The 288,358-nt window shown below is 40.2% G+C and overlaps 1 protein-coding gene and 1 pseudogene across 1 annotated transcript; one reads left to right on the top strand and one right to left on the bottom strand.

Moving 5' to 3' along the window:
- Positions 1-9,248: 9,248 nt before the first annotated feature.
- LOC147435315 (uncharacterized) lies at positions 9,249-23,444 on the bottom strand (annotated as a pseudogene).
- Positions 23,445-58,048: 34,604 nt separating this feature from the next.
- On the top strand, positions 58,049-161,438 carry LOC147435314 (agamous-like MADS-box protein AGL11). Its single transcript, XM_086488394.1, has 8 exons — positions 58,049-58,221; positions 58,741-59,310; positions 90,554-90,632; positions 149,570-149,631; positions 150,347-150,446; positions 150,542-150,583; positions 150,740-150,781; positions 160,912-161,438. The coding sequence occupies exons 2-8, from the start codon at positions 58,751-58,753 to the stop codon at positions 161,104-161,106; spliced, it is 1,080 nt and encodes a 359-aa protein (XP_086344520.1). The 5' UTR covers positions 58,049-58,221; positions 58,741-58,750; the 3' UTR covers positions 161,107-161,438.
- The last annotated feature ends 126,920 nt before the right edge of the window (positions 161,439-288,358 follow it).

Genomic DNA, 288,358 nt, shown 5'->3' with positions numbered 1-288,358 from the left:
GCAGGAGTTTTCCTGTCCCTAGGGGACTTCCTTAATGGGGTTGGTGCTTTTGCAGGAGATTTTCTTTTTGAAGTGGGCTCTTTTGTCCTGGGAGATTTTCTTTTTGAAGTGGGCTTGACTTGAGGGCTTGAAGGCTGCTTCCTCTTTCTCTTATCATCCATCTCTTCACTTGCCTTTTCCTGCTCACCACTCTCTTCTTCATCTTCCATCTTTGCTTTCCCCTTCTCTTCAACATCATCATCTTCAAATACCTCTTGCAGTTCTCCATTTGCTTCAATCATATACTTGATAATCCTTGCTCTTGTCAACCATAGCACTCTCTGTTGATCTATACAAGGGAATAGAAAGCAAGTTTTAGGAACAATAAAATGAGAAAAAATACAGTTGGCAAATATGAAATATGCTATACTTCTATATCCTGATTGTCATTGCAGTATATGAAGTCCAAGAGGAGCTTTGCATTTGTCAATACCCTCCATCCACATGAATGGCTTTCAGGCTCGATTGGAACCTGCAATTCATTACATGTATTTTTGGGAAAAAATCTTTGAGGATAATCCATTGAAGTGAACAAAGCATAAAGAATTCCAACCTTCACCACTACAAAATGGATGTCATTCAGCATCTATAAATCTTATAGTAGCACTATCCAAAATTCTTTATAAATGAGGTTCTGCTTTACTAAAAGTATGTGCTTATGGTTTACAAAATGTGTCTGCTGCTATACTTACAATTTTGCTTGACCATGTACTCCAGCAAGAGAATTGACAAAGTAGCATTTTCTTTTCACAATATCAATTGCAATTAAACTCCAATGTGAGCTATAAAAACAAGCCTCAGTTAGCCTTCTAATGTGAATTAGCAAATTCTCTTCACAAGGTGTAGGTAGAAAACTTACCTCTCATGATAAGGAATCAAGAAAAATTCCCAGATTTCCAAGTCCACATGAGTCAACCACTTTGTGAGCTCTCTAATGTTTGTCTCTGTCCTGAGAAATTGGGAGATAGCAGGGTCTAAAATCTCCACCTTTTGTTGAAGGTCTGGCTCATATGAATGCATCATTAACCTGGTAAAGAGTTCTTGTTATATAAAGAGTTCTTGCTATAAACAAAAATACAAAGGAAAACAAAAACAACCTAAGGCATGTGATAAGGAGTGGAGAATTCATCTCCTTGGTCCAGTCCTTGAGAATTTCCAAGGTCTCAGAGTCAAGTGAATTGTAATCCTCCCTAGGATCCTCCCCACTGAATAGAGTGACAACAAAACCAGTAGGATTGACACTCCTCAAGAGGGGCACTGGCTGAGGTTCCAACAGGTCAAGCTCCTTTCTCTCTGCAATTTCCTTGTCTTACTTGGCTCTCTTTTTCCTTTCCTTTTCCTCTTCTTCAGTAATATCAAAAACTCCTACTTCAGGCTCCTTGGGCTTCCTCCATGGAGGAATGTTGAGAATATTGAATGCCTTTATATCATGCATAGGGACAGGCTCCAAAATTTTTGAAAACGTGTATGTCAGCCTCCTAAGAGTGATCATGTCTTTGTCCATCAGAGTAACCCTATGGGCATGAGCTGCACAAATATAGGCATCTTGGAAAATCTCAATCATAAAGTCCTCAGAAGCCTCCTGGATACATGCCAATGCAGTACTAGTCCACCTCATGGAAATTTTATACTCCTCTACAACTTGTCTGCACAGTCTCTAGAAGGGCAGTTTGGGAATTGCAAGATTGATGGCCTTTATGGCCTTCCTTATCTCTCTTAGACATTTGACCCCCTGCTTGAACTTTCTCTTTGTAAGGAGAGGCTTAAGCTGCACAGGCTTGGAAGCTTTCCTCTGATGTATATCTTTCCTTTTGCTTGTTTTAGGGTCAGGTAGAGAAGAATCCTTCCTCTGAGATTTGGTCTTCTTTGTGCCAGCAAAGGTTGGTTTGCCAGGATCTTTAGAAGTGGATGGTTGGTTTGGTAAAGTACTAGCTGAAGCTATGCTAGGCTTAGGAATCTCTTCTTCATCTTTGGATAGAGGCTCATCAACTTTCCTTGCAGTCTTCTTGGTCCTTGCCATCTTCAAAAGGAATAGGAATGATTGTTGCACAACAAACAACAAACATTAGTAACAAACAACAAACATTTTTTTCCTATTATGACACCCCGTGCGGGATAACCATAGCATTGGACGTTTCCACCTTCCAAGCGGCTCGCGACCGAGTGACACCCCGTAGGCGAAATAGCAAAGCAAGGAAAAAGTTCACACATACAAAGATTGCGCACGGGGTGACGGGGTGACGATTGTTCTTCTTGGTCCTTGCCATCTTCAAAAGGAATAGGAATGATTGCTGCACAACAAACAACAAACATTTTTTTCCTATTATGACACCCCGTGCGAGATAACCATAGCATTGGAAGTTTTCACCTTCCAAGCGGCTCGCGACCGAGTGACACCCCGTAGGCGAAATAGCAAAGCGAGGAAAAAGTTCACACATACAAAGATCGCGCACGGGGTGACGGGGTGACAATTGTTCCAAGTGCGGGTAAAATTGGGTTGTGAAAGCGCCGCAAGAATCGGATAATAGCGCAGCAAGAATCGGGAAAAATTGGGCAAGAATGTGCTCGATTTGAGTGCTTCTCGGGCTTGTATAGGGCGCTATGCGCAACTCCCTAGGTGCACAACTCCCTAGGCGCATACTAGCCATTGGGCACAAACTTAGAGACGGAAACCGCTTGGAACACCCCCCGAGGCAGCATTTTTGGCCATATAAACAACCTACCCAACCCACTTTTCCGCTCATTGTCCTTCACAAGGCTAGAAATAAAGCCTCCAAGCGACACCCTGCGACACCCCGTGCGCGAATTTTGAAGGTGTCGACCGCTTACCCAGTGACACGCCGTAAGCGAATTTATTGAGTGCCAACTCTCTCCTCACCCTCACAGCTCGCATAGCAAGTGACACAATTTGTTGTAATTCTTTCTTGCTTGCTTAGATTTACAACTTGCATACTTGTTTGTAAACCATTATTAGTTTTTTGCATTATTAAGGAAGGGTAGTGTATTGATATATTTTAGTCATAGAAGAAATATATTTCTTAATGTCTTGATGGACTTCTCTTTTCTCTTTCTCAGACATTTGTGGATTGTCCTAATGGATACAGAGGATGTGCAAGAGACCGCTGATGAGAGGCTGATGTCTTTTCTTTACAAAGTTAATGAACTTGCAAGATTTCAAAGTGTCAAAGAGATTTTTAATGATGCCTTTGAGCTTCAACTACTTGTGGATGGCTTCTCCACACAAATTAGTGAATTGATAGAGATATATACAGCATTGACCAAAGATCACAAGCTTGATAATCTTGTTCATTTTCTTGATATATGCAAAGCAGGTAGCTTGGCAAGGACAGGTATTGCAAAGAAGTGTTCAAGCCTTCATCCAGACTGGAAAAAGATCATAAAGCCTTGCAAATTTCATGGTAATATGCATTGCCAGTTGGTAGACTATGACCTTGGACTTATCATTTTCTTCAGTGTACTCCCAACACCAGAGGGCAAACAGATTCCAAAGCAGATTTCTCAGGCTGAGGAGGACCAGGAGGAAGAGGAGGAAGAGGAGAGGGAGATGGAGTTCCATGAAGAGGAAGAGAAACTACAAAGCATTGAGATGTTGGACATTGCAAAATTTAAAGCAGAAAACATCACTAAAGTGGAGAATGTTGACATTGAGGATGAAGATGTTGATCCTTTGCATTGCACAACAACATTTTCCACATACGAAGTTAACAAAAAGGAATATGTTTTGCTGAATGACATTCAGCATCTTTTTGATCTAAGGGAAGTTTTGGCTGAGTGGGGATGTAATGACATAGGATTCATTGATTACTCTTCTTGCCCCTTAGCAGTCTTGGACACAGAGGCAGAAAATTTTATTGACAGCTCAAGTGTTGGAAAGCTTGTGTAGGACATTGTTCTGAGATATGAGCAACAGGGTGTACGTTTTGAAGAGGAGTTCAATGAGATCCAAAAAAGGCTTAAAATAAATCATATGGGAGAGAAAAAGACCAGAGATTATGAAGTAAGGGCAACTAGATCCATTGATATATGGGAACCTGCCTTTTTTGAGGAGGATGAGTCTCCTAAGGTATGTTTATGACCATTTTGCTTTGTCTAATTAATGTGCCAAACAATTAACCAAGACATATTTTTGCAGATTGAAATACTGGACACAGACAAATTCCTTGGCAGGGGGAAGGGTTCCAGACCATTAAATTTAGGAAGGAACCAGAGCTTGGGACATTTTATTGGGAAGCTCAACAAAGAGACTGTCATTATATTCCATAACAAGTTTACAAGAGAACCATTGCTGCCAATGCTTGCAATTAAAGCACTTGCAAAGGTTGTTGGTTCATATCAGCTTCCTCCAGGGTTAGAGAAGTTAATATTGGTGGAAAAGGAGGAAGCCATCAGAATTTTTGGATTCTTCCCTGGACTTATTGGTTCTAGAGCTGGTTATTTTGCCACAATGGCATCCTATGTGCTTGCCCACATCCTATGGGACCTCATTTCTTGATGTACCTTCAAGACCATGATCTTTGATGGCATTGTGGAGAGCTTTCCACTGGTTATACTTCACATTGGATGAACCCTTCTTGGCATTTACCTTTTCTAGTTTTCCATGAAACCCTACGAAAGCTCTGGCCTTCACACCACCAACAAAGACCTTTCTAGGCACATTGTTTCCATTTGAAGATCTCTTCAGGTCTGTTTCAATCTTAACCTTATTGAGTTCACATTTCTAAACAGCTTGCTATAACCATCTCTGCTAATGCCTACCTTATCCATAGTATATTGCACATCCTCCTTGTCCAAGCAAGAGCTCTACAAAAATCCCTCAATGCACTGCTCCTTTGCCTTGTTAAACTTCTTCTCTGTGAAAATCTTTTTGGCAACCTTGGGAGGTAAAACATCACAATAATGTTTAGCTGCCATTTCCATGTTTGGTGCAGAGTTTGGTTGTAGCAAAGTCCTAAATCAAAAGGTACAAAATTAACTGATTATTGATCTTGTCCAAATGACACCAACAAAATAAACAAACAATGATCAACTAAATTAAATCATTTAATAAAGAAAAGCTGCAATAGGGTCTTAATAACAACCTAACAAAAAGATTAACAACCTAACAAAGAAAAGTAACCTACGCATATTAACAAAGAAAAGTAACCTAAGCATATTTAACAAAGAATAGTAGCAACTTAACAATATAAAATAAGCATATATACCTTGCTGCTTTGATTCTCCTGCTGCAACCTCCTCCACCACGTCTCAAGGCCTCAATGTTCTTTGACTTCTTTTCTCTTTGTCTGTTTCCTAACATTGTATTCTTTCTTCTAGCTTGTTTGAGCTGAGTTTGTAGCTTTTCGTTGCTCTCTTTACATTCCTCAAGCTGTTGTTTAAGAGTATTTATCATTTGTTTGGCCAAATGATCTTCTAACTTAAGAATATCTCTCTCTACCGCAAGACTCTGTGTATAACCCAGCAACCCTCTTTGACCATCACCCACAAATTTTATCAAAGATGAACAATTTGATAATGGGGGAGTGCTCTTTGTCATTGGGTCCACTGGATACAATCTTCCATCAGTCCAGAGATCAATGTGTTTTTTTTAATCTTGCCGCATTGCTTCAAATATGGACGAGGACACCTCTTCACATTTGTTTCTCTTGCGCACTGGACAATATTCTTCATTTAGCTCAATGCGTAGATGGTATAAGCTTCTCTTCTCCATGGAAGTCTATTAACAGTATTTGTTAGAGATAGTACTATAGAGAAAAGCTTTGCAGATACGAGGAAGAAGACGACACAGAAAAGGTTTGTTTCAGCAAGTGAAATTTTGAATTTTGGGCCAGAACTGACGTTTTCGTTAGTTTTGGAGGGAGTATTTTTTAGAATACTAAAGATCCTAGAAAGATTTGACAATGACATGTTTCCGCGGAGGTAAAAAGGACGCAAACTCACCTTTTTACAAACATTTCACTATTTTTTAAATAAAGTATATATTCTCTCTCTACATATTCTTACAGGGCACAAAAGTGACCTCAAAATTCCCTTAATGCGTGTCAATGCAAGGAACTTTCCGATACACTGTGTGCGATCCACAAATGGCTCCAAGCACACAACAAGCTTAAACTAGTAAGCTCAAAGATGGCGATGATGTGTCACTCACCGCTCTACGCTTGCTGTCGTGGAGGACTCCTCACCGTGAAGAAGAGGGAGATGCCACTATGCCGTGCTCAACCGCATCGCCGCCGCAATGCTCGATCGCACTCTCTATCTCTCTCTCTCTTTCTCTCTCTCTGACGCATACACACACACAAGGAGATGAAGAAGAAGAAGATGGAAATGGAGCAACAGCACTCTTCAATTGCACAAATGAGAGAATCAGTGAATTTTAGGCCTAGTTGACTTTCATATGAGCTCGCCCCATTCACACTTGGCCACCCATGCTTAGCCAACTAATCCCTTGAATGTTCCAGTTAGAGTGTGCCTCTCATCGGCGATCACTCTTACCCTTTTGCTATTGGACCGACAAGCCCGGTACCTGACTCTACCAAATAGATAATACAATGTCCGTCTTAGGTGATAGGAATGTGGATGAGGGTTAACATGCCCCCCTTCTTGATGTAGATTCCGTCCTCGGAAGCTATTGAGTTGAAGCTCGTTCATTGAGGTGGAAGAGCATTTGAGATGAATGTCCATAGCCGTTTTTAGTCACTGCAAAATCAAACAACATTGGCACAATAAATGCATTCTCATATATAATTAAAAATCATATGCAATTGTAGGCAGACAATTTGATTGGTAACAGAATTTTAAACCTTTTGTAAGCAATAAACATTAAATTGCAATATAATCAAATGCATAAACAGTTGTAAAGGTAAAAAATTAAACAAGTCTGGGGTCGCTAATTTAACGGTCGAAAGGCACTAAAGATCGACTATTAATACCATGGGTAAGCTTCTTACTTTTCTCTGGTCAATTAAGTTGTTTAGCCAAGTATTTCATGTTCAAGGGCTAACTAGAGACTATACCTAGAAGACCTTGTAGTTAAGCTAAGATAAAAGGAATTTCTTATGAAATTATTGCCTGACTGATTACCTTTTCTTTGACCCCCCAAAAGTCTTTTCATATTGTTTCAATTTTGATGTATGTGCTTATTTTGTATGCCTTGGGTTTTTGGTTTTTCAAGGAAAAGCGCCCACACTGGGAACCTCTAGGGCTCTAGTACCATAGGCGATACATGTGAGTGAAGTACCAAATCAAGCTAAGATTTCTCTTCCAGCTTAAGATTTTACATTGTGGCACTTTGATTTTATTTTTTTTGTTCGTTTTTAGCATTTTAATTTTGTAACTTTTGGGGGGTCATATAACGTTGTTACACCTCCCCAGGCTCATCACACTAGTAAACTCCATTTATAATACTTAAGCTAAAGGTCAATAGGGTCAAGCCCACTAGAAAGCCCTAGTACATTTCACACAATGCTGCCTAAATCGGATTAAGAACCTAAGTAACCATAGATTATTAGGAAGTTATTCCCCATGGTATTAAGAGAAGATCTCTAATGCTGGGATGGGGGAAATGGAACAACACATAGGACACAAACTCGATGCCTCTCTACAGCCCAACAGATATCCAGCACCCCAAACCACACAGAATCGCACACATACGCACACTATCTGTAACTTGCACCGAGCAGCCTCACTTACGAGCAACTTTGGCTACACATAATCACCTTTACCAACGCACACACCAATGCACCCATATCTGTAAACACACTCACACCGAGAGACCTCCCAAGCCTCGACCGCATACAAAACCACATTCAATCTGCAACCACAATCTCTCTCTCTCTCTCTCTCTCTCTCTCTCTCTCTCTCTCTCTCTCTCTCTCTCTCTCTCTCTCTCTCTCTCTGCACACACACAAAAGGCCCGGAGCCACCACTACCACGGGCATAAGGCAAAGGACGAGACACAGATGAGAAGAATGATGACAACTCCAGCACGAACACTAACCCAACCAGACCATAAAATCACTTATGCATAGCAAAAAGCAAGCATTCGGGTACAATGATGGCGTCGGTTGATATGGCGTCGGTTGATTCGATGCAATCCGGCACCCTTCCTCAGCTAGAGGTAGCCCTGCTTCACGGATCCTCGTCTTTTCAGTACTTGACGGTCTCCTTCTTTTGCTTATAGCACGGCAAGATCTCGGAGAATCCCCTCTTTGGCGTCTCTATTTTCTGTAGTCGAGTTTCTTCTCTCTCTCGCCGGTCTTGTCCGGTCTTCAATAGGCCCTGCTTGAGCCCACAACCCCGCCTCCTCACGGCTCTCACCACCCAGTAGATGGCGGCCTCCTCCTTGCACAGCTCTCCCACCTCCTGATCCGCCACGACCTCAGCTCCTTGATGGCCTCGACCTCCCTGGCTCTCTCCAAGCTCAGCTCTCCTCTTTGATGGCGCAACCCTGCAGCCTCTCGGATCCTTCTGTCCTGCAATCCAACCCTCTCCCTCTTGAGGCCACCTCTTGCCGTTCCCGGCCTCTTCTCTGCAATGGACCCCTTCTTGCTTCAATCTGGCGGCCCTTTGTGGCCCTCTTACCAACTGCAGCTGCTCAACCCTGGCTGCCTTCAACCAAGCTCCCTGCGCTCCAAGCGGCCTCCCTACACTAGCCAGCCCCCTCGGCTTCCTTTGATCAGGCCGGCCATCTCCTCTGCAACCATCTCAAGGCCCTGCAGCCCCTCGTCCTTGCAACAACCCCCCAATGGGCTGCCTCACAAGCCGACCCTCATGCACCTTATCCTCAGCCCCTGGCGGCCACTTCTTTCCTTCCCCTGCACTCGGCTCTTGGCCTCCAACTGCAGCCCGCCCATCTCTCTCTAGCAGCCCATGGCCGCCCCTCGCTTCTCCTTCCCTGCCACTTGAACCCCCTCTTTGATGCAACACGTGCCCTCCTTTGCAACTGATGGTGCCGTCCCTACATGCCAACTGCCGTCCTCTCTCAGCATGTGCCACCTTCTGCAGTGCTACAGATGGCGCCACCTTCCACGTTTTTTTTAAAGCATGGCAATTTTTTCTAAAAAAACCAAAATCACTTACGACTTGGGCCGCCTTCCCACAAGAGGCAACCCGAAGGCAATCGACCTGACCTTGCTTTGGAAGCTCGGGCCCCGAACTCTCTTCTACTTGGATCAAAACGATCCCTTGCGTTTTCAAGCTAGGCTCACCTTGACTCTCTTTTGAACCAAGCCAGTGGTCTTGCTTATAGTTGGCCGCCCACTTCGACTTCGCACACATGCCATAGCGCTATCAAAATAAAGCTCCAAGTCTTCATGGGCGTAAATAGACAAGGATCGCTCCACAAGAATGGTCCCCGGATGCTTTGATACTTGCCGGTAATGGCGACTACAACAAGCATTGGCCGCTCCGAATCCCAATGCAACCATGATAGATGGCCACATTCAAGCTATGCAAACATCTCGATCATTAGAGGCCCAAAATCATTGCGTGACCTGTAAAGTGCCACATCTAGCATACACATCCTCGCAGTAGAGTCTCCTGCTGACACCTTGATCCAGATCCCATATCATAAACCTGATAGTACCTGCATCCAGCACTCCTCGTCCCATTTTCAAGCTTGTGATATCTATACTTATTCCTATCACCTGTAATAGCAAAAAACCCTCGCAGCTCCTGCTAGCAAGTGCTCCATCCCGGTGTACCTGTCCCCTAGCACCATCAAATACTTGCCTAGTACTCCCGTCATCTGCCTGCGAACTGCCATGCCTAGACCTCTTTCACTTCCATAGGTCAACACAGTCGGGCTGCACCAACGCCTAGCATGGTCAAACTAGCGTAGTCGGACTGCTTGCTTTTTAAACCTAAACAAGTGATTATGACAAAAATTACACTGAATTTAATGTTTGATACTAAACAAAGGCACTGAATATTATGCTACCAATCACAATCAAAGCAGACAAACATGGATGCAAAAAAGATAAGGGGAAATGCTTATGGACAAGAAACACATGTTTGTGTTGATGGTCGTACTTGATTTGAAGTGTGAATGAGAGAAAGATTCCATGAAGGTCCAAATCCTAAAAACAGCAACACATTCTTGTACACACTAAGAAACACAAACAATACCTCTAGGAGGCACATCAATGGGAAAAAAGAACTTTGCTAATCACTAAACTCTAAAACAAAAACACTCCTATTATAGTAATCCTACCTACCCTCCATCACTCGAGTGATGAGGATCAAAGGTGTTTGATGACATAGGTTTTTGTTTCAGTGTACTGGATGCGAATGTGTAGGTTGACTAATTGTGCATACTCGTTTGGTAATTGCTCTTGCTCTTTATTATATATTTTTTTGTGAGTATAAGGCTCTATATATACATTCCCTAAGATTGGTGACTGGGAGGTCAGGGAGGAAGTTTGAGAGGGAAGCAAGTGAATGATGACTGTCAGCAAACACTCCCCCCTTCCTTGGGTAGATCATACCGTTTGAAATTAGCCTGTCACCCTTTGAAACCAATTGTTCCAGTTGGTAATAGGTGAGGATTTTTGCCATTAGTTTTCTATTACCTTAGGTGTCTCATCGAGTTGCAAGGGTGGTAAGGTACTCTCCCAGGATCGAACTTGAAGTGGTTCATTAGGTGATTCTTTAACACTTGGAGGTGTGGATTCCTTTGTAGCTTCATGGAGGTCCACTATTGTAGGTGGAGGCTGTGGAGAAGCTTTTATTTATGTATAGGGACTACATGAAGAGCAAGAAGCTTCATTTGACTTCCCTGTTCTTGAGCTAGGTGGAACAAATCGTTCTTTCTTTGGTACCCAAACTAGCTCTGGAGCGGGTGTGTAGCATTCTATGGTTTTTTTCTTTCCGCGATCGTTGATTCGTTTTGGAGCTACGGGATTGGGCTCACATGGGTCAGGTGACAAGAAAGAACACAATCTACGTTTTGGCACCCAGATTTGATCATTTCCTTGATACTAGCCGTGGGCTTCCAATAGTTGTTTAGGAATCTACCGCCACTTTTCCTTAAATTTTTTGGAGTGAGTGGGACGTTTCTTACAAGGCTTCTGTTTTTTAGCACTAGCTATGGTCGCTAAAGAAGATTTAGGGACCCACTTGCATGTTCTCTTTGTTATATGAGGATGAATCTTGTCATAAGCTATATGCATTGCTTGTAGCATATTTAAGGGTACGGGCATTTCATCCACCACAAGTGTTACCCAGGTCGTCCCCCTATTTCCCCAAGTGTCTATGGTTGCTGCTAGGTGGACCCAATCCACATTGTTCGACTCAGTCATCCCAAGTACTACATCCATATAAGGAGAATCTTCCCCAACATCAGTGTCCGCTTTACATGTGTAACAATACTGCAATGGGGTCGAATGAACTGTGGTGTCAGATCTATGATCAATTATAAACCTGTTTCCTAGAGGATGTGCTCGACCAGTCACAAGATCCACTCAAATGACAGAATCTTAGAACTGCAAGTAGACATGGTTTTTAGACCAGTCATGCACCATTTTTGCTTCCCTCATGAAAGGACGTCCTAAGATCATCTCCGATGCCATAGTGTGTTTGGAGAAATCCATAACAATGAAGGTAATCCTTATTTTATGTCCAAAGACCTTGATCTTGAGATCTTCTAGCATCCCAAAAGAATTAACAATAGACCCATTGGCCAATTTCACTAGTATGGTTGTGGTCGCAAGGTGATGTCTTCCCATAGTTTCCCATCCATTTTTAGTCACAATGCTAACCCCAGCGCCACCATCAAGGATTCCCTTCACAGTTAATCCCTTAGTACTGATTGATATGGTTGCATTGGATTCATCACCCTCAAAGTATTTTCCTAACTTGTTAACAGGTATTTCTATAACAAGGTTCTCATCTAGGTTGGTTTCTAGATCTAAGTGTTCCTCCTCTATTGGCATCTCCCCAGCTCCATCCATCTGTGAAAATTGTGGTAGCCCAAACTTCAGTTCTCCATTGAGGAAGGCTCGAAGAGCTGAGACTAGCTCAGGGTCTTTATATAGTTTGGACATGATGGTGGTTCTAACTTCTGAAGACATGAAATCCATCAATTTGGCAATGTTTAACGACACCTTTTGGACTTCAGTCCCTTGACGTGGGGAAGATGGGATCTCCATTTCTTTGATAGGATCAGGTAGTCCCTCTGTAAACATTCTTTACATCAAGAAGTGAGTACGCCCACTTTCCCATGACTTTAAGTCACTGTCTTCTTGGATGACACTAGGTATGGCTAAGGGTCTATGGACTTGGTGAGGTTTTTGTTGCGTAGGGAACACTGTGTCTGTAATCTGGATCTACCTAGGTGTTGGTTCTAGATCCCTTTGGGTATCTTCTACCAAAATCCTTGATTGCTTGACTCGCTCAATCTCCTCTGTAGGGTTTGGATAAGTTCCTATCTTCTTCTTGGATCCTGGCCATTGTGGCTCATGAAGATATTCCTTGTTGGTTTCTATCTTAGTGGTCGTTTTAGTCTCCATGGTTTCTCCTGAATCAGAATCCTCTTCAGCGTCGTTCATATATATGGGGTCGTCACCAGTCCCAATGTTGGTCTTTGAACTGGGGTCTCACTTTGCTGCTTTTTGCAATCTCTTCCTTCGTGTTTTCTTCTTTTTCTGAGATTGGGCAATTGATGCCGTGTCTCTTTCCTCAAGAATATAATTTTGTTTTTGGAGCATCGATCGTGTGAGTATGTTTACTGGTACCACAGGTGTACTTTGTGATGGCTCCTCGGTAACTTCAATCAAATTTAATGGCCTGATCTTTGGTGCATTTGGATGATTTGGACATTGGGCAATCAAATGATATATGCCACATCGATTACACATGAGTATTGGCATTGTAGACGTGCTTGCTTGATTGGTTTACATTAGTGTGGCGTTCTTTTGTAGCCTAATAGGGCACTCGGCTACACGATGTGGACCTCCACACTCATAGCATTGAAGAGGTGGTCTCTTAGCAGTGTAATTGATATTTTGGCCTCTTGCCGCAAGAGCAACTACTTGATATACATGTTTGACTTGTCCCCAATAGTCCTCCATGTAGTATTGTGCACTTTCTTCAAGCACATCCAGCCCATAGGCAATATTAGGATCTATATCTTCCTCACAGCCTTCCAAACAAGCAATAGATGACTCACAACCCACTTGATTCACAAAAGTGATTCTCGGATGTGGTGGTTGCGGTCCTAGAACTGGAGGTGGTAAGGGTATTGTTTGAACAACATTTTGGGCCCTAGGGACCATGTGTTGTGTTGTTTGTTCAAGAGGGGGGGCCGGCATCAATGTAGGCACTCGAGGTGTGTCTGTCCATGCTAAGGTTGGTCTATTGGCCATCATGCGCTTAAATACTATGAAATCCTTAGCTTGATGACCATACCTTCCACAGGCATTGCAATTCCCATTGAATTTTACTCTAAAAGTAGGGCATTCACTGGTACTATGCGGTCCATAGCATATTGAGCACCATTGTTGCTCCCTTCTTGGATACATATGATTGTTTTGCGGAGCACGGTTGTCTCTAAGACTCTCTTGAATAGCCTTGGTGAGATCTGCTAAAGTCATCTCGGATATCTTTGGCTCCTTAGCAATAGACTTTAGGGTCATTGGCCGATGCCCTGATGCTTGCGAGCAAATAGATTTAGGCTCAACACACACTCTCTCTCCTTGAATCATTAAATTATCCTCCAATTGGATCGCATTGGTGGTGACTGCTTCCCAAGTGGTGATACCTCTAATGACTAGGCCATTGTAGATATCCTCATGTTGTAATCCCCTAATGAATCTATCAAGCAATTGATTATTATTGAAGCGCTTATTTGGATTACAACGAGGATTCAAATGTTTCAAGCGACTAATAAAGTCTCTCACCGACTCTCCTTCCTCTCTTGGGCTTTCTGGAGCTGAGAGGCTACTCCCCAAAGCACTCCCTCTTGTATGTATTCTTTCAAGAACAGTCTCCTAAGAGTAGGGTAAATCATTTTTTCTTCCATCCTTAGGGTTCTATACGAATCCCTGCCTTCTCACTTAAGGTTAGGCTTAAAGCATTACGCTTATGCAGGTCATTGTGTTCTCCTAGAGAATCGCATATTTGTTCAAACACTTCGATATGATTTCTCACATCCCCGTCTCCACTAAATTTTTGTGTGAGCTTGGCTATTTGTACTGCCTTACTTCTAGGCTCTCTATCAGGCGTGTTACGCATATTCTCAGCAATAGATCAACCAATATCTTGAGAAAATGTTGCCAAGTCACCTAAGTGAGCAGGCACCGTGGGTAAAGGCGCTCCAGAGACTACATGTGGAGTAGGTATTGGCATTTGGCTTGGCGCATAGGAAGCCCTTGGGTTCCATGTTGGGTACAATGTTGTGCCATGTCGTGGCCCAAAGTTCATATGTGTGGCCCTGGGCACAGCAGACGTCGGATGTGACATGCTAATGCTAGCCGGTATCATCCCATGGAAATAAGAACTTGGGTGTTGTGGTTGTGGAGCATAGGTAGTTGAAACAATGGGAGGAGTAGGGACTCCATGAGTACGAGGACCCATGGGTGTATATGATTGGTACACACTTGTAGGTATTGGTGCAGGCACTGAGCTACCATGTAGCGGTGCTTTACTAACAAATGAGGTCCATGGCGTGTTTCTCGGCATGCCCATCATTGGAGTAGGCATGGTAGCCGTGGTATCATCAAGGGAAAGATGAGCTAGACTTGGAAAGGTAAAGCTATCACTTGTGGGCTCAGATTGCAAGGATATTGACATAGGGGCTTTTGCTTTTAACTCTCTTCGTTGCTCCGCCTTGCGTAAGCTCTCAAATTCCTTTTCCCTAGCCGCAATGATATATCGCTCGACCTCTTGCACTTCGGCAAGGCTTCTACCATCGGATAATATGGCCTCGGAGGGGAATAGGTCTGAAGAGTCAGGAGGTGCAGTGAATGAAGTATTCACAGGCACATTCTCTAAGGGCATAGGGTCTACGTTGGTCATGAATGGAGAATTTACTTCCCCACCCCCCTCATTTACATCATTAACTCCATGTTCAGAGCGAGTGGCTCTACTAAAGGTTTCCTTCAAGCGGCTAAGCATGCTCGGCCCGGATTGTGGGCCCATGGCATGCATGTCTTGGCTTGAGCTATCGAGATTAGGCATTGGGAAACCCTCCATGATGTCGTAGTCAGAGGAAGAGTCACTAGCCGCTATGTTTGGGTCTTGGTTTGTACTACCTTGGGACTCCGCCGAGGGCCCGGAACCTAAGGTAGGTGGATATTGGAACTCACGTAAGTTGAAATTCTCTCTAGTTGCTCCATCTCTAGAACACGACCAGAGCGCAGATGCATGTGCCTTTCGCACCCTACAAGCGTCCGCGAATAACCTCGAAGGTTAACCGCTTACTTTTTTAGGCGTCCGTTTTCACTCGTTTTTTAATGTTTTTAATGTTTTTTAATGATCGGTATTTTTTATTAAAGTGTGTGATAGCTCAAAACGAGCGTATCACTCAGAGGGTCGCGGTGTGCTTTACAGCACAATGTTCGGTCACTTGAAGCTCCGTTGGTCCTCAGAAAAGTCGATTTTTAGCTATGTGTAAAGCTAAAATACGTAATTTTAAAGGGCGACTGAGCCCTGAGCCTAAGTGTGATCTTGGACTTGGATCTGAGCTTGGGTCTGGGAGATATTTCCGACCCCGGTCCTACCTTTTTAAAAAATTTTGATTTTTTTATTTTATTTTTATTTTTTTGGGATAAGGTCGCCACGGCCTGCACGCGGGCACGCACACACTCTACCTACCTACTAACAACCAATACACCTACTGTTACACACTAACACACTTCATTAGCTCTCACAGATCTACTTCCTACTTACTGTACTTTGCATTACACAAAACTAGCAACCTTAATACTAAGACCTTATCACAGAGAAAAACACAGTAACCTTTCAAAACTTCATTAACAAAGAAATACACAGTAGCAACACAAAATCCTTCTTCTCAACACACACACCTTCCTTCCCTACCCTTCCTACAATTGAAATTGCACCACAAAAGAAGCATAGAGTGCCATTCAAGCTTAGTGTATGGCATTCCCCGGCAACGGCGCCAAAAATGTGCGCGTATGTCGCACGTGTCAATGCAAGGAACTTGCCAATACACTGTGTGCGAGCCACAAATGGCTCCAAGCACACAACAAGCCTAAACTAGTAAGCTCAAAGATGGCGATGGTGTGTCACTCACCGCTTTACGCTTGCTATCGTGGAGGATTCCTCGCCGCGAAGAAGAGGGAGACGCCGCTACTCCGCGCTCAACCACCTCGCCGTCGTCGTGCCACCGCAATTCTCCCTCTCTCTCTCTCTCTCTCTCTCTCTCACACACACACACACACACACACACACACACACACACACACACACACACACACACACACACGCATACACACACACAAGGAGATGAAGAATAAGAAGATGGAGATGGAGCAAGAGCACTCTTAAATTGCACAAATGAGAGAATCGGTGAATTTTAGGTTTTGTTGACTTTTATATGAGCTCGCCCCATTCACACTTGGTCACCCATGCTTAGCCAACTAATCCCTTGAATGTTCCAGTTAGAGTGCGCCTCTCATTGGCGATCACTCTTACCCTTTTCCTATTGGACCGACAAGCCCGGTACCTGACTCTACCAAATAAAAAATATAGTGTCCGTCGTAGGTGATAGGAATGTGCGTGAGGGTTAACAATACCCAAGTAATGATGCAACATCCCCAAATCTTTTATCTTGAAAGTAGCATTCAAATCAGCCTTAAATTTAGCAATATGTCTCTCATTTGGTCCACGATCAGCAAATCATATACATAAAGAACCACAATGAGAATTATATCACCCTCATGCTTTACATACAATGTGCTTTCTGTTGGACTGTTACGAAAGCCTTGTATGACCAAATGAGTGTCAGCTTTCTCATACCAAGCACAAAGAGATTGCTTCAATCCATACAAAGCCTTCTTACCTCTTCACACTTTGTCCTCTTGTCCTTTCTTGACTAAACAGTGAGGTTGTGTTACATAAACTTCCTCAAGTATGTCACCATCTGAGAAAGCAGTAACAATGTCTAATTGATGTACATCCCAACCAAAATGAGCTGCCCATGCACATAGAAAACGCACAGTAGTCATACGACAAGTGGGAGCAAAAGTCTCTTCATAATCTATGCCTTTTTGTTGTGCATAACCCTTTGCAAAAAATCGAGCCCTATGGCGATCGATCTCATTATCCGGTTTTCGTTTCAACTTGTAAACCCACTTCGTACCAATGCCTTTTTGCTAGGGGGCAAATCACATAAAGTCCATGTGTCATTTTCTATAAGTGCATCATATTTTGATTGCATGGTAGCCATCCAATTTTTTCAATTATGTGCTTCATCAAAAGATAGAGGTTCCTCAACATCATGTAAGTTAGACACAGCCAAAGCATCACAATCTGATGCATAAGATGCATGGCTAGAGCCTGCACAAGTACGACTAGACAAAGGTGCATCCAATTTACTGTCACGCAATGTATGCACCAGCCATTTTGGCATACCTCTAGCCTGCTCATTTTCAACCCTTCCCTCATTAAGTACATCATGTACATCTGCATCGGTAATAGGCTGATCGATAACTTTTTTAGAAACACCCATAGGCTGTACGTTTGCCTCATTGGAATTTACATTTGAACTTCCACCACTTAAAAGAGGCAACAAAGTATCATAAATGTCCTATGAGCTTACATTACTATCTCTAGTACATGACAGCAAGGCTGAACAGAATCTTCCACACACACTACATCTTGTGAAACCAGAATACACTTTGTTTGCAGATGATACAACCTGTAACCTTTGCTTTCAACACTATAACCAACAAAAATGCATTTGACAGCCTTATCATCCAATTTTTTGTGTTGTGTTTGTGGCACCAAATCATATGCCAAACAACCAAAAACATGCATGTGCTCAATAGAAGGCTTTCTATGATGCCATGCTTCATATGGAGTAATAGACTGCAAAGCTTTTGTAGGACACCTGTTAAGTACATAAGTGGCACACATGATGGCCTCAAGCCAAAAAGAATGCAGCAAAGCTTGACTTTTGACCATACATCGTGCCATTTTCATAAGTGACCTATTTTTCCTCTCAGCAACACCATTTTGCTAAGGTGTATAAGGCACAGTACATTGGTGTTTTATCCCACGACTAGCCAGAAATGCATTAAATTCATGAGACATATACTCCCCCCCTCGATTGGAACAGCGGGTGCCCATAGTACATTTCGAGATATTTTCAGCCATAGCCAGAAATTGTTTGAAGCACATAAAAACTTTGGCCTTTGCTTTAAGCGGAAATACCCATGCATGCTTGGAGTAATCATCAATGAAAGTCATGAAGTAAAGGTAATCGCCCAAGAATGAATTTGCATCACTATGCACAAGCTGCAACCTACATGTTGCCTAACTAAACCATTCTATGGAAACTTAGGACACTGCATTTTACCCAAAATACTGCCTTCACAAACATGTTTGACAGGTGGTTCAAGAGGTGGCAAAGAGGCAACCATATCAAATTTTTGCAACTGCAGCAAACTGGAAAAATTGAGATGACCAAAACGTGCATGCCAAAGTTTTGCATATGAAATAGCCCTTGAATCTGCAACTGCATTTGCAAAATTGTGTCCACACTTGTCATACAAAATGAGCTTATATAACCCACGGCACAAAAGACCAGATGCAACAATTTCATCACCAAAACTCAGATAATGAACTGGACATTTGTCATCCACAAATTTGACTACAATTCCAAGTCTAGCAAGTGCATATACAGACAAAAGATTCTTCTTGATCCTAGGTGCCTAAAGTGCATCAACAAGTGTGAAAGAACTGCCATTTGCAGTAGTAAGCACAATCTTTCTAACTCCCTGAACCAAATAAGAGGCATTGGTGGCACAAGTGACTGAATTCCCACGAGGGACAGCCTCAAGAGAGGTGAACAATTCACGATGTGAGGTAATGTGCTTTGTAGCACCACTATCAAAATACCACACACGTGAATGTGCAGCAGCTGACATGCATGCATCATGGACAGCAGGATTGTAAGTTCACTCTACACTAAAAGCCCATTCTGCATCAACATTAGCATCACAGTCTCCTTTTACAAAAGACTCAACAATTGATGCATTTGTAGTGGAACCAGCATTTGCAGTGGAACCACCCAACCCTCTTTCTTCTTAGCCTCTTTGGCCTTCAACTTAGGACACTTCAAGTGATCATTAGCTGTACAATAATGGCAACGCATCTTCCTTTTGCTCTTATTACCAGAATTTCCAGATGAAGTGCTGCTAGCAGAAGCATTGGAAACAAAAGTTTTGCCACTCACAGCAAAACCATAAGAAGTGGTTGCATTGTTGTTACCACCCTTTCTTTGAGAAGCAATAAAAGCCTGTTCAACTGCACGTTGTTTAGTCCTTTTTTTTTTTTAAAAGTGACTCTAGCAAGAACAATATGCATAATGCATCAAACTTGACAACTTCATGATTTCCTTGGGTCATAACTGTCCAAGTACTAGCAAAAGTCTCGTAAGAATCTGGTAAAGCATCAAGTACAGTCTGCACAAGGGAACTGTCTGAAAGGACTTCACCTACAGAAATAATTTTCTCATTGATATCCTTGACACCAGGAAGGAAAGTGTTCATATCATCTTCCTCATGCATAATCTTCGATTCTAGCTCTTTACGTAGCAAAGCAATTTCAGCCTCATTGGGACTTGCATAAAGACCAACAAAAATATCCCAAGCCTGTTTGTAGATTTTGCTAAATGAATGTGAGAAAAAATGGTGTGCTTCACAGACAATGCAATCAATGCATGAGCCTGCACATCCTTTACATCCCAATGAGATTGTTTTGTCGTAGGCAAAACAACTCTAATAGCAGCAATCCTTACAGCAAGACCTGCCAGATCCTCAACATCACCGGCATCCTCAGAACCAAGACGTACATCAATGCCCTACACAATATTCTAGATGCCCTTTGACACAAGAACATGATGCATCATGTAAGTCCACGTAGGGTAATTGTCCCCATCCAATCTATCCTCAACAGCAAACATCTTGAACATATCTGTGTTGTTGTCAGCCATGGTAAGTGTTGCACCTGATGGAAAACTTCCCGGAAAGAGGAGAAATGAAGCGGGGACAACAGGTGCTATATAGCACAAACCGTATAAGACTGAAAGGCACCTGCTATGCAAAAAATGGCACTGACAAAAACTTTGCACAAAATGACAAAATAGCCTGTGCAGTAGCCTGTAGTGGAAACGGAGGCCGAAATGAGCACGAATCAAAAATCTGAGCAGACTGAGCTCTTCGAGCACTCCCCAAAAAAAATCGACCTACAAACGCTTGCCAAATCTCACTGAAATCAGTGAAAATGAGCAGGCGTATGTTGGAGCTGCTGGCGACTAAGCCCGAGAGGACGCAACCTGCTCTGATACCAATTGTTGGAATTAGGATTGCAGAGAAGTGCACACACCTTGAGAAGACAAAGAAAGCTCAAGGCACACCATAGAGAGTGTATTACTTATTGTGCAATGGAAAGATAGATAGCCCTACAGTGATGGGCGTATATACAATGCACGGGGGAAAAAACCTCCTAAAGAGGAAAAAAATGCCCCGGTAGTCCTAGTGTGTTCACACACATCACTACCACATGTATATCATAACATTTAGATCACAGCCAACTAATTTAATTGCAAGAGTCAAAGCTTTGTCAAAATAGGGGTCATATAATGACACATTATAATTCGAGCGAACTGACAGGTAAATTGGTCCATCTGCTAGGTTGCTTTTATTTCCGTCAAGAAATTGGTAGATTGTAAATAGGATGCCTGGTATCTAGAATCAATACTAAACAAGATATTGCTTAACTTGCTCTAAACAGAGGGTTTACTCCTATTTGTACACAACCAAGATGAACAAAGTGATAGCCCTTTTTAATGGCTTCAACTTTATCATGTTGTAGGATCTTAGTGAGCTTTATGAAATGCATTTAATTATCTGTAGGGATAGATGCAATTGATCTATTATCTAAGTAAATGGTTGAAGCTTTAAGTTTAAATAGGTTTCTATGTTTATATACATGATCAGCTTTCAAATCAGGTATTTTCCATTGGGCAGACAGTTTGGATTCTTCTACAGCTATGGAGAGGTGCACAAAACACTAGGTCACTTTAGACAATGATTTGTAAAAGAATTCCATTAAGATTTTACCTGATAGTGGGTTGAGAGATAGGAGTCTCTTCGGGAATTTATCAAGGATTTGTGCCTATGGATATATCCCAAATGCCGAAGGCAACCATTGAACCACGTGACCTTCCCTTTTGACACAATTCAAAAAAATGGAAGCTTTTGGAGCAGACAATGTTAAAGAGAGCAGTTTTTGCTAGTCACTCTATAGTAGAAGACCACAAGATTATAGATTTTGAGCATTAAGGTGAAACTCACAAGAGATAACTTTACAGGCGATACTTTCACAGGCTCTGATGCCATCAAATGCACACACAACTACTACCAACGGAAGGAGTATATTATAAAGTAAAAAGGAATACAAAGGAAATACACTAAGCGTGCAGGGGATTAATATGGAGTTCTATACAAGGCTAGGCTCCACTAAAGATGGTTTACAAAATGAAGGATTGCTCCCCTTATATAGAGAGGTGGGGTGCCTTTCAAGGACAAGTATCTTGTCGTTGCACACTAAGATACTAGTGGAGAGGGAATCCCTTAAATTAACTTTACTAGTAGAGAGGAACCCCTTTCCTAAAGTGGTTTTAGCTTTTGAGGTGGAGTATGTGCTGGCACATTCGTGGCATCTTTTATGAGCTAAGTGATGATGTCACTCTATGTGTTGGCACAGTCGTGGAATCTTTTATGATCTAAGTGATGATGTCACTCATTATCTAATTTGCCTTCTGCATGCCGTGGTGGACATGCCTTTTTTTTGCGCCGCCCGACCCCATCGTACACCATGGTGGTCCCGTTGCCTCCATGCATTCCCCCCTCGTCGCTTGATTTCATTAAAAAATCCCCAAGAGGTGCCACCAGCCAATGAGTGCTTGCATGGTTGAGGTTTTCTGCACGTGTTGCAAAAATGAAATTTATTGGACAATATGAATAAAAAATAAAACAAGTAGAGAATGTTGACAAAAATCGATAAAAAGACAATTATTATGTATTAAATTGGATATTACATCATGGGCAATTAATTTTTCTATGAATTACATCTGTGGGTATGGGGAAAATGGCTGACTTGACACCAAGGGACTTTAACATTTCCTATGGGTTAGTCACCCCGTGACTCGGCTTAAGGCACTGTGGGAGAGGACAAATCAAGGGTGCTTGCCTTTAAAGGCATACAATTCCGCTCTCGGTCCGCCAATATATATTTGTGAGCATTTAGGGTGAGGGAATCTTCAACGAGTATGGAACGTAATGCTTTGCACTTGAGCAGCTCCGCAGAACCATTCCTAGAGAACTTTGTGTGAGAAACTCAAAGAATCGATGGCCCCATGTGGCTCTAGTAGTGCCAAAGAGAGATATTCTAACCATGGGCACATTGCACGAACCTCCAGCACACATTGCAAACTTATCAACATGGTATGCCTGTTAGGGGCTCACAACCCTAGCAAGTATTCACTAGAAGAAACATGCGGTATAAAGGAAAATGACTACAGGAGACTGCTCATTGAATCACAAAACTACAAAGTATGTGAATAAGAAACACTATGGTTGAGACAAAGAAAGTACTGCTTCACTGTGTATTCATCATCACCATTAAACTACATGCCCAAAACAACAATACGACTATAAGAAAGCTGCAAACTGCTCGTTGGTTACATCTAAAAAATTGCCATACGCCATAAGACAATTCGAGTATTATAACTACCTAAGCATAAGACTTGTGTAAACATGCCCCTAAGTTTTTAAAGTTAATACCTTAGTTAAAGTCCAAAAAGATAAGTACCCTGACACATCAGGCCTTGACACTTGGCACACCTGGTGGGCAATGTTTATCAAACATTGTGAGAATCCATCTCTTGATCAGAAATCAACATGACCTTTAATTTTAGTTTGCTTTGAACTTTCCCCTTTAATTACAGCTGCCTTATCATCTTCACTAAGTCATGCATCCACTTCAGCTTCAGTTGTTTCCTTTGTAACCTCAATAGTCTCCTTACTGAGTATATCTTCAACAATAATCAGTACTGGATCTTTACATTTCTATTGTCCACCTGCACCACTTGCCTCTTCGCCTGCAACTTTAATTGTAACTGCATCTTCAGTTGACTGCATCTAAACTTTAGTTTCAGTTACCTTCAGCATTACAATATCACTCTAAGTATGCAATTTTTTAGGTTGATGATGTTTCTACTGCTCCTACTGCTTTTGCGACTCTTCATACTGCTGCTTCAGTTCCAACATTCTGCTTCTGCACAAACAAGTTCTCCTCCTCTACTTATTCTTCCACAAAGATCTGATATGATTTACTGACCACATTTTACATTTTGACTTTGATTTTCTCCCACACACCTTTCATATAGTCTCTCATTTTTGCCTTCATCTTTTGCACATCACATGAAGCAAGATACCATCCCTCTACATCTAGCTCCTCGTCTGACATTTCTCTAATCTTTTCTTCCACTTTTTTGCATGCTATAACCATGTTCAACAAAACCCTGTTGCTGCTCTCCAAAGTAGCATTTAAGGTACTCACTATAGTCAACTGACCCTCCAAGACACTAAACCACTCATCTCTCCATTCAGCAATTTTGATTGAACTCTTTTGTATGTATACTACCAACTGCTTATATGAGGATCATTCCTTCTGTATCAACTCTTGGCTTTCAATTAATTATTGAACTTTCCTCTGTAACATTGCTCCTTCATTTTGAACTTTCTTTTCCTTCAGTGCTTCCTCCTTGAACTACTCCAATTCAGTGCAGTCTCTTATTCTCCCTCTTCATCACTAAAGTAAAATCCATGTCTAGACTACAGGAGGCTGGTCATTAAATCACAAAACTGCAAAGCATACCAGTTATAAAAAAAAAATTATTATAGTTTGTACTTAGTCCCTTCATTTAGGTCCATGACTTCCTTCTTAAGTTTTGTTTTAAGAACGGTGGAAGGAAGTCATAGAGAACATCCAAAAGCCAAAGTGGCCGTAGTTTATGAAGGCACTTTTTTGGAAGGTGATGTGGGGTGCTCTACCAACAAGAATAAAGATCCAGGAAAGCGGCACTGGGTCCAATTGATGCTTGGGGGGCAGGATAGCTAGTGAAGATCTGGCCCACCTTTTCATGGAATGTCGGGAAATGAGAGGCTTGGTAGTGAAAATCTACAAGTGGGTCCAAAGAACATGGCATATCAAGTTCTTCAAGACTGATCTGTTCCTTGGTGTCAAGAAGATGGAAAGTCTTGCTATTCTTATTTGCACTCAAATTGTCAAGTACATCTTCTTTCACCATCTTCTTCTTGATGTTGCAATGTTCTCAAAGATTATACAAGAAAGAAGAGTGATGATCTATATGCTCAGAAGAAAGCAAGACTTGAGAGACTAGTCTAGGACTGCACATGCCGTGTTGTCAACTTATGAGTAAATGTTTAGATCTATAGTTCACCTACTTTGTGAGGCCAACTATGATAAGCCATGATCAAGAAGTTTATCAGTTACCCCCTCATCCCAGCACTTTTCAACTGCTAGACAGAGTCCCTAATTGGACACTGACAAAGATGATGATAAAGCTTTTAATCCATTTTTGCAAGGGAATTCAACAACTGATTTGAAACATTTGGGTCTTGAACTTGATCTCATATTAGGCAACCGGCCTACATACAAATGTATGAAAGAGATCACAACTCAGCTCAAACAACTTTAGATTCAAATGTAGAGTGCAAGGGGAATCTTAGACCAAAGAGTGAAAGATATGATTGAGGCAGGCTACCATTAGCCAAGGAGCCCACACTCAAATGCTGGTAGGAGCTCAGGCAATTGTTCTCAGAAATGTCTTCCAACTTGTAAGTATTACTAGGAAGAGGATGTAGCAAGAGAATTGGGTCATTCTCAGTTTCCTTGAGTTTGTAATTGACTCTCCATTCCTTTTATATACTTTACCTACTAAGAAATCAGGGTTGCCAAAACTTTTCCCAGCACTGTATCCTCAGTACCCAGTTCACATATCTCAGAATTATAGATCCGATATGTGACTGGTATGACAGAGCCATTGTTGAATGGAGAGCTTGGCAATCAGTAGTAGAGACGGCACTCAAAAAGACATTGTACTTGAATTACAAGCTGCCATCCATCCCTTCAAGCTTTGCATGGGTCAATGGTTGGTCTAGCTTTGAGGACTAACAAAGATCACCAATCAGCTCCTTCAGTTAACAAATGAATCTTCCAAAATTCCAAAAAAATACATCACTAGTAAGAAGCCTTAGGCCCACAGTATAAAGAGATGGCTGAAATTCTTTTTGAAGCCAGAGTTAAGACTAATTAGTTGCTCTCACAAGGATTGGTACACACTGCCTTGCCTTGTCACATAGGCTGGCCAGATCCCATTGTCATGCATTTTTCAAATGAGACTAAAGTCTTTAGATCATTCCATAAAGATTCCGCACTAGGCTCATGTATATATGTGTACATAGCCCTGCAATTTTTGGAAGTGACCATGTAAAAATTCATGTACAAAGGTGTGATTTTGTGAGGCTTGGGTGCTGATGTTTTGGGTTGTTTGAGTCCCCAAGGCATGGTTTTTAATAAATATTCTTAGTCGTGCTTTATACCTCATGCATCGGACTTGTATATCATGAGCTATGAGCATCCAAAGTGGGCAGTCTCAACTTAGAAAGTGATTGCATGTGCATACGATAAAGGAAAATGGGCCAACTTGATGATTGGAATTACAAATTCTGAGATTTAAGATTTCTAGAAGTAGTCGAGATTATGGGCTTTGAGCCATGTGTTAGGGTGTGTCATTCGGTGACCGGAGCAACAAGTTATTCTTTGGGGACGGTATACTTTTTGGTGCTGAGGTTGAAGTTTTAACAATCTTGGGCTATAAAGCTATAGAGGTTTCCCACATTTTCTTTTGTCCAACAACGTATAGTTGCAAACCTCAAAGAAATTTGCAATGCATACACTTAATTAAAAGAGAAACGGAAGAGGAATGCAATACAAGTTTTAGAATTGAAAAAGGATAACCCACTCACTAGGTATGTTGATCACAAATTGGAGCTGAGAAGCCGCTTGAGCATACGTACATGAGAGCTCTTTTCTCTTCAAAAGATAAGCCTTCTTCTTAAATTAAAGTTGTTGACTTTTATACCTAGGGATTTCTAAATGGCTAGTGACTAGCTCACATGGGCTTTTACACATATCATGGATAGAATTACATCTTAGGGAATCGACCTGCTACTGTTGGACTAGGATTTACACACAATGTAGCTACACTAGCTCAAAAAAAAAACATAGTCCAAATACGTTAAAAATGTGCTTTTCGGCTAGGTGGGTGCCCATATACTGAATCTGCCAATAGTGGAACATGATCATGGGTGCCGCAATGATTCACATGAATTGGTCTTGATGTGGACCCATCAACTATCGTGGGATGGCTCCCCTATCAGCCGATGTATCTACGATCATTTAAAACTGTCATGGCTCGTGACGATCATGGGAGGAATTTTTTTATTCTATGATGTTGCTAATATAATCCACTCACCATTGTGAGTTTTGGAAAAAAAACATTTATCTTACTTGTTGATAGTGTTCAAGTGGGACTACACTCTCCCTATGTTTTTTTTGGAGCATTGGAGGGAGCAAGCGTAGTAGAAAACATTTATATTCATGTGGGAAGAAATAATGCTTCCAAGGATAGTGTGTAATACTATTAAAGTCAAATAAAATGGGACAGACTCTGCATTCCTTTCAGATCAACTTCACGATATAAAGATTCTCTCATTTGTTTTTCTTCTTTTGACAAAGATTTAATCATGTGGAATACATATTTCTCTACCAAAGGATGCAATCATAATTTCTTTTTCCATACAAGAGTGCAAAATTTTCTTTACCCTTCAGGCAACAATGGAGATTCCTCACCTTATTTTGTCAAAAAATATCACAAGGGCCTGGGTTCATTATGTCATTATGTGTAGGCCAAACCTATGACATCTAGAGCTTGGACAATTTTAGAAGTTTGTTACTCTTGGACTAGAATACATTCCCCAATTTTGGCAAGATAAAGGAAGTACATCCCTTCAATTGGAAATGTTTTTGTTGTACCCATAATAGCTCTTTTTCTCATTACTTGGAAAGAAGTTGCAACCATGGTAGAAATCTATATATACAAGGCACGTGTTAACTTCAAAACCCTTTGTCCATCTTTGCAAAGAGTTTTCTTTTCAAACCTCTTGGCTATCAAAAGCAACATCGATTTCAAACCTTTTTAGTGGTTTCAAACGAGCTTCTCTATATTAGCTACACATTTGATAGTGCATTAAAATGAGTCTTTCTATACTTGGGCCACATTGCAATCCATGCACATGGAGAGTCATTTTTTAATGATATATTCCAAAATATACTTTTAATATTAGCTTGTCATTAATGCATAGTTCTTTTACAAAAAGGAAATTCTATATTGGTAGGTAGATTGGATTTCTTAGTAGCATTACTTACCAATATTTTATATTGGTAGGTAAATTGGATTTTTAAGTAGCAACATTACAAAATCTATATTCCACACACTTGAAGTGGAAGCTTTTAAGGTGAAATACTGGAAGAAAAATGGGCCAAGATTTTATTGGTTCAAGGGAGAAATTTACTTTATGGGTCTTTCCAAAGGGAGTGCCATAACTTACCAAAAGCATGTGGTTATTTTTTTGTTTCATTCAAAAATTATAAGAGAAAAATATCACCTCCTTATCTAAAATGCTAATCAAAATTATTCTAGGATTACCTCTTACCACGTATCCTCTTTGTGTTAACTTGCATGTGGGTTAACAACCGGTCACTTGGGGATTTGAATGCAAGATGCCTCCCCATTCTCACCATGAGAGAGAGAGAGAGAGAGAGAGAGAGAGAGAGAGAGAGAGGGAGGGGGGGGGGGGGCACCCCACCCATTAGTCTTTTCAATATGGAAGAGAGGGTTGCCTATCCATTGGATTCTTCTTCATGCAAGGGATTGTGAGCATACTATCCTCTTGGATTGGGCCTACCTTTGTGGCTCCTGCATAGTTTTTTTGTGATTTATTGTATAGGACCCATCTTTGTTTTTGTTAAAGTTGGCATCCATTTATTATAAATGGATAAAGGAAATTCCAAATTGGACAAAGCATGATATTTTAAGAATCTTCAGTTGGGCATCACTTCACATAATTTTGTTTCTCTTAAAATGGATAAATCTAGACACTTGAAACCCAATTTGGAACTTTAAGGGAACCTTAGAGTATGCATACACTAAGTTGCATTGTATGTTATACGATGTACATATCATACGCTTTAAACTAACGTATTATACAACACCTATCCTTATTTCGACGTATTATACGGTGCCACATCTATAAAACCACCGTATCGTATAATTTTTGATAATTTTGATCGAAATAATATTTCGATCAAAATAATAGTACAATCAGAATATAGCTCTTTATATCTTGTGAAAACAGACTGTTTTCCTCATTCTATTGTTCTCTCTTCCCTTATCTCATCTATAGGTGAGCTTTACAACATCAAGAAAAATATTAAAAAGGTTTAAATTTAGTCATATAAGTTTTTTAGTAAAAATTTAGAGATTTGGGTAAAAAGTTTTTTTTAGGCTTTGGAGTTTTGAGTCTTTATCTGCTCTGTGTAAAGTATATCTTACACTGGGAAGTAAATTAAGCAAAGTAGTTAATGATTACTTGCCTTGTGTAGAGGAAACTCACACTTGGAGGTGATTTAAGATAGTTAAAAGTTAGCAGTTATTTGCTTTGCGTTGAACTATGTTCACACTTAGAAGTAACTTTAGTTAGATAGTTAAAGTTAAGAGTTACTTGTTGTGTGTTGAACTATGTTCACACCTAGAAGTTACTTAGGTTAGATTTATCTAATGATTGTTTGTCATGTGTAGAGTAATACTCACACTATAGACAATTTAGGTAGATTAAATAACAATCTCTCTCTTTGTGTAGAGGTATTCTCGCACCTAGAATAGATTTAGAGAAGTAGTGAATTTTGATTGCTTGCCATGTGTAGAGTTACACTCACACTTGGAGGTAATTTAGATAGGTTTTTTAAAGATGTCTTTCTTTGTGTAGAGTTTACTCACACTTGAAATTTATTATGATAGATTAAGCAATTTATTTATCATGATTCAAGTGTAAAGTGAAAGCTCACACTTGAAAAAAAATTATTTTTGGTTTTCATGATTTAAAGAGGTTGAAAATGTTGACAAATAAAGTAATGTAAATGGTATTATAGTTTGATTTTAAATGTGTATTTAGTAACTAGTTTTATTTGAGTTTGCACATCTTAAGAAGATGGTGAAAGGATACAAGTGGAACTACGTAGATGAACTGGTCAGTGGAAAGACTACATCAAAGTTGAGGTGTAAGACCTGCGGCCATAATTTTAGCAAAAATGCTCACAGGATAAAAGAACATGTGTTTAAAATTCTTGGAAACGTTTTAGCTTGCAAATACCCCCCAAGAGGTATTGAAGAAAAATTTCTTGAGTGGGCGCTCAGGGAAAAAAGAGCACATCTTGAGGGCAAAAAAAAGGGACGTCCCAAAACGATGTCTCCATCTATGGCTAGGGACATCGAGATGACACTTGAGAATGATCAGAACCCTCCCTCAACCCCTACTTCAGATCAAGCAGGGTGTCATTCATCCTTTGCTGGGGATTGTAGCTCTAATCCTATCGGAAGCTATGCTAACATAAGCCGAAGTGAAGCATGGACTGGAGGAGAACCTGCACCAAGTGATCTTACTTTGCCTCAGGCATTTGGGAAACAGTGGCTGCTTGAACTCCCTCTTAAGTGGATGCAAGCATTTGCTACATGTGGAATTCCTTTTAATGTCATTCAAAATCCTATCTTTAAAGATGCTTTAATGAGCACAACGAAGAAGGGTTTTGTGGTGCCTGATTATAATAAGATGCATAGAAAATATTTAGATAAAGTGAGAACTACATCAGAGAATATTTTAAAGCGCACAACTCTTGATTATGTGACATAGCATGGATGCACAATTGCTCTAGATGGTTGAACAAATTGTCAAAAGAAACCATTGATTCATGTGATGTTGATTTGTCCAAGAGGTTCCATTTTTCTTGACGTGATCAATACATCCCTCAAAGAGAAAACTAGTGGATATGTTGCTGGTGTATATGAGCGTTCGATCAAAAGAGCAAGGGAACCTAAAAATGTGATAGCCATTGTCACAGATAATGCATCTAACAGCTAAAAAAGCAATTGAACCAAAGTATCCAGAGATTACATGGGTTCCATGTGCTGCTCACACTTTGACTTTGCTCTTAAAGGACTTTGGGGAAGTTCCTTCTATTAAGAAAACTCTTCTAAATGAAAACCACTTGGTGAAGTTTATAAGAGAGCATTCATTTTCTTACGCTTTGTTTAGAACAAAGTCCCCATCCAAAAATTGATAGATTTTTTGTGTGACGCATTTTACAATAGCATATTACATTCTCTCTACACTGGAGTAGGTTAAAGTAGCCATTGTTGAAACAGTGGCAGAGAGAAGATGGGACATTTGATTTGATAAATATCCCAAGTATGAGCCTACTGCTTCCAAATGCCATCAGCTTGTAAAATCTCTTGTTTTTTGGAGAAATGTAGACAAAATTGTTATTGTCACAGAACCCTTCACTCATTTGATACGATAAGTGGACAAAGAAGCCTCTATCTTTGGACGAGTTTACAAGTACATGCACGAATCCACTTGCAAGTTAAAATATTGAGTATCTTATGCAGGAAAAGAGAAAGCCATGATGATGTCATTTGTCAAAAGATGATGGAAGCAGCTGGATACACCTTTACATGGAGAAGGTTTTATCTTGGATCCCAAGTTCCAGATGCACAAGCAATCTTCAAACAATGAAGTGATCAATGATTTCAAGAAAGTGTGTGCTCAACTATTAGGCAATGTCGATGGACAGGTGGCATACACACAGAAGACAACATATACTATCAGAGAAAGGATGTTTGGGGATCCTTGGCATATAGATGCTATCAAGACGATGAGCACACCGGTTTGGTGGAAAGAGTACGGTGGAGAAAAAGTGGAACTTCAACATGTGGCTATGAGAGTATTGTCTATTGCCACCTCAAGTGGTAGCTGTGAAAGAAAGGTTAGTAAAGGTTTCAACTCTTTCTGTTTTTAAAGGTTTCAACTCTAATTTTATTTCTTATATAGGATTACACAAGCGTTCCTTGCTGATTTTTAGGGTTTCTAGTATTTCTTTGATGTTTTAGACTCTCTCTCTCTCTCTCTCTCTCTCTCTCTCTCTCTCTCTCTCTTGCTCATTGTCTCTCTTTCTCTCCATCTGTTGTCTATCATTGTCAAAAAGAGGGAGGAAGATAGAACATAACTTACACAATTGCAACAACATCCGTCATGTCCATTTGTTCCAACAAATAGAGATTTACATACCAAAAAGAGATTTTAGTTACAAATCTTGAGATTTAAGATACAAAAAGAGCTTAGTATTGTTTGGGAGATTTAATTTAAATCATGGGCTTGTTCTCCAAAAAGATCAGATACACTAAATTTTGAATTTCCAAATGAATCACTTGGACCCACATTGCCTATCTCTTCTTTGTTAACAAGCCCATACCTTGCCTCATACCATGCCAACTTTTTTCCTAGCTCTGCTACACAAGCATGCAGCATGGTTGGGGTCTCTCCTTGACTTGCCAAATCCACACCTTGGGTTGCAAGCTGTTCAATGACTACGGTTTCTTTGGGCAAATATGTGTAACCTCTCTTTCGAGGAGGATCTTCTTGATTGGCTTCTCGTACATGAATCTTCTTGGTTGGGCTTCCTTTGCCAACGCCTCTTGTAGTGGGACAATCGTTCCAATGTACTTTGAGCCGCAATACATAATAACAATAGCATTGTTGCAAAAAGTAAATTTTCACTTGATTATTATTTGGTGGTGATCTGTACACTTGGATAAATCTTGAAAGAATATTTCTTGCAAGGACAATCTGTTGCAAATCTGAAACCTTCAATGGAGTGGAAGCCTCAGCATTTCCACTGACTCAAAATAATATATTGCTCACAATGTGATTCGGGCATAGTTGTCTGCATTGCCTGTAATTCAATGGCTCCCCTTGAAGTTTTGATTCGTCTTCTTGGGACCCAGCCAAAGCGCTGAGATCTCCGTGAGCCACCCGAATCTCTTCCTCTTTGTAAATTTGTTGAGCCAATGCATGATTAAGCAAAGGATCATTAGGCTGCGGTGCATTCTGGTGGGGAGAAATATCTTCCATACCTGAAATGCAAAGTAATAAACTTTAATGAGACAGGTATTAGCACTTAGAAAAGAGAGATGGTTTAGAGGATTTCAGCGATCCAACTTGAAATACTTTAAAACCTTAACTTGAAGAGCTTTAAACACGTAACTAAAAATACAATTAGAGATGTAGTTTGAAATATCACCACACGTTGTACAATATTAATGACAAAAAAAAGTGTTATTGGTCTAATCATCAACATGCCTCAAGCCAGATTTGGTTACAACAAGATAGCCAACATTATGGGCTCCATTCAAACAAAGGCTTAAATCTCATATTTTAGGTCTATCTAAGGGTTTGGAGGCTTTTCCACTGGCACGATGTTTGTTTACATTTCACAAAAAATTGTGCTTGAGAACCTCGGAGGACTCTGGAATACATGCAACCAAGCATCTAAGAATATATGAGAGACTATATATATCAGATTCTTTTGTGAAAGGAGGAGGATTGGTGCTGATATTCTCAGGGTAGTCCATGGATAATCGCGCTCGAATTGAGCTCTAGTTTGAGGGGTGAGATTTGGCAGCTTGGGAAATGTTGCCAAAGTGTTTGATGGTGTCCTTTGTCCCCAACCCGCGCAATGCCAACATACACTCCTTGCTTGCCAAAATGTAGTAGAATATTTCTAGTGTGTAGATCATTGTGAATGAAGTCGTGACTATACACAAATTTCATCGTCTGTAGAAGAGCGTTGCAAATCGGCAAAATGTTGTCTGTGAACTGTTGTACAGTTCTAAATGTGTGTCCGAAACTCTTTGATTGCAGGCTTGCTTTCACCATGATAACATGCCTGAATCCACTGCTCAAGGTGATCTCCATTCCAAAGCTTGAAGATCAACATAGGCCTTTTGCTATAACAAACAAGAGCACCGGGAAATATCATGCCACAATGATAAACAGTTGTAGCAGTTGCATACTCTAGCACAATTTGTAATGTTGGCTTGCTTCCTACCTAGTCCTCATAGATCTTTGCTGCATAGACAAGGTTTTTGGAGAGAGGATGGGCCACTAAAACTTGTTTCACATTTGCAAAACGTCCCTCACCTAATTGGGCTTCTTGCAAGTGAAAGATAGAATGCTCCCCAAGTAAGTGTAGGACAGGAGGACATGTTGTTTCATCCAAGTGTAGAGCTAAGGGCTTAGCACTCGAACGAGGAGGTACATCCTCTTCTATCCTAGGACGTTTTGAAGAGCCTTCGATCCTATCCTTGCTCTTCGATTATGAATGTAGCTATGCCACAAGCTGTATTTACTCTTTGATTCCAAGTTTGGTTTTGATTTTTGGATGAGCTATACTCTCAAAGATTCTAGTGACCTGGCCTAATATTTTATTTACTGTGCTATGCATCACTCCATTAGTGCATAGAGCTGGGTCAAATGAAACAGGAATTTCACTACACAACTTCAGTCAGCAATGTTCCACAAGTTCAATCACAAAATCATCAAAATTTGCCTGCAGTGGATCAAATGCCGGTCGCAAATGGTCGGTTGAAGCTCCATAGAGAGACAAAACTAGAGCATCACAAATGATTTTGCGATGTTGACGCGTTAACTTTGTCTCTACCCTATGATTGAAGCCTGCAAATACATGAAGCAAATATAATTTAAAGTAAATCTAGAATAGATTTAAATTTGATATATATGATTGTAAATAGTTCTTAAAAAAAACATCTCGTGGACAACCAGCAGCAAAAGATCTAAACATTTCATGGACAATAATAAAAACCAATAAAAATGAACCTTAAAACATTTATAATTTCTCCCTGCAGTGCGACTTAGTTGTCAGCAACACCCAAAGACGAAAAATGTATGATAACAATCTCCTTGCAGTGCGACGTGGAAGTTAGTAGCTGTCAGAGACAAAGGATTAATACTACCTAACCTCTCTCTACAGTACAACACGGTGGTCAACAACAACTAGAGATGAGAAATTTATTGAATCCAATCAACCTGTAGTGCGACGCAATGGTCAAAGCATTCAGGATCGAAAGATGTAAAATATATATTCCTTCCCTGCAGTGCGACACGGTGGTCAACAACAACCAAAGATGGAGAATCCACTATATCCAATCTCCCTGCAGTGCGACGCAATGGTCAGCAAAAATCAGAGATGAGGAATCTATTAAATCCAACCTTCTTGCGGTGCGTCACGATGGTCAACAACAGTCAAGAACGAAGGATTTGACAACCCTAAACGCCTCCTTGCAGTGCGACATGGTGTTCAGCAACAAACAGAGATGAAGAATCTATTAAATCCAATCTTCTTTCGGTGCCTCTGATGGTCAACAATAGTCAAGAACAAAGGATTTGGCAACCCTAAACTCCTCTCTGCAATGCGACACGATGGTCAGCAACAGATAAAGACAAAGATTCTATTTTTTTAAATATGATCTTCCCAGCAATTCGATGCAATGGTCAGCAACAACTAGGAAGAAAAGATGTAAGATAGCTAACTCCTCCCCACAGTGTGACTCGTTGGTCAGCAACAGCTAGGGGCATAGAATCTAATTGTACAACCTAAGCTACTCCCTGCAGTGCAACATAGAGGTCAACAGCAATCAAGGACGTCTAAAGTCTAACCCCCCTTGCAATGTGTCACGAGGATCAGCACAGTCAAGGACGGGTGTCTAAACATGAAGACTAACGCTGAGATGTGAGCAAACCTCACAACAATAGTGTTAGCAAAAACAAGATGCAAACTAACACTCAGGTGTGAGCACAGCTCCACAATAATAGTGTTAGCAATTAAAATTCACAAAAAAAGCATAAAAAATTAGAAGAAAAATTACCTGCTTGGCTCGGCTCGGCTCGGCTCCTCTCTCTCTCTCTCTCTCTCTCTCTCTCTCTCTCTCTCTCTCTCTCTCTCTCTCTCTCTCTCTCTCTCTCTCTCTCTCTCTCTCTCTCTCTCTCTCTCTCTCTCTCTCTCTATAGCGATTCTCTCTAGCACGAGAGTTTGTTTGAACTGTCGTGGTGCCTTTTTTTATAAGGCAAACAGTATTTCGATCGAACTATATTTTGATTGAAATATAGTTAGATAAAAAATAGTTCGATCAAAATAAGGTTTATTTGGAAATACGGATATACAGCATATCTAATCAAAATATACGTACAATTTTTGACGTATAAATGCAACCTAATGCATACCTTTTGAAAATTGTAAGGGCAAAAGATATGTGAACCAATAGGCTAGAATGGATAAGAAATCACATGGGCTGCACACGGAGTCACATGGGGCAATGTGGCACTTAGGTCAAGCATGAAAGTAGCTATAAGGCCTGGAAGCCCTAGAACTTGATCAAATGGGCAGCATAGATAGCCTCTAGAATCTCTTCAAGCTTAAGTTAGCAAGCTAGGAAAGCTATAAAACTCTGGGCTTGCTTCGGCAATAGGCCATAGCTACCCTTTACTTAACAAAGGCTAAAAAGAAAATAAATAGAGAAAATTACCAAACATTATGAGGGTGTACCTAATAGCCTTAATGCATTATTGGCTAGCTTTACAAAATGAAGGAGACTAATAAAGTAATATAATCATAGTAGTTATGGAACTTTGCAAAAAGAGTTTGAGATCAAGCGATGAATTATCATGAAAAAATGACAGTGAATCTAATGTCAGCAACTTGGCGACATCAGTAGTGCATGAGGGGATGGTATAAAATATACATGCCACAAATGGTGTACATGTTAGCAATGTCATTCAAGCTATGTATGAATTGTATATATGCTATAAAAAATCAATAGGAGCCCCTCTCAAAAATTGACTAATCAAAATATAGGATTTATCCCTAAAAACACAGCAAATGGTTTTCAAGTAGAAAATAAATATTTGGGGGATAGATTCATTGACTAGGAAAGAATTTTTGACAAACCTTTTGGTATGGTCTTTTAGACTCTCTACTTACTAGCATTGATATAAGGTAGCAATTGCCATGACATGAGAAAGGCTATTCAAACAGCCATGTAGTATCAACTCTTATAGAACTTGAATGTTTTTCACAATGTGGTAGTAATTAGAAAAAATAAAAAATAAAAGTGGTGGGACTACAGTGTGGAAAGTGGGATAATAAAGCCGTGACAACACATTCTATGTATAGTAGACCCAATAAGTTGGGTAGCTTTACAAAAAAAATTAATTTCATTTTTGTTAACCTAGCCAAATTCATGCCTTAGGGAGGACAAGCAAAAATCAACGGATGTGCCTCTAAGAGCTATAGGGCAAGAAGCATCAAGGCTAGCTACCCTAGAGTATGCACTTTCAGGCTAGCTTTTGTTTATATATGTAGCACCATAGGCTATAATGAAGTTCATTAGTTAGCGACTCTTGCTTGAGGATTTGCAATGTTGAGATTCACACCCCCTATGGTGTCTATGTAGAATTTAGAAAGTGGAACGACTGGGTTGGTTTATGTTTTGTTTTTGCAATGTGAAATGAGACCAACCCTTCACTAGTGGTTCATGACTAAATCCACAATGATAGCAAGGGGCAATGTCCGCTGGTTATCTCTTAGTCTATGAAAATATGGTTGGAGATTTTTCAAAGATACTCGATATTTCATATTGATCAGGGGGACCTAAAACTAGTATTAGAGCACGATTTACTAATCCGAGGAGAATGAAATATTTTCTTGTAGTCGGAAACGAATATTTGATAGTTGGCTTAGGAATACTATTTTCCTGCGTTGTATATGTTTACAATCAAATTTTCCCAATGCAAGGAGATTCATATGGCACACCAAACGTTTACGGTATTCTTTGTCATCTATGAGGCTTTTTTTTTTGTTTTCTGAAGAGTGATGAAGATTCTTGATAAGTTTTTTGTACCGCCTCTCTCAAGGATCCAAAGAAGATGGATGATTCATTGGATACCATCTTGTGGTACCTATTGCATTCTCAACGGGTCACTATGATTTTAAAAATGCCTATCATGTGGGTTCAGTAGTACAAGCATCATTTAGTCCATCTATACATCTCTTCAAGAGAAGAAACTTTTTATTTAATAAATTCAACCACCCTCTTTTAAAGGGAAATGAACTCAAATTCAACGTGATGCCGAAATATGGCTTAAAGAATTGGTTACTTACTTTACTATTTCTAAAACTTCCATTGAAAATAAAGCTATTATGTTGTTTTGTCTTATCAGTGATGCTAAGCATTGGAAGCAGTATTGCAAAGATAGTGGTGTGGCAGAAGGCACCCAAACTTGGAAAACTTTAAGGGTGTTGTAAGAGAATAGTGTCTCCCACCTAGTCACGAGTTCCTTAAGATGAACAAGCTCTTTAATTTATGCCAATATCACCTTACTCTACAAGAGTACAACTCATAATATGTAACCCTTAAGTGCTATGCTCCTCAAACGTTTGTAGAGTAACAAGTAGCCCACTTTTGTCAAGGTGTAAATGCTCCTATGTACATTCACTTGAAGCACGATTCCAAAAAGCATGCAAGATCTATCAGAATGTTGCTCGAATCTTCTGATATGGTTTTTCTTAAACTCTTTAGCACTGTGATGGGAGAGCATCCAAGTCATCCCAATGGAATATTGCATACTCTTTGTTCTTTGTGGCATGAGACAACACCTAAGTTGCCACCATTGTTGCGGTGGAAGGAGTACACCTAGGTTGTCGAGTTACTTACGGAGCGGTATCGGATGCTCAAGCTGACAAGGGTTTACGGATAATTTACATACCAATATGTCGTGATTATGAAAGTAAAATTTCTTATAGGAACCTATTCCAAGAGTACCTTTGAGAAAATTGATCTCACTAATAGTGTTTGAGAGACTGTTGGAACAAACATGTAGTATAAACTAATAAAGAACTTCAATTTCTCTCAAAATATTGTAGTACTTGGAAAATAAAAGGAAAAGTGGTGTGAGTGCGGTGTGGAAGGCTAGAGAATGAAGCCAAAACAACAATATTCTATGGACCAATAAGTGGTGTAGCTTTTGATATTTTTCTTTTTACCAGTCTAGCCAATATTATGCATTAGGAAACAAACAAAATTTGATGGTTGTGTCTCTAAAAGCTATGGGGTAAAAAGAATCAAGGTTATGTACCTTGAAGTACACACTTTTCATTTTAACTTTTGTGTAGATGTGTAACTCCATAGGCTATGGTGAAGTTTAATAGTCATTGGATCTTGCTCGAGGATCTCAAATGTAGAGACTCATAACCCTATGGTGTCTGTGTAAACTCAAGAAAATGCAATGTCTCTATTAGATTATCGTCCTTAGATTTTGCAATGCGAGATGATTCTTGAAGTAGTGTTCATGAAGGATATAGACATATCTTTGGGGGGCATGCAAAAAAGTTGGATTATAATTTCCATAACCACTCTCAATGTTTAACATCATGACCTCCTTGTATCTAGCACAAAGGAATAATATGTGGAGTGAAAATCTATCTTTAGTGCTACTTAAATTTCAAAAGACTACTTGCTTGCATGGGCTTGACATAGATTAGATCTTCAAGAAAAACCAATTAGATACTACATAGTGGCCTTGTGTTGGTATGTTGGTAAAAACAACGGACCGATGTCAAATTTCAATCAAGAAATTCTCACATTCAAGTTTTTATTCACATGTAGTGTGAGACACTCAAATAAGATAGTTGTGGGACAAAACCCTTGATTCCAACCACCTTGATTAAATTAGGAGTTGCCACAACAAATGTTGTTTTGACACACTGGCCTTGATAGTTAAACACTATTTTTTAATGATACTTCCAAGTGGCAAAAGCTAGCCATGTTCTTATTCATCAAGAGATTGGCCAATAGGTGGGGAGATTTGTTATGTAAATCCCTTAGAAATTCTCAAAGGCTTCTCCTTAGGAGTTCATAAATACTTTCATGGCCATAAGAGACCAACGTTGATTAATGACTTTAGATGACCCAAGGCATGGGATTAGGTTTGAGTTTGCTTTAAGACTATGACCACAAGGAACTCATCAAGAGATGTATAGATAACTTATGGATTGAGGCTTTATTCTAGTGTGCTAGATGTGTTTAGGATTGTTCCAAACAAACATCATAAATCAAGAACAAGGGGAAAGTTGTGGTTTCATATATGGGTACAAAAGAAGCAATTACGATCATCGGACAAGTCTATTCGACATTGGACACTCAAATAGTGTTTATTATGGGCTTCCAACAAAAAGTCAAAACAAAAATTGAATTGGAATAGTGTTCATGTAAAGACTAATGCCTATACCCTTTTGTATCTAAATTTGACTCCCCAAGGCACAATTAGTGCTTCAAGACACAATTAGTGCTTGAGGCTTATTGAAGGTTCATTTATGAGATAATCTTGCTTCTCCACTCAAAAACTGAGTATGGAAAACGAAACAAACATTTCTCAAGAATTAAGGTAGTAAGGGGGGAAAATAAATAGTCAACACATGTAACCAAGCCATGAGAAAAACTAGCTAGTGTATTATGTTGTTTGGGGATGGGAACGAAGCGAGCTTTTTGAGTGAGCTATGGAGAGAGCTTTTTTTAAGTGTTCCTTCAAATGTTGTTTTTCTAAAAATGATTGCTTTTGAGACTACTAGGGAGAGCTTTTTTGTTGTTATTTTTTTTTTGAGAGAGCCACAAACAATGGAATAGCTGCTATAACTTGAAAAATTGCTCTCTCTCTCTCTCTCTCTCTCTCTCTCTCTCTCTCTCTCACACACACACACACACACACACACACACACGTGCTCGCTTTTCCCTATACCACAAGGTGATAGATCATCCCTCTCAAAACACATATTTCAACCTGATTATCATAGGGTGACATACCATCTCTCTCAAAACACAATATCAACCTGATTAATGCAACTCTATCTCTTTATATCATAAAGATGTTCATTCTCTCTACAAGATCTCTACATCATGCCCTCTATGGAAAGTAAAGTAAGACTTTCTTTAAGGGACACCATTCAATTGAAAAATATGCACATACAAGCAACCAACAACACAATCACACAAAAAATATGTTTGAATTTCTCAAAAAGAAAGTACAATGTAACAAAAGTTCAGAGAGCTAGGAGATTCTTGGGACACAATCAGTATAGTTCACTCTTTGATTAAGTGGTATGATGGCAATTAAAAACTCAAAGCATATCCTCATTTGTTAGCTTATTGTGATGGATAAACACATTATGGTTCACATCTAAGCCAAAGTAGCAAAGGAAGAGAAAGTAAATATGCTTGCAAGCCATGTATAGTTTGCTTTGTGCCACTAGATCCACAAACTCTCCCCATTTACACATCGGACTACTCCAAATGCTCCACTCACTTGAATGATTTGCATTAGTAAGAAGAATTTCAGTTTCTAGAAGCAATTGCTTGAGAAGAGAAGCACTAAATTCATAGACAAATCCAAATACTCCACTCACTTGAATGATGGGCTATCTATCTTTCCATTGCACATTAAGTAACACACTCTCTATTGTGTGCCTTGAGCTTCCTCCGTATTCTCCAAGCTGTGTGTGTTTCTCTGCAACCCTAATTCCAACAATTGGTATCAGAGCAGGTTGCATCCTCTCGGGCTTAGTCACCAGCTGCTCCAGCACACGCCTGCTCACTTTCTCCGATTACAATGAGACTTGGCGAGCGTTCGCAGGTCGACAAATATTTCGAGTAGGCTCGTAGAGCAGATCTGCTCAGATTTTTGATTCAAGCTCATTTCGGCCTCCGTTTCCACTACAGGCAGGTCTGCACAGGCAATTTCGTCATTTAGTGCAAAATTTTTGTCAGTGTCGTTTTCTACATAACAGGTGCCTTATAGTCTTCTACAGTTTGTGCCATATAGCATGTGTCGTTCCCGCTCCGTTTCTCCTATTTTTGGGCAGTTTTCACATCAGGTGCAGCATTTAACATGGCTGACAACAACAACACAGATGTGTTCAAGATGTTTGCTGCTAAGGATAGGTTGGATGGGGATAATTACCCTATGTGGGATTATATGATGCAACACGTTCTTGTGTCAAAGGGCATCTGGAATATTGTGCAGGGCATTGATGTACGTCCTGGTTCTGAGGATGTTGCAGGTCTTGCTGCAAGGATTGCTGCTATTAGAGTTGTTTTGCCTACGGCAGAACAAGCTCGTTGGGATGTAAAGGATGCGCAGGCTCATGCATTGATTGCGTTGTCTGTGAAGTGCACCATTGTTCCTCACATCCGTTCAGCAAAATTCCTAAAACAGGCTTGGGATATTTTGGCTGGTCTTTATGCAAGTCGCAATGAGGCTAAAATTGCTTTGCTGTGTAAAGAGCTGGAGTCAAAGATTATGCATGAGGAAGATGATATGGACACTTTCCTTGCTAGTGTCAAGGATATCAATGAGCATATTATTTCTACAGGTGAAGTCATTTCAGACAGTTCCCTTGTGCAGACTGTTCTTGATGCCTTACCAGATTCTTACCAGACTTTTGCTAGTACTTGGAGATCTATGACCCAAGGAAATCCAGAAGTTGTCAAGTTTGGTGCATTATGCACATTGCTGTTGCAAGAGTCACTTTCCAAAAAAAACAGGACTAGATAGCGTGCAGTTGAAAAGGCTTTTATTGCTTCTCAAAGAAAGGGTGGTAACAGCAATGCAGCCACATCTTATGGTTCTGCTGCGAGTGGCAAAACTTCTATTCCTAATGCTTCTGCTGGCAGCACTTCGTCTGGAAATTCTGGTGATAAGGGAAAAAAGAAGATGTGTTGCCATTATTGTAAAGCTAATGATCATTTGATCAAGTCGTGTCCTAAGTTAAAGGCAAAAGAGGCTAAGAAGAAAGAGAGTGGTTCCACTGCAAATGCTGGTTCCACTACAAATGCAGCTATTGTTGAGTCTTCTGTGAAAGGAGATTGTAATGTTGATGTTGATGCAGAATGGGCTTTTAGCGCAAATGCACTTACAATCCTGCTGTCCATGATGCATGCTTGTCAGTTGCTGCAAATTCACATGTGTGGTATTTCAACAGTGGTGCTACAAAGCACATTAGCTCACATCGTGAAATGTTCACCTCTCTCTAGTCTGTCCCTCATGGGAATTCTGTCACTTGTGCCAACAATGCCTCTTATCCAGTTCAAGGAGATGGAAAGATTGTGCTTACTGCTGCAAATGGCTGTTCTTTCACACTTGTTGATGCACTTTATGTACCTGGGATCAAGAAGAATCTCTTATCTATATTCGCACTTGCTAGACTTGGACTTGTAGTAAAATTTGTGGATGACAGATGTACAGTTCATGATCTCAGTTTTGGTGATGAAATTATTACATTTGGCCTTTTGTGTCGTGGGCTGTATAAGCTCGCTTTGTATGACAAGTGTGGACAAAATTTTGCAAATGCTGATGCAGATTCAAGGGCTATTTCAGATGCAAAACTTTGGCATGCACGTTTTGGTCATCTGAATTTTGCCAGTTTGCTGTGTTTGCAAAAATCTGATATGGTTGCTTCTTTGCCGCCTCTTGAAGCACCTGTCAAACATGTTTTTGAAGGCTGTATTTTGGGTAAGATGCAACGTTCTAAGTTTCCAAAGGATGGTTTAGTTCGGGCCACATGCAGGTTGCAGCTTGTGCATAGTGATGTTTGTGGGCCTATGCAAACTCCGTCCTTGGGCAATTACCTGTACTTCATGACTTTTATTGATGATTACTCCAGGCATGCATGGGTATTTCCGCTTAAAGCGAAGTCTGAAGTTTTTATGTGCTTCAAACAATGTCTAGCTATGGCTAAAAATGTCTCGAAATGTACTATGGGCACCCTCCATTCCGATCGAGGGGGGGAGTATATGTTTCATGAATTCAATGCATTTCTGGCTAGTCGTGAGATAAAACACCAATGTACAGTGCCTTATACACCTCAGCAAAATGGTGTTGCTGAGAGGAAAAACAGGTCACTGACGGAAATGGCATGATGTATGGTCAAAATTCAAGCTTTGCCGCATTCTTTTTGGCTTGAGGCCATCATGTGTGCCACTTATGTACTTAACAGGTGTCCTACAAAAGCTTTGCAGTATATTACTCCATATGAAGCATGGCATAATAGAAAGCCTTCTATTGAGCACATGCGTGTTTTTGGTTGTTTTGCATATGCTATGCCACAAACATAGCGCAGAAAATTGGATGATAAGGCTGTGAAATGTATTTTTGTTGGTTATAGTGCTGAAAGCAAAGGTTATAAGTTGTATCATCCGCAAACAAAACGTATTTTGGTTTCATGGGATGTAGTGTTTGGGGAAGATTCTGTTCAGCCCTTACTGTCATGTACTAGAGACAGTAATGTAAGCTCACAGGACATTTATGATACTTTGTTGCCTCTTTTCAGTGGTCGAAATACGAATGTAAGTTCCAATGAGGCAAATGTATAGCCTATGGGGGTTTTTGAAAATGTTACGGATCAGCCTATTACTGATGCAGATGTACATGATGTACTTGATGAGGAAAGGGTTGAAAATGAGCAGGCTAGAGGTATGCCAAAATGGATGGTGCACACTTTGCGTGACAGTAAATTGGATGCACCTTTGTCTAGTCGTACTCGTTCAGGCTCTCGCCATGCATCTTATGCATCAGATTGTTATGCTTTGGCTATGTCTAGCTTACATGATGTTGAGGAGCCTCTGTCTTTTGATGAAGCACAGAATTCAGAAAATTGGATGGCTGCCATGCAATCAGAATATGATGCACTTATAGAAAATGACACATGGACTTTATGTGATTTTCCTCCTAGCAAAAAGGCCATTGGTACGAAGTGGGTTTACAAGTTGAAATGCAAGCTGGATGGTGAGATCGATCGCCATAAGGCTCGACTTGTTGTAAAGGGTTATGCACAACAAAAAGGCATAGATTATGAAGAGACTTTTGCTCCCACTTGTCGTATGACTACTGTGTATTTTCTATGTGCATTGGCAGCTCATTTTGGTTGGGATGTACATCAATTAGATATTGTTACCGCTTTCTTGAATGGTGACATATTTGAGGAAGTTTATGTAATGCAGCCTCGTGGTTTTGTCATAAAAGGACAAGAGGACAAAGTGTGCAGATGTAAGAAGGCTTTGTATGGGTTGAAGCAATCTCCTCGTGCTTGGTATGAGAAGGCTGCCACTCATTTCGTTAAACGAGGCTTTCGTAACAGTCCAACAGAAAGCAAATTGTATGTAAAGCGTGAGGATGATGTACTTCTCATTGTGGTTCTTTATGTCGATGATTTGCGGATCACTGGACCAAATGAGAGACATATTGCTGAATTTATGGCTGATTTGAATGCTACTTTCAAGATGAAAGATTTCGGGCTGTTGCATCATTACTTGGGGATACAATTTAAGCAGTGTGATAGTGGTATTGCCTTGTGTCAGAAAAGTTACATAGAGACCTTGCTATGTAAGTTTGGACTTGAGTATTACAAACCTATTGCCACTCCCATGGAAACAGGTTTGAAGTTGAGTCTACATGATGCTGGCGATCCTGCTGATGTCACTCTTTACCAAACTGCTGTTGGCTACCTCATCTATGTATGCAACACGAGGCCGGATATTCAGTTTGCAGTCTCACAGGTCAGCAGATTTATGCATAGCCCAGGGTCTAAGCATTGGCAGGCTGTCAAGAGGATTTTTCACTACCTTAGTGGCACTTTACATCTTGGCTTGTTTTATCCCAAGGGGGGATCATTGCCACCAGACTTACATGCTTTTTCGGACTCAAATTGGGCTGGTTGTTTTGACACACGAGTGTCCACGAGTGGTTTTTGTTTCATGCTTGGCAGTTCATGTATATCATGGTTGAGCAAGAAGCAACCTAATGTGGCCACTTTGAGTTGTGAGGCTGAGTACAGGGTAGTCTTCACAGCTATGGTTGAGTGTGTATGGCTGAGACGCCTTATGGCTGATTTGGGTGTTGGAAAGGACACTGCCAACACTATCTACACTAACAGTCAGAGCGCATTGGCAGTTGCCAGGAACCCAGTTTTTCATGCTCACACAAAGCACATTGAGGTGCATTACCCCATGCATTGTATATACGCCCATCACTCTAGGGCTATCTATCTTTCCATTGCACATTAAGTAACACACTCTCTATTGTGTGCCTTGAGCTTCCTTCGTCTTCTCCAAGCTGTGTGTGTTTCTCTGCAACCCTAATTCCAACACTATGTAGGTTTACCAAGGAGATTTTCAAGGATAGGCCGTAGCAATGTGTGGGTCACATACTAGTATGTATTTGTAGTCCATATAAGAATAGTGGGGAATTAAGTAGAAGGTCACACACACTCTTTCTAATCCTCTTATGTAGGACATTGTAATTTTTCACCTTGTTTTCTTTAATGAACAACTCTAGGATCCACATTGACCACATCAGTAGCAATATAGTGAGTATTGTTCTCAAGTGCAAGATGCTAACATGATGAATTCGTTCCCTTTTTGAAGCTATTTCTTGGAGATCATTGCGCTTTTTGTGTGCATAAGTGCATAACATCCTACTCCCTCTTATGATTGAAGAATATTAACTGCATATTTTTTTGCTCCTTGAATGCATAACATTAGCTACATATGAATTAGACCAAGGTCCTAGATAGGGATTGAGTTCATGTCTAGGAATGCATAATGGAGCTAGAGGTTCACAAGATCCATGTATTTTGCCACATACATGAGTTCGCTCCTCTAAGGCCTATAGGAGGTAGAATTCTCTCAATAGAGGACCATGTTGTATATATTCCCTTGTGTCTAGCAGAGACCAAGGATGGATTGTCCCTTGTATGTGTAGGGAATGACTACCAAGAAGAACTCCTCCCCTACATTGGTCAATTATTTACATGGAGGTATCTTGCAAGGGCCATGTTTGCTTTAGCATATTTGTAGATATATCTATTATGTTCAATCACTTATGGTTACTGACTATGATCTCTATGCATGTGCAAGCTAAGACAATAGTTAGACTATCTTACTCAGATTTTCCTCCTATGTGGGTGGTATGTTAGAATGAGGGGCTTTGACATTTGGCATCATACTTTGGTTATGTATCACTCATAGTATGTGTTTATAGGGCTAATGAGCTCCTCATTTTGGGTTTAAAAAAAGTCACGTACCTATTTTCATGCTCTTACATTTGCATTGAGCTCTTTTTAGGTTTTTTCCATGGGTGTAATCCTCTTATCTATTTGCAAGTCAAATGGGTGTAATCCTCTTGTCTTCATAATGAATACTTTCCATCCTCCCTCTCCAATCATGGCTGCCAAGGATTTTAACCTTAGAATCAAAAGGTAGGTAAGTTGGTTGGCCTCATTAAGGAATTGTGTCTGAGATAGGTTGTGACAGTGCCTTGGGTACCGCCCCACTTCTTTGAGCATGTGCTAACTATATGTGGATATGGATAGTTATGGTATCATTCTAGTGTCATAGTTGTTACCTTTTCATGGTGTCTTCATAATACAAATAAGAGGAAATTGGATGAGGTGGCAAGATCACCATATGTTGATGGTGTTGATGATGACATATATACTTTGACAATGTTCTTGCTATTTGATTAGTGATCCTCATCCTTTGCCTTATCATACTTTTTGTGACTTCATAAATTATTGTTGTAATTCCTACCTTTTATTTTATCTATTTGTGATTTATTCATATGTGAATAAAATAATTTCTTCATTGACATTGGTCCATAAGTTTTTAGCAAATGTGAATGAAAAATTTCTTAGATGAGATTGGTACATAAGTTTTTAACCAACAAAAGTTTGACTATGAAATGCCTAAGTGATGCTTCTTGAAGCTTCAATCTATGTCAAGTCCATACTAAAGCAAGTCTATTCACAGCATTTCCAAAATTACTGGTTTTTCTTTATAACCTAAAGTTGGCATGGGGAATAAATCGAGGTCTATTTTTTTTACTATAGCTAATATCTATTAGATATATTTTACAGATATGAAAAATTATTTTTTAAAGTTAAGAAATTATAAGCAATCTATGCAATTTTTGACAAACCAGCTTCAACTTTTGACCAAATTTTTGGCTTAAAACGTGTCAACAATCTTTTAATACATTGTGTATAATGGAGAGAGTTTCCACTAAACAATAAACAAGACATGAAAAAATGTGTTTCTAGCTTTACAAAGTAAAATGCAACAATTTGGTAGGAAAATAGGACACTAAAGTGTCTCTAAACTTTTTCATGACAAAACTCGGAAATAGCCTTTCTTGTATGTACTTCAGCTTAAACTAGTCATTTCTAACACTTCCTCAGTTCCAATTTTTTCTTCAAATTTCAAAACCCAAGCAACAAGCAAAGATGGAAATTACCACATTATGGATTGTATATCGTGAAAAATTACCCTCCATGTGCATGAATTGCACTATAAAACGCATAAGAAAGAGACTCGTTTTAAAGCACTACCAAAAAGGTTTGAAAGGAATGTCTTGCTTTTGATTGTGGTTCATCTTGAACTCATCATAGCCAATGTATGAAGGACCAAGAGGGTCCAAAAGAACATTTCCAAGAGAGACAGTACAAAAGGGCTTTGAAGTTGAAAGGTGTTTTGTACATACATATTTCTACCCTTGCACAGCTTTTTGGAGAGCAATGAGGAAAAAAGCTACCATGGGTACAACATCAACATTTCCACCAATAGAGATAAAGACCACTTGTTGAAGGTGTGTACTTCATGTATATTACCAAAATTGGAGAAGGTAGTCTAGTCCAAGATTATGAGACTCCTAAACTTGTCCAAGCTTTAGATGTCCAAGATTCCCTTGTGGTACTTCTAGACAAAATAAGGTGAGCAACCTCAATAGCTTGCATCCAGGGGTGAAATACTATCGTGAAAGCTAAACAATTTTTGGTAGTCTTGGTAGAGAATTATTCCACATTATGCTTTTCCAAACAACATTTCTTCCCATAAATCTTTTCTATTCTTTTTGCTCTACTCTTGCCCTCAGATGGGCTCATATGGTGCAAAAAAGACCTAGGGAGAGTGTAGGCCCACTTGGACACTTTCAACAATTCCTGATAAAAGCCTGTGAGAGTGAGCAGTGAAGAATTTATTTTGTAAAACATTCAAAAATATACTCAAGTTTACTCTTGCATTTTTTACATCAAGTAAATTTTAAGTTTTTAGATTTTTTTGGGTGTTATTTTCCACCATCATTGTGGATCCCCCCCCCCCCCCCCCCCCCCCCCGGCCCTCCTGCTGGCATAGGGCTGCCCCTTCTCTCCTTTTGGTTGGAGTACCACGTGATAGTTCTTGTTCCTTATCCCTTCAATAAAGGCTGAAGGGGTGGTGTTGACAAAGGTTTTCCTACAATTTAAGATACCTATTCCTTATCTAAATATCAAACATATTTCACTAGGGAGACCTTGTGATCTGTTTCATTAATGGCAAGTGGTGGCTTAACTTCCTTGGATCAAAAGGTGTTGGGGACCTAAAAGGTACAAGACATTGTTAGTTATTGAATGAGAGCATGACATTAAAGAAAAAATGCTAGAAATTAAAAGTTTTTTCCTAAAGCTTAGAAATCTTACATATGGAAATCTATAGAGGTAGATTAACTTATATTTGAAGGTATTTACACCAAATTTCTCTAGATTTTGTAGATTTTCTCCTCGTCAAATTCAAAATTTTGATATAAATTTGAAAATTTGTAGATTGAATTGCACTAAAGCACTGACATACTAAAACCCTTTTCACCTACAACGATGAGCTAAACATTAGAGAATATTTCGGTAGTTGTTCAATCAACAATTATGAAAAATATCTTCACTACTAGCTTGTATTAGGGCAAAAAAAATGGTTTAGGCCACTAAAATAGCTCACATCATACCTTTTTTTATTTGCAATATTCACAAACATGGGTTGTAATATATTCGTACTTGGAAAAATTTGCATAGCAACCTTACTAAAACTAAGCCAGGGCATCGAAGTTTGAAAGATCATAGGGAATGGCTAACAAGGGACCCACCTTGACACAACTAGTATGGGAGCCACCTATCTGTAGGCAAATAACAAGACCACTTAATCTATCAGCAACAAGAACGGTGACGAGCAAGGACCTTCCACCATGTAGAGTGATCTGTCACCTCAATCCCACATGACTACCGAGCCATCAAAGTGGAAGTTGAAGCCTCCAAAGCTCGTGAAGGAGACCCTAATGCCCTCAAAGCAACTTTTACAAATGAAACAAAACTTCACAAAACATTTTGATGTAGGTTCAACATGCCAAAAAAATTGGAGTCACTTAGCCATTTCTTCTAAGATAATAGACATCTTGCTAAATTTTTGTTTATGTCTAAACGTAGCTAAGTACTAAGGAGAAGGGAGAAAGGCATACAAATTTATTTTGTACCTTTGTTTAGCTAGAGATGGGTCCTTCGTTAAAGGGCCACATATATGTGACGGTGTGAGGCTTCACCTTATTTTATATAGGGCTAAGAAAACTCGTAGCCCTACCTTTGACACAATAATATGGATTGAAGTTAGGTGATGGATATAAATGCACCCCTTTACATTGGCACTTACCTCTGTAAACACCCATAGAAAGGGTAAAGTAGTACAGCTTAGCACTCAACCTTTCTACAAAAGACAAAGAGAACTTTTATGAAAGACATGTACTTCATATATGTTGCCAATTTTGGGGAAGGTCTTCTAATTTACTTTAGTTTACTTGCTCCATACCACTTTCATTACCTTGAATCTTCTTAGATTCCTTGTATTCATCTTCAAGGTAGTGGATGTCTCCTCATAGGCGTGCACGCAAGAATCAAAATCCCCCCAAAAGCAAACACATGACCACTGGATTTAAACTGAAGGCCATGTTCCTAACCATCACACCTCCCTCATCTTGCTTTTTCTTGTGTCATGCCACACTTTAGCAAAAGAGAAAGTCACTCTCATCACCGTTCACCCACCATCCAACTAGCTATTATCCTTGCATACCCCTGGGCATCGCGGCGCCTAACCCTTGCCTTGGCTCCGTGCATTGCCACAAGGTCATCCCCTTCTGCCAGCTAACAAGGGACCCACCTTGACACAACTAGTAGGGGAGCCACCTATCTGTAGGCAAATGACAAGACCACTAAATCTGTGAACAACAAGAAACGTGACGAGCAAGGACGTTCCACCATGCAAAGTGATCTATCACCTCAATCCCACATGACCTCCAAGCCATCGAAGTTGAAGTCGAAGCCTCCAAAGCTAGTAAAGGAGACCATAATGCCCTTAAAGCAACTTTTACAAATGAAACAAAACTTCAATGAACATTTTGATGTATGTTCAACATGCCAAAAAAAGGTTTGGAGTCACTTCAATACTCCAAAACTAGAAAAGCCATTTCTTCTAAGATAATAGACATCTTGCTAAATTTTAGTTTATTGCTAAACTTAGCTTAGTACTAAGGAGAAGGGAGAAAGGCATACAAATTTATTTTGTACCTTTGTTTAGCTAGAGATGGGTCCTTCGTTAAATGGCCACATATATGTGACTGGGTGAGGCTCACCTTGTTTTATATAGGGCTAAGTAAACTCATAGCCCTAACTTTGACACATTTATATGGATTGAAGTTGGGTGATGGATATAAATGCACCCCTTCACATTGGCACAGGGTGAAGTAGTACAGCTTACCACTCAACCTTTCTACAAAAGACAAAGAGAACCTTTATGAATGACATGTACTTTATATATGTTGCCAATTTTGGGGAAGGTCTTCTAATTTACTATAGTTTACTTGCTCCATACTACTTTCATTGCCTTGAATCTTCTTAGATTCCTTGCATTCATCTTCAAGGTTGAGTGGATGTCTCCTCATAGGAGTGCACACAAGAAGCAAACACATGACCACTAGATTTAAACTGAAGGCCATGGTCCTAACCATCACACCTCCCTCATCTCGCTTTTTCTTTTGTCATGCCACACTTTAGTGAAAGAAAAAGTCACTCTCATCACCGTTCACCCACCACCCAACTACGCTCGCTATTATCCTTGCATATCCATGGGCGTCGTAGCGCCTAACCCTTGTCTTGGCTCCGTGCGTTGCCGCAAGGTCATCTCCTTGTGCCGACTGTCCTCCCCCCCCCCCCAAAAAAAAAAAAAAAAACCCCAAAACCCCCCATTTTGTTTCATTCATCAGCCATCCAAAAGCATCTTTGTGGGTTTTGTCTAAATAACCTTTCCAAAATCGTAGCTCCATACTACCTACTCTCTCAAACTGCCATGTTTGGGCAATGCATAATGGTCAAAAGGTGCCTTTGTGTCCCATAAGTTCCAAATGAAAATAACACTAATAATGCTTCTAGTCAAATTAATCATTTTATTATATATGTTTGAAGAATGGTTGTACGACAAACTTTAATCTACTTTAATTTTTTCCCTTTCTTATTTATTTATAATGCAACACATAGTTTTGCATCACCTTTTGCGTAGTTTTTGAATTACATGGCAATGAAGCAGATCAAATTATTCACATAGAGGCCATGATGCTTGCATGTTTAATGGGACTAAAATGGTGTGTAGCAGGGGAAAATCGCAAAGGTTTCAAGAGCCATTGGATGCGATCAATGAGAAAACAGTCTCATGTTTTATCTTGGAGTTTGAATCCACATTTTTCTTTTCTTATATATGGTTTAGGGTTCAAAGAATGTATATACAATGGGATGTGTGCAAAAAATCAGTAAGGGGGAGTGTCAGTCGGCGGAGTGTAGACCACATGTTAATGTCAAGAGGAGAGGGGAGGGCAAGTGGGCAACTCTTATGCAATCTCACAAATAGTGTGATCTAGATTAGTGTTTGCAAAAAATAGGTTAGTGTATTTTTGGTCGATTGAATATCAAAATTTGAGCTTTGGTTTTTGATGAATCTCGAGGGGTCCACTTTTTAAAAATACCTATAACAAGCGTGTTCAAGAGGTATTTATAAAACCCCTCTATGCACACAAACTTCACTATGATTAAAAGACCCCTCTTCTTTCATAACCTTTCAACTTTTTTTTTTGGGTAATACTCTATCAATAGAATGACTTACAATATATTAACAACCAACCAGACATACATAACGCCATGCTTAGGATAAGCCATGGTGTTTAGGACAAGCCATGGAGACCAAGAGTATAAAAAAAAGACCACACCACATATCGAGCAAAAGCCACCATATAGAGCTTCCACACACAAGCTATGTCCAAGTCGATAGCCCTGAGGAGTCCACTATACAAAAACCTCATATAGCATATGCGAACAAAAGATATTTAAATAATCCCTTACTCGTATATTTTCAAGTATTATATGTACTCCTTATGTATGTATTTTTGTTAAAAAAGAACTAACCCTTATGTATGAATTTTTTTGTTTTCTCAATTAAAAATGTAAGTACATTTTTTTGCAAATGTACCTATTTACAAATCCCTTATTTTGTTCGCATGTGCTATCTTACATATTTGCTGGTGGATGCCCGGAGAGCATAACCTTAGCAACATCAGATCCAAACCCCATCCACATCATAGCATCGTGTAGAACAACCAAGAAATAGTCACATGAGAGCATTCACATCCGCTGACATCAAAACCAACAAAGATTGGAGCCGAGCTATCTTCACCAAACCGCCATTGATCAAAGGAGAGAGGGAGACCCTTTTGTTGATTAGCTTTTTGAAGGAGAGCTCACATTTTCGCCCGATCAAAATGAGTAAAATACCCCAAAACGAATAGACTGCCCGTCAAAATGGCCCGCCGGGTTTTTATTTTCCAAATGCAGATAAGCACAATGTACCAACGTGACATGAGCTATGATGCTGGCAGCTGCGTCATTCCAGATTCCAAAGTATGCTTAATAGAGAAAGGCAAGGGCTTGATTGGGCGTTTCAAGAAATTTACCTCATAAAGCCAAAGGGTACTAGGCAGGTACGTGAGGCTTAAAGCAGAGCATGCAAGGACTTAGGAGGGTGAATGTGGCCCGTTAAGAGAGTGAGGTAACAGGGAGTCAGGGATCTCCTTTTCAAAATAAGTGAAAGTGCTAGGACCCCAGTTTCAAAGGGGCATGTCCTTCTAAGTTTGCCATTGCAAATCTAAATGCAACAGTGGGTTGTTTTCAGGACAGCCTTGGGTGACGGGACTTGTGTTGGCAACCTTCACGTGGCTTAGTCTCCCATTCCCCACTCCTAGAAGCTCCTGCGCGGCCTTCACTTTCCTTTTCCACACGCGCACTCCACCACATGACACTCTCTCTCTCTCTCTCTCTCTCTCTCTCTCTCTCACACACACACACACACACGCGACTACACCATTGCTCTCTTTCTATATTATTTATGGGGTTTGATCACGATTCACAACCCGAACATATCTTCAAACTAGTGTGTGCATGTGCAATTTGCATCGTTGATCATACTGACCCACATTTGACATTTCTTTTGCATTCCCTTCTGCCCCATCTAATGGGAGCTGACGTGTTGTCGCTTGATTTTTCAAAACGAGGGTTCAACCATGATGCATCTCCATCTTTGTTTCGAAATTGTTGCATCTCTAACCCTTAAGCGATCACATTTTACCTCGAAAATCGTGCTAATCCTTCGGACGAACTGTGTGCAGGTTCGCTTGAAGAGGTTTCTTTTCCCCAAAAAACCTATTCTCATCGTGCATCTTTTGTGCCTCTCAAAGTCCAAATCTGTGCATAAATGGATGTGCAATGGCCTCCTCCATTTCGTCGTCTCAATACCGGCTCCTCCGTCCTATTGACACTCCACCTCCAATGGGGTTAATGGCTCATGATGCTTGATGATCATGAGCCATCTGTCCCATTGGAAAGGAAAAATTTCCATTTGAGATGGGGATCGGCCGCACAATGCTTGCTTAACTAAACCATTGTCTTAATGTTAGGCCAACACTTGCGATTTGATGTTAAAAGGGAAACTATAGAATATGAAACAAACGTCGACTTGAGTGTTCCTTCAGTTCACACATGTTCACACGCCATGTGTAGCCAACGTCAAGACTACAATGTGATCGCAACAAGATCCTTATAGTGCACATGGTCATCACATTAGTGCAGAATCGTGATTCGATGGCGTGAATGAACACCACTCATGCCTTTTGACACGGACCATTCAAGTCCTTTTGGGAGGTTCATGTCAATTAGTCCTCTCTTAGAGGACGGACACCCATACCTATTCATGCATACTACACTTCCCTCGAAACTTCGCATCTTGGGAAGATTGATCATAGCTAAGTTGGTAAGGTGCTTAAATAGTTTCCTCCGTGTAATCAAGAGACTCTCTCTCTCTCTCTCTCTCTCTCTCTCTCTCTCTTTCTTTGAAAAGTTGATCATAGCTAAGTTGGTAAGGTGCTTAAATAGTTTCCTCCATGTAATCAAGAGACTCTCTCTCTCTCTCTCTCTCTCTCTCTCTCTCTCTCTCTCCATAGTGCTCACATATTCTCATCTTTGTCGTGAATTTCTTCATTACACAAAAAATCGTAATTAAAACTTCACTTTACCTTGACTTCAAGGTCAAAACTTGTATAAGTTCTTGGTTTTTAGCTCAATTTACCCTTAAAATTCACACAATTGGAAAATATCTTCTTGATTTTTAGTGCCTCTCAATAAGACTCACGTATCTCTGTTTATAGTGTAAATTTCTTGATTGAAAATGAGAGAGAGAGAACATCTAGGGGCACATTCCAATTTTGAGATGACTTTCAATTTGAGTTTTCACGTTTGACATAAACCATAAAAAACGACATCTCGTCCTTCTATTATTTGAATGCCCCCTTTTTTCATCGTCATTAGGATGCATATTAGATAGATAGACATAAAGAGAAGTGAAGGGGGTTCAATTGTGGAAGTGGTTAGGTTGCTGGAGTCACAACGTAGCTGATTCAAATGTGGAAGCCTAAATGGTTACGATGTTGGAGCTCTCACCTCGAGCTCTACGGTGACCAAAAGCGCCATTTATTGGGTTGCATATTATGGTACAACTTCTTTGATGTTTTCTTTTCTTTTTTGCAAGGAATGTGGGTATTCTCACTTAGAGAACACCATACTAGTGAATCTATGAATTTTTTAATTCCCACTTTCAAAATGATCTTAAGGTTTGACCACGTGGATAAATCTTAGCCAAAGTTTTGAGAGCATGGCTTGAATTTTTTCTTTTTTGCAAGGAATGTAGGTATTCTCACTTAGCGAACACCATATTAGTGAATTTGTGAATTTTTCAATTCCCACTTTCAAAGTGATCTTAAGGTTTGACCACATGGATAAATCTTAGCCAAAGTCTTGAGAGCATGGCTTGAAAGAACTTTTGAAGTACTACTACCTCGTGGAAGAATTTTTCCTTAAAAAATAGTTTGCGATTTGTTCATAAGACCAAACATTTAACACATTGGTGATTCCAAAATTGGCTCTAAAGTCTCAAACTCTCTAATAGGACTAAGGACTCTATGATGCATTCTTTCAACTTGGGTAGACGTACAAATTTGACTAGTGAAAGTAAATCCAGGGCAAGAGGTGGATTGGACCAAATCCAATCACCATTGTCTTTTGAATGAAGGAACTTGAGCACACTTGTACTAGTTATGCTTGCATGTGTTCCTTGATACATATAGCATGCAAGTTCATGGTTGATGTTTGATGATCATTTTACGAGTTTTTAGGTTCTTTGTTCATTTTTGACGTACCTATCCAAGGCCTATTGCAATGCATCTAATTGGAGGCAGTTCACTTGTCTCTCTAATATCTTTGCTTTCACTCTCAATGCAACTCTCTCTCTCTCTCTCTCTCTCTCTCTCTCTCTCTCTCTCTCACACACACACACACACACACACAAGTAAGGTTGATGGAGATACCCTTGTGAGTTTTTCACAAGTTCTTTACCTTCTTTTATGGGTAAAAATGTGAGTTGCGTTTGACAAAATATAAAAAATAATCACAAAGCATATATATACAATCTTTGAAAATCTACAAAAATTCAGTCGTACTTGAGATGGTATTATAGTGTAGAGACGCAACGATATTTTCACTCAAGGTGGAAGTCTGAAGATCTACTTATCGTCTCTACTTACATGCACATAGACTTTGCAAGGGAATGGGGGGGATTTTCCCTAAATGGCCAGGGCAATTAGGGGAGCAATGATCTAGCGAACATCGCATTAGTGAATTTGGGAATTTTTCAATTCCCACTTTCAAAATGATCTTAAGATATGACCACACAGCCAAATCTTAGCCAAAATTTTGAGAGCATGGCTTGAAAGAGCTTTTCAAGTACTGCCTTGTGGAAGAATTTGACTTAAGAAATAGTTTCACATTTGTTCCATTGGTGATTCCAAAAAACCTTTAAGACATTGGTGATTCCAAAAAATGGCTCTAAAGTTTCAAACTCTTTAATAGATTGTTTGATGCATTTTTTCAACTTCTGTATACATGCGAATTTGACAAGTGAAAGTAAATTGAGGGCAAGAGGTAGATTGGACCAAAGCCAATCACCATTGTCTTTTGAATGAAGGACTTGAGCACATTTGTGCTAGTTATGCTTGCATATGTTCCTTGAGACATACAACACCAAGTTCATGGTTGATGTTTGATGGTCATTTTATCAGTTTTTAGGTTCTTTGTCGTTTTTTACGTACCTACCCAAGGCCTATGCAATGCATCTCGAAGGCAGTTCACTTGTCTCTCTAATTCCTTTGCTTTCACTCTCAATGCAACTACTCTCTCTCTCTCTCTCTCTCTCTCTCTCTCACTCACACACACACACACACACACACACACACACACACACACACACACACACACACACACACCGTGACAAAGACACCCCTGTGGGTTTGTCACAAGTCCTAATTCGACTTCTTTAATTACGGGTAAAAACGTGAGTTGCTTTGAGAAAATACACTAAATAATCACAAAGCATATGCGATCTTTAAAAATTTACAAAAGTTCAGTCCTACTCAAGATGGTATTATAGTGTAGGGAAGCAAGGATATTTTAGCTCAAGGTGGAAGTTTGAAGATCTATAGCCACAATTCACCACTATAGGTTTGTCTCCAACTATTCTTCTCATCTCGTGATGCATGTGTGTCATTTAGGGCATTGGTCGAGAAATTAACCCATTTTAATTGGCTTTGATATTTTTAAAGGTAAAAAATAATGAAAAAGATCTAAGGTGATTCTACACAAAACTTGCTTCCATTGTAATTACAATCCGAATTTTTGTTTTCAACCAGACCTAAGGTAGTTAGTCATGATGTCTACAACAAAACTACGGCCCGATGTAATTACGATCTGAGGTAATTGTAACACAAAACTATTGCCCAATGTAGTTACTGTCGGGATTTTTGTTTTCAATTTACAGGCTACTATTGTGAGGACTCGCTCAGAGTTAGGAGGTGAAGGCGATAGATCGCTGGGGCGGGAAGGGGGCCTAATCAAAGGGCCCTCAGGGTTTCCCCTTTTGTTGGGAGATACTGTTTTTTAATCAAACGAGAACCGTCCACTCCCGTTTCCCACTGCACCCCTTCCCTCCTCCTCGCGTCCCTCGTTTATAACCCACCTGCTGCCGCTGCTGAGGCTGCTCGCAGGTATAAGCTGCTACAGCTCTACCGCCGCTCACTACCTGCTACGTCGGCTGCGCCAAAGGTCTCTCTCTCTCTCTCTCTCTCTCTCTCTCTCTCTCGGGGTGTGCGCGCTCGCGTACACAGACTCATGCACCGCTGATCACTGCTCACGCATGATGCGCCATTCCGCTGGCTCCCCTCAGGGACCTCTCCCTCTAGCGCCTCTTTGATCCTTGCTCATATAGATCCGTTTGCTCTCTCTCTCTCTCTCACACACACACACACACACACACACACAAACGCGCACGCGCGCACACACACACTCACGCACGCACGCACGCACACATACACAGTATGATTCAACTATCAAGGTTAATGGGAACAGTCTCTCTCTCTCTCTCTCTCTCTCTCTCTCTCTCTCTCTCTCTGAGTAGATGCCCGCCCCTCTCTTCTCCCCTCACACCACAATTCTGGCTAAAATGCTTGAGATCATATTACATCATCCACATGCACAATAATATTTGTCTCTTCAAACCTTGATTCGGTTAGAAATTCTGTCAGGGTGAGTGCATTTCCATCTGAAACGGAACCCTTTTTTCAGGTACTGCATCATGAGACTTCCACTTGACTGCCTCTCTGCACCCATGATTAACCTGATGCCAAGCACGAATGTGATTAATGTGGATGACGACGATGAAGAAGAAGAGCAAGCTCTGTGTTCTTCCCATACCATGCCTACTCCCCGGCAAGCATGCGACAGTGAATGTTATGAGGATGACAATGACGAAGAAGATGACTATGACGATGATAACCTTGATGATGAGCATCAGTCTCATGGGGATGTCACTCAAGCATGCCCTACGAGTAGCAATATACAAGCATCTCCTGGTAAGATTACTGCTAGCACCGCATCAAACACTAACATGAATGCAGCAGCAAATCAGGCTATGTTGACAGCATCAATAGCCCAAAACTACAAGAACAATGCCAATCAGCGGGGCAAAATTCAAATCCGCCGGATAGAAAACACAACAAGCCGGCAAGTCACCTTTTCAAAGCGCCGTTCTGGTCTCCTGAAGAAGGCATTTGAACTCTCGGTGCTCTGTGACGCTCAAATAGCCCTCATCATCTTCTCTTCCACAGGAAAACTCTTTCAGTTCTCCAACCCCAAGTATGTACTTCTTACATTTCTTTCTCCTTCAATTATGCAGTCAACAAAAGCTAGTTTGCAGTCTTTAATTTAGAGATCGTAAACAGAGGTTTGCCAGGAAGCGGGTTTAGCTGTTTTGGTATGGATATTGTGAATAAGGGTCTACTAGAAGTTTAGTTTCAACTTTTTTTATTTTTGCATTTATCAGCTAGACATTTTCTGCTAGGTCATCTGTTGGTTTCTTGGGATTAGAAAAGCATTAGCTTTTGCTATCACCTAGTAGCTACTAGCATTCACCCTAGGAAAATTCAACCTACACTTGAACAACCCTCAAAAATTTTCCACCAGAATTAACTACTTCAATAACATTCTAGAGAAGAACAGCATATCCATTTCCTTCTAATAAAAAAATTTGAAAATGTTTCATGTGCTAGTTTCAGCCAATCTTCATACTTATTGTCGGAGTTTTAGAAAGAATCAGTATATGACTTGTCACCTCCGATGACGAAATATGACGGGCACATACCCTTAACCTTATATGAAGTACTATCTTTGTGGCCCCCTTTCCAACATCACGACCTTTCTATTGCCGCTTCATTCTAGTAAGCTCAAGTATGAGTTTCTTCAATTCATGGCTCATATAGTAGAATATAACTTACTATTTGCAAGAGTCTACTTCTTGCATCAAAACGTCATCCATGACTTTTTTGGACTTGCAAGTGCAATGCATTGGGCATACATACCGACCAAATTAACAACCTAGAGCTTCTTTACCTTTTCCATGTTGGACACGCCGCAACCTAAGGCACAACCTTTTGGACCAAAACAACTTGTGCTGTGGCAAGTGCACCGCACTCGGCATGACCAAAACAATATAGAGCTTCTTTGCATTGTTTACGTAAGACATACCTTGCAATAGACATAGCCAAAGAGAACAATTACTAGCAATAGAAGCCATAAATTGTGCTTTGGCAACACTATAAAAGAATAAATCCACAACTGCGTGGATGGTTGCAGAATAACAAAGGGTATAAGAAAGCTGGAGAGAAACTCTAAGCATGGCCATTAATGCCCGTGCTATGATCATTCATCTTATGCACGGGTATAAATGTGGGTATATTACCATGCCTATTGTTGCTTCTATGCCCGCATATATACCCATGCATATAGTTGTTGAATTGCATTTTTTTGAAAGGAAGGATGTCCATTTGGATAGCCCACAAGGTTGACCACCCAAATGCACATCCTTATTTTTGAACCTTCATAACACTTGAAAGGAATTTAACACATTGACGTTAACACAAAGTAAAGTAAGATATTCATATCGTACATTACGATAAGATCAAATTTAGTACAGATACCATACACTTAAATTCAACTCAATCAAGTGACTATGGTGTAAAAGTGATCCCTGCACACTTGTCAACCATACACTTAAATTCAACTCAATCAAGTGACCATGGTGTAAAAGTGATCCCTGCACACTTGTCAATTCCTATATATATATATCTCTATTTATCTATGCTCATCCCTCTGTTTTTGTGTTTTGTAATCAACACTAGATTGGTAATAGGACATTTTTATGTCCTTGGACACTTTTGTGTCCTCTTAACGTAACTTCCTAGAATTATTGCTTGAGATGCCAAGGAGGTTATAAAGTGTTCTATATTTGCAGACCCAAACTTGAAAAATGTTTTGGGCTACTAATTCCACCTTCAAAGTTAGTTTTAAATCACATTTTAAAACCTAACTTAAGTAAAAAAAAACGCGTGCTTTTCTTGGCTAGTTTCCATAAAATTGGCATTAGGTGACCTTAACACGTAGCTTAGTGGTCTCTAAAGTACTACATAGCTAGCATAAGTAGCATCAAAGGTGTTTTCGTAATTCTTTTTTTTTTTTGAAAAACCTATGTATTGGAAGCTATGACCCAATTGTGGAAAATTTTCTGCGCTAATGTGCTAGTAAAATTACATATTGATGAATATTTTGGAAGTATCTTTGTAGTCAAAAGGCAATTTTGAGTGTGTTTATGCAATTTTCACCATGTAACTCTTGTTTCTTTAGTTTTCGGGCACCTAATATCGTACATAGAAAACAACATAAAGGTCAAAGCGATTTTCAGTTTTACCATAATCCATCTCATTTTGAGTTAGTACTATGGTCTTTAAATTGATACAATTCACTCACAAAACATGGTATATCTCAAGATTAAGTCCAAATATGAGCATACAATTACAATTTGGTGCCAACTTGATAGGATTGTATGCCATATGAAAGGCCACCTCGTGGAAGCCAATTTTTCATTCGTGCAGTTTTTGTACTTTATAGGTTTGTTCTAAATTGTCTTAGTGAGACATGTTTTGATGCTTTTTGTGCTTGAACATGAAGGCAAAGAATCAAAGTGTGTAAAAGCATTTACATAGGTAATGATTGGTCTATGCATAGAAACATTGATGATAGGTAAGCAGAATGCAAAAATGCACCTTTTTGTACTTATTATTATGTTTAAAAGAAATTTTTTGAGGCTATAACAACCATAGACTTTGGTGTACAAACTCATTTATATTCATGAAAAAATAGGCTTGTTGTTTGGAGATTTTTATACCTTATGTAAAATGGGTTTACCTAGCAAATATACTATTTTTGGTCAAATTGAGGAGTACTTTGGCTTTGAGAGCTCCTCATGACCATAGTCAAGAGTTGTGAGTGTTTCTTATTTTTCTCACATAAAATGTGGTGTTAACTTTGAGATAAGTAAGGACTTCTAGAAACATAAACATGTGATAGGAATAGTTGAATTTATTCCAAAACCTTAAAAGGACACTTTTGTGTCTTGTTAGGCTATCAAACTAGTGGTAACTTGAAATCTGTTGAGGTGATTGATGTGTTAGAAACAAATTTACATTACTATAAAGGTTCCAAAGAGGTTGAAATGGGGACAAGCAATTTCACAAGTTATCGTCTCTATTTATGTGCACTTAAATTGATCCCAGTTCTAGTAGTTTTCAAATTCCATATTGCTATTTTAAACCTGTGGAGGATGCCACTAGAAAAAGATGTTATAGATACTCTTTGAAGTTTCTCTTTGCATATTTCTTGTACCTCCATAGAATGGATATGCATGCCTACACGCGTTCTCCCTTGGGGATATAAATACTGGCATGTAATTGATCCTCATACCACAATGGTTGTTGCTTCATGCATGCGGAAGGGTGAATGATTTTACAAGGTTAGCGAGGATGTTTGTGAGCCACCTTATAGACCACAATGGTTGTTGCTTCATACATGCAGAAGGGTGAATGCTTTTAAAGGGTTAACGAGGATGTTTGTGAGCCACCTTGACAAAAGAAATGTATATTGTCCAAGGTTCATAAAGCCAAGTTTTTTGGTGAACGGAAGATGAAATCTATGGTTCCAACCCTTCCAGTGAAAACATTACTAAAAGGGATTTCATTACGTCAAAATGAACCATAGGTACTCTCTCACATGTTGTAGCCTTGGATTTTGCTAGTAATGACACTAGAGTTTGATGCTTAGAGGGATGACAAGCATATTGACATCCCTATATCACTCTCTCTATATTCACTGCAAGATAGAAATTTTCACGAAAACACGTAATTAAGCTAATATACAAGTATATGTAAAGGTATTTTTATATTAGCTTCTTCGTCGCTTTTTGATTTGTCTTATCTATACATAAATAGATACACACACACACATAAGTAATAAATAAATAAATATTTATAAATATATGAATAATATACATATAGGTAAATAAATAAACTAATATCTACGTGCACACACACACATATCCATCTATCCCTTTCCATTGAGCTTATCACGTGTTATTTACAAATGGCTATCTCTTACATCTCTATTCTTGTATAGTGTTGAGTGGCCACGATTATCCTTATTTAATTTGTTAGACTGTGGTAACTTTTTTAGGTGATAATTACAATCTTTTGAGGCATGTATGTCTTTCTCTACCTCTATCTCTCTATTTCCTAATATCCCTCTACCGCAATTATTTTTGCAAGCACTCCATATTGTGCTCTATGTAAGAAAGTGTTTTATATGTGAGAAAGTAATCTTCAAGGGCCGTCTCGAGAACTTTACATATATCCTTGAAGGTCTCTCGTGTGTATATTTCTTCTCCACAGAAGCTCTATGTCCACAAGTGTCTTTCCCAAGGGATACCGACAACAACCTCGATCATGCCCTCGCAATACAAAAGCTATGACTTCTTCACACATATAGGACGAATGCGACTAGGGGTAACTCAAAATGACCTTGACAAAAAGAAATGCATTCTTTTTTCAAATACCAAGAAGGGTAACAAGATATTGATAAGCCCATGTCTTGATCTAGGTCAAATGTGAGGCAAAAATCTTGAAAACAATAATGACTAGACAATTATGGATTCTTCTCTTCTTTTAAATTGGATATGGTATCCTTCTCACTTAATGATACTTTCTCGGTAGTTCATGAAGTGTCTCCTCCTTGCCTTCTCAACAAGAAAAGAATCTATAAACACACACAGACGCAGACACTCACATGCACGGGCTCACACATAGCCCCCTCCATTGATGTTAGCTAAACACATAGCTATCTTGTCTTTACTCTATGCAATGTTGAAGTGACTAATGATAATCTTTGTTTAATTTCCAAGGCCATAGTCATTCCCTTAGGCATATGGTTACTCTCCTTCGAAGAGTCTATACACTTATTCGATTTCCTTCTCTGTCTCTCTATTTCTGTACCATAGCGCGCCCTGCACACTTGTTTATTAGAGACTTTTGTGTACGCATTAGTATCTTTGTGAGAGTGCATGTGTGTTTGTCTCCATCCTTACTCATCTTTCTGACCTCTCCCTCTCCTTAAGTCAAGACCTCTCTCTCCTATATTCCGATCTTCTTATGTCGATCTCTCTCTCTCTCTCTCTCTCTCTCTCTCTCTCTCTCTCTCTCTCTCTCTCTCTCTCAACCAAGTATATCTCTCTCCCTCTTTCTGTCTATTTTCACTTCATGCTCTTCAACCTCCCATTCTATCTTAATTTCTCATCTCACATGATAGTTTGAATCTGTCTATTCCTAGCTCTACTTTTTTCTACGTTTGTTTCTATAGATATCTCAATGTCCATATCTTTGTTGTTCAATTTTCTTTGTGAAGAGCAACTCGCTTTGCCAAACAAATTGTCGTTGCATGTATTGGATCTGGCTAGCCTACCTTACTATCTCCCTACATTGTTGTTCTTTGCCCTCACAAGCCAGCTTCTTACATACTCAATATGGTCACTCATGCACACCATTCTAGAATTTCCGTACACACAAATTTTCTCTCTCTCTCTCTCTCTCTCTCTCTCTCTCTCTCTCTCTCTTTGTGTGTGCGCGCGCACGTGCGCTTATATATACAAACAATCATCGGCATGCCCATATTGCCACTAGTTCATATGAGGTTTTCTAGAAATAGAGGAGGATCCTGAGAGGTAAAGGTGTCTTCCAAATCATCAAACACCACCAACACTAGACTCAAGGAAACGTTGACTAGGATGATCAATAGCAATAGAAAACAATCGTAAGAAATTTTGATGCCATCAATCAAGATATTCTTGCTTGGCTTGCAAAGATGGACAAAGACATGGAAGAATGGTTAAAAGAGAAGAAGCATGGTATGAGAAAAGGAGTGGAATAAGGGAATGGTTGAAGGAAGGAGAAAGAACCAATAAGAACCAAAGAGTTGCACAATAAGGAAGAGGGGGAGATAATGGAGTTGGACAAGGAAGCTATCAAGAAGGACCTCATGAAGGCCATTAGTGAGAGTTGCAGAGGGAAAATGGAGGGCACAAGCCAGGGATGTATGGAGACAATGGGAAGGAATGTTGAAAAAGTAGTGACAGAGGAAGCATGAAGGAAGGAAATACAATTGGTGCACGTCCTCTTTGAAGTTCTCTATATAGAATAGCACATTTGGAGGTAGAGCTTTCTTGGATAGTATCTCTATGCTTGAAGGGGATAAAAGATACTATTCACGAGGCTAGCGATTGCACAAGGATATTTTGCCTTTACTTAAGCTTGCAGGGTGGAATTAGATGCCACAAAGAAAACAGTCCTCATATCACAATTTTGGGATAAGGAGGCACACATTAAAATCATGCAAAAGAGCCATATTATGTGAATTGGATGGTCCTCACATCTTCATTGATGAAGACCTCATTAGGATGTAGATAGAGCATTGTAGGCCATGTATTCTATGGATCTTTGAAGCAAGGAGTGAGGGAAAGATCTTTTACAAGAAGATTGAATTGTTATAGATGACCTCGTTGATTACTAATCGACAAACTAGTGGTCATGGGCCTATCATACACATGCTATTTATTTTGTGGATCTTATAGGCAAGGAGGGAGCGAAAGATTCGCTTTTACAAAGATGATTGAATCATTTTAGATATTTGACAAACAAATTAGGGGTCCACAACCTAGTAGGCACATGCTAGTCCACCCACAAAGATATGCATTGCAATTTGAAATGCAATGGACACTTATGAGCACACCATGGATTACTAAAGCATGCATTGGAGAGTAGTCTGCTTATAGAATGGGCTCTACAAGAGTGGCGACTAGGTAAGGATTATATGATGACTGGGAAAATCATAGATTGGCTAGCAAAGATATGGCAATATCAAGGGATGGCAAGGGTGAAGCGCCTCTATGGTTCTGAGGTGGGGTTGTGGAGCTGGTGGTGTCCTCTGCTGGATATTACTAACTTAGAGCATTCCAAGGATGTGCTTCGTGATGATGATGGCTTAAACTCTAGGTAGGCCCACTAGTCTAGGGAGAGAGCGTCAAACCAAGTATTAATTCTGGTCATGAAGTGGGTGTGTCCATGTGTATGTACATGTACAAACAAGAAATTACAAGAGAGTAGGTCCAAATATGCTTCTGTCTTATAAAGGTCCAATAGAATTGCAACTTGTATAAAAGCTAAACTAATTTTTTTTGTATACCCTAAATTATAAACAAACCTAAAGGTAATTCCAAATTTGATTGGACTACAAAAAATCTTAAATAAACTATATTTGCTACTATTGATCTCATGGAGACTAGGTTTTACTGTTTGGAATTAGGTTTTAGTGTATGGGATTAAGTTTTAGTGTTAAAGACTAGGTTTATTGTTTATGAATAGGTTTTAGTGTTTGGGATATAATTTCACTTCAAAATTCATTGTAAACTTTTATGTGTCACAAATTCTATAGTTTTAGATTCTACTTTCAAAAAGCTAGCCATTCATACCTAAGACTTTAGTTTATTTGACATGCAATGAGTGAAAATTGGGTTTGTAAAGTGCTATCAAAGGACTATAAAAAACACTATGTTTTGGTACCATCAATATATGTTTTTTCCAAAATGCTTAATGTTGAACTTAATGTACATCCTAAGCTAACTCTAAATTTAAGAACTCTAAAACTTTTGATCCTAAATCCTAAACCCAATGCTAATTTGACCCTATGCTTCAATACAAAGACTAATACATAAGGTGATACACATCAATGGGTGCAACGGTGACTTTGAGAATCAAAAGAACAAAAGAGAGAGACTGACTAGACTCAAGTTAACAGTATAAAAAAGAGACGGAGGACTAGAGGCATCATCATGGCATCATGCTACTATATTAGGGACTGATGGTGAAGCTATCATCATTGAAATATTTTAAAAGGTGGACTATCCCAGTCATCTATCTTTGATCCGCTAGCAAATTCAACCTCGCTAATGAGGTTGCCTTGACTATCATACTAGGGCTCCTTGAGATCCTTCTCCTTTAAAGAAGATTTTATACTATCATCCTCAAGCTCATAAGCTACCGATGAGCTTGAGGATTTGTGTCATCCTCTATCATGTCTGTAGCCTTTGCGTGAAGTGCTAGCTCTAGCTACCTTTCCTCTCCTAGGAGTTGTTGCATGAACATGATGAGTACGAAAGAATTGGCGGTCAACCTCCTCAGGACCTTGATAGAAAAGTGGACTATTGAGAAGTTGATTATCTGACTCATCTACCTTTGACCTGCTAGCAAACTCACCCTCGCTAATGAGATTGCCCTTAGTATCATACTTAGGATCCCTAAGATCCTCCTCCTTTGAAGAAGACTCTTCACCATCATCCTCAAGATCATAAGCTGCCAATGAGTTTGAGGACTTGCGTCATCCTCTGCCATGTCCGCAACCTCTGTGTGAAGTTCTAGCTCTAGCTCCTCTTCCTCTCTTGCGAGTTGCATGTCCACGATGGGGGAAAGAGAAGTGGTTTTCAATCTCCACATGCAAGCCCTTGATAGAGCTCTGCATAAATTGGCCCATCTTTGGCCATCGGGCTATTCACACTCTAAACTGTGGCATCGGGCAGTGAGCTTGAAATCGTCTACATTTACCTACCTACAATCACAATTCACACAAATCATAAATCATAAAGATTGGTGAGGATTCACCTTCAACCTTTATGTAATCATGTTGTATTTTACCTTGCGATGGCCATAGCCATATTAATCCCACCAAAGAGGGGCTTCACAAGGTACTTCTTCTTTCAAGTTGAAGGAGAAGCAAATGCTGATTTCCCATGCCCATCATTGTAAAAAATGAGCTCCTCAAGTAAATCTCCATGGTCCTCCTTCCACAATGCCTTTGGTAAGAAAAAATTCCTATTGATGAGCAACTTGGGGCCAGTGAAGAGATCGAAAGATTTGTATGCTGAATGAAGCGATACGGCAAGACCATAAATATTTCTTTGCATCCATGTCCATCTTTCATTTGCTTTGGCTGAGAGTTCTCTCTTCTCATGTGCTTTGTTCTGTGCACATGTCATGATAGGAGAGGATGGTTCACACTTCTTGATAGCCCATCTTGGTTGTGGCGACTATATTCTTCCATTGTTGGGTCTTGAGCACTCTAAAAGAAAGATTCAAACCAATGATTGTGTGGAAAGTCTCCTCTTCGGCCTCCTCTTGTAATTTTTTAAAGTTTGTTTTTCTTGTGATCTTGGCACCCATGGATTCCACAAGGGATGCTTGCTTCGTGTGAAGGATTCTGACGTGGAAGTGACGAGGGATGGGTTGCAGTGGAGGCCTGACAAGATCCCGTACTTGCAACTTCTTTTGGATCTTGCGAAACTTGCCATCTTGTATACTATTTTTGCTACACATTGATAAGGTGGATGACTTCATAGCACATAGAGAGGAAATGGGTTTAACCTATCTGGTATACTAGTTTTTATCATGTTATATGTTGGAGACTCTTCAATGGTATATGAATCACTGGGAGGATAGTAGTATCGCATCCATACACTCAATGATCTTTGTAAAAAGAGGGATGTTGAAGAAGACCTTGCAAAGACTAGGTCATCATCTTTTACACATCTGGTTGAAAATGACTAATCCATGCGATATCCCTGCTTATAGGAGAAGAGGTGTAGATTTCCACTTCTTATGTATGCATGAGGATCGCTTTCTTTGCAGATGCGGCTTACGCCACAATGGGGATAGCCCCAAAGCCAGGTCGACACGAGGGTATGCATCCTTAGCTATGCTAGAAATATTGTGTCACTAGGCCTTAAAAAAAGGCGTATATTTAATACCTTGGTCACGCTTATCATTGTTGTATGCAACATTAGTGTGGGCATGAGACATCCCATTAGTGGACTCCAACACAGCGACCCCAAGCCATTATGATGTCAATAATGGTAGGCAACAATTCTTTAATACATCAGGATATATATAAAGCAAAGCTTGTTGCATCACCTGTATTAGTGGAGGTACTATTTCAAACAATTATCATCATTGACATATGCAAAGACGTGAACTTGCCTTGCAAGCACACTTTTCATACATCCAAACAACTTGTGGAGATATAAGATACACGATCATGGTATGCAAAATTAGGATATTTAAAATTGTGCACTTGAGAACTATTAAGCTAGGAACTATAGGCCTACAAGAATTGATAAAAGCCATCAATAATGGACATCTTTGATATGTCATATGACTGGTGACATTAAGCATCACGAATGAGTTGTTCCATAAGTTTGGTGGGAGAGATCTGGTAAGGGCTATTCTTGATATGTCACATGATGCATGACATTAGCATCAGATAGGGAATACTCCGTTGGTTTGAGGAGAAAATCCAAACTAGGTGAGATTACACGTAAAGATGCAAGCATATGAATAAAGATGGGTTCTAAGAAGCTTTGAAATAAAAGCAAGATTATTTTGAGTGCTTTTTGGGAAAGCACATCCTTTCCCACGAGGAAGTCTGTGTCCATATTGCATTTGTGCATGAGGTTGCATCCAAAAGACATATGGGGGGTGTTGTGTAAGCATTGGTTTTTAGGTCATAAGTTTTAACTAAGTTGTGAGTACGTTCATGCTATTTTTTAATTTGTCGAGTTGCCCAAATATTAATTGGGAGACCCTTGGATAAAAAAAGCACCAAAAAGAAGGCACCTCTATATTTGGCTATTCTGACAGCAATCGATCTATCTTACCTTGATTGGCGTGTACCTCAAGACTCCTCTATTTTCAACATGTCTCTCCAGCGAAAGCAAGGCATCCTCTCCTCCTCCTATTTCTACCCCAGCTCCAGGCACTATAAAAGCAAACCTTCTAGGAGCTATAAAAGCAAACCTTTGCATCCACTTTTTGCAGTTGATTGCTAACGGTAAGAGAAGAGGAGACTTTGTCACGATCGATCAACAAGTGTTCACAAAACATTTCCATATGAAGGTTGCTTTCCATGCAGGGAGGTGATGAGTTGTAAATGAGATCTACGTGTGTTTGCTCCTATTTTTATGTTTGGCAAGTATTCTCAATTCGAGAAAGAAGCAACGAGCCTTCAACCTCTGCTTGAGGATTTCAAAAAGAGAATCCAAGATGGTTTGTAGAGTTTTTTTTCTTTGAGAACAAACTGGAAGTTATTTGAGTTGAGAGCTAGTCTTTCGGGTTCCAGAACAAAAAAGCAATGACCATTGCATTAGGAAATTTTGGAGGTCTTTTGGAAGGTCTTTTAAAAGAGAGGAAAAAGAGCTCCTCCAACGAGAAAGACCAACTCTACAAAAAACATAGGTTGATATTAACAAAAATATGAAAAAGGTACCACCACCTTATTTAATAATCTAATGATCTTTGAAAACGGTCACCTTTTTATTCAATGCAAGTGTCTTTGTCATAGGATAGGCGTCACTCATTCAATATGGCTTTCATCATCAATGAAATGAAAAAATAAATGAAATTGTTAAATAATTATGGTGGAGTTTGAAAAATTTGACATAGCCAATGCGTCCAAAACATCCAAAAATTAAAAAAACGAATGTCTACTTGCCTTGTTTTGACATCTAGAGAGGGAAAAAAATGGCAAAAAACTCTCAGAAAGGGGCTTTGATCAAACGACATGTGAGGACCATTCTAATTTCTTTAGAATGGCCCTTAGGTAGTGCTCAACCAAATCTCCTCTGTGTGAATTTTTTGGCATTTTCTCTCTCTTCGGGTGTCAAAATGAGGGAAGTAGATATCCAATTTTTAGGTTCTTGGGCAACATTGATGGTGCCAAAAGCTTCAAATTCTACGGTTACTTGATAATCTCATCAATTTTTAAAAAAATTAATGAGAGAATCTATATTGAATAAGAGACACCTACCTTATGAAAAAGACACTTGTATTGAATGAAAGGTGATCGTTATAAGAAGTACGAAAAGTTAAGTTCACTTTTTAGATTGTTTAGTTCTCTTTCTGAATGTACACAATAAGTGCGACTACATTTTACAAAAAATTTCTAGAGAAAGAACTAAATTTTTTGATAAGGTTCTCTTAATGACCTCTAAAAGTTTCTAATGAGCCTAAGATCTAGAAGGGGTTCACTTTGGTTCTCATGCTTGTGAAAAAGATTCTTTTCGTGATAAAGATTCTCTTTACGGGGGGAACCCATATTTTGGTTCCCAAACACTTTGCCAATCTTCTCCTTTCTATCTCTCTATCTAAGTTGTATTTATTTTTAGCTTATTGATTTGTTCGTGTCCGCTCTTGTTTGTGACAGAGGAATAGAATATTGAATAGGATTTGCTTTGCCTCATATATAAGAGAAGAAGTTATATTATCAAACCCACCTCATGAGCATCTTGGAGGATAGTTTCATACAGAGGCCCAAATAATACATGCAAGGATTTCTCTCACATGGTGCTAGCTAGAGTAGCCATCGATTAGCTCAAAGTATCCTCACACCACTTAGAGATAGAGATGACTATAGCAGTTCATACTCAAGATATGGAGGATGTATATTGTGTTGATAAGATGTGGAGTGCAAGGGACAATATTATGTTTATAAATGTAGAACATATATATTACACCACCAAAGAGAGAGATATCATTTACTACTTGTAGAGTAGCACTCCTTACACCAACTTCTTGAGAGTCATGAGACCAATACTTATTGTGACTGTTTATAATAAAGGTACAACAATAGAGGAAGGTTTCCTTGTAGGCTTATCCCAACGACACAAAGGTGAGGACACTAGAAACTGCAGATCACATTTTTCTCATTAGAGGATTCTAGTTGGGTGGTTAGACATTCCAACAAGTATAGAGTCTAAGAGCCTATAGATGATAGGGAGAACTAGGCTATCAAATACCTAGTCTCCACTAGAAAGAGATGATAAAGATTAGAGGACAACAACATTGGGACATGGTGGAGAGATTGATGGTTCTTCTCATACTTCCGTGCATAATTTTAGGACGCTCCTTTGTGATGTACACCACAATCTTACACCCCCACTAATGCACAACATAAAGCTAGATAGACTATGCAAACCATGCTTGTATATCCAATGCACATTATAAGAAAATAGATATAGCCTCCGTCCTTATCTACGTCACATCATCCAACACCATGCTCTTTCAATTGCTATTGTATACTCCATTCAGTCACTCTTTTCAGATTCAATTTTGGGTTTTATTCTAGATAGTCTTTGCATTCATTATTCTAGGCTTCTTTTGGAATATGAGAGAGGATCTTATAGTTGTATATTGATTGTCCTTTTATAAGAATCGGCGTTCAAAGCAACTTAGAATCATAGGCTATCAAAAGTTATCCCAAATGCAATTCATTCTCTCTGATGGCTATCACCCTTAATTTATGTACGCTATCACATGATTTAAGTAACGTGCAACATATTTTAAAATATATTGACCTACCTATATTTCCACAATAAGGGGACTTGGGAAAAAGAACTTTGTATAAATACAAAGGTTACATTTACAAAAAAACTATTTTGAAAGAATCTTTTTCCATGGATTATTTATTTTGTTCTTCATGTCGTTATGCTTCAAGGCAAAGACCAAGTTTGTTTACATCCATTGTGCAATATTAGACCCCATTTTGAGCCTAATCAGAGGACTTGCAAGTTTGGATAGACTTATTACATCAAATAGGACATTGACTTATTTTACTTACACATAGGTACTATCCATAAACATTGTGATCTTTCTTGCTAGATGGTGATTCATTTGTGTTAAAAAGTATACATAAAAATGACATCTATTTAAAGACAACTACAAAATAAACCATCAAAATAAAGATCATAAATTATATTAGAACATAGAACGCATGTGATATGGCTTGCCTCACACTTTCTTTGCCACTCACTCTTGTAATATTAAGCCTAGATCTGCATAGATATGTACACGTTACATCTTGACAATCAATGAGAGTTAGCTTCACCTCATTATCATTTGTATCACTTTATGAGTTGGTTTCTATTGCTTTTCCCTTGTGCTAACTCTGTCTTGTCTACCTATTTTTCAGCATATGATACCCAATGTATGGTATTTCCAAGTGTCTTGAATCATACCTTTTTTATACTTTTGTACTTGTAGACATATAAAATATGTTTGGCATATGAAAAAACTATGCTATATAATGCCACAACTAGCATGTAAAAAACGGAAGGATCGCTCTCCTGTGTTTATTTTTGTGCCATACCAAATGGATAGGTCAAACTTCAAAAATAAATCTTTCGTAAAGAGGTCAGGGCTACATTATACTTTTAACACTCAATGTTGTTACTAGAGCACTTGTTAATGGAATAGAAAATTGTCAATATAGTTCAAAACTTCTCGTATCCTCAAACATAACACTTGACATATGTTCACAAGAAGGGAGGATTTCTTCTTCTCTTTTTTTATTTGTGTCATATGAGATTGGTACCCAGCTTCAAAAATAAACTTTTTTATAGTGGTTTGAGCTACCATTATCTCTTACGCGATTGGTTTTCCTTCAAGTATGATTTTTTCTAGAACTCACTAAGCCAATACACAAAGAAAATTACTTTCGAGAGATCATTATAGTCAATTTAGATGATTGAAAATCACGCCATTCTAGAAATTAGATAACTCATCATCCATGCTATCATCACTATGTATCATGTCTACTAAACACAATAGTGTTGACTTCCATGATAACTATCTTACCAATGTTATCATCAGCATCATGTATATATGATTGGGCATTCTCTAAGAGTGATTTTTTTTTTGGACAAATCTAAGTCATTATAAACTAATATATCATAAGTTATAATTGATAAAACACATCATTTGGAATGTCCCTCATTAAAACTAGTGGAATTGATGATGAATTTGAAACAATATTAGCTAGTATTTTCATATTTAGTGCTAGTAAAGTACTAGTGGTGGTCTCCTCAGTATTCGAATTAATGATGTTCATAATATTTCAAAGTTGGAGATCTCCACGTTGATTTTCATAAGTTCTAGTATAAAACTCCAAAATAAGAAATTTGCATTATCCAATGTAATAACTAGAACTCCTCATCTTGACATGGCATTGGCTAGAAAAACACTTACATTATGCATGATCCATGATCAAGGCAAAAATTCAACCGATAGGAATATAAGTGTATAGTAATAGTCTAAACATTCTCTATAGTGAGCTGATGGATATTCTATACGTATTGTGGTAATGAATAGCTCGTAGATCTTTGAGCTATGATAAAAAAATCTTGTATTTCTCCAAATCATTTTTCAAAGCGTTATCTACTAGTTTAACATTGCTATATGTACTAAAATTCAACAATCTTTAAACATCTTTTAAAATACTTCTTTTATAGGCATATATTACAAGGTTCTTGCCTGACATATATATCTTGATCACATACTCTTTCTACCTGTATAATGGTATTTACTGGCACTCACATGGTACTCATGTCCTCTAGATTAGAGCATGTTCATTGTCCAAGATTTATAGGACATATAAGATATCCCTAAGGCCCTCCTCTTGTGCTTGGACTATGTTATGATGAAGAAGACACTCAAATATTTTACACATGGTACAACACCACAGGCCCTAGTGCCACACAAGCTACAAACCCGCACAGAGGAGAAAATCTCCCCTTAAACGAGACAATTATGGTAGGACCAAGTTTTCTAGGCAATCTAGAAATGATTGGATATGTCTAAGATCTCGTACAAAAATGCCCCAAAAATATTGAGAAAGATGTACTTAAGTGATAAAATATGTTTCATAGAAGTCCAGCCAATTATAGAATGCCTACACTACCGAACTACTAATTTGATGGCAACAAAAAAGTTACCATGCTTTTGTCTTTGAGATACAAGTGTTATAAAGTAGAGGGTAATGATTGGAATGCCACCTTTCATGGGCTGTTTGAAATAAAAGGAATTGCCAATAATGATGAACTTCCCTCAAATTGCAATAATTATGATTCTCTACAATTTTGACCAACAAGTGGGTGATATCACTCAACTGATTAATGGGAAACTCTAGTGCTAGTTATACAAAATCATAACAAATACACCCCATGAATTCATTGAAGTCAATGAAAAATTATCCTCAATCTTCCAAGTGAGTGTAGAATGCTAGCGGGATTTGATTAATGAACATGTATACAAACAATTTAATTCTCAGTGTTGAAATTTTAGGAAGAAGACCATGGGGTATGACTGTGGAGAGAGAGAGAGAGAGAGAGAGAGAGAGAGAGAGAGAGAGAGAGCGCAACACAGAGAGAGAAAGGAGACACGCAGAGACGGTTGCAGGCTTGTTTCAATTCATGTGAAGACATACATTTAAATAAGCCCCACAAGGGTCTAGATTGGAAAGGGTGCGTATGTAGAGTTGTAGAGATTCATTTCCCGTTGATTTGGAATTGACAAAGCAAGTGAATGACAAGGCAAATGGGTTAACAACACGTCCCTTCAAACATAGTTTCCAAGAGAGGAGCATGTGGGTTTTGTTGAATGAGTGTTTATGTGCGACTACGTTAACACGCAGGATCTTTTTTTTTAATGCCTTGCAACACGTGCGGTGCATAGGTAAATGATACAAGCAAATGGCAAGGTTATCTTGGATCAATCTTGAACTTTGACTTCTTCATCTTCATTGCGGCTCTTTGTTTAGCCCGCCTTTTCTTCATGTGCAGTTTCGACATCGGCATCATCACCGGCTTGACATCTTTCTTTGCACTTTTGTAATGCTTTCCACCTTTTCGCAAACTTTCATGCACGATCTCCGTGTTGTGATTTCCTTTGTCGAAGTACATAGAGCACATCTTCTTGTTTGAGTTGGAGCATGGGGATGGTGCGAGGAATGACGAGGGAGAGAGGCAACGGCTATTTACGAGCGTGGTGGCAGGGCCGTTCCAGCTTTGATACCATGTTGAAGTTTTAGGGAGAGGGCCATGGTGGCCACACACACCACGCACATAACTGTGTAGAGAGAGAACAACACTGAGAGAGAGAGAAAGGAGACGTGCAGAGACAACTGCAGACTTGTTTTAATTCATGTGAAGGCGCGTACATTTTAAATAAGCCCCAAAAGTGAATGAAGAGGCAAATGGGTTTGACTTACAACACTTAGATTGGAGCACTCCACACAAGCTCAAGCTCAAACCAAGCCTTTATTATCAATCTTCAAGAGTGTCATCAATGCACAAGAGTAAATCACGAGTAACTAAACCAGGCTTGAATCATGCATAATTGAGGTTGATTGAGACTTATCAATAAGTGCTTTCTCCACATACAGAAAGATGCAACAAAAAGGTAATAAAGGGTTGCATAGGGGAACTAGGCATACAAGTTGACCAAATCACAAGTATGTTTCCACAAGTAACTCACTATCTAAAATCTGATTATCAATAAACATGTATCATGTGATCTTAGTACAAATCCTTCAGTTTGTTACTACATCATGTCATAAAAAAATTCATTACAATTGCTTGCTATCCGCCAAACACGGAGTTTTCTTCAAGGCTCCTTATCTGACAATCTTATCATGAATTTGTTTGTCCACACCAGCTTGTTACAGAATGCCACTTGCTTGCAAGATGAGCACATAGTTGATTGCATTTGGAGAGAGACCCTCACTCGGCCATCGTTGGAAATAGCCCAACCCGTTTTGATGACCAGGCCTTGTTGGGCATGTCCTACAATAATTTGCTCCAAGAGACCGCATCACAGATAAGATGATGTTGACAAACGTGTCAAATGTACCCACACTTGCATACATGTGACCTTTTTACCGCATCACAGATAAGATGATGTTGACAAACGTGTCAAATGTACCCACACTTGCATACATGTGACCTTTTTTATTTTCAGCATGCTCTCACATCCACTGCTTATTGTCGCTGACCGGCATTGGCTGCACATGCACACATGTTTGTTTTGCATGCATACGCTGATGATTGTGGTTCAAACGATTGTGAAGCATTGGGAGAGGTGCAGGTCAATGGGTAGTTGTAAGATCTCATTGTCGTGTTCTTGCTTGCTGTCACTTTTTCCAAGATTGCTGAACCAACATGCATGGGGTGAGTAGCAACCAGTTTCTTTGATTTTCTTGTAGTAGCCCCCCAGGTAGAAAAAGGAGAGAAACAAAATGCTCTTTGCATGGCTACGTGAAAGATAAAGCTTTAACCATAACCATTATCCATCCTGCAGATGTACATCAATATTACTGGATACTTATGATACCAATGGCAACAGGAACATAGTGAAATTATATAGCTTAATGGACATTCTTCTCGTGGAGAGAGAGAGAGAGAGAGAGAGAGAGAGAGAGAGAGAGAGAGAGAGAATCCTCACATTGAACCTCTCTACGTATAGTCTGTGCCTATTTTGGGTGAATGGCCGCTCAGGTAGGTTATACGACGGCTTTATGAATGCCCAAAAAAAACTCTATTCCAAAAACTTGGACATATGAGAAATTTCAGAGGTAAATTTAAATCGACTAAATTTGGAGGTTTTTACATTGAAATTCTCTAATTTTCTAGATTATGTGACCAACTTTAAAATGTAGTTGAATCTCAAAATTTGTAGGTGGGATTACATCAAGCCTAGATTTTCTCGAGCATCCATATGTAAAGGTGCCAAAGCCAAAGCGGGGAGTCTATTGATTATGAGTGGAAGGGGGAGCTTTGATAACAGAGGAATATTGTTATCATAGCTAGCCAGAATGAATGCTTGAGATGTCATATGATGGGTCACCTTGAGATTCAAAAGGGACGGTCTCAAGGCGTAGTCACAAAGACAAAGACAATTTGGTCATAAGAGAGCTTAATCCTCACAGTCTCACTAGATCCAGTTTTGTCATAAGAAAGCTTAATCCTCACAGTCTCACTAGACTTGGCAGTAGTTGAGTCCATTAGTGACTAGCGAGAAAGACGAAAGCAACTATGGAGACATAGACAGATAGAGCTTCTGTTGATTTACGGAATGGCGGTGAGACATATTGTCAATTGTAGTGAGCAGCCATCCAACAAAACACTTAGTCTAGGTGGGAGTGAGCCTTGATGGGAAGACAAGGGCTTCAATGGGCCCGTAGCTTGATGATGGAGGATACAGACATAGGAGGCATCATTTCAGAATATAGTTTGAGTAGGATAATTTAAAATGTTATGCTAGCTTAAAGCTTTGCTTCTACTTTAGATGTCCCTTTATTCATGTGGCTACCAAGCCTTTTTATGTGATAGGTGCACAAAGTTCTGCAATGAGAGTTTGAGGGTCGTGCCCTTACAAAATGATGTTTTTTTCTGGTGTTTTGAGAGATGGCCCCCCCTATTTTCCCTTGCTCTAGAGGGGTCTTATAACATGCCTGAAAGATGTTAGATGTTACATGACCATCTTGGACATAGTTGTCTATCATAGATGCAATGATGGATAAAATCTTGATAGTAAAAATTTATTTAGTCAATTTGAGCTTTCTTTTGTATGATTGACTGGAATATTGATGATGGCATAGAGAGCTGTATATGGTCAAAGGTTGTTGCATATTGGTATCTTCTAGATGGATCGACATATGTCCACAATTTAAGCTACACTAGCTAGGAAAGAAGATTGCATAGTATTTAGGGATACATCGAAGAGACTTTTTACGATGGATATAGGACATGGTTCACATGTAGAGCGGAATACATTTAGCCCCGCCAAGTTTATAAGAGGCTACAAGATCATGCTTTGTGTGTGGTATGATACTTGACATCATTGCGATAGGGAAGGCTTAACTAAACAATTTTGCTATGTCATTGGGCGTGGAGTGAGCATTTCATAGATTCGTGCGGGTTACATGGAGTCAATGGACTTCATGTCATTTTTCATTGATTGTGTCATGGATTTTCTATTTTACGGTTGTATTTAGGCATTTTTTGCTCTTATATTATGATATATGTTGTAAGAGTTTTTCCTATATTTTTTTGTCATGACCTATGGTTGAATTTATACAATGAAAAAGGGTGCATGCCCTCTTTTCTCACAAGAGAAAGAAAGAAAGTTCTATTTACGGTTTCTTAAGGACAACATTAATCTATATATGAGATAGATGTCCATATTTAAGTCATCTAGGTATCTAGAATAAAGATCAAATGTGCTGAAAATAAACATGCCACAAGGTAAAATAGACTTAAAATAGAGAATAGGAATATGAAGTATTGTATTAACATTTGCAAAAGTCCATGCTGACAAATGAGACAAAATATAGTATTCAATGATATCCATGTCCATATAATATCATGCACATAAACTAAAAAAAAAAACTACTAGATGACAATACTGAGCTAACATTGGGTGATATGGAACATCCAACTCTTGTGTGATCAATCAACTACAATTGTGTATACAAGGGCTACCAGAATGCACCTTAACCCTAGTATGCCACATGCGTACAATATGATCTCTATGAGGGCACCTACTCTCATCTCGAGGATATGCTAGAGTTAAGAATAAAATAGATGGATGATTGTGAGATGAAAGCTCCAAGCAAGACTAAGAAAGCAGTCCGATGATGACACTCCTCTAGTTGTGTCATGTATTGGTATAAATATTTGCTTCCTATTGTTGAATCTAATGTCAATACCATGGGGCACTGTGCATGAAGCAAGGGTATCCTCCTCACTCCGGCCACATTGACATGCCTTTGTATATTAGCATGTGGTGATGTACCCCTAGGTCAAACAATCCTCTCCCATAGTGAGAGATCCCCTCATACTAAAACACTTTGTATGAAGTGGAGTCAACTATCAATGAGAATTTGAGGTTCTTCCTTCTCATATTTCTCACATTGCAAGCTTTGGATGTGCCCATTGAGATCACCAACTAAGATTACTCTCCTTGTCCTTTGATAGTGTAGGATCATTATTGGCAATGCCTCTTAGGGCTACCCATGCTCGCTTGAGCCAAGATACCCTCTTTTCCTCTCCCTGCTTTCCCATCAATGTCTGTGGATGGGGAGTATTGTGGAAACAAAGTAGCATATTTCTATGTAGAAATTCAATCTCCTTGTTAAAATTATGACCCCAAAAACATGACATCTTGTCCATAACCATCACTATGTTGTGTGGTTGTAGCTCGTGCCTCGATAATTAACATCAATCCTCCTGACCCTCTATTGTCTCAGACGTGTTGTGTACTCTCTTTTAATACAAACTTTGATTGATATCCCTTCGTCCAGGGAATCTCTTTCTCTCTTGGTTCGGACGTGACTCCTTGAGGAAGGCAATTTCTTCTCGTCCAATAATATCCTAAAAACGTAGTGTATCAGACCACATAACACCATTTTAATTCAGCACCACCATCCGTACTCGTGTCTCATAGGTTGCTTGCCCCTATGTAATCACTCGCGTTCCAATCCGCATTCAGTCTAAATCATTCCATAGACACAGAAATGATAATAGCTAGACCATTTTCTATTTGATCACTTAGACCTTGATTCCTAATTAAGGGCTACATTGATTTGAATCTTATTAAGAACATACAATTAATGAATAATGGATTCTTTTTGAAAAAAGATGGTCATTTTTAGATTTTCTCTACTTTTTATTTTTCTCCTCTAAGATTTAGTGTGCTCTAAATGGTAAATTGAAAGTATACAAAGGCAAATGGATGGATTAGTATACCTAATCACCAACATGCCAAAGTTATCCGTTTGAAAAGCATGCATGGTTGTTGTTATTAAACACAAAGCGTTTTGTAAAACCTTAAAAATGGCTTTAAAAATGTGCCTTTGTAACTCTACAAGAGATATTTAAAACTCACGATGCAAATGCCAACACTGAACGACACTTTGTTCACCGTGATGCCATTAAAATGTGAAATTGCCATAATGGTTAAACCATTGCAATCATAGCTGGTATATACCCCTCGATGGTGTTGTCAAATGTGATATGGACCATTGCAAACCATAAATATCAATTGCATTCCCTATTTGTCTTTCGTTTTGCCACCAGCTCAAAATGTGCTTGTAGGGGAGTTTCAAAAACTTTCCCCCAATGTAACATCATATTATTATCAGTATTGTAGTCAATATATGTTGACAATAATATCGACAACTATATTGATGATAATAACGATTGCAAAGCAAAATCTTAGAAAACGTTGAGCCTCAAGCATTGCACCTTTTCTAATGGCTAGTAGTGTTCTAAAACATTAGTTTACAATCTATAAGGTACTCAAGTAATAGGACACTCTTTGTGCAGGCGTGCACACACATGCGCGCGCCTGTGTGTGTATTTTTTCTTCTAAGTCCATTTGCATCATTTGTCGGGGACATCTACCTTAAAGTATATAACACATGAGTTGATTACATCTCATTCCAAATAATTATATGTTCTAATAGTGCTCTCTTTTATGAATTTTAGGACGGAGTTTGGGTGCAATATGGTCTTTGGACTTATTCAAAATTCTCATGACCTTCTGTATTTTGAACTTAGTACCTTGAGATATTCATTCTTTTAGTACTGGATATTGCATCGTTCATAACCTTACTTGGGTGTCTTTTAAAGGAGTGTTAAGTTCAAGTTATGGCTAGCGAATATGTTTACAATAGTTGGTTTTTGTTTTTCTCTTAATTATTATCGACTGCTGGGTCATTCGTCACGCCATTAATTAATTAATGGCGAAGATTCGATGCGCGTTGCTCTGGGAAAAGAAAAGTTTGGTCGCTCTGCTTGTGTAAGTTGTCGCGTGGCCGTAATATTTTAGTGGGCTTCACGCGACAAAGGCCAGACTGTGTGGACCCGACAACTCGCAAACATCGTTCCAAGACTCCTTGCATCACCTCTGCCGCGGTCACAGTTTTTTTTTGCTGATCTTCACAGGACAAAGATTGCGATGCGATGTTAGAGGTGTTAGAGCTGTTTGCGATGCACAGACACAGTGCGAGAAACATACTGTACTCAACACAAATTTTCATTGACAAAAAGGAGAAATAACAGCACAGATTTGATAGCTATTTATTGAAACGTTTAGTTCTACAAAACTGATGTATTGCTTGATTCTGTCAAGACAAAAGCATATCATTGGCACATGAGGACACAGATAATTGTACATCAGCAGGTGATCAACTTGAGGCACACAAAATGAGATTCTGTCAGGCATATTTCAAATACTGGTCCTCCCAAGAAGATTTGAAAACCTACATGCTATGGCTTTCAAATGGTTTAACTGTGTTTTTTCAACATTCTGTTTTCTCTTTGCAACAACAAAATTTGCTCTTTCAATTTTGTAACTTGCACATCAGCGACATAAACATCTTAATTGTCGACTGTGTTTTTGATGCTAGAAATTTCTTCAAGAAGTTATGAGTGTAGCGAGGGTTGAGTCCTCATCTAGTCACCAAGGAATTCCTTCAAATGATGACCAAGACATCCTCAATCCTCTCAATTCGTGCATCTTCTACCTCCGTAAATGAGACGTCTCCTTGTGTCTTCTCCTCCAAGCCCAGCAATTGATCCTCATTTTGGTCGTCCATTCCGTGGGACTAAAAGCATCAACATTATACTGTTAGTTCCATTCTGTCAATAAAAAATAAACAAATACAAGAATACAAACAACAAGAATCACTACACTAAGCAACCGTCGTTACGTCAATTCATTGACAAGCGGGATGTATTCGTCCCCTATTTGTGCATCTCTGACACAGACATCCATATCATCATTATCAGCATCTCTCACATACACGTCACCATTATCAGCAAGAGGAATAGTTGGGCTGCCTGACCATCAGAAAGAGTTTTGCTTGTTAACCATTATCTCAATGAAGCTGATGTTTTACCTTCCTATTTCTTGCCAGCGCGATAGAAACCAATCGTTGTTCACAAAGGTATTAGTGATATCTTGGTAAGAAGCAGTTGTTGGATGCACCATGCACCTCCAAAGGGCCTTTATTTTACCTAGTTTCATGCCATGCCCTTGGTGCGGAGTTATCCATGACGAAGACGGGTAATAATTGCCGCTCTTAACCATTCTATGTAAAGTTGACAAGAAATCGTTACCTACAGGGTGTCGCAACCTATACCTCCAAAACATCAATGCTCTCTCAAAAATATTCCCTGGTGTCAAACAAACCTTGTTTTTCACCTCATCCGCACCATATAAGCTATACAACTCTATGCCTCTATTCACATCATCAGCACTAATATTATGCCTAGTTTTCTGAAATATGGCTCACCACTCTCCTTCAAACAATACCCTATCATCCCTTTGAAAGTGTGCATTTTGCGTTGTTTGAGTCCCCGACACAATGCCATGCCACCCGCAGGCAATGCTTTGTCCCATCATAGAAATTATTTGACTTTCTTGTTCAGAGCAATAAGTGATGTCACCCACAGCCGCACCACCATTTGTAAATGCAGGTGAAAAATAACTCCTCCCCTCTCAACCGCACACATCCCAGCTACAGTTTCATTTTGAAGAAACCATTCCATCATTTTGAAGAAACCATTCCATCTGCTGGCAACAAGCCTATATCTACTTCCCCCCCCCCCCCCCCCCCCCCCCCCCCCCCCCCCCCGCCCCCTACGGAGATAGTCACACTAACCTCCATCATTTTACTGAATGTTCTTGATGGTCTACCATTCGCTGGCTGTGCATCAACACGTTTTTGTTTCTTTGAAACATTGACGGCTCTGCTTCTCCCCTAGCACGAGCTTGAGACTTTAGGCACACCATCACATACACACGCAGAGAACCCAACACACTCTCAACAGACTAGGAGCAGGAAGAGGTAACCCAGAACAAACCACAGTGTACACACACAATCAGACTTTATAGTAAGCACTGCTGCGGGTTGCTCGAGAGCATCGCACACAAAACATTGCCAACAGACATAGCATGAAATATAACGCACAAGCAGCTCCCAGCACAACACATGTCGACAGCCCCGACAAATCTCTGCCCGTTGCCCATGTTGTGCCACGTCGATAAATCTTTTTGTTTTTCTCAGCTTTTTTCCCAGCATCTCGACAGATTTGCGTTGTTTCGACCTGCCCCCAAAAGTAGAGGGACATACTCGACTGCTATTATCCCTTATTATTCTTGTAGGATGCATCACATGGCTTTTGCATGACGATGTTTAATGTAGGTGTTTCTTTTAGATTTGGAGTCAAAATTTAAAGTGTGCTCTTAGTGTTATGATAAATCTATAATAAAACTATGATACTATTCATTATCTTCTAGCTATTTCAAACATTTCTCTATGAATGCGGAATCATTTTCAATGTTTGTCTATTGTGAAGGTGAGATCATACAAGAGTGAAAACCAATAAATAGAATCTTGATTAACAAGGTTTTCACCACATTCAATTTTGTTATCACATGAAAATTTTTACACACCCAGATTCCATAAGTTATCCTGGTTACAACATCTCATTGCCATGATGTTTAGCGAATTTGCCAATCAAGAAAAGAACTCTTACAATCCCCGACTTAAATTCGTAATTGTGAGTAAGAATATCTGATAGACATGTTTCGGCCTAGGGGACTCACTATTAGTGACAGAGAGATGTTACCTACGTGCATCAAAATTGGAAGAATGGTAAAATCTATCATTTTTTCCTTTAAAAACTACCTTTTTTACACTCATGTTCCACCATACAGTAACCTTTAATAAATACTCAAGCTGTTATAGGTTTAATAGTAGTTTTTCTATCCTTGTAGAGAGATCCATGTGCTACAAAAACGTATGAAGATGTTTCTTTTACCATAACTACAATAAAACTCTAGGAATAAAATAGGTCTAGACCTTGTCTCCAACAAATATGAGTTATAATTCCTTTTAACAAGAGTTAACATCCTACTCAAAAATTAGACGTACCTCATGTAGGCCTACTTTGGATCCTTTTCCACTGAGAGCACGTTGATAGCTTCAACACCAACATTTGGGTTCACAATGATCCCCCCCCCCCCCCCCCCCCCCCCCCCCCCCCCCCCTTTTGTGAAGTGTTGCTCACTTTCTTCACTCCAAGAAATGATCAATGAATATGCTCGTTAACCTAGCTTTTTTTTAAAGGGAGTAAGATCTTTTATAGTTCTTGGTGATTTTGGACCAATAGATCTGAAACTTTCTCAAGACATGCTTTAATCAGGTTTTCTGAAACAACACAATTAAGAAGCACCACCCTACCCTCTCCAATGTTTCTTTTTTTTTTTGTTAATTGAATCCCCTTGAGGCGGTCACTCATCAAAAGCTCTCCATATCATCTCATGCATTCAAAAGATGATTAATATTGTCCCATTATATATGTTATATTTACATTGTGGAACTATATAACATATCCACATGCCCATTTAATGTATACATAAAAGAATAAATTTTGGACTATTAAGAATCCTCTGGATAATTCTAATAATATGAGCCTTGAGCATCATCAAAACATGTATCTTTCATGATTGACTGCCTCAATTAAAATGTTGTCTTGAATTGGAAGAGTAAAATGGTTCTTCTGCATAGACTCTCCACCTACCACTCTTTCAAGACTTACCATCATGGGTGATACTCACTTAGATTTAGTGACCCTCAAAATGTGGTGCTTCACGACAAAGCATTTTACTCTAGTGTTAGAGCGCACCAGACACATGGGATTAAAACGTGCATATATCATTTTTTTAAATGGTCCTAAAACCTAAAATAATGGTACCATATTATTTTTGGTGAAACATCATGGTGAAACAAATGTACTTCACTTGATCAATGAAATATTTGAGGATCAAGATACTCCACCTAACCAAACCGACCAAAACTCATTTTATGGTGACCATGATGGAGTTCTCCATATGGTAGATCAAGCCAGCTTTTGGCCATCTTTTCACAAATTTGAGTAGTGCTTCTTCCTACATAATGAAAAGTCAGTTGTTTCTAAAATAATCTCAAGTCCTACAAATAGGATTAGGTCTCTTTTTGAAGGTAAATCATTGGCCAAAATAAACTTTAAAACCTTTGTCTATTACCTTCCACGTGGGTTCAAGATGCGCCTCCATAGTTGACTCGTGCATCACTACTTTCATCACCTTTGGAGAGTTATTTTCTTCTTCAAATGTTTCCTCAATAGATGAGGGGTATCCATTTTCATTGCACTCATATCGATAGGTTTGCATTTCAAAACCTTGTTTGTCTTTATAACTTCATATCATAACCTATCCTCTATTTATGATAGGGGTATCCATTTCCACTCCACTCATATAAATTGGTTCACATTTCATAATTGTGTTAGTCTTTTTTCACTTTAAATTATGAACTATCCTTTATTTCCTTCCATGAACTTTGCTCCCATGCCGTGACTCTTGTGCCTCAATCTCCCCATCCCACTTGCTATCTCAAAGTTGATGCATACCACCGTATAGGTTCTGATATCAATTGTGAGTGTGTGAATGTGGTACATGTGTGTGTGAGAGAGAGAGAGAGAGAGAGAGAGAGAGAGAGAGAGAGAGAGAGAGAGAGAGATAATGAGAATGTTGATGGAGAAACTCACCACAATGTGTGAGAGAGAGTTTCTTATTCTTCTATCTAGGAAAGCATAAGGTGCGTACAAATGGTGGGTGATCCATGCCTCTAACGTGTGTAGGTGGGGTAAGAGGCACATTGCCTTTACGCCAACAAACAATCTACCTTTACCTTTAACCTTTACAACGTTGAAGCTTATGCCTGAAGATGCTCATTCCTCACCTCCCTCGATGTGTAGGAGGTATATCGTTTGGAGGATACAAAGGTGGGTTGTTGAAGGCCTTAAATTTTACACTGATGGGGCCAAGACTAGAGGGCCACCATCTAGTCAATCTTATGGTGATATGACTTTCTATCAAGATGGATATATTGGATGCACATCTCTAAAGTATGTTGTGGTGCAGATAAGGGTTAAAATACATGTTATGTTGTCACCACAATTGGATTAAGTGTATTCTCTTGGTTGTCTTCATTGCTGTCAATTGTTAGCCCTCGAGAGGCAAAAGGACCTTGCTTCCTTTCACTAGTTTGAGAAATATTTTGTAGCCAATGAGTAATTTGCTACAGTAGCTCTTTTCAAGACTCCTTTGGGGCTGATTGAGCTACTAAAATAGGCAAAATTATACAAGTGCCCAATTAGGAGGTTGTGAATTGATGTTTTGCTTGTGCCACCACACCAACCTTTGATACCTTCGCTTCTTGTCCTTCTCTATCCTTCTCCCTTCATATACACATTGCTTGCTTAGATGCTTTTGACAGCCTACTCTTTAGCTTCTTTACAACATTTGGAGAAGCCTCAAATGAAGCATTGAAATCTTGGGCTCTCCTTACTATTTAAAGACCAAGACACCTATAATTTGAAAAACTGATCTAAAAAATGCCATAGTTTTAAAGTCCTAGTTTCTTTCGGCCAAATAAGATTCTCCAAACCTTATCAAGATTCATATGTGTGAAACCTCTAATGGAATTTTTGTTTTGATGCCTCACAATATATTTTCTTTCTTCTCAATATCTAGTTGTTGAAACCATATTTTCACTTTGTCTCATATTGAGAAGGGGAAAGTGTGCATCTGAGTTTGTTCTCATCGTGTCAAGGTGCTATGAGAGATACCCCTGGGTTGTCATGCAAATTTTTGGAATCCTTATCCACTATCCCAATGAAATTTAGAAGAGCCACATAACAATATATTGTTCATTTAAGAATATAAAGACAAGTACATCCATTCTTCCTTCATGTCTAAGGAAGGGTATGATAAGAGGATTCACTAATGCATTTATGGTTGTCAAGAAACAAGGACTACGAGGTGTCTAATGAATCAGTGAAAGATGAAGTTAGTTTCAAAAATGGTGTGCACGATTTGTCTTAGAGGTGTAATGGGAAGAAAGGAGCCATGTACACATCAAGGATACTCTTGAAACATAATGGGTAGGATAAAAGACTATGTAAATCTAGTTATATAAGCTAACCATAGTTACAGGGAACATCCATTTTCAGGTCTCCGTTCCACGTTCCCATCCTAGTTTCCCGTTCCGGATCCTTGTTCCGTGTTTCAAACGTGAGTATCTGAAACAGGGGATGGCATTTCATGCATGTCGTTATTCCTCGTTCCCTGTTTCGATCTCCCGTTCTGGGTAACTATGAAGCTATGGTTTGTAAGATAGAATTGCATTACGAAGAGGATGGGCTCTAGGAGGGGCTCTTTATGTGATGGGTGTGTAAGAAAGGTGTAAAAGTGGCCAAAGGATGAACTTTTTACCCCAAAAGGAGGTGGACAACTTTGTGATTTTTGACCTTCCATAACTCCTACATATGATCTTTGATTGGAGTAAAGATTACAAATTTGCAATCTACACACCAAGCTCTTTCCATAGATATGATAGATGATATGGTTTTACCTGCTATATTTTAAATCTCACTTTGGAAAAATTTTGAAATTAAATAAACTAGCCATTTTTCTTGTTTGGATTGGAAGGCTATCTTCTGATTGCTTTCTTATTAATAAAGGTTTCACTCCCTCAAACCATCAAATAGAGAGGACCTCCTACAACTCAATCTCTTCCTGGTGGTCTTGATCTCAAATGGTGTTTAGTCTTTCTCATTATATTACTGGTACAAAGTTATCACATGGACCCTATCATTAGGAGCATTGTAGGCCTCCTCTAAATCCTCTTAGTCTCCTTCAAGTTTGGCAAACTGCTTTTAGGTTAGATCTCCATTTTATCACAACTCTGAACCTTCACCTTCACTCCTTACCCACCAGGCAAAGGAGTATTTTCATCTCTTTTGTTGTACTCAATGATTCCAATAAAAAAACTTGTTAACATTTGTAACTTGCTTGAACTCCTTTGGGTAATAACGTTTCATCTACCTTTTTTATACATTAGAGCCTTTGGGAAAAAACTTGATAGAACTTACAGTATATAATCATAGTAGTATTCATCACTAATACATGTGATTAGCAAAAGTAGTTAGAGGCTACCACTTAGTCAAGAGATAGAGAGTTCATGCAAAGTAGTTACGAATATGCATAAAATTTGTACATACCACAAGCTCTTTTTTAGAGTTTATTAGATATTTGACTTGTCAATTGTGCAAGCAATCTAGGTGGTTAATACGCATCATTAAATTTTCACATAGGTTTGCACATGGGCTTGATCACAAGTTTAGGCACACACTTGCAAGGGGGGTTTCACATAGATGTGAGATCTAACAATGTATGCATCCCAACAAACCTCCCCTTGTAGGTTTTTTGGACACATACAATCCCCCCAAAACACACTAGGGGTTTGCACACAATACACAAAGCTCCTTTTAAGCACAAGTTGGTGGTAGGTACACACAAACACACTACAACATCACAAGAAACACAAAGGAAAATGGTGTTGTAGAAAATTCCTAACCCATTTTTCAAGTTTGAAATCTTTGTGAGATGTTCAAAAACTTGGTTTCAAAATGGTAATCTTTTCTCTAGTGCGAGGGTCAATCACGTGTATGCCATGCCTACCACCAATGCGATAAAAGTACAACACCTATGCTTCACTACCATTACATGTGACTAGGAAGATCAAAGTACAATGACCATACATGCACAATAGATAGTGTCAAAACATAGCCACAATAACAACAACAACGACGACGACAAAATGACAAAATTAAAGATACGTGTAAAAGGATAATTCCTCGTATGTAAAGCACTCTTCTTTATCTTAAATCCTCGTTTACCCTTGTTTTCAAGAGACTTGTTGAAACTAGTTTTATATTATTCTACCCTTGTGTTTAAGAGACTTGTTGAAACTAGTTTTCTATTGTCGTGCTTTACATTATCATTCCAAAGATGGTTGTGATTTTTGCATAAAAGAATAATGATCTCCATACTCATACATGTATAGTAATAGTAGGATTTTTTATTTGTATTTGATTCATCTTGTCAAAATAAATGGCTATAGGATGAATTCTTGAACTTTTTTAAAACTTCAAGACTATAGATCATGAGAAACTTAAGCTAGTGTGAATTTATGATAGGCACAATAGCCAAGAATGAACTTAAAAAATACATGCATCATATGTCGAGGATCTTGAAATTAGTAGACTATTATTTTGCAAAGATGAAGGGTTGGTTCACTAACTTTGTAGATATGAAGAAACAAAACTTCAACTGAGATGATAAGGGATTTAGTATGTTTGAATATATTGAGTCATATGAGAACTTACAAGTTTTTATTATATGAAAAAATCATTGATACTTCTTTGAGCTTTCAAATCATATACATGCCATGTGTTTAAGAATACAACTTTTTAAGAGTTTGTGAGTTTGAGAGAGAGAGAGAGAGAGAGAGAGAGAGAGAGAGAGGAGTATTTATTAATTTTTAAGAGAGGAGGAATACAACTTTTTAAGAGTTTGTGAGTTTTTGAGAGAGAGAGAGAGAGAGAGAGAGAGAGAGAGAGAGAGAGAGGAGTATTTATTAATTTTTCTTAAATATTCACATTGCATGATTCAAGCATGGCAAAGGTCCTCGAGAAATATCAACGTACATCCACATCAATCCAAAACAACACAAACATAGCAAGAGACCTTGAGGTAGGTCTCGTTATTTTTGATCTACATACAACACATCTTGCTTTTTGGTACAATGGAGAAAAAAGCTAACACATTTAAAAATATTGTTATCATTATTTTCATTACCTTTTACGTTAAGTCATGTCAAATGTATTTTTATTTCTAGCTTATCAAATGTGAAATTTAATATGAAAAGTAACGACTTAACTTTTTCATGGTACACTGTTATCGAAATGTCATGTCGACGACTTTAAAATATAAGACTCATCCTCTAATATCTGTCCCAGTTCAAAATATTAGCAAATCTATATAATCTTAATGTTTCACCACTTGCCTTACATAAAATTTTTGTGTTGTGTACAATGTATGAAAAAATACTTTGTCCACTAATATCTTTACATAGAGATGTGTGAGTTTTAATAAATAAACATACATTAAAGTATAAAAATGAGCAAATTTTCTATTAGAATAAGGTGGCCTGTGCTAGAATATCAAAATCCACAGTAAACCATGCTAAGAAGTTCAAATGCTAAATGGTGCATGCTATCAAATTTAAATGCTTCTGAAAACAATCAAAAATTGATTGAAGAAACTCATGCTAAGCTAGTAGATCTCTTAACTTTGTTCATGTTTGTGGAGTCCTCGCTATCAAATTTGAATGCTTTTGATGGACAAAGCTCATGCTAAGCTAGATCTCTTAATTTTGTTCAAGTTTGTGGAGTGCTTAAAAGTTCTAAACTACTTTTAGTTTTCCATTTTTTTTGTGACTCCCAAAAAGTGAAAAAAATATCACGTAAAACTATATAAATTATATTTCTCAACATTGTGCTTTTTGGGGAAAGCATAAGATTTTTTCTTTTTCAATGCTAACTAGCTCTTCCATGTCATTTAAAGGTAATTGTAGTTTCAAGTTCAATCTTGAATATAATTCCTTATATAGACTATAGTGGCTAATCTAATGTTGTATCCACTACTACAGATGTGGTTAAAAATACTAATTAAATGCTACCAGTGACATGAGTGTGTGTGTGTGTGTGTGTGTGTGTGAGAGAGAGAGAGAGAGAGAGAGAGAGAGAGAGAGAGAGAGAGAGATTTTATTATCGTCCTCGGAGGTCAAATATGATCTATGGGACCAAAGAAAACATACATCGTGATGCCTCTTAATAAGAGGATACGTGTGAGACATATCTAAGTGTAGATTCAAAATTGTGATGGATGTCACTTAGGGAGTGGAGATAAGGGTAGGGAAGCACTGTTTGGGAGCTCTTGGAACTTGAAAGTCTTTGATGACGGCCTTAATACCGTGGTAGATAGTGCATTTACTTGTTGTCCATGCTTTTGGTACCTTTTCAAGTTCTTGCTTCCTGATTTTTAAGTTGAGCGAGAGTTAAAGCTTTGCTTATCTAGACTTTGATTACCTCGAGGAGTCGTGCGGCGTGTTGTAAAAGTGATATGTATGCCTTTTGGTTTTTGAAAACAAGGATGCCTTGGCTGGTACATCTATCATGGTGAACCTTTGTGATTGTGTTGGGGTAAAACTCAGTTTGATGAATGGCTTGGTTGGTTAATGTTTTGGTGTAGTCCTTGTCCTCCCCCCACCAAGTAGAGAACAATCACCAATGCGAACAAATAGTGCCAACCCTTCCCATCGGTGGCATTCTTGAACGCGTTCCTCTACCTTCAAGGAGACAACAACTTTTACTTTGTTGACTTGTGTGGTGAGTTTAGCCACACTTGTGTTGAGGATTTTCTCAATTTCCTTTGCTTTGGTAAGAGGTGGTTGTTGATGATGCTTTTGTGATTTGAAATAAGACTCATCTCAAAGGCGGCAAGATGCACTTGAGCTTTGTGTTTTGATCTTGCAACTCTTGGATTTGTGCTTGGAGATGGTCCATAGGGTCCACCCAGGGCCGTGGCACAAAAAAAATGTGTTTGTTAGGTTGGGGTGAAAGATCTTCCCCACTACATCTTGTAGGTGGATGAAGCCCTATCTTGCACTAGAAAAGACGCTTTTGTTTGATGTCAAGGCTTTTTTGAAATGAAAATCAAGCCTCTTGGGTAGAATCGGGTGAATTATCCTTAGAGAATGCAAAGAGTTGAGCAATTGAGTAGCCAAGTAGAAGCCGTTGGCGGGTAGTCGAGTAGAGGGTAGGTCGAGCAGCAAGGGATGTCCAACAATAGGGTCAAAATCCATCGAGAAGCAGAGGTAGAGCTGTCGATCCAAGTCGTAGGGAGATTTGGGTCGAGGAGGCTCTGAGAGCCCCTTGCAGGGATGCCCCTAATTGAGGGAAAGGCTGACAAGGAGGGAGGGAGGAGTACGTGTTGTTAGGATTTTTGACTATTGGAGAGAGAGAGAGAGAGAGAGTTGATGGAAAGAAAATACTAGATGATTAATTTACTGTTTGTACAAAGGTTTTCCTCTTGTAGAGTTAGCAAAAAACACAAAAGATGGCATACATCCACAACACAATATCATCCACGATGTGAGGCATGGGTGTGCTAACATGGCAAGACTCTGGTAGAGCCGCTTACAAGTACGCATGTAGAGGTAGAGTGCATGTGTGTAGCTTATAGCAAACAACTAACTCAGAAAAGGTGCTAGTTGCAAGTGGGGTTTGGATGATGACATGAGGCAAAGTGTAAGTGATGAAGCACAAGGTTTCATTGAGCTATAGAAAGGCCGGTTGCATGTTTGGTGAAATTTGCAAGAAGTTTTTTCTTATACTGCCCTGTTCACATGAGAAGTAACAGGCATGTGGGTGAGGCTTGTGTGAGGGTTGGTGGCACGTTGCACAAGTAGTTGGTACATGTAGCAACAATGGGTGTGCAAAATGAGGATTGGTCGGATCAGTATGTGTCTTTGCCCATCATGGGAGATTGATTTCAAGTGGTCAATAGGTGACATCATGCAAAGGTGGGAATGACTCCACTTGGTTGAGCAATAGCTTCTACAAACACTCGTTACTTTTGTTGGATTGTAAAGATATTGCTATTGCGTCTGCATTTCACTTGTCATCTCTAGGTCGATGGGCTCTTACCAAATAAAGGACACACACACACACACACACACACATACTCACTAATTAAGAAATTTAGTGTTGACACACAAAAACTCACTACTCTTTTTTTCTAATGTTAGGGAAAATGGGGCTCAGAATCCACGCTTATGAGCTTTTGAAAAGATCTTGCATTGCACAATGCATACACTAATACTATAGTTACTAGTGATCAAAAGTATTACAATAATAGGCAAAAATGAAACTCGGTGACATACCTAATGAGTGACACTGTTATTCCTTTGCAATTAACAATACCAAGAATAAGCAATGGACCAAGAATAATAAGACTGTTCTATAGCTACGAAATGTATAACCCTACATATGCACTATTTGGGGTTCGCAATTTCAATGACCTAGTAAGAAATTATTGATGCAAAAATTCAATCTATTTCATCAACTGTGAACTTATTATTGAGTACACACACAAACTAATGTGCTACCAAATCAAGTTTTAATTTGGAAAGTAGTGGCTCAGGAGAAAGCAATGAACATATCTCACACAAATTGATTGCCTTAAGCAAGCAATTAATATGTAGATTAGACCAAAGTAGCAAGAGGATTGATTAGGGTCTTGTGTAATCAGAAAATTCTAATCGATCTTTGGATATGTTTTCATTTGATGATATAGTCTATGGTGGATAATCTAATGTACCACTCACTACTAATGCATGTGATTTAACAAGCCTTAATTTGATGCTACCACTTGAGAGAGAGAGAGAGAGAGAGAGAGAGAGATGATGCAAAGTGGATACTGGATTATTGCATTATTGTAGAGCTAGAAGAAAACACAAAAGGTGGCATACATGCAGAACACAATAGGTGGCATAATATATATATAAGCCTTATACACCATTTGCTTCCCACATAGGATGGTTTACTAGGATTCCACATGATATTTACATGGATTTTCACACGCCTTAGACATAGGTATATATATACATGTGTAGGGGGTATCACATAGACGTGAGGTGCATCAAGACCCGTGTCCCAACAAAACCTATATTCTAAGTACAAAACTCTACTTTTGTATTTTTTACTTGCTTTGGTATTGAAGAGAGTGATTTTAAGTTCCTTTTCCACCTTGCCTTTTCAAATAATATTTCTCACATATGGTTTCCACCATAGTTTGCTCAAATTAGTGTTTGGTCAAAAAGTGAAAACCCACTCTTAACGACCACAAGCATTGTGGTGAGACCCTAGTTTTAGGCGGTGTACACCAAATCCTTAGTAGCCAAGCCTTGACGTTCCCTTTCTAGCACAAAATCAAGGTTTAGGACAAAACACCCCTCGGTTGCGTTTTTAGTTTGTTTTTTGGGAAAACTCTATCCAAACTTTCCCAAACTTCTAATTTGAGACTTTTTGTCTTGACTTAATGGATATTATGACCAATAACCAAGGTGGTGCTAGTAGAGGAAGAAAGTAGCTAAAACAAGAAGGTACTTGTGTGAATGAAACCAACACCACCCCAAATAGACCAAAACTTTGAACTTTATGAAGAGCAAGGACCTACTGCTTGTTACATAGACAAAGAGGAATTGAATAGGTGGAGTATAGTAGCATCTCATGGTTCTTCATGTAGAGGATCAAGAAATACTCATACATATCAATAATGCGATCATGGAAAGGACATTAATTAAACCCTCATTTTAGGTTAGAGCTTCCCCCATGGGAACCAAACCTAATAAGAGCACAAGTGTTTCTCCCCAACCCTCAAGAAAACTATACCACTAGAGAAAATTATTGCACTGTCCCCAAAAATGATATGAAGGCCCATACTAGACCCAAGGGACAAAATTATCAACAAAATATAGCATAGCTATAAAAAGATTAGTTGGACGTTTGGCAATTATGATCCACAAAGTAGGTTATTTGGATTGGTTGCACCATAAGAGGTTTAGGGTATCTCTACAACTTAATACTAGACATTTTAGGCTTTTAAGTCCCCATAAAAACTCAATTTCTAGAGAAAAGTATACCAATAAGTATACACTTTGACACATGGAAAGCTCAGGGATCACGTTTGTGCTTTCATCAACTAAAGAGAAAAATAGCTTAAAACAAACTTGCATGAGGTGAAATCTTAACTATGACAAATTTAATGCCATATTTAGGAGAATTCATATCCCTATCTAGACTAGGTAGGGCTAATAGGAAGTAAAAGCATAGCAACAAAGGGAACATGAGTAGCAAGGCCAAGGTGAAGATTAGTGAGATTCAATGACATCTAAGGAATAAACTCAACAAGAAAGAGATCCTAGCCAAAATTTTAGTGAGGCAGACATAAAGAGTTAAATTTGAAAGGATGAAGAATAGCGATTTTGACAAAATATTAATTAGAATAATTAAATCTCGTCATAAACTATGTTAGTAAATGCGAGACAATGAAGAGGCCTAGAGGCCATAAGGAGACCGATTGGAAATGGAAATGGAATCGCGTATAAAGAGAGAAAAACTAGGAACAAGCCAAAAAGCCAGAAGAAGAGAAAGGAGCATATGAAGAGGGAGAAGAAAGTTTTACCAAAGTTCATTGTCAAAAGACCAAGTTGATGAAGAAAGGAGATGAAACTAAGAAGCACCAAGAAATAAGTAGACAAGCAATAAAAGTAGCAAAACAAGTGAAAAGAAGCAAGAATAGAAAAAGGAGCATGAAGAAAATGGTCATGGAAGAAGTAGTGGATCCATTGGATATGATAATGAAAATATGTGTATCCTAGGAGTGCCCTTATGGGAGGATATGCTCAACAAGGTTTGCCGAGTAATCCAACAAACAGAGAACTTGCAAAGATAGTAAATCAAGTGAGTTAAGTGATGACAAAGAGTGTTCAAGTATATCCTAGGAAACAATATGGGCCATTGTGTGAAGCCGTTGTAGGTATATTCATAATTGAAGCTAATTGCCAACGAGTTTACTTAATTTCTTGGTCATAAATGAATGGAAAAGTTGAGATTTTTGTGGGATGTCCATGTTAAATATGGGGGAAATATAGTGAATTGCAAGTCAATAAGTGCATACGTTTACATTGCCTATCATGGAGGAGTGAGTGTGCATGGATAGAGAAGGCATTACTGGTACTTGGTGGAGACTTGGCCACATTGGTGGATGCTAATGGGATGTACCATTTTGCAACAAGATCATCTCATGATGCCACTATTTCCAAAAACTTTTAGGTAATGAATTCCTCTTAATGTATTGATTTTTTTTTTTAAAAGGTGACCCTCTTATATTGGAAGAGAAGCAAACATGACCCTTTAATATTGGAGGAGAAGCACATCATAACCCTTCAACTTCGAAGTAGGGAAACAAGTATACGGGGGAAGGGCATGCTCCATACAATTTATAATTATTGGGTGAGGACAATGCCACCTATCCTCCATATGCATGTATGGCTTTTTTCTTTTGTGAGCATGGCATGCAAGCACGTAGTGCATTGATCATGATCTTCTAATCCATGTCTATAACATATGTTGACTTATGGTTTTCATTCTTGCAAGGTTTGGAATCTAGATGATTGATACCTTGTACACACACAATTCGAGATCAGTTTTTGGCAAGTCCATTACTACCTTCAATTGGATCATATTCAATGGTGATATACTTCATGAATGTGACGAATTGAACTTTTTGTATGAAGTAATCATGGTACACTAGTTTTTTCTTAGTAAGAGAAGTAATTATAACCAATTTTTTGGAAGGTTGGATATGCCTTGCATAGAATTGTGGGAGAATTTATCACAAATTGCTTATTCTAGCAATATTAATAAACACTAAAAGGAAGAAAATTCTTTTTCCTTTACCGCAAGTAGCAACAAAGAAGGTGAAGCTAGCATAGAAAAGGCTATAGAACGCAAAGTGCAAGAGATTTAATGAATAAGGTAAAGAAAAATGCAAGAACTCTCTTGCAAGTGGTAACACTTGAGATTCTTGTGCTATATAGATAGCATCAACAATGTATCTTAAGTTTCTTGTTTGGAAACTGTCTCTTAAAGTGCATTGATCATGGGATTTTGGTAAGCTTTTTATGCGAGACATTGTTACTTGATTTGTAGAGAACATTGCTAAAATGTGCTCTTTGTGTGAATTGTTGTATTTTGGCAATGCCTTGCTCAACTTGTAAGCAACTTGTGGACTGATTTGAGATAAGTGGCTGATACAAAGATCTTCTATACCATTATGGCTGATTTGCCTCTTATTGTGGTTGCATTTCGGAACAAATATTTACGACATTGTGATTTATCAATGTGGTTTCTTGATGCTAGAGTTGATACCTTACGATTGTTAAGTATGGAGCTTGATTTACCCTTGTAATTTTTTGTGGTAAAAGCGCACATTTGTAAGGCCCCCATTATGAGGAGAAGCCATCGTGCGTGAAGGAAAATCACTCACCGGAAACCAAAATTTTCACGGACAAGAATCAGGGGCAACTTTAAAGGCCTCGGGGGCGGAGGCCAGCTGTTTTTTCGCCGGAATATTATGGCCGGACGGCGGCCGGAAAGTGGTCGGAAAACAACCGGTCGGTTGGCCGGTGGCCGGTAGTCAATGGCCGATGGCCGGTGGTCGGAAGTCAATGGCCGGTGGCCGGTGGCCGAATTCAAAAGCGGACTTGTCTTCTCAAGGGCGGCCACACATGGGTGGATTGGAGGGTCCGATTTGGACTTATTCGCACAAGGGCGGCTACACATGGCTGTCTCTCATTAGAGAGGGCAGCCCTTTTGGCCTATAAAAGGAGGCCATTTCTACACACATTTCATAGTGTGAAGTTGATGCAACAAGGTGAGTGTGAGGTGGTGAGAGTGAAGCAAGGCGGGAGCTCCATTAAGGGTATAATCCCTTTGTAAACTACTTCTTGTTTTGAAGTACTAAAGCCATTGAGTGGCTGCTTTCCCGTGGACGTAGCCCACATTGGGTGAACCACGTATATCGTGTGTACTCTCTCTCTCTCTACTCTATAATCTCATGTATATAAATCTGTCTCTCTCCATTAAGTAATTTACTCAATTATCTATTTAGCCATATCTTATTTCCTAACAACGATTATCTAATGCAATGAGCAATATCATGGAGAGCCAATCTTGATGCATTATGGTCATGCAAGCTCATGTGTTAGCAAAAAAATTCTTTGATTCTCTATTGATTTTGATAGTTGATGTCGTTTATAGCTATGATTCTTTTGTTGTTTGTACCCATCTAGTGCCGACTTATGGTATGTCCTCTTGCAATTGGCATTAACTCTTATATAAGAAATAGAGGTTCTATGGACTAGGGGTTTTCCTTGAGATTAGGAAGCAAAGGATTCCGAGTTTCCTCAAGTATGAGATTTGGAATGGATGTAGTAATACGTTTGGCTCAAGTGCTTGTGTGATGACTTCTTCCATTAATAAAGATACTCTTTATGAGGGGAACCATCCCATTTTTTGGTCCCTAGTACTACGCCAATCTTCTCTCTCTCTCTCTCTCTATATATATATATATATATATATATACACACACACACACACACACACACACACATACACATCAAGTGATAAATTCTATGTATCAAAATATATTTGACATTGTTGTGCGCTCTTGTTTGCGACATGCAGTTTTTGGCAAAATGTGATAACCTAAAAATGCTTGCTACAAAAACTGTGCGAGACTACAATCAAGCCCGGGACAGTCACTTATCAAAAGACCCCTATATCACGTGCCTTCAAGAGGTAATTAATAATACCCCAATATACATACTATACTTACACTGTGAGCCTATTTAAAAAACCCTCACCCCCCTCTGTATGTATACATTTTTATACATTTTGGTCTTTTAATAATCCTCTCCTGTTAATTCACGTGATATCATACACATTCTAAAAAGTGACCGCCCCGGGCAATTGAGGTTTATAGATATCCACCTTCAAGTGTCTCTCTTCTTATTGATAACCTTGGAGGGCCAGTGTGAACGGTATATCATTGGATTGCCATCACGTTACAGAAATATTGTTTGTCCAAGCAAATTTTTACTTTAGATGAGCTTATGGAATATATTGCCACCCATCGGCTACAATCGTATGAAATGAAACGAGACATAGAATAGAATAGAAAGTGAGTCCTCTTTTGAGTTTGAGTGACCAAGATATATGATTTGAAGTTTTCTTTGTCTTTAATAACCATTAATTTTGTTTAAAATTTATTTAAAATAAACTTTATCTATTTTGACCCTGCCTTGGTACCGATTGAGATTGCATGATATTGGTTTCTATGTTGTTTTTAATTGGATTTTACCTTATGAATAACTCATGGCTTGGATATTTCTTGTTCTTGGGAGGAGTATTGAAGAGAACTTTGTGCTTGAAAATATATGAATAGGTCCTAGGTCTTGATCCTTATGCTCAACCAAAGATTCGGCTTTTGGGAGAAGGTCATACTCAATATTTGAGAGAAGTCAAATAGTGAAAACCGATTCTACTATATTGCTCAAGACTAATTTAGTAGGATTGATAGCTCTTTTTTATATACAATCCTCACAATAGTATCATTACTTTTGACAAGTATGATAAACTTAGGTGTGTTTGGCATTTTGATCAAGTATTCAAATGATAATGAGCCCAAGTAGCTACTCATATAGGGAAGATGTTAATGAATGTCATGTTCATGTAAATTAAATTCATGTATTATCACCAACGATTAATTATCATGGATAGAAATATTACGAGGACGAAGATGTGAGATAGTGTGTCTAACCAGAAGTTTTAAACTTTGAAACCCAAAATGTGAGTAGATACAAGGGTTGGACTTTGATTATAGGATCCAAGAATTGATTTATTAAACCTTTACATATTTATGCATCTCTTTTAAATTAAATATATGATCCTTTTATTATTTAAAATTGAAAAATATGATATTTTTATCATAATTGGGTTGACTTGGAGTAATAACCTTTGAGTTATAACTTAAAGTTGTATTATTTAATGACTATGTTGAGTGATGGGGTGTGTGTATAGATGATTGACCTATTTCTTTGTGGGATATGGATGAATATGTTTTTATCATTGATCACTAAAGAATGCGTTCAATTGTCCAACTTTTCATCACAACTATGCGAGACAAAAGCTGAGAAGAAGAGATTGTTGTCCACAAATTGTAGTGTGCAATTGTTTCAAATAATGGAACTATTATGGCATAGGAAACTATGAGTGCACATCGATTAGTTAAACACAAGGCAAAACTTATTGAGAGTACTAAGGAGATTAAAGTCACAAGTAGGATACTATATATCGATATGTATGATCTTCTCTTGAGATAAAAAAAGAAAACATGGATAACAAGAGTCATTTCTTCCTTAGTGTTAGTAATAGGATGCTTCAATATTGTGTTATTTAATGTGGAGCCAAAAATGTATTAACAGTGCTTCACAGTCACTTAGACCTAGGCTTACGAGGATAATTTTTGACCACTTTGGGAGATAACTGCTCATAACCTATAGAAGGTAAAGATTTTGCTTAAGGGTAAAATCAACTGTTAGCAGCAAGTTAACACGGATACCATTTTTCGGACCTCCCATGTAAAATCACTTATTATTTTTTATAAATCATAAATATTATAACTTTTATTTTTCAAAAAAACCTTGTAATAGTTGAGCGAGGGCTACAAGCTTCAAGATTGTATCAACCTGTCATTATCTATCTTTAGTTAGAGCTCCTACATTATTAGTTTTGACCACCAAAAACCTTGGCTAAGGTATAAAAGCCAATTTTTGTAAGTTATTTGTAAGTTTTGGATAATGAAATACACAGCGTGAGCTAACAACGTTCACTTCTCTCCTTCTCGCGTTTCTTACTCCCTCTCCGGTTGTCACATTGAAGTAGAAATTATTGCATTGCAACTGTAGGTAAGAGCTCTACGCATTGACGTAAACACATCACAGTATTTCGTAGCTTCTAACGTCGTCGCGACCCGCGGCCTAATTTCATCATAAGTAGAAATTTACACTTCAAAATAAAAAATTAAGCAAAGACGAGGTATTGAGGCATCATTGCTAACCATTTAGGTGAATTCTGGATCGAAAACGACTGAGTAAAAAATCCATTGCTGTTAATAATCGCGATTATGGCACTTGACCTAAAGTGGGATTTGAGACCATAAGCATGTGTGCTTAGGTCCTATAAACTGTCCTAGAAGTTTTGTTACGTTTGGATGTCATTTGATGTTGTAACGGATGTGATTTGTTTGCCGATGAGCGATTGGTTTTTGGTGATTTCAGTCACTTGAGTGTAGCTTGATTTAGATTCGAGTTGTTTGTTGTTTTTCGAGAGATTGACAGCCTCTTGTACTAGTCGATTCAACTTCGTCCCATGCATTCACAATTTAATCCCATGGATTCAAAATTTAATCGTGGTTCTCGCTAAACTACAATAAGATAGGATAGTGTACGTCCCAAATTTGGCGTCTTTGTCGGGGATCGAAGAGACCTAAACTAGGAAAAACCACGCGCGTCTTGTGAAGCTATCTTTTAACTTCCTATGGGATCTCCAAGAGTAAAAACTTTCTTTTTAGAAACCGTATAGCTTAAGATTATCATCTTTTGCTGTGTAGAGGTAGCTTGGAAGTAATCGTACTTGTTGAGTGTCTTTAGGATTGTAGGATTGAAGAAGTAGATTAAGATTTTAAGAATGGTTGACAGACGAGAAAAGTCTTTAGATCAATGCTCAAGAAATCATTAAAAAAAAAAGAAAATGAGTGTTTGTGGACACTTTCCACAATCCATTGCATGAGAACCTAGGAGTAGGGTAAGTACGATCCGAGGTGGATTTCAAGACATTGCTCTCCCCGAAAGAATCATTGTGAGTTGTATTTGAAGTGCAAAATTTCAGATCGATGGCTAGAAATAGCACGAAAAGACTCCAAACCACTCAATCCGACTGGAGAGTATGCTTAAAAGTTGTATGCACAAGTGGGTAAGTTCAAGGAAATTTTGAGGTAAAAATTTCAAGAGTTTGCAAAAACTCAAATTATTTACTTTCTCTTGATATTTTAGGTCAAATTTAGTTTTTACTTGATTCATACGCTTAAAACAACTCAAGAAAAGACTGTCCATGAAAAAAGTGCAAAAACTTGTTCATTTTGGACATAAAGTAAATAACCGTGATTATTTACTTTCAGCTCAAATTTGACTAAGGTTGATACCAATGACTCATTGCATGTATATAAACAACTTTTGTAAAGGTACAAAAAATTTGGATCACCAAACTGACAAAAACCTGAGTAAAAACTAAAGTTTGTATTGACTTTCTGAAATTTGAGTGTAAATTGGGAAAAAAATCATCCAAACTTAATAAAGCTTGATTTATACGCTTATATTGATGTGATAAATATGTGTACATGTTCGCTTGATAAAAAAGATGCAAAAATTTACCAGATGTAAAGATTATTTACATCTATCTCATTCTTCAAATTTTTTGACCAAGTTAGTATATCATTAGTTTTACCATGTTATAATAATCCCACAAACCAAATTTGGTGAGATTTGGATCTTTGGATTGAAAATTGTGACCAAATTTGTAAAGTCAATCTACGGACAAAAACTTGATGACCATGTGATAAAAAATAGTCCAAACTTGATGAAACTTGGCTAAAGACCTTAAGTTCAAATGCTTAATAGATATGTGTCAAGATTGTGACAAAAACCTGCAAAAAATAGCCATAGTAAATAATTGCGATTATTTACATCTGCTTAAAAAATTGACAATCTTGTACATTTGAGTACAAGGTCAAGCATATCAAGTAGACCACAAAAATAAATTTTGGTGAAATTTGGATCACAAAAGTGAGACTTAAGCCAGATTCTTGAAATCAGAGTATGCGGACACGGAACAGTTGATAAACTTGAACAGAGGTTGTTCAAACTTGTTGAAACTTATCCAAGGACTTTAACAGGTTGTACACTTGACAGATCAAGCCAAAAAGGACAAAAAAATGACAAAAGTAAATAATCGTGATTATTTACTACTGCTACACAGAGCCACCCATTTTGACTTTTGAGCTTGTACAGTGTTAGACCAACATAATACAAGGCCACCGGGAAATTTTGGGTTCAATCAGATCCAAATAGGTATGTTCACTCAATTGATTTTTGCCAAAGTCAAGTTTGAAAATCTCAACTGTTGACCAAATTAGCTTGATTTGAAGTGATACACATAAACCAATCATAATAGCTAGCAAACCAATCATAATAGCTAGCAAAAACTACACTGTCTTTATTGAAGAATAGCTAACTTGATCAAAATTGTACAAAAATCAGGTTGTAGACGAGGAATCTGTAGATCAGACAGAGAGTGAAATCTAGTCAAGTGAAAGAAAATTGACTACAAGTCAATCTAAAGGTAAGTACTCTATCCAGGGTTTCACAAGTCTTTATGAACCTTAGATCTGGTCATTTACTAGGAAATCAGGGCATACTTGGAGAAACCTCCATTAGAGTATCCACTGAAGAAAGCGTGAATGAAAGCAATTCCTTGCACACTATTTTTGAAGAAGTCTTAGAAACTTTTTTAGATTCAACATTTGAAATGTCTTCCTATTCGACTCACTCAGAAACGGAAAGGAGCTATATTCTCTTTTTATAAGACTAATCGCCATAGAGCTCAGGTTTACCTAGATCCTAATGAAGAGTATGCTATACGCATTGATGACCATGGTATTGAGTTTGAAGAAGAGATGAGGACAAACAAACAAGCAAAAATGTACATGGATAGAAACAGAACTCAGTATTTACAAGTCAAAGACCCTAACGTGATAGACAAATGGGGTTTAGAAGTAAACACCATAATTCTAGATATGGCCGTAAAAAAAGGACCACCAACTTTAGAATTTTAGGGGTACGATCAAGTTGATTTGAAGCCTTTGAAATGGTTTATTACGGATAATCCTAGGATCGGAGTTTATTGTTGAGAGGATGGTAACGTCAAAGATCTTCTTTGGAATCCTATGTTGAGCCTAGTCCATCTACAGTAATGGTAGAATGAGATTGATATAATTTATATCCACCACCAATGAAAGAACCTATGACTTATGCTCCACCAGAGCTTACACCAATGTATTATGTAGCTAATCAAGGTGTTAGATCTCCTATGGTAAGACCCATGGTTAAGCCAAGAACGGAAAACTGTCATAACTGTGGTGCAAATAATCATTGCAAAAATGAATGCCCAAAGCCTGACAAGAACCTTAAGCCGGTTGAAGCTTATTGCATACAATGTTGCAAAAAGGGAGGACACTTCTCGAAAGATTGTCCAAAAAATCCTTTAAACAAAAATAAAACAGTAGTAAACGTAGTCCAAGTGATACTTAGTAGCTCATCTGAGAGTGAACCGATTGTTCCAATCAAGGTAATCACCAAAGTCCAAGCTAAGAAAAAGAAACATGACTCCTCATGATTCAGAGAATACAAAAATTGCCTCTCAAAAGACCAAAATAAGCATAAGCAAAAGATATGAGATGAGAAGGCAGAAACAAAAGGTTGAAATCGAGGAGAAAGCGTTATTCCAGGAAAAGATAAAAGAAACTGGAGGCGAAGTCAAGGAAATAACCATGAGATTGGAGGATCAACTTTGGTTGATAAAATTTTTGAGCCTATTAATGCAGCCTTGGAAGCATACCAAGCGGGACTTAAAGCAGGCCAAAACATGGAAAACAAATGAAAAACTATCTTTCTCCAGACATGGAAGTAGCTAAGCTAAAAGCTTATCAAAATTTGATATGAATTACGCAAGAAATGTTGAAAAAACAAAAACCCAAGCTCGAAAGTATAGAAAACCTGAGGAGCTTGTGGTAAGCAACACTAAAGAAAAATTTGAAGTGGTGGTAGAACCCCACATTAAACCAAAAGAGCCAAAACTTATAGTGCCGGACAACGAATATGCCTTAGACGAAATTTCATTCGTAGAAGAAGACTAGCCAGGATAATTATGGGAAAAAGTCAGAGAGATCAATGATGAGAGCCTAACTCTAAAGTTAGCTCTTATAGAGGAAGTTTGGTTAGACAATCTACCTCCTGATATGAACATAGACGTATAATCCTTGTATGGAGATTGTGGATCTGAAGCTTCAGGAATGCCAAAACCATTGACGTTGAAAATATTACCCTCTTACTTGGGAGATAACAAAGATGAATCCATAGTGTGCAAGATCACTCAATTAAAAAGAGCAAAACAAACCCTAGGAGTAGACAATATTTATTTAATCATGTCTACACCCATCCAATGCATTATTACTTTGAGGGAACTATTGAAAATCAGATCATATTTATGGAATGATCTACAAAAAACCCTAGAGAAGGTGGGGATAATGGGGCTAATCTCATAAAACTTGGAAAATTTGAGAAACGAAATGGACAACAAAGAAATTCGATCTATTCCAATGAACAAAGTCAAAAAATATTATGAAGGGGAGAAGGAAACACAACCTTTTTAGTGAAATATAATGACATTGAAACCATGGCAATACTGGATAGTGGGACAGACATAGCCATAGCCACAAAAGCCGTATGAGAATCCTGGGGACAACCAGCCATTGAGCAAACTTGAATGAAATTGCAATTGGTTGATGGACACATTGAAAGACCATTAAGGTTGCTTGAGAAAGTGATTATCAATTCCTGTGGAATTGAATATCAATACACTTTTGTCATAGTAGACTTTGGAAAACAACTCAATTTTGAAATCATATTGGGAAGACCTTTCATGCAACACGTACAACTTATGCAAGATTGAGAAAACAACTATCTGTACTTGAAGAAAGTGGGATCTATAACAAGCGTTAATCTAAAAGATCAAACTTATAGAGATGTCATGAAAACGCCCATACAAGAGTTTGATTCAGTCTCTTCAGTTGAAACTAAGCTTCCATCGTAGTTAAACAAAGACACTCCTATTTGGATGTAAGGAGCTTCAAAAAATGGGAGTTTAAAACGAGAAGAATGTATTTTAGAAAGGGATTATACCGATGAAGCCTATGTACCTGAACCCTTTACACAGCATTTGTTTGAGCCATTTGGGTTGACTCAAATTTTAGCAACAACGGATGTATGTGTGAATACGTCAATGCCTACTCAATTTTGTAATGAGGACGGTTATGACATAATTCCCATCCAAATGATTTCAACCATCCACATTGAAGATGAAATTGAGGAACCCAAGAAGGACTTGATGAAAGCTCAACAAGTCTTTTCAGACCTCTACTACGATGCAACAGATGAGTTAGAAGAACACTGAGCTACCTCAGAAGATTGGGGTCAAAAAAAGAACATGTGAGAGCTAAGATACTCTTGAAAGGAGGAGAGGAAAAGGTTTTTGACTTTCCTAAACAGAAATCAAGAAGATAAAAATGATATAGACAAAAAAAAGACACCAGAAACGTGAAACCTAGACCTATACCATTAGTCTACAGCAAAACACAGCTCCTAATGCAGGTAGATGTAGAAGATTGTGTCAATGATAAAATCACTGGCAGATATCCTTCAAACGAAAATCTAGAATGTCGAAAACATTGAGAAAAACAAGGAAGGATACTCAAACAAAGCCAAAAAAACAGGAAAAGGAGTAAGCCATGACATGAGTTGAGCGGAAAAATAAGTATCAAGAGTTGAAAAAAGCTCTAAAGGATATATATACAATAGAAATAAAAACCACAGAAGAGGATGGTAAGGATGTAATGAGTGTTTCATTCCAAGATAAAAAAATCATTGTCGAACAACCTGTTAGAAAACTACGAAAACAAGGCGAGTCCTACGAAGGGCATGAAAAAGCTAAAAAGATAGATTTGACTGAACCAGGAGAAGAGCCTAGGTCTGCTTCCATTGCAAATGACCTAGCAGAGGAAGAAGAAGAGCTTTTGCTAAGCTTGCTAAAAAAATACCGAGATATTTTTGCTTGGTCTTACAATGATCTCAAGGGTGTTGATCCAGAAATCTGTCAACATACCATACCCATGAGAGATGATGCTAAACCAAGTAGACAAAGGCCATACACATATAATGAAACATTTGCCAAAAAGATTAAAAAAGAGATTGAAAAACTAAAGGAAGTCGAATTCATTTATAAAATTGAACACACAGATTGGGTGTCTCCAATTGTGGTAGTGTAAAGATTCGGGGGTACGTGCACTTGTGTTGTGGCGCTCTCTCTCTCAGACATGCATACACGCACAGCTCTCTCTCTCTCTCTCTCTCTCTCTCTCTCTCCCTCAAACACAGAGATGGAAGCAAGGACTCTGTTCATCTATTATGTTCTCAATCTGTTTATACAAATGAAACCCTAGTACAATATATAAAGGGAAAGATAACGCGTCCTAGTATGAACACTGAACTGAATCAAATAAGTTTGGCTAAGTAGGTAGCCAACTGTCTCCCATCAATCACGCCATCAATCATGCTGGCGCATAAGTCTTCGTCATCCTGGAATCATGCCATCAATCACGCTGGCGCATAAGTCTCCGTCATCTTGGAGGGTCACACGTTGAGCTTGTCACACGTTGAGCTTGATCTTTCAACACTCCCCCTCAAGCTCAATCCAAAATCCTGTACTCCTAACATATCTCTGAACCTGTGCAGCTTCTCTGCACCCAAGGACTTTGTGAAAATGTTAGCCACCTGCTGATGTGTGCCAACATATACCAAATCAATCTCCTGCGCAAGATCCTTCTCCCTGATATAACGGTAATGCACCTCAATGTGCTTTGTTCTTGCATGAAACACTAGATTGTTTGCCAACTGTATACTACTCATGTTGTCATGAAACAATGTGACGGGATATAGGACATCATATCCCAAACTATGTAGAAGCTTGCGCAACCAAGTAACCTCACATGCAGCCATCGCTGCTCCACGATACTCTGCCTCTGTGCTCGATAAAGCCACTGTAGTCTGCTTCTTACTGCTCTAGCTTACTGTTGCACTACCAAGGCTAAAAACATAGCCACTAGTAGATCTCCTGTCATATGAGCTGCCTGCCCAATCGGCATCTGTGTATCCACACACTTCAACTTCAGCTCCATATGCATAAAATAAACCATAATTCAGCGTACCCTTTGCATAGCGAAGCGCTCTCCTTGTAGCATCTAAGTGAGGCTTCCTTGGTACCTGCATAAACTGGCTTAACACGCCAACATCATGAGACATGTCTGGCCTCGTGAGTGTAGCATAAATGAGGCTCCCAGCAATCTTCCTGTAAAAGGTAGGGTCTTCCAAAGGCTCTCCAACATCAGCCCATAACCTTGCATTCTGCTCAATAGGCGTTGCAAATAGGCTTGCAACCTGTCATACCAAACTTCTCTAGCATGTCTAGAACATATTTTCGCTGCATTAGCCAAATTCCATCACTTGTTCTTATGACTTCAATCCCGAGGAAGTACATCAATTCTCCCAAGTCCTTTATGTCAAATTTAGCCTTGAGAAGATCTTTAACCTTCCCAATCTCAGCTTCACTGTCACCTGTAATGATCACATCATCAACATAGACAACAATAACAACCAGTCCATCACCTGTTTTCTTCACATAAAGAGAGTGGTCAGCTTCACTGATTTCAAAACCAATACTAAGAAAAAATGCATTGAACTTATTTGACCATGCCCTATTTGATTGCTTCAGCCCATACAAAGCTTTCCTTAGTTTGAATACATAATCAGCAAAATCAGGATGCACATAACATTCAAGATGTTCCATGTACACCTTTTCTTCTAAATCACCATTTAGAAAAGCATTAGGCATATCTATCTGATACAACTTCTACCTTTTTGATGCAGCTATAGAAACAACTGCTCTCACTGTTACCATCCTGGCAACGGGGCTGAACATCTCCTCAAAATCAATTCCATATGTCTGTGCATATTCCTTTGCTACTAGTCTGGCTTTATACCTACTTATAGAACCATCGGCATTGCGCTTTACCTTATAAACCCATTTGCAACCAATAGCTTTCTTACCTTTTGGTAGCGGAACCAACTCCCATGTACCATTATTATCAAGTGCATTCATCTCTTTATCCATAGCTTCATCCCATTCAGGTCTTCCAACAGCATCCTTGAAACATGTAGGTTCCTGTTCTTGTATCACATTCATCATGTATGCATAGTGATGCGAAGCAAGATTATCATACCTTAACCTTTCCACTGGATACTTCACTCGTGTAGATCTGCGTACAGCTGGAGTACTTAACCTTGGTATCCCAAGCTCCTCATCCAAGCTCTCATCACTGCTTGAATGTCCTGCATCAAAACTTGCCATAGGCTGTCCTACCTTTTCTTTTCCTTTCGCTGTAGCCACCTTGCTTTCAACACTCCCAGGCGATGAACCACTGCCTTGCCTCAATCTTTCTGACCATGGGCTAACATTCTTTGACGGAGTGTGTGAACTCTCACCTGGCCCACTCATAACCTATGATTCTTGTTGCACCTCTTTTCTTTGCGTATCATCTTTCTCGCCATCGACCTGTATAAGCTTTTTTTCACGATACCAACTGCTCAATTCATCAAACACCACATCTCTACTTACCTTAATTTCTCGTGTAACAGGGTTATAGCAACGATACCCTTTCTGCTCCAAGGAATACCCAATGAAAATGCATTTTTCTGCTTTAGGATCCAACTTGGTCCTTAACTCATCAGGAATATGAACATAAGCAATACATCCAAACTTTGAAATGAGACACATCAACTTTCAAACCTGTGAACTTCTCCTCTGGCGTCACATCATGAACTACTGCAATAGGAGTCCTGTTCATCATGTAAACGGCTGTATGCACAGCCTCTGCCCAATAATACTGTGGCATCTCCTTTTCACTCATCAACGCATGAGCAATCTCTCCTATGTGCATGTTCTTCCTTTCAGCCACTCCATTCTGTTGTGGAGTGTATCCACATGTAAATTGTCTCTCCACACCTTGATCGTCCAAAAACCTGCTAAACTCATGTGAGAAGTACTCACCTCCACCATCTGAGCGTAAGCACTTAATCTACATATGTATTTCTTTCTCAACATGATTCTTGAAAGATTTGAAATGTCCAAACACTTCACCTTTAGACATCATAAAGTAAATCCATACCTTCCTTGTATGATCATCCACAAAAGTAACATAGTATTTACTACCTGCGAGCGAAGTGTTCTTCGTTGGCCCCCACACATCAGAGTGTATCAATTGGAGGGTTCTCTTGGATACATGCTTCTCATGCGGAAACGCATGTCTGGTTTGCTTCCCAAGTTGACATGCTTCACAAATCTTCTGCATACTTGAAATCTGAAAATTAGGCAAACCTACAACCACATTCTGAGACTGCATGGTTTTCAGCCGCTGCACATTCACATGGCCTATCCTTATATGCCATATGTCAATATCTGTAATCACAGCATTTTTCTGCGTATACAGCATATTACTACTTGCCCCAGGGACCTTCACATCCAAAGTAAACATTCTTCCAATCCTCTCACCTTTTGTGACCATCCTGTACTTGTATTGGGATCTTCAACAAAACAACCATTGCTGTTAAACTTTACCTGCAATCCCTGTTCAACCATCTGGCCAACAGATACAAGATTCTTTGTAATCGTTGGTACATGCAACACATCAGCCATATATTTCGCCTTACCATCATGCATGGCTAGTGGCACATTCCCCACATGCTAGATGGGATGAACCGTGTCATCACCTGTTTCCACATAACCAGGTTGTTCTAGAACATGCAACTGATTAAACCAACTTTTATGGTGTGTCATATGGTTAGAGGCACCAGAGTCTACATACCACACATCGTTTGAACCATCAACATGTGCGGTGGCAGTCATCATGTGCTGCATAACAAACAAACACTCATCCGTACCGCTATTTTCATAATTACCTTGCTGTCCTCTACCTCTTCTATTGTTGTTGGGGTTATTCCAGCAGTCTTTTGCATAGTGTCCTGGTTTTCCACAGTTCCAACAGCCATCTATATTATCTTGTCCTTGCTGCTGCGATCCACCTCGACCTCGAAAGCTCCCCCTTCCTCGCTGATTCTGTCTTCCTGTACCACGACCAGTACTTTCAGAATTCTAATTATTTTGCCAAGATCCTCTTCCACTACCGCGACCTCTCTGGGATCTCCCCTTGCCTCTACTATTCCCTGAGTAGAAGGCTTGTGCTTGCTCTTAAGATCCTTTATCTGATGAAGAACCACCTATGTTTCTTTCTTCAATTATCATCAAGGAGATCAGATCATCTCCCCCTGCCTCTACTATTCCCTGAGTAGAAGGCTTGTGCTTGCTCCGCAGATCCTTTACCTGATAAAGATCCACCTATGTTTCTTTCTTCAATTATCATCAAGGAGATCAGATCATCAAAATTTGGTAAATTTTCCCGAACATAAACAGAAGTGGCAAAGCTTCCACTTCTCATCATCTGTCAAACCATTCAGAACTGTAGATACTAGGTCATCATCATCTACAAGAGCACCTATTGACCTAAGTGCATCTGCAACTTCCTTTATCTTCAAAACGTAATCATTTATTGACATACCTTGGCTCTTCTTCATGTTGTTCAACTCGTTTTTGAGTTGAATCTTCCTTGCTCTCGTATTTGTGGTGTAGAGCTTCTCTAAGGCATCCCATGCCTCCTTAGCAGAATTCAATTCGTGTATGTGTCCTATCATGTTATTAGACACATTCTGAGAGATAAGAAACATCACCTTTTTATCCTTCTCATTCCATGGTTTCCATGCTTTCAATTCAGCTTCCGTTATGTTCTCTCGGGGAAGCTCTGGCTCTACGTCTTCACCTGTAACATACCTCCACAGGCTTTTGCCCATCAAGTAATTCCTCATGCGAAATTTCCATGGCTATTTATTCCCCTTATCCAGCTTCTCGATGCCAACGTTTATATTGCTTTCGGCCATCTGTGTAGTCTGATTTTACCAGAAACAACAAAAACGAAAATATGAAGAGATCTTACACAATCTGTAGAACCTGCGAAATCTGCAAAAAATTGTCGTTTCGTAAATCGGTCGTAACTTTTGATCCGTAGCTCCGATTTGGGCAAACTATGGTGTCAAATCGACCGCAGCGAGACGATCTACTGGATTCGTCACTTGGCACTGCGCTTGTAGCCTATCGTCTCCTTGACCACCAAATTCGGATCACAAGACCTCCGAAACTGAGCTGGAAGACAGCTATGTCTCTCCAGGCTTCTCTCGCTCTGATACCATGTAAAGATTCGGGGGTAGGTGTACTTGTGCTGTGGCGCTGTCTCTCTCAGACACCCATACATACGCACAACTCTCTCTCTCTCTCTCTCTCTCTCTCTCTCTCTCAAACACAGAGATGGAAGCAAGGACTCTGTTCATCTATTATGTTCACTCTGTTTATACAAATGAAACCCTAGTACAATATATAAATGGAATGATAACGCGTCCTAGTATGAACACTGAACTGAATCAAATAAGTCTGGCTAAGTAGCTAGCCAACTGTCTCCCATCAATCACGCCATCAATCGCGCTGGCGCATAAGTCTCCATCATCTTGGAATCACGCCATCAATCACGCTAGCGCGTAAGTCTCTGTCATCCTGGAGGGTCACACGTTGAGCTTGATCTTTCCACAGGTAGTACTAAAAAAGAATGGAAAATTACGAGTGTGCGTCAATCTCAAGAAAGTGAATGCAGCTACCATTAGAGACAACTTTCCTCTTCCAACCACTGAGCATGTGTTAGAATGAGTTGCAGAAAAAGAAGCTTACAGCTTCTTAGATGGCTTTTTGGGATACAACCAACTTTTGGTTGATTCAAAAGATCAACATAAAACTGCTTTTGCAATGGAATGGGGTATTTTTGCCTATCGGGTTATGCCCTTTGGGTTAACTAATGCTCCTGCCACATTTCAAAGATTAATGAGTCATGCTTTTAACTTATATGGATGATCTATGCGTACATCATCAATCAGGGTTGATCATTTTGAACACCTCAAAAAGGTATTCAAAAAGTATAGACTTTATAGGATTTGCTTAAATCCTGAAAAGTGCACATTCATGGGTAGACAAGGAAAAATTCTTAGACATATAGTGCCTAAAAATATCAAAGCTACTGATATGGATAAAATTCATGTTATTGTTGATTTGCTTAGATCAACAACATTCAAGGGGGTTCAAGCCTTCATGGGACATTGTGGATATTACAGATGGTTCATTTACATGTATGCTCTAATTGCAAAACCCATTTATAGCTTGATTACACACTTTGAGTGGCCTGAAGCATGTGAAGAATCCTTCATGAAGCTTAAGCAAGCTCTCACCTTAGTTCCAATATTGAAAGCACCAGATTGGAATAAGATATTCCACATACATGTAGATGCTTCCAATTTTGCCATTGGGTGTATACTAGCTTAACCATTAGATGGAAAAATTTATTTTCCTATTTCTTATGCTAGCCGACAATTGAATATGGCAGAAAAGAATTATACCACCATCAAAAGAGAAGGATTAGAAATGATCTATGTTGTAAAAAAGTATAGACATTACCTATTAGCAAACAAATTTGTGTTCTTTGTTGACCACCAAGCCTTTTTGTACTTGGTCAACAAGCTATGCATCACAGGAAGAATAGTGAAATGGTTCATCATTCTTGTGGAATTTGATTTCACTCTGGTTTTAAAAAAGGGAACCACTCATCAAAGAGCAGATCATTTATCAAGGATTGTTTCAGGGGAATCACCTAAAGGAGTAGGTGATGATCTACCAAATGCATATCTATTCTCCATGGAAATGATACATCGATGGTCGAAAAATATGGTATGATTGATGACCATAGCTTAACTGGACTCGCAAATACCACTTCTTATTACAATCAGATTAATTGAGCAATCGGTCATGTATCAATTACTAGCTGGTAGGCTATACAAAAGAAACCGAGATGGAATATTGCTCTTATGCATTAATCCTGAAGAGAGAAACCAATACCTAAGTAAAACACATATTACTATAGTAGAACTTCACTTTGCTGAAGACCAAACTATGCAAAGGATCTTGAGACTTGGAGTATTTTGGCCAACTATGAGGAGTTATGTTCGCTCTTTCGTAAAGGATTGTCCTCAATGTAAAAAACAAAAACCCATACCTAATGTAACATTGTTTCAAATGTCGCCTGTTCCTAAATGGAGTAACTATCTAGTCACTTACTTAACAAGCCGAATATTTCCTGAGGATATGAGTAAAGGTCGTCAAAGAGCAATTGAAACTGAAGCAAGAGACTATGCTCTTATTGTAAACCAATTGTATTGGAGAGGTAAGGATCAATATTTGCGTCTTTGTGCAAATGAAGACGAATATATTCTGATTATAGAACAAGCACATGCTCGATTAGTTGGAGGTCACTTTTCTAGTGAGACCACCTCAAGAGCAATCTTAATGACAGGCATATGGTGGCCAAAACTTTTTACAGATGCCAACGAATATGTTCGAAGGTGTGATGCTTGTCAACAAGCTAAAATGCCAACACGAGTAGATAGCCTATCCTTAAAACCAATGACGGGAGCTAGAGCTTTCGCAAAAATGTGTATAGACTTTGTTGGGCCAATCGCGCCACTTGCTTATAGAACCCAAGCTCAATATATCATTGTAGCTACGGATTATTTGACTAAGTGGACCGAGGCTAAAGCAATCCAAAAGAATGATGCCAGAACCATTGCCGCATTCTTATATGAGTATGTGTTCACAAGATATGGGCTGCCAATAGAAATTGTAAGTGATAGGGGAACTCATTTTCTCAATGAGGTAATCCATTATTTGCTTAATGAGTTTATGGTTATCCATAACAAATCAGCTCCCTATCACCCACAAGCAAACGGACAAGCTGAGCATACGAACAAAATTCTTAGCTCGGTATTGCTTAATGAGTTTATGGTCATCCATAACAAATCAGCTCCCTATCACCCACAAGCAAACGGACAAGCTGAGCATACGAATAAAATTCTTAGCTCGGTATTGACTAAAGTGATTAGTTCAGGAAGAATAGATTGGAAAATGAATCTCCATGCATCTCTATGGGCTTATCGAGTTTCATTTAAAATAGTTTTAAATACTACACCCTTTAGCCTTGTTTATGGTCTTGATGCCATACTGCCGATATAATTTCTATTGCCGACACTAAGGGTAGCAAATAAGAATCTTGAGTTGACTGAACATGAATTGTCAGAAAGACTTGAAGATTTAGAGAAGCTAGATGAGCAAAGACTAATAACTGTAGCTCACATCTACGCACAAAAGCGGAAAAAAAAAGAAGTTTTGTGATTCCCATCTAATTACAAAAATCTTCAAAAAAGGGGACTTAGTTTTAATCTATTCCCTTAAGCAACACATTCCCAAGTTTAAGAAAAAGAAAAATGAATCGTTTATCATTAAAGATGTATCTCCAAGTAGAGCAGTTAAAGCTATCCACCCTAGATGGTGAACCAATGGCTAATTGGATTAGTGTATGTTGTTTAAAGAAGTACAGTTTGCCGCTAACCAATGAATTGCTGGAAAGAATGCATGCAGTCAAACAAAGGAAGATAAAACAACAATAGTTTATTGATGAAGCCTAAGAGGAAGCTCGGCTTTGGGTACTCAAAAGAAAAGCTGCTCAAGAATCATCAACCTATTTCCATCAACACCCTGGAAATAGATGATCGACAATGGGAATTGCGGAAAGATGAAGTGTCAACAGATGATGATTGGTTAGATGGAATGGACCTTCGCACTCAAAGTATAGCTCAACAACCATAGCACGAATGCATTGGTCAATACAAGAGCTAGAGTAAATGTAGTCAATTATTCCATGTACAAGAAAGAAACAAGTCAGTCTTTGACAACAAGAATAGCGACCATAAAAGGATGCAACAAGAACCCAACACCAACATTGAGAGTAGGCAACTTAAACGTGATAGTACATGGATGTTCATGCCCTCATAAGTTTGTATGCTTATCAGATGAACACATGAGCGAGACGATGATTCTTGATATTCCATGGATGCGGACGTACAAGGCAGTAACAGATTGGGATACGAATCAGCTTAATCTATCAACTAAAGGTGAAAAACTCATTGTTTCAATTGCACCAAGCAAGGAGGAATGGAAAGGAAGCACTCAGTAGACCAAACCACGAAGTAATCAATCTTCTCCATCCTATCGACAAGCAAATGCTACAGGTAGCATGCAAGGAGTTAGACAAATTTGGGTACCGAAAGCATAGCTTAAGGACAAGCCAATTCAAATCTGGGTGCACAAAACATCATCGACAATACCAAAGACGGTTCCACAGGTCAAAACATAGAGACGAGCATCTCCGAGCATGGACCTAATACGAAATGGATTTGGCAAAAAAAAGCACTTATCTTCTCCACAAAAGGAAAAACCAATCAAGCAATGGAGAGTTAAGCCTCAGAATCCTCAACCACACCGTTCTACACCAAACAAACCAAGGTATCAATGGCGAGTAAAAGATCGACAACAATCAAAAGTGCTACCAATAGCTTAGGAAATCAGCGTGCTAAAGCATCCCGATGGCACAATCAAGCAAAAAGCACACAAGCTACAAGATTTGCTCTGTGGAAGACAACATCAACAAGCCTCGACATCAAAAACCCTTGAGTTAATCACTCAAGACACAACTTTTATACAACATAATGGTTTAAATTGCATTGATCTTCAAAGCATAGTAGAGCCAACCAAGGCTATGCATAGACATGATTGTTCAACCCATGCACATAGTCGTCCCAGAGTATGCCATCTAGGAGGGGTAGAAGGGCACTAAGTAATTAAGGGCAATGTTCGAAGAGGGAGGAAAAAGTTTGATGTTAACATGCGATTTTTTGCAAAATTACCTAGTAATGTCCTTATAATTCATCAACATGAAAAATTTAACTGATCATATCTTTTCGATGAGTGTTAATAGTGTATATACTATCAGAAAATCATAAAAAAATAGTTCCTTGATTATTTTTCATCATTCTTCTCGATATTGAGATTTAAAAATGAAGAAATCCAGCAAAAAAAAATAAAGCTGTGTTTTTTAAATAATTTTTTTAATTATTGGATTTTCACTTTGCCTTTTTAGCGTATTTTGTTATTTTCTTTGATTTTTTTAATAAACACGTCAAAAATTAATAATAAATAGCAAAGGAGCTCAGATGGAAAAATTGAAGACACCATGGTGATCAAAAGTCAAGGCGGACAAGCACAAAAAATTTCAATCAAATCGAAAGATGAAAGCGGGAAGCTTAAATTAAGCGGCGAGACCTACTTTTGCAAAATTCTTGCAGAATGAGCTACAGAAATCCGATTGGGAAAATTTTTGAGTTTAACATAGATTTCACGGCTTAGTAGGACTAATGGAAGAATCTGAGGAAAAATGGCTCGGGAAGCCCGAGTATAGATATCTTAGGTAGGCTTGTTGATCCAAAGATATGTATACCCAAGCTTCTCGAGCCATTTTTGATCCAAATCACCTCATATCACATATACAAGGTCTATACAATGTCATGAACCAAGTTGTACAAAAAAATTGAATACCTAAGATATCTAAAGCCATAATTTTTGATCGAATATCTAAGATATCTATACCCGGGTCGTAGGTCTTCGTGCACTGCTCGAATTCTAGGGTTTTTTCCAGGGGCTTAGACTAGCTACTGACCGTACAAAATGGATCATTGTTGAGTTAATAACTTACCCCTCATGTCTCGTGTGAGACGGCTTAAAAAACGGGTGATTGTAGACTCCGAAAAAGACGAGCAAAGAGGTCGAAATGCTCCCTCTCCAAAGGCAACAAGTGAAAATGAGGTGGTCACAAGTTTTGATCCAAATCACCTCATATCACATATACAAGGTCTATACAATGCTATGAACCAAGTTGTACAAAAAAATGTTCATTTTGGTAGAAAAGTTAATAATCACGATTATTTACTTTTTGGCTAAAATGGGGGAAAATTGCAACTTTGCCATCATAGATCCAAAGTACATGATGTCCTAAGGCCACTAGTTGAACAAATTTGGATCTCAAAATCTCATAATTTTTTTACATCTACTGTTTTAGAGACCTAAAGACTAAATCCGGCACCATTTTTACCCAGTGCACTCAAATGAGTCGATATTTCACTTAGAGTATGTATTTGAGTATATACTTCAAGCCTATAATGCCAAATTCAAAAAAATTTAAAAAAATTACTCAATTGTAAATAATTACGATTATTTACTTTTGTTACAAATTTTTGTATTGACTTTATGAATTTGATCTTTACATGTTTTTATGCATCTACGCATGTTCAAAAATTAATTTGAAGCAAATTGGACCAAATTTGTTAGCATTTCAGACTAAAGGACAATTCAAAGAAAATCTATCAAATTTGCTAACCTTGACACTCTAATCACTCAACAGGAGCCATGCAAGCTGCAGAGAGGGCCAAGAAGAAGGTCTCGCAAAAGGAGAAGCTGCAAAAGCTACCGCCATACCAACTGAACCCCGATTCAGTCAAGAATGCCAAAGCGACCTACCTGTCAAAGGCACAGCTTGAAGAGAACAACACCACAGTGTTCACAGGCAGATTCAAGAGTGAGGAAGGACATCAGGTAGAGCTGCAACTTCTACCAAAAGAAGTTTATGATGTCGCAGCAAAAGACCAAAGAAGCCACGCGAAGGTTGGGACTCAGAGATTTCTAAGAACAAGAGCCGTGTGGAGTGGACATTCAAAAATCTTATGAGCTTTTGTCGAAGATCAAAGAAGATGGAATCGCCCAAATCTCTGACCAGTAAGGGAACTAAGTCGAAGTGGTGATTATCAAAGAGATAGTGGCAGAAGCTCTAAGACTGCCAATAGAAGGAATGACAATGAGGGCAAGAGATAGAAAGATGGAAAGAACCTTCACCAAGAAAACTGTCGCTGCTACATTTGCCGACCTCATTCAAAAGCAGGTGGAAGAGCCTGCAAGGTTGTACCACCAGCACTTCCACTTCCTTGCCAAGAGACCACCAAGGTATACGACACCAAATCATACCATTGCCACGACCTTTACACAAGTTCTGAAATCAACAACCAGGCAACCAATTGACCATGCACAATATGTTTTGTCCACATTGAAGGGGACAAAGAAAGAAGGAAAAATTAATACCTAGGAGGACCAAAAGTTTTGACCAGAATTGCCTACCATGCTATTGGCATGGCCGACAACTTGCCGCCTGTCCAAGATCAGAACACTTGGATAGTGTCAGTACACCCTTCCCCTCGAGCTACAAGATCTGCCAAGAGAGCATACAAATCAGATGAAGAGTTTGCTGAGAGCTCGCCAGAATGACATAGTAGTGAAAGCTCAGATAACGAGGAGAAAAGAGCACGAAGGGAAGAGATGAAAAGAAAAGGCGTGGCAGCACACCAGGAGGAATCTGTACAAAAACAGGCCCAATTTGAAAGAGAGAGGCAATCTTACAAACACTGCCGCCAAGCACAAGGCAAGGACCCAGCAAAGTGGGTATCCATTGAGCTTAAAGAACCAAGTAAGCATCATACCACGAAACAGACTGAAGATTCCATGGAATCACTGGAAAAGATGTATCAAGAAGCAAAAATCTTGAAGCTGAGAGAAGCCTTAGAAGCGGCAAGGAAAGCGAAAGAAGCGGTCGAACATCAAAAGCAAGTAGAGGAAGCAACTAAACAAGGAGCAACACAACATGCTCAGGGTGATGTGTCTCCCCGCCTTTCTTCACCTGTTTTTGAACATCATGATCACCCCATACCAAGGTCACCACCATCATCAGTAGTGAGAACCACAACAACTGAGCCAACAAAAGAGACAGAGCATGAACAACAAGAAGCAGTAGAATCTGCACAACAGGCAACTACTACACAAGAGCCGCACAAAGAGCAAGAGCCAGAGCCGGAAAGGGCAACAAGTATGCACAACAGGACACCACAGGGTTTGAACAAACAAGAAAAAAGGATACCTAGGAAACACCCTCTACCTCAACACAGTAGGAGAAGGCTAAGGCATCCACGAAGCCTCAGGATGACAAAGCGGAAGAGAATCAGCCACAACCACAAGGCAACAGCAACCAGCCGCCATGACGCCACCAAAAGATACACAAGAATCTGCAGAAACATCAAGTCAGATGGCACGAAATGAAGATTGACAATCAAACGACGAAGTGAGCCTGCAAGTAAAAGAGTATGCCAAGAAAATGCATGACATGACTGAACGACTTCTCTTAGCAGCACTTAGCCGTAGCACAAGGACCAAAGATTAGAAATGGTGATTGACGCACTTCAAGGAGAGTTAGACGACCCACGAAACGTCATCACCAATCTACGAAGGCAAGTGCAGGAGTTGAAAGCAAAAGCTGAAGAACATCAGCTCGTAAGGGATAAGCAACAAAAAGAGATGGGGGAGCTCGGTGATCTGCTTACAAAGTTGTCAGATGCTTGCAAAGCAAAAGATAAACAGCTGATACAAGTTACAAACAAACTTCTAACGACAACCTTGTCAGTTCAGAAAATGCAAGTACAGTTAGATGTAGCAAATGGCTCCCTATAGTACTCAGAGCAAAGAGTAAATGATCATGCAATTTTCTTACAGCAAATCAGAGAAAATCTCGTCGTAGCCTCGATCAAAGGAACAGACGAGGTCTACGAAGCATTAGAGAAAAATAATAAAGACCTCAAGATGGAGCTTAAACTAGAGTAGTCTCATTGCAGAGACCTTGCTTTAATGCGGGTCAAGAGAAGACGAGCTGCTGAAAGAAATAGCTGAACTAGAAAAAGAGTCAACCAACTATTGAGAGAGGGACGGCCAGAAACACAAGAAGAGACAGGCACTCCAGAGAGTAGTCACAGATAGAGATCTCCTCACTTTCATTTGCTAAGATCGAGACACAACCAATGGAAGAGCTAAGTGGCGAGGAGGAGTTTCAATTACACATTATCGAAACAGATACAACGTCAATGGTCCAACTCTCAAAGGCCAAGGAAGATGCATTGAAAGAGAAAATTACACAAGAGATAGATGAGCAGTGGAAGGTGGCCATGGATTGAGAGCTGAGAGTTCTTCACTCCTTCAAGGTTACACAACTCACTCCCAATGAAATCAATTCGCAATGGCATCAACAATCCCTGCCTCACCCTCTGATAAAGGTGGAGTTGCTTCAAGTAAAAGAGAGGCTGTACAAAGACATGTAGGTAGACTGTGCAGATCAAGACCACCTAAAGTGGAGGCTTAGTTGGTTGAACAAGAATCCAAGGTATTTGATTTGTTTCACAAGAGCACCTGCGGCCCTACACAAGAGTCCTACTTTTTGTCCTGTACCAAGAGTAAGGACCTGGATAGCGTATGAGGCACTAACACAGAAGCGTCCAACTTGGCTGAATTACCGTACATTGCTTGCTACAGCAAAGAGACCACCGACAGAAGAGTACATGGTGAAAACCCTAGCTTGCGCCATGTCCTTCTTCAGAAGTCTATCAGATCTATGATGTGCAATGTTATACAAAATCTTCCGAATGCTGCTCACCTGCATCGAAATATTCCATGAGCTAGAGTAAGCAGGCACCCAGTGGATGTCATTCCTTGAGGGTAACAAAAATTTGGGCTATGATGTCAGTGGCCAACCTTCCGAAGAAGTCCTCATTGAGGAAATGAGTTCCCCTATCACTGACAATTTCTATTGGCAGTCCATATCTTGTGAATACATACTCATATAAGAATGCGCCAGAGGTTCTGGCATCATTCTTTTGAGTTTCTTTAGCCTCGGCCCATTTGATCAAATAGTCCATAACTACAATGATATATTGAGCTTGGGTTCTATAAGAAGGTGGCTATATTGGCCCAACAAAATCTAATATACCCCATTTTGTAGAAGTTCTAGCTCTCGTCATTGGTTTTAAAGGCATGCTATCTACTTGGGTTTGCATTTTTGCTTGTTGACAAGTATCACATCTTTGAACATATTCTTTGGCATCTGCAAAAAGTGTTGGCCACCATATGATTGCCATTAAGATTGCTTTTGCAGTGGTCTCACTAGAAAAGCAACCTCCAGTTAGTCCAACATGTGCTTGTTCTATATTTGGAATATATTCGTCTTCATTGGCCTCTCCGATAGAATTAGTTTTCTATAATAGAATAATCTCTTGCTTCAGTTTCAATTGCTCTTTGATGGTGTTTACTCATATGCTCCGAAAAAGTTCGCTTGATAAGTAACAAGCGACATTTGGAAGAATGTTACATGAGGTATGGGTGTTTGTTTTTGACATTCAGGACAATTTTTCACAAAAGAATGAACATCACCTCCTCATAGTTGACCAAAATACTCCAAGTCTTAAGATCCGTCGCATAATTTGATCTTCTGCAAAGTGAAGTCCTACTATGGTAATATACGCTTGACTTAGGTATTGGGTTTTCTCCTCAGGATTAATGCATAAGACCAATATACCAACCTTCCAGCTAGAAATTAATACATAGCCGATTGCTCAATTAGTCTCATTGTAATAGGAAGTGGTGTTTGAAATCCACTTGAGCTATGGTCATCAATGATACCATATTTTTCGACCATCAAGGTATCATTTCCACGGAGAAGAGATATGCATCTAGTAGATCATCATCTACTCCTTTAGGTGATTCTTAACAAACTTTGATAAGCTTCAAGCTTAGCTGCTTCCATGCTTGGAGAAGGATAGTTTTTCCATTTTTTTTTTCATGTTTTGGTCTGCTTTAAGTCCCGCTTGGTAGGCTTCCAAGGCTGCATTGATAGAATCAAAAATTTTGTCAACCAAAATTGATCCTGTAGATTTCACGATGGTTTGCTTGATTTCGCTTTCAGTTTTTTTTACCTTTTGTTTCTGCTTCGTTTGGTCTTTTGAGAGGAATTTTTTGTATTTTTTGAATCATTAGAGGAGTTATGTCTCTTTTTCTTAGCGTGGACTCTGGTGATTACCTTGATTGGAACAATCGGTTCACTCTCAGATGAGCTACTAGGTATCACTTGGACTACGTTCACTACAGTTTTTCCCTTGTTTAAAGATTTTTTGGACAATCTTCCGGGAAGTGTCCTCCCTTTTTGCAACATTGTATGCAATAAGCTTCAACTAGCTTGAAGTTCTTGTCAGACTTTGGACATTCATTTTTCTAATGATCATCTGCACCACAGTTATGACAGCTTTCAGTTCTTTGCTTAATCATGAGTCTTACAATAGGAGGTGTGACACCTTGATTAGCCACATGGTACATTGGTGTAAGCTCTCGTATAGCATAAGTCACAGGTTCTTCCATTGGTGGTGGATGTGAATTATATCAATCTACTTCTACCATTACTGTAGATAGACTATGCTCAACATAGGGTGTAATAGGCACTAGTGCTTGTTCATCTATGATTGCCTCAAGATGCACGTACTTACAGGCACATTGCATTATGTCCCGGTTATAGAGGTTGTTGACCCAATACGAGTTGAGGTCTTTCCATACCCGTTGGTGGTCTTTGAGCTGGGGCCATGTAAGGCTGATATCTGTACATGGGTTGTCCTTGTGGCCTCATAGGCACGTATTGACATTCTCATCATACTTTGGGGGATAATAGCACTCATTGGTCTCATGGTTGGTCCATTTATGCACACCATTTCTACGACCTAATTAATTATCCCTGTTGAGGTATCCTCTGTCCTAGTCCTCTCATAGGCTCTTTTTGCATGTTATTATTCATCATGTCATTCATCCTTTTGAGCATGTCTTCTATGACTGAAAGTGGTGCTGCAGCAGCCGTTCCCACTTGTTGGTTTAGTGGATGTTGTTTTCTCACTTTGGTTATCTTTATGGACATCTTCTTTGTTGAAAATATCACAATTGTCTCCTAAATCAATAGCATCTAACACACACACTCTTCTAGGGTTGTAAGCTTCTTGCTATACAGTAAAGCATGAAGTTCTTTGTTTAGCAGTTCCTCTAGAAACAATGATACTATTCGTTCTTCTGCAGGTATCTCTAGCTCTGGGCAACTGGCAATGTATTGTTTCATTCAAGTTGCACAATCCCTAACAGACTCACCTTGTTTCTGTTTAAAGTTGTAGATTTGAGCTATCGTATTGTGTTTAATTCCTGTTTTGGAACACACAACTACAAATCCTTGAGGTAATGTATTTAAGTCCATGATCGATCTTGGTGGAATGTTTTGGAACCATGTTGATGCTTTTCCTAATGTCAATCCAAATCCCTCGAATTGAGTATGGAAATCGAATATGCGTTTTGCTCTTAGCACTTGCTTAAAGCTTTTCAAGTGGTCATATGGATCCCTAGATCCATTATATGATTTGACCCATTTCTGAAAATCAGCTGGTCTGACACGTCTATTTGGCTCAACTCCCGATCTCTTTGTAGTTGGTCCCGTTCCGAATCCTTCAAATCAATTTGTTGGAATTAGTGACTCGTGTAGTCTTGGACTGGCTTTAGTGTCATCCGGTTTTCTTCCTGATGAGGTGATTCTTGGATTCTTAACATTACTCTCAGAAGATCTGTCACAGTGTTCTTCTTTTGGAATAGTTTTTGGTCCTTGGCCCAATATCCAATCCCTTATGGAGTACCCTTGGTATTTGGTTGGTTCCACCTCCTCAAGAGTCATCATAACAAAATTGTTGTTGTAACAATCCCTAAACAGGTAGGTTGGTAGATCTGATGAACCCTTATATTTGATTTGGAAGATATAGATGATCTTCATGGGTGTTAATTGTCTTGATTTAACATATGAAGTCAACAGAAGATCTTGGACGTTTCTATCCTCCCAAAAATAGACTCCAATCCTAGGATTGCCTGTACTAAGCCGTTTCGAAGGCTTCAAATCAACTTGACCGTATCCTTTGAATTCTAAAGTTGGTGGCCCTTCTTTTGCTGCCATATCTGGAATTATGGTGCTTACTTCTAACCTCCATTTGTCTGTTACGTCAGGATTTTCGACTTGTAAATACTCAGTTCTGTTTCTATGCATATACATTTTTCCTTGTTAGTTTGCCATGACTTCCTCTTCGAACTCAACACCATGGTCATCAATGCGAATAGCATACTCTTCGTTAGGATCCAGGTAAGCTTGAGCTCCATGGAGATTAGTCTTATAAAAAGAGATTATATGCTTAGAGCGCACTGTCGTTGGTTTTTGAGTGAGTCGAATAGGAAGACATTTCAGATGATGAATATGAGAAAGTCTCTGAGACTTCTTCAAGGATAGTGTGCAAGGGATTGCCTTGATTCACACTCTCTTCGGTGGATACTCTACTAAAGGTTTCTCCAAACATGCCTTGGTTTCCTAGTACACGACCAGATCTAAGGTTCATATAGAATTGTGAAGCCCTACTTATCGTTGAATTGACTTGTTATCTATCTATGGTCACTTGACTTGATTGCAACTTCTGTCAAGCTGTCGATTTCTTGTCTGCAATCTGATTCCTGTATCAATTTTGATCAAGTTAGCTATTCTTTCACAAAGATTGTGTAGTTTTTTCTAACTATTATAATTGGTCTACGTGTATCACTTCAAATCGATCTAATTGAGGCAGCAATTGGAACTTTTATACCCGAATTTTGCAAAAGGTCAAAGGACTAATCTGGAACCTGAAAACAGAGTGAACATGTATCATTTGGATCCGATTGAACCCAAACTTTCCCGGTGGGATTGTCTTATGTTGGTCTAGCACTGTACAAGTTCAAAAGTCAAAATTGGTGTCTCTGTGCAGCAGTAGTAAATAATCGTGATTATTTACTTTTCTCAATTTTTTGCATTTTTTGGCTTGATTTGCCACATGTACAACTTGTTAAGGTCCCTAGACAAGTTTCACTAAGTTTGGACAAAATCTGTTCAAGTTTAGCAACTGTTTCGTGTCCGTAGACTCTGATTTCAAGAATCTGGCTTAAGTATCACTTTTGTTATCCAAATTTCACCAAAATTGATTTGTGTTGTCTACTTGATATGCTTGACCTTGTGGTATACTCCAATGTGTAAGATTATCAATTTTTGAAGCAGATGTAAATAATCGCGATTATTTACTCTAGCTAATTTTTTGCAAGTTTTTGTCCCAAACTTGACACAGATCTGTCAAATACCTCAACTTAAGGTCTCTAGCCAAGTTTCATCAAGTTTGGATAATTTTTATTCAAATGGTCATCATTTTCGTATCCGCAAATTGATTTTGCAAATTTGGTCACAATTTTCAATCCAATGATCCAAATCTCACCAAATTTGGTTTGTGGGCTTATTACAACATGGTAAAGCTATTGGTATGCTAACTTGGTCAAAAAATTTGAAAAATGGGACAGATGTAAATAGTCACGATTATTATTTTTGCATCTTTTTGGTCAACTAAGCATGTATACATGTCTATCACATCAATATAAGCCTATAAATCACCTTTCATTGAGTTTGAACAAAACTTGTCCTCAATTTACACTCAAGTTCTCGAAATCAGTACAAACTTTACTTTTTACCCAGTTTTTTGTCAGTTTGGCGATCTAAATTCTATGGCCCTTTACAAAACTTGTTTATACACATGCAATGAGTCATTGGTATCGACCTTGGTCAGTTTTGAGCTGAAAGTATGATTATTTACTTTAGGTCCAAAATGAACACTTTTTGATACTTTTTTAATGGTGGACAGTCATTTTATGATTTATTTAAGCTATGAATCAAGTCAAAATTTAATTTGGTCTAAAATATCAAGAAAAAGTAAATAATCTGAGTTTTTGTAAACTCTTGAAATTTTTACCTCAATGTGTCTTTGAGCTTACCCACCGGTTCATACAACTTTTAAGCATACTCTCCAGTCGGATTGAGTGATTGACAGTCTTTTCACTACTTTTAATAATCGTGATTTTTGCACTTGACCTAAAGTGGGATTTGAGACCATAAGTGCAAAAATCACGATTATTAAAAGTAGTGGATTTTTGACCTAGTCGTTTTCGACTCAGAATGCATTTAAATGCTTAGCGATGATGTCCCAAGACCCCGTCTATACTTAGTTTCCGATTTTAAAGCTTAAATTCCTACTTATGATGAAATTAGGCCGTGGGTAGGCGACGCCAAAAGCTACGAAATATCCTGAAATGCGTATGTCAATGCATAGAGCTCTTACCTGCGGTTGCAACGCAACAGACGCGATTGCAATGTGACAACTAGGAAGGGAGTAGGAAGCATGAGAAGGAGGGAAGTGAGTGCCGTTAGCTCATGCAGTGTTTCATTATCCAGAAACTTAAAAACAATTTACAAAAATTGGCTTTTATATCTTAGCCAAGGTTTTTGGTGGTCAAAACTAATAACATGGGAGCACTAACTAAAGATGGGTAAAGACAGATTGATACAATCTGGAAGCTTGTAGTCGCGGCTCATCTATTATAAAGTTTATCTGTAAAGTAGGAGTTACAATATTCTCAATTAATTAAAATAATAAGTACTTTGACAATGAGAGCTCCAAAAAATGGTATCCAAGTTAGCTTGTTGCTAATAGAAGACCTAGTGCAAGTTAGTGATGAGTGAGTTGGTGCAAAACATATTCTAGTGTTTTTATGGGTGATGCAGATACATGTGTAGGCGATGAGTCACCTAATGGATAAAGACGCCCAATTGTTTTGGGGACCAAAAGTCTGACATACTGACCATATTTGTTTTGTGCCGAAATGTGGCAGCTTTCTCGCATGAACTTGATGATGATGTTGTTGTCGGTTAGATCGCTAACAGAGATGAGATTTTTCTTGAGGCCAGGGACATAATATACGTGAGAAATGGTAGTGTATAGGCCATTAGGTAGGTTAATGATAGCATCTCCATAAGCTTTGGCGAGCTGGATGATGTGATCACCGAGGCATACTTCTAGAGGGTGTTCTAGATAACTGATGTTGGATAGCCAGTGTAGGTGACATATCATATGATGGGTTGCGTCCGTATCAAGTAGCCAGATATTGGAATATGAAGTAGCTATAGTGGTGGCATATAGTTGCAAAGGATAAGATGGGCTATCATAAGTAGATATGTCAGCATAATGAGCTTGACCATAAATAGAAAGATATGGTTGGCCATGGTGTGTCCCCCCTTGAGGGTAAGAAGGATATAGATTAGGGTGAGATATAGGACGATTACCTTGATTGCATGGTTATCGATAGTCCTTTGTGAGGTGTCCAAAGCGATGACAGTTGGCGCATTGCTTTAAATTTTGGTGACTCTGGTAGTTTTGAAACTACGACTTTCTTCAAAAATTATTATGTTGTTGAGGAGCGCCGAAACGTTGGGGCTTCTTGCCGTTGTAAGGGCGTGAGTCTCTTGTCATAGTGACGAGTGCTGTAGACTTTTGTGAGTTGCTAGTGTGGTCGTGAAGCATTTCCTCCTGATGGATCTTGGCTACAAGATTTTGTAGTTGCAAGTTAGCGGTGGTTGCTTGTGTAGCCTGATAAAGGGTGTCCATGATGGAGGTAGGGAAGCCAATAAGAGCATACTTTGAAGCTCTTTAGGGATGGAAAGCCCTGAGATAAGTACCTCATTTAGAAGTATTTGCCACATCTCCAAAAACTTGGAGGATGGTAGTGTTTACCAATTTCTTGATCAGGAAAACTTAGTAGACGAGGTCAGTGTGCTCATAGTTCTTCTCGAAGAACTTCCAAATGGTGCTAGCAGTAGTTAGCTTCTTTGCCCTTTGGGCTTGCCGATCTTGACAGTGGAGAATGAGCTCCTTCTTGGCACTATTGTTTCTACTATGCCAAGTATTGTAGGTGCAATGAAGTATGTTGAATATTTGTCTTCGGGGTGGTCAGGTTACTCTTCGACTCTCGACGTGACGTCCGAGAGTTGCAACTGTGTGAGGTAGAGTTTCATCCAAATCTTCCACATTGGGTAGTTTATGCCGTTAAGCTTGTCGATAATGTAGCGGGACTTATAGGTGGATGCGGAAGATGAAGAAGCAAACTCGGCCATCTTTTGAGATTCCGGATTCCTTGAAAAGAATGGAGAGTGAGACTTCAAGTGTGGGCTAGAGAGGATGGAATGCTCTTAGCGCTAATTAAAAAAACTAATCTTAAGTTCTATTACTCTGATACCATGTGAGAACTTAGAGATCAACTTAAATGTGATTAATATCACTGTTAATTAATATGCTAATGACAAGAAATAAGAGAGTGAAAGATAAAAATAGAGCAATGACAATAGATTGCACTTGATTGCAGAAAGAACACCTTGTTACAAATGAGGGCAGCTTATGGGCTTTATATACAAGTTGAGAGGGTAAGGAATATCCATCACATGTGAATTATAGGTACGTGGGAATAGACACATGTTGAGACTTACATAGGTGAAAGGAGTCCATGTGGGAATTAGGGAATAGAGGTAGGTGGAAAGAAGTCCACACTTAATAAAATAATAAGTTACTTTTACAGTGGCCACTGTCATAAGAGGTGTGTGTGTGTGTGTGTGTGTGTGTGTGTGAGAGAGAGAGAGAGAGAGAGAGAGAGAGAGAGAGAGAGAGAGAGGTGCAGCTCTCAAGGGTGAAGTGCATGAGAGTGATCAACGAAGAAGCTAAAATCTCTCTCTCTCTCTCTCTCTCTCTCTCTCTCTCTCTCTCTCTCTCTCTCGTGTAGGATGGCTAATCATGCGTGCACACAGCATGACTTCTTGTGCATGAGAGAGAGAGAGAGAGTAACGCCCTTAGATAGGTATTCTTACAGCAAAAGCAGGTGCATCAAGATAGCTCCAATCATTGGTCGTGTGGCATTACCTCATGCTCTATGCTACCTCTAAGCTACACATTGAGCTGCCATATATACTGTAGTAGATCAAGTACCTACCATGTTGGTGTTAAGAGGTGGTCAAGGGAGCTACCATGGTGGAATGGTGTGACACTAGGGGCTACAGTAACAGATAGAGCGTGCGAGACATAACAATTGTGCCTCTACTAGCAGGCCATGAAGGTGGCACTCTCTCTCTCTGTCTCTCTCTCTCTCTCTCAGACACACACACACACACACACACACACACACACACACACCATGCTCAAATTTCTCCCTATTACTTTAATCATTTCCTCTCTAAAACTTTTGTCTTTCCTTTCGTTCCTTCTCACCGGCCCTTACAATAGATTGTGACCATATGATTCAGGTATGCTAGAAGGATTTTGGGGGCAATGTGATAGTAATTGTTACCTTTGATAGCTTGCTATCAAAATTTCATGCTCCTCTCTCTCTCTCTCTCTCTCTCTCTCTCTCTCTCACACACACACACACACACACACACACACACACACACACACACACCATGCTCAAAATTCTCCCTATTACTTTAATCATTTCCTCTTTGAAACTTTTGTCTTTCCTTTCGTTCCTTCTCACCGACCCTTACAATAGATTGTGACCATATGATTCAGGTAAGAAGTGGGAGCATAGATGTGGTGAGGGGCTGGATATCCCATATGCCACAACTATGGAGGTGCTAATAACAGTGTGCAGTGCCCACTCTTGAATGCTGGCACATTCACAACACTACATGGATGTGAAACAATGTTATGCTTCTGAATAATAAGTTTCTTCTTCATGATGGCAATATTGAATTGGCAATGCAGTCCTTTATTGAGAACTATTTAGAGTACCATGAATGGGGCATGAGAGAGAAGAAGGAGAAATTTAGTATCGTAAGAAACAAACACACACACTTCACATGGATGCACGTACGTGTACACACACACACGCGCGTGTTGCGTGCGGAGAGAATCTTTGTAGAATCCCCTCATTGCAAATTTCTCAAAAACATGGAGACATGTATGATTGATTAAAAACTAGCCGCTTGGGTGCCATAAGTACAAGGTATGGAAGAGTTTTTAGATCACCTAAAGGTATCATGGCACCCTAAAGAGGATTGGGATGTCCTTCTGCATGTAAACTTGTGAATGGCATTGAGGGTGTCAAAATGCCAAAGGAGCCCTTCAAGAGGATGTTGTCACTCTCGGCTATTTTTTGAGAAGGTGAAGGAAGGGCTCCTCTCCAAACACTCTCAGCATCTTGAAGGCAAGAAGATGACATGAGGAACAAATGCATGATGAGAGGGTTAGTCCATTGCTCTTGCAAAAAAATGTGGTACATTGCAATGCTTTGGTCGACTTATATGCTAAATGTAATGCCTTTTAAAAAGCATTAGAAGTCATTCACGAGATTGCTATCTAGATTGTTGCCTTCTGGACTACATATATTGGCACGGTTAGGATTTTAATGTATAAGTGCACATAATTCTCATTCTATAAACAAAAACAAAAGAGCAAGGTTGACCTAATTTCCAAATTATTTCTTGTGAGGAGCTTGAAAGTAGTCACTTATATTAGTGCACATCATTGTCATTCTGTCACAAAAATGAGTAAGGTGGACCTAGTTTCCAAGTTATGATTTCACTTTAGGCGCTTGAAAGTAGCCACTTAAGCATGTTTGCTAATTGGAATCCAAGCCTATGACTTCCATGCATAAATAGAAGATACATAGAGACATTCGAAAGCGAGAATAGAGACATGAGAGAGATATAGTGTGAGTGTTTCTATATGTGCTCATGAGTAAGCTTGAGGAGGTGTTCAGACTGCACGCCAAAAATCACCACCGTAGAAGCGTGTCGAGGTGGAACATAACAATTGGTCAATAAAAAGGATTTCTAGCTTTCGGATCCACACAAAATCGGGCGGTCTCATACCCTCGATATGCGATCTCAAGGCACTTTTGTAGCTGCACTCACGAACGAGCCTTGATCAGATGCCATCGTGTGAAGGAAGTTTGAGTTGTAACCACAACACCAGACTTGATTGGCTACTCTTGAAATGTTTTTTCAATTATTAAATGCATTGTGTGAGTGCACGTGTACACAGATGCTTACGTGCATGCACAGTGCAGTGCATGCAAGGAAGGGAAGGAGCACGAGACGATGTGGGTGGAGCAACCTTTGGAACAGACTCAAGTGAGTGAGGTGCTTCTTATTTTTATGTATAGAAAGAATAAAGAAGTGTGTACACATGGACGGGCGATCAAACATCGAACGTCCCCAATAATCTTCCACTAAAAGGCGATGTGTCCATAAGTGAGACCTACTATCTAAACTACTAGTATGTACAAGAAACTAGGTGAGAGACTCTCTCAACCTATACCCATTGGCTCACTTTGTTCATCTACACGTAGTCGTATCGGCTCTCATAGTAGGCGAATGCGTACGCTCACTAGACCCTACCTGTAAATCTCACACACTACTGTGTATGGTCTGCAAAGCTCCACGAAGCATGATGCTAGTATCAATCACCGTACGACTTACTACCTTTATTGCAAATGCTCCCACTGCAGCTGCTAGATCAGGCGTCGACACTAACAAGTCGAACATGAGGGCTGACAAAATCTATGCAAACCTAACTGTACCGGCCTCCCCTGCACTTTCTGCAATCATTGCATCATTAGGACTACCCATCGCGTATGGATTTGTCAACGACACTGGTGAAGCTATGTCCCTCTCACCCATAGGAAAAACTGTGCATCCTAGCACCATCTCATCAGCCTCTAACATGAACATATCAAAGAACTCCATATATGTCTGCAAACTTGCTCTATTAGTGCCTGCAGAAAGTCTGACAACACCTGTTGTGTCTCACGAGAGCACTCAAACTCTATCTATATCTCTGCAAAGTCTACTGGCACATCCTGCATAACTAAATGCTCTGTCTTGTGAGCATGATGGAGCTCACCTACGAAGGAGATACGTCTCGTCTCTCACTCAAGAATGTCCGCAACAAAGCCAAGAGTACACCTTTGGTGTAGCCAAAGTCGGTAGCTAGGAAATGGTCTATGCCAGGCAGAGGCAATAGGCAAGTGCAGTGCAGAAGGCTAGAGCAAGTGCCAAGGACCTGGGCAGCCAAAGGGTAGTGGAAAAGAATGTTTAAAGCGGCTTTTTAGGCCAAGGAGGCTCAAAGAGGGCTCAATTGGGTAGCAGATGAAGGTGTCCTAAATGCCAAATCAGTGTCTTGAAATGTAGTGTTCACTGTGCTCTAGAAGCCGGTCCAGACGGCTTGTGGAACGGAGCCCCGGTGTGCAACATACTGAAGTTTAAAGGTAGAGTGTGTAGCAAATCCCCGACAGACAGGGTAGCTGGGGACAGGTGGCCCAAGCAGGTGTCAATGGATACATGTGTAGTGCTCGAGTTGTGGAGCCTGCCGGTCTTCTCGGTTGCGAATTGAAGCTCTGGTTAGCAAGATAAGGTCAATTGAAATTTTTTCGGGGGCTGGGTCTGAACCCTCTTGATCGTATTGGAGAATGCGCCATCTGGCATCTTTTTGGTCTCGCTAAAGTTCGCGGTGATAGTGTGTACCATGAGGAGCTAACACAAATCAATAGCGTGTCAATCGCGTTCTTGGTCAACAATACAACAGGATGAAGTCGGGAGCTAGTGCTAATGAAGAGATTGACAGATGTTTTTTTGCCTTTTTTGCGACCTTAGATAGCGAACTCCAAAGGATCTAAAATCGGTGAGATTTTTAAGGTTCGGGACTAGCACGGCGAAGGTTTGACACAGCTTGATGGCCCGAGGTTCCGACCATCAAGCCGTAAAAGGGAGCATGAGGAAGGTGTGCCCAAAGAAAAGCAGTATATGAAGGTATTTTTTGAAAATGTTCAATGCTTGGAGACTCCGTGATCCAAAGGCCGCCACGTGGCGCTGTTGGTCCCACATGCGATGAAGAGGGTCTTTTGGTAGGGGTATTTATCGAGGGCCATGAGCCCCATTAGAACACAAAGGGGGAGAGAGAGGGGAGCTCCCTCACCCTGTTGTCTATGGAGGGCCCTTACGGGCGTTGTGGGTTGACGATGCTAGGCGCGTGCGGTGGCATTGGCGGTTTTGGGCGTTGTGAGCGCTGCAGACGGTGGCGCGAGCTAGACGGCGGCGGCGATTTCCATTGATGACGTGGCGGTCCCAAGGGGGGCGTTCCCGCGGCCTTAAGGTCCCAAAATTTTTGAAGGAAAACCCCCCACCCAATAGCGACCTAGCTATTGCTAGCAAAAGGGGAGGGTCCCGCAGGCAGAGAGAGAGAGAGAGAGAGAGAGAGAGAGAGAGAGAGAGAGAGAGAGAGAGAGAGAGAGAGAGAGAGAGAGAGAGAGAGAGAGAGGAGAAATGAAAGGGTCAAGAGGCCGTTCTAAGGCCGGCCAAGCCAAAGCAAGGGCAAATGGGTAGGTAAGAGCAGGGATCAAAAGGGGAGACCAAAGGAGCAAGAACAAGCCAAAACAAGGCAAGAGCAAAGAGGGAAGGCCGGACCAAAAATACAAAGGAGGGGAGAGAAAAGGAGAGAGAAGAAGGCAAGTGTGAGTCGGACAAAGAGGACCAAAATTGGGCCAAAGAGGCAGTGCAAAGCTAGGCCCCCAGAAAGGGGTAAAAATGAAGGTGAAAAAAAAATAAAAATAAAGAGAAGCCAAGGGGCAATAGCGACCTCGCTAATGCCCCCCCCTCCCCAAAGTGCAAAAGAGAGAGGAAGAGAGAAGATAGACTAAAGCGGTTTCCCCCTTCCAAAATGCCAAATCAAGGTGCCAGATGGACCAATTAAAGTGTAAACTCCAAAATTAAAGGCCCCCCTATAAAGGTCAAAATTGGATCAAAGTAGGGGCTTTCTTGGTGCCGTTTGAAGCCTGTAAAGTGGAGTTCTCTGACAAGCTAGCCCTTTTGTAACTTTTTCTTAAAAATGGCCATAGTGATGGCAGTGCAAGCCAGTGTACATTCTTTTTGAAGTGTAATCAAGCCACAGTTGCCCCTCTTGCTGTTGTTTCCCCTTCCCCCCTTCTCTTTCTCATGTTTTCATGTTTCCCCTCCGTGCCGGCTATGTGGAAGTGTGTGCCCCCCCGGAGTGACGGTGTTTTGTGTGAGAGTGAGATTGAGCGGTTGTGAGTGTGTGTAAGGGTAGAGACAAGCCGTGGCAGTAGGTGTATGTGGTGTGGTGGATTTGTGGAGTGTGTGAGCAGTGACAATTGAGCAGGCGGGGGTGGTCTGCTAGTGTAAAGTGTTTCTTTGAAGGTGTTTTCCGAAAGGATAGGGATGCTGTGGATATCCTCAGCTATAGAGAGGCCCTTGTGTTTGTGTCGGGTGTGTTCCCCCATTCCCCCTCTTCATCTTTTGGTGCCCCCACGGAGGAGCACGCTGATTGCTCCCAGTTAATCGAGAAGAAACAGTTTTTCGTGTTGGAAGTCATGGCAGCTAGAAGCTATGGATCAATTTTCACAGGTGAAGAAATCCCTGAAGAGTGGATGTCGGATTTTGAGCAATATATGATATCGTTGCGTATGTCGAACGAGGATAGCAAAATGCAGACTTTTCCTTTGGTGATGCATGGTAAAGCTAAATCATGGTATGAAGTGTTGGAAGGCGAGCCGAGGCAAGCATGACCGGCTCTGCGGGCGAGGTTTCTTTATGACTTTCGCAAGGAGGCTCCCAAGTCAAGATGGATGCGAAGCTGAAGGCGCTTAAGAAAGATGTAAGTGAAGAATTCAATCTGTTTTTGGGTTTTGAAGAGTGTTGGGTAGAGCTAGCGATAGCCATGCAATTAGCCAATGGAGACTACTTCAAGTTGGATAAGTTCATGGCATGTCTGCATCCCAAGGTGAGATAAAGTCGATTTCGAGATCCGAGAGAATTACAATGGTGCGTTAGCAATTGCCCGATCAAAGAGTAGAAAGATAAATAAGAAGATAGAGCAGGGTGTGTCAGGCTATGAGACAATGGCCCATGTTCAACCGCAGAGTCCGAGAGAGGCTGTACACGAAGAAAATAATGGAAACTGAGGTGTAGCTGTTGGGCCGCAAAATTGGGTACGTACGGTGCAAGATTTGTCCGAGCAAATGCAGGAGTTGCGGCTCAGTGTCATGGATAGAGAATAGCCAACAGGAGCAAGGGACAGGGCAAGGCCGCTATCTGGTAGGTGTTACAATTGCGGAGAAGAGGGGCACTATGCACCTGATTGTCCCAACCACAGAGAGAAAGAGGAGGCATCTACCCGCTTTTTAGTAGAGGTCGAGGTCAACAACAATTCAATGGTCCAAGAGAGCAAGCGGCAAAGAATCCTGTGTAGCCAGCTCCGACAAACGGAGGTGAGGTCCCAAGAGTGAATATTATCGGGGTGGATAAGGAAGATGTCAAAGTTTTGGTTAATCAGAGAGCGAGAGTCGAGAGGAGACAGACACACAGCGGGAAACCAGAGCTCGCAAAGGCAAAGAGAAGGTGTACGAAGGTAGAGAGCAGCCCGAACCTAGCAAAAGAAGAAGGCGTTGCAAAATCAATCAAGCGGATTTCCAGCTAGGGCGTACCTATCCCGAGTACAATCTGGTAAGTGATGTTCAAAATCAAAAAGCAAACATTACTTTTTTTTTCGAGAAAAAGATCCTTCTATTAGTTAATGAAACTGCCCATAGGGCTACAACAACCATGATGGGAAGACTCTCCTAATGAAAAAACTGGCATATGTACAATGGGGCTAAATCAATAAATGGGGGCAGGGAAAAGCCACACAAGTGGTCGGTAGTGCCATCAGAGTACACCTTGGACCATGGTGTAGAATGGCCCAGGACGCCATAGTCGAAGGAAAGCCTCTCTGCGCTCCCACATGCCTTTTAGTCTCTCGAGTTGTCCTCTAAGAATGGATCAGCTCTAGCTAAGGATTGCGAACAGTCTCTGCTGGTGGCACAAGGCGAGCCTCAAAGATGCGGAAGCAACGAGCCCGCCAGATGAACCAGAGTGTCAGGCCACTGATGAGCTCCCAACACTCCTCTCTCTCACTGCAACACTCCTGTGGAGTAAGCTCGGTGGCAAGCTGGAATGTAGGTTGCCCCTCCTGCACCACTATCATCCTGTTGGTGGAAGATGGCTCAAACTGAAGTGTTGGGCCCGTGAGGGTGGACCAAGCCGCTGCTCCCCAAGTGTACTGTCGAGCCGTGGAAAGAGCAGGCATCAGCCGAAGAACTTGAAGCCAAACCTGATGTGCCAAAGGACAGTCCCAAAGACAGTGATGCTGACTCTCCACAAGATGGTCACAAGCTGCACATGCACTAACCAGGTCCCAACTGTTGTAGCTCTGTGTGTGACTAGCCACTGAAACAAGGTGACTCGCCTAGGCTGTCTAGAGTCCCACAACCTCAACTAGAAGGCTGCCAAGAACTTAGCTGTGAGACCCTCCTCCTGCCAATGAGGTGCTGCAGCGGGGCGGGCCTCTCTGTGTGCTGGTAGTATATGACGTCCCAGTCGAACAGTGTACTGAAAGAACGGGACACCTGGGTGGTCTACAGAAGAGAAAGGGTCCCTCCAAATCCACTCACCAGGATCCCACTGTACTCGTGCCAGTGGATAGAACTCCCAAGCCCACAGCCTCAAGTGTCCAGTCTCAAGAGCTGCTGGGTCAGGATCGATGACACAAGTCCTCCCACATATTCCCACCACTCGGATCCTCTGAAAACAGCACTCTGCCACGGGGCCTCTACTGCAACTCATTGTAAGCGTCCCTCACCCTGTAGCTCGAAGAAGAGGGATGGAACAGTCTCTGAGCAGGCCCGGACTGAGATGAGAATCTCCAGTTGTGTGAAGGCTCCCATCCACTTGGGTTCTACTAGCTCGACAGGTGTGAGCCACTTAGCTGGAACTGCCTTTGAGATGTCCTGGCACATGCTTTGCACCCCTCTCATTCCTTGTAGCTGGAAACCCTGCACCTCCTCTGACAAGCTTGAAAACTCTAACCAGTCAGCTAAAGAGCGCGCTAGACCCGCTGCCATGGGACCCCAGGAAACACGAGGCCGACTACAAACCAAGTGGCCTCTTTGAGTGCAAACATGGGGTTCTAGATAAGGGGCTGCCGTAGGCACTCCTCCATGCAAGTAGGCTGTCGCTGCTCTAGGCCTCGCAGCAAGAGCTCCCAAGATTGAACCAAGTGGCCTCTTTGAGTGCAAACATGGGGTTCTAGATAAGGGGCTGCCGTAGGCACTCCTCCATGCAAGTAGGCTGTCGCTGCTCTAGGCCTCGCAGCAAGAGCTCCCAAGATTGAAGCAAACTCACAGCGAAGCGGTCCTCCAGTGTCCTGCTCAAACCAACTCTACGCATCTCTGTGAAGATCCATCTGGTCGAAGGTCGCCATGGGCCTCCAGCCTGAGGCACCCTAGCATGAAGCCGTTGTAGCAAGAACTCCTTCCAGGGCTCCTCACCTGGAAGAAGTCCTTTGACTATGAACTTCCCAAGAAGGGCTCTGCTCTACTCTGCTCTGCGGGGTCAATGATCTCAGGCCCTCCCTGTCAACAAGGAAGAGTGATGACTTGCCAAGCCACTTTGGCTCGGGCTATTTGAGTGTCACGTCCTCACCAAAGGAAGTTCTTGATCAGCCTCTCTACCTGGCTGATACAAGAACTTAAGAAGATCCAGCAAGAAGATGTACCACATAGTCGCCAACACCACCTGCTTGGCCACTACTACTCTGCCAGCCAAACAAAGTCGTCCTGAGCTCCAGTGTAATAACTTCCTCTTGATAGACAGGAGCAGGGGAGCAATTTGCTGCTCGGGAGACAAGTCCAAAGCAACCTGGCAGCCCAAGTACCGAACTGCAGTCCCTGGGGGAATCCACCTAAAACCCTCTGCTGGCATCCAATCGGGCATAGGAGCACTACCAACCGAGAAAGCCGTGCTAGGACAGAATCCTCCCAAAAAGTGAAGATGTTTTCAAGGATATTGCGTTCCTTGACAAAATTGTCTGAGTCCCATGTACAAGGCTCTTTAGTAGTGGCTGGATCCACAAACTCAGAGCCTTGGCAAGAATTTTGTAGGCTTAGTTTAGGATGGTGATGGGGCGCCACTGTCGAATCTCATCCAAGGAGCCACCCTCCTTGGGAATGAGTAGATCCAGCCCTCACTTATGCTGTCAGGCATCACTCCTATGTGCAATATGTACTGAAAAGCACTATAGAGATCTGGGCCAAGCAAGTCCCAGTACTCCAAGAAAAAACTGGGAGTCAACCCATCCTCACCTGAACAGCTACCACAAGGGAGGGCCCTTAGAGCCGTGTGCAGCTCCTCAAGCTGAAGTGGCAGCTCAAGCCTCTGACGCATCTCCTCAGTCACAAGGCAAGGCATCTGTGTCCACACCTTCTCCCTGCTTGCATCCTGACGCTCTGACTGAGGCTCTGCAGACAGCACCTTCTCCCTGCTTGCATCCTGACGCTCTGACTGAGGCTCTGCAGACAGTAACTCACGGTAAAAACTGCAAGCATATCCTCAGGCTCGGAAGCAACTGACCCGTCGGGCCTCCTCAACTGACTGAGCTTGGCATGCGAATGCCGAGGTCCCACTGCCTCGAAGAAAGCATAGATGTTCAGGAAGCCCACAAGGCAACCCTGAACCTGCATAGTAATCCACTGAGCCTTGCTTGGCACAATAATCACTCTGTCACAATGGCTTGCTGCAAGGTATCCGCAATAGTCATACATACCCCACCCTGAATGCCTCCAGGTCCAAAAGCAGTTGACCAAAAAGTATCATATCGTCCACGCAAGAGCTTACCACAACGTCTAATGCGGCTCTCACACGAATGGTGCTCTGGAAGCATAAGGAGATTAATCTCTCCTCCAACACGATAGCGCTGAAGCTGCTGACCGAATTGCCCCCGCTAATGCTGAAACTGGGGCCCACCAAGTCCCTGCACGTTCTATGGGACGATCCTCATGGGGAGCGAGAGAGAACAGATGTTGTCGCAGCAGCCAAACAGGCTATCTTCGAGGCTGGCTTGGATGGGGAGTAATCCGAATCCAAGCGTCCTCTAAATAGGCGTGACTGCAACGAGTGCCTAGCCCAAGCCCAGGCAGAGCGAGCCGTACGTAAAGCAACCTGCTCTGTCCAGGAGTCCTCATGAATGTGTACATAGCATGGCAAGCACTGTGTATCGGCAAAGAAGTAAACCACAATGTGTCTACATCCTACCGTATCTGGAGGTGTCACCGCAAACTTGGCCAATGGCCACAAAGTCTGAAGCATGTATGTAACTCCTTGTTCTCCCATGTGGTGAGAGAACTGTAGAACCTATGTGTGCAACCATCCCAACACTGAGTCGAGAGTCCACTCTGTCTGGTCCCTGCTGCAAAGGGGAAAGGAGAAGCCAACCGTTGAGTCCAAGGCCTCTGTCCCCCTAGCTGCAAGGAACAAAACATGGACCCTGAAGCTGGCTGTCTCATGGTCTGTTGAGGGGTCGCCGAGAAAACGAGTAAAGTCGTAGTCGAAGAAGTCCCATTAGCACCGGATGTCGATGCTCTTCAGACCATGAGTGATAGCTGTAAGGGGCTGAGAGCAAAGAGAAGGGCAAGGGGGGGTGGGGGGGCAGTGGGTGAGGGCAGCGGGCGGGAAGTGGCAGCGGATAAGGTGGGCAGGGTTGCGCGCAGCAGGGGGCGGGCTGGGTTGTCGCGCGCGAGAGGAGAGGCAGGCGGGCAGTGCGAGGGTAGTGGGGGGGGGGGATGGCGCAGGGGTGGAGGTGCTAGCAGCAGCGAGTGCGCGCTTGGTATCCAGCGACCAGCAAACATTACTTTTGGTCAGCTGTTAGCTGTAAATGCAAAGTTAAGAAGGCAGTTGGTCCATGAATGTCAGCACCAGGCTCCCAAGAGCTAAGGGGAATGTACAAGCAGTACAAAACATGGCTTTGAGAGTAGGTAACCCCACTGATGTTCTTCCGCTTGTGGATGCGATTATACAGAAGAGGATGCAAATCCAAGTCTACATAGAGGGTGGAGCGCAGGTTTGCGTCATGACGGAAGCAGCCATGAAAGAAACAAGAGTCAAGGTAGTAGTCAAGTCGAATGTGCGTATGAGGATGTCTAACCATACCAAAGCCAGGTATCAGGGTGTGGCTCAGGATGTGAAGGTCAAGGTGATGGGCATAGAGTGCCTGATAGATTTTTTTGTGATGAAGGCAGGGGATAATGCTTATCCAATCATTTTGGGTAGGCCATGGCTTTTGGCGATAGGAGCTAAGCAAGATTGGGAGAGTTAAGTGTTCACCTTGCCTAACAAAGAGAGAGGAAGGCAGACTGTGCTTGATTTGAAGACCAAGGAGAGCAGTTCTCGTCCTATGGCAGTTAAAGATGAGGGCGATACGACGAGCTACGAGTACGAGACAGAGATGGGCTATGATGAAGGCTATACTAGCACAGAGGAAGAGGAGAGCGAGGACGACATGCTGAAGATAGATGCAGACTTATTCGAAGTCACCATAGATGACTCCCCACCTAAAGAAGAAGGTATGCAACCTCAAGCTCATGGTTTAAGCATAGAGGAGGTTTCAAGCATGTTGAGTGAAGAGTTAACCAAAGGACCTTCAATACTACAACGCAGTGGAGAGAATTGACTCGTCCAAAGCGCCCTCGCCCGACCCCATTGAGCCCACCATTCGACTTGCTCTTTCACTGACAGAGCAAATGAGCCTAGCCGCAGAGGTAGAGCGCTTGCAGGCGACTTCTGTCATCTGCAAGATTCTCAGTACCCGACCCAACAGAGGAGAGCTGCGTGACCTTCTCTAGGCCGCCTACTTACAGAGGTGGGCAAGATCTTAGACGTACAAATACTCGAATGAGGCTACTATCAGATCGAGTTTGAGACCTCTGAGATGGCGTCCAAGGTCATCACCATGAGTCCGTTGACCATCCGAGCAGCTCGAGCCCACTTTCCACAGTGGAGACATGGTTTTGACCCTGCTTCGAATGTTTTGGTAGAGGAGGCAGACATCCCCATCTCCGTCTGCTTTCCTGGTTTGCGGAGGAAGTACTTACCACATTTGTCTAGGATAGTCTCAGCGATTGGGACTTTCCTAGAGACACCTCGCACGACAGCCTCAGTAGCTGCCAAGGCGGCCGGCATTCCCTCAATTCGCGTTCCGGTTAGGGACACTCACGTTTCCGAAGGTCATTCTTTTGCCTCGGGTGAGTGGGTGTTGGTTCAGACAGAGCATGGAGTGTTCGGGTCTCCCGAACCAGTGCTTCATTTGTCAACAGATGGGCCATCTTGCGAAGGCCTGTCCACGGAGGAGGCCTCGACCTACACCTCAGACTCAGTCCCAGCCTGCGAGGGCTGGCCAGTAGCCACAAGCCGAGACACAGCGCACACATGTAGAGCCTCCCTCCGAGCCTAGGGCTCCAATGGAGCAGGGATGGCAGCAGGTCCGTGGTCGACGACGGTAGGGGCCACAGATACAGCTTGGCACTTAGAGTGGTCCTCACGCGCCTGCCCAGCAGCAGTGGGTTCCCAAGGGGAACCGTTTCGGTCCTCTTGAGCAGGATGAGGTTCCTGCTCCAGCCCCTCCCCCCCCCCCCCCCCCCCAGAGTTCCCCCTCTCCTCATCATCCTCCGCCCCGCCTCCTCCCCCCTCCCGCCTCTCTTCCTCTGCCGCTCCCCCCCGCCCCTCGTCTCCACCTCTTACCCCTGCTCCTACTCCCCCTCCTCCCGCTCCAGTTCCACAGCCGACAGAAAAGACAAGGCCATCACCGCCTGCTAGGAGATCTCTTGGCAGCACCTTTACTACGAGTCGCTTGGTGAGAGAGGGACAGCCTTTCTTGTGACACCCTCTACAGGTACAGACGTCTCCTTTTGCAGCTATCCCTCGTGGTTTGACAAGCATCGACTTGCGGCGCGGATCGGACTTCTTCGACTACGACTTCACTCGTTTTCTGCGACCCATCAACACACCATGAGGCAGCTTGCTTCAGGGTCCATGTTCTGTTTCTTGCAGCTAGGGAGATAGAGGCCTTGGACTCATCGGTTGGCTTCTCGTTTCCCCTTTGCGGAAGGGACCAGACTGAGTGGACTCTCGACTCCGTGTTGGGGTGGTTACACACACAGATCCTAGAGTTCTCTCACCACATTGGAGAACTAGGAGTTACAGATATGCTTCAGACTTTGTGGCCACTGGCCAAGTTTGCGGTGACCCCTCTAGATACAGCCGAATGCAGACACACTGTGGTCTACTTCTTTGCGGATACTCACTGCTTGCTATGCTACGTACACATTCATGAGGACTCCTAGACAGAGAAGGTTGCTTTACAGACGGCTCGATCTACTTGGGGTTGGGCCAGACACTCGTTGCAGTCACGCCTATCTAGAGTACGCTCGGATGCGGATTACTCCCCATCCAAGCCAGCCTCGAAGATAGCACGTCTGCCTGCTGCGGCAGCATCTGTTCTCTCTCGCTCCCCATGAGGATCGTTTCATGGAATGTGCAGGGACTTGGTGGGCCCCAGTTTCAGCGTCAGCGGGGCTGACTGCGTCAGGATTGCGTCAGGAGCTTGAGCGCTTCCTTGTGGGAGGAGAGATTGATCTCCTTATGCTTCAGGAGCACCATCTGTGTGAGAGCCGCATTAGACGTTGTGGTGAGCTCTTGCGTGGACGATATGATACTTTTTGGTCAGCTGCTTTTGGACCTGGAGGCATCCAGGGTGGGGTATGTATGACTATTGCGGATTCTTTGCAGCAGGACATTGTGGGCAGAGGGATTATTGTGCCAGGCAGGGCTCAATGGATAACTATGCAGGTTCAGGGTTGCCTTGTGGGCTTCTTGAACATCTATGCGCCCAAAGTGGCAAGTGCTCGAGCAGAGTTTTGGTCACAGACAATTGAGTCTCTGCCGCAGGCAGAACACTGGTGCATAGGGGGGGGACTTCAACATGTTGGAGGACCGTTCTGACAAGATTGGTGGTAGCCATGCTACTGTGCATGGAGTTGAGCTGGCAGCTTGGGAGAGGTTTTGTATGACTCTGAGGGTCTCGGATGTTTGGCAGCACTCTAGTTTTGTGAGGCCCCCAGACATCCTTTCCTTCTCTCGTTCGGACCGCAGAGTGAGAGGAGTAAATCTATCGCCGATAGATCGCTTCTACATTAGTGACCATTTCAGTGACTTGGGACAGACAGTTGGAATTCTAGCAGGGACTTCCTTCTCGGACCATGCACCAGTGATCCTCACAGTGGCAGATAGGAAGAGGAGAGGGAGCACGATGGTTCGCATCTCAGAGAGGGTCTTGCTGGACTCTGCACTCAGAGAGCGAGTAGAGGCTCTCTGGACAGAGCTTGGACAGGCAGGATTCTCCTCATGACAGAGTGGCCTCAGGACTAGCTCATATTAGTTCTTTATTTCTCTAGGAGTCTTTGGCTCGCCGGGCTACAGTGAGAGAGGAGAAGCAGCGTCTCAGACGGGGCATTGCTTCACTGCAGACGATGCAGGAGAAATATCCAGACAGACCTTGGTTGGAGGAGCATCTACAGCAGGCTTGCCAAGCGCTTGTTAGCACAAAGGAGCAGCGACATGAGTTTGCTTTCCATCGACAGGCATCTCAGTGGACACAGGTGGGCGACCGAGTGACTGGTGCTTTCTTCGAGGCAGTGGGACCTCGGCATTCGCATGTCAAGGTCAGTCAGTTGAGGAGGCCCGACGGGTCAGTTGCTTCTGAGCCCGAGGATATGCGTGTAGTTGCTATTGACTTTTGCCGTGAGTTACTGTCTACAGAGCCTCAGTCAGAGCGTGAGGATGCATGCAAGGAGCAGGTGCGGGCACAGATGCCTTACCTTGTGACTGAGGAGATGCGTCAGAGGCTTGAGTTGCCACTTCAGCTTGAGGAGCTACACGCGGCTCTTAGGGCCCTCCCCCGTGGTAGCTGTCCAGGTGAGGATGGGTTGACTCAGTTTTTTCTTGGAGTACTGGGACTTGCTTGGCCCAGATCTCTGTAGTGCTTTTCAGTACATCCTGCACACAGGAGTGATGCCTGACAGCATGAGTGAGGGCTTGATCTACCTCATTCCCAAGGAGGGTGGCTCCTTGGATGGGATTCGACAGTGCTGCCCCATCACCATCCTCAACTCAGCCTACAAAATTCTTGCCAAGGCTCTGAGTTTGAGGATCCAGCCACTTCTAGAGAGCCTTATACATGGGACTCAGACAGGTTTTGTCAAGGAACGCAGTATCCTTGACAACATCTTCACTTTTTGGGAGGATTCTGTCCTAGCGGGGCTCCGTGGTGAGGACCTGGTGATTCTTCTTCTTGATTTTGAGAAGGCATACGACAGAGTTGACTGGGACTTTTTAGAGGGCACTCTACCCAGGATTGGCTTCTCAGATGCTTGGATCAGAGGGGTGTCAGCTTTGTACAGACAGGCTCACAGTCAGGTACTTTTGGCAGGACGTAGAGGTGATCGCTTCATGCTCACACGTTCGGTCAGACAGGGTTGTCCTCTTGGCCCCTTCCTCTTTCTATTTTATGCGGAGGCGATGAGCAGGATTTTGGTGTCGCAGCAGGTTGGTCTACGGGGCTTAGCACTCCCTATTCGGGTAGATGAGCTACTGGACGCTAAGTTTACCGAAGACTCAACCTTGTACTTAGATGGTGAGGAGGCCAACCTTCACAGGTGTGAGCAGGCTCTGGACACCTGCTGTTGTGCATCGGGCGCACTAATCAATTTGAGACAGACAATGGCTTTCTCAGTTGGTAGTGCTCCTGTGCCCGATTGGATGCCAGGAGAGGGTTTTAGGTGGATTCCCCCAGGGATTGCAGTTCGGTACTTGGGCTGTCAGGTTGGTTTGGACTTGTCTTCTGAGCAGCAGATTGCTCCCCTCCTCCTGTCTATCAGAAGGAAGTTGTTACTGACACTCAGATAGCCCGAGCCAAGGTGGCTTGGCAGGTCATCACTCTTCCTTGTTCACAGGGAGGGCTTGGGATCATTGACCCAGCATAGTAGAGCAGAGCCCTTCTTGGGAAGTTCATAGTCAGAGGACTTCTTCGAGGTGAGGATCCCTAGAAGGAGTTCTTGCTACAATGGTTTCCTGCTAGGGTGCCTCAGGCTGGAGGCCCCTGGCGATCTTCGAATAGATGGATCTTCACAGAGATGCGTAGAGTTGGTTTGAGCAGGAGACTGGAGGACCGCTTCACTGTGAGTTTGCTTCGATCTTGGGAGCACTTGCAGCGAGGCCTGGAGAAGCGCGACAGCCTACTTGCACAGAGGAGCGCCTACGACAGCCCCTTGTTTGGAACCCCATGGTTCGTACTCAGAGAGGCCACTTGGTTGGTAGTCGGTCTCATGTTTGCTGGGGTCCCATGGCAGCGGGTCCAACGCGCTCTTTAGGTGACTGGTTTTAGTTTTCAGGCTTGTCTGAGGAAGTGTAGGGTTTCCATCTACAAGGCATGAGAGGGGTGCAGAGCATGTGCGAGGACATCTCAGAGGCAGTTCCAGCTGAGTGGCTCACACCTCTCGAGCCAGTAGCACCCAGGTGGATGGAAGCCTTCACATGACTAGAGGTTCTCATCTCAGCCCGGGCCTGCTCAGAGATTGTTCCATCCCTTTTCTTTGAGCTACAGGGTGAGGGACGCTTACAGCGAGTTGCAGTAGAGTGCTGTTTTCAGAGGATCCGAGTGGTGGGCATCTGTGGGAGGACTTGAGTCATCGATCCTACCACAACAGCTCTTGAGACTGGACATTGGAGAATGTGGGCTTGGGAGTGCTGTCCATTGGCACGAGTACAGTGGGATACTCGAGAGTGGCTTTGGAGGGACCCTTTCTCTTCCGTAGACCACCCTGGTGTTCCGTTCTTTGAGTACAATGTTCGACTGGGACGTCACATACTAGCAACACAGAGAGAGGCCGGCCCTGTTGCAGCACCTCATTGGCAGGAGGAGGGTCTCACACTTGAGTTCTTGGCAGCCTTCTCGGAGAGGTTGTGGGACTCCAGACAGCCAAGGCGAGTCACCTTGTTTCAGTGGTGGCTAGACGCACACAGAGCTACAGCAGTTGGGAGCTAGCTAGTGCATAGTGGTCTCTCGGCCGCCGCAGGTGCAGCTTGTGACCATCTTGTGGAGAGTCAGTGTCAGTGTCTTTCGGACTGTCCTTTGGCACAACAGGTGTGGCTTCGAGTTCTTCGGCTGACGCCTGCTCTTTCCACGGCTCGACAGTACACTTGGGGAGCAGCGGCTTGGTCCACTCTCACGGGCCCGGCACTTCAGTTTGAGCTATCTTCCACCAGCAGGATGATAGTGATACAGGAGGGGCGATCTACACTCCAGCCTCACAGAGCTTACTCCACAGGAGTGGTGCAGTGAGAGAGAGGAGTGTTGGGAGCTCATCAGTGGCCTCACACTCTGGTTCATCTGGCGGGCCCGCTGCTTCCGCATCTTTGAGGCTCGCCTTGTGCCACCAGCAGAGACTGTTCGCGATCTTTGGCTAGAGCTGATCCACACTCTCAGAGGACAACTCAAGAGACTACAGGGCAGCTCCGACCGCATGCGGGAGCGCAGAGAGGCTTTCCTTTGACTATGGCGTCTTGGGCCTTTCTACACCACGGCCCAAGGTGTACTCCGATGGCACTACCGAGCACCTGTGTGCCTTTCCCTCCTCCCATTTCTTGATTTAGCCCCATTGTACATGTGCTGGTTTTTCATTGGGAGAGTCTCCCCATCATGGTTGTTGTAGCCCTCTTGAAGAGGTGGTTGTAGCCCTATGGGCAATTTCATTAACTAATAGAAGGATCTTTTTCTCGGAAAAAAGAAAGAGTTAACCAACGGTGAAAAGGAAGGTTATGTTCAACTGTGTGAGTCCTATCCAAATCTATTTGTAACGGAGTACAAGCATTTGCGAGTTGCAAAGGGGGTAGAGCACAAGATTATTAGGAGGGGCATAAGCCTAAAGTACAGAAGCTGAGAAGATTAGGGAAAATCCAAAAGGAGGCCCTTTGGCAGGAGATTAATAAGTTGTTGGAGGCAGGCATCATATATCCTCTGAAAGAGTCAGAGTGGGTCTCGCCAATGGTTATAACCTCTAAGAAGAATGGGAAATGGAGAGTGTGTGTCGACTACAAGCCACTGAAACACTCTTTTGAGAGCCAAAAAGAGCAAAAAAACAAGTTACAACACTTCTTGTTCCTGCTCTTTCTCTGCAGAATTCAGCAATGGCTTGCTACACAAGGTCTATACAAACCGAGTATACATGCCTGAGCTGAGATATGACGCCGTCGAGCTCAAGATGTCATAACCGAGCTTCGTCGCTTCCGTGTTACCGAGAAGGCGTCGCACCCGCGTCGCCAAAGCTTTGATACCACTTGTGAGTGCGTGTGTCCAGATGCGTGCGTGTAGAGAAGGGGAGGAGCACGAGACGGTGTGGGTGGAGCAACCTTTGGAAGTGATTCAAGTGAGTGAGGTTCTCCTAATTCTTATGTATAGAAAGAATAAGGAAGTGTGTACACATGGATGGTCGGCCGGACCAGACGTCCGGCCCGGGCAAAGGGTGTAGCGTCTTTACCCCAACACATTGTGTAATGTGAACGTGCGAGCTCTCTGCAAGGCTTTCAACAGTGTTGTGCATCGGGCAGTCTGAACCTACTCTGAGAAACTATATAGGATTGACCTGTTGGTAAGAGCAAACGAGACTTTCCATAGGCGGGTCGCGTGAGCTCGTTACTATAAAACCAAACTCCATTTGGGCTTTTAATTGAGAGGGCAATGTAGTGGGAAAATGCAAGATGATTGGATTGAGAGCCTCCCTTTTGCAACCAAAAGTAGCCATAACGGGCACTTAGAGCTCCCTCCAAGTGGGTGTTTGCGGGGCTTCAGTGCAAGCATGCCTTGCATTGTAGCACTAAAAAAATGCTTGACTTTTCTCCCCCTACATCATCCAGAAACTTCCGTATCATGCCACTAAAGGAAGCCACTTGAATTTCAGAAATTTTTAGATTTTTCACAAAGTTGACATGTACACAATACCTTTGATGTTCGGGAATCGTAACCTTTGATGGGAAGAATACCTTTCAATTATATAAAAATACATTTTTTTGTGGGTACACTCTTGAGTAGTCAATAATTTGGGCTTGGATTTATCTTGTTGATACATGATCTTTTATCATTGTTTTATACACAGTATTGGAGACATGAAGCAAACCAATACAAAGAGACCCTAGCTTATTTGGAAGATAAACACAGGTACAAATCTATGTATGTTTGTTGTAAAACAGCTATAGTTTTTATTGAGCACAAATGAGATATTTGAGTCAGTGTTTACATATCCATGTTTGCAGTGTAAAATCTCCCAAAATCAGCTGAAAAATATTGGTTGTAACTTCATTGGACCTTGATTTGTCACCATTTATGGACTAGTGTTATCATTATTTCTCACCAAATTCAAGTTGGCTTTGCTTTTGACTGTTTTTCTACTTAAATGATGAGCATTCAAGGGTGTTCTTATGAAAGTTATCCATAACTTTTAAACATATCTTAATGCTACATTTATTCTTCCTTAGAAGCTCGGAATCGAACTTATCTCTATACAGGCAATTTCAATGTATCCAAGCCACTATCCCAATAGCTTCCCCTGGCTTATCATGATACTCTCAAGAAGGTATGAACTATGTGAAACAATATTGTTTTGAGAAAATGCGAAAAAAGCCTCATAATAAGATCAATGCATCAAGGATAACTTGCTTTAAAAATAGGAAACATTATTGTGATTTTTTTTTTTTGCTAGCTCTTATTAGGAAATTTCTTCTGCGGTTGACAACATCGAAGATGTACTCATTGTTGTGCATGTACTTTCTATCTTCACATATTGTAGACAAGCACATTGTGATGGTTTATTTTACACGAGAAGCACTCCCTGATGGTTGAGCCACACCCAAGCTTCTTCAATAAAAATTTGCAGGCACCTTATGGGAGAAAACCTATGGGGACTTGATGTTAAGGAGCTACAAAAGCTCGAGACTCAACTACATGGTGGACTGAATCGGGTGAAGGCTAGAAAGGTAAGCTGGTACATGTATAAGACAAATCAACATGTCCTCCATTTCAAAAATTTGAATAAAATTTTAATTGGTTACCACATTTTAATTTGAATTAGGTGCATCTCTTAATGGAAGAACTTCAAGCCTCACATCTCAAGGTTTTCTTATTCAATCTTTTGTTTGTTTAAGCGAAGAGATATATATATATATATATATATATATATATATATATATATATATATATATATATATATATATATATATGTATATGCCTAACGTTTTTCCTAACATTTTTTAATGATTCTTTTACCTAGGAGCAACTACTACTACAAGAGAATGAGATTCTAAAGTGCAAGGTACCAAAACTTGTTCCTTCAACTATGCTAAGTCTAAACCTCATTCTAAATTAAATGTTGCACTTCTCTATGCACTAGAGTCTACTTGAACAAGTATTTCTTGCTTGCTTTTCATCTACTTTTTAGGTGTATGATTCTGCGGGTCCACCTCAAAATGTGTTAGTGTAGCATGTGAGTTCAAAGAGAATTTTTTTTATTTAAAAAAAAAAAAAGTTCATGAAAGAAAAATGGTCATTTAATTCATGGTAAAGTGTGTGTATAGAGAGATTTTAAAATATCTCTTGCACGCATGTGCTATAGGTGATTTTTTGAAGGCAGACCCCTTTAATGGTGATCAACTAATGTAGCTGTTCATTGTACAATGTTGCAAGTTGCACCCATCCACCTCCAACAACAAACACACACTCACAACAATCATGTGCTCTTATTTTTTTGAAGCCCATCTCATGGAGGACTTGCTCTAAGAGTGTCTAATTTGAGTCAACCATGCTCTCTTGGTTTGAGCATGAAGAGGCTTCATCGATGCATCGAGCATGATGCACGCTTAAAGGTTTGGGGTTTGATGTTTAGTCCAAAGAGATGTGCCCATCAAAGAGGTTAGAACTCTATCTAGATAAATCACAAATGATTTAATTGTCTTAAACTTTTGGAGGTGGATAGTCATATTTTGATTCACGGTAGCTTAGTGCCAACAATATTGTGGAGGAATTTCACATGGGAGTGTCTAGCAGACTTGGCCCGATAGTGGATGGATAATTGCAAGGGTGATCGGATCTACCAAGGTGGCAATAAATTGTTTGATACCCATGGTATAAGTTGCATAGCCACGCTTTCCATGTCTATGTCAGTTGTGAGTTGTGTGTATCCAAAGACGTGGATACATTCAGACCTAGCGCTTTGGCTACGGTCTTGCATGGATCACCTAGTACTCTCATTGAGAAAGATTCTTTTTTGTTTGTATTGGGTATAATGATCTCCTAAAAAAATTGCATATGTGTGGTTATAGCTTATAGACAGTAGCAGTACTAATATCTTGATCGAACTGATAGTGCTTCAAACGGGTCACTCACTAGTAGTTGCCTAGGTAAACAATGCTAGAAAGGCCTAGGTAATAGTAATCCATCCTCTTAGTTTCCTATTGCATATATCACAAAAATATAATGAAAATCATGCTCAAAAACTCTAGAAGCTCAAAAATCATCACAAACATGTAAGAAGCGAGGTTTGTTTTCAATTTTGGCCCCTTAGCCACGTGGTCAATTACTTGCTCATATACTACTTTTGTAACCTCCCAAAAGGTGGAGGCGTTGCACCCTATAGAACCATGAACAAAAATACATGGTATGACATTGGATGTAGAAAGAGATTCCTAGATGCAAGCATGCATAGTAGGCATCAGGAGAGATCACAAAGTGGCAGGCCCATATTGACAAGAGGTCTTTCAGTTGCAGTAGAAAATGAGCAATCAAGGAGGCTTAGGAGCTAGAATTGTTGCACCTACTCATGAGTGGAGAGGCAACTGTAGCCTGGCATCGGCTAATTAGGGAGCCTCGCCCACATACACCCATTGAGGACCAACAATGATGCTATGATTTTGTAGAGTCTCTACCATGCATGCACTTGGGCAACGATCAATACCCTACATTACCTTTATACCTTAGGTGTTCCATCAAAGATGGCATGGGGCAAATCTCGAATTTGTGAATATTGCATGATTATAACACACCTTTTTCTCATTTTGTTAATTTTTATTCGAGGTTCCTTAAATGGCTTAAAAAAAAAATAAAAGGTATTCTTAATAAAAATTCAAAGGATATTCTTAATTCAAAGACTCCCTCAATAACAACAATGATGCGCTAGTCTATAGCACGCAGCAAGGTCAATGACAAAGCACATAGATTTGCAATAGTATCAGCTGGACATGAGAAGGACGGATACAACTTTGAGAGAGAGAGAGAGAGAGAGAGAGAGAGAGAGAGAGAGAGAGAGAGAGAGAGAGAGAGACTTTAAAGAGAAGAAAATGCTGAAGGGAAAATAAAAGAGAAGAGAAACACAAATATACAATGTGAAGTTGCACACCTCTTTATATGGATACAAAAGGTCTTTTGACTTGCCACCTTCATATGTGTTTTCATTTCCTAAACTCACCCTTCACTTGCGCACTTACTATGTTTTGAAAGACTTTTTTTTTTTGAGATTGGGGAGATCTAATGGCTCCGCAATCTGTGATAATATTTGGGAATAAAAATATCCTTGTGTTTAGTCCAAGCTCCCTCTCTCTCTCTCTCTGTCTCTGAGGGTCTACTCGATACTTAGAGTTTGTCCACGACCGTACCTATCAAGGGACCCTATGGAGCCTGGGAACTACCGCATTATCATGATTGGAAACACATTGGTACGTTTGTACGCATCCATCCTTTAGCAGTAATAGATGGACAAAGACAGAGGGTGTACGGGCAGTAGGACGGGCAGGTTTTTAGGAGAGGTTTCTCTACTCTTGATCATATTCTGACACTCAGAACCATTATTGAGGAGGGGAGATGGAGATCACATGTGAGATGGCTCTCTTGTTGCTTTGTGGACTTTCGCAAAGCCTTCAATACAATGCCCATAGCTAGATTGATGCGCAGATCCTAGGAGATAGGGTACCCAAAGAGTTGCTCTGGGGGATCATGGCTCTATACAAGTCAGTAGTGGGACATGTACGCACTCTAGAGAGGATTTCTGATTTGGTTTACTCCACTATTGAGGTGAAATAGAGTTTCCTGCTATCTCCTACACTATTTGGCATGTGTGTGGATGAGGCTGTTGACTACATTGAGAGGGATGGTGATAGAGGAGCACAATTGGTAGGGACATGGATCCCACTATTGTTATGCTGATGATATTGTGTTGATTTTCGACTGCCCAGAGGGGATGCAACGTCATTTAGATGCTTTGTCTACATTTGCCCACGATAGTGGATTGTCTGTTAACCTGGGGAAAACCAAGGTTATGGTGTTTAACACCTCACCACATTGGGTCAGGACGTCCCACACCCACTTTTATATATATGGCCAAGAGACAATGGATCATACAGATGCATACACCTATCTTGGAATAGTCTTCAGTAGACCGACGGTTTCATTGAGAAGAGCAGTAGAGACTAGATTGACGACAGTTTGTGTTAGAACAAGGGTCCTACGGGGCAAGGCCCAACCTAGGGGGTCAGGGACCTAGGCCAAGGGCCTGGACTAGACCAGTGTGGACTGGGAATCCGCTTAGGGCAAGAGCTAGGAGCTAGGCCTATATAAAGCGCAGTAGGGAGGAGGATCCTACATCTTAGTCTTCTATTGGTCTCCCTCTCTTGCATGTTCTGTCTCTCTATCTCTCTTTTTCATGAGAGCTTCCTTGGCGGGCTCAAGAAGCCGATCCAGGTTGTGGGCAGGAGCCCTTAGCAGGTGAGGACGGGACCCGTCGGCATGCAGGGCCATGGGAGCAGCTAGCTGCCTGCACACAAGGAGGCCCAGTGGCAGACCTGCATGGAATTGCTTCTGAGCAGTGTCGTTGGGCTCGCAGGAGAGAGATGAACACCCTTCGCTTCTGTCTCATCAGCCCCCGACGCTCGTAGCTCTCCCCCGGTCTACTTGCGACGCTGTGCAATTGGCCGCCATCGCTGCAGCAAGTTTAGGTATATATATATATTTTTTTCCTTTTTTTTTTCACACGCAGGCGCCCACAGGCCTTTGGCCTTAGGGCACATATTTTATAAAAAACTTGGGACAAGTGTCCACGGGAAATTCACTGCACTTCGACCCCAACCTCCGATACGGAATCGAAGCACGCAAGGGGAGACGTGCAGCCAGCATGCATGAAAGAGAGTTGCAGGGGTTGCCTAAATCGGCATCCAAAAAAAAAAAAAAAAGTGACACGCTTCGGCATGGACAACCTTTCAAGGAAGATGGCTGCATGACGGCATCGCAGAGAGCGATTTTTCTCACAAATTCGATCTTTTCCAACCGCGACAAAGACCAGACTAGATTATAAGGTTTGAGCTTCCATATTCTTTTGGTTTTCATAGTTCTATGTATACTATTGCATTGCAAGAACAATTCATTAGGTAACATGTTAATCTTGACCATGGTACACTACGAGATTACCTACGAGATGGGTATGGCCATGATCAATGCAATACGTCCAATTTATAGCTGGGCATTATCGTGATTTGGACTAAGGAGCAAGGCTCCAATAGAGATAACCCATGCAAGGGATTTTTGGCACTCTACCGAGGCAAGGTTGTCTTGTCGTACATACAACTCAGACATGGCCGGTGCCTTATAAGGAAATGGTGATTGGCAAGCCCGATCATTAATTCAATTCTCAGAAGCAGACAATCCGAAATACTGAAGTTGAATCCATCGTCGGCATTGTCTATGGAACCAAACATCAGTATTGGGAAAATCTTTTCTCGGTTTTCTTCTTGTTGGCAACTCATTCGATTCTTACGGCGGCAAGCTTCGTAAGTAGGTGTACTTAATAAGGTACGCAATTGATTTTTTGGTTATGCAGCATCTGTTTGATAGCTCGATATGCAATAGACGTGCATACAACGTGCATACACTTTAGGCATGCACATCACAAGAATGGCTTGTGAAAATTACTATCCATTCTTGTGAAAATTACTGTAAGTACCAAAATGTGGGTTTGTTTAAAGATTGGAATGAAGCATGGCAAAATTGCAATCTCAAGGAGACATGCATGGCCTTTTACTGCACCTGTTTTTGAAGGAAGCAAGGCTTCAATTTACGACTCTTACATTAAGTTGTTTCCCGTTTGGGGTATGCTATGAGCACACGCCCTTGCGGAAGTTCTCCCTATGCCTACAATATATTTCCGGCCAACTTTCTCTCGCGGACCAGAGAGGGTTATGATCTACATTGGAGCGGGCTTTTCTTTCGACATGTCTAGGCACCTGGTTACAGCTGGATGACCAGGTTAGACCATGGTTAGTATTGTTTATTTTTTCCATGTTTATACATTTACATTGGAAACTAATGCTTTGTCCAAAGCAAAGTCCTTTGATAATTTTTCATGAAGCAAGGCTTCTCCCTTGTGCCAAGGTACTGCCCAATGACTTGGAATCACGGGCAGTGACACACAAGTTTGAAAAACTGGCAACATAGGGAATATCACCTCATAGAATCCTTGCGAGTTTTGACTGTGCAAGGCAGAAATAGTTATGTCTCTCATGACGTTTGAGGCCATCACTCTCCACAAGGGCTTACAATTCTGCATGCAAGGCATGCTAGTGAGGTGGATTTAATTCTATCGTTTCATGTATTACGCTTTTGCTATCACACTACCACCTCTGTCAAGGACATAATACGGATGGATTATTACTATGATTGTTGGTTGCTATCGACACACAACAACACTACAAAGAACATAATATTTCGATTTATTCATAGGCAGATTGTTGCATGCCTATAGGGTACGCTGCAACTCCGGCATAAGATGCGTCAGAGGACAATGATTGGGCACAACATATACAAGCTCGTCACTTAAGGAAATTTCCTCAGCCCAACATGCTATTCTTCTCTCTCTTTTTTTTATTTCTCTCACGAATAATGAAAACTTCCTAAGAATCTTTTCATACATGTTTTGTTTGGAAGTCAGCATGAGCCAAGTGCTCTAACTCTCAGATAGAAATGGGCCAAGATGCCATTCACATTAGTTTTCATCGGTTTATCGATTGAACACACACAGGCTGGCTAAGAGTCATTGGTAGATCTTGGGTAAGATCCAATTATTGCCATTCCTTGGGTTATTGTTCTTAGGATCAAACATATTTGCCCAGTGGAGTACACATCGAACATCTTGACGTTAATGGACGAGCAGGAGTCTTGTCATTTCGGAGGATTTCTTTCTCTCTCTATAGCACTACGAGTGTCTATGGCATCACAGTTTTGGGGTATGACCCAGCGGGTGCCTACTGAATCACCCATACGCATTAAAGATCACAATTTCATCTTTTATACTTTCAAGGAAAGAATTCCGCAATCTACCACGTGGTAGTAGGAAAATTCAACTTTTTAAGTTGACTCTCATCATTCTGTACACGGTTAACTAGGTTGGTTATCGTTACCTGCTAGTTGCGCAGTTCTACAAAGGGTCTTACCAAGGCGTTTGACTACGTAGCTTCTACCCAACGGGTTTGGATTGCGAAGGCAACACCCAAGGTTTCTAGTGCAACGTTGCTTGTTTTTTCACGTGTAGACGACGTGTTCCTCTGTATTTGAATACGGGTAAGTGAACCTTCAGTTCAATCTCCAGGTACGCACCTATTGATTTGGTGTTATTCCAGTTTTTAGTATGCATTGCTTGGTTTTTTCAAGTCATTTAAATATGCTTGAATATTTCAGGGCCATGCCAAGGACAAGTCAAAACAAGTATTTTGGACCGTAGAGTCCAAAGTACATTATGCTGTTACGAATCCACTTGTAGGATTCGCTTTGGCACATGTTGTCACATGGAATACAACATGGTCTAGGGACTCAAGGAGTTCGGTTTAGCCAGTGTGGAGCAAAGAATGAGGGTTCCTCTCGCTCTTGTCACGAGTGTTTAGAGTTACCTCTACACACAAGTACATCTTATACGTGAAGGATGTTCCTTTTTACACATCCTTACATGAGACATATTCCACATGTGGAGAATATATGAGTCTCTGGGATGACACTGGCGCCATTATTTCAATTATGTGTCACGACAAAGCCCCTAGGTGCTGGTCACATTTGTTTTCTCGACCATTTTTAGCAGGACGTATCAGGAGTAATTTCGTGGCCAACAATTGTCGGATACTTAGAATGACTTGTTAAGGTACAAGTACTGCTAAACAACATTACAGATGGTTGTTTTAGCATATAGCAAGGCTATGAGTTGTTAATGAAAAAGTTTCATTGTTTGCACTTAGAAGTGACTTTTGTTTCACCTCCCATGGTTCAGACATTTCGGCAAAGCTTGCAAAATATTGCAACTAAAAGTATTTAGTTTCTTTTCAGAACTATTTACATTCCTCTTAATGTGTGCTAGGCACATCACATTTTCCATAAGTATTGGCAAAAATTACCACGGATATATAGGTTCACATTTGTTTTTTGCTAAATGCATGCACAGTAGGTGTTATGGGCCCTAGTGTTTAGCAAAGGCTGATTTGGAACGGCATGCATATTCCTCAAGTTGTTGCTTATGAAGCATTTTGCACTCTATGTGCATTATCTCTAAGAGATTACTTTTGGGTCTACTAATCACCAATAGAGGTCATGGCTCCGTTTGAGTGTTTGTGGATTTTTCAAGTTAACCACAATGTTTATTTCAGACATGGTTGTCTCCTCAACAATGTTACACGACATTGTGATTCCCATTTACCAGTCATCTGGTGGATGACTGTCTGTAAATCGTAAGGAAACACACCTCAGTAGTGTTAGCTATCCAAGGGGATAGGCAGATTACAAAGTGTAATCTTGGGCTAAAGGATATGCAAAGTGCGTACATTAGCACCAAGCATATCCAAGTAATAAGCATTTATTGCTCTATTTGGAGTTTACTTACTATCCGTTAAAGCATGTTTGCGAGTAGGTTTAGTCTCTTCATGTATGAGTCAAATTCTCAACTTTGAACATTAGTTATGGTTGTTTATTAATGAAATTTGAGAACAAGTCAAGGATTTAAACTTGGCTGATGAGTTACGTCAGCAAGTCACTTTCAAGGAAACTGAAAAAAGTTACACACTTTAGATTGAAACATGTGTTTCTTGTTATGATCTAATGTGTTACCTAAGTAAATGAATGCTATCCATCTATGATGATTCATGCATTCTTGTATTCTACAGGCTAGGATAAAGGTTTGTTAGTGCATGCACACTAGGTGTTATGGGCCCTAGTGTTTAACACTCTTTTGTCTAAGGCGGCATGAGACTACATCTCCAGTTATTTCAAGGATGAAACCTCTCTTTTGAATGGAAGGAGTAAATCATCAATCATTCCTGTAACTTAAGTTATGAGCATGTTATAAACAAAGGTTTATATTCGGCAACTTAAGCAAGGACAATAGACATGCTAACAGCATAAACTTGCTACGAGCATAAAATATAGGTGGCTACACACTTCAGAGGTGCTAAGAGCATACATTTAGGATATGCTAAATAGCATATGCACATTACAACTCTTGATATGATTCTTATGGTACAGTTTTAAGATGATTTGACTAGTCTACAGTCAAGTCTATTACTTTACAACTTTTGTGAAAAATTATTCTTTTCACTCTAGTTTTCGAGGACGAAAACTCTTCCTTAAGGGGGGAGTAATGTTAGGACAAGGGTCCTATGGGGAAAGGTCGAACCTAGGGGGTCACGTACCTAGGCCAAGGGCCTAGACTAGACCAGTGTGGATTGGGGATCCGCTTAGGCCGGCAAGAGCTAGGAGCTAGGCTTATATAAAGGGCAGTAGGGAGGAGGATCGTACGTCTTAGTCTTCGAGGTCTTACATTATGCAGCATTGGGAGGATTGGAGAAGATGTGTTCGCAAGTTCCATTTTAGGAACCTCAAACAAAGCTATGTCTTTTTCACACTCTAGTGGCTTCAAGAATGCTTTATGGGATTTAGATTTGGGGGCCCTCAGTGGACCACCAGGGCAAATCTGGTAGCATTGATGGATGGAGATGTATGGAGAGGCCTCTATTCTCTATAATCTCTCGGATGATTCGGGCTAAGGCCTTAGTGCTACATGAGATTATTCGAGCTGAGCTAGCTGTCCCCTTCTTACATAGATGAGGCCCTAGTACTATATCAATTTCCTTCATGCATAATTTATAGGACCTCCCCAGAGATAGATATGCTCGGCTAGCCCTTGAGTCATCCTGATAGCTAGCGCTATAAGGGGACACATCATGTTGGTATGGATAGATGGCATCATGGTTTCAGCCACATGGCTTCAACATGGATAGATTGCCTCCATTCCAATACTCCTTGGATGCACCTTCCGTTTCTCTCACACGGACAGAGATATATGTCAGATTTGATTCAACTAGATACCAGAAGCATATGGATATAGCGGGTACAAGAGTTGGACACAAAGATGGCTTTCTATAGAGAGCATCTCCCCCAACTAACAGAAGATGGATATGTGATCAGACCGGACTATATGGACTCATTTATCCTATGGGATACGATGTGCTATTGGTTAGATGCGCACATCATTGCGTCAGCTAGAGATTGAGACATGAAGTTTTAGGAGAGTACTAGCAGAAGCAAGGATATGCTAGTTGTGTCATATATAGCCAGAGATAGAGTTACATCACATTTGTCATTGTCTGGTATACTATTAGATACGAGGCTGCTTTCACTATCTATTCAGAGAGGGCTTTGGACCGTCGGCTACAGTCATGAGATATTAGGATCAGAGATGTCTCGGATTGTTTTTGCTAGAGATGCACAGACACAAGGAGAATCGAGGAGACTAGGCAATGGGAGACATTCATAGAGGGAGATCACTGACTTCTTTAGAGCAAGGACTCAGTAGCTAGATGAGCATGCTTCACAACAAACTTTAGAGCCCACTTCTACCAGAGGTATAATAGTGGACACAACCCCCGAGCTCGGGAGAGCTACATGCCCACGTCTACGGGGGGCACCATGACATTGGCGGAGGCTCCATCAGAGAATCGGGACTAGTATGGGAGATGCGAAGTATGACTATTTGCAGAGGAAAACATTGACAAAGCTCTTCAGTGACCGATGCAATACTTTCTCGGACAACGCCCAATGCCGGGCATTCTCGGGCATGGATGATGATGATGATGATTTTAGTCTGACGATCTTAGTCTTTTAGTTTAGTATTTCACTCTACTTCATTTTATTTTATTTTATTTTTGTATCCAGACATTGAATTAGATCCACAAAGATTGTATCAGTTTGGTCTTATAGGTTATTTTGGCGTTTTGAAGACGTTTAACATAACATTTCATTTCATTTCATCTCTCTCTCTCTCTCTCTCTCTCTCTCTCCTCCTTCCTTTCAAAGGTCTTGAGTTCAAGACGAAGTTGAGGTGCCTTACGACATTTCCTTATGCACATTTATTCATTCATTGTGTTTCAGCTCGCTGAAGCGCTGTACATGCCAGCGCAGAATGCTGTGAACGCAGAGAGTACAACCTCGCAGGAAATTCAAGACAGCTGCAGTGGCAGGATTAATATTCCCTTCATCGGCTCCAGAAGAGATGCCGAATGCAGTGTAGTAGCGGTGGGGGCACCCGCCGCTATCACCGAAACAGTGCTCAAGCTGAGTTTATGAGGAACTCAATATGCATCAGAGAGACAAGCAGACGTGCAATTTCCACGCCTTGCATTATCCTCTTCCTTTAGTGCTGCATATACATGCTAATTAAACCTACAGACCACCTTACTAGAATCCAAGCTCCTCTTCATGTCATTAATATGTGTATGTGCCCACATAGCTACAACCATCAACGTTGCCTCATGGGAGATATAATATGTCCTCCATAATTCCTGTGTCAGTACTATCCGTTGTCGTCGCAGGCTTGCAAAGCATCATGTAAAGTATACTGGCATGCACATTCTCAATTTCCATCTATCATCATTTATTGGTCATTTCTTGAGCAAAAATTCGGTGCCCATTTGTATATTCTCTATTGTGCAGCATTCTTTTTGCCTCAATGTTTGTAAACCTGCCTGTGGTAGGGGGACAGTTGGCAATATGTGATAAATGCAAAAAATGGCTTGTTAATAAAGAGTGGCAGTGTGGATTGCATCACATGATGGTTAGTGACTACCTTCACTTATGTTTGAGCAAACAATTTTTGCTCACACAAAATGCCATGCTTGAAATTTTTCCCGTTTTCTTTAATCCCAAGGCAATGAACAATTGGTAGAGACTGTAAAAATTTTGCCTTTGATATGCAGCGGACCTTGCGGTCTATGCACAAGGTGAGCATGCTTAGTATTTATGACGCCACTTAAAGACATCCATCTTTACTTGCAGGGAAAATTATGCTATAGGTTTCACAAGCTTTTCACATGAGCGCTTGCCTTGATAAAATGCTGCAAAAAATTTGAAGTATTATTTGCCAGTCCTTAATCCGTGATTCTCTCAATTTGCAAATGATATATCTACACTACAAAATGCAACAAATAGTGCTGCTTAGTGTAGAAACAAACACATTAATGAGAGGACACGAGTTTCAAGATTAGTTGACATCTAGTTCGGGACCATGGTATGAATGCACCACAGTAAAAGTGGTTCCAATCTCAACAAGTTCACTCCATCTATAGCCTTGCAACTCTCAAGAACCGGAGTAGACAGCCTCATCTTGACATGTTTTTCAGTTGGCTCACCTTGACATTGAAATGGAACTTAATTTTGTGTATGGCACTCCCCTAATTTGCTTTGAGGTACTATCTCTCTAGTTTGCTCTCTATCTTCTCACTGATAGTCTCGTATACTAGGTAGTGTGTTGTCAATAAGTAGCATAATCATTACTATCACAAATCATTATCACCATCATTCTTCAATGTTACTATCACAATCTACTAGTACGATGTTGCCACTATTGCCATTATATTCCACTAGTGTTACAAATCTCATCAACATGCCAACTAACCAATGGCACTAACTATCAATATGTTAACATTCCACTACATTGCATAGTCAAAATTATACAGCCACACTCATGGGATCACATTGATCACTCGATAATAGCTCCGTATAACACTCAAATTTGTTCATGTTGTAGATACCCATTGATACCTAAGAAAATCACTTACACTATAATAACCTTCCCTTGAATCAGTTGTACAATCAAACTGACATTACAAAAGTTAAAATGAAGACGAACGTGGGTAACATAAATGTCCTTCAGTAGTGGCTTCTAGAATGTAGACCCTAAGTTCAATAAGCCGGATTTGATCGCAATTGGCGTGCGTTGCATGATTATTTCATAGATGTTAGATAGCGAGCCCCACCAAGTAGAACTTGAGAGTGGCGCCATGTTCAAAGAGGATTCTTTGATTTTTTTATGTCCTCTTCATTGTATCTAAAGCGTGGAATAATTAAATGTGATAGTTTTTGCCCATTTTTTTGGTGCAAGGGGAATATATATGAATGCATTTTGAAGCAAAGTCAATTTACATTGCATCAATATGATGTCTCAAAAAAATGGATACAATCAATGTTAAAAGAAAAAACTTTCTTACAAGAGCTTGAAGAACCTACATATGAGAAATAACTTACTATATATATTTGAAGGTTTTTAGACTAATTTTTCTTCAGTTTGTAGGTTTTCTCACAATTTAGAGGTGAATTTCAAACTTTGTAGGTGGGACTACACTAAACCTAGGCTTTTCTCGAGGGTAGAATCTACACGACTCCTAACTTCTAAGACTTGAACATGAAATTTATTGTCAAATTTCACAAGTTAAATAAACGAGATGCATTAAGTTTAGACTCGAGTTACCTTATTGTTAGATTTGGGTCGTGCAAAAGAAGTTTTGGACAAATTCTCACAATATTTCCCCCATTGTGACTTACCTCAACATCATGAGCTTCTGTGAGGGAGGCGCCGCAAACCTAGCTAGGTACGATTGGGGGCAGGGGCCGATTGGGGGCAGGGGCCGGCGGTCCCTTGCCCCCAATCGTACCTAGCTAGGTTTGCGGCGCCTCTCGAGCATAAGCTCATGATGTTATGCATTGTATGAAAAACACTGAGAAACACTCCATTTTCCTACATGAGAAAATTTCTAAATCTTCTTGTGGTGGACTGTCGAGCAATGTGGAAGTTGGTTGGGTGATTCGCGAGGGATGCTTGCAACCTCAACTTTCTTGGGCTTGTGGTGAATTACTGTTGCAGCTTCTTGGTTTTGTTTGAGTGGCCATCCTTGAGCCCCTTCTCTCTCTCTCTCTCTCTCTCTCTCTCTCTCTCTTCAGCCCTCCCCAGTCCCGACTTTGGCTGTGACTGCGCAACAACTAGCTTGCACTACAGGCGTCTCCAAGATGTTCAAGCATCAAAACGCTTCCCAACTCTCTCTCTCTCTCTCTCTCTCTCTCTCTCTCTCTCTCTCTCTCCCCGGACTTCGCGATGCTGTGTTTTCATGGATGATGGCCTGTAGGGCCCAGGCTAGCGACCAACGTTCTCAATGCTCACTACTCACGAGTCACTGCTCGCGCTCTCTCTCTCTCTCTCTCTCTCTCTCTCTCTCTCTCTCTTTTGTTTTAGGAGTCGGGTTGGGCACTCCCGGCCGCTCCCCTCATGCGCCAAAAATGTGCACAAGAAGAACGACCACGACTATGCACCCAGGCTCCTAAGGCAAACGCTTTTGTCATTAGTTTCCTCTGGACTAGTTTCTCTCTCTCTCTCTCTCTCTCTCTCTCTCTTCCCGTGGAAGGCTTGAAGGCTTGAAAAGTTAAAGGCTGCATACTCTAGAGTCCAAAGGATTGGGAACTTCTAAGTTTGTAAATACTTTGAACTTCTCTCTCTCTCTCTCTCAATCAATAGATCTTTGAGGTCTCTTGGGATAGTTTCCTACGACGTTAAAATCCTCTTCTTCTTCTCTCTCTCTCTCTCCATATATATAAAGAGAGAATCAAACATATATTTTTCTATTATACAATAATTTTAATACATAAATTTTATGCTTGTTTGTCTGAGAGCAAGCAAATTTCCTTTTTTAAAACAAAATTGGAAGGAACTCACCTCTTCATTAATGGAATCTCAATCAGCTCTAGGCCAAGGTGAGGCAAACCTTTCCAGAACACTACCACCACCATTGCTACTTTTATATTCCTAGTTATTTAACTAAGGCAATGGTCACTTGATGCATAGTTATCCAGTAATTTTTGAAATAAGTGTGCTTTATGCATGATCACACATGCACTAATTATTTGTCTTGTATGCAACTTTGCAAGACTTTTTATAACCATGCCTATTTTGGCATGATTGCATCTTATTGATAACCATTGCATGTGTGATTTTGGCATAATTGCGTCTAATTAACCATTGCATGCGTGACTTGTACTGCCTAAAGGTCATGTTATTTTCAAGTTGGCATGAAAATTCAATAGTAAATCTTGATTGTTAAGAAACCTTTTAATATTAAATGTTGATTGTTTAGAACACAATAGTCCGTTCTAATTTACTTGAAAACAAACCTTAGGAAGTCACTAAAACTAATTGCAGAAAAGGGTGCTCTTTAACATCAAGAGTTTGTCTCTTATCCCTTTGGTATGGCTTGAAAGTTGAGATGCATCTAAGCTCTCCTTCAAACTGGTGGAAAAGCAAAGGTTTATCATTATAACTTCCACCTACAATTGGTCCTTGGACTTGATTTCACTAACATGGGTTGTGAGCTTGAATTTGAATCCCACCCCTAAGCCCTTTGAAATGGCTTGAAATTTGTGTGGGAGAGGGATGAATCTAGGCAAAGCGATGTTGGAAGGAAAGAGAGAGTGTGTGGACATGTTTAGAGTGTAGGAGAGGTATAGAATGTCATAAAAACTAATATCTAATACTCCCAAATGATTTTCTCATGTTAAACTAATCATTTAATATGGGAAAGTACCAAGGGAGTAAAAGCTAGAATATTGGTAAGGTGCCAGACCGGTCTCTATTAGGGAACCAAAGGAGAAGAAATAGGGATCCAAAGGGGGGCAATCTGCAAAAGAGCAATGTGCTTCAATGTGGAACCCCATTAAGTCTTCCATAGGCTAAAGTTCCCAATTTTAATTGTATTTGTCCAAAAGCCAAAGTAGGGGAAATATTGGATGGTCATGGGAAGACTAAAAAGTCTTCCCACATCTCTAAGAAGGAGGGGGCGAGCCCTTATTGTAGGGGATGAGAGAGAACCACACACACACACTCTCCAAAGCTCCCCCTTTACACGAAGGGAATACTGGACACATGTCAGGCTGTTAGCCCAGTTGCTCTTACAATCTCCTCTCAAATCCTTTTGGATGGCCATAGAGGTGGACCGATGAGAATTAGGCTAGAGTAAATTTAGTCTAATCAATTTAAAAATGCTTGAAAAAAGAACCAATAGAAGTTAAGCTCCCTAGAAGACTATTGGACAGTCTACCAAGGGGTCTAGCAGCCCCATGGCTTGCCTGATTCATATTGGCCTAAAGACAAAAGGTGCAATGAGAGTTTAGATGAATTATTTAATTACCTAAAGCTCTCACAAAAGGGGAAATGGGGACACATGTCTCAAGGCTATCAATTATGCTTCTAATTTGTGATTGGCTAAACTTTGCAGGAGCCAATGAGAGGCCAGCATGAGCAAAAAGCAAGAGGGGTTGACCAAGAGAAAGAAAGCTTGGCATTTTTCGTCTTACACACTTTGCTCCACACACACACACACACACACACACACACACAAAAGTTATGTGTTGACCAAGAACTCCATCTCCTTCTCCAAGCATTGAGAAGAAGAGGCCTACACCAACAACTCTTGGCTATGGAATGAAAATCCAACCAAGAGCCAAGCTTGAATGGCATGTTCATCTCCTCTACCATGCTAATTACTAAGCGAAGCTATGCTATTAGAGTGATTATGTTAGGAGAATACTTATTTCTCGTAAGATACACCTTGTTACTCTCAGTTTTTTCTCATTCCCTCAAGCTCTCACCATTTTTGAAGGTGTGTGAGGTCTTTGGACTGAGGCTAGGGACACTAGGTGTGTTTTTCAAGCATAATTTGGTGCATGAAGCTTCCATCTTCATTGCACCAACGAGTTTTATCAAGGACTACAAGAATTATATTGTACAAAAGTCTCCTTTGATGGGAGAAGCTATTATACAAAGCCTTTATGGAGGGGGAACCGCCGGCTCCATGTAAATCCGGTCCTCAACTGTTATCAATTGTTCTATTTCTCTCTCTTTTCAAGTATTGTCAATGCCAAATTAGCTAGGTTGCTTTCTCAAATTAAGTACTCTCTCTATGCTCATTTGGAACTCGTCCTTAATGAAATGCTCACTATGTTATCAATTTTCGCTACACACAAGTTACTAGTGCATTAAATGTTACATTGGTATCGGAGCTATTGGTTTCTCTTTTCTTGCTCAAGAAGAGAGGTCCTCAAGCTTGCTAAAAATGGTTGGTGTTATAAATTGCAAAAGAGTAAGTAGAATAGGGATTTTTCATCCTTGAAGCACGCCTGATTTATTCAGTTAACGGGGATACCGTCGAGAGCTATGGTCTTAATAATGGAGTCCAACGGGGCTTGCCTATGGATTAACCATTATTGAGCTATTAGAAGCTTGACAAGAACTGGTGCTCTCTTGGCTCTTTCGAACCCTCTCTTCTATTCCTTGCAATTAATAATATTTGAGCCATGGGTATAGATGCTTGAGTTCTTATCTTTGAAGGTAACTTGAGGAGTAGCAACTAGGGCTTGAAGTAAAAATTTACACCTAAAATTTGCTAGTATGGCTGACAAGGGAAAAGACATTGAAATGAATATTGATAGCTTTGATTTTGCTAATGAAAGAGCAACTAATGATGTCCCTATGCTTGTAAATTATCTTGTTTCTAGGCTTCAACAAGCCCTGGGCAATCCATCTCTCCAAGGTGAAGTGCTACAACAATGGTGCACCCATGGTATTCTCCAAACTCCCCACCAAGAAGAGAGAGTACCTAGGAAGCCTCCTTGTGAGACTTCCAAAAGAGGACTCTCACCAATAAGGGAAGAAGACAAGGATCCATACGAAGGGCTAAAAAATTTACTACTTGATGAGGCATCTCCCTCCCAAAGGAGAACCCAAGTTTCAACGGTAGAGCCCTCTCCAAAAGAACGAGAAAGAAGTGAGTCTGTTGCCACCTGGGTGGAGACGGCTCCACGAAGACGGCGGGCCAAACGCTCTCCAACACCCCCTAAACGGAGAAGACCATCACATACTTCTCTACACCATAATTCAAAGAGGGAAGAGAGAACACAAGAGAAGAAAAATGCGAGAAATAGGTCACCCTCTTCTCCATCTTCTTCATCCTCTTCCTCTTCTGAAGAAAGTGATGGTGCAGACAAAGAGGAACAAGGAAAGAAAAAGGCAAGGAAGAGGTCGCCCTCTTCTCTATCCTCCTCATATTCTTCCTCTTCTGAAGAAAGTGACGATGCAGCTCTCGAACCACCTAAAAGAAGAGACCATAGGAAATCCTATGCCGCTTGAAAGAGGTCGTCCAAGCTCAAAAAGTTCAAAGAGGGAGGAAAGAACATCTCTTTCCTTAACTACGTTGGCACTTTTGGTGCTACGGACAAAGTCTTGGCCTTTATCCAACAACTCGATGTGGCGTTTGGAGATGAGGGCTTTAAGGAGTCCACTAAGCTACATCATGTAGTTATGCATTTTCAAAAGTCCATCAAGCAATGGTGGTCTAGCCTACAAGCAAACGGTGAAGCTCCACAAACATAGAAAGCTTTAAGAGCTTCCATCTTGAAGCAGTTTTTGGCTATCGATACCAAAGACAAAGTACTCACCAAATGGCGAAGCTTGAAGCTCTCCCCCTATGAATCTTTTCACAAATATGTAGACAAGTTTTGAGATTTACACCTCAAAGCCACTGTCTTCAAAAAGATGGATTTTGGAGAGCAAGAAAAACAATTTTGTGCGGGTTTAATTGAGGATATGACGGAGTATGCTAACTCCCAAAAGCCACGCACCATATCTACGGTCATACACCATACCATGGTGGCTTCATGAATCAATTTCCAACAAGGGGCTAAGAGAAATCTTAAGCCCACGGAAAACAAGGACTGTAACTAGCCTAAGGGGAAGGACAACGTCCAAAAGTCTCCCAAAGGCAATGCCAACAACAACAAAGCTAAGGAGAAGGGAGTTTATAAAGGCAAAAATAAACTCCCCTCTAAAGAGCTAGAGAGTTATTGAAAAGATAACCATTGTTTTTTAAGTGCGGGGAGCAAGGGCATGCCTATTGTGCTTGTCCCCAAAAGAATACACGTAATGAGCCTCCTAGAGCTACCTTGGTCGAAATTCAAGAAGAGGATGCTCATTACAAAGGATCTCTTCTATGCCATGCTTGGGGAAAGGTAAGAGAACATGGTGCTTTCATTCTCTTTGACCCTGGTTCTACTCACAATTTCATATCCACAGAGTTGGCTACCAAGCTAGGCATCCAAGCCTGTGAGATGGGAGATGTCCTACTTGCCGATGGTGCTTTTAAGGGGCAATAAGCCTCAGTCACTCCCTTAATTCGTAAATTGAGGCTCCATGTCCAAAGGTATGTGGACAAGGAGGATTTCTTCATCTCTCCTCTCAAGCATGAGGATGTAATCCTAGGGGCACCATGGTTTGATTGCATGGCTGCCAATGTTAAATTCCCTAAAAGGAAAATCTACTTTAGGTTCAAGGAAAAAGATATGTACATAGATGCTAAGGAGTTGGGTAGTACCATACCGATTGTACATAAGCAAGCTTTCAATAATTCAATAAAGAGCTCTATTTTTGTGTACATGATTTTTGTTAAAGATTCTCAAAATGAACCTTATGTTTTAGCAAAAGAAAATATAACCAATCAAAAGGAATTAGAGTTATCCAAGTTCCTCAAGGTATTCCAAGATATTTTTATTGACGACATCCCTTGTGATCTACCTCCCAAACGAGGGGATGACAACCATGCAATTGAGCTTCTTCCAAGAAGCTCACCACCTAATAAACCTCCTTATAGTGTTTCTCATGCTTAACAAGAGGAGATCATGCGGCACGTGCATGAGTTGGTTGAGAAAGCTTGGATTTTTTAGTCTTACACTCTTTGCTACACACACACACACACACACACACACAAGTTATGTGTTGAGAAAGAACTCCATCTCCTTCTCCAAGCATTGGAAAGAAGAGGCCTACATCAACAACTCTTGGCTATGGAATTCAAATACAACCAAGAGCCAAGCTTGAATGGCATGTTTATCTCCTCTACCATACTAATTACTAAGCTAAGATATGCTATTAGAGTGATTAAGTGAGGAGAATACTTCTTTCTTGGAAGATACACCTTCTTCCTCTCAATCTTTCCTCATTCCCTGCTAGCTCTCACCATTTTTGAAGGTGTGTGAGGTCTTGGGATTGAGGCTAGGGACACTAGGTGTGTTTTTCAAGCATAATTTGGTGCATAAAGCTTCCATCTTCATTGCACCAACAATTTTTTTCAAGGAACACAAGAATTGTATTGTACAGAAGTCTCCTTTGATGGGAGAAGCTATAATACAAAGCCTTTATGGAGGGGGGACTGGCTCCATGTAAATCCGGTCCTCAATTGTTGTCAATTGTTCTATTTCTATCTCTTTTCAAGTATTGTCAATGCCAAATTAGCTAGGTGTAAATTGCTAGGTTGCTTTATCAAATTAAGTACTATCTCTATGCTCATTAGGAACTTGTTCTTAATGAAATGCTCACTATGCTATCAATTTCCGCTACACACAAGTTACTAGTGCATCAAATGTTACATAGAAACAGAGGGATAAAGAGAAAAAATTTGCAAAATAGAGAAGGGGAGGGAGGGGGTGATATATGTGTGTGTGTGTGTGTGTGTGTAGAGAGAGAGAGAGAGAGAGAGAGAGAGAGAGAGAGAGAGAGAGAGAGAGAGAGAGAGAGAGAGAGAGAGATAGACAATTTAGTGGTTTTGGATTTGTTGAAGTCTTATATTTTGGATTAGAATACTCAATGGGAAAAGTATTTGCCCTTGGTGGAGCTTACCTACAACAATGCAGTTCATTCATCGATGGGGAAGACACCGTTTGAGGTAATCGAGGGTGCCAAGAAGGTACCACCATTTCTAACCACCAAAGATAAGATTTTTGAAGCGGATCAATACACACAAGATCTAGAAGTTGCTTTTGCCAAGGTTCGCGAGGCTCTTGAGAAGTCTCAAGCATGGCATACGAAGGCAGCTGATAAACATCAATGCGACTTGCAGCTAAAGAAAGATGATTGGGTGCTCTTACGGTTTGAGAAGGCACAGTTGAGGAAATGAAAGGGAAAGGAGCAGCGTTTTCCAAAGCTACGTATGTGATACTATGGCCCTTTCTAGATTCAAGAGAAGATAAAATGATCCTTTGGATTGAAGTTGCCAGATACTTGGAAGATTCACAAAGCTTTTCATGTGAGTCTCTTGAAACCTTTCAAGGGTGAGATGCAGTTGATAGGGAGTTTGAGGAGCAACCTGAATTGGAGGAGAGCGAGTAGATTCTTGTTCCATAACATATACTGGCTCACAAGGAAAGGAACGTGAAAGGTAAAGTGATTCAGTGGTTCTTAGTTAGATTCAAGAGGGAATTTTTGAAATGAATCTGATATACTTGTGCTCTCCCATTTTTGTGTTTGAGCGCATGTTTGACAGATGAAATGATTGCAACATTTTGGTCTTGTGATTTGAGATGTGATGAACATGATAGCAATAAGAATTAGTCAATCAATACATCTATGGAGATTTGGGATAGATCTAGATGTGATTGCTAAACACATTGCCGATAGATCATGATCTGATATCTTGATGGACGATGTGATCTGAATGTGATTTGAATGTTCATTGACTGTCGTCTTGGTGCAAGTGCTGGATTCGTGTGGTCTAGTGCATGAGTGCTTAGAGTCAATGCCTAATGAATTGGTTTATGGCTTATGTTTGATTTTGTAGGTGCAATCAAGAGGGTGATTGCAATTCTTTCAACCTCTTGTAGTGCATTCTTGTTGGAGATTGCTTGGAGTAGCATGGTCTCAATCTTGCATACATTTGTTTGAGGAGGGGAGGTATGTTGCATGTTGTCTCTTGGATTAGAGATGTTTTGTTTTTCCTAGATTGAGAATACTACTTGTTATATGTATCCTAGTTGGTTGAAATTCATGTGCATTTCATGTGCCTAGTACTACTACTTGATTTGTACCACTACTTGTCTACATGTATCCTAGTTGGTAAAAAATCATGTGTGTGTCATGTGCCTAGTCTTAATTAGTATGAGGTGTATATGGATCCAGATTCAGGCACCACTCTTCTAGGGCTGGTCCCATATTCTAGGGGCTGATCTAGAGGTGTGTTTGGACTCACATACACTTGTGCTATTGTAATACACATTTGTACTACATTCTTTAGCCTTATTTAAAGGTGATGTCATGTACCTTTTCACTAATTCACTAATCAAGTTTACTTTGTGTCTACTCTCTTTCTCTTGGTGCACTCTTTGATTAAATATGTAGTTATCCATAAGTATTTATGTCTTTGCTCTCCCTATCATAGCCTTCATCAATAGGCTCATTGGATAACTTGGAAAGATCTCATGCAAGATGGAGGAAGGGGTTTCCTATCCAAATACAGCCAAGAAAACTATGACTATCCATCAAGATGGATTGGTTGCCCCAATTATTAAAAGAGTATAGATAGTGAGTTCTTCCCAAGCTCATGTAGCCTGCATTAAAAAAATCAAACCACATAGCAACCATCTGATTTCAATGCTTGGCTATTTCGTAGACATTGCCCCAATTATCAATATACAAAATTATATTCATGAATTCCACAAAATTTCTTTGAATTTGGGAGCCAATTAAAAAATCCATTGGAAGAGCAAAGTTGCATACTTGATTGGCTTGTTTGCTATGGGTTGAGATTTGTGGAACCATTGCTAGCATCTTCCCTTCACTACAAATTGTTTAGCATAACACCATTGCCATATAAACAACACTTCAAAAAAAATGCACAGTGTTAGTTAATATGAGTCTTCCTAAAACCACTTGATGAATCTTCCAATCTTAAGGGGTGGGTAGCTACACAACACCACAGATGGTGACACAAAGGTGGGGCTAATGGTGGAGCAAAAGGGTGTGGGCCATAGAGGAAACTATAAAGGGTATAATAATGGCTTCTAAGGCTAGGTGTAGGGGCTCTAATAGAAAACACCAAGAGAGGAGGGGGTAAGGATATGGAGTGAGGTTTTCTAGGCCTTTGAAAAATTGAGAGAGAGAGAGAGAGAGAGAGAGAGAGAGAGAGAGAGAGAGAGAGAGAGAGAGAGAGAGAGAGAGAGAGAGAGAGAGAGGCCAAAAAGAGTCAAGGAAGACGTAGGGGAAAAGAGTTTAAATATGAATATCTAGTCATGCCTTTTGGCTTGACTAATGCACCAGCCACGTTCAATCGTATAATGGAAAAAATATTTAGACCCTATCGCAAATTCACTGGTTGATGATATCATCATCTACTCCAAGTCCTTGGAGGAACACAAACAACATCTCCAGGTAATTTTTCAAGCTTTGAGGGAGAACAAGCTTTTTATCAATCAAAAGAAGAGTGAATTTTTCCTTCAAGAGATACGATACTTAGGTCATATTATCTCTCAAGGTGGTATTCATATGGATCCATCAAACTTGGAGGTAATAAAAGCATGACCTAATCCAAGGAATCTACATGAGCTTATAAGATTGATTGGTATGTGTGCATACTATAGACGCTTCATAGCCAAATTCTCTCAAATAGCAGGACCATTACATGACTTAACAAAGAAGAATGTTAAGTACTCCTAGTCCGCTCGAAGTCCTTTCAGAAAAATAAAATAGATGGTTGAGAATAAGACAAGAGAGTAGAAGAAAGAATAATGAATAAATCAATTTCTACATTGCAAAAACTTTAGGTTCCCAATAACTACAAAGTGCCTTGATAGTTTTTAATAAATTCTAATGGCTCTGATTCCAAGCGAGAGATACCCCTTCCTAGGGGTCTATGCACGAAATACACAATTTACACATTCGTACAATTTTCCCATATATAGTTTTCATTATACTTTCCAATATACATCAGAGTTGCGGAAGCATTTGCATAGGGGAGGAGTTCTCACCGTCCGACCTAGCATGGAGTTTAGGCCATGAGAGGCACCTAGTGACTAGTGCTACCTCTGAATGGGTTTTGTGAATGAAGAATAATCAAGAGAAATAACATTGTGGAGGGTGAATATATGTGTACACCACATTGCGGGAATAGAGAGAGAGAGAGAGAGAGAGAGAGAGAGAGAGAGAGAGAGAGAGAGAGAGAGAGAGAGAGAGAGAGAGATTAATGGGGGATGAAATAGAGTGCACAGAGACACAAGAAAATGACAAAAGTGAATCTTTAAGTGCCCCATCTAATTGAAATAGGCAACCATGAATTAATGCAATAAGAAAATCTGGGTATACCATAACATCAAAAAATGTATAATAAAATAAATAGAAGAGCACCGGTCCACCCATCCACTTTCACTCTACTACAGACAGAGAGAATTTCACTTCATCGAGAGCCAGCCAGAACACTTCCAACCTACCTGAGCCAGACATAGGTTGTGGCCGCTTTGCTTCCCTCCATGAACACGAGCTCTGAAAGGATTTCAAATTCCAGTAGGTGGTAGGGTATCAACACCAACCATACCAATTTAGGTGCCATGCCTCTTTGATTCCCAACATCGGGTGTTTAGGCAAAGTCAAGGCAAGATCCCCGACATGTTAACCATGTAGGTCATTCAATCCTAGACGCACTAACCGTGTAGATGAACCTATAGAATTAAAAAAAGACATAGGCAACACCCCTAATCCAGCAAAGCCCACGGTCAACGACGCTTTTATCTAATGTTAAGCAATGTAGGTGATCCTGTCTTGTAGGGACGCTGCCATGAGAAATATAACACATGACTCCAATCACAATAGCATCCTCCATATCCACAAACAATCTTTTCTAAGTAGTTAGACTATACAGGGTCTCTTCCCTTATACGTCTACCATAAACCATCCAAATCACTTGATGATCTAATCCCAAAATCATAAACCATAATCCAATCACATCACATGGGTGAGCACTCTACCCAACTCAAGGTGATGCACAACCAACCCTGCATAACCACTTTAGAACATAACATGGCTACAAAACTTTTGACAGTATTTAGATAGCATAACCATATCCAAAAAACAAATTAAGATCCACACCGGCTTCCATAATCAAAATCACAACCATAATCCATGAGGGATCTCAGCCCTTGACCATAAACCATATTCACACTGAATCAACTCCCACATTTGGAGATTGACGTATCCACTCCAATCAAACTGAGCCCACACACATGGCCCTTAAGACATGAACCTTTTATGTGTAAAATAAGTCCGACAAGCAACTAATCATGATATCAAAATCAAATTCTGACAACATCCAATCATGCATAATTGATGCACCATATCTGCACTTCACCCTTCTAGCAGATAGAGCTAGTTTTGACCTAGAAAGATGGAAAGCAATCATACACATGCACATGAGTCATCCACACCTATCCGTGAGGTTCCATACATCATATGATATCATTCCATCAACATAAGCATGATGAAAAATAGTTCCGACAATTAGGTCGACCATAAACCATAACTTCACATATATGCAGAAAATAACCTTTTGTCATTTTTGGGTTCATATATAACATATAAATAGAAGTGTTTGAACTCAAACCAATGCATCAAGCTTAGATCCATAATATAGAATAACACCTTATCATATCACTTTGTCCATATGATACTCATGCAACAAACGGTAACATAAAAAGAAAGCCACTTTATTCATATATGTCAGTATGGTTTGGGTTGACTAGTCATGTACCCTCACATAAGTTTATGGACATTTAATACTTGAAATCAACTCACCGAAATAAACCATAAATCATATATAAACAGCTCGGTCCACTCACGGCGTCATATGGTACTCACCCTTGGTAGCACCCCTACACGCCTAGGTAAACCCAGTTATGGAATAGTTAATAACTCGAATTCCCGAAGTGATAACGGAGACCTAAATATAGTTTTGGAGCTTGGGGTCCAAAAATTTGACTATTTAGAGGACAACAAGCTGTTTTTTGACCATAACTCTTAGCTCGTGCGTGATTTTCATATGACACCCAAGAGAGAAAATTTTCTAAATGATGTGTTTTCTATCTCTAGTTTAAAGGGTTTGGGCTATATCATAACAGTTTGGGAGTTATGATCAAAGCAAGGTTTCTACCACTTACGTAACGTGAAGCAAAAAGCGTTGTTTATGTACACACATAACCATAAACACATTGTGTGCATAAATCAGTGTGTTAAACATGATTAAATAAGCATGAAGCAACTTCATACACACTTGGCAAGTCCATACATGCACTATATATGAAAAAGCAACCATCGAGAGAGTATCTAATAAAAAAAACGACAAAGAGAGAGAGAGAGAGAGAGAGAGAGAGAGAGAGAGAGAGAGAGAGAGAGAGAGAGAGAGAGAGAGAGAGAGATAGAGAGAGAGAGAGATGGTAGCTATGGAGTTTAGAGATTCTTACCGTGCTTTAGAATTGATTAGGGGTTGTCGAAAGTCTCCTTACTTTGCCGCAAGAGAGTAGTGACGAGAGCTACGTAGAGGTTTTCACCATGAGAGCCTTCGGAGAGCACGTACATCGTGAAACGAGAGAAAAGATAGTAAGCAAGTAGAGACAGAGAGAGAGTATTCTTTTTTTTTTCTTCTCATGAACGAGAGAGAAGAGATTATGGAGATGGTGATGAAGAGATTGCAACACTCCTTATAATAGGTACGTATTGCCTTGCGATAGTAGACGCAACTGGAGGCATTGATAATTGAGCACTCCTTGTCAATTTATTGGCACTGTAGCAAGCCAAAGTAATATCCAAGCCAGCTACTAGCGCCCCTTCTCATGTAGGAATAGCTCCATGCTTTTTGGAACGTTTTTAAAAACAAGGCTTGGCTTTTGGTGGTCAACTCTCCCACTTACCATTCAATTTTTACAATAAAAATTGACTAACCGGCTAGTATTCTTTGACAAGAATCATGTATGCAAAAACAGAGCTTTTTATTGATTTGTCAAAAGTAGGAGAATTTAAAAGTGGTATAGTACAACCAGACTCACTAGAATCTATGTACATGCTCTTTTCCCTGTAGGTGAAGTAAAGTCTCCTTTCAAGGAACTTCATGTTGGAAGCCATCTAGTTGAACCATGGTGCCCCTAGGATAACATCCTCATGTTGGAGAGGAGAGATGAAAAAGTCTTCTTTGTCGACGTAGCTTTGGACATGAAGCCTCAAATTGCCAATTAAGGGAGTAACAGAGGCTTGCTGTCCCTTGAAAGCTTCATCGGCACACTATCTCCCATCTCAAAAGCTTGAATGCCCAACTTCATAGCCAACTCCATTGATATGAAGTTGTGAGTAGAGCGAGGGTCAAAACAAGATGAAGGCATCATTCTCCCTTACCTTTTCCCAAGCATAGGAGAGAGGTGATCCTTTGCAATGAGCATCCTCTTTTGGAGCTTCGATCGTGGAAGCTCTAGGAGTCTTATTGCGGACATTTCTCTTGGGGCAAGAACGATAGTCATGTCCTTGCTCCCCACACTTAAAACATTTGTGGTCCTTACAAAAATCTTCAACCTCTTCAGGAGAGAGTTTATTTTTACCTTTGTAAATTCCCTTCTCCTTGGAACGACTATTGTTGTTGTTGTTGTTGGAATTTCCTTGGGAAGAATTGTGGGTATTGGTTTTCTCCTTTGCATCACTTTTGTCTTTTCTTTCCATGGGCTTGGCATTCCTTCTAGCCCCTTGTTGGAAATTGAAGCGCAAAGCAACCATGGTGTGGTGGATTACTTCGGTGATAGAACCAGGCCATTGGGAGTTGACGTACCCGGCCATCTCTTTAGGTAATCCCGCACAAAATTGTTGCTTTTTCTCGGTGAAGTCTATCTTTTGAACGACAGTAGCCTTGAGATGTAAATCCCAAATCTTGTCCACATATTTGTGGATATACTCATGGGAGAGAAACTTCAAACTCCACCAGTTGGTAAGCACTTTTTCCTTTGCATCGCTTGCAAGGAATTGCTTCATGATGGAAACCTGCAGAATTTTCCATGTATTTGGGGCTTCACTGTTTCCGCAAAGGCTAGCCCACCATTGTGACGAGAATATTTTTTAAAGTGCATAGCTACATGGCATAGCTTGGAGGACTCCGTGAAGCCCTCGTCTCCAAAGGCCGCATCAAATTTCTGGATGAAGACCAATACTTTGTCGGTAGCACCAAAGGTGCCATCATAGGTGAGAAAAGAGATACTCTTTCCTCCCTCTTTGAACTTCTTGAGCTTTTGGGACCTTTGCCATGCAGAGTAAGATTTGTGATGTCCTCTCCTCTTGTATTCTCTAGGAGAATAGATATTAATTTCGTTGGAAGAGGAGGAAGGTGAAGAAGAAGGAGAAAAGGGTGACCTCTTTCTTGCCTTTTTCTTCCTTTGTTTCCTGTCTTTCCTTTTGGAATGACAAGGAGTACTATGGGTTGACCGTTTCCTCTTGGGAGGAGTTGGCAACCATCTAGACCGCCGTCTTTGTGGAGCCACATGTTCAGAGAAACTTAGAGATTCACTTCTTTCTTGTTATTTTGGATTCCTCCTCTCTTATGGGAGAGATTCTTCTTTTGGGGGTCTCATCAAGAGGCCTCTTAATCTCTCTCCTCTTGGAGAGGAAGGGAAATCCCATAAGCATGAAGTTGTTGAGTAACTTTGACTTGCAAAGTAGGGTTGCCCAATCGGGGAGGTCCTCAAGAAAAATGTAACCTATCACGTGAGTTCAACAGAAGGGTATTTAAAGTTCTCCGAACTTACAAAAATATATATACAGAAGGATACTTTTTTTTCAAATTTGAAAAAAACTTAAAGATTTTGAAAGAAAAGGGTACATTATATTCCCAAAAAAATTCACAGATATGGGGTTTTACAAACATGTCTTGAATGCACGTGATATGATAGTTTTAGACATAGTGACCCCCCGAGGTTTCCCATAGCTTGCTGCAACCTCGTAACAAGATAATCGACAAACATGGGGGCATCATCATTAGAACCTTCATATGAAAAATCAAACATATCAATGTTCATTCTTCTCTCTTGGTTATTGTCAGCCATGCTAATTAAACTTATGTATAGATTACTTCATGCTTTGGTACCCTCAAAAACCTTAGTCTCTACTCTTCTTTACATTTGAAAATCAGTTCTCAAAGCAGACACACCCGTGGTTTAGACACTGTTGATCGCAAAGAATAATGGAGAGAGTCTAGTATTGCTAGGTTGATTATGATTCCTGTTGAACTTGCTAGTAGCTCAATAATGGTTAAGCTGTAAGCTAAAGGCAAGCCCCGAGAGGCTCCAGTATCAAGAATATAGTTCCCAAAGGTGTACCTCAAACTAAGTCCTTCTCAACCAAGATAATAGATCCCTGTCCCACTTACCCTATTGCAATAAACATACCCAAAATTTCATGAACAACGTAAGGACCTCTCTTCTTAAGCAAGAAAAGAGAAACCTATAGCTCTGATACTAATGTAATGGAAATGGCCTATGAACTTTGAGGATAGCGGAATTAAGAGAATTAGAGTGAGCATTTTTGTGAGACTACTTTGAGAACATAGAGGGTGAACTTAATTAGCAATAGAAACATAACCATAGTACTTAATTAACTTGGCATGAACAATACTTTTGCAAGAGAGAGAGTTTAGAGAACTTGACAACAATCAAGGACCGGATTTATGGGGGGCCGGTCTCCCCTCCAATAGTCTTTTGTTTTATAGATTCTCCCATCAAGAGACACTTGGTAAAATACAATCTTTGTGTTCCTTTTGACCTAGGTGATGCAATGAAGATGGAAAGCTTCATGCATTATCACGAGCATAACATAGACTTTGTAGAAAACATTAACCATCTCTGACCTCAGTTCCAAGGCCTCAAACACCTTCAAAGGTGGAGAGAGATAGCAAGGAATGAGGGTAGGGAAGAGGACGAAGAAACATTCATAGGAGAAATAAATATTTCCTCACTTATCATCACTCTTCTTGCTTAGCATACAAAATAGCATAGTAATGAAGATGGAGAAGATGGCAAGCTTAAGCATTGTAGCATGGCTCTTGGTTGGATTTTCATTTCATAGCCAAGAGTGTTGGTGTAGGCTCTCAACTTCTACAAAGCTTGGAGAAGGAGATGGAGCTCTTACACTTTGCACCTCACACAATGATAGAGAGAGAGAGAGAGAGAGAGAGAGAGAGAGAGAGAGAGAGAGAGAGAGAGTGGAAGAGTATAACCCCCAAGCTAAGCCCCTCCTTGGTTTGGTCGACCGAGGCTTCGACCGATGCTCATTGGACCCCTTCAAGCCTGGCCAATCACATGGAGAGTGCATATCAAGCAAGCATGATAGCCTTGAGACAAGTGTCCCCTTTCCCCTTTGAGAGAGAGGACTTAATAAATGCATAGACAATTAATTTAAACTAAATTATCATTGGACCCCTTGAGAGGCCAACCAATAGGCTTTAGGCACACCATGAGGGCAACATGAAGAGTAACTTGACAAGTGTCCTAGTTGCTTTTCTTAGACCAAGCTTGCCTTGTGTGAGGGTATGTACGTTCTCTCTCTAGCTCTTACAATGAGGGATCACCTCCCCTTGTGTAGGGATGTGCTTTGAATTTTTGAACACCTTAACCCCTCAAGCACCTTATTCATGGAGCACCTTAGCAACTTAGTCATTGAGCACCTCAAGAACCTCAAACACCTTAGTCGGCAAGCACATCAAGCACCTCGAGCACCTTAGTTAGCAAGCACGACAAGCACCTCAAGCTTGGGCCGGGTTCCCACCTCAAGGACAACCCTAGCTTGCCTAAGGTCAAAGGACTTTTAACACTAACCTTTGGAGGTCTTTAATGAAGCCCCGGGGAGGTCACCTAATAAAAATGAAACCTATCACGTGAGTTCAACAGAAGGGTATTTAAAGCTCTTAAAACTTACATAAATATATATACAAAAGGGTATTATTTTTTCAAATTTGAAAAAAACTTACAAATTTTAAAAGAAAAGGGTACATTATATTCCTTATAAAATTCACAAATAAGGGGTTTTACAAACATGTCTTGAACGCACGTGATATGGTAGTTTTACACATAGTGAACCCCTCGAGAATGAAGCTAACCCTAAAGGTCTATAAGCTCCATTAGCTAGCCTTGCTCTTGATAGACCATCTCTCATTTGGACCCCTTTACCATTGGCCCCGTGTTGAGATAGATCCATAAGCACATATCTATATTCTAACCCTTGTTCTTGTTTATTCTCCAACATTAAATGATCAGTTTAATATGAGAAAATCATTTTTGTTGGCTAGATATTAGATTTTATGACACAAGCATAAAAGGGAGAATCGTGGATGAGGAATGTAGCAATCGGCTACAAAAATGGGTTCTCTTTTTGGTGTCATAATTGCTAGCCATACATAACGTTTGTACTTGTCATCTTTCACAATTGATACACAATCTTCCAATCCTTTCTTAACCATGTATGATATCCCTCCTTGCCCTCTTTGTTGCTTGAGATTCTTTGACCACATCAATGAATGTACATTGTAATCCTCCAAGCCATTAATCCTTTGTGTATCTTACTCCCAAGTTTCAACAAGAAGTATATCATCGGCTTTTCTTATTAGCTCATCAATGCAAAACCCCGCATTCCATGGGTATCATTTGCAATTCCAAAAGCATATTTGCAATTGTAACTCGGACTCATAGGTCGCACATCCCTATTTTCTTGAGGGACTTGCTTCCTCCTTGGGCACATTTTCTTCCTGAGATATCTCCTTATTTTTCTTATTCTTTTCCTCATATGCCTTGCGACACATATTTTTTTGCTTAATAGTGCAATCTTCACATAAAAAACATTTTTTATCCCTCAATTACATCCAACTATTATCAAGGATAAGCTTTTGTTTGGTCTCATCTGACATGGTGTATGCAATTGGCCGCTCTCCCGAGAAAGGGGCTCCTTGCTTACCCACTCTATGTGCTCCATAGACCATAACACCAAACATGCCAAAGTGGGTTTTGAAGAAATCTTTGATAACAATGGAAAGAGAAGAAGGCGTCTCTAACTTTTGAGAAAGAGGCACTTTTGAGAAATGGATGTGGGACCAACGGCCATCGAGGCCTAGAGCCTACAACACCAGCCTTCAAAAGTGTATAACACTGCTTCCTGCAGCTGCCCACCATCTTGCTCTCTGAGAGAGAGAGAGAGAGAGAGAGAGAGAGAGAGAGAGAGAGAGAGAGAGAGAGAGAGAGAGAGAGAGAGAGAGAGAAGGCACCACCATCAAGGCATTGTACTTTTTGCTACTTGCCAACATGGTGGCCATGTGGCGTTGCTCCTTGAATGCAGGTTATGACCCTTAAAAAGCGTACTGCATAAACCCCCACTACCCAGCACCTGCATCGGCTCAATTGAACACCAATTTCTCGTAGCTAGAGGGGAAAGTGGCCATGGCTAGAGGGTGTTCATTTCCCACCCTCAAGCACGCCATGATAAGACAAGCAACAACAATAATACACCATGACAAGACATGGTTAGGTAGTTATAGCGGGCACAATAGGGGGGAAGGTGTTGTTAATGAAGGCTCAGGTGTATTGATGGCAGCAGTAACACCCTAGGCTACAATGGAAAAATACGATTGCAAGCTTCCATGGTTGTGTCCCAAGAAAGGCATAATAGATAGGGAAACTTCCATAGAAGCAGGTCAATTGTTTTGCTTGGTTGTCATTAGGAGTAGCCTAACGCATGACAAAGGGGAAGAGGTGTGCTGTTTTGGCGGCACACCTTATCAGCTTGACACTAGGCAAGACACCCTACTCTAGAGATGTTGAGTCTCCTTCCCTTGATAGCTATGCACTAGGACCATGGTGCTTTAAGCTTCACCTATAGAGTTGGGGGGCCTGGATGTTTCCAGGTTCGACATCGTACCTGCCTATAATAATTTATTATTGTGGGGTGCTACCTTCTCAATGAGGTGTGCGCCTTGGGGGTCTACATGTGACCACCAGAGAGAGAGAGAGAGAGAGAGAGAGAGAGAGAGAGAGAGAGAGAGAGAGAGAGAGAGAGAGAGAGAGAGGATTTTGACAAATGGATGCTTAGTGTTGGGCCCTCTATTTATCAAGCCTACTATCTTATTCTAATGATAGTGAGAACCATAGACATAAATGTCATACTGTGGGATGGAGTCGATCCAACTAGTGCATGGAGGCTACAAGAGGTTGTCAAACTATTATCATATACTAGGAGGTTTTTCCCCCCGTGCATTGTATCTACGCCCTTCACTTTAGGGCTATCTATCTTTTCATTTGTACACTAAGTAATACACTCTCTGTTGTGTGCCTTGAACTTCCTTTGTCTTCTTCAAGATGTGTGTGTTTTCTTGTAGCCCTAATTCCAACAATTGGTATTAGAGCAGGTTGCGTCCTCCTAGCCTTAGTGCCTACTCACTTTCTTCCATTTTTGTGGGCTTTGGCGAGCATTCTCAGGTCTAAAAATATTTTGGAAAGGTTCGTAGAGCTTGGTCTACTAAGATTTTTGATTGGGTTCATTAAAACCCTTGTTTCCACTACTGGCAGATTTGTGAAAGCTATTTTCTCATTTTGTGTAGCAATTTTTTTTATGCATAACAGGTCGCTTACGCTCTTCTACATCTTGTGCTATATAGCACGTGTTGTTCCCGCTTTGTTTCTCCTCTTTTTGGGCTGTTTTTACATCATGTACAATATTTGCCATGGCTGACAACATAGATGTGTTCAATATGTTTGCTGTCGAGGATAGATTTGATGGAGACAATTACCCTATGTGAGCTTACATGATGCAACATGTCTTTGTGTCCAAGGTTGTCTAGAATATTGTGCAGGGCATTGACGTACGTTCTGGTTCTCAAGATGTATTTGATGTTCCGGATGTTGCAAGTTTTGATGGCAGGGTTGCTGCTCCCAGAGTTGTTTTTCCTATGACTGAGCATATGAGGAGAAATATAGACCTTGCATGGGCCTTGTAAGGAATCCTAATTTTTAGGGATTAAGGCTAATGTTGTGTGGGGTTAAGGGGATAAGGGCATTGAAGAAGGTAGTTTTGAGTAGGCTTTTCTAGCCTTTTTTTTAGACAAATGTAGATGTCCTAAGTTGAAGGCCAAAGAGGCTAAGAAAAAAGAGGCTGGTTCCACTACAGATGCAACTATTGTTGAGTCTCCTGTGAAAGGAGAATGTGATTGTTATGAGACTGGGCACCCTCCTGTTGTAGTGGTTAGTTGTAATTGGGATAGCTGGCATAATGGTTAATTATGTGTTGTCAATTAATTTTTCTAATTGAGTTAATGATGATGATTTTATAGAGTGGAATGCGGGGAGTTGACAAAGAGGTGCAGGCAATAAATCTCGGCCATTGTATACTCGCACAGTATTTTAGATTTCCATTTCAATAAGCCATTATGGCTCTGCAAATCATTGTAGTGGGAATTTTCCCTTATGGGACATGCAAGAACTAATGAGCTTCACTCATTTACAAAAGTGAAGTGGTTGTAAAAGAGGGGCCTCAAATTTTGGCACCTTAAACTTGTTAAGTATGGAGCCTGATTTACCCTTGTAATTTTTTGTGGTAAAAGCGCACATTTGTAAGGCCCCCATTATGAGGAGAAGCCATCGTGCGTGAAGGAAAATCACTCACCGGAAACCAAAATTTTCACGGACAAAAATCACGGGCAATTTAGAGGCCTCGGGGACGGAGGCCCCCGAGACTTTTTTTTCGCCGGAATATTATGGCCGGCCGGCGGCCGACAGCCGGAAAGTGGTCGGAAAACAACTGTTCGGTTGGCCGGTGGCGGGTAGTCAATGGCCGATGGCCGGTGGCCAGTAGTCAATGGCCAGTGGCCGGTGGTCGGAAGTCAATGGCCAGTGGCCGGTGGCCGAATTCAAAAGCGGACTTGTCTTCTCAAGGGCGGCCACACATGGGCGGATTGGAGGGTCTGATTTGGACTTATTCGCACAAGGGCGGCTACACATGGCTGCCTCTCATAAGAGAGGGCAGCCCTTTTGGCCTATAAAAGGAGGCCATTTCTACACACATTTCATAGTGTGAAGTTGATGCAACAAGGTGAGTGTGAGGTGGTGAGAGTGAAGCAAGGCGGGAGCTCCATTAAGGGTATAATCCCTTTGTAAACTACTTCTTCTTTTGAAGTGCTAAAGCCATTGAGTGGCTTCTTTCCCGTGGACGTAGCCTACATTGGGCGAACCACGTATATCGTGTGTACTCTCTCTCTCTCTCTCTCTCTCTACTCTATAATCTCTTGTGTGTGAAATATCTCTCTCTCCATTAAGTAATCTACTCAAAAATCTATTTAGCTACGTCTTATTTCCTAACAACTGGTATCAGAGCAAGGTTTGCTCGTAGCTAAATTATCTCAAGGAAAGGATTCCTTGAATTGAGTGGGAGTTATGGCAGAGGAAGGGAAGATCAAGATTGAGAAGTTCAACGGCAAAAACTACCAACATTGGAAGATGCAGATTGAAGACTATCTCTACCAGAAGGACCTCTATTTTCCACTAGGCGGTCTTGCGAAGAAGCCCGCAACAATGGCAGACAAAGCATGGATTGTCCTTGATCGAAAGGCACTGGGAACAATCCGGTTAAGCTTGGCATCAACGGTGGCCTTCAATGTTTCGGAGATGAAGACCACGGAGGACTTGATGAAGTCACTTGACAACTTCTACAAGAAACCATCAGCATCCAATAAGGTATTTCTTATGAAGCGCTTGTTCAATCTAAAGATGGCAGAGAATGGTTCAGTTGCAGAACACCTAAATGACTTTAACACAAACTTAAGTCAACTTCGATCGGTGAAAATCAATTTCAATGACGAAGTGCGAGCTCTCCTTATACTATCATCTCTACCGGATAGTTGGGACAGCCTTGTGATGGCTGTAAGTAATTCTATCTCTGGTACAAATACTCTTAAGTTTGATGATGTTGTGGGTATTCTCCTAAGCGAGGAAATATGAAGGAGAAGCACAGAAGAATCATCAAGTGATGCATTGTCAGTGGAAACAAGAGGAAGGCCTAAGGAGAGGTTCAAAAGCCAAAAGGGTCGTGATCGCTCAAGACGGAGCAAGTCACGCACAAAGTCAGTTCTTGAATGTTGGAACTACGTCAAGAAGGGCCACGTCAAGAAGGATTGCTGGTCCAAGAAGAAGAAGGAGACAGAGTCTCAAGACAACAAGACAACATTGGAGGCCAATGTGGCAGGTAAAGTAGAGCAAGATTCTCTAATTCTCTCATTAGACAATGTGTCTAATTCTTGGATAGTAGATTCCGGGGCTTCATTCCATACGACACCACACAAGCAACATTTCCAAGACTACACCGAAGGTAATTTTGGTTATGTATACTTGGGAGATGATGAAGCTTGTGAGATTGTCGGCAAAGGTACAGTTTCTGTCAAAACTGTTAACAAAAATGAATGGAAGCTTAAAGATGTTAGGCATGTTCCTTCTCTTCGCAAAAATTTAATCTCTATAGGACAATTGGACGATGGAGGTCACAACATTGCATTCGGAAACAAACGGTGGAAGATCTCAAAGGGATCTTTGGTGGTTGCCAAGGGAGAAAAGGTCGGTACACTTTACTTGTGTACTGTTAGCACGCAACCTTCAGCTTGTGCAACAACTACAGAAGTTGACAGTGCAGTGTGGCACTATCGGCTTGGGCATATGAGTGCCAAAGGAATGCAAATCCTTCAAACAAAGAAGCTTCTACCAGGTTTGAAAGAAGTGGACTTCGAGTTCTGTGAAGATTGTGTTTATGGTAAACAAAAGAGGGTAAAATTTCAAAAATCAGGAAATGAAAGAAAAAAAAAAAACTTCAGTTGGTTCATTCTGATGTTTGGGGTCCTGCAAGTACACCATCACTTGGTGGCTCATTGTACTATGTAACATTCATAGACGATGCGACTAGAAAAACATGGGTTTATGTCATAAAGAATAAATCCGATGTATTTTCCATATTTCAAAGGTGGAAAGCCTTTGTGGAGAATGAAACAGGTACCAAGGTTAAATGCCTCAGATCCGACAATGGAGGTGAATATTGCAGCCAAGCTTTTGAAAGCTTTTGTGCTAGTAATGGCATTCGGAGGCAAATGACAACCCCAAGGACACCTCAGCAAAATGATATTTCGGAAAGGTTGAACAAGACAATCATGGAACGAGCACAAAGCATGCGGCTACATGCAGGCCTATCGCTTGAGCTTTGGGCGGAAGCTGTAAGTACGTCTGTGTACTTAATCAATCGGTCACCCTCAACGACATTGGATGGGGGAGTTCCAAAAGAGGCATGGACAGGTAGACCGGTGAATTATGCATTTCTCAAAGTGTTTGGGTGTGAGGCTTTCATGCACATAGATAGAAGCCTAAGATCAAAGCTAGATGCAAAGTCCAAAAAGTGTTTCTTCATTGGCTATGGAGAAGGAGACTTTGGGTATCGCCTATGGAATCCTGAAGATGGTAAAAGCTTAAGGAGTAATGATGTAATTTTTAACGAACAATATATGTACAAAGATTACTTGGAAAGAAAACAAACAAAAGAAACAGGTGATGAGTACATGGAGCTTGAGGACGGTGAAGACTCAACGACTGCAAACGGTGACAATGTGCAACAACGTCAACCAAATGAGGAGCCTCAACCTATTCCCCGAAGATCTACAAGAGCAAGTAGACCTCCAGAAAGTTTTGTTCCTTCCTTCAACCATCTCTTGATCTCAGATTCTGGAGAGTCGGAATCATACGAAAAAGCTATGCAACATGAATCCAAAGAAGAATGGACGAAGAGCATGCAAGTGGAGATGGACTCACTACATCGCAACCAAACATGGGAGTTGGTTGAGTTGCCTAAAGGTAAGCAGGCACTTCAAAACAAATGGGTGTACAAGCTGAAGGAAGAAGAAGGTGGGAAGAAAAGGTACAAGTCTAGGCTTGTGGTAAAAGGGTTTTCTCAAAAGAAAGGTATTGACTTCAATGAAATATTTTCTCCTGTTGTAAAAATGAACTCAATTAGGCTTGTCTTAAGCCTTGTGGCTGCTCATGATCTAAATCTCGAGCAAATGGATGTAAATACGGTATTCCCTCACGGTGACTTAGAGGAGGAAATCTACATGCTTCAACCAAAGGGGTATGAAGTAAAAGGTAAGGAGAAAATGGTTTGCAGATTAAAGAAGAGCTTGTATGGTTTAAAGCAAACATCAAGACAATGGTACTTGAAGTTTGATCGATGGATGTTGAATCATGGATTCACAAGATGCAACTCGGATCACTGCGTCTACACGAAGAATTTGGGAGATGGGAAATTCATCATCCTAATGTTGTATGTTGATGACATGTTGATTGCAAGTGCTAACACGCAGGACATCAAAGACCTAAAAGAGGAGCTGTCCAAATCTTTTTCAATGAAAGATTTAGGTGCTGCAAAGAGGATACTTGGTATGAAAATATCAAGGGACAGGACGAAGAAGATAATAAAGCTATCTCAAGAAGATTACATCAAGAAGGTACTAGAAAGGTTTGCAATGCAAAATGCAAAACCAGTTTCTACACCTTTGGCTGGTCATTTTAAACTAACGAAGGATATGTGTCCAAAGACACAAGAGGAGATAGCCTATATGTCTAAAGTTCCATATGTTGCAACGCTAGGTTCTCTAATGTATGCTATGGTCTGGACAAGGCCAGACATTGCACATGCAGTGGGAGTTGTGAGTAGGTTCATGGACAACCCAGGTAAAGAGCATTGGCAAGCTGTGAAGTGGATACTTAGGTATCTAAAAGGGACAACAACAAATGCTTTGTATTTTGGAGGAACTGATATTTTTCTAGAAGGGTATGCTGATGCAGATATGGCAGGTGACAAAGATACTCGAAGGAGCACTACTGGATATGTGTTCACGGTTGGAGGCACAGCAATAAGCTGGGCTTCAAAGCTGCAAAAAGTGGTTTCACTTTCTACCATGGAAGCAGAGTATGTAGCAATGACGGAGGCAAGCAAAGAAATTCTGTGGCTTCACAGATTCTTAGAAGAGCTTGGATTCAAACAAGACAATTGTGGCTTGTACAGTGATAGCCAAAGTGCTATCCATCTTGCGAAGAACTCAGCCTTTCATTCAAGGACAAAGCACATTGAGGTGAGTATCACTTCATACGCACTCTTTTGGAAGAGGGACAGCTAAAGCTAGGAAAGGTGCATACAAGTGAAAATCCTGCAGACATGTTTACAAAGGTGGTCAACAAGGAGAAGTTGAGCTTTTGCTCATCTTCAATCGGCATTCAAGGATAAGAAGCCAGAATGGAAAGCAGTCACAGGTTTGGTTTGGAGATCAGTCTCCAAGTGGGAGATTGTTAAGTATGGAGCCTGATTTACCCTTGTAATTTTCTGTGGTAAAATCGCACATTTGTAAGGCCCCCATTATGAGGAGAAGCCATCGTGCGTGAAGGAAAATCACTCACCGGAAACCAAAATTTTCACGGACAAAAATCAGGGGCAACTTTAGAGGCCTCGGGGGCGGTGGCCCCCGAGACTTTTTTTTCGCCGGAATATTATGGCCGGACGGCGGCCGGAAAGTGGTCGGAAAACAACCTGTCGGTTGGCCGGTGGCGAGTAGTCAATGGCCGATGGCTGGTAGTCAATGGCCGATGGCCGGTGGTCGGAAGTCAATGGCCGCTGGCCGGTGGTCGGAAGTCAATGGCAAGTGGCCGGTGGCCGAATTCAAAAGCGGACTTGTCTTCTCAAGGGCGGCCACACATGGGCGGATTGGAGGGTCCGATTTGGACTTATTCGCACAAGGGCGGCTACACATGGCTGCCTCTCATAAGAGAGGGCAGCCCTTTTGGCCTATAAAAGGAGGCCATTTGTATAGACAGTTCATAGTGTGAAGTTGATGCAACAAGGTGAGTGTGAGGTGGTGAGAGTGAAGCAAGGCGGGAGCTCCATTAAGGGTATAATCCCTTTGTAAACTACTTTTTCTTTTGAAGTGCTAAAGCCATTGAGTGGCTGCTTTTCCGTGGACGTAGCCCACATTGGGTGAACCACGTATATCGTGTGTACTCTCTCTCTCTCTCTCTACTCTATAATCTCTTGTGTGTGAAATCTCTCTCTCTCCATTAAGTAATCTGCTCAAAAATCTATTTAGCTACGTCTTATTTCCTAACAAAACTCACAAATAATATATTAAATATCAGCTCCACAAGAGAGGTGCCGTGGAGTTTGGGTCTAGATTTAGGCCTTTCGCTTGCAGATTCTCTTCTCTACTCACTTTTGCTATGCTTAATTTTCTATGTACTCTCTAATCAAGTCTCTATCCCTTACAATTCTCTTACACACTCTTACAATCTTGTCTATTTTAGTTTCATGTTCTTCGTGTGTGTGTGTGTGTGTGTGTGTGTGTGTGTTGTGTGTGTGCTTGGAAATTGGGAAAAGAGGTGGACAGGTTGATGGTGATGTTGTGAGCATGTGCTGAATAGTTTTAAGCAACTGGTCTCCCCCTCTTCTCCCACAACAGTGATGCTAATGTTGATGCAGAATGGGCTTTTAGTGCAGAGTGCACTTATGATCCTTTTGTTCATGATGCATGTTTGTCAATTGCTACAGATGCTCATGTGTGGTACTTTGACAATGGTGCTACAAATTACATTACCTCTCATTGTGACTTGTTTACCTCTCTCGAGGATGTCCCTCATGGGAATGCATTCTCTTGTGGAAAAAATGCCTCTTATCTGGTCAAGGGAGTTAGAAAGATTGTACGTACCGCGGAAAATGGTTGTTTTTTCACACTTGTATGTACGTGGGATCAGGAAGAATCTTTTATCTATATCTCCTCTTTCTAGGCTTGGTCTTGTAGTCAAATTTGTGGATGACAGAAGTACAGTATATGATCTCAGTTTTGGTGATGAAATTGTTGCATCTGACATTTTATGTCATGGGTTGTATAAGCTTACTTTGTATGACAAGTGTGGACAAAAATTTTCAAATGCAGCTGTAGATTCTAAGGCTATTTCAGATGAAAAAATTATGCATGCACGTTTTGGGCATCTAAATTTTGTCAATTTGTTGCATTTTTAGAAATTTGATATGGTTACTTCTTTATGGCCTCTTGAAGCACCTGGCAAACGTGTTTGTGAAGGCTATATTTTGGGTAAGTTTTTGTTTCATGCTCAGAAGTTCATGTATCTCATGGTTGAGAAAGAAGCAACCCTACTGTGGCCACTTCTAGTTGTGAGGATGAGTACAGGGCAGTCTTCACAACTACGGTTGAGTGTGTATGGCTTAAACGCCTTAAGGATGATTTGGGTGTTGGACAAGACACTCCCAACACTATCTACACCGAGAATTAGAGCGAATTGGCAATTGTTTTTCATGCTTGCACAAAGCACATTGAGGTGCATTACCTCTATGTTAGGGAGAGGCTCTCAACATGAGAGATCAGCTTGGCTTATGTGCCAATAGAGGACAACCTTGCAGATCTTTTCACAAAGGCATTGTATCGTGAGAAGTTTGAAGCTTTACGCAAAGCTTTGGGCTTACTCCCCTTTGTGGACTGATCATGTCCTTGGGGCATGGCACTTCCCTATACTCTACGTTCCATCTCTCACTCACCGCATCACCAGGGGGGATTTGTTACTACATACATGTGGTAGTGATGTGTGTGAACACACTTAGGACCATCGGGGTATATTTTTTCTCACTAGGAGGGTTTTCCCCCGTGCATTGTATATACGTCCATCACTCTAGGGCTATCTATCTTTCCATTTGCACACTAAGTAATACACTCTCTGTTGTATGCCTTGAGAGTCCTTCGTCTTCTCCAAACTGTGTGTGTTTTCCTGCAATTGTAATCCCAACATAGAGTCTCACAAAACACATTCAATCCCTATATATCCAAAACAACACTCAATCGCATGTCAGTCAACAAAAACTAGGTATGACACCGCAAGGAAATCTAACAAAGTCCAAATGAGACAAAACCTATAGGAGCCCTTGTGGCCACTTTCCAAAATTGTGATTAATAGATGTAGGGTAGATTTGACCCAATCATTTTTTATCTAGAATGCACCTATTAGCTTAGCAATTATGCCCTATTATCCCTCCTATGCATAAAGTGCTATTTTGATATGTAAAATGTGAGTTGTGAGCAGATTTAAGAAGAGGTTAGTGATAGCAAAATCAAAGATTTGTTGCGAGTGACTTACAATGCCATGTAGAGCTTTCACCTGCAAATGAAATGCAAGAATCAGCACTTCAAACAAACCATCCAAGAGGGAGATATGAGCTTTAGAAGGAAGAGGGAGAATACACAATGTTCTCTGTAAACACACGTCGCTTTATTAACCCAAGTAAATTTGAAAAATCCCTTACCAAAATTGGCTTTTATACCTTGTGATAAAGTTTTAGGTCAAAAATAAGGAATTGAGGGGTCAAGAGTTACAATCTAGAATCTTGTAGCCCAGTTGGATATACTCATAATTACATTTTCAATAAAGTACTTGCTTTGTGAATCAATAAATTACAACGGCCCACGGCTGTAAGTGTCCAGAGTGTATGAAGAAATAAAAAATACATCCTCATTGTGTCTCCAGATCATCCTGTGTTAACTAAGCTCCTAACATTCCCCCCCTCCTATTGTGGGTTGTTTGTGACACAACTGAAAAAAATGGGATAGTGGCTGGGCTTTCTAGCTTTTTGTCACTTCTTTAGAGCCTCAAGGGCATCATAGTACTTGATCCGCATGTTTTTATTGACCTCTGTCAAGAACTGCATATCAGTTGGATGACTGGGCTCCATATTAGTGTACGCAATGAAGCGTGCTCGTAGGTTCTCTACCATGGGACCAAAAATACTAGATCAAAAGGTGAAGAAGCCGGTGTAGAAGGCCTCTTCAAAGGTTTGCATATAGTATGAGGGCAAAAACATGACTTTGGAAAAAAATCCATAGAGTACTTTGTCACTTGGTTGATCAAAGAGATCACAATAGGTTCTTCTAGCTTTTGTCACCCTTTATCCTTTCTTTTCTTTTCTTTTTTAGTCTCCAAGGGTTTGGATGCACTTTCTAAAGATTTATGCCTATCGGATTCATTGCCTCATCCCTCATTGCTTTCTTCACTTTCTTCTCCAAAAGGCAAGGTCTTTCCCTTGGTTGATCGTCTCAATTCGGGTGCATGTGCTTTCTGTTCTTCTTGCTTTTCCTTGTCATTCTTGACTCTAGTGATGAGCCATGTATTCTGGCTAGGAGAAAGTGGTAAGTTGTCTGTCATCCCCACCACATGGTAGGTTATCCTTGTGAGCACTTTTGGTGCTCCCAAGTACTTGACGCTTGCACTCTTTTTTGTGCCCTTGAGTGCATTGAGGACATATTGGGAATGGTCGAGTGGCATCGATAAGTTGGTCTTCAGAACTGTTGTAAAATCCAAGGCCATTGCATGGTTTGGAATTGTGTACCTGCTTGGCTTCTTTGTTGTGAAATGGAAATGTTGAGTGAAAAGACGAGCTGGGTCTTCAATTGGTTTATGGACCATATCAACAAATGTTGTTGCTAGTGTATTTTTGGAGAAGACACCTATCCTTTTATTTTTCCTTGACCTCAAATGTTTGCTTGATGTGGGTAGCTGCAATAATGTCTTTGGTAATATGTTCTTCTACTACTTATCCTACAGGATCCGTCAGCTTGGATGTGCTATCCTATTGAATGGAGCTTTGGATTTCATATGCTCTTTGAAAATCCACAACATGGCGACAATTTGTAGTGATCTAGTAAATCAGGCCGCCTATGTGCTTCAGCCAATTCAAGCTCCTTTGTTACATCGTATATTTCTCTTAGTGTTAGCTGCATCCACTGCCTTCCGATCTGGTGTCTTGAAGGTTCCATGGAAGATTGCCGCTGATGGAGCAAAAGATGCCGTGCGTACACTCACACACCCAAAAACACAACACAAGTTACTCCTTAAATTTTCTCACCTCACTCACCACCACTCAAAAGCTCAATGAAAATACCAACTACAAGCTATATTCAAAAACTCCAAACACCTCGACCTACAAGCCTTTGCCTGCCCACAGACACTACAAGGTGAGACCAGTTGATCAACACTAGATGGTGTCACGAATATACAAGAAAAACCATCAAAAGATCTAAAACTCCAGCCACAAAAGGCCTCTCTCAAACCATTGCAAAACCTTCACCAAAATCCATTTTGTTGGACTGTTTGGAGTAGCCTCAACCCTAATGGCACCGATACAAGGTCACATAGTCTTGCAAAAAGCCGCACCTTCTTACCTCAATTCCTTGCACACACACATCCATGGAATCCTCAAAACTTCCATAGGCTCTCCCAAGTGCAAAATTGGAGAGAAAAAGCTCTCTTCACTCCTCCACACACATGAAAATAGGACGTGAACGTGACGGGACTGCACTAGACCACCTATAGGAAACCTGCTTTCTCCCACACATAGATAGATGAAAGTGCCAAGAATGAACTCCAAAAATACTCCTCAGCTTGAACACTAACAAAACCGTGAGTGATGTGGCAAAATGTGGGCATTTCACACCGTTTTTGACCTTTTTTGGGCAATTTTGACCCCCGACGGACATTTTTCACGGGGAAAATCCCAAACAGACTCCAAAATTCACCAAATTTTTACACTTTATCCTTGATACACAAAGTCCTTTGAAACATTCCAAAATTCTATCTTTGACCACTTCTAAGGCGAGGCACGCATCACCACAGATCAAGCATCGTAAATAGCTTGTGTCAAACTTCTCGGGCAGGTCGAGGGTGCCCACACCTCCCACTTGAATTATTTACATGAAAACTTTAACACATTCCATAGAACCAAAATAAGCCACATGAAACCATATCCAAGGCCTCAATACCCTATCCATGCATGTGCATGTGCCTGTCGGCGGTTGTTGGTACGCAAACCTGACTATTCACAATGTGTACACATCGCATCATGTTTGAAACCCAAAAAAACTCTACAAAGATCCCAAATGCATGTATTTACATCTTTTTGTACATATTCCCATGCATATACATGATACTTTGTACATGCAAAAAGCGGTCTATCAGCACGTGATGTTTCTTGAGAAGCTCTTCTCCTATATAGGTCTTCTTTGCAACCGCTATGGACTCTTCTTACAGTTGGTAGGGGGGAAGCTCTTGCAATCTCTACTTCATAAAATTCTTATTGTTGCTTGGGCCGGCGAGTTTTGCATTGATCTTGGGTGCAAGAATACATAAATTTACAATTAGGTACATTTCAGAGTAGGTTACGGCCTTGTGCCCCGCATGAATTGTGATTAATCATTTTGAAATTGAGAGCCAAAATATCATCACCAAAAGCTACATAAACAAATTTCTGAACTTTTCAAAACACTTGGACAAAAAAATTCATATTGGGCTATTCATCGCGATTAATAGCTATTTCACCAATTAGGCTCCATGTTTTAAAAGTCTTTGCACTTGGGTGGAAGGCATTGAATAATGATAGGATTTCACTTTTGGAAGCATTTGGATGCAAAAAGACCAGATTCTGATCAATTTTTGGATTGAAGGTCTCTAAAAATGAAAAAGGGATGATGCACATTTTTGTAATGTCCATTTTGATTGAAAGTTGATGTGTGGGCTAGTGAGAGCATGTAGGAGCAGGTGGTGACCAAAATTTTCAAAGTTCTCTCTTTTTTTATTCCTAAGTTGTTAGTCATGATTAATATCTAGGTTCAAATTTTTGTTGAGTTTTTGGCACTGTGAAGTTATGGGGTGTTTGTTCAAGATGTCCCAAATCAATGAATGTGGTTTGATTATTTTTGGACACACATAAGTTGTGTTTTACGTCAGATTTTGGCTTTTGTGCAAAGTAGGTGCACTTTTTGGTCTTGGAGTCAATGAACAAGAGATTTTTGTGCACTAAGTGGGTATTTGGCTTGAACTCAACGTGTGAAAGAGAGCTAAATTGGAGAAGTGCAAACAAATGTCAAATTTAGCCTCATACCTATATTAGTCGCGATTAATAGCCTATGATGAAAAAGTTGGCCAAGTGCAATTTTGATGATCCACAAGTTTTCCTAGAGTCTTAGCAAGTAATACTTGGCTCCTACTTGGGCTGCTTTTGATATGCTAGCACCTCTTGGCACTTGATACTTTGACTTTGGAAATTTTTGGGCCCTGCACTTTGTGGAGGTTGTTTTTTGCACTCCACGCATATGGGCCTCTCTTGTAGGTCATCCTGACTTAACCTATTGAGTTTCGTCCAATTTGGAGCTGATTTGTGGCCCTAGGTTAAAAATGATACTTTGTGGCCATCTGAGCTGATTTCCCATATTTAGGGAATCAAATGAGCTTTGCTCTTGGTTCCATCTTGGTACATTTATTATAATACCTATAGGAAATTCGTCTGTGAAGTCAGAATGGAATTCTGACTTCGAGCCAAAATTGAGATTAATAGCTATAGACCCCTACGACCTTGGTCAACTAGTCATCTCATCACATGGGAATGTTCTATAGGTCTTTTCTATGCCCCCTATTAGTTTTGGTCATATTTGTGGACTAAGTTGGCCGGTACGGTGATTTTTGCACTCGCTTCGTAGGGATTCTACTATCTAGGGTTTCTGTTTTGCTTTCTTGACCTCAAGGACATGAACAAAGCTGATTGTTAGTAGGTTAGGAACCTACCCCTCATGTCTTGTGTGAGACGGTGTACTATGGTGGTCGTTGGAAGTCACAGAAGGCACGCGTTAGAAGGTCTCCCAAAGCTCTCTCTAACTCAGCAAGTGCAAGTGAGACTACATTTAGCCTACCTTGACTATACATACGCAAGCTTCCCGACTCATTTTCCCCCAAACTACCCAGTTAGTCCTACTAGATTGTGAAGTATACTTTCCTTTCAAAAAATTTTGAATTTGGACTTCGGTTGTTCCATTTCCAAAGGTTTTGCAGAATCAGGCCTTGTGAACATAATTTAGGCTTTCTGTTGACATCCTCAAAATCGTACAAGATTTGACATGGTTATCTGTCTCTACTTCTTGATCATCATGGTTAATCATTCTTTCATCTGAATTTGTTTGAAATTGAATTATTTTTTTGACCTTTTTATTAGGAAAAGTAGAAAAAATTAACAAAATCATTCTAGAAATAGAATTTCAAACCCAAAAATACTAAAACACACCTAATTTTAATACTTAGTCATATTTTTGTGGATTACTCCATTTTGATCGTATTTTTGGTTCAAAAACACAAAAAAGAGCAAAAATGGCAATATTTTTGGCTTTTCTTACATGTATTTACAATATATGTACACAGCTAGGGGTTACCATATTATGTTCTCCCCATTGCCTTAGTTATTAGTGCATTTTCATCTAATCTTTCTAGAAAAATTCACACGTTAACACACAATTACTTCATACATTACCATTTTTACTATCAGATTCATACGCTTGGTCCGCCTTCAGAATGCCTCCCCCCTCCTTGCCTGAGTCCTCTCAGAAAATAGAGTATAGCCCGGTTGTGCAGTGCATGGGTGATAAAATTGTGTCTATGCATGGCCGAGATTGGTGCAAGAGGTGGGTCTTGAGTAATGTAATCAAGGGTTGTCGATGGCAAAGCAGTCTATTTTTTAACCCTCTTGAAGAGTAAGCAGTTGAGCTCATTCTTTGATAGTGCTATACGTACAGGTTGTAACAATTGTGTTGGGAGTGGTTGACTGTGTTGGTATTGGTGGAGTCTTGGGTACCCATCAATATATCACTTCCCTTGGATGTGCCTTGAATTTTCTTTTGTGGATAGTTGGTGGCTCGGTCTTAGCTTTTGATTCTTGCTTAGGTTTCCATACCCATTTCATCGTCTATAATTGTGTTTTTTGTTGTTGATGTGGGTAGGATGGTGTCATAGTAGGCTTCTTATTAGTGTGCAACACCTTTTTAGGCACCCAAATTTGTGTGGGATTAGTAGCGGGCTGGGTCTCTGGACCCAAAATTGCATGGTTCCTTGGATGCATGTTTTGTGCGGATGAATTTGGTGTCAAAGAGCAGACATAGGACTTGAATTTGGGAGCTGTGGAGTGTGGATGGTAGCTTTCCATTCTTCATGGCTATGAGTAAAAGGCACTCTTAATTTCCACCCTTGAGGGTTAATTCAACAATTCTATCATCATAGTCTTGGACAGCTTTGTAAGTGTGCATCAATGGAACTCTTAGCACCATATCGTCATTCATACGCTCATTCAAAATGAAAATGAAGGTGTGTGGGCACATAAATCCATGCACAAAGACGTTGATATTGATCAATCCCAATGTTGGTTTTAGCTCTTTTATGGCAACCTTTTACTTGTGCTAATGCTTGGCATTGTCGCGTAGCTCTCCTCAAGCCTACAGCAATGGTGCAATCGGATCTCCAATGTGTTGAGCGAGCCGGGCGTAGCGAGAGGATGAAGCTCACACTCACTCTCTTTCTCTCTCACTCACAGTAGACGGCAGCGTTAAGTTTTTTATTATGATTAAAGTCTCCTTTACAAAATGACCTAGGTACCTTATATACTAAGGCTACCTTAGGTTTAACCAAAAAATGGGGTTGAAAGGGTCAAATGGCTTTGTATTTACAATCTGGAAGTGCCATTGCACCCCGGCTTCTAAAACTAGAATAACTACTCATTACAAATGACGTTTATAGCCATAATCCGTAGCATTTAATAACTCGCAAAAGATAAGACTTTGGTACGAAACTTGAGTTATGTTGTGTTGTTGACCCAGCGGTCAACATTCCCCCCTTCCGTGTTCATGTCGTCCCCGACATGACCTGCTTGTCGATGGCGATGTGGTCTTTGCTGTCGTTTTGTTGTTCGAAAGAAAGTATAGGCTATAGCCTTTGCAGTAGCTTGTCTTGTTTGTCCAATCCGATGTACATAGTCTTCACATGATTCAGGAAAATCATAATTGATGACGAACTTTATGTCTTTCACATCCACGCTCCGAGCTGCAGCATCTGTTTCTGTCATTATAGGTCTACTTCCAGATCTAAATTCAAAAAGAACCCAATGTTGTTTAACTTGACTCTTATCATCATGGATAGAGAAAGCTCCATCCATCACTTGCTCTAGCAAATCTGTCAATTCGGAGTATTTGTGATTCTCAGAAACAACTTTTACAATCTGTAGAATTAAGTGATTGGCTTTCTGATCTTGTGAGCCAATGACAACTTTGTAAGGATTTTGTAGAAATTGTATGGCTAAACCCTGAACTTCTTTAGGCTAAGTTGCACTCCAATGCAAAGTCTGTCTGTCAAGCCGAATCCAGGACTTAATTATTCTAATTTGAGGTTCAAAACCCTGCCGAGCATTCGATGCGCATTATCAAGGACAAGCTTTTGAGATCCTCTCATTACTTTTATGTCTGCTCTTTGTCATTGAGGACTTCTTTGTTCTTGAGTTATGTTGTGTTGTTGACCCAGCGGCGGTCAACACGTTGTTGTTGTTTTGGCTTCATCTGTTGCACTGCTTGTATCTTTGTCGAACCACAACAATTACTATGATCCATTAGAGCGGACATCTATCATCATAACCATTAATCTTTTGAGATCCTCTGATTACTTTATGTCTGCTCTTCTTCATTGGGGACTTCTTTGTTCCTGTGCAATCATGTTGTTAGTGTTGTCCGCAGCTTTGTCATTGTAGGCCATTCTTCGACTCACCATTGAGGAGAAGTATGCTATGATCTGAAATTGGTGTTCCAATTCATTTGTCAATTGTTTTGAGTAGCATTTCCTTATTGTTGATGTAGAAGGAATATGTACAAGAGGATGGCGATAGGTGTCTTTAATTAGGGTCTAAAACCTGGATGACCAAAGGGAAAAAACCCGGTGGGAAAAAAAAGCCTTTGGTATACGCTCTTATTGGAGTTGAGCAGTTGAACGTGAAGTATATGTTCATGAAAGGTGATTGCTTGGGTGAAACACGGAAAGAGTGCCTGATGCAAGTGCCAATTATGGGACACTCTATATGCATATGAGAAATTTGTCACAAAAAGCATGCAATGTGAAAGAAGGAGATGATGGGTTTTTGGAGGAATAAATGTAGCACATGTGACATCAAAAGATGTCTCAATAGCTTCCACCTTTCCAAGAAGGGTTTTCGATGTAGAAGTTTCTCCACTTGTATCTCACTGTGCGCAGTACATGGGTGTCTTTTGGACCTTCTCCTTCACTTCACCAGACATAAGTACTTAGACTTCGACTCTTTTTCTCACCTATACCAACATGAGCGACACAATGTAAATATGCTCAACTCTTCCAGCTTGAGCAGTACCTAGAATAGCTAAGATGCTTAGACCACAGAGAATATTACTTGAAGATTTGGGACTAACACCTCACTCATGTTGTGGCTTAGCTACTCGACTCTGACTTGTATGACTTGTCGGTTGCATGTTGACACTGCTTTGTGACAAGTTCTTCGACTGTTGTAGTGGCTGTTGAGACATACTTCGTGAAGTTTCATCGTTTCCCTGTACCTTCTTCTCTTTGTAGTGCTCAGGCCTCTCGTCAGTCTTTTCTTCATGTGGATTATGGATTTTTTATTTATTTTTCTTAATAATAAACAAAGAAAATCTTAAAACAACTCAACAAAAGAAAAATCATTCAAATAGAAATCTAAATGCTATGTACACTATACACATGTCCCTAGGGGCTCATATATGGATTTTGTCCCCATACTCCTCTGTAGCACTACTATGAGGGCATATACTCTAAATTTCGTCAAAAAAATTATCACACTAAAACGCAAAAATTCAATGCATCTCACAAAACATTGCCCTCTAATAGTCATAATGTTAGGTCTGCATTTAGAATGCCTCCCCCCTTCCTATTTGGAGTCATCCTTTACGACAGGGTATCTCAAAGGGTATGTGTTGTGCTTGGGCAATTAAAAGTTTTGCCTATGCAGGCCTTGTAATGTAGCCCTATTATGCATACACAGTCAATGCATGGAAAAGATTTATGTTGTGCAAGATGTGGGTATAAGAAATTTTCTTATTGGCATTTGTTAGCGAGGCTTCCTATTCTAAGCAATGTAATGGTCTTTGAATCTCCTGTATCGTTGCTTGAATGAAGCGACTTTCTCTCTTCTAACTGTACTGTAATCGTAGGAAGAATTGTAAGAATTCAAGCGGTGATGCACTGTCAGCAGTTTTGTTGTTCTTCTTTGGGACCCATTTTGTTGCGATTATTGGCTGTTTTGTTGCTGGCTCTCGTTTGGGAACCCATACTTGCCCGTGCTTCGTTTGTGTTTGAAGAGACTTCTTTGGGATCCACCTTTTTGTTGTGTGAGTCAACAGTGGTCTTTGCTTCAGCCCTTGTATGCTTGGTTGAGGAAGGGATTTAGGCTTTGAAAGTTGATATTGTGGTTGTTTTGGAATCCAAATGAATTCCTGACTTTTTTGTGCTTGAATCAACTTCTTTGGATCCCAACACTCAGTTGTGAAAGCTTGCGACTTTGTGATATTCTTACCCGTTCGTGCACGCTTTCCTAGTTTTTGTTTTGGTGTTGGATCTTGTGATTTGTCATTAGAGATCTTTGTCTTCTTAATCCATATCTGTTTTTGGCCGATCTGGTTTTTTGGTATCCAGATTTGTCGAGCTTTTTGGCTTTGACTTGTTGTCCTGTTCTTTTGACCTGTCATGGTTGTTGCTGAAGGGGTTTGTGATAGTGATGGCATGAGTTGATGATAGGGGATGTCATAAGATTCATCACTATCGCTACTATCCTCAGCAAGGTTGACTTCTTGTACTTTCCCTTGATTTTTTGGCTGGTAGTGGAAAGTTACTATCCGTTTGCTCGTGGGTGGTAGTTTCTTGGAGGATTTTTCTAGCCCATTGATTAGAGCATTGTTAGCTCGTTGCTCTGGTCGTATTCCTCCTAGATGAGTCTTTGCATCCTTATTAGGAGCCATGAATGAGCATGCTTGTGGTGGTTGTGTCTTCACCAAGGACTTTGGAATCCACTTTTGATGCACTTTATTCGTGTAGCGATGACATTGATTCCTGGGTCTTTGATCTTCTTGAAGCTCGAAGTGTTCTACAGAGTCATAGAACTCGTCGTCTTCTTCATCTTTTGATTCTCCACATTTCTTTGTTTGCTCCTTATTTCGAGAGCTTGTTGATGTCTGGTTCTCTTCGTTTTCCTGGATTACACTCACTGCAAAGTAAGGAACGACATCATAGCCATTTTCATCACAAAACTTTGTTGTGGGAGCATCCTGCACGGCGCACACGTCCAGAGTAGCCAAGATGTGTTCCCATCCAAAAGGCTATAACTCTTCTTCAGGAAATGGTTCTGGGATATAGTCCTTATCCTCTATAACCCGCTCTAGGATACATTCCTCACGTTTAAAGCTACCACATTGTGAAGCTCCACACATCCACAGGTCTTTAGGCTTACCTAACCAAGCTAGAAGTTCTGATCCTGCTACTGTGGTGGAATCAAACTCCTCAACCGGTGTTCTCGTCACATCCCTATAGCTATGGTCCCTCAAGTTTATCTTTGTTATGGTTTCCACATGTCTGAGGTATATATGGTCATAACCCCAATCTTGGACCATTTTCAATTGTCGCATGAATGGTCTTCCCAGAATGATGTCATAGTTGTTCTTCTTGCCAAAGTCAACAACAGCAAAAGTGTGTTCATATTCAATGCCACAAGAAGTAACAAGTACTTTTTCTAGTAGTCCTAGGGGCTTTTCCTTGTGTCCGTCTGCAAGCTGCAGGGTCATTCATGTGGATATCAAGGCAGGTTTTCCCCATTTTTTCCAAACCTCTTTGGTTGTAATGGCCACACCAGCTCCACTGTCAAGGATTGCCATGGTTTTTACACCATTGAATTCCATAGGAAGGGTGGTGTTTCCATCTTCTCCCTCGTAATACTCGCCTACCTTGTTTAATGGCACTGGCCTAGTATTTAGTCGAGGCATTTCAAGCTCTTTGATGCCTTCCTTGATTTGAGTCATTGGGGTTTTTACACCAAATTTCTCTAGACATTTACCCACATTAGTCCACATGTTTGGTCTTATTCTGGAGCAACTCGGATAACATTATTGTACAGGTGACTAGGGTAGATAGAATATCTACTAGCCCCTTTGAATCGATGGCCTTGTTGGGAGACAGTCTCTGTGATGGGACTGCAACCACATCTGACTTGGTCTCGTACTCTCCCATGTAGTATCGTAGTGTTCTTAGAGAATGTGGTTGACTATCATAGATTGTACAGATCCTTTTTTGCCCCAATACGATCTCACATCTAGATTCATTTGAGATCTAGTCTCAAATTCCTCTATTGGTGGTAGAAACACTCCTCGTTCATCACCAGTCTTGTCTACTCGTCTTCTTAGGTCATCGGCTTCATTGGCCTCTCTGACTTGTTTCCACAATTCGTCAAGACCATCTATCTCTTTACAATCCTCAGGTATAGCTTGGTGAAATCCCTCGGAAGAGTTATCCGTGGTATTCAGTACTATCCTTGGTTCTAATGCTGGGTCTTTGAGGTTTGGTCTGTGTTCATGACTAGAATCTGGCTCTTTTAGTTTTTGGTTTGGTGGGATTACTTGTGTAGGCATGACACGGATCACATCCTCAGGTTTTGCAACTAGTGGTTCTAGTAAAGCTTGGGCTGTTTGAATCATTTTCTTGCACATTTCAAACCTTTGCTTTTCTAGTTCCGCATAGGGATATGTCATCCACCTGTGTTCTTAGGTTTGGTTGTTTTTGAGCCTCACATCATAGGCTTTCAAGAGGGCATCTAATGTCTCATTAACCTTCTCTGCCAACACAGATCCTCCTAAACTAGCACTTCTTGGTTTCCATCCATGGATGGTTCTTCTAGAACTCGTTCCTTGCATGCTTTCATCCTAGTCTTTCTAGCTTCCCAACTATTTCGTTTGCTCTTGGTTTTCTGACTAGGTGCGTCTGTCTTTGGTCCATTATCTGTCTTTGGACTCGTGTCACTTTCCGCGTTCTTTGTCTCTGGATTCTCATCAGCTTTCTTTTGAGCTTGTGCTCTCGTAACCACTTAAACTGGTACGACAATTTCATTTTCTCAGCTACTAGGGAGCTGAACAATACCTAATACATTTGTCGTGCTTTTCCTGATTTGGTTTGTGTTTTTCGGGCAATCGGGGATCAAGTGAGTGATGCCACACTCTCAAGACAATAGGCATTTACTTCAGTGATCTCCGTATGAGGACATTGTTTGACCAAGTGGTTGTCACGACTTTTGTGACAATCTGTAACTGGTTGAGGAGATTCTTTTAGCATTTCCTCTTGGCTATAAGCAAGCTTTGACCTATATAAGCCGCTATTTGCAATGAATCGCAATGTCCTTTCGTCCATTTCATACCTTCTTTCTTTTGACTGAAACCCAGGAGGTGGAGGTTGTACCGGCCTCACCACTCCATGTGTTTCTCTCACATTTTGTTGCTCCGAAGGGTAGTACTCACTTTGGTTGCTATACCACATTGTAGCTGGTACTGGCGTTGGTTTATTTGATGCTTCCATCATTGGCATGTATCTCATGTCTACCGGCATTCTAGCACCTAGCAGCGGAGGTTGTTGTCCTAAGACAAGATGTGGCCTTAAAACTCCTACTGGTCTTGGGGCATTCCCCGTAATGCATCTAGGTGGAGTAGGTGCTTCTGGAACAGGTTGTACATACCTCTCCCTAGCATTTTCCATGCTATAATAGCAGTCTTCCTTTGTATTGTTCGTCCATTTTCTGGTGCATTGGCTAGTCCAAAAGACATGAACCTAGAAGCAAAAATTCCCCATTCCCTGGTGAAAACCATTTTACGTTGATCTTTAGGATCTATGGTCAATTGGTTGTTTAGAATCCATCCAAGAAACTATAAGCCTCCTTGCCAGCTACTCATTCTAGCATATGGTCTATGATAGGAACAAGATAGTTATTTCGTATAGTAGCTACGTTCACCTTCTTGAGATTTACACACACTCTAAGTTTGCCATTCTTTTTTGGCACCACCACAATAGATGATACCCAATTAGTGTGCTCTACTTTGTAGATGAACTCAATCTCCTTGAGCTTCTCATTCTCTTCCTTGATATTTTTAGCAAATATCTCATTATAGGTGTATGGTCTTTGTCTGCTCGGCTTAGCATCATCTCTCATAGGATAGTATGCTGGCATATTGAAGGATCCACTCCCTTAAGATCTTTATAGGACTAGGCAAAAACATCCCTATACTCCGTTAACATTCCAATGAGAATTTCTTCCTCCTCTTGTGATAGATCCATAGCTATGTATGCTAGTTTTGACTCTTCTCCTAGATCTACAAGGTCAATTTGTTTGGTATTCTTAGATCCCTCATAGGTTTCCTTGGTTCTTTTGGTTGTCGTAAGGGTTTCTCTACAATGATTCATTGATCTTGCAAGTGTATTTTGTTGTAATGAGATGGAGCACTCATTGTCGTTTATCAAATTTTGATTCCATTTTTGTGGTCCAAACTTGTTTCAAGGTCCATTTTAGTTTCTTATATTCTGCCTTGCGTTCAGTTTTTGTCATTGGAGGTTCTTTTCCTTTAGTCCTATTAGGCTCACTTGATTTTTGTTTTGTTTTGGTTTGTATTTTTGAGTTTTTCATGTATGGATATCGTCCCGTTATCTTGTCTTTTATGCAGTCCATTGCATCTAGTTTTATCAAGAATTGAGTTTTTTTTTTCATTGCTAGTTTTGACATTTTCCTCTTCATGTTTTTTTCCCATTGTCTTTTATATCTTTATTGATGTCTACGATGTTGGTTTGGAAATTCAATAAACTTTTCTTCTCCTCCTCTGAGTAGAATTTTTGGTCTTATGTGCTCTTTTTCAGAGTCTGATTCCTCTGTTACAAGTGTTTCTTCTTCCAACTCATCCGTGTCATCATAATAGTGATTGTAGAAGACCTATTGCTCCTCAATCATTTCAATAGATACTATATTAATAGGAACCATGTCATAGCCTTCCTCGTCACAAAAGTGTGTGGGGGTGGTTTTGTTAACACACGTGTCCATGGTGGCCAAAATTTGAGTCCACTCAAAGGGTTCAAACAAATGTTCAGGGAATGATTCCTGTATGTATTTTGCATCGTTCACTTCTCTGTCTGTCATAAACTACTCAATTCAAAATCCCCACACATCCAAATTGGAGTGTCTTTTTATATCAAAGATGTTAGCTTAGTCTCACTGAGGTTTCAGAGTCCAATTCCTGTATAGGTGTCCTCAATACATCCTTGTAAGAATAGTCCTTCAAATTTACTTGAGTAACTGTTTCCACTTGTTTTGGTAAAGATAATCATTTTCCCAATCCCAAATCAATTGTATTTGCCTCATGAATAATCTTCTTAGGATGATTTCTAGTTGAGTTTCTTTCCAAAATCTACAATGGAAAAAGTGTGTTGGTAGTGAATTCCATAAGATTCAACGTTGTTAGCGTGCAAACAAGAAGGAAAATGAGAACCCCTATATCCTTACACACACCACACCGTTGGAAGGAAACACCATAAAGCTACGGAAAACACCTATGTTGAACACCTGTAGAGTTGGGCGTGAAACAGTCCTAACCCAAACCATGATAATAATTGTTGAAAAACGAGACCATAAAGATGAATCTCGTGTCATGCAGACTTTTGTAGAGTATACATATGCTTGATTGCGACAACAGACGAGAGAGTTACAAGCTTTCGAAGTTGGGGTATCTCTCAAAAGCTCCAAAAAAGCTAGTCTCTATAAGCAAAAAGGGTGTGCAAAGAATTGCAGCTCTTAAAAAGGGAGATTTTTTGGCTCTTATCCCAAGGAATTTTCTCTTTGCTCTTAGCCAACATGGTTCTCTCTTTGAGCACCTTTTAATTGGTCCAATTTTGGCCTTTTTTGGGTGAAAAATGATCTGTCGGTGACCCTTTGACCAAGGAATGGGATGGGGGCAACTGTCCGGGGACCAAAAAAAGTGGCCAGGTACCTGGGCAGCTGGTGTGGACTAAAATTTTTTCCATCCCCTTCCCAATGAGCCCACAAGCCCCCATAGCCAAGCCTTGAGAGAGCTCCTCTCACCTTTGATACTATGAGGGCCATACCCAGTCAACCCTACTCACTCCCTCAGTCTTCCATACTGCTCCAGGGAATGACATAGATCTATTTGCACGTATTCCGTCCCACTTGGGACTGACACCCAGACAGTACTCCGTCCTATCCAAGGGGTTAAATCCCATCAATTTGACGACTCTATTCGCTTATCATAATTTAATCCGTCCTTGGCATCTTTCAGTCACCCACACCCGAAATCGTGGTCCTTAGTCTTCATTCTCTTTATCTTTAACTTGAGGATCTGCTCTTGCTTTCTTGTTCCCTTTTGGTTCATGGTGCTAACCCTTTTTTCCTAACAAGCAGGCATGGCAAGAGGGATCTTGTAATCCTATCTGGTCTCACTCGTTCCCGCTTACCCGTTTTTATCCCGCATAGTCCTAGCGTTTAACATAAACAAAAAATATTCAACATCCGGCTATGTGACCCTCCAAATCCGCCCACCCAGCAAACCATTTCTGAAAATCCTTTCCCGAAGTAGTACTTAACTACTACAAAATCAGGAAGACAGTCTATCAGACATTCTCAAACAACACGTAGCATACAATCTGTTGCATACCCTCGTTCAGGGAAATTCATCTGGTTGTTCCCACCAGATCTTTATTTAGAAAATTTTAATTCATTTCTTTACCTTTATCTGCGACAATTAACTTATAAGTAGTTTCCTAACTAATTATGCAACACATTTAGTTTCAACCAATTCATCTTGCGTCACTCAGGACCAAGATAATCGGTTACAAGCCATCAAAATGGCAGCACCTTCATAATATTTCTCAGAATTAAGTGTTTGGGAGAGGCTCATCAAGTACTTTAATCATTCCTTCCTAAGAATTTTATTTCGAGAGATATAGCACCATCTAGTGACAGACGCATAGGATAATACCTATATTCCTAGCCTTTCCAGTTCCTTTTTAAGCAACCAAATGGAACAAATTTCCTTAATTAAATTCACATCATCCTCTCTGAGTATGACCTTCTCATCCAACTATTGGCATCAGGCCATACCCGGATTATGGCCGTTTTTCAATAAGAAACCGTGGGTACTTCACGTGACCGGGAAAAAATAAAACAAACCCATTCATCCCTTATCCCTCGGGCATGAATGACCTAGGTATAACAAATTTTCCAGTTACACTGCCCTAGCCGAAAAGGGCCAATCTTCGTCAACTTCCCCAAGAGAATCCTCTCAATGGGCCAGCCTTTCAATCAAATTGATCCCAAGAAGATCCATATTGGTTTTCGGTTATTTCCAGACAATCTTCAAAACTCCTAGTTAAATTTATGTTTTGTAATGGGCTATTCCTACCACCTCTTAAGATTCCTTTTTAACTCCTACTTGGTAATTTCCAGGTTCATTCATTTATCAACCTTAATTCCTACTTTCATTAATTATCTACCAATCAAATTGAGTTAGGAAATACAAGCGAGTTTTTGCCATAGTCATTTAATGGTTAATGTCTCTTTGGAGGTGCCAAATTTTTAAGTTCAATCCCTATTTTGTATGATTCCTAGGTTTTTGCAATCCTTTGCCATCCATGGGGCATCTCCATGGAAGCTTGTAGAGTTTTCGGTTCAAAACAACACGGAGGTCAATTCCGCGAAGTTGTCCTCTATCTCCCCCATTCCGTATTTGCAAACAAACTTGAAATTGACAACTTTAGAAATACTCTTCAATACCAAAACTTGAACTACTTCCATCAAGTTTAAACAACTGCTCTTTTCTTATGGTGCCTAGCTTTCCATTTAGGAAGCTAGAAGGTCGTCCTATAATTTAGGAGTCTTCGAGCTTTCCATTAAAGCTCCCTTTGGGGATAAAATGGGGATCTAGAGCTTTCGATTAAAGTTTGGAAGGGAGGATTATAACCATACATTCTTCCTACCATAAAGAGACATGCAAACCTTAAGCTTGATTACCATAATGAGACTAAACCTTTCTCTCTTTAATGAAACAAGGTTTCCATGGAAGCTTAACCCTAATCACACAAAGTCGCCATGGAAGTTAAACCCTAAATTTCAAGCTTGTCTTTTAATTCTTTTATTAAGTCCAAAGTTACCATCAAATCTTAGCTTAAGGATGCAAATATACCTTTGAAGCTTAACTTAATGATGCATAGATACTCTTAGCACTCAACCCTAATTGCGAGGTTACCATTAAAGCTTAAACCTAAAATACAAGGTAGTCACTAAAGATTACACCTAGGTGCAAAGTTACCATTAACGCTTAGCTTGAGAGTGCAACTCTACCTTTGAAGATTAACTTAATGATGCATAGATAATCTTAGCACTTAATCCCAACACCATTAAAGCTTAAACCTAAAGTACAAGGTAGTCACTAAAGCTTACATCTAAGTGCAAGGTTACCATTAAAGCTTAGCTTAAGGATGCAAATCTACCTTTGAAGCTTAACTTAATGATGTATAACTACCCTTAATACTTAACCCTAATTCCAAAGTTACCATTAAAGCTTAAACCTAAAATACAAGGTAGTCACTAAACTTACACCTAAGTGCAAAGCTACCATTAAAGCTGAGCTTAAGGATGCAAATCTACCTTTGAAGCTTAACTTAATGATGTAGAACTACCATTAAAACTTAACCCTAATTCCAAGGTTACCATTAAAGCTTAAACCTAAAATGATGCACATAAACCTTTCTAGTATTAAAACACATGGTTTAAGTTAATTAATCCTACTAGAAGTGAAGATTACCTCCTCTAATCAAGAGGGAAGTGGGGTTGAAGTCCTTATTGAAGAGATGTGAGGCTCAAGGAAGAAGGAAAGGGATTTAAGATGAAGAGGAAGGAGAGAGGAGCTTCTTCACAAAACCCTCAAGGGTTTGGCCTTCAAGAGAGGGAGAGAGCAAGACCAAGGTTTAATGGAAACCTTGATTTACTTAAGCATAATCTTGAGGATGGCAAGTATGCAAGTAGCTTAGCAATATGTGTAAAATTACAAAGGAGAGCGGGTGCTTATATAGGAAATGGTGGGTAGCATACTCAATTCCTATTGGACCCCAATCCTCTTCTCAATTTCTATTGGACCCTAATTCTCTTCTTAATTTCTATTGGATCCTAATCCTCTTCTCAATTCTTATTGGACCCTAATTTCTTCTCAATTCCTATTGGACCCCAATTCTCTTCTAAATTCTTATTGAACCCCAATTTCTTCTCAATTCCTATTGGACGCCAATTCTCTTCTTAATTCTTATTGGATCCAAATTTCTTTTCAATTCCTATTGGGCCCCAATTCTCTCAATTCTTATTGGACCCCAATTTTCTCTCAATTCCTATTGGACTCCAATTCTCTTCTTAATTCTTATTGGACCTCAATTTCTTCTCAATTCCCATCTCTTAACTTTATCTTCCAATCAAGTTAGTCCCTTTTTCTGCCTGTTCTCGATCTGGATAAGTTCCCACACGGCTTTTGACGAAGAAGTATAAAATAATCTTAATATTTTTGGAAAAATATAAAGATGACGTAATTTCTTATCCGGAATATCCTTGTCTTTTCATTCTGGAGTAAAGTCTCGTTCCCCGCATGAGTTCTTTGTCGGTCTTGCTTTTTCTAAATTATTTTCTAGGCTGAATTTTTTTTTTAATGGCTCTAGGGTTTAGGGAGGGACCTTATAAACTCCCCAACAAAAAGAAAGAGTGTCTTCAACTCGGGACATGCTTTAGAGTGTAGTCAAGCTCAATCTTTGGTCAACTTATGATTGAAGATGGTTAGTAATCTTAGGGTATTTAGATTAAAGGATAGTGAAGCTGGTAAGGACCTTGAATAATACACTTCTCTTCCATTTTTAGCACTGACTCAAAAGTCTTAATCATAAAGAAGTCTTAATGACTCGGGGTTACTTTAATTATTGAATGTGATTTTACTCAACTAGGTATTTTTCCTTTGGTGTGACCGGATTATGTTTCTCTTATGAGCTCTGAAAATCATTTCTTCACTTCGCTCTCTATCTAGCCTCAATACGCTTTGTAAAAATCTTACCATTCTTACCTAGAATTTAACTTTTTTCATTTTTGAGCGTTGATTTATTTCTCTATTGATATCATCCAACTGATACCATGTTCTTGACAGTTAAGGATTTCATACAGATCTTTCAATTAATCTTGCAATATCTCCTTCCTTGTGTACCCAATTTATTTCCTCCATCCTTATTTCTCTTATGTCTATATCTTACTACCTCATCTTTCACTTGGTAATAAGATATTTCACATATCATAACAATTAGACTTGTAAAACACCATAGACGATTTGAATCTCAAAAGAATTGACTGACTAGAGATGCTTGAATTCCATAAATATGACGATTGATTACATCCGTATAAAAATTACATCAAAAGTGCCATAGATATCTTGAAGAATAATTATAAGTTGTTCCGAAGAATCAACCAAAAATATGATCAAGGTTTTCGACAAAAGGGAGATATTGATTTGATTCCAAGCGATGAATTACATGGGCTCATCCTCCAAAACTTGGAAATTGGGTAATTAGCTGGTCCCAATCTTCCCAAGAAGCATCTTCAACCGGATAGCCCTTCCACTTGATTAGTACTTCTCGAATTATCGTGTGCCATAGGTGCTTTTCTTTAGTTTCCAGAACTTGTTCTGGTTCCATTTGAAATTCTTCTTGATTGGCGAGAATGGTGTCATCATGATTCAAAACATGTAGAGGGTCAACAACATATTTCTTAAGGAGGCTAACATGAACAAAATTATGAATGTGCATGTGAGGCGGTAAGGCTAACCCGTAGGCTTGTTCTCCTATCTTTCTAAGGATTCCAAAAGGTCTACAATATCTGAATGCAAGCTTACAGAATTTCCCTAGCTTTAAGGAGCTGCGTTTAGGTTTGACTATGTGGAAAACTTTTTCACCTTCGCTAAAGCTTCTATCAGAGCGGTGAAGATCAGTGTAGCTCTTCTGCCTATCACTAGCTCTCTTCAGGTTGTCTCTAATGACTAGAAGTTGATGATCCATCTCTTCCAGGGTAGACTTAGCAGTAGGAACATGAAAAGCTGGGTCGACTAATCTAAGAGGGACTAAACATTCCTGACCATACAAGGCTTTAGAGGGTGACATTCCGAGGCTGCAATGGTGAGAAGAGTTATAAGCGAACTCAACTAGGGGAAGAAACTTGATCCATTACTGGGGCTTCTGGTTGCAATATGCTCAAAGCATATCTTCAATGACTTGATTCACTCGCTCAGTTTGACCATCAGTCTCCGGATGATATGCTGAGCTGAGATTCAGTTGGGTACCCAGAGATCGAAACATGGCTTGCCAAAACATAGAAGTAAATTTGGCATCCCAATCACTGATGATTCTTATAGGGATTCCATGTAATCTTACTACCTCTTTGACAAATACTTGGGCTATGTCGATGGCGGCGCTGTCTGTTTGACTGGATTTAGATGAGCCACCTTAGTGAGCTTATCGACTATGACAAAAACAGAATCATAGTTTCTAGTTGTCTTTGGAACACTTGTAACAAAGTCCATACTCAGACATTTCCACTTCATATGAGGAATATCTAGGGGCTGAAGCTTTCCACGTAGTAAAGAAAACCATCTGCTTAGATATAGTCAATTAAGTGTTCCCTCGGGTTTTGAGCTTGAATCTCTTGCAGAAGAGGTCTAAAATAGGGATCTACCTGAATTTCTTGTTGAACTTCCTTAGGTAAAGAAAAACTAAGGAGTGAATTAGTCAGGGTTGATGAGGACAGGACTGCTGGTCAAGAGGTCTTTGAGTCTATTGAAGGCAGTATCTCTCCCCAACAAAAAAAGAAAGAGCTGTCCTCAACTCGAATAAGATACGTAATTGATGAAGCTTCTTGGATACGTCTTGCGACTTAACTTCTTCTTAACGCTTTCAACTTGACTTCTCTCTTACACTTCTTCATCCCCAAAAATCTACTAATATATTATTGGAGTCATGGGAAATCTTTCTTTAATAAGCTATCTTCTTGAATAAGTCATCGCGTTTGTGGCTTCTTCGATACGCTATTTCCTCTTTATAAGCTACTGGTAATCCCTTCTTTATCAGCACTTGTTATCTTCTTTATTTTGCGATCTTCACTCTCTTGTAACTTAGTCATTTTCTTATCTGATGGCACCTTGGCAAGAAGAATTGGTTCTTCTTGTATGCATCTCTCACTTGCAGAGTGCATATGAGGTAGTTAAAAGATAGTTCTTAGAACGATACAAAGATCTCCTCTTTTCTCAGCCAAATTCTTGTCTAGACAATATGGAAGACATGGCGACATCCCACAAGAGTGACTCTCTGGGGTAGGAACCATTTCCTCAACAATACCCGACTTGCTATGGTTACAGAGACTCTGGGACTTGGCCCTTGATACCACTGCGTCAAAAGGACACAAGATCCTGGGTTCTCTGCAAGGTTGTTCTTGCTTGTTCAGTTTATCCCTCATTCCAAAATTTGCCTCGATTCCATCTGGAGTCTTCCTCTTAGAGGTCCTTTTTTTTTCTCAGCTCATATCCGAGAAATTGCTCAAGCTGTTTCTCGTAGAACCCTTCCGGAGGGTGAGCGTCCTGACATGTGCGGTGCTTGCGATACTTGGTTATGTGACCATATATTAGAGGATCTTTATGAGTTGTAAACTTTCTTGCCTCCCTTGTAATTACTTCTTGCCTCCCTTGTAATCCTTTTTGGCTTTAATTGAAGAAATAACCTTTTTTGAAAAAATTGAGTATTGTCAATATTTCCTTTTCTTCAAATGTCAGTCTCTCTACTTCAATTTCCAATGAGTTTTTAATGACTTCTCTTTACTGTGTACTTTTAATTTCTGCAAATGATCTTTCGTCTACAATAGTCTTGAGTAAAGATTCCAATTTTAAAGTTCTTGGCTAACTCATAAGTTTGCTTTCTTATTCTTCTCAAGTCTTTGAATGATCCACAGAATTTGTGAGCTTATCTCTTGCACTTTCCCATCTTTAGGGGATTTCTTTTGGTCGGACTTAAAATAAAAAAAAAACTTGGTCATCACTTGCACTCTTAAGATTCTTTCTTATGACTTGCAATTTGGCAATCAAATTCTTCACTTGATCAAAAAATTTCCTTCTGTCTAAAGATTATCTTGGTACAATTTATAGTAATCTTGAATTCTCACGAAGTCCAAAACTTGGAAAATCCGCAACTCTTGCGTGCAACAAGACTTCTTCAATTCACTGGATAAGTACTCAATTTTTCATAGTATTGATGTAAAACAAAAATTCCATCCTTGACATTCCATGTAATCTTCCAATCCTGATAATTCCAACCTTCATAAATCTCTCATTTATGATCTTTCAACCCTGATCAATTCTCCTCGCTCAAGAAAGAGCAAAAAGCCTTCATCAAAGCTTCCAACATACTTTCCATATACATCATCTCAAATACTTCAAACTTGTAGCAACAATCTTGGCATCTTCCTGTACATCAATGCTCGAATTCTCGAGTATGGTTATCCTTTATTTTTAAAGTTTCAAACAACGTTATTTTCAATTCGTTCCCTTATGAGCTTTGATATTTTTCCCAAATCGTAAACCATTTAGCTTTGATATTTCTCCAGATCGCAAACCATTCTCCGATAACACTTGTGAGGGCCATACCCAGACTCGACCCTACTCACCTCCCTCAGTCTTCCAGGCTGCTCTAGGGTATGACGTAGATCTATCTGTAGGTATCTCTCCCACTTGGGACCGACACCCAGACAGGACTCCAGCCTATCTCGAATGCCAACCCAAGGGGGTATATCCCATCAATTTGGTGACTCTATCCGCTTATCATAATTTATCCATCCTTGGCATCTTTCAGTCACCCACACCCGAAATCGTGGTCCTTAGTCTTGATTCTCTTGATCTTTAACTTGAGGATGTGCTCTTGCTTTCTTGTTATCCCTTGGTTCATGGCAATAACCCCTTTCTCTTGACAAGAAGTCATGGTAGTTATCGCTTTTCCCTAAGAAGAGGGATCTTGTAATCCTATCTGGTCTCGCTCGTTTCCGCTTACCCATTTTTATCCCGCATAGTCTTAGCGTTTAACATATCAAAAAATTATTCAACATCCGTCCATCTGACCCTCCGGATCCATCCACCACCAAACCATTTCATGGAAATCCCTTCCCGAGGTAGTACTTAACTACTACAAAATCATGAAGACAGTCTATTAGACATTGTCAGACAATAAGTAACATAAGTCTGTTGCATACCCTCGTTCAGGGAAATTCATCTGGTTGTTCCCACCAGATCTTTATTTAGAAACTTTTAATTCATTTCTTTACCTTTATCTGCTACAATTAACTTGTAACTAGTTTCCTAACTAATCATGCAACACATTTAGTTTCAACCAATTCATCTTGTCTCACTCAGGACCAAGATAATTGGTTACAAGCCATCCAAATGGCAACACCTTCACAATATTTCCCAGAATTAAGTGTTTGGGAAAGGCTCATCAAGTACTTTAATCATTCCTTCCTAAGCATTTTATTTCAAGAGGTATAGCACCATCTATTGATAGACCCACAGGATAACCCCTATATTCCTAGCCTTTCCAATTCCTTTTTAAGCAACCACATCGAACAAATTTTCTTAATTAAATTCACATCATCCTCCCTGAGTATGACCTTCTCATCCAACTATTGGCATCAGGCCATACCCGGATTATGGACGTTTTTCAATAAGAATTTGCGGGTACTTCACCCGGACGGGCAAAAATAAAACAAACCCATTCATCCCTTATCCCTCGGGCATGAATGACCTAGGTATAACAAACTTGCCGGAAAAGGCCAATCTCCGTCAACTTCCCCAAGAGAATCCTCTCAATGGGCCGGCATCTCAATCAAATTGACCCCAAGAAGATCCATCTTGGTTTTCGGTCATTTCGAGACAATCTTCAAAACTCATAGTTAAATCTATGTTTTGCAATGGGCTATCTCTATCACCTCTCAAGATTCCTTTTTAACTCCTAGTTGGTAATTTCTAGGTTCATTTATTCATCAACCTTAATTCCTACTTTCATTATTTATCTACCAACCAAATTGATTTAGGAAATGCAAGCGAGTTTTTGCCATAGGCATTTGATGGTTAATGTCTCTTTGGAAGTGCCAACTTTTTGACTTCAATCCCCGTTTTGTACGATTCCTAGGTTTTTGCAATCCTTTGCCATCCATGGGGCATCTCTATGGAAGCTTGTAGAGTTTTCGGTTCAAAACAACACGGAGGTCAATTCCACAAAGTTATCCCCTATCTCCCCCATTCCGTATTTGCAAACAAACTTGAAATTGACAACTTTAGAAATACTCTTCAATACCAAAAATTGAACTACTTCTATCGAGCTTAAACAACTGCTCTTTTCTTATAGTGCCTAGCTTTCCATTTAGGAAGCTAAAAGGTCGTCCTATAATTTAGGAGTCTTCGAGCTTTGCATTAAAGCTCGCTTTGGGGATAAAATGGGGATCTAGAGCTTTCCATTAAAGTTTGGAAAGGAGGATTATAACCATACATTCTTCCTACCATAAAGAGACATGCAAACCTTAAGCTTGATTACCATAATGAGACTAAACCTTTCTCTCTTTAATAAAACAAGGTTTCCATGGAAGCTTAACCCTAATCACACAAAGTCGCCATGGAAGTTAAACCCTAAATTTCAAGCTTGTCTTTTAATGCTTTTCCTAAGTGCAAAGTTACCATCAAATCTTAGCTTAAGGATGCAAATCTACCTTTGAAGCTTAATCTAATGATGCATAGATACTCTTAGCACTCAACCCTAATTGCGAGGTTACCATTAAAGCGTAAACCTAAAATACAAGGTAGTCACTAGAGCTTACACCCAGGTACAAAGTTACCATTAAATCTTAGCTAAAGAGTGCAACACTACCTTTGAAGATTAACTTAATGATGCATAGATACTCTTAGCACTTAACCCCAACTGCGAGGTTACCATTAAAGTTTAAACCTAAAATACAAGGTAGTCACTAAAGCTTACATCTAAGTGCAAGGTTACCCTTAAAGTTTAGCTTAAGGATGCAAATCTACCTTTGAAGCTTAACTTAATAATGTATAACTACCATTAATACTTAACCCTAATTCCAAAGTTACCATTAAATCTTAAACCTAAAATATAAGGTAGTCACTAAAGCTTACACCTAAGTGCAAAGCCACCATTAAAGGTTAGCTTAAGAATGCAAATCTACCTTTGAAGCTTAACTTAATGATATAACTACCATTAATACTTAACCCTAATTCCAAGGTTACCATTAAAGCTTAAACCTAAAATGATATACATAAACCTTTCTAGTATTAAAACACATGGTTTAGGTTAATTAATCCTACTAGAAGTGAAGATTACCTCCTCTAATCAAGAGGGAAGTGGGGTTGAAGTCCTTCTTGAAGAGATGTGAGGCACAAGGAAGAAGGAAAGGGATTTAGGATGAAGAGGAAGGAGAGAGGAGCTTCTTCACAAAACCCTCAAGGGTTTGGCCTTCAAGAGAGGGAGAGAGCAAGACCAAGGTTTAATGGAAACCTTGATTTACTTAAGCATAATCTTGAGGATGGCAAGTATGCAAGTAGCTTAACAATATGTGTAAAATTACAAAGGAGAGGGGGTGCTTATATAGGAAATGGTGGGTAGAATACTCAATTCCTATTGGATCCCAATTCTCTTCTCAATTTCTATTGGACCCTCATTCTCTTCTTAATTCCTATTGGACCCTAATTCTCTTCTCAATTCTTATTGGACCCCAATTTTTTCTCAATTCCTATTGGACCCCAATTCTCTGCTAAATTCTTATTGAACCCCAATTTCTTCTCAATTCCTATCGGACGCCAATTATCTTCTTAATTCATTTTGGACCCCAATTTCTTCTCAATTCGTATTGGACCCCAATTCTCTTCTCAATTCTTATTGGACCCCAATTTTCTTTCAATTCTTATTGGACCCCAATTCTCTTCTTAATTCTTATTGGACCTCAATTTCTTCTCAATTCCCATATCTTAACTTTATATTCCAATCAAGTTAGTCCCTTTTTCTGCCAGTTCTCGATCTAGATAAGTTCCCACGCGGCTTTTGACGAAGAAGTATAAAATAATCTTAATCTTTTTGGAAAAATGTAGGGATGACGTAATTTCTTATCCGGAATATCCTTGTCTTTTCATTCTGGAGTAAAGTCTCGTTCTCCGCATGACTTCTTTTTCGGTCTTGCTTTTTCTAAATTATTTTCTAGGCTGAAAAAAGTTTTAAATGGCTCTAGGGTTTAGGGAGGGACCTTACAGAGACACCGTAATGGGCTCTCAAAGTGCCCTATGTACCCTCCACTTTCCCCTTTCCTCTTCCCATGTGGGATTACTTCCATGCCACATGGAAACTCTCGCGAAGCTCCCCAACTTCCCCAAAAATTCACAGCTTCTCCCAAAGCATGAGAGGACTTCTTGGACAATTTTCCCCGAGGCATGCATACCTTACTGCTCCAATCACCGAATGACGCATTGTAACACACGGTTCGAAGCCCATCACCTCCGCTATCTTAAGAAATATAAAACTTCAGCATTTCTAATCTTAGACCCCCAAGTTGGCCTAGTTGCACTTCTTACCTGCACCGACAATCACCTTCTAAGTCAAGAGTGCGTGCTCCGGATGCTCATAACTCATGATGTACAAGTCCGATTCATAAGCTATAAAGCACGACTGAAAATACTTATTAAAAACCCATATTTTGGAGTCTTGAACAACCCAAAACATCAGCATTCAATCTTGACAAAATCACACCTTTGTACATGAATTTTTACAGAGCCACTTCCAAAACTCGTAGGGCTATGTATACATATATATACTAGGCTAGTGGGCAAGCTTTTTAGCACAAATTAGTGACTTGATGCTTATCCAAAAAATGCCTGACATAGCTTGCCAACCTCCCCTAGCCTGCTTAGTCATTCATGGTTACAAGTAGGGAGGTTCCTAGGGTGAACAACTGCTGCATTTCATCCCTAGAAACCTCATCCACATTTTCAGATGTCTCCACATTGTCTCCTTCTATTGATAGTATTTCATCAGTCACAATCATCATCAAACATGCTAGTTACTTCTTCAATCTATAACCATTAACACAACGATACTTATGATGTGCACCATTTATGTTTGCCAAATTGATATGTGTCATTTTCAAATTTGTTCACAATAGTAAAAGGACCTTCCCATTTGATTTGAAACTTCATTTGAAAGGTATTGTCCAACTTACTATTGCATCACAACACCAAATCACCCTTTTCAATTTTCTTATCCTCTACGCATTCATTGGCTTTTAGCTGAGTCTTTCTTGACACTTCCTCATAGTAGCTCAAAGCTAAAACTCTATCCGATTGCAAACATTGTAAATCCAATAACCTTTTCTGCCATGCATTTGTTTGCTCCTCATCTTCCAATGACAACAACTTGAGAGCAAGAATTTCCACTTCAATTGGCAAAAAGCTTCCTTGCCATAAAGCAAGTGGTAAGGGGAAAATCTTGTGCTTGTTTTGATAGAAATTTTGTAGGCCCATAATACACACAACAACTTTGAATCCCAAGTCTTCCCATGTGTCTGTCATCTTTGTCAAGATCTTTACCAACTCTCCATTGAACCTTTCATTAAGACCATTGCATTGTGGTTAATAGGGAGAACTGTACCTATGCTGTATGTTGAGCTTTTCGCTTAAGAAATCAAATATCTCTCCTCTAAATCTTGGTCCTCTATCAGAAATTAGCTCTAATGGCACACCAAATTTGCAACATATGTACTCATAAACAAATTTTCCCATCTCTTTATTGGTAATCTGCTTGACAGCCTTGGCTTCTGCCCATCATGAGAAATAATCCACTTCTGTCAAGATGTAAGCATTTCTTTTGCTAGTCATAGGTAAGGATCCAATAGCATCAAGACCCCATTTTTCAAACATATCAAAAGATAAAATTATCCTCCGTAACTCAGGCTTCAAAATTATCTTTCCCATCTTTTGACAAGGCAAACATGACTTGCACCAATGATTAATATCCCATTGAATACTCGGCCATATATAACCTTCTTGCAAGACCTTATGCAACATGATCTTTATAGCAAAATGGCCTCCACAAGATCCCTTATGATTTTCTTCCAGGATTTTGTAAATTTCCTCTTTCCAAGGCACAAGACGCAAAACCAAATCACTTCCTTTCATGTAAATCACATCATCAAGCATTTTGTATCTCGTGGCTTTTCTTATGAATGCATACTTTTTAGAAGATGGTAACCCTCAGGTGGAACACCTGTCAATAGAAAATCCACTTTCTTTGATAGGATTTCCCTCCCATGATATAAAGGGGCATTTTCCTTTACCACCAACACACAAGTGATAATCTCTTCGGCAACATCGTGAGCTTCTTCATTTGGAAACCTCTCAATATGATGCAAACTCCATGCTTCAAGATTTTTGAGCAACGCTTTCACTTTGAAGCATAAATTTTTCAGTTTAGGGTTCTTATTCTTCCATACTCCCAACACTTGCTTCACAACCAACAAAGCATCTCCTTTAATTTTCAAGCATCTAATTCCCAATTGTAAACAAATATGAAAACCACCTTCAAGAGCCATGTATTCTGCTTCATTGTTACTTTTGACGCATCACGTTTCAGCCCTTGCTTCCTCATAAGCTTTCCTTGTGCATCATAAATAACAATGCCTCTTGAAGCAACATCATGACTTCTTCGATAAGAACCATCAAAAAAGTATAGTAGTGAATCATTAGGGATGGCAAGAGTCCCGACTTCCTTCTTTCACACCACCTCTTCTTTAACCAAAATTGGACTATCCTTATAAGCGAGAAGATCTGCCAGGGTAGCCCGAGTACTTTCTTCCACCAAAAAGGTGAACTGAAACTCCTGAAGCTCAATAACCCATTTCATCAATATTTTTGATATATTTGAATTATTGAACAGCTGGGGAAGTAATGAATAACTGGTGAGAAAAGTAAATGACTTTTGTAGCAAGTAGTGTCTGAATTGTCTGTAAGCATAAACCATACTGGTCATCAATTTCAAGAAAATCTCTTTCATGAGGAGTCTTCACTCTACTAGCATAATGAACATGCTTCATATATTGAGATTCCTTCCCCCTTTGCAATAACATAGCTCCAATAGCATCATCTCCCACTGATGGGTTGACATAAAACTCCTTTTCCCAGTCAAGAGCTTGCATAATAGGTAACGTACTCAAAACCTCGTTAACTTTGTCAAAAACATCGTCACAGTCATGAGACCACTCCAAGGGATCCTTCTTAATTGTTTGATGCAATGGATACAATAGTTGTGATGCCAAAGGTATGAAGTGAGACAGATATTTAGCTTTTTGTATGAAAGTGCCATTGTCTGGTATCTTTTGGAGATGACAGTAACATGAAAGCCTCCACTTTCTCTGGATCTGTTTCAATTTCATTTTCTGAAATAACATGCCCAAAAAGCTTCACCTGTGGTTGTGCCAAATGACATTTTTTAGGATTGAGCTGACCTCCGCATTCATCATACCTGGAAAAACTCATTTCAAGCTTTTGAACATGCTCTTTCCTTGAACTGTATACACAGAAATCATCTATGAATCCTTTGACAAACTTCCCAAGGAACGGGGTAAGGACCCAATCTACTTTTCTTTCAAATGCTTCTCGCCCATTTGTCAACCCAAAAGGAAGGCAAAAAAAGTAGAAACAACCCCATGGTGTGATAAAAGTAGTCTTTTTCTTGTCTTCAAGAGCAAGGATAAGCTGAAAGTATCCTGAATACCCATTATAGACACTGTATCTCTCAAAACTAGCCACTGCATCTAACAATTGATCAATAAAAGTCAAAGGGTAAGGATCTTTCTTGGTCACCGCATTTAGTGGCTTGTAATCAACACAAACTCTCCAACTTCCATCTTTCTTTGGGGTGACTACTACAGGGCTCACCCATTCAGCATTATCCACTGGCACAATGAACCCTGCATCCAAAAGCTTATCCACTTCTTCCTTTAAAGCATTCATCTGTTCATTACCCATCCTTTTTAATTTTCGTTGTATTGGCTTGGCCCCTTCAACTAGCTCGATCTTCACAGGATCCCCAACAAAACCCCTTATTTCTTGATATGAGGTAATGAAAAGATTTGGAAACCTAACATTGCTAAGTATTCCCTTCTTTCTCCTTGTGTCAAATTAGTAAACATATTTTGAATCAGCTCTTTCTTCACTGGTAGTTCCTGTTTAGGTTGCATCAACTCTTCAAGTTGCTCTAAACGGCTTGAAGTATTTATATTTACTGATATTTTCAACACTTCACTAATTTTTTTATGTTCCTCATCCAGCAACAAGAATGACACTTCACCCTCATCTCACTAGAAATCGAAGTAGTGCTACTTTCAGAGTCTTTAGAACTATCATCACTGGTAGTTTCAGACTCATCATTCTCACTCACATCTTCAAGTGCCATAGGCTGTTTGGTAGTCATATCAAACACTCTCTTTTCACCCTTCTTGTCATACACACCAATTGTGCCCTTGCGCCAATCTTGCACATGACCCACATCTCTCAACCAAGGTCATCCCAAAATGAGAGGAAAGGCTCTCGGACCGGCTGGCATAACATGAAAGTTTACCATAACCTTCACGTTAAAAACTTGGACTTCCAAATTCTTGATCATTCCCAAACATTTCACTTTGGCATGGTTTCCTAGTCAAATCCGAAACCGAGAGCTTCCGCATGTAATGAGACCCAATCTCTCAACACATGATTGTGTGATCACACAAACTTGAGCACCTCCATCAATGTAGGATTCTCCCACGCCCACACCTTTGTGCCAAGCGTTCACCACAGGACAGATGTCGGGTAACTCTCCCAGAGACAACACTCTGACTTGTCCATGCTTTGGCTCTTTCTCTGGATTCACTAATGACTTCCATTGGCTTTTAAGTTTGGGCACCATATTCATCAACTGTCCAAAAGTACAATCTACTTTCCTTCCAATCAGGTCTTCCTTTAAACTGTAAGATGTTTGGCCTTCTCCCAACGGTAAATCTGCCACTTCAAATCTTCTACAAGCATTTCTCTTTCTCTTGGATTTTGCATCTTCACCCTCTTTCTCCTTCCTTTTCTTCCTGCTAGGCCCTGGTGCTGCATAGCCTTCCCTCTCTCTTTTGCCTACTGGCAGCACATCTGCTTCTTTCTTTTCAACTTGCACAACACCCACATGACCACCAGAAGTTGAAGCTTTATTTTCCTGTCCAGTACCTTGATCTCCCCGTATATCCAATGCATAATCATTAGCTTTGTTAGGAATCTGGTGAGGATGTGGAAACATATCCCCTCCCATCCTTGCTGGCTTTGCACAATAAGTGCTAATATGACCAAGTTCACCACAATTATAACAAGTGGGGATGAACCTCCTCTCTGGCTCAAAACCACCTTGTCCACGACCAGCATTTGCATTAGGCTGAGCTTCTCATGCTTGAGCCATTCCTCTACCACGTCCACGACCACGTCCACCTCCACCACCAAGAACACTAAGTCGTAATTCTTGCATCATGGTCATCATGTCTTGCATATTTTGTTTTAACTGTTTGGTATTAGCAGCCCTTGAACAGGTTGGCCTCCAGCTTCTGCCTGACTCTCCTCCTTTTGGCTACTATTATTTTTCTCAGGGACCACTTTCCCGTATTCATTAATCCTTTGAACTTTCCATTCTTTCTCTCTAGCAATGGCGACTGCCTTCTCGAAGGTGACGGGTCTTTTCAGCTCAATTTTGAACTTCAGACTTTCTTTTAGGTTTGCCACAAATGGTCCTATTTTAACATGAATGGAGGGATCTCATTTCCCAAAGGCTGGGCCCATTTATCTTATAAACGGGTGAATTGCATGACAAAATCATCAACACTTTGATTAGCCCTCTGAGTGTACCCCAAAATTTCATGCCAAACTGCATCAAGTACTTCGATGGATTGGTATTGTGCCAGGAAAGCTTGCTTCACACAATTGTAGTCCAAAACCACCCCTGGATTTTGTGCCTGCATCAACTCCTCAAATGTGTGTAACCAAACTTTTGCCTCATCCTGTAAACTATATTGCAGTAGCCGCAACAATATAGCTTGGTCTAGTATATTGCACAACAACAATTGATTTCCAACTTTTCAATAAACGTCTGTGCATTTTCATTAGGCAATCCATGAAACTATGGAAACTCGTCTGCCATGTTTGATTGCCACAAAAAACACTTACATGTGACATCGAAAACTCAAGAGATGTCGATGGATCGCTCTAGTACCTAATTTACCTCACACTAGGTAACCCAACCCTTAGTGCTTGGCTTCACAAAACCTCATGACCCTCCAAAGGCTGCAATCCAATTATACGACCGCCTCAAGTGCTGTCCACAATTTGCACATACATAGGTGGTTGTCCATAAGGACCCACATCCCTTTTACATTTATTGCCTGTAGAATAGAAATATTTCACAGGAATTGGAGCATAGGAGCACTTGCTCCTCCATGGGGGCACCAAAACAATTTTAGTGTGCAAAAAAGAAGAAAAATAAGCCTTGCACACACCACACCACCGGAAGGAAACACCATAAAGCTGTGGAAAACACCTATGTCGAACACCTGTAGAGTCAGACGGGAAACAGTCCTAACCCAAACCATGATTAAAATTGCTAAAAACCAAGACCATAAAGATGAAGCTCGTGTCATTTAGACCTCTATAGAGTATCCATATGCTTGATTCCAACAATAGACGAGAGAGTTACAAGCTTTCCAAGTTGGGGTATCTATCAAAAGCTCCAAAAAAGATAGTCTCTGTAAGCAAAAAGGGTGTGCAGAGAATTGCAGCTCTTAAAAAGGGGGGATTTTTGGCTCTTCACCCGAGTATTTTTCTCTCTCCTTTTAACTTGACATGGTTCTCTCCTTGGGCACCTTTTAATTGGTGCAATTTTGGCCTTTTTTGGGTGAAAAATGAACTGTTAGTGACCCTTTGACCAAGGAATGGGGTGGGGGCAAGTGTCCGAGGACCCAAAAAAGTGGCCAGGCACCTGGGCAGCTAGTGTGGGCTGAAACTTTTGCCATCCCGTTCCCCATCAGCTCACGAGCTCCCACAGCCAAGCCTTGAGACAGCTCCTCTCACCTTTGATACACCATAATGGGTTTCCAAAGTGCCCTATGTACCCTCCACTTTCCCCTTTCCTCTTCCCATGTGGGATTACTTCCATGCCACATTGAAACTCTTCCCAATCTCCTCAACTTCCCCAAAAATTCACAGCTTCTCCCAGAGCATGAGAGGACTTCTTGGACAATTTTTCCCGAGGCATACCTTGCTGCTCCGGTCACCGAATGACGCACCGTAACACGCAGCTCAAAGCCCATCACCTCGGCTATCTCCAAAAATATAAAACTTTAGCATTTCTAATCTTATACCCCAAGTTGTCATAGTTACCCTTCTCGCATGCACCTGCAATCACCTTCTAAGTTGAGACCGCCCGCTTCGGATGCTCATACCTCATGATGTACAAGTCATATTCACAAGCTATAAAGCACGGCTGAAAATACTTATTAAAAACCATATTTTGGAGTCTCAAACAACCCAAAACATCAGCATTCAAACTTGGAAAAATCACACCTTTATACATGAATTTTTACAGAGCCACTTCCAAAACTCATAGGGCTATGTACACATATATACACTAGGCTAGTGGGCAGGCTTTTTAGCATGAATCAGTGACTTCATGCTTGTCCAAAAAATGCATGACAATGTTTTCTAGTAAGCCCATTGGTTTTTCAATGTGTCCATCTGCCAACAGTTTCATCGTTGTTTTTCTAATTGATGGTTTTTTCGAGGCTTCCTAGATAGCTTTTCACTGTTTAAAACAGCCATGGTCATTACGTCATTGTATTGTACTGGAAGGGCCGTGTTTATTTTGTTCCCCTCGTAGTAGTCCATAGTAGTTCGCAGATCTCCCCATAGACGTGGTTGTATCTTTAGTAGCTTACCCAATGTGATTGTGCATTGGATTACGATTGATATAATGGATTGCAAGATCCACACATCCAAAGTTTGTTTTGGTCTTTTTTTCTTTTTTTTTTAATAGAACAATCATTTTTCTTCATTTTCTCTTAGGTACAAAGGTAGTGTATGCAGTGTTCCCACCTTTGATAGGCTTGACTGCTCCGATCCCCAAGTTCCATACAAAGACAATTTGTCTAATTCCATAGGTGGTCTATCTAGCCATACTTCTTTAATTGGAGCCAATTTCAGTATCAGACTCCCATGTTTTGTGTCCCTAACTCATTCCAATAGGTGGTTTGGCCAATTCTCCTCAATTATGGGCACTCCATTCCATCCCTCCTCACCCTATGGCCCTAAGGCCATAGGGTTGTTTTGTATGTACCACTATATGGCACTAAGGCTACATAGCATTAATGAAGTACTTTATACATGGAAAGAACTAATATATAGCCTTTGGACCATATGATATAGTTTAGTGAAACAACTCCTTTGCCTATTTACTTAGCATTATGTAGATCTTAATGACAAAGGGTGCCTTCTATGTTTGTTGGAGCCTTATTTTCTTAAGACCATAGGGTGGCCAAGGTGCCCATAAAGAGAATAACATAATATATACGAAAAGTATCCAATGGCCCTAAGGATAATGGTGAACTAAGTGTCCTTCTAGAGAATCCATGTTGACAACCTTTGGTTGTGGAACCATAGAGGGTACCCTCTATATGATTTTTTGACCATAACATGCTTTGTTTTGAGCCTAACGTATTGTAGCTTTAGCTTTATGTATTGGTATATTAGAACCCTAAGGAACAAGGGCCATAAGGTTTCATAATAACATAGATCATAGTTAGACAACCCTATGGACTTATGGCCATAGGGTGACAAAGGTGCTCTTTAACATCCTAATGTACTACAAGTGAAGAATACTCAATGGCCCCAAGGCCATTGGTGACCGAACTATATTTGTAGATGATTTATATTGGGGCTCTGTGACCAAGGGCAATAGGGTACCCATTGTATGGTTTTATGACCATAACATGCTAATCTTTGAGCATAGTAGCCTGTAGTGTTACATAGATCCTATTTCTCTTTGAAATTGAACAATAACCTAGGTAATTATGAAAATGGAAGGGTACAAACAATACTAACAATAGTTTTTTAAGTGCAAAGGGGAGCATTGAAAATATAATCAACAATTGCTTTGTAGGTGCTCTTTTTAATCAATAGATACATTGCCAAGTCTTCATCTTCATGTTTTTCTTGAATTTAAAGTCACACAATCACAAAAAATTCTTTTGTATATTATTAAATTGGATAACACATTTACTTTTCTCAATGTCCTCAATAAACACTTATGTAAATTTGGTTGTTTGAAAGAATCCTCAAAAGTATTGGATGCTAGAAGTTTTGAAATAATTGAAAGGGTGGCACATCTTTAATATGTTAGAAAAGCATCCTCAAGAAACTAATCAAGGTCACAAAATTAAAAAGGAACCTTTTTAAAAGTGTAAACACATCCACAAATTTGATTGATAGGTTTAAGCTTTTCACTTAAATGTATTTGCTTGTCTTGGATTTAACCACTATTTATACAATCCTGTTTACAAATTTAAACAATTCTCATACATTATACAACCATTGCTTTGTAATACACCTTGATACAGTGTTCTAATTACTATAAGACAAACTAAAAAACTATACTAGTCCTAGATTCCCTCCATTACAATAAATTCAAGATATCCATTTTGATTCTATATATCATCCAGAAGAAAATCAAAACCATAGTTCTGACCAAGATACTCACACTTTCTTTCTTTGAATAAAACCCTGTTGCAATTGAAGAATTAGATCTTAACATAAACCAACAAACAAATGTTTTATAAACCATGTGCCCTTTGATACTTGATGTTCATTATCTAAGCAAGTATTTGACATATCTAACAAATATCAAATATACGTTTAATTTAGCTATTTGCGATACAAAGATAATTATTTGAAATACTTACACCATCAATTCACAATAAGATAATTTACACTCAACCTAAAATATGATTTAAGATGATTATAAATTAGCTATTCACACTCTCATTCTGTAATTTTGCAACCAAAAAATATTTATGGCTTTTTTAGCTCATTTTATTCTCACAAGATTATTAAAACCTTAATCACAAGTTAGGGAATCTATGTCCCTATTGCATATGACCATTATGATTCCAAGACAGTAAATTGACATATCTTCTTTCATAAGTTTGGTTTAGAATCAACACACTATGACCCTAAGATCTTTAACAAGATAGTTAAGCCAAAAGACTTTTTTTTTTGAGACTCTGAAACAGTTTTTAGGTGAGCTAGAATAACCACACTATGGCCATAGGGTGTCATGTGATATCTTATAAGATGTCTCCATAGAGAGCCAAGTGATTTGCACCCTATGACCCTAAGGTCGTAGGGTATCCCAAATGGTCATGTGTTCTTCTAGAGATTCTATGTCATCACCCTATGGCCTTAAGGTTGTAGGGTAGTCTCCATAGAGAGTGTAAGATCCCCAATTTTTGGGTCTCTTCTAAAAATAATAAAAATAGTTTTCAATATCTATTTTGTCAAATTTTGATTTAAGATGATTAATTGATAGTATTGGAAGCTTCTAAAATAAAAACCAAGGCCGTTTCTACGTTCCAGTAGGTTAGACGGACGTTTGATTCAGTTTTGAAAAAATCCACTATTTTCAACTTTTTCGTGCTTTTTATGCTTTTAAGTGTTTTTTTGCAAAAAGCAAGGTCAGATCCTTGATCTATGTAATCTAGGGAAGCTATGGTCCAATTTTGTAAAAATCTGCTTTTTGAGTGCTTTTCACACTATTTTTAGTTTTTCATGATTTTTAGTGCCTTCTAGTGAAAAGCGACTCCGCTTTCTTATTGCAGTGGATGAAGGGAACCCGTGGTTCAATTTTAGAAAAGTTTATTTTTACGCTATTTTTAGCTTTTCGTGCTTTTCGGCTTTTTTGAAAAGCAATATGCTTTTTTGTAAGGTTTCCAGTTTCTGAAACCTTAAAGATTGTATAAAGCTTAATCAAACTGATATGATTATTGAAAAAGCAATGTAAAATTGTCCGCGACCGTGGCAAATATTGGTATTTTTGGAATCTTAAGCACAACACTCGGGCTAGAAATTTTCAGAACAGAATTTCGATAAAATCTGAAAAAGTTTTGGGCTCTGAAAGGTTACACTATGAATTTAATTAGTTAAGTAAAATTGGATGGTTTCAGTAATTATTATTAATAAAGAATTTCTTATCCTAAGGTTCTAGAAATTACTGATATTTCAAATTTTCATAAATAAAAAACAGTGAAAGTAGTAAAAATCGATTTTGAAAGCTAAGTGGGCTGTGTGGAGCTGTGGGGAACCTGCCCGAGACTAGATTTAGCAGCAGGGGATGTTTTTGGAGCTGTAGGGATGCTTGGGATGCAAGTTACTACCATTTTCCAGTCTGTGAGTGCCCAGAAACCTATGAATATGACCCCTTGCTTCACAATTTTAGACAAACTCAAAGCCTTGGCACATTCTCTCTCATATAAAGAGACCTCTACGCAGAAATCACTAGAGATCAAGCTCTAGTTGGTTAATTAAACAATAATTAGCCTAATCTTTCTTAATTAGCAAAGATAGGTTAACCTATTTTCTTAATAAATTAAATATTAATCCTATGTATACTCAAAAACCCTCTCTTAATTAAATATTCTCTGCTGATTATTGTGATTAAGCTTAGGGATATTAAGCAAATGAATTATTATATCATATTAGGACTGAAATTATCCATTTTAACCATAAATTAATGGAAATTATACTAATTAGGTTTAGATTAAGGTGAGATAATTATCAGAGTAAGCTAGGACAATTATACATTTTAAAGTAATTTTCATAATTAATTAAGTAGAATTACACTGTGTTTTAGAGAAAAATAATCAAATCAGTTCAAAATGTTTTAAGATAAATATCAAAGGTTAATTACATCTTAGGAAACCCTTGATAATTATATTAGCCTCAAATAATTAGTTTACCTAATTATCTTAGTAGAATTACACTGTTTTTTGGACAAATTAAAAGGGGGAAAATAGCAAATTGATTCAAAATGCTTTGAGTTATTTATTAGAGGTTAATTACATCTTAGAAAACCCGCGATCATTGATTTTAGGACAAATTAAAAGGGGGAAAATAGAAAATTAATTCAAAATGCTTTGAGTTATTTATCAGAGGTTAATCACATCTTAGGAATTATCTCAACAGAATTACACTGTTATTATCTCAACAGAATTACACTGTTTTTAGGGGAAAATAAAAGGAGAAAATTAGCTTAACCCAAAAAGCTTTGAGATATTTATCAGAGGAATATTACATCTTAAGTAACTCATGATAATTATCTTCACCACAAAAATTATTTTAGATAATTATCCTAGTAGAAAACCACTATTATTGAGGGTAAAGTAAATGGGAAAATTAGTAAATCATATGCTATGATTACATGCTATTTATTAGAGCTATATTATAGGATAAAGAGGCTGTGATAATTATGTCAAAGTTAGAAAAGTAGTATAGATATTTATCTAAGTCAAATTATACTTATTCTAGCTAAAAATTAAAGGGGAAAATTAGTAAATCTTGCTATATGATTACATGCTATTTATTAGAGCTAGATTACATGATAAAAATGCCGTGATAATTATGTCAAGTTTAGAAAAGTAGTATAAGTATTTATTTAAGTCCAATTATTCTACTTTTAGCTGAAAATTGAAGATTAAAATTATATAATTAAGTTGAAAAATAATAAGATAATTACTAGAGGTCAAAAATATTCTTATCTACTTGTGATAATTATGCCATAAATTATTAGTAGGTTTAGAAAATTATAATTGACCAAAAGTTCTATTTTTTGGCCAAAGATTAATTAAAATAAATAGATTTTGCGATCAAAAGTTTTTAGGAAAATTATAGTAAGTGTAAACCTATGATATCAAATTGCAAAAATGAACTATTTAAGAGAAAATAAATAGTATAAATATTAAGCTCAAAATAAGTAGATTCAAAGCTTAAAAGTCGATGGGAAAATTAAGAAAAAGATATAGAAAATTGGGAGAGCTTAGAACACCCTTAGGGAAGTGGTGGAAAGAGTTATTATGCCTATATAGACAAATAAGAAATTACTAGGTCAATAAGTTACCAATTAAGACTATAAATTTAACCTTGGAATGGGTTACGGTTGAATACAAAGGTTAAGTTTAGATTTTGAATTATTTACCTAATGGTTAGACGTCCTTTTTAAACGGATAAGAAGTTATCGCACCTAAAAGGACCCGAGAAAATCCTATATCTGATGATGAGGACGTAGCTCCAAAACGAACTAGAGCGTTGCACGACGACGAAGCCGGGCCTAGTAGTAGGCCTACGGAGGAGAGTCTTTAGGTGCCAGCGCATCAGCAGATGGTCAATCAATCTCACGTGGGTTTTCCATTATTCAATTAAGTCTTTAAATAGTTTAAGTTCTTTTATAAGTTAGCATTGCATACGTAAGGAGTGAGTAAGAATTAGAAAAGGAATAATTGACCAAAAACGGAAGGTAACTTCCAACGTGCATTTGTTTATTTGCTTAAAGAATGTTTTCAATACTGTTTTCAAGGGCTGTTTTAATAAAATCCTGTTATGAAGGATAAAAGGAATCATTATTTCAATTGTGATAAGAACGTGGTAGTAATTAAATAACAAAAGAATCATGTGTGAGTGCGGAGTGAGACGTAGTCCCGTTTCCGCTGCGAGATAGGACTACGTCTTCTTCTAAGGCTATAGACCCAAGCCATTGTCAATGGTAAAGGTCTATTCCTTGGATTTTTCTTGTTTAGAGACTCTATTTCTTATCAGACCTAAAGACTTGTCAAGGATCCCATCCCGATCTTGGTATTGGCGGGTTGGGGATCACACATTTTTATGATGATCTAAACATAAAAATACTAATTTTAGCCTCCGTTGGATTTAAAAATGGTCACCCGAAGCAAAAACGGGACCAAACGGGATTTTTACAAGGATTATTTTTATAAAAAGCGGTATCGTAAATACGCCGAGGCAGTACGAAAAAGTCATAATTATGTCAAGACACTACGGTGCGGCATAGTCTAGCGATGGTTTTCATTAGCTGGCCAGATACTGCTCAATTGGCTAATTTGCTGTAAAAATTGAACGGTAAGTGGAAAAGTTGACCACCAAAAGCAATGGCTTGTTTTTGAGAAGTTCCCAAAAGCAGAAAGCTATTCCTAGCTGCAAATCTAGCACTATCTTTAGCTTGGGATACACTCCGGGCATTTGGAGAACCTATAAACTGGCATAGAGTGCCCAGTTTTCAGTGCCGTTTGTTGCGTCTACTACCGCAAGGCTATACATATCTATTATACGGAGTGGTACAAGCTCTTCATCACCATCTCCATAAGCTCTTCTCTCGCGAAGAAGAAGGATACTCTCTCTCTACTTACTTATTATCTTCTCTCTCGTGTCACGGTGTACGCGCTCTCCGAAAGCTTTTGTGTGGTGAATACCTCTACGTAGCTCTCATCACCACTCTCTTGCGGCAAAGCAAGAAGCCTTTCGACAACCCCTAATCGATTCTAAAGCACGGTGAGAAGCTCTAAACTCCATAGCCATCATCTCTCTCTCTCTCTCTCTCTCTCTCTCTCTCTCTCTCTCTCTCTCGTTTTTCTGAGTAGTCATCCTCTCGATGATTGTTTTTTCGTATACGAGTGCATATATGGATTAACCGAGTACATATGAAGTTGCCCCATGATTATTTCATCATGTTTAACATGATGATTTATGCACATGATGCGTTTATGATCACGTGCGTGCATAAAAAACGCTTTTTGTTTCACGTCATAGAGGTGGTAGAAACACTATTTTAGTCATAAATCACAAACCGTTATGAATCAGCCTAAACCCTTTATACCAGAGATAAAAAACATCATTTAGACCATTTTCTCTTTTACGTGTCATATGAAAAACATGCATGAGCTAAGAGAGATGGTAAAAAAATAGCTTTTTGCCCACTGCACAACCAATTTGTTTGACTCCAGGCTCTTTGGAGAACCACTATATAGATTCACCAGATGGGCAAAACCACTTAACCAATTGAAAAGCTTGATGAAACTTGATGATAAATGTAGTTAGGTCTCTGTTACACCTCGGGATAGTGAGTTATTAATCGTTCCATAACCGGTTTTACCTACACGCGTGGGGACGCTACCAAGGAGGGGTACCATATGACGTCATGAGTTAATCGAGCTGTTTATGTATGATTTATGTTTTGTTTTGGTGAGTTGATTTCAGTTATTAGATGCACATAAAATTATGTGAAGGCATATGGTTAGACATTCCGAACCGCATAGGCAGATATGATTAAAGTGGCTTTCTTTTGGGGTTACCATTTGTTGTGTGAGTACCATATGGGTGAAGATATGTGATAGAGTGATATTCTATATTATGGAGTTGAGCTTGATGCATTGGTTCGAGGTCAATTACTTTCTATTGTATGTTATGCACGCTCCCAAAAATGCCAAAAAGTTCTTTGCTATTATGTGTGCATGATGGATGCAGGGGATAATACTTTTCCATTTCATCGTGGTGTGTGAAGTTATGGACGAGGGCGCAGGTCCATCTTCTCCCGCTCCTAACTCGTGATTGCCGCCACCTCGCATGGCGCTCCCTCGCATTTGAATTTCCCCAAGCCATCTGTTTTCTTCTCTTTGCGGATGTGTTGTGAAGACCGTGTAATTTCTAAACTCTTAAGAAGCTTCTTTTGCCTTGCTCTATGAATTAGTCGTCAATAAGTCCATTGATGTAACTCTAATAGGCTATTGGCCTTATCCTTTCCTCCCCCATGTCTAGTGTGCTTAAAATAACCCGTTTGCCATGTAGTGGGTTTTCTCCATGCCTTGTGTGGACCATATTGATAGTGACCATATGTCTTGGCAAAATATGGACCATGGTTGAATAGTATGTGGTGCATTGAAATAAAACAAATGGTCAGTAGAGTACAATAAAACAAATGGTCACTAGAGTACAATTTTATTTATTTATTTTTTGTACGTAGAATGCTAATCTACCATGTAATGTGTGATATGTTGCCCACCCCACCCTGTAAGGTAAGCCTTCTTCCAATCCAGCAAAGCTGCTTGAAATGATGTGAGCTTACTTTGGTCCCAAGAATGCTGCTCAACGTAGTGGAAAATTTTATCTAGTGATTTCCACACGTTCGCCTTGTGATTTTGGATTGCCCCGCCACCAGTATTGTCTTTAACCACTTTATGTAAATGTTTCCATTTTTTGAACAGGTTTCTCCTCTCTTCTCTATCTGAGTCTTTGAGGCTAAAACCAAGAAACCTTCTGGACTTCACGCCGCCTACGATGCTTTCCTAGGTACCTTGTAATGACTTTGAGACATCTTAGGGTCCTCTTCGATTTTGACATTTCCTCCATGCAAACCAATGTCTGAGAGCACTCCCTCTAATGATTTTATCACTCTTTTTGACTCACTCTCTGGCTTTAATGTCCATGCAAAACATATGTAGAAATGAACCACCTTTTCAATTATTCGACAGAGTGGATGAAGTGTACAGACGTTAACTCTACTCAGAGGAATATCAAGCACTGACCTAAAAGTTTTATCTTGAAGATGTCTGTTGGGGGCTCTATTCCATTGCACACTCTCAAGAGATTGTGCATTAGCCATGCAATATAAGCATGGTTTTGCCAGATTGCTCCGTGTGTTATGTTGTACATACACTTAAGAGTCTTTAAGTCACCTGCCATGTGCCATTCCACTGTATAGTCACCAAATTGTTCCACTAAAAGAACGACTCCGTTTCTTTGTTCACTGATGATAGAAGGAATTTGGGTTTGACTAAAAACCCAATGGAGGATTTCAAAATTTTCCTTATCAACCTATAGTGAAAAATGAAAACACAAAATCAACAACCAAATAATCAATATTTTTCTTATTATAGAGTGAACTAAGTATACCTGAAATGATCCTAGAGTTAGAATGTTGTTTTCGGATTGCATGCTGAAGTATCATGGATCCTCTTTCGTTATTGATGGATCCAGAGCTCTGTTCATGAGGGTAATGGTGACTCTCTCCAGCTTCTTGTTCTTCAGGACCTTGCACTCGTCGAGCTTCAAAAAAACTTGAGAACCCCACCACGCTCCTCTCGACTGATGTCAAAAAAGTGAACTGCATACCTTTGCATGCTTCAAGATCAATGAAGAGGTTGTTGTGCTCGTTAAATTGTACCTCTCTGCCGTCCTGGCCTAAGACTGTTTCTTCAATATGGAATGGTGACCCAAGTTTCTCAGACACCTCATCATTTACGTGCCGGCGAGCAGCCTTTACATGTGATGGCTCTGGCAGCAATGATCCTCTCTGTAGTTTATTTTGAGAATTTTTAGCTAATGCTTTGAAGAGTGTCCTGTATCCCATCTGCGAGATGCCACTCTCATCAGGTATTGCTTGCACTTCCATTGGTTTCATCTGATTCTCGTTCATGAAGGAGGTAAGGAGCCTCCCTTTCAACTTACAAAATTTTTTCTGAGTTATCATCTCTTCAATTACTTCTTTTGGAACTAGACGACTATAATGCACTCCGGTATTGAAGCCTACACCGTTTGAGTTTGGATGCAGTAAAGACCTGCCAAAAAAGCACCATGCGTTATGATCATGTATAGGAAATTCTATTTGTTTCTTAGTGAAGCACATTGAAGATACAAAAGTAGAAACAAAATTCGAGTTACCTTAAAGCTTGTACTCATTTTTTCAGGCTACCACTACCAATCTTCATGTTCTCAATGTTGCACAAATCGCGTTTTATTTTCCAACTACCAAGCATGGTGTCTTTCTCTTGCAAACTTGTGATCTTCTTCTCAAGGACTTGGATTGTCTCTTTGTTTGATGAAATCTTCCGAGATCATACTTCATTAAGTTTCTTCAGCTGCATGTTCTCCATCGCCAGGAAGTTTCTTTGCCTTTCCGCATTCAATCCTCTCATTTACAAATGTTCGGTGTATCCCAATAGCCCATCCTTGCCATTGCCTATGAAATGTAAGAGGTTAGTGATGTTAGCAAAGGGAGGTGGCGCATTTGTCGTAGGATCCTTTGGATAAATAGACCCATCGGTCCACAAATCCAAATGATGTTCCTTGTTTGTCCTTCTAAGTTCTTTCTTGCGTTGAGATAAGAAAGACTCCCTCCTACATTTTTGCAACGGTGCATACTCTTGCAATACATCAACATGAAGATGACGTGTGTTCTTTCTAGTGTTAAAGATGAAGGGGTTGAGGATTGCAAGTTCAAATCGGTGTTTTCATCATAAAAGAAGCGTTCTCCATTCCTAGAGTTGATAGAGAAATAGATAGACACTCGAAACTTATGAAATATCTCATGTTTTGGGAGAGAAGGCATATTCTCTTGTTTAGAGTTGATAGAGTTTGTGTGGCTTATGTTTCTGGAGGGAACAGTTGTAAGTTGACATTTCAAATCATTAGTCATACGGTTAATTCGATTCCTGACAAGAGAACAAAGGATAAGAATGATAAAGACGGAGGCTATCTACTAAAGAATGTCATTTTGGCTTTTTGTTGGCGCAAAAAAGTATCACATAAAATGCACAATTTAACATTTTCATTTTCTCTCTCTAAGCCAACGTGGAACTTCTTACAGGGTCCAAAAGTGAGTCCAACTTTCTCCTAATGTGGTTTTGGGATTGGATCATGAAGTGATCTAGATGGTTTATGGTAGACGTGTAAGGGTAGAAACCCTACATAGTCTAACTGCTTGGAAAAGATTGTTTGTGCATATGGAAAGTGCTATTATGATTGGACTCATGTGTTATGTTTCTCATGGTAGCATTGTTACAAGACTAGGATCACCTACATTGCTTAGCCTCAGACTAAAGGGTTGTTGACCTGGGGCTTTGTTGGATCGGGCGTGTTGCCTAGGTCTTCTTCTTTTTTTTAGGCTCATCTACATGGTTAGTGTCTCGGGGATTGAATGACCTACATGGCTAACACATTGGGGATTTGGCCTTGGATTTGCCTAGACACCCGATGTTGGGCATTGAAGAGGCGTGGCGCCTAAACTGGTATGGTTGGTGTTGATACCCTACCACCTACTGGTACTTGGGATCCTTTCATAGCTCGAGTTCATGGAGGGAGGCAAAGCGGCCTCAGCTTATGTCTAGTTGAGGTAGGTTCGAGGTGTTCTTGCTTGCTCTTGGTGAAGCAAAATTCTCTCTATGCATAGTAGAGTGGATGTGGATGGGTGGACCGGTCGATCCCTACACATGGTCCAGTGCTCTGCTAGTTATTTTGTCATAAATTTTTTTGGATGTTATGGTATATCCAGATTCTCTCTCTCTCTCTCTCTCTCTCTCTCTCTCTCTCTCTCTCTCTCTCTCTCTCTCTCTTCCTGCAACACGGTGTACACATATATTCACCCTCTACAATGTTATATTTTTTCTTGAGTACGCTTTCATTCATAATACCCATTTAGGGGTAGCACTAGTCACTAGGTACCTCTAGATGCAATCCGGTTCATGGCCTAAACTCCATGCTTGGTCGGGCATTGAGAACATTTCCCCTATGCAAATGCTTCCGCAACTCTAATGTATATTGAAAAAATGTATAAAGGTGTAAATTGTATATTTTGTGCAAAGACCCTCGGGAGGGGTATCTCTCAGAGAGACAAGTGATTTGCACCCTATAACCCTAAGGTTGTAGGGTATCCCAAATCATCATGTGCCCTTCTAGAGATTCTATGTCATCACTGTATGGCAATAAGGTTGTAGGGAAGTCCAAATGCTTTTGGGGGATCCTATGGCCCTAAGTCCATAAGGGGACATGTCATAGGGTGCTCTAACCAAACCCATAGCTTTATCTGACACACTATAAATGGATTATAATAAACATCTTATGTTCACTTAGATTAAAGTAGTACATAATATATCTTATGACCATATATATGTAGGGTTCTATTTGCCTCAATACATTTATTGTGGTAAAACTCAAACACACAGGTTGGCATTTTTTAAATAAATTGAGAAAAAGAACAAACTAAATATCAATGTTTTGAGCAACATGGGTGGATTTGAAATGGAAAAAATACAATAGAATGAGAAATGTAATAATCTAAGAATCAATGATGTAATATCATGGGTGGCTAACTTAAGCTGTTTTCTTTAGACTTTCTAGAATGGCATCAACACTTGCATCCAATGGTTCTTCAATTTATTCTTCCTCTTACTCCTTGGAATTGACAATCTCTGTGGTATCTACACTTGCCCACCTTCAAAGATCAAGGTCTTCATCCACTGTGGAATGACAAAGAGCTTCCAATTTCATCATTTGATCATCAATATAGACAAATGATATTACCTTTCTCTGTTGTTGTAGTGCCTCTTTAGTTTCATAGCCTAATGAGAAGATGTCTATTACTAGATCATCTTCTTTGACACAGATGCATTTGATTGCACGACGCACGAAAAAGGCTTTGGCCGTGGTCACAACATCATACTCGTGGTCATTGATGCAGAGAGAATTCATTGGCTCCAACAATGACTCTTTAACACTGGAATAGTTGGTGTATTTCTCTTTCTGGCTAAAGAATTTCCAAACCCCAAAAAGTACTTCACAAAGAGCACAAGTTTGGACGGTCTTTGATGCTATTAAGGAGCTCAAAGGTAGAACATGCATTTCATACCATCTAGCTTTTCAGAAATTGCCTTATCTAGGGAGGCAGCATGTTGATACTTGACAAAGCCAGTGATTACAAACTCTGATGGTTGATGTGCCACACCACATACTCTATCAATTACTTTAGCAAGTTGGATAACACTCCAACACTAGATATAAGACTTTTATGTATTGTATCTACGATACAGATACCAACACGAATTGTAGAGCTATTCTCACTATGAAGAAACTCAATGCCTTCCAAATTATTTCCAATGCACTTGATTGTCCATGGTAAAGTGAACTACAAAGTCAAAGTGCCATTCTTTTGTGCAATGATCCATTACAAATGTCCCTTGGTGATTTTTGGAAGTGGATGTTTCTCCTTTGCTTTTTGTAGCTCAATATTAAGCCATTAAGTACAACTTGTGAAGAGAGATTTGTAGATCTCATTTGTAATGTTATAATGAGACTTACATTCTTCCCATGAGGTAACTGCTACAGACGAATCTAGCTCTTTAAACACCACTAACATTCAAGCAATAAAAATATTTATCTGCTTTAAGTTCATTGCACATGTCGAGAGGTTAAACATGTCTGCTTGATGTGGGGGCCTCAATAAGCATATCTTCTCTTCTATCAGCTCTTGTTCTAGTAATTTGACATCATTATCTTCTAAACCATTTAGGCATCTAGAAGTTGTTATGCATGGTTGTTTCCCACGAGCAGCCGATGCCTGATACTTCTCCAAGATGTTTACCCATTGGTCGTAGATTTCATCATCATACATGACCTTCTCTATTGGCAAATGATTTATGGTTGAACGTGATGTTTGCCACATTTACAAAGGCCTTCAAATTTAAAAAAAAGAAAATAACTTTATTTCAGGATGTATCTGTAAAGAAAATGAGCATAGGGAAGTGAAATTTACATTCCAAGGTGCTCGCATCACATGACCGACATGAACTCCTACCTTGGGTTTTGTTGGTTTATAGTGGGTAATCCACTGACTACAACCATGCTTTAAGACCTCCACAATAAGGTTGCTGCTTCAATGTTTTTATTCTCTCCATGTTCTCCATTTTGGATATTTGAACATCAACCTCTTTGGAAGCATCTACCACTATCCTTGCAGTTCTAAACTTGTAGAACTCTTGCCTGGAAGCATACTTAATGCTCTTGTTGTGCTGAAAATCTCTAATTGCTATGATGGAATGTTGGCTAGAGAGAATCCAATAGTGGTATGTAACTAGCTTGTCTCCATGCACTTCAGCTATTTGGAGAGGCATTTTTGTATTTGGATTATACGGCATCAGGTGTGCTGGAGTGGAGAGTGGTCTAGAGTGACTTGCAAACAACTTCAAAAAGTGTTTTATATGCATATTTGACAAGGGCCTGTACTTGTAGGCTTTTGGTGCAAGGTTGCATTGGTCAATTGGGATTAATTGGGTAAATTGCACTCCAATTTAAAATTATGTGCAACTCCAACATACCCATCAAGCCCACTCTTAGACTTTTTTGCAACTTCTTTATCAAGATCTTTCTCTTTCGGTTGGACAATAGAGTTCAACATAGCTAAGGAGGTTGAGTCCACCACCACTGCCACAGAGGGGTTTTCAATTGTGGGGGCTACAGGTACACTCGCATGTCCTACTTGTTGAATCTCTAAGGGGTATAATTGAGAGATCTTCTTGGGCCACATTTGTACTGTTTTCTCCAAATGAGGGACTCTCACTCTCTTTGAGACTCTTATCTTGACTTACTTTACCTACATTGTCATTCTTTTGCTTCTTATTCTCATTTTGCTGCTCAATTTACCCAAATATTGAGTGACTTTCTTAAAGCCCTCAATATATATGTCTATGAAGTTCTCACTTGGAGTTTCCTCTGTAAGATCTACCTATCGTGCTTTTGAAATTGACAGTCCATCACCTATAAGCTTCACCAAGCCTTGAGCAAAGGTCATAGGCTCCAACAAGTAAATCACCGTTCAATAGCTTTACTCCAAGACATGGAGACATATCAAGATCTGAACAATCTTTCTTTAGCTCCCTAAAAACCCCACAGTCTTTGCAAGATGATTGCTCTTTATCTTGAAAGAACAAATCATACCCTCTCATCACTTCCACCATTTGGTAAGTAAAAATCTAGATGCAAGGAAGTTAGTGGTGTTCCTGTTGCATCAATTGACTTTGACATTCTCTTAGGTGCCATTTTCTATAAAAATAACAACATATATTCTGTCAAGATGGATATTATCTTGGTTATATAGTATTACACATACTAGAAATATATTATAGCTTTCCCTACATTGTAAAGAGAGATCCTATGGCCCTAGGGCTTCCATGGTGCACAAAAGAGTGCTCTTTAGCATGATTTGAGATCCTATGGACTTAGGGCCATAATGTGCCAATGTATAATTTCAAGGGCCATAGGTTGTTTCCATCTTCCAGTGAGAGATCCTATGGACCTAGGGCAAGAGGGTGCCAATGCATAAGCTCAAGGGACATAGGTTTCTCTCTATTTCAAATAGAGATCATATGGTCCTCGGGCCATGGGGATACTATGGAATGGCCGAAATGCTCTTTGAGTACTTCTACATTGACCCCTAGGCCATCCTCTACCCTTAAGGCCATGGGTTCCTCTCTAGTATAATGTGAGATCCTATGGCCTTAGGGACATAGGGAGGTCCGAAAGGCTCTTTGAGAGATTCTACATTGACACATGTGACCTTTAGTATGATGTGAGATTCATTGGAATTAGGGCCATAGGTTGTGTCCCTCTATTCTAGTGAGAGATCCTATGGACCTAGGGCCATAGAATGCCAATGTGGAAGAAAATAGAGATCCTATGGTCCTAGGTCCATAGGGCTACCATAGTGCATATGTTGGTGCCCTTAAATGGCCCATTGAGAGCTTCTACATTGACCCCTAGGCCATCCTCTAGCCTTAAGGCCATACGCTCCTCTCTCTTGTGATGTGAGATCCTATGGCCTTAGGGCCATAGGGTACCAATGTATAAGCTCAAGGGCCCAACAGCTCTTTGAGAGTTTCTAAATTGAAACATAGCCCACCCCATGGTCCTAGGGCCATAGAGTGCCCTTTGGTATGATGTGAGATCCTATGGACTTAGGGCCATAAGGTGTCAATGTATAAGGTCAAGGGCCGTGGGTTGTTTCCCTCTATTCTAGTGAGAGATCCTATGGACCTAGGGCCACAGGGTGCCAATGTAAAAGCTCAAGGACCATAGGTTTCACTCTATTCCAAATAAAAATTCTATGGTCCTAGGGCTACTATAGTGCATATGTTGGTGCCCTTGAATGGCCCAAATTCTTGAGACCTTTTGTACTGACCCATATGCCATTCTCTACCCTTAAGGCCATGGGTTCCTTTCTAGTATGATGTGAGACCCTATAGACTTAGGGCCATAGGGTACTAATGTATAAGCTGAAGGGCCCAAAGGTTCTTTGAGAGCTTCTAGACTGACACCTAATCCACCCTATCTCCTTAGGGCCATAGGGTACTAATGTATAAGCTGAAGGGCCCAAAGGCTCTTTGAGAGCTTCTAAATTGACACCTAATCCTATAGCCTTAGGGCCTTTAGGGTAGTAATATATAAACTGAAGGACCCAAAGGTTCTTTGAGAGCTTCTAAATTGACACCTAATCCATCCTATGGCCCTATAGCCATAGAGTGCCCTTTAGTATGATGTGATATCCTATGGAATTAGGGCCATAGGTTGTGTCCCTCTATTTCGGTGATAGATCCCATGGTCCTAGTGCCATAGGGCTACCATAGTGCATATGTTGGTAACCTTGAATGGCCCATTGAGAGCTTTTACATTGACCCCTAGGCCATCCTCTAGCCTTGAGGCCGTAGGTTCCTCTCTATTATGATGTGAGAACCTATGTCCTTAGGGCCATATGGTACCAATGTATAATCTAAAGGGCCCAAAGGCTCTTTGTGAGCTTCTACATTGACACCTACTATGGCCATAGAGAGCCGTTTAGTATGATGTGAGATTTACAGGAATTAGGTCCATAGGTTATGTCCCTCTATTCCAGTGAGAGATCCTATGGACCTAGGGCCACACGGTATCAATTCATAAGCTCAAAGGTCATATGTTTCTCTCTATTGAAAATAGATATCCTATGGTCCTAGGGCCATAGGGTGCCAATGCATAAGCACAAGGGCCATATGTTTCCATAGTGCATATGTTTGTGCCCTTGAATGGCCCAAATTCTCTTTGAGAGTTTCTACATTGACCCTAGGCCATATTCTACCCTTAAGGCCATAGGTTCCTCTCTATTATGATGTGAGCTCCATAGGGTACCAATGTATAAGCTCAAGGGCTCAAGACTCTTTGAGAACTTCTACATTGACACATAGTCCACCCTATGGTCATTTAGTATGATATTAGATCCTATGAACTTAGGGCCATAAGGTGTCAATGTATAGGGTAAAGGGAAATAGGTTATTTTCCTCTATTCTAGTGAGAGATGCTACGGACCTAGGGCCACAAGGTGCCAATGCATAAGCTCAAGGACCATATGTTTCTCTCTATTGCAAATAGAGATTTTTTGGTCCTAGGGCTACTCTAGTGCATATGTTGGTGCCCTTGAATGGCCCAAATTCTCTTTGAGAGCTTCTATATTGACCCCTATGCCATCCTCTACTCTTAAGTCCACGGGTTCCTCTCAATTATGATGTGACATCCTATGGCCTTAGGAACATAGGGTACCAATGTATAAGCTGAAGGGCCCAAAGGCTCTTTGTGAGCTTCTACATTGACACCTAGTCCACCCTATGGCCCTAGGGCCATAGAGTGCCCTTTAGTATGATGTGAGATCTTATGGACTTAGGACCATAGATTGTGTCCCTCTATTCCAGTGAGAGATGCTATGGACATCGGGCCATAAGGTGTCAATGCATAAGCTAAAGGGCCATAGTTTCTCTCTATTGCAAATAGAGATCCTATGGTCCTAGGACCATAGGGCTATTGTAGTTCATATGTTGGTGCCCTTGAATGGCCCAAATTCTCTCTGAGAGCTTCTACATTGACACCTAGGCCATCCTCTGCCCTTAAGGCCATGGGTTCCTCACTAGTATGATGTGAGACCCTATGGACTTACGGCCATAGAGTACATATGTATAAGCTAAAGGACCCAAAGGCTCTTTGTCAGGTTCTACATTGACACCTAGTCCACCCTAGGGTCCTAGGGTCATAGAGAGCCCTTTAGTATGATATGAGATATTATGGAATTAGGGCCATAGGTTGTGTCCCTCTATTCCAATGAGAGATCCTATGGACCTAGGACTAGAGGATACCAATGCATAAGCTCAAGTGCCATATGTTTCTCTCTATTGCAAATAGAGATCCTATGGTCCTAGGGCCACAAGGTTCCAATGCATAAGCTCAAGGTCCATATGTTGCTCTCTATTGCAAATAGAGATCCTATGGTCCTAAGGCTATAGGGCTACCATAGTGCATATGTTTGTTCCTTTGAATGGCCCAAATGCTCTTTGACAGCTTCTACATTGACCCCTAGGCCATCTTATAGCCTTAAGGCCATAGGTTCCTCTCTATTATGATGTGAGCTCCATAGGGTACCAATGTATAAGCTCAAGGTCCCAAAGACTCTTTGAGAGCTTCTACATTGACACATAGTCCACCCTATGGACCTTTAGTATGATGTAAGATCCTACGGACTCAGGGTCATAAGGCTTAAGGGCCATAGATTGGATTATATTGTAATGAGCTTCTATGGCCCTAGGGCCATAGTGTGACAATTTATAAGTTCAAGGGCCATAGATTTCCCTCTATTGTAATGAGATTCTATGTCCCTAGGTTGCCAATGTACAAGCTCAAGCTCCATGGGATTTCCTCTATTGTAATAAGATCCTATGGCCCTAGGGCCATATTAAGGTGCCCTCCATTGTAATGAAATATCCTTTGGCCCTTGGGCCATAGGGTGCCAATGTACAAGCTCAAGGGCCATAGGTTCCCTTCTATTGTATTGAGATTCTATGGCCCAGGGCAATAGGGTGCCAACGTAGACGTTCAAGTACCATAGGATTCCTTCTATTGTAATGAAAGCTCCATTGGCCATAGGGTGCTAATGTACAAGCTCAAGGGCCATAGATTGTCTTGTATTGTAATGAAATCCTTGGCTCAAGAGCCATAGAATTGGAGAAAAATAGAAAATGAATAGAAAAATATATATTGGAGACAACAAAGAGCATGGTGCCTTTTTCATTGGCTCTCTATGGACATGCTACCTATACATGCTCCCTTTAGTGCCCTTGTGGAACTTTTCTTAAGGTGATTTTCTAGAGTCTCTTACTTGATACCCTATGGCCCTTAGCCCATAGGGTGTGTTCATGATAGCTATGAAATTTTAATAATTTTTTATTTTATATATTTAAGTAAGGTATTACTTCTCCCCCTTTCCCACTCTTTTATTCTCCTTTCCACACTCTATCATCTAACCACGTACTTGTCCTCCCTTTCCCACGCTATTATCTCACCCCGTACCCATCCTCTTACAACATCACCCTCTACCCAACATCCTATAAACATCATCCTCTAGTCGTACTCCTACTTCGTCGCCCTCTACCCATTACAGGTATTCCATAAACACAAAGCTTTTTTTTCTCTTTTTTGTTTTTGTTTTAGAGTTTTTTTGTTTTTTTGTTTTGAGGTTTAGAGAGAAGGGAATGGATTAGGACATAATCAGAGTTGTCTGTTTTTTTGTTGTGGGCTTTAGAGAGAGGTTAAATTGTTTAGAATGTAATGAGAGCATAATTAGGGTTTTCTATTTTGGGCTTTCGACAGAGGTTCAATTGCTTAGAATGTAAGTAGAGCATAATTAAAATGTAATTACAACATAATAAGAACCTAATTAGAGAAAAATAGGCTATAAATGTCACCTATGAGCAACCCTAAATTGGGTTCTTGAATGGCCGAGCTTGGTGAAGCTCGGTGTAGCACAAAAAATCAAGAAAAAATATGGGACAATCGAGAGATTTCTGCAGCAAATAGTGGACACAAGGACACTGATCATGTGTAGCCAATGAAGGGGTGCAAGGGCGATTGATTACTACAACAAAAGGTGAAGTAAGAAGAAGAAGGGGCAACGACGGTGGTGGAGATGTGTGTTGGAGGTGTTGGCGTTTTGAGGACACAGTTCTTTAGGTCTGTGCAAATTTTGATTTGGCATTGCAAGGACGACACTGGCAAGGAGATGGAAGCTCTGTGTGTCAAAAACGCAGTTTCAGAGAGTGAGAGAAAGAGAGAGAGAAGAGAGGGAGAGAGAGAAAAGTTTAGGTTAAGATTCAAAATTCGAATTTTGAATATAGGGTTTGTTCACACACTTTAGGGCCCCCTATATCCAAGTATTTTCTCCAAGCCCCTTGGCCCCGCTAGCAAAATTTGGGAGACAACGCACGTCACAAACTACTATTTTTTGTGTTTCATTGTGTTTAAAGGGTTGTAAAATGGATCTAGCAAATTTTTCGAAGGTATTTATTTTTTAACGCTATGAATTAAATGATACCCACGGTTTATTTTTGTATCTTGGGACCAAAACTCACATACTAAAAAGAAGTCCATATCTTGACAACGTCCATATCTCAATAACAACCATATCTTGACACTGGAAGTGGAACAACACTCATGAAACAAAGTTTGACCCCATAGCCAAAATTTTCATAATAAAAAAAACACTAAGAATAGCTAGAATTGATAAATTTTATCTCAAAAAATGTGCACTACTTTTTTGTCCAATACTAATCGTGGAGCTTGAAAATCCATTATAGCAAAGTTTTGGGGAGCCCTAATTTTTTTTAAAAAATTGATCTTTTGGATTTTGACCTGAAACTAATTAGAAGTGAATTAAGATGCGATCAGAATGTGATTAGGTGAGGATGACCACTAGATCTTAATTAGAAGTTAATTAAGATGTGATCAAAATGTAATTAGACAGTAACTAGAATGTAATTACCTGTGAGCTTGAGTGCCGATTGAGAACGGACAAGAGATGGAGAGAGATGAGGCTTGACGAAGCACGAGAGAAGAGAGAGAAGTATACGACAGAACATATACCTGCCACACAACACCTATTGCTATCACGCTATGGTCCTAAGGCCATAGGATGTGCATATACTTGCCACAAAACACCTGTAGCTAGCACCCTATGGCCCCATGTACATATACCCACCACACAACACCTATTGCTAGCATTCTATGGTCCCAAGGCCATAAGATGTGCATATACCTGCCAAAAAACACATGTAGCTAGCACCCTATGGCCCCATGTACATATACCCGTCACACAACACCAGCTGCTAGCACTCTATGGTCCCAAGGCCATAGGATGTTCATATATCCGCCACAAAACACCTGTAACTAGCACCCTATGGACCCATGTATATATACCCTCCACACAGTGCCTATTGCTAGCACCCTATGGTCCCAAGGCCATAGGATATGCATATACCCGCCACAAAACACCTGTAGCTAGCACCCTATGGCCCCATGTACATATACCCACCACACAACACCTATTGCTAGCACCCTATGGTCCCAAGGCCATAGGATGTGCATATGACCAACACAAAACACCTGTAGCTAGCATCCTATGGTCCGATGTACAAATACCCACCGCACAACACCTATTGCTAGCACCCTATGGTCCCAAGGCCATAGGATGTACATATACCCGCCACAAAACATGTGTAGCTAGCACCGTATGGCCCCATGTACATATACCCACCACACAACACCTATTGCTAGCACCCTCTAGTCCCAAGGCCATAGGATGTACATATACCCACCACAAAACACTTGTAGCTAGCACCCTATGTCCCCATGTACAAATACCTGCCACACAACACCTATTGCTAGCACCCTATGGTCCCAAGGCCATAGGATGTACATATACCGCCACAAAACACATGTAGCTAGCACCCTATGGCCCCAAGGCCATAGGATGTACACATACCCACTACAAAACACCTGTAGCGAGTACCCTATGGCTCCAAGGCCATGGGATGTACACATACCCACCACAAACCAACTGTAGCGATCACCCTATGTCTCGAAGGCCATAGGATATACACATACCACCACAACACGTATGTAGCTAGCGCCCTATGGCCCCAAGGCCATAGGAGACACATATCCCGGGGGATTCTCCATCGAAAACTTATTGCACCACGTAAGTGCAAGGAAGGGGTTTTTTTTACAAGTTACATAAGTGTATAAGTTAGGAGTGGACCACTAATAATTTTTCTCCCAAGCTTAAAAATAAGGGAGGGGGTATCCTATCTATTGGTTTGGGGGGGGGTTGAGAAAAGGGGAAAATGAGAGGAAGTTTTTGTGTTTCAAAATCATGGCTTCCCAAAAGAGTCTACCCTTGAACTTGTGAGTCAATAGCTACAAAGATACTAACACTACATTGTGTTAAATGCTTGTTTTGTGTATAGTTTATTTGTTGAGGGATGAAAGCTATAAAGAGTTTGTATAGATACAAATTTACACAAAAAAAATAGCACAACTTTATAACCATGTTTTTTGAGTAATTCAGATGGGGCAGAATTGGACGAGTAGCTAGAGGTCAAGCTAAACAAGTACATAGTTTGAAAGTCAAACTAAGAAACATTAAGGGTACATCTAGTTATCAACAGAAGTGGTTCCTTAGTACATTGCCAGTCACAATGCTACATGCTTTTTGACTAGTTTTACTCAGTTAGATCATGTGAGACCTAAATTCTACATGTAAGATAGGGGTATGATAATTTATTGCATTGATTGTCGTATAAGCGTCAAAAGGGGGGGTCATATTCCCTAATCTGAGTAGTATATAGGGGTTCTATCAAAGTTGTCCGCTTGCAGGTGGTGTCCTATTTCATATATAGAGTGAATCCCTTGGGGTAAATATACCCACCACAAAACACCTGTAGCAAGCACCCTATGGCCCCAAGGCCATAAGATGTACACATACTGCCACAACATATATGTATCTAGAACCCTATGGAACCAAGGCCTTAGGATGTACATTTATCCACCACAAAAAACCTGTAGAGAGTACCCTATGGCCTTGGGGCCATAGGATGTACATATACCCACCACAAAACACCTGTAGCGAGCACCCTATGGCCCGAAGGCCATAGGGTGTACACATACTCATTACAAATATCTACATGTGAAATCCTTTGGCCATAGGTTGTATGCATACTCATCACAAAACATCCGCATCTAGTACCCTAAGGCCATAAGTCCATAGGATATATACATACTCATCATCATGAAACACCAACATATAGCCTCCTATGGCCCTAGGGCCATAGGATGTATACAAATTAACCACAAAATACCTACATAGCATCTTGTGGCCCTAAGGCCATAGGATGTACCACGAAACACCTACATATAGTACCCTATGGCCCCAAGGCCATAGGATGTATATATGCTCATCATGAAAACCATACATGTGTACTCACCCCATGAGGTGACCTTGAGGAGTGAAGCACCTAGAAAATTCAACCTATGGCCCGTAGGCCATAAGATGTTCCTTTTTTATGATTCTTGGTCTTAACACTAGAATGGTAACCTAACAGGACATAAAAGGGTTTTGGGAAAAAATTCCAAAACCATAGTAGATCCACTTATTTTGAAAAATCCTTTCATGAGCTTATAGTTCAATAACTACTACATATGGAAAAAATGAGAAACTTGTAATTTTTCTCATCCCTTGGTCACTACAAGCCTCCAAAGTTGATGGACCAGTGCATTTTGTCCAAAACAACAATTTCTTTTGGTTGATTGCATATAAATAAGAGTGAAGATATTTGTAGGACATGAGATAAAATGCCTCGTTAACTTCAATGGGTTGGTGACCAAAACATATGGTTGCTTTTACCTCACTAATTTATTTTTGGGCAAAAAAAATAGGTACAAAAAAGGTTGCATTTTTGCCATTCTGCGGACCTATCATCAAAGTTTCTATAGTCACACTCAATACAGATACTATATACATGTTTTCTTAGTTCCCTTTGGGCCTTTGGATTCAAAAGGAGCCATGGAGCATGTCAAAAGGATAATGGATCTCTTACAATTGGAACCTTGGGGGCAATGATAAAGTGCTAAATACAGCAAACATGAAAAAACTGGGTTTAGCATTATGACCTCTAGAAACCCATAGAAACTACTCAATATCTAGCCAAGTTTGTAGTCTATGATTAGATATGGTTACTACCTACAAAATACACACAATTGGCCTAAGAAACTATCAATATTGAGAAAGTTATACTTGCTACTCTAAAATGTATCGTATTCTTCAGCAATCAAAAAACTCAACCATCATCATATACTATGCTATATAGCATATTAGGTCCCCCAAAACTCAAGGAAGATTAGATTTATGTTATACATTACTCTTACACAATCAAAATTGAATTTGGATATCAAGAAAGCCACCACAAAAATCATAAAAGTGCTAATTTTGGCCAAAAAACAGGATTATGCAATTCTTGTAAATTGGTCATAACTTTCAATTTTAACACTTAGCTCTCCTTACAAGCATCAAAACATGTTGAGAACTATGAAGGCCTAACCTCTAGCCATCTAAACCTCACAAACATGAAGTTTAGAGTGGTATAGTTGCCAAAAATTGAAAAAAAACCAAAAACAGGACACGTTTTTTCACACAGTTTAGGTTCAAAAATGTTGTGCAAGAGTAAGGTTAATGGTGAGATCGATAATCCAAAAAAAATGCTAAGTTTTTTTCAGCTCATAAGGCAACTTTGTGGATATATAGCACCTAGACATTCATTTTCATACTCTTCAAATAATTCAAGCAAAATGGTCACTTAACAAGACACAAAAGTGTCCAAGGACATAAAAGTGTCATGTTACCATTCTAGTGTTAAAGGTATCCTTTCACGCACTGACATAGACCTATTTGGATACGTGGAGCTCTTCTTACAACTAGATGTAGAACCCTTTGCGCCTAGGGCCATAGAATGCACACGAGTTTCTTTGAGTTTCTTCTTCATCAGTGACATAAACAACGTTAAATTACATGTAAATTTCTAGATACTTGTGCTTGTTTATTTAACAAATATTTGTGTGAATCATCTTGCAGGTATGGTTTTCCAAAATGGTGATAGAGTGTGCATGTTTGTAGCCACAAAAAAGGTTGCCATTGGGAGTGTATGTGAAGTAGACCCAAATGCATATTGTTCTGGCATGCTTACTGGGGAAGGCAATGTATCAATGTCAACTGATTTATGTTTCGAAAAAAAATCACTCATTCCATTTCCAACAATGGATGTATTGACAGTGGGAGATTTTTTTCACAGTATTGTGAAATGGAGTATAGGGTTGTTGCAAAATATGAATGAGATGCAGTACCAAGGGGTTCCTATGCATGATGCTGACAAACCAATGGGAGCATTGGAGGCACACTATGATGGGATGAGCTACAGGAAGTTTGGAAGGATAAGAAGGTTCAACTATGGGATGAAAAAAAAACAAATGTAGTAGCCAAATAGGTTGGCCTATATGTCTAACCATTTGTCTGTATAAACTTGGTGAGCTAGGTGAAGATAACATCGGTATTGGTATTGAAAGATCATATGCTAGTGAGGTTACTATTTTTGTTGAATCTTATGTATGTAGCATGATTCTAGTATGTTGGCCTATCAATAGAGTGACAACTATGAATGGAAAAGAATTGTTGCGGTATGAGTATTTACATGTTACGGATGAGTTGCAAGATACATGCATTGAATCAGCTTGTTTGGTAGAGCCTATTTCAAAAAAGTGAAAGTATTGCTTTATAGACAGGAAGCCAAAAATATCTGTGAAACCTTCTAAGAAATCCAATCAAGCATCCTTACCACCTGTCCAACTCGTTTCAACCATAGATTGTTGCTCCAGACAGTGTTGTCAATATGCCAATCGAGATAAGGTCATGTCTATGTGCAATGAATTTGGGGACAGAGTTTGCAAAATAGAACCAACTATGTGTATGATACAATGTTGACTACTTGGTTTGAGAACAAAACAATTACAAAGAGCTCCTATGTATTTTCTTTTAATGGAAACGAGGTTTGTAGTAGAGCTTGGTACAAAATTCATGGCATTCCAAAAACTTCTTTTTATTGTTACCGTGAAAATTTTGAGAATGGGGTTCGACGCTCAGTGCATGGTAATGATGGTGTCATAAGAAAATGAAGGGACCATACAGAAATGGGAAGGAAATTGATATGCTCTTTTGTTGAGGAAAACTCAGAGAGAATGCCACATAAGAGTAGAACTATGGAGGATGGTACTGAGGAAACCTTGCTTGCAATATCGAACACGTACAAGCAAATAGACATTTTACATGATGTCAATAAAACGCTCGAGGGTATGAGTCTCAAGACAATGTCTAGCACTACATTCAATAGGGTTTGGAATATAGAGTTTGCTAATGTGACGTTGTCAAAAACAAGTGAGTTCTCCAAATGTGTTGTGTGTAGTTGGATAAAGTTTCGACTAGAGTCAACAAGGAATGATGAGTTGATTGCACGTTTGAAGGATGAACGTAGAATTCACACGATGCAACAACAAAGTTGTAGGAATGTGTACTACACATGACGTAAGTTCTCACAATTGCAAAAGGATAAGTATTTATGCATTATACATGATAAAATGGACCAAAAAAAGATAGCAATACCTAGATTGCGTGTGAACTCAACAGACTATGCGAATGCATATCAACTACAGGTGTCTTTAACATGTATTATAACACATGGACATGGTCATGGGATGTATGGTCATTTCTCACTTAATAGTCTATGGCCTTTAGCTACAACTGGCTCCCTCGCATTATGCTTATAGAATTTGGAAAGAACAAATAACCATGGACTATGAGATTTATGCCATGATGGTATGCTACACATCAATGTAACATTATTCAACTCGTTGAACTCAAGGAAAACTCTAGACCACCAAAATAGGATGAGGCAAGAGTGTGAGAAGGGTGCATCAACAATAACACCACCGTTGGCCATTGAAGGATGTAATGAAGAGATTTCTAACTTGCAATCATCCTCCGCTCAATGTGTTGTGGATACCATGCCCACTCCCATGTTTCAAAAATTGCATGAGAATCTTTTGCTACAGCTAGATAATTGTGCAGGAGAGGGTAAGAATCGATATTTATTTGCATACTTATCCTTGCTAGTAGGAAAAGGTGTTTTCAAAACCGTGAATTTGGGATTCTTAATGGTGGGTCATACACATGAATACATAGATGCAATGTTTAGCAGGTTCTCAGAGAGATTGCGAACAGGAATGACATTCACTTTTCCACATTCGATGGAATATTTTCAAATATGTGAGAACTCAGCTCCATCACCATTTTTGATGATGCAAGTTCCTGACTTCAAATTCTTTGTTGAAGGGTACATGTGTGATGGAAAAGATGCTCTTGTTGGACACTCTAAGCAACTTCAATTTCGTTTATTTATCCAAGGTGAAATCCCAGTAATGCAGTACAAAATTCACCCCAAATCACTTGATTGGATGCCAAGGGAGTTAGGAACTGAGTTGTGGAAAAAGATGATCAAGGGAAACCAAAATTGCTAGTGGGATGTCCAGATGTGGTTCCTACAACAGACTATGTGAGGGATAGTCCACTTGTTATTCAAGGGATTAAGACATATCTTGAATTTTGGAAAAAAATGAGCTCTATTAAAGGGAAAGGACCACGTTTCTACACAATACGTGGAGCCAGCTATTATTTATTGGAAAAACATAATTAGTGACCTTGAACAAACAACCAATAAAGAAACTGATGAATATACATCATTTTGGCCAAAGACTACAGGGAGTCATTGAATGCAACAGATAGAGGAAGACACATATGAGTTTCAAGGATATGAAGAATTGAATGATCATTATGTTGGTCATCAAAGTGTAAGGCCACAAGAAGATTTTATGCCTCAAATTGATGTAAGGAAAGGGGATTTTGACCTGCAGATCTAGAATATCTGATATGGCTAGGAGTTGTAGAGTCATATGTTGATGTAGAGAGCTCATCTCCTAACTACAAGAAAGTTTTTATTCAATACTTAGCACCAAAACATTAAAAAAAAATCCCACAATCCAAGAACAATATGAGGATTGTTGGAAAAAGAATTGGTGCTGCAATCTTGCTGACCCAAAGCATTGGGAGTGTGTTGATGCAGTTGTGTGGTCATGGACTCCAAGGGGTGGAAGGCTTGCAAAAGCAATTAAAATCCCACTTAATGTTGTGGAGAAAGCACAAGCTAGCTTAATAGGAGAAACTAGATAGCATTTCATTTTCATATATTGTTTTTCTTGTTATCCGTGTCTATGTATGATTTTAAAAGTATTAATTAGCAACAACATGAAAATATTTATTTTGGATGGGACAAAAAAGGTGTTTCTCAACACTGTCATTTTCTTGAGAATCTATCTCTTTTTTCAATATAAAGCACGACCTCAACCAAAAACTTATTTATAACATTCCCAAAATAATTGAAAATTTTCCCAAATCAAATGGGAAATAGGAATCCATAGGCATTGAAATGAGTCCCAAAGTTGTGGGATTTTTCCATTTCATCTAAAAGAGTGTTAAATGCTGGAGTTGCTCAATCTCCTCTACTACATGGTTTGGATAAGTCCCAAATTTCTTCATAATTTCCTTGGGATTTGGTCCTTGTTACTTCTCGTCGAGGCTCTCGCTTGATTTGGTTAGCCTTGAAGACACTCATTGCATCATCGGTGGTATGGGAGTGGTTCCCTTGTGTCTTCCCCTAATTGTGCCTTTGCTTGATTTTCTCTCATGGTGGTCTATTGGTTTTTTCTCTTATGGTGGCAGTTTTTAGTCTCCATGGTTTCTATTGAATCGGAATCATCTTTAGGATCATTCATATACACAGGGTCATCACCGGTCCCTATGTTGGTCTTTGAACTAGGGCTTGAATCTGTCGCTTTTAGTGATCTCTTCTTTCGTGTTTTCTTCTTTCTCGCTTGGCCAATTGATGCAGCATATCTCTCTTCGAGGATGTAATTTTGGTTTTGGAGCATCGATCAGTGAGTGCGTTCACTGGTACTACAAGTGTAGTTTGTGGTGCCCATTGCTAATCTTGATTAATTTCAATGGTGTAATCTTTGGTGAATTTGGATTATTAGGGCATTGGGTAATCAAATGATCTATGCCACAATGATTACAAGTGAGCATTGGCATTGGCAATGTGCTCCCTTGACTTGCTTCCACTCGTGCAACATTCCATTGTATTCTAATAGAACACTCAACTACTCGATGTGGTTCACCACATTTGTATCATTGAAGAGGAAGTCTCTAGCAACCATATTGATGTTTTGGCCTCTTTCTGCAAGAGAAATAGCTTGATATATAGGCATGACTTGTCTCGAATGGTCCTCCATGTAGTACTGGAGACACCCCTTAAACGTATCCACTCCATAGGTGATACCAACGTCTATGTCATCTTCGCAGTCCAGATAAGTACTAGATGGCTCACAACCTGCTTCATTCATAGGGGTAACTCTCAGATGTGAATGTTGCGATCCTAGCATTGGAGGGGGTAATGGTGTGGTTTGGACAACATGTTGGGTTCTAGGGACCATATGATGTGATGGTTGCTCAATGGGTAGAACAGACATTAATGCAGGAACTTTAGGCAAGTTTTTCTAGGCTAAGGATGGTTTATTTTCCATTATGAGTTTAAGCACTAGGAAATCCTTAGCTTGATGGCCATACCTACCACATGCCTTACAAGTCCCATTAAATTTCACTCTAAAGGTAGGACATTGGCTGGTGCTATGTGGTCCCAAGCAAACAGAGCACCATTGTGGCTCCCTTCCTGGATATATATGATTATTTGTGGAGTATAATTACCCATAAGAATTTCTTGGATAGCCTTGGTGAGATCGGCCAAAGTCATCTCAGATATCTTTGGCTCTTTCACTATTGGCTTTAGGGTCACCAACTCATACCCAATTGCTTGCAAGCTAGTATCTTTTGGCTCAATAGACACTCTTTCTCCTTCAATCATTAGATTGTCTTCCAATTGGATTGCATTGATGGTGATTGCTTCCCAATTAGTGATACCTCTAATGACTAGGCCATTCTAGAAATCTTCATGTCACAGTCCCCTAATGAATCTATCGAGTATTTGGTTATTGTTGAAATGCTCATTTGGATTACAACAAGAATTTGAATGCTTCAAACGACTAATAAAGTCTTTGATCGACTCACTCCCCTTCCTCCTATTGGGCTTTTAGTGGGGAGAGGTGCTCTCACTATTGCATGTGGAATGGGGGTTGTCATTGGGTTTGAAACTGAATTTCAATCCTCGGGTTCCAAGCTTGGTTTGATGTTACACCATGTGGTGGACCAAAGTTTATATGTGTGGCCCTAGGCATAACAGACACAATATGTGACATGTTAATGCTAGTAGCTAGTATGAATCCAATAAAATAAAGTATTGGATAGGGTGCTCGTGGAGTGTAAGCTGTCAAAAAAATTGGGGTTGTAGGAGCTACATAGGCATGAGGACCAATATGTATATATTCTTGATATACATCGTTAGGTATTGATGCATGCACTATGATACTAGGTAGAGGTGCTCTACTAATGAATGAGGTCCAGGGTGTAATTTTTGCCATGCTCATTATTGGGATAGGCACAGTAGCCATATTGTCTTTGAGGGAAAGATGAGATAAATTTGGAAAGGGAAAACTATTACTTCTGGTCTTAGATTGTATCAAGGGTCCACACGAAACAACACATGAAGGATACGTGGGACTTATTGAGGGAGTCTCCATTTGTGATAGGGCCAGTTGTTTAGCCTTTCCTATATCCAAGAATCTCATAGGACGCGTCAAAGGAATGTGAAATCCCTTGTCTTGCCTCTTTGATTGGACAATCCCATGGATGGCATCACAGACCATCTATTGCCGCTCCTCTAGACTTCTAACACCAGACGTGGATTGTACAACCTCTAACCAACCCACATGATATGCGTATCCCATGTATAGGTTGGTCAAAGTCTCGGTTTGCAGGTCATAATCCCAATTCTCATTGAGAAATACATCCTCTAAGCTTGGCGTGTTGTAGGTTCCACTTGAAGTGGAGGGCATTATGTCTCCCTATGGTCTGACCCTCAGTGACTACTAATTTGGGAGCACCCGGTTGCATGACTGGCATGATTTTTTCATAGGGGCCTTTGCTTTCATGGCTTGTCATTGTTCTGCTATACGTAGGCTCTCAATCTCCCTCTCCCTAGCTGCTTGCATATATCGTTCGAACTCTTGTACTTCAACGACACTCCTTCCATAGGGTAGTAGAACTTCAGAGGGTTATGGCTTGGTAGGGTCTGTAATGATTCATGTAGGGGGTAGGATATTGACATGGACACTCTTGAGGAGTATAGGGTCTACATGAGAAGTGAAAGGCAGATCTACCTCCCCATTGCCTTCGTTTACTTCACTAGCTGTAGGCTCCAAACAAGTGGCTTGACTAATGGTTTCCATTAGGCGACTAAACACACTAGCACTTGGTTGTGGGGATGAGATAGGTACATTTTGGTTTTTATTTCCGGGTATGGGGTAGGGTGTCCCTGCATCATGTCAAAATCAAAGGAATGGTCACTAGCCACCACGATGTGTGGGTCTTGGGTTGCATTGCATTGGGTCCCAGTCTCGCAGGCCCGAAACCTAATGTGGGCACTCTTTAATTTCTCAGACTCTAGCACTCGTTCAAAGCATAAATACATGTGATGTACGTATCCTAAAAGTGCTGACAAGTACCCTAAGAGGCTTCGTCACTAGCTATTTTGGTTGTTTGTGCTTGTTTTTTTTTCTAACCCTTTTTCATGTGTGTGATGTGGAATAGGTTATGTGATAGTTCAAAATGAGCACATCATTCAGAGGAATGTGTCTTGCTTTATAAAACACGATTTGACTATCAAAAACTCTTGTAACCTCCCCAAAATAGTCAATTTCTACTTGGGCGTGCATGCACAAGAGGAAAAGTCTAAAGGAAGCTAGTGGAGGGAAAAGGTGAAGCTTAGGTCCCACATGCTTCCTTTTGCCCTTGAGAAGTGAGGTACATATGTATAGCATGAGATACACTATTCCTTCACTTGAAAGGAAGCTATGGAGGACCCTACTTGCTACATATAGAAATCAATACCAAGACTGGGCCAGGGCCAATGGGGCTCTTTCTTTTCCTCGCCTACATAGTGAGCTAGTTGAAGTCATTTTTTTTTTGTCAGTTCAGAAAGGATACAACTAATCACAGGGCGTTTCTGTTTTTTTCTTTTTTTAAAAAAATGATTTTTAAAGATATCAACTCAAAATTTGATTAAAAAAGATGCAATTAGCAGAACTTAACAAAGCCTAAGTTTACAAACAAATAGAAAATAGGCAAACATTGCCATATAGTAAAATGTAAACAAAATTGCAATAGAGCCTCGATTACCCCAAAAAATAAACAGAATAACCGGCTTCGACACATTCAGATCTAGACAGATAGACATCATACACTCACTTCTTAACCTTCCAAACATAGAAAAAATAACATCAACACCAGATGTACGCTACAGTTGGAGCTTGGCGCAAAGCAGGATCCACGGACATGAAGCCAAGAATTTCAAATTTGAGGAGTTTTTCTAACGCCGTGTGTAAGCCGCAAGGGCTGTAAGCACACAACCTGTGCACATAGACAAGCTATACAACTACAAATAGTGTGTCACTCATCTCTTGCATTGTTGCCGCTGGGGGAATCACGCACGCGCTGAGAGGAAGATGTTGCCACTGCTACCGTCCTCCTCACTGTCGTTGTACTCGTCGCTGCTCGATTGCCTTCGTCCTCTCTCTCTCTCTCTCTCTCTCTCTCTCTCTCTCTCTCATAGCCAAGAGGATAAGGCAAGATCTCAACTTCGCACATTCTGAATAATTTAAAAATTGGGTTTACAATCCTTACGTAGGGGTTCGTCCCTTTCACGTACAGATGCCCACATTCCACCAATCAACACTGATAAGTCTAGTGTGCAATTTGGTGCACTTGTCATCGGCGATCACCAACCTTTGATCATAAACCTACGAGACCAGCAAACCCAACCCATGATTGAATATGACGCTTAAAGTTAACAAATGAATATATAAAAGTTTTAGCACAAAGATTTCATAAAAGAAACGCTGAACTTTCACTTAATTAATAAAGAGAATAAGAAAACACTTGAATATATTCCCAATACACCCCTCATATTATTACTTCCACTTCTACTCGCTCCACTTTTATTTTATTCATTACTTCCTAAGATGCTCTCTGAGATTCCGTCTTTCTCCTCCCAAGCGAATGTGCCACTACGCTTACAAAAAGGTTATTCAGATTCGAACCCCCACCAGCCCAGCCCAGCCAACACTCTACCAATGCTTTCATAACCACTTCAACGGCTACGTGACGTTGCTCCATGGGGCCCGACATATAATTTTAAAAAAACCAAATCGTCCGTTCGCATCTGCATGTCGGCTCCCCTTCTCTCTCCTCTGAGTGCTGCCATACGCTCCCGTTCTCTCTCCTCTGCCATATGCCCAACTTATCTGGCGACGCGAACTCAGGTTCTGACGTTCATCTGGCGACGGCAAAGCTACATGAGAATCGTCATTGATTCTCCTCTTCCTTTCCTTTAAATGAATTGAATCACCTACTCACGTTTATGCATGAAGCTAAGTTTGTATAACATCACTTCCCTTCCAAGGGATCTCCAAGAATACCCACACTCAGACGACTACACCCACTCTTTCCAATGGCCCGAAAGCCTCACCCCCCCCCCCCCCCCCCCCCCCCCCCCCCCCCCCCCCCCCTCCCCTCCCCTCCCCTCTTGCTTGATCTTTGTGGTAAAAAAGCCTTTTGCTTTAATGGATTGATGCTTTGCTCATTAAGGAGACATAGGAATGACACATCCGTCTGAGCGATGCCACGCTAATTATTCCATACATTGGCCGTACTCATTAAAACATCCCTTCAGCAATAAGAGCTCTCACTCTTGAGTACATACACATGGAAGAATCTCTCTCTCTCTCTCTCTCTCTCTCTCTCTCTCTCTCTCTCTCTCTCTATATATATATATATATATATATATATATATATATATATATATATATATATATATATATATAACCTCATAGTGAAGGTATCATTTGACTTCTTGCCCTTGCTTTACATATGTGATGAAACCCAAAGCACATCTATATCTATACTGGTATAAAAGGGGGAGGGATTCCGGCTCCCCCTTCTACCATGTGGGGTGACCTCCTTCCTCTTGCCTGTGTCTTCTACAGCCCGACGACACAGCGATTCAGCGAGTGCACTCACAGTGAGAAAGAGAGAAAGACTGTTCTTTGTGTGCCTCTCACACGTGGGGTGTGTCAAGCAACGTGATGAGGAGCGCATGTCAACCTTATCGCACATGGAAGAGAGAGAGAGAGAGAGAGAGAGAGAGAGAGAGAGAGAGAGAGAGAGAGAGAGAGAGAGAGAGAGAGAGTGCACTTACAATCTCATATGGAGAGGAGGGAGAATGAACTGAAATGTTATATTAAACGTCTTCAAAGGGCTAAGGGCCTATGAGACTAAACGCATACAATCTTGGTGGACCTAATAGAATGTATGATTACAAAATAAAAATGAAGTAAAATGAAAAACTAAAATCATTATCATCATCATCGTCAATGCCCAAGGATGCACGGGAGAATTTCCACCACAAAATAGAGAAAAATTGTCACGGGTTGGGACAATCACACGACCTCAGGCCCGGGGAGTGTTTGGGAAAAATGTGTCTCAGCTAAATTCGTGTTGGTTTTAGTTCCAAAAATGCATGTTGAGGCAAGGGGAAAAGGAGAAATTCCACCCCAAAATAGTGAAAAATAACGTAATTTTAAAATTTCCTCTTTGCAAATTCAAGAAAGGGAATTTTGTATGTTTGGGAGCATGGTTTTTCTTGAACTCTGTGCCCGGGCAAGGGGAAAAGGAGAAATTCCACTCCAAAATAGAGAAAAATAGTGTAAAATTTTGAGAAAATAACCTGATTTTTTAAAACTTCCTCTTCGAAAGGGAATTTTGTATGTTTGGGAAAATGGTTTTTTCAAACACTAGGCCCGACTGCTAGGGTCAACCGTCGTAGTGCCATAGCAGGTTGTGGGGACGCCAGCTACGGCATGGTGAACTAGTGTAGGCCAGCAACTCAGCAGCAACAACGAGCCAAGGTGCACGAAAGAGAGAGAGAGAGAGAGAGAGAGAGAGAGAGAGAGAGAGAGAGAGAGAGAGAGAGAGAGAGAGAGAGAGAGAGAGAGAGAGAGAGAGAGAGAGAGAGAGATGTATTGGAGTGTCCACGGTTCAAGAAAAATCCATTTTCAGGAACATACAAAATTTCCTTTAGGATAGAAAATTTGCAAAATAACTGGCATTTTTAATAGTTTCGCTATCTTTTTGAAAATTCACGTGACTTTTTTCCTTATCTCCGGTGTTTCGGAAATATGTATCTCAGCTTAATATCGTGTCGATTTCAATTTCAAAAATGCCGGTTGAGAGCAAGGAGACAAGGAAAACTTCCGCTCCAAAATAGAGAAAAATAGTGCAAATTTTTTTTAAAAATATATAATTTTTAAAAATTCCCTCTTGACAAATTCAAGGAGAGGAATTTTGTATGTTTGGAAAAATGATTTTGCCTGAACACTGCCCAAGCCTGAGGGAGAGAGAATGAAATGTTATATTAATCTCTTTTGCAAAGAGAGAGAGAGAGAGAGAGAGAGAGAGAGAGAGAGAGAGAGAGAGAGAGAGAGAGATGAAACCAAGTGGTAGGAGATGTCGTCTATATGATCATCATCATCCTCATCATGAGAAGAGGGGAGCTTTGTCACTAGGTTGATGAGCAAGGTTAGCAGACAATGGCGGTACTGACTCACAACATGTCAAATTAAAGAGAGAGAGAGAGAGAGAGAGAGAGAGAGAGAGAGAGAGAGAGAGAGAGAGAGAGAGAGAGAGAGAGAGAGAGAGAGAGAGAGAGAGAGAGAGAGATGCTCTTCAAGTTTATGCTGAGGAGAGTAGGGGACAAGGGTAGCTAGACTACATGAGTAGCTGGACTTCAGGAGACCTCGTCGATGCGATGATCATCATCCTTGTAAGAGGAGGAGAGCTTTGCCAGCAAGTTGAGCAGCACATACGATGGCAGCGCGGACACTCAATATTTATATATATATATATATAAGACCATATTAGGTATTTTGGTAAAAATCTCACATTATGGGAATCTCCAAATCGACCGAATTCATGTAATTTGGGAATTTTCCACTTAAAGTGGGAAAAATTGAGGTGTGTGGCTAGTAAATAAAGTGAAAATCTCATAGGATTGTGGTGTTGATAAACACGAAAAGTCAAGAGGATGTACAACACATGGATTTGAATAATAACTATAAATTACATAAAACAAAGGAAGATACAAAAAAGATTTTGTTTACAAATTGACTAGTATAGTCACAATAGAAGCTCCACATAATTCTACTCCACATTTGATACCATATCTGAACTTTGATCCAAGTGTGGCTGATGTGCACGAGTGAGGCCTTCTTTGGCTTTTAGAGCATGTCTTTCTGGAATCTTTATTCTAGAAAATGGTCCTTCTTTGTTGGGTCTCCAGGACCAAACAATTGCATCTATAGTTTCCCACACTTGTGGGTCCTTATAGTTGACAGCCCAATAACCCTTCCAACAATTACTGTAAGCTTGAGTATCTGTCATCCCACTTTTTCTCGCGCAAGGTGCCCAATATTGAATCAAGAGTTTTCTGTAGTTTGGTGATGTAGGCTCATTATCAATGTCAGATAAAGCCATTGCAAGCCACACTGGATAGATTTCTGTGTCACTCGGAACAAGCATAAGAAAGTCACCTTGGTGCACATCAGACATAGGGTCAAACTCTTCCCTTGGCCTATCTCGTTGAGGCCCACAAAAATGATCGTTCAACTCTTCAAGGCCTAGGAATCTTTCTGCTCCTTGTTGCAAATTCATTGTAGTGCTTTGTAGATGAGAATATTCTTGAGTTTTTGGCCAAAACATTTCATACAAGACTCCCTCTGATATGATTGCTTTTCCAATCTCTTCAATTACCTTACTCCAATAATCTATCACGGGTCTATAATATCGCGGAATACTTGAACCATTCCCTAAATTTTTCCAAAATTTTATATAGTTCTTTAGCCCCAAAATGACTTCTTCGTGGGCCTTGACATACTCCGCCATTTGTACTAGAGGTGGATCTCCATGTGGTAACATTGGCTTGCCTTCTGTGTCTGTTTTCCAAAGGCGAATACTTCCACTCCAACTTGATACACCTACATGTGCCTTATATTGCATCATTGGTGTCTCATCCTGCATAAAGAACCTGAACTGAAGCGGTTTGGAATGTCCAACAAGTATGTCTTGTCCATCACAAAGATAGCCATCACAATATTGCTTGAAATCAGGGATCTTTGTGAGAAAAAATGGAGCTGGAGATGAAGATGAGCTGTTTCGTAATGTATCCATCAAATGTGGCAAAGTATAGGTTTGTGTAACTCTCAACTTCTCTGAAAACCTACTAAACATGGCGTCTATGTCCTCATGTGTATGCCCAACCATTAAAAATCCCAGCTGGATGGTTTTGAAAACACCCCTTGCAACAAGCATTGACAAATAGGCAAATAAGTATCGATTTTTGTTTTCCCCTGCACAATTATCCAATTGTAGCAACAAGTTCTCTGGCAATCTGCGAAATGTTGACCCCAATTCCTCTTCTGCAATTTCTGACTACTGCACAATGGGCTCTTTTCCATCACTCAAGTTATGGTAGTCCAAAGCATCCCTTGAGTTCAAAGCATGTAGTAGTGAAATATTGCTCCTTGGAAGTCCATTTGTTACTAGATCACCAAGAGGATGCTTATCTATCCTCTCGAGGTTATGTAAACAATTAGCAATTGAGCCAATTGTAAGATTTGGATCAGCTGGCCACAAACCATTCAAGACAAAGTGTCCGTAATGACCTTCTCCATGTCCATGAGTGATCATGCCAATCAATGCCACCTGCAGATTATATCCTGAATCCACACCCTTGGGAACAATGTGTAATCTAGGAATGGCAGTCTTCTTTTGATCCATCTTATCATGGATTATGCATACATATTTTTGTGGTTGAGTTTCTGAATACGTGCGCCATGCATAATATAGGCTTCTGCAACTCTTTTGTTGTGCCATGTGAACTTCTCTCTCCCTCAAGAGAAGAGCTCTCTCTTCAAGAGAAGGTTTAGCTTCTAACCTTGCCTTGATTGAGCTACAAATATTGCACTTAGAGAACTCACTCGTCTTTGTTAAAGTGACATGTGGGTACTCTTTGTTCCAAATTCTACCAAAAGAAGATTGGGATAGCTTCTTCTCATAGCCCATTTGGTCAAGTGTCGTGTTGATTTCACATAAAATATCCACTTGTTTGTATGTTGATGGAATCACCAATTGAGTCTCTCTTGAGCCATCTAGCAGTGTTCTACTTCTATGTGGCATCTTCTCAGAGTTGTTTTCCACAAACTCATTTAGTAGTGCTCTTGCTAAACTAGTATGTTGAAGTCCCCTTCTCAATGTACATGTGTTCCCATGTACATATTGGCGCACACCATTTTCAAAGTTCTCCTTGTATCGATAAAATGATGTCTTTGGTATTCCATGTAGCTCATACCATGCTCTACAACAAACAATAGAGCCATTTAGCCTGAATTGGTATCGTGACTTCTCATCTTTCTGATAACATATAGAAAGAACATCATAAACATAATTAGTGCGTGATTTTTGAGACTCTCCCAAAATTGTTGTCGTAACCTTGTCACCATATCACGATCTGCAAATTGGCAGCATTTTTGTGCACAACAATCAATGCATGATACCCTTTGAATTGATTTGTTTGAAAGGTAAAAAGTCGAAGCTGGTGCTGATTTTGATTTTTGAGTCCTGTTCATGAAAGTGTACCGTCTCTTCCTTGACAACTGGACAACATTACTCCCATCAAGTTTTTTTCCAACATTGCCATCGTTGGATACATCCTCATATGTAGCATGCATGCCATCAACAGGAACAAAGCGTTGTAATGGGCTCCCATTCAACATTGTTGTCTGCTTGATGGGCCACTTTAGCAAAGTGATGCTACCCACTTCAACCACATCATGAATGCTTGCATTTTCTCTTTCAATACCCACACCCACACAATCAGGACCAAGTTCCTGAAAGTTGACATAATCATGTGGAAATACATATAAGATGGTCCCTTCATTCATGGTTTGCATCATTGTGTCATCTTTTAAAAGGACCCTCTGATTTCTCCAAGACTCTCGAATCATTGCTTCAAATTCTGGGCTTGTCATAGGTATTGCATCTGTAACTAGAGGATCAGAATGATCATGTTCTTCATCACCATTGTAGCTTTCGTGTGGATCAATTAAGTTCCCATTTAATACAAAAGATTGCAAAAGAAGCTTTGACCATCGAACAACACTCCATAATGAGCCTTGGAGAGATGAAGTATCCATTGTAGGAAAAGGTAGGACCACATCCTTCAAGCATTCCTCCACTAGTATGGAGACATTTCCCAGCCCTATCTTTGTACCACCACAAGTGGAATCTGGATCTGTTCTACACACACAACCAATACCAACGATTTCATTGTCAAGTATCATATGTACTTTCTCCCCAGATTTGAAGTCCATCCTGTAAGTAAAAAGATTACATTGTTAAATCCATAGTTATAGAAAAATACTCTTCAAACAAAAAATCATGCTACAACATGAAAAAGGTTTGCATAGGTTGGACAAGTGGTGAACCTTGAGACCAAATCCTCCTTGCTATATTAATGGAAGCAAGGTTGGACAAGTGGTGGACCTTGAAACCAAAGCCTCTTTGCTATATGAGAGCATAGGTTGGACAAGTGGTGGACCTAGTTGTAATACCCACTGCCACCTATCAACTACTATAGGACTATGCTTTCCAATGTCCAAGTATCCCTTGAGTCTTTCAAGGTTGAACACGTGGTGGACCTTGAAACAAAAATCCGCTTTCTATATCAGAGCATAGCTTGGACAAGTGGTGGACCTAGTTATAATGCCCAATATCCAAGGTGAAATACCTTAGGACTTTGCTACCTTGCTTGCCAATGTTTACGTAGCCCCTCATTTCTTTAATGGAAGTAAGGTTGGACAAGTGGTGGACCTTGAAACCAAAGCCTCTTTGCTATATTAGAGCATAGGTTGGACCTAGTTTTAATACCCACTGCCACCTATCAACTACTATAGGACTATGCTTTCCAATGTCCAAGTATCCCTTGAGTCTTTCAAGGTTGAACACGTGGTGGACCTTGAAACGAAAATCCCCTTTCTATATTGGAAAGATTGAACACATGGTGGACCTTGAAACGAAAATCCCCTTTCTTTATCAGAGCATAGCTTGGACAAGTGGTGGACCTAGTTATAATGCCCAATATCCAAGGTGAAACACCTTAGGACCTTGCTACCTTGCTTGCCAATGTTTACGTAGCCCCTCATTTCTTTAATGGAAGCAAGGTTGGACAAGTGGTGGACCTTGAAAGAAAAGCCTCTTTGCTATATGAGAGCATAGGTTGGACCTAGTTGTAATACCCACTGCCACCTATCAACTACTATAGGACTATGCTTTCCAATGTCCAAGTATCCCTTGAGTCTTGCAAGGTTGAACACGTGGTGGACCTTGAAACCAAAATCCCCTTTCTACATCAGAGCATAGCTTGGACAAGTGGTGGGCCTAGTTATAATGCCCCTCCTTTCTTTAATGGAAGAAAGGTTGGAAAAGTGGTGAATCTTGAAACCCAAACCCTTTGGCTATATATAGAGGATATCTTGGACAAGTGGTGGGCTTAGTTGTAGTATCCAAGGTCCAAGGTCCAAGTGAATTCCTAGTATAGAGTTACGCATGTTTTTCATATTTTCAACCATGATTTCTTTAATTTTGGTCGTGTGAATTGGTTAATTTTTTATATTGCTTTTGTTTTTTTTAATCCTATGATAAAACATGGACTTGTAGCATACGTGGCATTCTAATAAACCCTATCAAGATTAGGCACACAGAGAGCGCACGAGCAACGCACACAGAGAAAGCAGGCGAGCAGCAAACACACAGAAAGCGCACACGGATCGCACACAGTTGGAGTATACGCGCGCGTAGAGGAGCAAGCTCGGCATCGTACACAACACACAGGTGGAGTGCACAGGATTGAAAGTTCGCGCACAAGATAAAGAAACAACAGCGTACACAACGCTTTCCAGAAGGGCAGGATCGGGCAGTCTTCTCGGGAGACATTGCACACCTCACGAATAGAGAAAAAACAGGTATTTCTCTCTCTCTCACTCTCTGTCTTTCTCCATATAGAGAAGATGGTTCTCTGTAACTCTTCTTGCATACACACTCTCTCGTCAAAAGACAGAGATACATAGTTTAAAAGTATCCCCGCACACATACACATATTCCCACACATCGTCTTCCTCTCTTCCACATACATAACCACAGTGAAATCTGTTATCTTGTTGTCTCTCTCTTGAAAATACATGCACATATTCCCACACATCGTCTTCCTCACTTCCACATACATAACCACAATGAAATCTGTTATCTTGTTGTCTCTCTCTTGAAAATACGTGCACATATTCCCATACATCGTCTTCCTCTCTTCCACATACATAAACACAGTGAAATCTGTTATCTTTCTCTCTCCTCTCTCTAAAAAACAGGTATTTATCTCTCTCTCTCTCTCTATCTATCTATCTCTGTATCTTGCTATCTCTCTCTTGAAAATACATGCTCATGTATGTGTGCGTCTGTGTTATCTATGTGTATGTATGTATATTTGTGTTATTTCATTGTAATACTCATACATAATGTAGATACACAATTACACTTAATTACGATATGCATACATAGTATATATACATACATAAATATCACAAATAACTAACACATTGTAATACTAGTAAAATTGAATGGAAGACTTACTTGCGTGATCTGTTAAAGTCGATTCTTGTAGCGAGTTCTGGATGTATGCTGAGTTGATTTTCCTCTAATCCATTTGTAGATATGATTGTAACTTCTGTTTCTCAAAAATAGTAGTGTTGTTTAGTGATACACCTAATGGACATAAATGGTTTAAACTAGGACATGTAGACCAAAAATACATGTATTTCTTTGGATGAATATATACACTTTTTGGTGACCCTTACCACAAGTGGTGGACCTTGAGACCAGTGGACTATAAGGACCTCCAAACAATACCTTGTACACTCAATCCTTCTTGGTATCTAGGTTGGACAAGTGGTGGACCTTGTTCAAATTCTCTAACCACTCTCTCTAACATGGTGACATAATTTAGGTGTGATAAATTCATATCTATGCAAACTAATATCAGTTTACGCTTGTTAATTTGAATTTGTTTGAATTTATGTACAATATAATGTTTTGAGGTTTGCATATTTGAATTTAGGTGGTATAATGATATCTTTTTGTGGTAAAATTGAATTTAAAATCAATTTCGCGTGGAATATTTTAAATTTAAGTAGTAAAATTTAAATTTTTATAAAAAAGTTTGAATTTTAAAATTTGGGCGGGATATTTTAAAATTTAGGCGGGATATTTAAGATTTGGGAGGAATATTTTAAATTTAGGCGGGAAGGTTTTGAATTTATAGCGAGATCTCCCTTACATAAGAGAGTATAGGTTGGACAAGTGGTGGACCTTCAAGCTAGAGCATCCATGCTACTGGACATGATAGGTAGGGAATCTAGTTGAATATTGTACGTATAATATATATGTAATAGATCTAGCTTGGACAAGTGGTGGACCTTGGAACAAAACCCCATGTAAAACATATCATGCACATTCCAAGTGGTCAAAAACAATATCATTTAAGATATAGCCTTATAGGTTGGACAAGTGGTGGACCTTAACACCCAGATATTCTTCATATAATGACATAGAGTGAAAAACTGGTGAATCTTGAGACCAAACCATGCTACTAGCGATAATAGCTTGGACAAGTGGTGGACCTTGAAAGTAAACCCCCCATCTACGAAATATAGTGGGTTTAAGGTATTTCGATGGAGCCTATCATCTTGGAGACATCGTGCATCTTGCTTCTCTTCATGTTTCAATGGATCCTATCTTGGACAAATGGTGGAGCATCCTTCTCTCCATGTTTCAATGGACCCTAGCTTGGACAAGTGGTGGAGCTTTGCTTCTCTCTATTATTCAATAGAGTTAGCTTGGACAAGTGGTGGAGCGATAATAGCTTGGACAAGTGGTGGACCTTGAAAGTAAACCCCCCATCTACGAAATATCGTGGGTTTAAGGTATTTTGATGGAGCCTAGCATCTTGGAGACATCGTGCATCTTGCTTCTCTTCATGTTTCAATGGAGCCTATCTTGGACAAATGGTGGAGCATCCTTCTCTCCATGTTTCAATGGACCCTAGCTTGGACAAGTGGTGGACCTTTGCTTCTCTCTATGTTTCAATAGAGTTAGCTTGGACAAGTGGTGGACCTTGGAACCAAACCCCCATGTAAAACCTATCATGGTCACTCCAAGTGGTGAGAAAGAATGACCTTTAAGATGTAGCCTTATAGGTTGGACAAGTGGTGGACCTTAACACGCGCATATTCTTAATATAATGACATAGGGTGGACAAGTGGTGGACCTTGGAACCAAACCCCCATGTAAAACCTATCATGGCCACTCCAAGTGGTGAGAAAGAATGACCTTTAAGATATAGCCTTATAGGTTGGATAAGTGGTGGACCTTAACACCCTAATATTCTTAATATAATGACATAGAGTGAAAAAGTGGTGAATCTTGAGACAAAACCACTCATGCTACTAGCACTAATAGCTTGGACAAGTGTTGGACCTTGAATGTGAAACCCTCATCTACGACATATCATGGGTTTAATGTTTTTCGATGGATCCTAGCATCTTGGAAACATGGTGCACCTTGCTTCTTTTCATGTTTCAATGGAGCCTACCTTGGACAAATGGTGGAGCATCCTTCTCTCCATGTTTCAATGGACCCTAGCTTAGACAAGGGGTGGACCTTTGCTTCTCTCTATGTTTCAATAGAGTTAGCTTGGATAAGTGGTGGACTTTGGAACCAAACCCCCATGTAAAACCTATCATGGTCACTCCAAGTAGTAAGAAAGAATAACCTTTAAGATGTAGCCTTATAGGTTGGACAAGTGGTGGACCTCAACACCCACATATTCTTAATAAAAGTGGTGAATCTTGAGACCAAACCACTCAAGCTACTAGCAATAATAGCTTGGACAAGTGGTGGACCTTGAATGTAAACCCTTCATCTACGAAATATCGTGGGTTTAATGTATTTCGATGGAGCCTAGCATCTTGGAGACATGGTGCAACTTGCTTCTCGTCATGTTTCAATGGAGCCTATCTTGGACAAATGGTGGAGCATCCTTCTCTCCATGTTTCAATGGACCCTAGCTTGGACAAGTGGTGGACCTTTGTTTCTCTCTATGTTTCAATTGAGTTAGCTTGGACAAGTGGTGGACCTTGGAACCAAACCCCCATGTAAAACCTATCATGGTCACTCCAAGTGGTGAGAAAGAATGACCTTTAAGATATAGCCTTATAGGTTGGACAAGTGGTGGACCTTAACACCCTAATATTCTTAATATAATGACATAGAGTGAAAAAGTGGTGAATATTGAGACAAAACCACTCATGCTACTAGCACTAATAGCTTGGACAAGTGTTGGACCTTGAATGTAAACCCCTCATGTACGACATATCGTGGGTTTAATGTTTTTCGATGGAGCCTAGCATCTTGGAGACATGGTGCACCTTGCTTCTCCTCATGTTTCAATGGAGCCTACCTTGGACAAATGGTGGAGCATCCTTCTCTCCATGTTTCAATGGACCCTAGCTTAGACAAGGGGTGGACCTTTGCTTCTCTCTATGTTTCAATAGAGTTAGCTTGGACAAGTGGTGAACCTTGGAACCAAAACCCCATGTAAAACCTATCATGGTCACTCCAAGTAGTAAGAAAGAATAACCTTTAAGTTGTAGCCTTATAGGTTGGACAAGTGGTGGACCTTAACACCCACATATTCTTAATAAAAGTGGTGAATTTTGAGACCAAACCACTCAGGCTACTAGCAATAATAGCTTGGACAAGTGGTGGACCTTGAATGTAAACCCCTCATCTACGAAATATCGTGGGTTTAATGTATTTCGATGGAGCTTAGCATCTTGGAGACATGGTGTAGCTTGCTTCTCGTCATGTTTCAATGGAGCCTATCTTGGACAAATGGTGGAGCATCCTTCTCTCCATGTTTCAATGGACCCTAGCTTGGACAAGTGGTGGACCTTTGTTTCTCTCTATGTTTCAATAGAGTTAGCTTGAACAAGTGGTGGACCTTGGAACCAAACCCCCATGTAAAACCTATCATGGTCACTCCAAGTGGTAATAAAGAATAACCTTTAAGATGTAGCCTTATAGGTTGGACAAGTGGTGGACCTTAACACGCGCATATTCTTAATATAATGACATAGGGTGGAAAAGTGGTGAATCTTGAGACCAAACTACTCAGGCTACTACCAATAATAGCTTGCACAAGTGTTGGACCTTGAATGTTAACCCCTCATCTACAACATATCGTGGGTTTAATGTTTTTCGATGGAGCCTAGCATCTTGGAGACATGGTGCACCTTGCTTCTCCTCACGTTTGAATGGAGCCTACCTTGGACAAATGGTGGAGCATCCTTCTCTCCATGTTTCAATGAACCCTAGCTTAGACAAGGGGTGGACCTTTGCTTCTCTCTATGTTTCAATAGAGTTAGCTTGGACAAGTGGTGGACCTTGGAACCAAACCCCCATGTAAAACCTATCATGGTCACTCCAAGTAGTAAGAAAGAATAACCTTTAAGATGTAGCCTGATAGGTTGGACAAGTGGTGGACCTTAACACCCACATATTCTTAATAAAAGTGGTGAATCTTGAGACCAAACCACTCAGGCTACTAGCAATAATAGCTTGGACAAGTGGTGGACCTTGAATGTAAACCCCTCATCTACGGAATATCGTGGGTTTAATGTATTTCGATGTAGCCTAGCATCTTGGAGACATGGTGCAGCTTGCTTCTCGTCATGTTTCAATGGAGACTATCTTGGACAAATGGTGGAGCATCCTTCTCTCCATGTTTCAATGGACCCTAGCTTGGACAAGTGGTGGACCTTTGTTTCTCTCTATGTTTCAATAGAGTTAGCTTGGACAAGTGGTGGACCTTGGAACCAAACCCCCATGTAAAACCTATCATGGTCACTCCAAGTGGTAATAAAGAATAACCTTTAAGATGTAGCCTTATAGGTGGGACAAGTGGTGGACCTTAACACGCGCATATTCTTTATATAATGACATAGATTGGAAAAGTGGTGAATCTTGAGACCAAACCACTCAGGCTACTACCAATAATAGCTTGGACAAGTGTTGGACCTTGAATGTAAACCCCTCATCTACGACATATCGTGGGTTTAATGTTTTTCGATGGAGCCTAGCATCTTGGAGACATGGTGCACCTTGCTTCTCCTCATGTTTGAATGGAGCCTACCTTGGACAAATGGTGGAGCATCCTTCTCTCCATGTTTCAATGGACCCTAGCTTAGACAAGGGGTGGACCTTTGCTTCTCTCTATGTTTCAATAGAGTTAGCTTGGACAAGTGGTGGACCTTGGAAACAAACCCCCATGTAAAACCTATCATGGTCACTCTAAGTAGTAAGAAAGTATAACCTTTAAGATGTAGCCTTGTAGGTTGGACAAGTGGTGGACCTTAACACCCACATATTCTTAATAAAAGTGGTGAATCTTGAGACCAAACCACTCAGGCTACTAGCAATAATAGCTTGGACAAGTGGTGGACCTTGAATGTAAACCCCTCATCTATGAAATATCGTGGGTTTAATGTATTTCGATGGAGCCTAGCATCTTGGAGACATGGTGCAACTTGCTTCTCGTCATGTTTCAATGGAGCCTATCTTGGACAAATGGTGGAGCATCCTTCTCTCCATGTTTCAATGGAGCCAAGCTTGGACAAGTGGTGGACCTTTGTTTCTCTCTATGTTTCAATAGAGTTAGCTTGGACAAGTGGTGGACCTTGGAACCAAACCCCCATGTAAAACCTATCATGGTCACTCCAAGTGGTAATAAAGAATAACCTTTAAGATGTAGCCTTATAGGTTGGACAAGCGGTGGACCTTAACACGCGCATATTCTTAATATAATGACATAGAGTGGAAAAATGGTGAATCCTGAGATCAAACCACTCAGGCTACTACCAATAATAGCTTGGACAAGTGTTGGTTCTTGAATGTAAACCCCTCATCTACGACATATCATGGGTTTAATGTTTTTCGATGGAGCCTAACATCTTGGAGACATGGTGCACCTTGATTCTCCTCATGTTTCAATGGAGCCTACCTTGGACAAATGGTGGAGCATCCTTCTCTCCATGTTTCAATGTACCCTAGCTTAGACAAGGGGTGGACCTTTGCTTCTCTCTATGTTTCAATAGAGTTATCTTGGACAAGTGGTGGACCTTGGAACCAAACCCCCATGTAAAACCTATCATGGTCACTCCAAGTAGTAAGAAAGAATAACCTTTAAGATGTAGCCTTATAGGTTGGACATGTGGTGGACCTTAACACCCACATATTCTTAATAAAAGTGGTGAATCTTGAGACCAAACCACTCACGCTACTAGCGATAATAGGTTGGAAAAATTGTTGATCTTGAATGTAAACTCCCCATGTACAAAATAACCATTAAGATATAGTCTTATAGGTTGGACAAGTGGTGGACCTTAACACCCAAATATTCTTAATATAATGATAGAGAGTGGAAAAGTGGTGAATCTTGAGAGCAAACCACTCATGCTACTAGCGATAATAGGTTGGAAAAATTGTTGATCTTGAATGTAAACTCCCCATGTACAAAATAACGTGGGTTTAAGGTATTTCGATGGAGGCTAGCATCTTGGAGATATGGTGCAGCTTGCTTCTCTTCATGTTTCAATGGAGTCTATCTTGGACAAATGGTGGAGCATCCTTCTCTCCATGTTTCAATAGACTCTAGCTTAGACAAGTGGTGGACCTTTGCTTCTCTCTATGTTTCAATAGAGCTAGCTTGGACAAGTGGTGGACCTTGGAACGAAACCCCCATGTAAAACCTTTCATGGTCACTCCAAGTGGTCAGAAAGAATAACCATTAAGATATAGTCTTATAAGTTGGACAAGTAGTGGACCATAATACCCAAATATTCTTAATATAATAACACAGAGTGAAAAAGTGGTGAATCTTGAGACCAAACCCCTCATGCTACTAGCGTTAATAGGTTGGACAACTGGTGGACCTTGAATGTAAACCTTCCATGTTTCAATAGAGTTAGCTTCGACAAATGGTGGAGCATCCTTCTCTCCATGTTTCAATGGAGCCTAGCTTGGACAAGTGGTGGACCTTTTGCTTCTCTCTATGAGAAGAATAAAGTTAGCTTGGATAAGTGGTGGACCTTGGAACCAAACCCCTATGTAAAAAATATCATGGACATTTCAAGTGGTGAGAAAGAATACCCTTTAAGATATACGCTTATAGGTTGGACAAGTGGTCGACCTTAACACCTAGATCTTCTTTATATAATGACATAGAGTGGAAAAGTGGTGAATCTTGAGACCAAACCACTCATGCTACTAGGGATAATAGCTTGGCAATGTGACTGACCTTAACGTTAAACCCCACATGTAAACAATATCGTGGGTTTAAGGTATTTCAATGGATCCTAGAATCTTGGAGACATGGTGCAACTTGCTTCTTTTCATGTTTCAATGAAGCCTATCTTCCACCAATGGGGGATCATCCTTTTCTAAATGTCTCAGTGGAGCCTAGCTTGGACAAGTGGTGGACCTTTGCTTCTCTCTATGTTTCCATAGAGTTAGCTTGGACAAGTGGTGGACCTTGAAACCAAACCCCCATGTAAAACATATCATGGTCATTCCAAGTGGTGAGAAATAATACCCTTTAAGATCTAGCCTTATAGGTTGGACAAGTGGTCGACCTTAAAACCTAGATCTTCATAATATAACGACATAGAGTGGAAAAGTGGTAAATCTTGAGACCAAACCACTCATGCTACTAGGGATAATAGCTTGGAAAAGTGACTGACCTTGACGTTAAACCCCACATGTAAACAATATCGTGGGTTTAAGGTATTTCAATGGATCCTAGAATCTTGGAGACATGGTGCAGATTGCTTCCCTTCATGTTTCAATGGAGCCTATCTTGGACAAATGGTGGAGCATCCTTCTCTCCATGTTTCAATGGAGCCTAGCTTGGACAAGTGGTGGACCTTTGCTTCTCTCTATGTTTCAATAGAGTTAGCTTGGACAAGTGGTGGGCCTTGGAACCAAACTCCCATGTAAAACCTATCTTGGTAACTCCAAGTGGTGAGAAAGAATAAAGTTTAAGATATGGCCTTATAGGTTGGACAAGTGGTGGACCTTAGCACCCATATATTCTTAATAGAATGACATAGAGTGGAAAAATGGTGAATCTTGAGACCAAACCACTCATGCTACTAGAGATAATAGGTTGGACAAGTGGTGGACCTTGAATGTAAACCCCCCATGTACAAAATATCATGGGTTTGAGGTATTTCAATGGAGCCTAGCATCTTGGAGACATGGTGTAGCTTGCTTCTCTTCATGTTTCAATGGAGCGTATCTTGGACAAATGGTGGAGCATCCTTCTCTCCATGTTTCAATGGACCCTAGCTTGGACAAGTGGTGGACCTTTGATTCTCTCTATGTTTCAATAGAGTTAGCTTGGACAAGTGGTGGACCTTGAAACAAAACCCCCATGTAAAACCTATGCTGGTCACTCCAAGTGGTGAGAAAGAATAACCCTTAAGATATAGCCTTATAGGTTGGACAAGTGGTGGACCTTAACACCCAAATATTCTTAATATAATGACATAGAGTGAAAAAGTGGTGAATCTTGAGACCAACCACTCATGCTACTAGCGTTAATAGGTTGGACAAGTGGTGGACCTTGAATGTAAACCCCCCATGTTTCAATAGAGTTAGCTTCGACAAATGGTAGAGGATCCTTCTCTCCATGTTTCAATGGAGCCTAGCTTGGACAAGTGGTGGACCTTTGTTTCTCTCTATGTTTCAATAGAGTTAGCTTGGACAAGTGGTGGACCTTGGAGCCAAACCCCCATGTAAAACATATCATGGACATTTCAAGTGGTGAGAAAGAATACCCTTTAAGATATACCCTTATAGGTTGGACAAGTGGTCGACCTTAACACCCAGATCTTCTTAACGTAATGACATAGAGTGGAAAAGTGGTGAATCTTCAGACCAAACCACTCATGCTACTAAAGATAATAGGTTGGACAAGTGGTGGACCTTGAATGTAAACTCCCCATGTACAAAATATCATGGGTTTAAGGTATTTCAATGGATCTTAGCATCTTGGAGACATGGTGCAGCTTGCTTCTCTTCATGTTTCAATGGAGCCTATCTTGGACAAATGGTGGAGCATCCTTCTCTTCATGTTTCAATGGACCCTAGCTTAGACAAGTGGTGGACCTTTGCTTCTCTCTATGTTTCAATAGAGTTAGCTTGGACAAGTGGTGGAACTTGGAACCAAACCCCCATGTAAAACCTATCATGGTCATTCCAAGTGGTGAGAAAGAATACCCTTTAAGATATAGCCTTATAGGTTGGACAAGTGGTGGACCTTAACACCCGTTTCAATCAAACTTGGCTTGGACAAACGGTGGAGCATCCTTCTCTCCATGTTTCAATGGAGCCTAGCTTGGACAAGTGGTGGACCTTTGATTCTCTCTATGTTTCAATAGAGTTAGCTTGGACAAGTGGTGGACCGTGGAACCATACCCCTATGTAAAACCCATCATGTGCATTCCAAGTGGTGGTAAATAATACCATTTAAGGTATAGCCTTCTAGGTTGGACAAGTGGTGGACCTTAACACCCAGATCTTCTTAATATAATGACATAGAGTGGAAAAGTGGTGAATCTTGAGACCAAACCACTCATGCTACTAGGGATAATAGGTTGGACAAGTGGTGGACCTTGAATTTAAACCCCACATATACAAAATATCATGGGTTTAAGGTATTTCAATGGAGCCTAGCATCTCAAAGACATGGTGCATCTTGCTTCTCTTCATGTTTCAATGGAGCCTATTTTGGACAAATGGTGGAGCATCCTTCTCTCCATGTTTCAATGGACCCTAGATTGGACAAGTGGTGGACCTTTGCTTCTCTCTATGTTTCAATATAGTTAGCCTATATTAGACAATTAGTAGACCTCCAATCTCTCCATGTTGTCTAGAGCTAAGCTTGGACAAGTGGTGGACCTTACTTCTCCCTTCCCTTAGTTTACTAGCTTAAATGATCACTATGTATACTTGCTTAGATCTAGCTTGAACAAGTGGTGGAACTTGTATTCACACAAACTTAATCCATTACAAAAAAGTATATGTTAAAATAACATTTGGTTTTTTTTGTTTCAGGAAAGATGGCTCCAAAAAAACAGGTTGCAAGGGTTGCTGTCTCAGTTGACTATACTTGCAATGATCTTAGGAAATGGTATTTGGACATACATGGTATAGAGGGTGCACAATTTCATAAGGTGCATCTATTTATTGCCAAAAAGGAGAATGACAGCTTGTTTGAAGATGTTGGACAAGTTGTGGAAGCATCTGTCTCTGTAGTTGATAGTCATCCAGAGGTGGAATGCATTGACATTCTAGTTCCAATGAATCTAGAATTTCAACTATCTCCAGGAGCATATGCATTGGAGCGCATGTCTAGAAACAAAGAAGAGACAATGTTTTCTCGAGGATGGAAGTTTGCAGAATCAAATCCAAATATCACAGCAGATCAACTTCAAAGCTCCATCATTGCCACACTACAACGAAAAAAGGTGAAAGCTTCACGACCACCATCCACAAAGAAGCAAGCAAAAGTGCAGAAAGTAGAAGCTAAGCGAACTAGTTCCATTTTGGATGTAGACAAGGCATCTTTGGCATCCTCATCAACAGAGGGTTCAATGTCAAAGATGAGAATTGTGGATCCAGATGTTTTAGAAGCTGAGGCCATGAAAGGACAAGAAAAAGATACAGGTGGAATGAATAAGTACATAAATTATTTTCCTTTCCAATATAGGGAATTTGATATCCCTATTCAAAATTGTTGGCTTGCTCCTGATCACTATAATGCACGTATTATGGATAAAAAACACGCTGAAAGTGTGTTATTTGGATTTTCACGGAGTACGACCAAGCCTGCAGCATGTGCATATTTGATGCCTGTTCGAAATGCAAAATCAAAGAAGGGGACTCCTTTGGCAGTAGAAGAGGTAGAGGAGCAAAAAATTAAAGATTATCATTATTGGATTCTTGATGGGCAGCATTCAATCTATGCTGCAAAAGTTTTGCTTCACAATGAACAAAACAACAAAGAGATCTTTGAAAGACTGATTAGCGTGTATAAATTTAGAAAGGCTCGCATTGTTGTGAATGCTCCTCCATTTGTTGCAACTGCTATATCTGCCATTGCAAATGAGGAGGCTCAGGCATTGTATGTCAAGCAACCTTACAGCCAAATATTGAGACATTTACGGAGTCAATGGATCTTCTCAGGACGACCACCAAAGGCAGCAAGTGGAATTGCAGAGGGACATGCATCTCGTGCCGGATGGGATGTAAGTTATTTTCTTTGTCTTTTTGATAGTGTTTAATTAACAAATCTTGCTCAATAGTTTAATTATTTCTCTATTTCTTTTTAGGCTTTTCTTCGATTGGCAAGAATGAGTGCAGCAGCAAGTTGGATTGCTAAACAGGCACACATGGTCACCTACTCTGATTTAGTTTATGATTGCTGGATAGAAATCATTGAAAATCTAGAAGAGGAGAATAAGAAACCCCCAACAACTGTATTTAGATACCTTTGTGGCCTTGAGGAATCAGAGGTAAAGACTATTCAAGAAGAGATTAGAGATGAGAAGATTTTACTGTCAAAGAGTGCAAAGGATGGTGATGCAACTGACATGTATGATCGAATCAAGCAGTTGAAGCAAGACAAATTGATTCAAGATGCACTTCTTGAAGGCTTCAACAATTTGAATGAGTCTTCACCATGTAAAGACTGGGAGGAGGTGGTCAAAATGTATAACATCAATGATGTTGTTTATAAAACAATTTTAATGCTATGCGAGGAATGGATCAGATCTAGTTTGACGCGTGGAACAAAGAAAATGGCTTTTCCAGATGGAGCAATAAAATACATGCAATGGGCAATTCACCTTCAAAAGGAGAAAACTGAGCCTAGAGATTTGCCATGGTCAATCTATGTGGTGAGCCTACAAATGGAAGGCAATCTCTACTTGATGCGCCACTTCAATAATAAAGTGCCTATTGGCTTATGTGTTTTAGATATGACAAAAAACGTTGGAGGCAATTTGAAGTGGAGTGAGGAGACATTTAACAATGCTTTGGATGGGATCTTGGCTATTGCTGGAGGGTCAACAGATCCTGGATTTGTCTTTCTTGCATTTGTGGATTTCACTAACTTCACAAAATTGCAATGTGCCTTTCACGCCATGGGAGATAATCTGAGCTACCATTGTTGTGGTGCATTGCATCACTTTCCATCAGCTCCTTGCAAAGGAGCAATTCAATTCCTAACAGTTATTGCCTTCTTGGGACAAGGCAATGCATTTGAAGACCTGAGAAGAAGATCAGAGGAACATCCCATGCCAATTGATTGTTCTCTTCTTCAAGTAGCAGATAACGATATGTCAGATTTGCAATATTTGGAGGCCAAAAAAAGAGCTTTGGTCAAGCACTACATTCGTACATATTGTTTTGAAGACCGCAAGCTTGTTGATGTTTTTGGTGATGGCTCCTTGGTTGCACAAGAAGGAATACAACAGAAAAAAGAAGTCATCTGCTTAATTGATAGTGTGGAGGAGGCAAAAAGCATGGAGACCATGCTGCTAGACTTTGTTAAGTCTCATGAAGATATAGAAAAATGGGCTGGACTTCAACAATCCACTTCGCAATCAGGCGACATTGTGCCTGTTACAGAGGAGTGCTCTCCACAAAGAGAAGAAGAACAACAACAACACCATCCTCTGTCAATGGAGGACTTTTTGGAAATGGAGACACGTATGTTTTGAGTTTCTTGTGCATGTTAGTGTTTCTTGTTACTGATTTGATACTCTTAATGTTAGATTTTGCTTTATATAGTATTGATTGAGCTTGTATTTTTTATCTCAAGCATTCAAGGTTTGAATGTAAATAGTAAATTACTTGAGTTTTTGAATGGTGGATCTGTAGACTAAAACTAAAACATTTAATACTCACAAAGACTTAATTACTTAAGAGCTTGAACTCAATAAGTTTTGGACCTTTTATCAATACCCCCTTGATATGATACATTAGATCGTAGCATGGTTAAATGGTGATGCTTCATAAATTGAACCTAGCTTAGACAGGTGCTGGAGCCTAAATTTAAACTAACCTTGCTAGAAGGGAGCTTATGTTTGGACTTTGAGAACTAGCATAAGTAATCAATTAGAGCATAGATTAGACATGTGGTGGTGGCCGGCCTTAGAGACCAAAATCTTAATGAGCTTGGAAAGGTATTTAAGTACTGCAATTTACTTAGTTTTAGTACTCATTAAATGCATAGCTTGACAAAAGGTGGACCTTACATGGATCCTAATTTCAAGAGGTGTGGTAGACCTTCAAAACAAGCTCATATAGCTTAGACATGTGGTAGACCTTGCATGAAGACTAGTTTAGACAAGTGTGGTACACCTTGTAACCAACACCCATTTGTTATATTAGCTTGGACAAGTGGTGGACCTTGCTTTTATGTTTCAATGGAGCATATTTTGGACAGGTGGTAGACCTTGTTTCTCTCCATGCTTCAATGGAGAGAAACTTTAGCTTGGACAAGTGGTGGACCTTGTTTTTATGTTTTAAAGGAGCATATTTCGGACAAGTGGTAGACATAGTTTCTCTCCATGGTTCCATGGAACCCACCTTAGACAAGTGAAGTACCTTGAAACCAAACCCCCATAATACAACCTACTAAATAGGTTGAGAGAAGATGGTTGCCCATGAAATAAGACCATGCATGCTATAATCAATCATATGTTGTACACATGGTGGACCTTGCAATTGTTTTATATGCCTAACTTGGACAAGTGGAGGACCCTTGATTACCTCCAGATATCAACAACAAGCCAAGTTTGGACAACTGTAGTACCACCAAACCAGAATCTATATGCTACAATAGAGTATAGGTAGGACACGCGATGAACCTTGATATCAAACCATCCATGCTACTAGAGATGATAGGTTTCACATGTGGCGGAACCTTGTATCAATGTTCTATGTGTAGTTTTTGACTAGTGATAGAACTTATAACTAATCCCTCTAGGCTACAAGAAAAAAGAGATGGATGAGGAGGCTAGACTACTTTTGTTGCATCAATGCATCCCATGTTACCACATATACTATAGGGTTCTTGGATAAGTGTTGGATCTTGTGTCAATGCTCCATGTCTAGCTTGGACAAGTGGTGGACCTTGGTTCTCTCTATGCTTCAAATGGGCAATAGATTGGAGACACAGTGGCCTTTTTTTTCCAATGATTTTTTTTTTTGGAAACCTTGGAGGCACCATGTAAGAGGCACTCTAAGTCTTCCATACAATGGACCTATTGGACTATAAAATAATGATATCTTTCTTTGATATTGTCATTATTTTATGCATAATATTTTCTTCTTTTTGCAGACACAAAGGAGTTAAGTGATATAAAAACTAGATGTATTTCACACTATGATTGGCATGAAGATCCTTTTGGGACACCAACTTTTCCTATTCCCAAAGATGTAATTTTCCATATTAACGGTGTGGATTTTGAAGTGCGACTTTCATGTATTGAAGGAGCTGGTTATGGGCTATTTGTGCATACTACCCTGGAAAGTGGTTTGACTATTCTAAACTATGGAGGGCATAAGTATAGATTTCAAGACTGGAAAAAGATATGCAAAATATTTCCAAGAGCTTATAAATATTCTCTTCTAGAGGATCCAAACATAGAAGAAGAGGAAGATCAATCATACATTATTGGTTGTGTAGAAGAAGGAAACGTGTCGGGCTATATAAATAGTTCTCACAGTACAAATGTCTGTCCCAACGTACGCTATACATTTGATCCAAATTTGCCACCTTGGCATAAATGCACCTCTTCACACATCAAGTCAGAAGAATATGGCCATGTATGCATTGAGACTATTTGTCAAGTTGAAGCAGGAGAAGAGTTGTTTGCTGACTATAACTTTACTTGACATTGTAAAGTATTGTACATGGATGGAAATCTCAAGTACATGCATCATTTTCATTTTTCATGGATGAAATCTCAAGTGAATATAACATTTGATTATTGTTTAGTTTATGCTCAACGAGAATCTAGAGTGCTCTTATGCTTTGTGTGTTGTCTAACATATTTGACTACCTTGGCCATAGAATCTTGATTCTACTCTAGATTTGTGATAAATCTTACCAAAATTTAATCAATGTCTAGGTTGGACAAGTGGTGGGGCTTCAAACATTACTGTCTTAAACAAGTGGAGTTATCTTACTTGAATAAGTGGTGGCCTTTGAATCCAAATCTAAGCCAAATCTCTAATTATTTTCTTGTAGTCTAGGTTGGACATTTGGTGGACCTTGTATCCATGTTTCCTCAACAAGGGTGGCTTTTAGTTTTCACTTTAAGTACTCATCTTTAATAAAGTGTAGGATGGAAAATGTTGAGTTAGTAGATTGTATTTTAGACAAGTGGTGTTTGGTGTACGAATGCTGAAAATGGTTGCAAGGATTCTAACAACGACTTTACCTTAAATAAATTTCTTACTAGGAGTTCTACATATAAATATGGTGAATAAAATTCTAGTGGTTTTGAGATACCATTTGTGTGTGTGTTTTCTTAGATTCACAAACTGGGATGGATAATGCTCCTATGGTTCAGTCAACAACTATAGAATCCATAGATTCTATGGTTTCTAAAGTGCCCAAGATGGATGATATTTCTATACTAGAGTCTAGTGTTGTGCAACTTGAGCAAGCTTCCAATAATGAGAACCAAGAAATCGATGCTTCAAAAATGCAACATACATCAAAAGAGACTGAAAAGTCCACTCACGAGCTATTGCCAATTGGTACTACGTCATGTAGCGTAGATGTTGAGAAATCCATGCTTACAATTATATTGGATTTAAATGGTCTATTGTTGAAACGTTCCCCTCAACCATCCTCACACCACAACTCAGTGCAAATGGATTCAAAAAGATATATTATACTCAGGCCAGGTTGCATCCAATTCTTGAAGACTATTTTACAAAGGTTTAATGTTGCAATTTGGTCGACAGCTACTAGGAATAATGTGTATCAAATCCTTGCAGCACTAAACAACTTAGCTGAGGATACATTGCCTTTCTTTGCAATTTGGTCGCAAGATGTTTGCTACACCGCTCAAACTCAAAAATTGTTTAGACCCGACAATCCAAACGTTGAGGCAATGTTCAAGCCTCTAGCCAAAATTGCCATGGGGTTTGAATGTGATCCACAAAGAACAGTGCTTATTGATGACTCTCCTTACAAGGGATGTATTTCACCAGCAAACAATTGCATTTTTCCACCACAATTTGATGCTGAGAAGATGGTTGACAATATGCTCTTGGAGGAGCTACTGCCATACTTGATTCAGCTTGATGAGAGAAGGGATGTGCGTGATTTAATTGCTTCTAATCGTTATGGACAACCTATAGTGACAAATGATAGTGAATACAAACAAATCATGGAGTATTGGAAGCAGAAAAATGATGTTTGGTCAGCTAAGGTGTTCTTTACAAGAAGAATACCACCTGCAAAAGGTGACAGAGATGAAACTATCATTGAAGATGCAAGTGACACAAGCCACCGCAATGAAATGAGAAGAGCCCAAATACAAGAGATCTTGGCAAAGGAGCGTACACCCATTGAAAGCATGAAGGCGTCACAATTGACCACTTTAGCTAGGCAATTGGGTTGTAACACAAAAGGAGTTTTGAAGGCAACCACAGCAAAGGCTTATATAAATAAGGTGAAAGCTGAGAACAATCTTCTAAGGCTGGATAGAAAGCAACCCTAAGGTACTAGTGACATGTCATATATTCTTGATACACATGCTTGAACACTCATGTGCATGGTATCTAACAAATCTTTCTTTTTATTCCTTCTTGCAGGATCTTACAAAGGATACTACTAGATGGAGCTCAATCAATAGAGATTTTGATATTTTTGCTCAAAATAATGAAGCAGTCACCTACATTTTTTGTTTATCAATTTCTTGAGAGACTTTATTTTAGTTTGTAATCATCAAATGAAATGAAAAGTATCCTTCTTATTAAGATTGTTGATCTTTTTCTTGTTCAAACCTTTCAATTGTGATTTATAGTTTTGTTAGCATGAGATTGTGCTTTTTTAGTTTGAAAAAAACTGTCAAAGATCCAAGTCTTTTTGGCTTTACTTAAGTTATTAATTGTGAAAGATCCAAGTCTTTTTTCTTTACTTAAGTTATTGATTGCCTATGTAATAGTCCTTAAAACAATATCGGATGGCTTTCTTGCTCCCATGTCTCACATTGGTCTTTAGGTAAGACAAGTGGTGACCTTGAAAGTATGGTCTCATATCTCGATCAAGTGAAGAGACATGAAGCTTAAATATCACTACTATGTATCTAGTGTTAAACTCCATCGAGACAAAGACTAGATAGCCAAATTGCAGTCGAGTTTAAGTGAAAAATCCATTTGAGCTAAGGTAAAACTTATAGTGCCTCATTTTTCTAGGATTCTACCCCATCAAGGAAGTTATAATCTAGCACAAACCAATTAAGACTCTTTTGGAGCCTAGATAGGACAATTCGTGGAACTTATGAAACTTATTATTGAGTTAGAGTCTAGTTTAGATAAGCAAAAGATCTTCAAACCACACTTGGTCTTACTATTCAATATTCAAAGTCCCTTGAGGCTAACAAATTACATACCCACTTGTAACCTAACTAATGAGTAATTATATAGATCTAAGCAAGTATATATAATGAGTCTTCAAACTAATAATCCAAGGGAAGAGAGTAGCAAGGTCCACTACTTGTCCAAGCTCAGCTCTAGACAACATAGAAAGATGCTAGTTCTACTAATTGTCTAATTATAGGCATGGAGAAATGATAGAAGGTTGACCACTTGTCCAACCTATCATCTCTAGTAAGATGGGAGGTTTGGCCTTAAGATTCACCATGTAACCAACCTATACATCATTGTATTATGAAGAGTAAAAAAGCAAAGCTCCACCACTTGTCCAAGCTAGTTCTAAAATCCACATGGAGATAAGCAAGCTCCACCATTTGTCGAATCTCTCTTCCATTAAAACATGAAAAAACTCATCTATGTTGTACAGGGGGACTTTTTTCCAAGGTCCACCACTTGTCCAAGCTAGGATCCCTAGTAGCACGAGTGGTTTGGTCTCAAGATACACCACTTGTACACTCTATGTCATTATATTAAGAAGAACTATGTATTAAGGTCCACCACTTGTCCAACCTATAAGGTTATATCTTAAATGGTATCCTTTCTCACCACTTGAAATGCCCATGATATGTTTTACACGGGGGTTTCATTCCAAGGTCCACCACTTGTCCAAGCTAACTCTATTCAAACATAGAGAGAAGCAAAGGTCCACCACTTGTCCAAGCTAACTCTATTCAAACATAGAGAGAAGCAAAGGTTCACCACTTGTCAAAGCTAGGCTCCGTTGAAGTATGGAGAGAAGTAACCTCCATTATTTTTCCAAGATAGGTGCCATTCAAACATGGAAAGAATCAAGATCTACCATGTCTCCGAGATTCTAGGCTCCATTGAAACACCCTAAAACCATGATATTTTGTACATGGGGTGTTTACATTCAAGGTCTACCACTTCTCTAACGTATTATACCTAGTAGCATGAGTGATTTGGTCTTAAGATTCACCACTTATCCACTCTATGTCATTATATTAAGAATAACTGGGTGTTAAGGTCCACCACTTGTCCAACCTATAAGGGTATATCTTAAATGGTATCCTTCACCACTTGTCAAGGTCCATCACCACTTTTCCAACCTATAAGGTTATATCTTGAATGATATTTTTCCTCATCACTTGTAATGTCCATGCTATGTTTTACAAAGGGGTTTTGTTCCAAGACCCACCACTTGTCCAAGCTAACTCCATTAAAACATAGAGAGAAGCAAAGGTCCACCACTTGTCCAAGATAGGCTCCATTGAAACATGGAGAGAAGGATGATCCACCATTTCTCCAAGATAGGTTCCATTGAAACATTGAGAGAAGCAATCTCCACCATGTCTCCAAGCTAGGCTCCATTGAAATACCCTAAACCCATAATTTTGTACATGAGGGGTTTACATTCAAGGTCCACCACTTGTCCAACCTATTATCCCTAGTAGCAAGAGTGGTTTGGTCTCAAGATTCACCACTTGTACACTCTATGTCATTATATTAAGAAGAAATATGTGTTAAAGTCCACCACTTGTCCAGCCTATAAGGTTATATTTTAAATAGTATCCTTTCTCACCACTTGAAATGCCCATGATATGTTTTACATGGGGGTTTCATTCCAAGGTCCACCACTTGTCCAAGCTAACTCTATTAAAACATATAGAGAAAGAAAGGTCCACCACTTGTCCAAGCTAGGCTCATTGAAACATGGAGAGAAGGAACCTCCACTGTTTCTCCTAGATAGGCTCCATTGAAACATGGAGAGAAATAAGCTCCACCATGTCTCCAAGTTGCTAGGCTCCATTGAAATACCCAATACCCATAATTTTTTGTACATGGGGGGTTTACATTCAAGGTTCACCACTTGTCCAACCTATTATCCCTAGTAGGTTTGGTCTCATGATTCACCACTTGTCCACTCTATGTCATTATATTAAGAGGAATTAGGTGTTAAGGTCCACCACTTGTCCAACCTATAATGTTATAGCTTGAATGGTATTTTTTCTCACCACTTGTAATGCCCATGACATGATTTACATGGGGGTTTTGTTCCAAGGTACACCACTTATCCAAGATAAATCTATTGAAACATAGAGAGAAACAAAGGTCCACCACTTTTCCAAGCTAGGCTGCATTGAAACATGGACCTTAATACCAAATTATTTCTAGTAGCATGAGTGATATTTTGTACATGGGGTGTTTACATTCAAGGTCCACCACTTGTCCAACCTATTTCCCTAGTAGGTTTGGTCCCAATTTCACCACTTATCCACTCTATGTCATTATATTAAGAATAATTGGGTGTTAAGGTCCACCACTTGTCCAACCTATAAGGTTATATATTGAATGGTATTTTTTCTCACCACTTGTAATGCCCATGATATGTTTTACATGGGGTTTTTGTTCCAAGGTCCACCACTTTTCCAAGATAACTCTATTTAAACATAGAGAGAAACAAAGGTCCACCACTTGTCCAAGCTAGGCTCCATTGAAACATGGAGAGAATGATGCTGCACCATTTATCCAAGATAGGCTGCATTGAAACATGGAGAGAAGCAAGCTTTACCATGTTTCCAAGCTAGGATCCATTGAAACACTCTAGGGGGTTTTATTTCAAGGCCCACCACTTGTTTAACCTATTATCCCTAGTAGCATGAGTGGTTTGGTTTCAAGATTCACCACTTGTACACTCTATGTCATTATATTGTGTTAAGGTCCACCACTTGTCCAACCTATAAGGTTATATCTTAAATGGTATCCTTTCTCGCCACTTGAAATGCCCATGATATGTTTTACATGGGAGTTTCATTCCAAGATCCACCACTTGTCCAAGCTAACCATATTCAAACATAGAGAGAAACAAAGGTCCACGACTTGTCCAAGCTAGGCTCCATTGAAACATGGAGAGAAGGAACCTCCACCATTTCTCCTAGATAGGCTCCATTAAAACATGGAGAGAAGTAAGTTCCACCATGTCTCCAAGATGCTAGGCTCCATTGAAATACGCAAAACCCATGATATTTTGTACATGGGTGATTTACATTCAAGGTCAACCATTTCTCCAACCTATTATCCCTAGTAGGTTTGGTCTCACAATTCACCACTTTTCCACTATATGTCATTATAATAAGAGGAATTGGGTGCTAAGGTCCACCACTTGTCCAGCCTATAAGGTTATACCTTGAATGGTATTTTTTCTCACCACTTGTAATGCCCATGACATGCTTTACATGGGGGTTTTGTTCCAAGGTTCACCACTTGTCCAAGCAAATTCTATTGAAACATAGAGAGAAACAAAGGTCCACCACTTTTCCAAGCTAGGCTCCATTGAAACATGGACCTTAATACCAAATTATTCCTAGTAGCATGAGTAATATTTTGTACATGGGGGGTTTGCATTCAAGGTCCACCACTTGTCCAACGTACTTTTCCTAGTAGGTTTGGTCGCAAGATTCAC

Source organism: Adiantum capillus-veneris, chromosome 18 (genome assembly GCF_014529385.1).
Source record: "Adiantum capillus-veneris isolate H3 chromosome 18, ASM1452938v2, whole genome shotgun sequence".
Classification (NCBI taxonomy): Eukaryota; Viridiplantae; Streptophyta; class Polypodiopsida; order Polypodiales; family Pteridaceae; genus Adiantum; species Adiantum capillus-veneris.
This window is presented reverse-complemented; position numbering and strand designations above follow the sequence as displayed.

Excerpts from the sequence above, each read along its gene's own strand:
- LOC147435314 (XM_086488394.1), top strand. The coding sequence starts at position 58,751 with ATGAGACTTCCACTTGACTGCCTCTCTGCACCCATGATTAACCTGATG. Across the intron at positions 90,633-149,569 it reads ACATAGCAAGAGACCTTGAG|TATTGGAGACATGAAGCAAA; the intron begins GTAGGTCTCGTT and ends TTTTATACACAG. Across the intron at positions 150,447-150,541 it reads ATCGGGTGAAGGCTAGAAAG|GTGCATCTCTTAATGGAAGA; the intron begins GTAAGCTGGTAC and ends AATTTGAATTAG.